The 222,033-nt window shown below is 52.2% G+C and overlaps 9 protein-coding genes and 4 long non-coding RNA genes across 28 annotated transcripts; 8 read left to right on the plus strand and 5 right to left on the minus strand.

Annotated features, from left to right (window-relative positions):
• Nucleotides 1-13,791: 13,791 nt before the first annotated feature.
• Nucleotides 13,792-22,341, plus strand: LOC121064355. Its single transcript, XR_005816472.1, has 3 exons — nucleotides 13,792-16,605; nucleotides 17,482-20,715; nucleotides 22,082-22,341. It is a non-coding gene; the product is annotated as an uncharacterized LOC121064355 (long non-coding RNA).
• A 2,679-nt stretch (nucleotides 22,342-25,020) lies between these two features.
• On the plus strand, nucleotides 25,021-32,846 carry LOC121064379 (interleukin-15 receptor subunit alpha-like). Of its 5 annotated transcripts, none has more exons than XM_040545771.1 (8): nucleotides 25,045-25,241; nucleotides 29,861-30,049; nucleotides 30,167-30,244; nucleotides 30,773-30,967; nucleotides 31,168-31,197; nucleotides 31,506-31,563; nucleotides 31,687-32,029; nucleotides 32,489-32,846. In XM_040545771.1, exons 1-7 carry the CDS (start codon nucleotides 25,169-25,171, stop codon nucleotides 31,796-31,798), a joined length of 735 nt encoding a protein of 244 aa, XP_040401705.1. In that variant the 5' UTR covers nucleotides 25,045-25,168; the 3' UTR covers nucleotides 31,799-32,029; nucleotides 32,489-32,846. The 5 variants fall into 5 exon arrangements, with proteins under 5 accessions (XP_040401697.1, XP_040401720.1, XP_040401705.1 ...); XM_040545777.1 differs by having other exon boundaries at nucleotides 25,048-25,241; nucleotides 30,776-30,967; XM_040545786.1 differs by lacking the exon at nucleotides 31,168-31,197 and having other exon boundaries at nucleotides 25,041-25,241.
• FBH1 (F-box DNA helicase 1) lies at nucleotides 32,818-59,001 on the minus strand. Of its 3 annotated transcripts, none has more exons than XM_040545700.1 (21): nucleotides 58,939-59,001; nucleotides 56,757-56,921; nucleotides 54,821-55,362; nucleotides 53,355-53,485; nucleotides 52,839-52,974; nucleotides 52,404-52,594; nucleotides 50,351-50,467; nucleotides 48,679-48,773; nucleotides 47,171-47,339; nucleotides 46,310-46,538; nucleotides 45,236-45,323; nucleotides 44,520-44,606; nucleotides 42,863-42,999; nucleotides 42,265-42,364; nucleotides 41,655-41,776; nucleotides 39,606-39,681; nucleotides 38,603-38,800; nucleotides 37,846-37,968; nucleotides 37,158-37,264; nucleotides 36,206-36,334; nucleotides 32,818-35,113 (listed from the first exon to the last, which is right to left on the minus strand). In XM_040545700.1, coding segments are annotated over exons 1-21 (3,048 nt in total). In that variant the 5' UTR covers nucleotides 58,940-59,001; the 3' UTR covers nucleotides 32,818-35,008. The 3 variants fall into 3 exon arrangements, with proteins under 3 accessions (XP_040401634.1, XP_040401651.1, XP_040401641.1); XM_040545717.1 differs by lacking the exon at nucleotides 58,939-59,001 and adding an exon at nucleotides 57,300-58,319; XM_040545707.1 differs by lacking the exon at nucleotides 58,939-59,001 and adding an exon at nucleotides 57,107-58,319.
• Nucleotides 59,002-59,036: 35 nt separating this feature from the next.
• ANKRD16 (ankyrin repeat domain 16) lies at nucleotides 59,037-73,617 on the plus strand. Of its 3 annotated transcripts, none has more exons than XM_040545748.1 (9): nucleotides 59,037-59,101; nucleotides 60,483-60,806; nucleotides 62,974-63,194; nucleotides 66,080-66,122; nucleotides 67,154-67,262; nucleotides 68,221-68,382; nucleotides 70,928-71,006; nucleotides 72,562-72,759; nucleotides 73,000-73,271. In XM_040545748.1, exons 2-8 carry the CDS (start codon nucleotides 60,493-60,495, stop codon nucleotides 72,720-72,722), a joined length of 1,089 nt encoding a protein of 362 aa, XP_040401682.1. In that variant the 5' UTR covers nucleotides 59,037-59,101; nucleotides 60,483-60,492; the 3' UTR covers nucleotides 72,723-72,759; nucleotides 73,000-73,271. The 3 variants fall into 3 exon arrangements, with proteins under 3 accessions (XP_040401682.1, XP_040401665.1, XP_040401672.1); XM_040545731.1 differs by lacking the exons at nucleotides 59,037-59,101; nucleotides 66,080-66,122 and adding an exon at nucleotides 59,212-59,429 and having other exon boundaries at nucleotides 73,000-73,019; nucleotides 73,054-73,617; XM_040545738.1 differs by lacking the exons at nucleotides 59,037-59,101; nucleotides 66,080-66,122 and adding an exon at nucleotides 59,212-59,414 and having other exon boundaries at nucleotides 73,000-73,019; nucleotides 73,054-73,617.
• Nucleotides 73,618-75,124: 1,507 nt separating this feature from the next.
• Nucleotides 75,125-89,530, plus strand: GDI2 (GDP dissociation inhibitor 2). Its single transcript, XM_040545819.1, has 11 exons — nucleotides 75,125-75,347; nucleotides 81,765-81,872; nucleotides 82,402-82,501; nucleotides 83,717-83,851; nucleotides 84,789-84,987; nucleotides 85,344-85,475; nucleotides 86,046-86,145; nucleotides 87,084-87,255; nucleotides 88,002-88,146; nucleotides 88,413-88,467; nucleotides 88,552-89,530. The coding sequence occupies exons 1-11, from the start codon at nucleotides 75,303-75,305 to the stop codon at nucleotides 88,705-88,707; spliced, it is 1,347 nt and encodes a 448-aa protein (XP_040401753.1). The 5' UTR covers nucleotides 75,125-75,302; the 3' UTR covers nucleotides 88,708-89,530.
• A 2,275-nt stretch (nucleotides 89,531-91,805) lies between these two features.
• Nucleotides 91,806-128,870, minus strand: TASOR2 (transcription activation suppressor family member 2). Its single transcript, XM_040545807.1, is given in 26 exon segments — nucleotides 91,806-91,924; nucleotides 92,397-92,578; nucleotides 93,805-93,910; nucleotides 94,508-94,661; nucleotides 95,225-95,350; nucleotides 95,658-96,356; nucleotides 96,358-99,081; nucleotides 100,154-100,670; nucleotides 101,030-101,951; nucleotides 103,812-104,048; nucleotides 104,374-104,442; nucleotides 105,244-106,038; nucleotides 109,956-110,030; nucleotides 110,137-110,209; nucleotides 112,845-112,948; nucleotides 113,572-113,672; nucleotides 114,386-114,485; nucleotides 114,590-114,609; nucleotides 114,710-114,834; nucleotides 114,964-115,101; nucleotides 115,755-115,846; nucleotides 117,204-117,276; nucleotides 118,839-118,934; nucleotides 120,350-120,495; nucleotides 122,459-122,658; nucleotides 128,560-128,870. Coding segments are annotated over 26 exon segments (8,265 nt in total). The 5' UTR covers nucleotides 128,832-128,870.
• LOC121064411 lies at nucleotides 122,668-127,780 on the plus strand. The gene is made up of 2 exons (XR_005816497.1): nucleotides 122,668-124,711; nucleotides 124,814-127,780. It is a non-coding gene; the product is annotated as an uncharacterized LOC121064411 (long non-coding RNA).
• An 8,227-nt stretch (nucleotides 128,871-137,097) lies between the features above and the next one.
• On the plus strand, nucleotides 137,098-138,344 carry LOC121064412. Its single transcript, XR_005816498.1, has 2 exons — nucleotides 137,098-137,348; nucleotides 137,490-138,344. It is a non-coding gene; the product is annotated as an uncharacterized LOC121064412 (long non-coding RNA).
• A 1,882-nt stretch (nucleotides 138,345-140,226) lies between these two features.
• ASB13 (ankyrin repeat and SOCS box containing 13) lies at nucleotides 140,227-148,131 on the plus strand. Of its 3 annotated transcripts, XM_040545862.1 has the most exons (7): nucleotides 140,717-141,253; nucleotides 141,330-141,500; nucleotides 142,007-142,194; nucleotides 143,235-143,385; nucleotides 144,980-145,114; nucleotides 146,459-146,650; nucleotides 147,893-148,131. In XM_040545862.1, exons 2-7 carry the CDS (start codon nucleotides 141,446-141,448, stop codon nucleotides 148,018-148,020), a joined length of 849 nt encoding a protein of 282 aa, XP_040401796.1. In that variant the 5' UTR covers nucleotides 140,717-141,253; nucleotides 141,330-141,445; the 3' UTR covers nucleotides 148,021-148,131. The 3 variants fall into 3 exon arrangements, with proteins under 3 accessions (XP_040401805.1, XP_040401796.1, XP_040401786.1); XM_040545871.1 differs by lacking the exons at nucleotides 140,717-141,253; nucleotides 141,330-141,500 and adding an exon at nucleotides 140,227-140,338; XM_040545852.1 differs by having other exon boundaries at nucleotides 140,717-141,500.
• Nucleotides 148,132-156,710: 8,579 nt separating this feature from the next.
• On the minus strand, nucleotides 156,711-158,287 carry LOC121064426 (calmodulin, striated muscle). Its single transcript, XM_040545916.1, has 2 exons — nucleotides 157,251-158,287; nucleotides 156,711-157,020 (listed from the first exon to the last, which is right to left on the minus strand). Exon 1 carries the CDS (start codon nucleotides 157,718-157,720, stop codon nucleotides 157,271-157,273), a length of 450 nt encoding a protein of 149 aa, XP_040401850.1. The 5' UTR covers nucleotides 157,721-158,287; the 3' UTR covers nucleotides 156,711-157,020; nucleotides 157,251-157,270.
• Nucleotides 158,288-158,821: 534 nt separating this feature from the next.
• Nucleotides 158,822-161,041, minus strand: LOC121064425. 3 transcript variants are annotated; one of them, XR_005816501.1, is made up of 2 exons: nucleotides 160,032-161,041; nucleotides 158,822-159,527 (listed from the first exon to the last, which is right to left on the minus strand). XR_005816501.1 is itself a non-coding variant. In XM_040545895.1 (2 exons), the coding sequence occupies exons 1-2, from the start codon at nucleotides 160,459-160,461 to the stop codon at nucleotides 158,872-158,874; spliced, it is 1,050 nt and encodes a 349-aa protein (XP_040401829.1). In that variant the 5' UTR covers nucleotides 160,462-160,823; the 3' UTR covers nucleotides 158,822-158,871. The 3 variants fall into 3 exon arrangements, 2 of the variants coding, with proteins under 2 accessions (XP_040401829.1, XP_040401818.1); XM_040545895.1 differs by having other exon boundaries at nucleotides 158,822-159,491; nucleotides 160,032-160,823; XM_040545884.1 differs by having other exon boundaries at nucleotides 158,822-159,494; nucleotides 160,032-160,823.
• Nucleotides 161,042-162,591: 1,550 nt separating this feature from the next.
• Nucleotides 162,592-212,591, minus strand: NET1 (neuroepithelial cell transforming 1). 4 transcript variants are annotated; one of them, XM_040545931.1, is made up of 12 exons: nucleotides 212,358-212,591; nucleotides 186,273-186,339; nucleotides 181,792-181,851; nucleotides 169,616-169,723; nucleotides 168,678-168,845; nucleotides 167,835-167,897; nucleotides 167,292-167,388; nucleotides 167,093-167,169; nucleotides 166,333-166,590; nucleotides 165,901-166,071; nucleotides 164,831-165,017; nucleotides 162,592-164,465 (listed from the first exon to the last, which is right to left on the minus strand). In XM_040545931.1, the coding sequence occupies exons 1-12, from the start codon at nucleotides 212,480-212,482 to the stop codon at nucleotides 164,065-164,067; spliced, it is 1,782 nt and encodes a 593-aa protein (XP_040401865.1). In that variant the 5' UTR covers nucleotides 212,483-212,591; the 3' UTR covers nucleotides 162,592-164,064. The 4 variants fall into 4 exon arrangements, with proteins under 4 accessions (XP_040401865.1, XP_040401875.1, XP_040401886.1 ...); XM_040545941.1 differs by lacking the exon at nucleotides 212,358-212,591 and adding an exon at nucleotides 198,563-198,666; XM_040545952.1 differs by lacking the exons at nucleotides 181,792-181,851; nucleotides 186,273-186,339; nucleotides 212,358-212,591 and adding an exon at nucleotides 174,037-174,189.
• On the plus strand, nucleotides 174,347-179,240 carry LOC121064438. The gene is made up of 2 exons (XR_005816505.1): nucleotides 174,347-175,825; nucleotides 177,350-179,240. It is a non-coding gene; the product is annotated as an uncharacterized LOC121064438 (long non-coding RNA).
• Nucleotides 212,592-222,033: the final 9,442 nt, after the last annotated feature.

The following is a 222,033-nucleotide window of genomic DNA, read 5'->3' on the forward strand; positions in this document are numbered from 1 at the left end:
GGAGCCGTTGCCACCAGGCTTGGGGGTGACATGGTGGCTCTGGACAAGGGCAGAGAGGGTGTAGAATATTGCCAGGCTTTTTGGTGTCAAAATACCAAAATCAGCAGAAAATTGCTGAGACTGGGCTTGAGCGGGAACACGAGTTAATTACCAGACAGGAATTAACATGTACATCTTGTTCGTCTGGCCAAAGTACAGGACAGACGTTAGAGGTTTGCAGTTGAACAATAGGCCTGGCAACTACAGCAATTAAGTGATCTCTCTGCAGCAATTAAACGATGTCTCCTCGCATCCTGATGTTGCTTCAAGTAAGGCCGGAAAGCAACCTGTCTCTGTACTGAATGTTGGCCTCACCCCCTCCTCGTCTTTTCTTCTTGACCAAACAAGCCTTGCTGAGAGCCGATCGGCACACGATAAATGACTTAGTCCCACCTCACCTGAAATATAAATCTGGTATTCAGAAACCTCTATTCTGAGGACGAGAACTCCAATTTTTGGGCAGGTCAACAGGCCTGGACCGCTCTCCTTCCCAAGCAGGGACGCCTTGTTGGTAACATTCTTGCCTCCAACTCTGTTGGATGTTACCTGGGAAAACATTGATAACTACAGTGCCGAACTATTAACTGGAGATCAATCATTGCAGTAAGTGAATTTATTAACGGCAATTCTGAATCTGTTATATCTGTCACCTCAATAAATCACCTGAATTTTCAACTTTGTAAAATTATCTCAGTGAAAGTCCTCGGTAGGGCTCTGAAACTGGCAAACATTGACTCTAATAATCATAGAATCACAGAATCACAGAATCGCTCAATTGGAAGAGACCTCAACGATCATGCAGTTCCACCCCCCTGCCATAGGCAGGGATGCCACCCACTAGATCAGGTTGCTCAGGGCCTCATCCATCCTGGCCTTGAACACCTCCAGGGATGGGGCATCCACAGCTTCTCTGGGCAACCTGTGCCGGTGCCTCACCACCCTCTGAGTGAAATAATAAGGGAAATAATAAATAGCTATACACACAATCCCTTAGACATAAACCTTTGACCAAGGCTGGGACTAGGACTGGATCCAGCCGCACGTAGGCTCCTTTCTGAGAAAGGGTTTAGAAAGCAAGGGGGTCCTTTCTGAACCTCATGACTCAACAGGAGGGCCTCCCTCAGCCACATACCCTTAATCCGACGGGGACAATGACTGTAGCGGACAGGTCGCCATCTCACCTCACTGCTGGGACAGTGTTGGCCCTGTAAGGAAGTATGTGCTGTTTCTTACTGAGGCACAGACAAATTTCACTTTGTGTCAGTCTCAGGTATCTTATTTAGACATGTTTTGGGTTCAGCTGCAAAACTGGCTCCTGCCTACCTTGGGTGTTTGCTGCCCAAAGTAGCTGAGTGGCTTCCCTGCTTTTCATCTGCCTGTCCTCACACTTGCTTTATTGCTTTACAGGTGGAAGATTAAAATAGCAAGAGATGAAGATACAGAGTACTCAGCAGGTGATATTAGTGAGTATTTTTGGAGGTGCTTTTTGGAGTATTTGGGTGCCAAGATCTGAAATTGCCTGGAGGGGAGCGAGCAAACCCTTGAGGCCTTGCTCCTCATTGCCATGTAGGTAGACAGGAGCAGGGCATTTCTGCTGAATCTCAGATTAGCAGCACTTGTGAGCCAAATATTTTCCTCTCCTTCCAAAATTCTGTCACTGCAGCTCCTTCACAGAGAAGGCCTTGGAGGGATCCTGGCAGCACACTGCTAGCAGTACACAGCAATGCCTGGCACCTGCTTGCGTGTTTTTAGCAACTGGATTTTTCTGCATTTTTCACAGAATCACAGGATGAATGGCTGAGGCTGTAAAGGACTTCCGGAGGTCAAATGGTTTGAATCCCCTGCTCAGGCAAGGCCACCTAGAGCAGGTTGTCCAGCACCATGTCCAGACGGCTTTTGAATATCTGCATGGAGTCAGACACCACAGCCTGTCTTGGTAACCTTCTGTCAACAGGAAAGGATCATCCCTAAACCTGCTTGCTTCTTCTCTTGTCTTGGATTGGGAGGGAAAAACATACTTTCCTCTGGGGGGATCTCATCAATCTTTATGCTCCATCTGATGCCCTGAGGACAGCTCTGTTAGCTTTCTACATGCAGATGGAAGAAGTGGTCATGTCCCTTTGCTCAATGCTCCTACAGACCTTGATTTTACAGAGGACTGGAGCAACTCTTCAGAGGGCTGGAGCACCTCTCCTATGAAGAAAAGCTGAGAGAGCTGGGGACATTCGGCCTGGAGAAGAGAAGGCTCCAGGGAGACCTCGTTGAGGCCTTTCAATACTTAAAGGGGTCTTATAAAAAAGATGGAGGACTCTTTACTCGGGTAGATCATAATAGGACTAGGGGGAATGTTCTTTAACTAAAAGAGGATAGATTTAGCCTAGATGTTAGGAGGAAATTTCACTGTAAGGGTAGTGAGGCACTGGCACAGGTTGCCCAGAGAAGCTGTGGATGCCCCATCCCTGGAGGTGTTCAAGGTCATGCTGGATGGGGCCTTGGCCAACCTGATCTAGTGGGTGGCATCCCTGCCCATGGCAGGGGGTTGGAGTTAGATGATCTTTGAGGTCCTTTCCAATCTGAGCCATTCTATGATTCTATGATAATTCTATGGTTTTCAGCAGAGGATCTTGTATGTTCAATTCCCTTCAGAGACTTCTTTGGCTAGGGGTCCACCTGCTGCTCTTAGTATAAAATGGGAAGCCTCATAAAAAAAATATTCATCTCATAAAAAAAATAGTGAGGGAATGGGTCAGATCTTGGGGCTGGAGATGAAGGGGTATTGAGCATGGAGCTTAGCATTTTTAATGGTGAAGAGCGGAGAGCCCCACAAAAGGAAAAAGCTGTACTGAGCAGGATGTAGGATAGGGAGGCTTTGATATTCGCAACATAAAGGTCTGGATGCTAAATTAGTTTGATATAAATTAGGGGAACAGGCTGAGAGTAGGCAGCAACACTGAAGCAAATAGAGGATGGAAGAAAATGAGAAAGAAAAGACACTGAGTGTAGAATTAGTTGTCCCAGTAAAGTATTCAAGGCAACATATCATGTCTTACCTCACCTGTGACGTGCTTACGTCCTGTCATCTAGGAATCACTCGCTCCTGTGTCCATAAAAGTTTAATTTACATTAAAAACAGGCTTGTCATGTTGATGTAGTTTCTTCACATGTACAAAGCATTAGCTCTTACATGGAGGTCTTCAATGGTGAGCAGTGAGGTAACAGATGATAGATACGGATCCCTGGGGCTGGGTGTGTGCAGGGTGAATTCCTGTATGGGTTTAGGGTAACTACAGCTACAAGGGCAGCTTTTATTCAGGGAGCCAAGAGGTGCCTTCACTCACCACCTTTAAAAACTTACTGATTGCAGCTTTTTAGGGAATGGTGTCTGTTTATAGATCTAGTAAAAAGAATGGCTGCTGGTAGGCTGGAGAAGGAGAATCTTTTATCTTATTACACATTATTACCCGTGGACTGGAATGGAGGGTATCAACACCGTGTTTCACCTTCTCCACACCCTCTGGTCCTCCTCCTACAGCTACTCAAGGAACTAAACACTGGTTGCTCTTTCCTTCTGACTTAAAAGCTTTGCAGTAGGTGATGACTGGGTGCTGGATATGTTCAACCCTTTCACTTCTCTTCTCCAGGAGAGGTAACTTCCCCCCTGGTTTAGGGAAGGGTTGGTAGCAGAGTTGTGTATGTTCCCTTTTTATTTGCTTCTCAGTGAAGGTTTCTGAGAACCATCTTTCAGCCACAAAATCACTTTGGAGAACTTAGGGCATGAAGTGAAAACCAGACTTGGGAAACCAGCCGGAGATCCCAGCAATAGATATGGGCTACTTGATCATGCTTCCAAGTGCTTAACAGCAGTGAATCACATGAAGAACAGCCCTTTTTATAGGTCAAGCAGGATAAGGCAAGTGGATATTCATGACCTGAGAGCCTCTTCCTTGAAGGGTCTGGGTCAAAGTGGACTTCCGCATGTCTCTGGCAACCCCAAGTGCGGAAATGGATCCGTAAGTGATCATTTAGGGTGAAGTAGGGCCCTTTAAGTGCCCTTCTCCAGCTACAATTGAAATACCAATATTCTGGGGCTTCCAGAGAGGAGCATTTGTTCTTGGGCTCAAGCAGCTGCGCGATGCTGGGGGAAGCTGCAGGAGGTGTCCATCAGAGCCCACCTTAGCCTTGTTTTAAAAACATGGTGGCCCAGGAGAAAGAATTGCCTGGGGGGAATGAGAAGCTATAGAAATATGTGGGCTAAAACATGTGCAGGGTTGTTCCTATGTGCTGAGCCTATTTGATGATCTTAATCACCACTGAAAAACATTCAAGTAGCTCCATTTTCTCCTTGCATTTAGAAGAGGCAAATCATAGCTTTGCTACCTGCTCCAGGTCCCTTTCTTAATTTCAGATCAAAGTTAGGATTCAAAATCCATGATAGTACTCTGGCAAGAATTATGTAGGAAAGGAAAACAGTTTGACTGTACCTGAATGGAAAACTTTTACCAGCCATCTCCCCAGGAAAGCTTGTCCTTGGCTCTGTCATCTCTTTCCAGTGTGCTTTCAGCAAGGGAGAGCGTATCTGATGCTTGGGAGCAATATTCTAGAAGAGAAGGGATAATTAAATCAAACTCGATGTATTGAGACAGGTTGAAAACATCCACTTCAACACAAGAAAGAAGCTCCAGACCTCCAGACAGTTGTTCAGGGTACTATAAAATGGTTTTGCATCAGGAATGAGGAAGTTTGGATTAGCAGGGTGTTTCTGTGAGAAAGTTAAAGCAAATACAGTTGCTGCTAGAGGAGGGAAGCAATGGAGGCCAAGCAGGCTGAGCCGCAGGGAAGGCAATAACACAGCTATCCTAATGCACACAAGTGTGCTTTCCAAAACTACCGTGTAAAGGCAGCTGGGCCATATAAATAAAATATTTTCAGTTGTTCTTTGTTGTTTTCTGTTTCGCCCTTTGAGTTCTGTAGCTTCTCTTTGCTGGCATAGATACTGATGTTCAGTTTTAAAGAAATACTAATATGCTTTCGTAATTCCACAGCACTGAGGCTGGAATTCATCTCACCTAACTTCAGCTGTCTACAACTTAGGCATCTAGTCTGAGTTGGTCATCTGGATGTCTTCTGCACTGAGTAGAAGGTGAGAAAGGGAGAGGGAAGGAGACATTGCTCATGGACAGAGCATCCCGTTTGGGGACGCTGACATCCACAGGACGCCTTTACCCACACGTCTAAACGTCCTTTATAACGTAGTTTAGAATGAAAGCCTTAAGCCTGAGGTGGCTGTAGTCACATGAGAGGATTCCTTCACCTAGGCACAAGAAACTGAAGACAGCTCTTGCCAAATCCTGCCCACGTTTCAGCGCAGCCCCCAGTGCTTCCCTCAGAAGGCTGATTCTCTCCCACCAGAGCACACAATCTCCATTAAATGTGTTTGCATGCATGCCCCAGCTAGCCACGGCGTGATCTTTCCCTTCCTGCTGTCCACATCCCATGCTTTTGTCACTCTCCCTGCCTGAGAGACTGTAGCAAACAAGCAAGCAGATCCCAGACTCAGCCCTGCTCCTAGCAGTGATGCCCCTTCCATGTTTAGACTTTTTTTATCTCTGTTTTGCAGTCAAGAAGTGGAGGAGCATGATAGCACGATGTGCTACTAGTCATGGAAGTGCAGGCACGAGGCTGTTTTGACCATATTTCCCTAGGTAACAACAGAACCAGTTTGTTTATTATTTATAATTTATTGATATTTATTCATTTATTTAAACTTGGATGTATTTTTTCCACGTTATCTGCATAATAAAAGGCAACTGAGCTGCCCAACCAAGGTGGTGGTGCAAAGAGCAAAGATGGGTTGGGAATGGCTTTTGTGGCAGCATCACTGAAGGGTCTCAGACTTTGACCCTGCAGACAGCCAGAACTGAATCCCCTGTCTGTGGGTATGGTTTCTTGTTATATTTAATACAGCTTAGGTGTAAAAACCCACATCTTCTTCCCACTCCTACCTGCTTGCTCCAGATGGCTCCCTGTGCAGCAGGGCAAAGGGTTCGACTCACTGATCTTGGGAAGTGGACCCAGTGGATGGGATTTGATTTCTGTTGGATCATTGCTGCACTCAAAACTACAGTCATGGGCTGAAATTTTAAAACCAGCCTCCCAGCTCACTGCGTATTACCGCCTGCCTCAGAGCTGTGACTCTGGGGTCTCTTTAGCCTTCAACAAACCTTCTTGATAGTTTAGAAATTAAGTTCCTTGTACGTTGATTAGCTATAAAGTGCTTTACAGTTCCATCTTGCTTTTCAGTGTAAAACACCATGTGGCTATAATTCAGCTCAGGGAGGTGATTGTTTGTTATGGTCGGTGTTATCTTACCTCCTTATCTCATCAGCCTTATGCAGCTATTGAGATGGTTCTGAAATGCGTCACTGATGAGCAGCATAAAGTCATGCTCCCGTACTGGGACAAAAGTAAGAGCTGAAATAAGACAGCCAGTTCTATATATCCATTTTATGATTACACAAGTACGAGAACTGCCCTCCTGCACCAGTCCTGAGTTGCCTGGGCCCACTTTTTGTCGAGGGGATAACCTGGAGAGATCCCAGTCTCTAGCAGAGACACCCAGAATATAAGAATCACCTGAATATTGCAGTCTTTCCTCACTCTGGCACTCCAGGGGTCACTGGGTTTAGTGATTTCCATAGCTGGGCTGTTGTATTTAAAAGGCATCGATGTCTCTCTGTGGATTTGTCTAGATGATGTTTGAAACAGCTTCGATTTATTTGTGACAGCTGTTCTTCAGAAAACACCACATAAGGATTTAGATGCTGTGTGTGCTCCAGCCCACCTGCTGCAGAGGACCATTTTATTTTGGAGGACCATCCACCACGCCCTCTGTTACGCTGGTGAAACAACCTTCCAGGAGCAAGATTTTAACCTGGGTCTTCAAGACGTCAGTAGAGGTGTCACCTGAGCGAGAGAAAATAAACCCCAAGGACCACTGTGCCAGTCCATTTCCATTTGAAGGCTGTAATCTCAGAGCAATTTTACTTTTTTTTTCACTTTTTAGTAGCTTTTTGCTTCTTACTCAGCCTCGATGGCAACAGCAACTTTAATAAGAAGGAGTGACATGGAAATATAACCTCCCCCTTCATTCGATCACATGGGGGAAGGAGCAGCCTGCTCTGAAACAAGCAGCCTTTCCTTCCCAGCAAAGAGCTGTAAAAATGAAAGTCCAGTGCTTGGTGCTCACCTGTATGAATCACCCCCATAGTGCCTGGGACCATCACGCTGCATGCTTATCAGGGACTAATTAGTATGAGAGCAACCTTTAAAATGCTGCCACTTCTAACAGAAACAGCAGTAATAGCTTGAGAGGGCTGGGATGTTGTTCCACCAGCATAGGCAGAGGAAAAAACACTTTTCCCTTACCATGCAGGGAATGTTGGCATGCCCCTTCTTGTGCCATAGGGAAACATTTTCATGCTTGCTGCCTCTAGGAATGAAATAGATAAAATTAGGGCTCTGCACCACCAGAGGGGTGGGCAGCAGGGGAGAGAGGGGATTGTGCCCCTCTGCTCTGCCCTTGTGGGGCCCCACCTGGAGTTCTGCGTCCAGGTCTGAGGCCCCCAGCACCAGAAGGATGTTGGGCTGTTAGAGGGGCTCTGGAGGAGGCCACGAGGATGGTGAAGGGGCTGGAGCCCCTCTGCTGTGGAGCCAGGCTGAGGGAGCTGGGGGTGCTCAGCCTGGAGAAGGGAAGGCTCCGGGGTGACCTCATTGCAGCTTTTCAGTACTTAAAAGGGGGCTTATGAAAAAGATGGAGAGTTTTTCCAATTTTGGACAAGACGCAAAGAGTGGAGTGTCCATTTCTGAAATGTCCGACTCAGCCACTCAAATGGCAATAGGGCCAATTTCTGACATTTTTATTTTTTCCTGAGGAATTCCCTACTAACAAGTTCAAATAAAGATAGTTGTTTTCCAATAAAAGAAGTTAAGTAGACAGGAGTGATGGATGAATCTATTCAATGGCTTTTTCCCCCCTAGAATTGCAAAATATGTGAAAAGAAAATATCACGAATGCCAGAGTTTGGTCTTCAAGTATTTGCTTTCCTTTTCCCATACTTCATCTTTTGCGTTCCGGGCTGTCGCAGACATCTCCAGCCTAGGGAGCTGTCTCATGTTACATTTGTAAAGCTTGAAGAATGTGAAATAAGCAGCGTGGCTAAGAGTCTCAGTCTCTGATAAGACTACTACAGTGATTCAGAAACTTCTTTCCCACTAAAAGCCACAGTACAGTTTACATACACTTGTTTTGCCAGATGTTAAAGGCGTTTGCTGCATACAAAAACCCACTGGCTTTTAAGAATTTAAGTCCTTTAGGCTGTTCAGAAGGTTACAAAACCTCACGAAACAACATGCATCTTCAAACGTTCGATCTGCACGAGGAATGTGGAGCTGTCACCTCACTTAACTCCTTTTTTTTTTTTTCTGCATTGCAGCTGTTCTCCAGCCTGGCACTGGTTCAAATCAAGACACAGCTGTTCGTGAGGAATCTGGCAGGCCCCAAGGATGCATTTCCTTGCAGGACATGGGAGAGAAGCACGGCTGTGGGTGAGCAGGGAGGGCTGGTGCCTTGCCACCAGTGCATGCTGCCGTGCTGGAGGCACCACGTTGGGCAATCACCAACGGCGTGAAATTCAACAAAGAAAAATGCGGGGTGTGGTGCCAAGGATGGAGTAATGGCAGGCATGGGTACAGACTCAGAGACGTGGCTGGAGAGCAGCTCAGCAGACAGGGACCTGGGGGTGCTGGTGACAGCAGGAGCCAGCAGCGTGCTCTGGCAGCCAAGAGGGCAAACACCAGTTTGGGGTGCATCAAAAGAAGTGATTCTCCTGCTATGTTTAGTGTTGGTGTGGCCTCACCTCAAATACTGCCTCCAGTTCTGGGCTCCACGGTATAAAAAGAATTTTAAGGTACTTGGAAGTGTCCAGAGGAGGGCAACAAAGCAGATAAAAAGAAGGCATGTCCTGTGAGGAGCAGCTGAGGACACTGGGGCTGTCTAATCTGGAGGAAAGGAGGCTATTGGCTTGGTTTTCCTCGGCAGTTCTGCACCAGGTACCACCTTCCTTACAACCCAGCTAGCAGATACGCTGCTGTAAAATGCTAAAAATGCTGGGTCCCTTAACTGTCCGTGAGTAACCTTTGACTAAAAATGTTTCCTGACCTTGGGAGGGGCAAGAAAAAAAAACAGAGGCAGGCGAATGTATCTATATCCAACAGTGCTATGCCACACAAATTTCTTAAAGGACAGAAATTTACATTTATACCCTCAGTCTGAGCTTGTGGGCAGCTCCGGGCTGGGCTTGTAGCTGACAGAAAGACTTGAAGGGTTTCCTCTGAGCCACTGCTCCAAAGGCTTTGCTTTGGATACGACAAGCCAGTGTGCACAGAGCGTGTTCTTTGAAATGCTGCTGCCAAAATAGTTGGGCCAAAACTGTGAGTATATTGCAATTAGAAGATTATTAAATCAAAGAAAATTCTTAATTGGTGCAACAATTGGCTGTATGCATAAGATATAACGTTGCAGTCCGAAGTGGCGGTGTGAGAACTTTAAAATAACCTGGCTGGTTATTTTAAACACTGTACGCTATTAATGGGGAACAAATCCCAGCAGGCAGTGTGGTGGCTGCCGTGCCAGCCTTTTCCTGACCCTTCCCAAGCCCTGTGCCTCGTGTTCGCGCTGGGTGTTTGCTCATTTCTGGGCGGTGATGGAGGACGAGGGATAAGTGCTCAGTACTGAGCCCAGGCTGGGGAGAGCAGCACCCTGGGACCAGGGCACGTGCCCGGAGCCGCAGGGCCGATGATATCTGGCATGGTTATTCCTAAGGAACACACTGACTGGAGAGATGAAAAGCATCCGTCCTCCACCACTGGCTGCACACAGCTGGTCCTGTGTGGGTCATGCATCTGGTTCCAGCAAAACCAGGACGGAGAGGATGTGTCTGGGTTTGGGCACCCTCCAGCTACCACCTCTCTGGTCACCTCTTTCTTCCCCGAGTATTTCCCAAGTATTTTATAATGCCTTTTCCTGACATTTTTCTTCATAAAATTAACTAACCAATCTCTCATTAATTTTAAATTTGCTATTGCTAGCGTAAAGCTGTGGGCTCTGTCCTGACAAGTTGGTGCAGTCTCAAGCCTTACATGGGCTTCCCATGGTGCAAGATGACTAGCTTGTTTTCAGTGGGACAGCGACTGTCTGATGACCACTGCCTGAATTTGCTTTGGCTTTAGTTTTTGTTAATTACTTGCCAGTGGTGCTATCAAGGAGCTCTGCCAGCCAGGGTCAGCATCCGTGACCCTGCAATGAATGGCAGTGGGAAGTGCCCAGGGGGTGCCAGCAGCCCTGGGTCCCTGCTGCACAAGCACTGGGGAGCTCACCTAGCAAGAATTTAGCTGTATTTTTAATGATTTTAAAAATAACAATTAGATAATTTGGAATGGAGGTGTCAGTGCTGTTGTAACGGGCCTAATAATAACTGGTTCTCCTATTTCAAGTCCTGTGTTTAAGCAAGCACGGCATCGCTAGTCTGTTGAGGGAAGTGATTGTCCCCATCTCCTCTGCGCTGGTGCGGCCTCACCTCGAGCACTGTCTGCAGTTTTGGGCACCACGGTACAAAAAAGACGTTAAACTGTTGGAGAGTGTCCAGAGGAGGGCGATGAAGATGGTGAAGGGCCCAGACGGGAAGATGTACGAGGAGCGGCTGAGATCACTTGGCCTGTTCAGCCTGGAGAAGAGAAGGCTGAGGGGAGGCCTTATGGCGGCCTACAGCTTCCTCATGAGGGCGAGCGGAGGGGCAGGCGCCGATCTGTTCTCTTTAGTGACCAGTGACAGGACCCGAGGGAATGGTGTCAAGCTGAGGCAGGGAAGGTTTAGGCTAGACTTCAGGAAGAGGTTCTTCACCGAGAGGGTTGTCGCGCACTGGAACAGGCTCCCAGGGGACATAGCCACGGCACCAAGCCGTTTAAGAAGCGTTTGGACCGTGCTCTCAGTCATACGGTCTGAATTTTTAGGTAGATCTGTGTGGAGCCAGGAGTAGGACTCAATGATCCTTATGGGTCCCTTCCAACTTGGTATATTCTATGATTCTTTGATTCTAATTTGACGCCATTTGAAGTGTATGGTAAGTGCAGACGAGGTCAAAGGATGTGGATGGCTGCTGACTGCACTCCCTTTGACACGAGGGCAGAATTAATCTTCCAGAACACTGTGTGTCTCAGAGTCAGGCATCCTGTCTGGGCTTTATTCTCAATTTTAAAGAATAATATAGTTTCACAGGACAATTTATGACCCTGCCTGAGACAACTGTTTTGGGGCAGGTCCATTTAGTCCCAGATTGTTTGCTGACTGAGTCTGAGATGTTTGTAGAGGGCTTAGAGGTTGGCGTGCATCTGAAAATTTCAGGTAACAAAATACCCCATAAGAAAAAGTAAAAAGTGATCTCTAACAGGGAAAAATGAAAAAAAAAAAAAAAAGTATGAGTGCCAAATAAAGGATTGTAAATGTTGTGCAGAACCTCATACTGAATTATATACAGCCACAACAAAGGTAGAAACCAGTCTGAGGAACACTCCCCTTTAATAGCTTTTATTTAAAATAAATTCAAAGCAAAAATGTTCTGGTCAAAATGTTCTCAGTGGTTTACTTTTTATTTTCCTTTGGCTGTGATTCAGCAATTATTTGCAATACAAATGCAATCTGAATTAACTGTGAATCAGTATTTCTTTAGCTAGCACTACTTTTATACTTTTATTCCCTTTGCTACCTGGGAATAATAAACAATACCTGATCTGACATGGGACCAGCTGGTACATAAGGAATCCAGCATCATTTTTTAAACCAACTTAAGTCAACACACTGAATTTATATTGGGCCAGTGCTTTGCATCATATAGTTGCAGAAAGGTTTAACTCAGTTCAGGAGTTTTTAAGCTGGATTTACTTATCATTAAACCATGGCCTTAGAAATGACATCTTTCTTTGTGAAAAATGTGTTACAACTGCTCAGAACAAATCAAAAATCTTAAGATACAAGTGACCCTGCAAAGTTCCTCTGAGTAATGCTTTCTGCGTCACCCTAAAAAAAATAAAAATAAAAAAATTCTGATCTGTGCTTCAACAAATTATTAACCTGGTGGGCAAAAAGGCAATATAAAAATACTACATAACATTGCCTCAGCATCCCATTGCCCTGCTACGATGCGTAAAGGAACAGTAGTTATGTGTAGGTGTGTCCCCAAAGCAGATACTGACTTTGTGGGATTTTGTTATTGGTTTTTTTGTTTTTTGTTTTCAATTTTCTGCATAGATTGTGATGGCAAGACTGTGGGATTGTACTCAGTTACCTTGAGCTACCTAAAGATGAATATGGCCGTGCTGACATCCTTCCATTTTGTTCACACTCTCCAGCCTGTACTCAACTATATCCTGTCTGGCCATGTGAATATTGAAAGTGGATGTGGGAGGGTCAGATTTTAGTGCAGTTAACTTGAAAAGGAAATAGTTTCGGTCACGGAGTGCACGACTGCAACTTCTGCACTCCTGGACATTTTGCTAAGGAGGAACTGCTCTCTGTACATTTAAAAAATTGGAGCAGGGACATTTTTAGGAACTGTATACAGGGACCTCTATATGTCTTTAGACATTTCAGTGCTTTAGAAACCTGTCCCTAGATACCTCCCATCCTGGAAATTTGACATTCATTGTTAGTATGATCAAATATTACTCCTTGAAACTCATATTCTGATTGTTTCACACAAAAAAATGTTGTCATGCATCTTGCTTTCTCCCTCCCTAATTCCCAAACCTCTCCCCTTTCTTTTGCCATCACCACCAAACAACAGCTTCTCCATCATGAAGACACCAAACTTCCATCCAACCTCACCCCACAGACTGCCTTCAGATCTTTCTGCTTCTAGCCTCTCTCCGTAGCCACCACCCATCCTTTTCTTTCCAACCCCGTGGCTAAATTCTCTTTTAGTCCTTTACACACTCCTGCTTTGACCACTGTACCATCACAGCCTCCCAAGAGTACACATTGGGAACGCTGTTAAAAAGCCACCTCCCTTATCCTCTAGTGTACCGAGTTCCCCTTCCAACACATTCAGTGTCTTCCTACACACTCTTACATCAAAAGAAGACTTTTCTCTTCCCCTCTGAATTCATCTTTTGTAATACTGCATACTACCCATCAGTCCCCTTAGCCTGATTTTCTCATATATCAGTGTATTTCCAGCCACTCTGATGCCTTCATTGTGTGGCCCCAGTGTGCTGTAGGACACTTCCCAAGCTCACCTGCTAGGCTGGCTGCTTAACATGAGGCTTCTTAATTTGTTCTAGAAAACAATGCAATTTTGCTTGTCCTTTTAGTTAAAGTTATATTTGTTGTCAAATCCTTCCTGCACAGCAAAATGCTCCTACTGAGCTTGATTTACACAATAGAACACACCCTTTCCCTTCAAATACTGGGTTGAAATAATGTGACTAAGTTGTCAGTAGGTTTGTTGTTTCAGGCTTCCTGCTTTTTAAAGCACTGCTCCTTAGGACAGGCAGAAAAAATGGGACAAAAAGGGAGTTTCTGGAACCCCCTACGAGGTTTCAGATGGAAGGCCAAGAAGAGAGGTGTCCTTTCTAGCTGCTGTGGTATTAGATTTTATGCAACTCTAATGACGCAGCAATTAAGGCTTTATTATATACCTTTATAGCAAATAACCAGGTTAGATTACATGATTTTAACAGCACTCATCAGTAGGTAGGTCTCAGACAATTAACACAGTGGTCCAAAGGGATTTGCTACAATAGAAGCAGTGACTTAGTTAGTGGTTCGAGAGTGACAAGGTTCACCTGAGACTTACTGCAGGGTCCTGGGGGGTTGTTCTAAATTCTGTGGCTTCAAAAACTCCCTCTTAGCTCATCCTACTCCCTCGCTGGTGTATGTCTGCAGATGAGCTTGTTCCTTGAGGATTCAGCCCTGAGATGTGGGGACCCTCGGGGCACCCCAAGAGGTGTCCCAGCTCAGGGGGAAATTGTGGGTTCAGTTCCTGGAGAGCTCCAAGAGTTCTTGTTTGGGGTTGCTATTCATAGGATTACGAGGCCATTGTCTCTTGGTCAGTAATTTTCCAGGATTCGAGTCTTTTGAATATTTATTTCGAAGTCAGGTTGCGCAATCCTCTTCCCCTCACAGGAGAGTGAGACACTGTCAGCCTTCACCAACAGCGGAATGGTGTCGTGATAGCTTTTCCTTTCCTATTTATGAGATTAAATGATCAAATGGTAGTCAGAGATTTCTTATCAGGTTGCTTCCCAGAATGTGCTCTGCCTGGGGCTCTGTTTTAATGAGCTATCCTGTTCAAGGGGCGATTTCATGCTCCCAAACCTGACTACGACTTATGCCAAGAGCGGGAGCAGACTGAACCCGTCGTGCTGTACAGAAGAAGACCATCCCCACCATGCTGTACGTGAGCAGACAATCCCCATCATGCTGTACAGGAGCAGTCCATACCCACCACACCAACAACATGCCATAGAAGTCGTGGCCGGGGGAGCCAGCTGGGACGCAGTCAGAGCAGCCAAGCACAATGCACTGCATCTGCCCTGGCTTCGCTAACACAGCCGGACCACAAAGATTAATTGCATAATCCAGTGAACAAATCAGTCTGCTGGAGAAAGAACATCCATAAATCTATTTGAAAACCTCAGCGGGAGCTGGTTGCTGTCAGCTAGGCAGCTGGGACAGTTGGAGTTGTGTCATGGCAGCACTCATATGTTGATCTGGTTTGGTAACCCAGGAAATTTCAGATGGATCAGCCTCAAAGTGCCACGTTTGTACCAATTCCGTGGTTGTGGCCAATTTTTCTTGCCCCAGGAGAAGTACGGGCTCTATAAAAGGTCATCCTGTATAATCTGTTCCAAGAGCAGCTCTCATTTCGGTTTTTAGAAAATTAGAGACTGGTGAGTGAGTTTACAGTGTTGGATGAAAAGTTTATCTTTAATTCTAGCGACAAGCAATATGATAAAGTGACCAGCTGGTTTTGTGGTTAGATATTTGCCTGTCTGGACTTCTGCTGCCTAACAGTGCATTGTGTAATGTGGGCTTCCTTTTCCTTCCCTTTCTGAGCTTCTGGGTTTACTACTTTCTCCTTTCGGTCTGGTGTGCCATGAGACCTTTGTACCATTCCTGAGACAGATATCCTTTCTCACAGTCTTCTCTGATGTCTTCTGAGAGTTTTTCCTTATCTCTGAGCAGTCAGAATTGCTGTTCTTTACATTCCCTTGAGTTCACATCGTCTGGAAAATGGGACGACTGGTACTGCCTGCTCACAGGCAACAGGCTTGTGTTTCAGTCCCCTAATTAATGCAGAGAGATTGATAAAAACCACTTAATATTTCTGATTCTGCTTTTGTATGCAGTCCAGCAAAGACAAATCCCGGTCAAGATGCATTCTTTCAGCAAAATGTTTGAATTGCTCCTTAAGTATGATTAATCTGTCCAAATGCCCTGAATGCCATGCTTGTTTTCATGTAACCGTATACAATCTTTTGTAGCAGAAAATTCAAGTGGTGTCTGCTTGGACCAGAAGTGTTGCAATAAAAATTGTTTAACTCTTCTGAAGCAGCATAAGCATGCACAACAAGCAGGGCTCCTTGGTCTCCGAAACCACTTCAGCAAACTCTCCAACCATCTGTGTTGTGTTTTTTTTTGTTGTTGTTCTTATGGTTCTTTTTCAGGAAAGAGCTATAAAAGGAAAGAAATTTTTGCTGGTGGTGTCTGAATCCAAGGAACGAATTCAAGTGTTAAACCACAACTTGTAGTTAGAGGACAATGTTCATCTCTCTGCTGTCATCGTGGGACATGCTGCTGTTTCGTGTTCATTCATGGAATGCTGAAATGTCTCTCTTCAAACCTAAATTCCTCCATTTTGTGAAAGACACAGACAAGATTGCTACGTTCTGCAAGATGGAGGGCTGGAGGCAGTTACTGTCCATTTCTGCAGTTCTCCTCATTAACAAAGGAGCAATTGAGGACTCTGTCCCCTAACCAGAGATCCTGACTCAGTCATCCCTATCAATTACATCCAATGCCTTAAGAAAGCAACGTTCGAAGGGGCAGTTGCATGCCAGTCCAAGCTTTGCAGGTCTAAATCTCGGTATCAGATGGCGAGGCAGAGCAGAGGGCTTCCTTCCAGACTTCCATGCAATTCTCTCTGAAACAGTGGCTGCAGATAGTTAAGTATTACCTTCCTCTTAGTCTCCTTACAAAACGCCCTGTTTTCCACAAGAAGAGAGGTAGTTGGCATGTTTTACAAAACTGCATCTTGTCTTTCTTTCTGCTCGTGTTAAAGCTCTACTAGTTTAGATATTCGAAGTCATTTGAAGTCTTTGCAGGTATTTTCTGCTGCTGACCACGAGTTCTGATGGAAACCAGCTAAGATGTATCCAGAAAGTGCCGTTTTTTTCCTGTGGACTCTGAGGGAATCAAAGGCAACTGAGTTGAGTGGAGACATCCAGATGTTGGTATGTAAAGCTGGGTGAGATGCGTCCTCCTCCCCTAGCAGATCTTCAAAGTCAGTGACTTCTTGAGTGATTAACAGGCACAGCACGGTGTTTGGGGAGTGTTTGACATAGTGTTTGGCATCTCCTCGGTCTTCTTCAGCAAAGTATTCCCGACGTGAGAACCTGCGAGTAACCTGCGAGTAAGAGAAGAAATTTGTGCATAAGGCTGGTGTGGAGCAGCTCTTATAACTGGAGGGCTGTGGTTTTAACTCAGAAATGTAGGAAAAGAACTTGAAAAGTTATAGATGACTACAAGAGGTTGTGGAAGAAGAGCATCTGCTCCTTCGTGGGCGCCTGGTCACGTACCTTTCCCAAGGCAAGAAGGAGTAGTAGGAAAGGGAGGCGGTGATGGGAGCCCCCCTGGTCAGACACACTGATTTAGGTGAGAACGTAGGAATGTTTATGCCACCAGAGCTATCCAATGGAGGGTTTCTAAGGTGGGAGACAATCACAAGAAACAGAACTCCCACTCACACTAATTGGCGGGCTAACGAGCTACCGGCACCGCTTCCATTGAGGCTGAACCTCGCGGCTGGTAGGATGTGGACCAAGGGGCCCTGGATTGGGAGGGTGGAGAAACTGCAGAGCTCTGTAACCCATGGGGGTGTACAGGGGGAAGGGGGAGCAGGAGGATCAAAAATGGGGGTGATAGGGAGAAAAGAATATGAAAAAGGCAAAATGTGTGTGAAATGGGGTTGGTCAGTGCAATTTTCTGGCTGAACCTTGTGCCTGATGATCACAGTCTGTCCTATCTTCTTATATCTTCTCTCATTAAATCTTTTCTTAACTATACCTTTGCTGTTTGCACTCTCTCTCCCATGTGTATGCCTGCTGAAGGAGCACGTGCGGTCCAGGGAGTAGGTTGGGGTCGTGGCATCATCTGCTGGAGCCGTTGGGGTCCAGCCATCAGCCATGCTGGGCCAGAGCAGCTGGAGGAAGCAGCTGCTCTTTACTGCATTTAACAATAACAAACGAAGTCAAAGTGCTCCCAAAATGTATTATCCTAGTTTATTTTTCCTATCTCATTAAAAAAAAAAAAAAAAGAATAACAAACGGATTATATATGTGCAGGAGCATTCATCTTCCGAAAACAACCCCATGGCCTTGCGATCTTACTGAAAGCTGAAAATGTTGGCAGCATGGATAGTTTGCAAGACTGAGTTCTTTACTCTGGCCAATAACTTGTTACTACTTTTTAAAGCCTTTCAGTATAACTTTTCTAGAGTGATTACTCCGATGTTCAGCTTTTAATCTATCTTGCCTACTGAAGCTATAATCGTATCTGCATGGAATTAACCCCAGGAGAAATGCTTGCTCATTTAAAAACTGTATTCAGTGTTAATTAATGTTAGCATATTCCTTTTTATCCATGCTTTCTAAGTGCCCTGTGGCTTCAGATGAGAAATCTTGTTCCGGAAAGTACAGATTCACAAAAAAATCCAGTCTGGGACCTTTCTGCTACTGTTTTCAGAAATTCATGACAGTCCTTGTCCAAAGGCATGCCCTGCACTAGTTCATCCCTCCATCTCTGAATGTAATTCGTTAACGTGATTTTGCTATTCCAAGCCAAATTCCTAATTCCAAATTCCTTGTCTGTATTTCATCTTCTCCAGCTAAAGCTGGTGGCAGCACTCCTCAGCTCTCGTGCACATGTTAAAGGTACACAGTTGCTTTCAAGGTGCTGTGCAAGCCCTTTCCTCGCTGTGTCTGCAGTTTCCACTCTTCTCTCGAGCTCCCCTGCTCATAGATCCTTTGCCCCATCCCAAAAATCACAGTGGCAGCTGCCGGGAGACTTTCTCCTGCAGGAAGGACACACTTCTCAGCTGCATGTTTTCCTCTGGCTTATGCCAAGAAAGCGATTTGTTTTTATTTTTATTTTCTATTTTTTGCAACTTTGCAGTGCAAAAGGAGATAAGAAGGAAAGGGGAAAGCCATAAACAAAATAAACAGAGATACAGACCCAGTGGAGGCCAAAGACAAGAAACAAACCCCAGCAGTCACACTAACTGATGCACTGTTAAAAAAACCCCAGGTGAGCTGGGACTTTGCTGCTGATACAGGTGCAAACCCGAGGGTCCTTGTACTGGGGCTGCTGGTGGAAGTGTGCAGACTGGTGAAGGCGTGTGCAGGGAGTAAAAAATGAGGAATAGACAAGAAAAGGTATAAAAGGGGCCAGCTTGGTGGAAAATGGAGCTGGTCTGTATGCTTGTCTGCCCCAGCCCCATGTCCCTGTCATCGCAGTCTGTCTGTCTCCTTATTAAATCCTTTTTTACCGAGCTCTCTGCATAATCTCACATCTCAGCGATGAAACATTTCTAACCAGAATTTGCCTTTTTTAGAAGAAATTCCTCTCTTTAACCCTTCCAGCTTTATTGTCCCTTTTTCTTTTGCCTCTGGTGGCACCTTTTTATCTCACATTTGCCTCCCTGGTCTATGCAGAAGCCCCTGACTCTGCCTGGCTGCTCAGGCTTAGCACCCACCAGTATTGCTTCCCCGGCATTTTGTAGCCTTGCTGGCATACACACACAGCACTGAAGCTGTTACGTGCTGAACACACGTCCGAGATCATGGTTACGTTGCTTTCAGGAGCAGCAACATCTGCTTAATCCTCTCCTCAGCAGTAGGATGGAGAAAGGCTAAAAATAGCGTAATGGTCTGCTCCGAACCAACACAAATAATGACCTTACGACTCTGCTAACTTATTAGGCCACTCTATCCTTGGGTAATGATGCATCTCCAAAACCAGGGCTTGGAGTAACTGTCTATAAATAGCCAGCTTGGAGTGTTTGCTTTCTCAGCTTCTCTGCCAGCTCCAAGAATTCTTCGAGAAAAGCAGTGCGGCGGGCCAGCAACATACCCAGATGCCTGGTGCAGGACGTCGCTTGTGAGTACTGATTTTCTCAGGCCAAAGAGAGGAAAAATAAAAACATCCTCGTGGCAAGGACAAGCTGGGAGGCTGCACTGTGCAACCCCCTCAATCTCATCATAAAGCCAAGTCGAATCTTAATACCCTCAGCCATCTACAGACGGATGAGAAGACCGTGAAATGAAAACCAACCCTCTCCTAAGCCTGTTTTCCCCGAGCTTTTAGTCCTCTATAACAAGCTGTTTCCTTTGGCACCGTATAGAGGGCAAGGAGAGTTTCCCTGAACTTGTTAAAAGGAGGAAAATGTGTTTTGTTTTGTTTCGTTCTGTTTCCAAGCCTTTGCAGCACCATTTTTCTCCGCACGAGTGTTTTGGAGTGAAGATCTCCCAGTTACCATAATTTACAGCTTTCAAGGGCAAATGCAGGCGAGCTTAATTTCACACAATTCAGGGCAGTTTTAAAAGCTACTGTGCTCACAGGGATTTTTGGCATGATGTAACACACCTTGCCTGTACCTTGTTACACTTTCTACCATTGAATGACGTCACGTACAATGTTTTTCACCCCAAGGAAAGTAAAATGGGAAAATGCCTCCTATGACAGGCATTTATAGGCTTCTGGAAAGAGCCATTAGAAATCTTCCATCCTCCTTACTAAAAAAAAATAAAAATAAAGCGAGCAATGTTATTTTTGCTTTCAGAGAAGTCTCCTGGGGATATGATTTATGGACAAAGGCACTGTGTCCAAGCCTCTGGCTGGCAATGTTACAGCCTCGTGTTTCATCACTCGTCTCCCCCAGGATGTACTACGATCGCATAAATTGAAGGTTCGCAGCCCAAATCTGCCACCTTTCTCGGAGAAAAGGCTGCGGCATTTCTCACCGATGACCTTACGCTCTGAGAGCCGAAATTCCCCAAAGCCACGGATCCCAGAGGACAAGACCCAGAGCAACCCTGCGGCAGAAACCCCCTCTGTGGTTTCATTGGTGCCTGCCCCCACCCCATCGCCCTACATGGGAACGGAGCTGAATTTCCAAAAAACCCCGTCGGAGATCCCCGCTGAGCCAAGCAGCCACTCCACCTCTTGCTCGTCTCCCGTGTGATTTCTTGGTGGTAAAGTCCTGCCTGATGAAACACCGGCACGGAGCAAATCCTCTTGTCGAGCCCAGGAGCAGCCTTTGGAAGTGCAGGAGCCCCTCCAGCCAGGTACCGCGGATTTAAGAGCCACAGAGGCTCACGCCTGCTGAGCCGAGCCAGGGTATTCCTGTGGGCAGAGAAACCAACCCATTTCCGGGAACTCCGCCGCCTTGCAGCCAGAAATAAAAAGTTGCTGATGTGCGTCAGTGCGTAAAGCCTACGGCAAACAAATGTGGGCTCCAGGCAGTGCGTTTGGGCTCTTAGCAAAAAACGGTCCCAACTAGAATGCTGAGCACTGCGTTGTCTTCTTACTTCTTTTTATTCTTTCTCCTCCTCCTTTTCCTCCTTCTACTTTTCCTGCTTCTTCTCCTTCTTCTGCTTCTCCCTTCTTCTCCTCCTGATTCTCTTTTCTCCTGCTTTTCTTGTTTCTTCTTTCTTCTCCTTCCTTTCCCCTGCTTCTCCTGCTATTCCTCCTCCTTTCTTTCTCCTCCTTCTCCTCCTTCTCCTCCTTCTACTTCTCCTCCTCCTCCTTCTCCTTCCCCTTCTCCTCTCCTTCTCCTTTCTACTTCTGCTTCTCCTGCTTCTTCTCCTTCTCCTTTCTCCTTGTCTTCCTTCTCCTCTTTCTCTTCCTTCTCCTTTCCCCTTCTTCTCTTCTCGTCGTCCTCCTCCTCCTTCTTCTGCACCTCCTCCTTCTTTCTCTCATTCTTCTCCTTTGTCTCTTTATTCTTCTTTGTCCTCCTCTTCCTTCTCCTTATTAATCAACACATTTAGCTTTTAAAACTCACCTGCAACACCCGTAGGATAAATTTTTTTGCATCTATGCACCCCTGGGTGGGAAGCAGTGCCAGGTGTGGGTCACACTTACTTTTGCCTCTCCAAGCCTGGCGCCGGCATTCCTCATTTGCAGACCTAATTACAGGAGGCCTAATTGTTATTTCTGTACCAGAAAGCCAGCTGCTTCTTTCACAGAGAGCCTCAGCGGTTTTGGAGCTGCCATAGGGCAAAGCATTAGCACTGTGACTGCTTCCTGGGTAAGGAAACAGTTAAACTTTTTTTGATGTTGCTTTTTTCCAGGGCTCTATTTTGATTTTTTCCAGGTGCCTCTTCTAGATACAAAACTAGAGCAGGGATGCTAACCTGATGGGAAATCACTCCACCTCGCAAATCTGATCTTTAAAAATAGTTCCTAGCAACCTTTGGTACTTACCATATGCAAATAGAACAGGTGAACCAAACCCCAATACATTCCTGGGAGATAAGAGCATTTTATAATAATCTCACATCCCCAGGGGTTATACGTGCTCGGCACAGGTTATGCTAGAATTGATAAGAAATGAATTCTTCCTGGCTGAATCCCCAAAGAAAAGCAAAAGCAGATTTATTGTTGGGCCCTGCGCTATTTTGCTGTTTAAGTAACCGTTTCCGTTGCTTTTAGCTGGAAAGTGAACACAAAGGAACGTTTTAACCCCGGCAGGAGAGGGGTCGTCACTGCCGGTGCTGCCTCTTGGAACAAGCAAATTTTCTCTCTTTGAAGACACTGGACTGGTCTCTACTCCTGGTCTGAATCCAGCTTTTCTTACCCCAAAAATCTTCAGTAAAATAGTCAGTAATACAACCCTTACGTAGCCAAGGAGGAAGAAACAAAACTCCAGCAGCAAAAGGTAATAAAGTGACCTGACAAGGCAAATTATTGAAAAATTGCCTACTCAAAACTCTCTTAAATTTGCGTAGGAACTTGGAAACGAAGCACAGAAGGGGCAGGCACCACCAAAACTAGTCTGTACTTGTGTGTGTGCACTGTGACACCGCCATTTGTGCCACATTGCACGGTTCTCTGCGTGTCACTGGTGTCTTTAGGAGCCTTGTAGGGTTTATTGTTTGGGACTCCCAGAACTTGAAGAACTCATCAGCTATTTCTACCCAACCTTCCCCAGAGCGATGCATGGCGAGACAGTGGATGATAGCTCAGCCCCAAACTTGCTCCTCAGATGCTAGAAGCAATTGAAAGGGCAACTCTTACATCATTAGCTTGGACATGGGTTGGCAAAGCCCTTTGAAAATAGAAAAGATGAGCTCAGCCCCTGGTCATCTCCCTGTCCCATGGCAAGGGATGCTTTAGGATCACTTCCTTGTCTTGGTGCACAGGGCAAGGGCAAGGTGAGAAGGATCCTTTGGTGCCATGTGCTGAGGACAGGGCACAAAGAACTCCCTGGGACAGGGAACAGGCAGGACTCAAGGGGACGATGCTAGAAATCATCAGCCACGGTCATTTGACGGCTCTGTTTTTTGCAGAAGAGCCTCCTATTAAAAATGTGCTGTTCTCAGGCACTGTATTTCTCCAGTTTGGCGAATATAAGCACTTGCACTTCGCTTAGCTTACCTAAGCAAAGTTTATGAGCTACAGGGCTTGTTTTTATAAGGATTACAAAAGCCCTCCCCCAAAATCTGGTATGATGCTTTCATGTCCTCTGTGGCTTTTGAATGAATGTTTGCAGAAGTCTTTGCAGGCTGAGGATTTTCTTTACCAAATCCTGGTGTTATTGCCCTCAGCTATTTATTGCTTTAGCTCATTGTGAACTCTAACCTGCTGATTGCTTCATAACACTCGTCAGGTGAAATCTTGACTGTCCAGAGTACACAGATTAAGAAGTGTGCTTTCTAAAATACACTCAGAAGGGTTTAATGATTTGATGACCGCTTGGGCCACCAACCACAACTCTCCTTTGCTCTGAGGGAGGTTAATGGGGGTTGATGCCTTCTCCTTGGTGGGCAGAGGGAGAGTTTACCTACTTCTCTTGAAGGCTTTCTAATCGGCCGTGAAAAGTGATCCTTCAAATAGCCCTCCCCTTTCGTTGTTTTTCTGTTGTTGTGTTGTTGTTGCCTTCTCCCCTATTCGCCACCAAGACAAAACAACTTGTGGCCAATGGAAGGCGAAACGAAGACACACGAAGCCAGGAGGCCCCCAGCAAGGAGCCGGGGGGCTGCCTGGGGCAGGTTTGGGCAGGCCTGTGGGAGCAGGGCAGTCCCAGACGTGCTGCGGGTTGGAGTCCAAACGCAGGAGCTCTGCACATCTTCCAGGGCCTTGGCTCATCGCCTGGTTTCCAGTTTCGGACCAGCAAGCTCCAGCTCCAGCATTTCAGGCCTCTGACATCGACATCCCTGGGGTCCCCCACCCACCCAAAGAGAGTTTTGGCTGAGAATTTGGTTTAAGAGAGTTCTGGTATCGCACCCAACTGGATTTCCCAGGCGCTGGGGGGGGGGGAGTTGTATTTCCCCAGGGCACAGCATTTCCCCCGGGTACCTCAACGCATCCCCATGCTGAACGCTTCATCATCCCCTACCAGAAGCTGCATCCCCTCCGGTTACTGCATCGCCCTGGTACCGCTTCCCACCCTGCGTACTGCATCCTCCTGGCTCCATCCCCCCTTAAGCTGATGTGTCTCCCCCGGTATTGCAGCCCTCCTTTGAGCATTGCATCCTGCCCCCAGATATTGCGTCCCCCTGGGTTAACACATCTTCCCCCGGTATCGTATCCCCCCTTCGGGTCTTGCAGTCCCTTATTTTGGGCATTGCATCCCCCTGGGGTAACGCATCTCCCTCCTTCACGTATCACATCCTGTCTTTGGGTACTGTATGACCCCTTTGGGTGTTTCATCCCCCCCCTTGGGTATTGCATCCCCCTTTGGGTGTTGCATCCCCCTCTTTGGGTATTGCAGCCCCCTGGGGTAAAGAATTCCCCCCCCCCTCCTTTGGGTATTGCAACCCCATGGGTAAGGCATCTCCCCCTTTTGGGTATTGCATCCCCCTGGGGTAACGCACCTTCCCACCCACTATTGCATCCCTGTGCATAATACGTCTTCCAGCTTTGGGTGTTGCATCCCCACGGATAATGCACGCACGCACACACACACACACACACCCCTTTGGGTATCGCATCCCCCTGGGGTACCCCATCTCCCCCCTTTGGGCATCGCATCCCTCTGGAGTAAAGCATCTCCCCCACCACTATCGCATCCCCATGGATAACACATCTCTCCCCTTTGGGTACTGCACCCCCTTGGGGTAACGCATCCCCCCCCCCCCCCATTTCGGTATTTCATCCCCCTTGGGATAACGCATCTCCCCCCCCCCCCCCCCCCCCCATATTGCATCCCTGTGAATAACGCATCTCCCCCATTCGGGTATCGCATCCCTCTGGGGCAACGCATCCTCCCTCCCCCTACCGCACCCCCTGGGGTACCACATCTCCCCCTTTTGGGGTACCGCACCCCCGTACCACCCCCTTCCCCCCCCCCCCCCCCCGCGGGTGCCGCCCCCCCTCCCGGCCCCATCCCCTCGGGGCGGGCGCGTCCCCGTCGGGCTCGCCCGAGGCCGAAAGCGAAAGCGAAAGGGGCAGGGCCTGGAAAGACAAGAGAGGGGAAGGGAAGGGGAGGGAAAGGCCATGGCCGGCGGCGGCGGGCGGCGAGGCAGCGCCTCGGAGCCCCCGGGGGAGCCCTGAGCCCCCGGCCCGGTGCCGCCGCCCATGGCGCGCCCGCTGCTGCCGCTGCTCTGCGGGGCCGTCGCCCTCCTGCTGCCCTGGGCCGCCGGCGAAACCGGTAAGCGAGGCTTCCCCGGGGCTCCCGTCCTGCCGGCGGGGGGCTCGGGCCGCTGCTCGCCTTGCCCGAGCCCCCCCCCGTGCTCCCTAGGGGGCACCCATGGGTGCCCGGGCTGCCCTGGCGGGGAGGGAGGCGCTGGGTGCGCGCCCGGGGGCTCCCGGCGTGGCTGCGCTTCGCCCTGGGGCCCCTTGGTTCCCTCCCGGGGTGCCCACGCTGCACCCGTGGGTGCCCACCCTGCACCCTGAGTGCTCACCCTGCGCCCACGGGTGCTCACCAAGCGCCCCCGGGTCCCCACGCTGCTCCCACGGGTCCCCACGCTGCACCCACGGGTGCCCACGCTGCGCCCAAGTGCTCACCCTGCACCCACGGGTCCCCCCGCAGCACCCACGGGTGCCCGCGCCGCACCCACGCTGCTCCCCCAGCTCCCCGTGCACCCCACCGGGTACCCGCCTGCCCCACTTAGCGCCCACCCCAAATCCCCACCGGCGTCCCTGGAGGTTTGGGGGCGATTTTAGGAGCCGGGTCCTGCCGCTGCACCCCACGGGAGACGGATCACGGGGGGGGGCGGTGGGGTGGTTCCCGTTGGGGGGCACAGAGCTGGGGCGCGACGCGGGGCTCGGGGCAATTTGTGGCCGCGGCTGGGCATCGCCGCCGGACCGGGATCTTGTGGAAATTTGGCATCGCCTCTCCCAAGTGGCTTCAGGAAAACCGGCGCCGCGGCGTCAAGAGGAGCCAGCGATGCTCAGAGCCCGGGGGAAACGCTCGCACCGGCGGCAAGACCTTCCCCTGCACGTGTTAGCCCTGCTTAATTAACTGAAAACGGGGGAATTCGGAAAGGTTTGCCTGGAAGTGGAAGCACGGGAAATAAGGCTGAGCGCCCTGCGGAGCTTCGGAACAGCTTTCGTGCTCCCTTTATCGGGCTGCCGGCTGCCAAAACAGCAACGCCCTGGAAAATGAGTTTATTCCCATCTCTGAACAGCCGGCGTGTGCACGCAGCGCTGTAAAGCGACTCCGGCGGCGAACGAAACGCAGGAGAGCGTTTTCCCCGAAGGCAGCACCTCCTGCCCTGGCCCCACGGACGATGCTCCCGGCGGCGCTGATGGAATCAGGACCGCGGTTTGGGGCACAGAGCGTGTTTATCCGGGGCGGTCGGGAACAAATGGCGCAATGCGGAGCTGCTTGGGACGCAGGGAAGGACGTCGGGAGCAGGTTTGGTGGCTCGAGTAAAACTCGGCTGCTTTTAGCTCGGCCGCTGGATAACTCGGGAGGTGCCGCAGCCGCTGCATCCGCTGCATCCGCTGCATCCCGCTGAGCTCGCACCAGGTGTCGCACCCCCTGCTCTCCATCCCCGGGGCTGCGGTTCTCGGGGAAAGCACAGAAACGCGTGGATATTTGTCAGGAGAAATCTTTTCTTGCCTTTAGGAAGCGGGGAGGGTAAATCTGAGCCTGGCACCAGGGGAAGCTCCAGCACCGGGCTCCCTGCGGCTCTCCTGGATGCGTGGGGCTGAACCTGAACTCGCCTTTTTTGTGCAGATTTGGGGATTTGAGGATTTGCTCAGCAGGCGACTCACGCGGACAACTCCGTATGCGTTCAGTTTTAACTTAATTCCAGTGAAAATTAAATTTATGCTTATTTTCTTAACACCTTCCATTACCGTCACGCCTGATTTTACCACGGAGCGATTTTTTCCTTTTCGGTAAGAGACAAACCCACCGGTGTCTCCTCGTTGGATGTTTCCATCCTAACCCCTCTTCCTCGCAGCCACGGGCACGGCTGTTCGATTTCACATGCTTTGGGGCACGTTAGTTGCAAAACGGAAAAAAGTTTTACTTATTTCTGTGGTTTTGGTGTCTTCCTTGGATTCTCTGGTCTCGGGCACGGAGTTGTGAAATTTCTCTTTCCTCCAGTTTGTTTTTTTTTTGGCTCATGTTCTTTAGAACATTCGCAGAAAACGGGACCCGCTCTCATTTTGCTGATCATTTTCGGAGGAGATTCAGCCACCAACGTGGGAAAGCTTTCCCGATGGAGATTCTCTGATGTCTCATTGGGGTTGTGCAGCCCCTGATGCTGGAGGGGGACGGCTCGGCGACGCAGGAACGGGGAATCCAGGGTCCAAAACCCGCCTGGACCCGAGGTGTGCGCCCAGCACAGCAGCTCGCTCCCATGCGATGAGTTTTTGAGCATTTGGGCTGGCACATTAATGGCAAAACTCAACCTGAGACGCTGGGAAGGAGCGGGGATCAACAGAGGGATGCTTTTGGCCGTGCCGGCAGTTTTGTGAGCTTTTCCTGGAGTTATCTAGGAGAACAGAAGGCAGATGGGCTGTTTTTTGTAAGGGGAAAGCAAACCCTGGGAAGCGCTGGCTGCACGCCACTCCCTGGCACTGACCAAATCCAGGGGGCTTTGTCCAGCTGGAAATCTGAACCCCCGAAGGCTTTCTCCCCTTTTGCCAGCTGGATTTCCCACTGCGCTCGCTTTGCTTTCGCGTCGTTTTTATTTTTGGCACCGGAAGGTCTTTCCACTAATTTTATGGCACCGCCGCAGGTTTATTGCCAGGCGAGCGTGCTGCGGAACGTCCGTGGCGCTGCCTCCTTTTCCTCCTGGAAATGTCACCGCTCTCTTGAGCGGAGGCTGAGAACTGACGCGCTCGGCACGCGCCCGGCATCGCTCACGCCCTGGACCTCAGCGATGGTGTCTGCAGCATTTCAGGATTTCCCGGCACCGGGGGACATGGCACGGAGCTGCCCAAACACCAAAACGAAGGGAAGAGGGAGGCAGAAGCAGCCCGGGTGGCTCGGACCGCCCCAGGCATCCATGGGGCTCTGCCAGGAGATGCTGCGGATACAAATCGGGGCGTTTCAGCATTAAGTAGCTTTTATTTCCGTGTGATTTGGCTTGTCCCTGTCAATTTGAAGGACGAGGGATACCCACATGGCAGCGCCCGAAGCTGCCCTTTGGCTTCTCCCAGGGTGGCGAGCCGGTCCTGGCTTGCTGCCCACTTCCTTTGCGCCTTTGCCAACACGTGCCGCGGAGCTGCGGTACTGCTGCCAGCGCGGCGGAGGCAGCCGTACGTGCCCCGTGCCCCTGCCCTGAGAGCGGGTGGAAATGCCCAGAAATGGACCCCGGAGGGGAAGGAGGGCTCGTGCAAGAGGGAGGCTGTGACGGGGTTTGCTCACGAACTGTTTTTGCTGGTTCTGTGATGGGAATTCCCATCGTGTTCCCATCCCTCTTGACATCGCGCTCCCATCCCCATCATGCTCCCGTCCCCACCACGTCCCCACCGCTGTTGTCCTCCTGTCCCCATCGCCATCATGCTCCCATCCCCATCGTGCTTCCATCCCTGTTCCCATTGCTGTCACGCTCCCAAACCCATTGCGCTCCTGTCCCCGTTGCCACCATGCTCCTGTCCCCGTCGTGCTCCCATCTCTGTCCCCCACTGCCACCACGTTCCCAATCCCATTGCCACCATCATTCCACCCCCGTCACCGTCGTGCTCCTGTCCCTGTTATTCTCCCATCCCCACCACTGCAACCCCAACCCCGTTGTCCTTGTGCTCCTACCGACACCCCGCTCCCGTCCCCGCCACACCGCTGCGGCCGCTGGGCGCTTCCCAGAGCCACTGGGAAGGGTTAGGACCTCACGTACAGCCTCGACTCCTGGTGGCCACCAGCCTCGGGGACATCACCAAAAGTTGCTTCAGCCTAGCATCGCACCGGGAATCCCTCCCTGCCAAACGTGCCCCATCCTGGGGGGCACTGCTCCATCCGTGCTGTGCAGCCGCGCATCCACGCCGTGCGTCACGTCCCAACCACATCCCGGTGCGTGCCCCGCGGTGTCACCGCTCTGCCCAGGCCGGGGGGCAGGCTGTGGACACGCGAGCCTTTCCCACGTCGCAGCGAGGGCACAGCCTCGGGGTAGGAGCCGTCGGGAAACTTTCTCCATCGCGCCAGGGAAAAGGAAGCGAAATCGTGACACCCTCTTGCAAAACCGACCCCAGATCAGAGCTAAAGGGGAAGCACGAGCGCTGCTGGGGAGAAGGACAGTGTTAACTCAGATCCCCACCGTCCTGCTGCCTGGCCACGTGGCGGTCAGATTTTGGCCACCTCTGGGGTCGTGGGTCACAGCCACCAGCGGGGGTGACAACCCCAGGAAGCAGCAGGAGGACTCGTGCAGCGCCTGGAAATTCCCACGTCCTGCAAAACAGGAGGAGAACAGAGCGGAGACGGAGCGTGGTGGCTGGCGGTGGGACGCGGCTGACCAAGAAGCTCGCTGCAGGGGGAGACATTCTGCTAAAAGGCTTTTTTCTGCTAAAAGGCTTTTTTTCTGCTAAAAGGAGCTGCTCGAAGGGACCACAAACGTGCCAGAAACCCGGCCATAACCGGGGCCCTGTGCGTGGCACACCGCTGTCCCCTTTCCCCGTGCCCCCCGTGCAGGCACAGCCGCCTCCGTTTGTAGGCTCTGTGCTGGATGAGGCTCTCCCAGCCCTGGAGCAGCACCAATACCCCGTACCCACCTCCCCAGCAGGATGGAACCCCCCCGCGTTGGGCACGGTGAGCCAGGAGAGCGCCTCATGCCCCCGTTATCATCTTCATTTCTTTGTTTTCCTCCCCCGTGACAGTGCGATGCAGCCGCCCCAAGGACGTGGCCAACGCGCACATCGACGTGGGCAACAACACGCAGCTCAACGCCTGCCTGCGCTACACCTGCAAGCCGGGCTACAAGCGCAAAGCCGGCACCTCCGGCCTCATCCAATGCGTCCTCTACGACGCCAAGCCCGTCTGGACGCCCACCAGCCTGCAGTGCATCCGTAAGCTCTCACCGGGTGGCCGCGGGGACGGGGAGGCTGCGGGGACGGGGCGGAGGAGGACGCGGGGTGGCGTTGCCGCTGCCGCTGACGGCGTTTCCGCGTTGTGTCTTCCCCAAGGGGACCCGGCTCTACCCCTGCAAACCCCCAGCCCCGAGCTCCCGACCGTGCTGCCCACCATGAGGACGACCCAAAGAGGTGAGGAAGGGGTGAACATGGCGCCACGGGGGGTGTTTGGGGCTGCCTTGGCTGAGGTCATGGTGAGAAAGCGTTGCGGAAAGCCAAACTAGAGGGAATGGCCTCAAGTTGAGCCAGGGGAGGTTCAGGTTGGAAACGAGGAGACATTTCTGCTCAGAAAGAGCAGTCAGGCGTTGGGACGGGTTGCCCAGGGAGGTGGTGGAGTCACCGTTCCTGGGGGTGCTCAAGGAAAGTTGGACGTGGTGCCTGGGGACATGGTTTAGTGGGTGACGGTGGTGGTAGGGGACGGTCGGACCAGATGATCTTGGAGGGCTCTTCCAACCTTAACGCCTCAACGATTCCCTGATCCCATGCTCGAGTAACTCAGCTGCGTGACCTTCCACCGCCTCATAGCTGTGGGGTGGGCTGGGTCGCCCTTGCCACCCCCTGCCTGGATCCGGTGCGAGGCCATGCACAGAGTAAGGGCGCTGCCCAGAGCACCACTGAGAACTGCCCCAAATTCAAAGGGTTTTACACCCTTTCCCCAAGCAGGAACCACCGGCGCCGCTCCGACCTCCAGCCCCTCTCCAGCAGCAACACCCGTGCCGCCGGTGGCTGATGGGCCATCGCCGGAGACGTCCACGCTGCCGGCAATGTCCCCGCTGCTGGAGACGTCTCCGCCAGGAAAAGGGATGGCCCTGGGGACAACCCCGCTGCCCACTGCCCCCGTGGACCACGCTGCAGGTTGGTTCACCTCCCCAAGGGAGACAACCTGCCAGCGGGGCTGCGTTTCAGTCAGTGCAGGCTCTTTTACTGTTTCAGTGCTTTTTCCTCTTCTCTCCGAGCTCCTTTTTAACGCTGTTCCCACCAGCATCTTCCCCTTTCCTGGGCTTCCCCAGCTCTGTGGCTAAAATCTCCATTTCTCTTTTTTTTTTTTTTTTCAGTTTCCGCCCAGATATTGGCCTCTTCCATCGGTAAGCAGCGCTGGGTTGAGCAAAAAAGCTCATTTTTGGCAAGCGTGGGTTCATTTAATTTGTATTTTTACCCTAAAAGCCACTCTCAGAGCCATGCGAGGTTTGTGCCACGGTCGGGAGCGATGCCTCCAAGGGGGGCAGGATGCAGCGCCCCTATTTCTTCCCCCAGCTGGGAGGGTACCTTAAAAATACACTGTGAAAAGTTGTGCATAACGCATTTTTGGCTCTTTACGGAGGCGTTTTGAGTGGGGCTGTTCCCTTGGCCGTGCATTGGAAGATGCTCATCGGCTGCCTCGTCTCTCCCACAGGGCTCCCGCTGCTGGTCATCGCCGGCGTTGTGGCTTGCTGCTGCTGGAGGATGAAAACGTAAGTGTGCTGAGCCCCACGCGGTCCCTCCGCACTGGTGACAAGCCACTGTTGTCCCCTGAGTTTTCCTAAAAGCTGGGGAAAACCCTTTGGGTGCCGACGACGCTCCTCTCCCGTCCACAGGAGTGCCCAGCAGGACTACACGGTGGCGGGGACGGCCATCCCCATGGTGGCTCCCGCCGCCGCAGCCGAGGACGATGAGACGGTGCCACCCGGCGTCTTCCCCACGGGCTGAGCACCCACGGCCGGGCAACTCGGTGTACCTGCCAGCCCGGCCAGCGAGGAGGGTGCTCGGGGCTCGGCTGGAAAGCCGGATGCTTCCCCGAGCGGCAGCGACGCGGGGCAGAGCACGTCCCCCGTCCCCAGCTGCCCTGCGCACGGCGCAACCTCGCCCCGGGGACACGCGGCTGCTTTTCCCAGCCTGACCAAGTGACTGTCATGGAAGAGCCCGCTCCGTCGGCCGAAGGTGCGTGGTTATCCTGCTGGGCAGCTCGGTGGGTGAGCCCTGGGAGCACCCCGGGGTGGTGGAGGTGGTGGGTGGCCTGAGCTGGGGGCCAAAAAGCAGGAGGTATTTAAACACGGGCCGGAGGAGCGGGATGTGAGGCACTGAGGCAGGCCATGAGCAGGACACCCATGGGTGCCCCATGCCCACAGGCAGCAGGATGCACCCATCCTCACTGCAGACCGGGCTGTTGGCTCCAGTGGAAGATGTTTTTGGGTACAGGGGACAGGGTTTGTGTGCTGGCATTGAAACCAGGCTGCCCTGCCCCAAATCACACCCCTTCCCTTGGGGGTTGGGCCACCTAGACACCATCCCTAGAGCTGCTTTAACCCCAAACTGCCCCCAAACCACTGCTCACGGTCCCTGCAGACCCAGGCGAGCATCCCTCTGCTGTGCTCTGACTCCTTCCCTGCTTTCTTTCAGCCACCCCCAAGCCATCGACCGCAGCGAGGAGCTCCAGCACCAGCACCAGCACCAGCACCAGCCCGCTGCGGCTCAGGGGCCCTCGGACACAACTCAGGGATCCTTCGGGGGCACTTCCAGCACCGACCCCAGGTGCCCACCAGCTCCGGCTGCTTGCAGGGGAGCGCAAGCAGGAGCGATTCACTACAGACACTGCCAAAACCTGAAAGCAACAACACGCCCTAGGGAATATATTCCTTTTCAGGTTTTCCCTTCTCCATCTGTTTATCAGTTGTTAACCACTCGTTTCCCCCTTGCTACAGAACAGGCAGCTTTGTGGTGATGTTTCATATTAAAATGTGTATATATTGTATATAAAATAACGCACGCAGAGTGGCCGATGCTTTAGTTGGGTGTCTCAGCCTCCACGATGATGGGGAGAGGGAGCAGGTTTGGGGTGAAATCCCCCACTGCAGCAGCCAGGGCTTGCTGGCCAGCCCTGCCACGGCCCTGTGACTGCCCCAAATGGGCACTGCCATCCTCTGGAGGCAAAGTGGCGGCTGCCACGACCCGTTTGGCTCCACTGGAAGGCGAAAGGGGCTTCAGCAGGCAGCTGGAAAGCAGGAGGTGTCTCACAACTCCTGTCCTTTCCTCCCTTCTGTCTCCTTTCCTCATGTTTGTGCGCTCTGCTGTAGGGACTCATGGCCAAGCAAGGCCTCCCATCATGGCACTTCACTCCCCTTCTCCTCCCCAATGCCACGGGGTGGGCAGAAAATAGATGAGGCTCAAAGGGAGCGCAGGAGGTCCCTGGTCCGGCGTCTGCAGTTCCATTTAGCTTCCAAGCATCGTTCTGCCCACGTTTAGGTGAGCGGGAAGACGGAAGCCTTTCTGGAGCTGGCGCTTGGAAAGCAAAAAGAGCCAGCGAAGCAGCTGCCATTCAGTGATTAACTGTGGAAGTCAACAGGATGCGGGAGCTTTCCCAGCCAGGCACGGCTCATGGCTCCAGGCTGATGTCCAGGAGGTCTCTGCCTGCATCGGTTTCGGTTTTGATCTCTTCGTGGCACGGGGCTCTGGTAGCAGCCAGGGCACCGTCATCGGCCCGCTCTGCTCCATGCTGGTGCGGCCTCACCTCAGGCACTGTGTGAAGTTTGGGGCGTCACAGTATAAGAAAGACATAAAACTATTAGAGAGTGTCCAAAGGAGGGCTACAAAGATGGGGAAGGGTCTAGAGGAGAAGACGTGTGAGGAATGGCTGAGGGCCCTTGGTTTGTTCAGCCCAGAGCAGAGCAGGCCGAGGGGAGGCCTCATGGCGGCCTGCAGCTCCCTCACGAGGGGAGTGGAGGGGCAGGCGCTGAGCTCTGCTCTCTGGGGACAGCGACAGGACCCGAGGGAACAGCATGGAGCTGGGACAGGGGAGGGTCAGGCTGGGGGTTAGGGAAAGGTTCTGCACCCAGAGGTGGTTGGGCACTGGGACAGGCTGCCCAGGGATGTGGTCACGGCACCGAGCCTGACAGAGTTCAAGAAGCGTTTGGACACCGCTCTCTGACACAGGGTCTGATTTTTATGTGGTCCTTTGGGGACCTAGGAGTTGGACTCGATGATCCTTGTGGGTCCCTTCCAACTCGGATATTTATGCTTCTCTGATTCTGTCTTCACACGGACAGCATAAGCCACCCTCTGGTTGACAAGGCCACCGTGCTGCTGGTACCATTGCTACTGTGATGGCTGGTAAAGAAATACAACTCAGGATGACTTTTTAACTGAAGAGAAAAAGCATTAAGGCTTTCGTTGCTGTTGTTACAAATTTTATCTCAGCATTAAAAATGCTCTCCAACTTCTCTCTGATCATCTGTGTTAGACTGGAATCAAACCAAAGCAGTTCTTCAGATGCTGCCTCTCCTCCCCTTAGGCTTTGCTGCAGGGAGAAAAGACATGAAGTCTGGGGAAACCTCTTGGCTGCAAGTAAGGAAAATTCCTTTAATTCAGCTGGGAGCAGTTATGACTGATTTCCTTCTTTCCCACTGATCCAGAGCTGAGAGTGAAACGTTGCCATTAAAGCAGGCTCCAGGAAAAGGTTCATTTTCTAGGAATAAATGGTTTCGCTGGGTACTTTTTGGCATCACATTCCTCCTCTGTTGGGTGAGAAGGATTTTCCCAAGGCATGATGTGATGGAAGAGTCAGGAAAATCCCAGCAGCTTTGTCACTGGAAGTATTTTCCTGGTGACAGAGGAATGGATGGTAATGCTCAAAAAAAAAAAGCAGTCCTGTCCCACAGAGTTTACATTGTGAATATTCTTCTGTGCAAAGATGCAGGCCATGCTGACCAGCTCCTGGAGGACAAGGCAGGGCTTGAGAAAAAGTCTTGCACCTCCTTGCAGAGAACCTGGAAGGTTCCTCCTGGAGCTGGTCCAAAATCCTGCCCCCAATATCCACCTGATAAGGAGCGTGGATGTGAAAACCGGCCTTGTCCTGCACCCAGAACGGCTCCAGGGTGAAGCAAGGGCTCTCGGAGCTGGAAGGCTTTGTTACATCAGGATGTGTTATTCCTGAAGTGCTGGGAAGAAGGCCAGAGATGTCATGGTTCCAAAACACTTCTGCGCACACGAGTAGCAAAGGTACCCATCTGCATCCGTGCTGCCATTGCTCTGCAAGGGAAAGAGAGATTTAAGAGGACGCTACGGCTGGAGGAGCACAGCCTCTGCTCCCAGCCTCGTCCAGGGAAGACAGCAGTGATGTGCCCAAAGTATCTCATGCCACCTCCCTCGCAAAGAAATCCGTTCTGGGGCAGTTTGCTTAATAGCTGCAGCCAAACGTCCCCGTGCAGGTTTTCTGTGGTGAAGCAGGAGGCTGCCAGCTGGCATCTCCTCCGTGAATGTTCTGTGATTCTAAGATTCTATGGTTCTATGATCTCCTCCCGTAAATGTTCTATGATTCTATGGTTCTGTGATCTCATCCCGTAAATGTGCATGGCTCCTTACAATGCTGGGGAGTGAATCCTGCCTGCGAGCCAGGAGCTGACACCGAGGCTGGGCCCATCTCAGTCAGCTTGCCTCATTTAGGGTCACGCACTGCCCTTACTGCTCACATCTGCTGCTGATGGCTTGGAGCCATCTGCTAACACTAGTCCCAGCTGTGGAGCTCCACAGATTCACCGCGTGCTTGCAGATCCTGGCACTAGGAGAGCTTGCTGGGTGAGGACCAACCCCAGAGCCACAAAGTGGAACTGAAACCAAAACTGGGCGCAAAAATCAGGTTGCCACCCTCTCGCCAGTTCACGTACGGCCACTGGCAGGGACAAAGGGTGCCCTACTAATCTCTAGGTGAGCGTTTGATGGCCTCTGCAGAGTAAGAAATGGGCCATGACACGAACAAACCCCCAAGTGGCTCCACCTGAGACCACAATTAGAAGAGGTAAAGACTTAAGAGACTGCAGGAACCCCACCACCACCCTGAATCATGCACTAAGGAAGTCGTCCCCAATTACAAGACTGGGCTGTGAGCAGAAGTAAGGGGCAGAACCACGGGATCCAGCCACGGGACGTTCCCTGCTCACTTCCACACAAGCTTAGCACTGAATTTGTCCCTCCCCTTGTGATAGCTCAGAGCAGTGACCGAGCACGGCCACCCCGTGACAAGGAGCAGCTTGTGAAGGCTCCTCGTTTAAACACACGACTTCAGAGGCCCTCGGTGGGTTTGGTCAAGACCAAGAAGCAGAGAGGAGCTCAGAGGAGACGTACGTAAGTCACAGGCAGCTTCTTCACAACCAGCCTGGACTGCAGGGACTGCGCACACTGTGGCACAGAACAAGTGACTTTGGCCCCATCCTTCACAGCCTTGCTCAACAGCTCCACTCGAAGGAAATGCTCCTAAGGAACAAGAAAAGGGGAAAAACAACGTTTCCAGGGAGCTGAGAGACGTGACTTGCAACATGGCTTATTAAAACAAACAAGCAAAAAAACACCCCAAATCCCAGTGACAAAATAAAAAACCCAAAAACCAGTGACAGCAAAACCAAGCAGAATTCATGGCAGCTTTCAAGGAAGGAAGTGAAAGCTGGAAAGGAAGGAAGCTGGCAAAAATGGCAGACAGAAAAGGGAACCTACACGCTTGTGCTGAGATAAGAAGGCAGATTCCTTGGAAGACAACACCCAAAAGGACTGTGGAAAAATGCTGCACCACTGCAACCTTGTGTCTTGCTACCGAATGCACAGTGGGGAGCAGTGGGAACCGAGGACAAAAAGTATCCTCAGCTATTTGTCTGCTACAGCACAACCCAGGAAGTCACAGTCTACCATCAGCATGAATCTTAGGATGAGGACCAATCTCACTTAATGCTCCTCCACCACACACAGACCCTGCAAATTTTATGATCAGAGACGAGCAGATTTTATAGGTATTGGGTGCTGTCTCTCTCAGTGCTTTTTCAAACTGGCAGCAACCCATCCTGCCCGAGACGTCGTCGCTTGTAGAACTGCCTCCAGACCCCAAACCCTACAGGGACAGTGGGAACTTGCTCTTCCCTGCTGCTCTGCCTCTGCAATGCACCTCTGAGGCACCGCTGCAGCTCCCAGTCAGTGCTGCTCTGGGAAACTGATAGCTTGCTTTGGTGCAGCGTGCTACGAAGTGCGGGTATCAGGGCCCTGAATTCCCTTTTCAAGGTATTGCTTACTTTGGAGAGATTTCGCTTACCCCAGCCAACGCCAAAATAATCTTCAGGGTCTTTGACATTAACAAACATTTCTTTGCACGTGTCACCGCCACGTAGAGTAGGTTCCATTCATCCTCAGGATACATGCCTAGATCAGAGGAAAGATAACCGGTGGCTCTAGAAAACATGAATGAACAGCTCTGCCACTCTTAATGCTTCAGCTAGCGCTCCTGGAAGGACATCTCATGCTCTGGGAGAGCACGGGCTTGCAGAGCAGCACCCTCGTGGGTTTGCTGTGCAGTTCTGGGCACCACTAAAATCTCTTGCCTCGTTTCACCTTCTCCCCTCAAGGTAAGGGCAGGATTCTGCATGCCCAGAGGAGCAGCTCACTGCTACGCGTTTCTCCACCTCCCCAGGCACAGACTCAGCACTTGGGGAGCTTCTGTGTCATCGGCTGAGCCAGATTCACACTGCAGGCTCCTCTCTGCTTACTGGGAAGAGAGCTGCTCTCCCAAAGCTTTACCTTAGTGGTGCCTAAAGACAGGAGTGTCTTTCCCAAGCGCGGTCCCTCTATGTTGCCAGGAGGAAACCACAAGAGCAGCGAGCACTAGGACAGCCAGTGTCATAGGAGCTGCTGAGAAGCACGGCCTTGCAGGACCAGCACCAGCAGCACACTTTGCTTTCCCACTTCCAGGTCAGGATGGGTGCCCCTAGCAGGCGTTCCCTTACCGATAAGGGAGTTCGGTATTCTGTCATGGCGAACGGCGGATAGCATGCTGACAAAGTCGTCTGCAACCAGCACCGTATCAAACTCCAGGCCTTTGGCTTGGTGGACGGTGCCTATTATGTAATCTGCAAGGAATTAGAGCAGGAACAAGAAGGGCAAAATATCAGTCGCTGCAGCAAAAGCGGTGTCTTCATTTCACAAGGCACCGAGCCAAAGGAATTGATTTTGTTCTGCGTTCATTTCACCTCTCCCCAAATACGAACTGGAAGCGAAGCACTGCTAACAGGAATCTAGACTGCTACAGACAACTTCCCTGCCAGGGAAAATGTCTGGTTACCAGCAGCCGGAACCGCAGCCCCAGCTCCTGAACAGGAACACTCTTTATTTGATGAGTTTTCAGCATGATTGCTTTGTCCCCCAAGTCCCAAATTTTAGTTAGCAAGTTGCAGGGCAACTACACCAGGAATCACAAGAAGAGAATAAAGCCCTGGGGCTTTCCATCTACAGAAAATGCCACATCCAAAGCTTTGTTTGCCTCTAGCGAAGCCGCCTAAAGCAATCCTTTGGTGGCGGATTCATTGCCCTGAACTCCACCTGGAGCCCAAAATGTACCCCGAAAGCTGCTGTTCTCCTCCCTTTCTCCCTAAAAGGCTGGCTTAACCCAAGCGCAGCCTCTGTGCAGGATGAGGTGGATTCAGCACTGAAGCTGGAGTGAAAAAAGACCCGAGTTTGTTTCTCTAAGACTTGGCTCGGCTTTACCTGCCAGAGCTTCTCGTGACACATGGCTGCTCTCAATCTTCCGCACCAGCTCAGGCATCCGCTCCTTGTATTTCTCCACTATTGCAATCTTCACTTGCAGCTCCTTGTCATCGATGCGCGTTGCGTAGTCCCTCAAACCGATGAAGCCATCGGTTTCTTCCCATCTTCTGATAAAGGGGTCATTTATGACAAGGTTTGCTGAGGAGAATGTAGAAGAGGACACGTTAACTTTACAGGCACATATAATAGAAGGCATTTTTGATTTCTGATCAAATTTCGGAGTAAAAAATTCACAATTGAGGGGAAAAACTGAGCAGTCTGGAAAGGCTCTAATGGGACCTTCAGAGCCTGGAGACGGGACTCAGACCAGAGACAGCCCTAGGGCCCTTCCAACCTGCATTATTCCTTCTTTTTACCCAGATGGAGAGGAGTTTTCCAAGTGTCTGGTATTCCAGAACCAGTAACGACACGTATATGATCAATCACACAACCCCCCTCCGGCAGTTCAGTAACTCGTTTGTTGTTCTCTGCTCTGTACATAACAATGCACACAAATCGCTGCCAAGGCAGAGGGAGATTTTAAATGAATGACTCATTTCCTAAACAATACCCACGAGAGAAAAGGAACCACGTGACAGAGCATTCGACAAACTAGGTTATAGATATTAAAAAAAAAAACAACCAACAATCAACCAACCAAACAGGAAAAGCCTTTTGACAAATGAAAAATGAAATTAAATCAGAAAACAAAAGGCAAAAAAAAATCCCAACCTATCGGTTTATAGCCGTTTATCAGCCTCTTGTACTCAAGGCATGGCAGAAGGAAACTGCAGAGGGCTGCATAACGCAGACCCCCCAGGTTCTGCCTCTCTGGTATTAACACCAGCCAGGCCACATCGGCCTGAGGAAATATAAAATAAAACACCAAGAAGCCTTCCATTGCACTAAAACGTCAGTGCTGCTGGAGCAAGGCTCACAGAAAGAAGGGTGAGGATGTACTCACCTTCCTTCCGCTCATCCGCGGGTTGGCTGAGCTTCCAAATATCATAAATCCTGCTCAGGCCAAAACAGGCAAGCCCCTATGAAAAGAAAAAAAAAAACAGAAAACCACGACAATTATTTTTTTTAAATACACAAGAAAAGGTGCTGCCTAGAGTTTCTAGATAAGCCAACAGGGCCCAGTGGTTATTGATGAGGGAGGGAATAAAGGAAACGTGTTGAAGATGCAGAGGGAAAATTATTCCTATTATGTTACCTCTTTCACTAACAAAAAAATTAATGTTTTGTTCATTTTAGCTTCTAATAGCTGCGCATTGCTTTGTTAAAACAAACTTTAGATATCTGTTGTGCTGTAAATGCTCCTGGCCTACGGACTTGATGTTGTTCTGCAGGAGCCAGCTGCAGCCTCTTTCCTGAAATGATGGACCACCACAAGGCAGACAGGCTTGATAAACTGCCTGTAGATGTTTTAGTCATGTAAACCAAACCAAAATGCTCCGCTTCGGCAATATTTACTTTCAGAAAGTAAATATCTCCCCCTCCTTGTTTCCCAGTTTCTTTTGTTTTGTTCTCTCAAAGGCCTCGGTCTTAGCTTACACTTCTCACTCCACAATGCTAAAACCGCAGGGACAGATGAGCATTTTGCTGCAGGGCAGTCAGTTCAAGCATTTCCTCAATTCCAAAATGCAACTTCCCAGTAGAAAGAGAAAAAAAAAAAAAAAAAAGAACTTAAAATATCAGCCTAAAACTCAGAACACCAGGTTCTTCCTCAAACACATTCAGCACTAGGACAGCTGTTCATTCTCTGTGCTTTTACATTTCTAGGTGCAGAACAGGATCTCAGATTAAATCACAGCTATCCGTGTTTCAGAGTTTGAAGACTAAGGATTCTTCTGATGCTTCTGAAATGGGGAGCATTGTTAAAACGTCCCCGCAATTTAAGCACGTGAATTTCTGCAGACATGCACACACGGGCTCCTGCTTCAGATAGATGGGTGCTTTTTGCAGATGCAAATTCAGTGCAGACCTGAAGAACTGTGAAGATTCAGATGAAAATTCAGTGCAGACTTCAGAACTGCAAAGATTCTGATGCTCTGAGTTTTCCAGTGAATCTTTCAGAGGTGATATCTCAACCCACAGAGTTTAAAAGATCAGAATTTTACCTGTTTCTAATAAAGACCCTATGAGAAACATTCCAATTTATTCAGTTTCAGATTTATTATCAAATACGTTTACCTTCTAGATGCTGAATTACTCCATGGCTCGAACAACATTAACATTCAAACTGATGCAGAAAAAAAGTGAAATGGAAGTGACAGAAGTCAGAGAAAGGTGAAGGGTAGCTAGGTGCAGCCTTAGCTTAGCTTCCTCGAGGGTTTAATGTTCAGCATTGCTGGAAATCTCAATTCCCCTCACCAGCAAGGCTGGCAAACCAGCTTACCCGGGCTTTCCTGGGTATATTGAGACTGGGACCAGCCCACCACAGGACTGGAAATTAGGAGTGATCACTGCATCTACAAGCCCCAGGGTCACCTCCAGCTTCAACCGCTGTCTTTGTCTCACAAGAGAGCTTGAAAAATGTTTCTTCTCTCGGGGCACAGCTTGCCTTTCCTTGCTGGCAGAGACGAGGAGGGTGCTTACACTCTGCCTGCAATTAGAGCTGATTTTTATTTCCCTAATACAGGATCACAGTGATGCTGCCAGCAGCCAAAAGCAATTAGCAGCACTCCATCTACTGCAAACAGTCGCAGTGACGTGTTGCAGCCATGTGTCACTCTTCCCTCGCCCTGTCCAGCAGACTGGAGCTGCTGCTGCCTCATTTGAACCCGATGAAATAAGAGGCCACACCGCACAGACGGATGATCCTAAAAAGGGAGCCACGCTTGCATGGGTTTGAGGAACAGCTGCTCCAAATAACCAGGCTTTCTCCTTGAATGTTAATTTTAAACCTGGGTGCTAAGGACAACAGTGACCACGCTTATTTCAAGACCTACAAAGGTGTCACTGCTGCAGGCCCGGAGACATAAAAGATGCAATGGCAATTTCTCCTTACCCCAATCACGCGTATTTTAATCTGCCCCTGTCTCCCAGTAAGCCTCACAGCGTCCTCGAACACATTAAAATTGCTTCGTGATAGGATTGTTATCTTCCCTTTCATGCTGCCTCTCACATCACCTGCGCAAAGAAATTCCCAGTCAGCCAGGGCAGTTGGAAACTAGATATTTAAAAAACAAAGATTCTCATAAATCAGGATTAATCCTGAGATGGGCTTATTAGAGTGAGTCCAGAGGAGGCCACGAGGATGATCAAAGGGCTGGAGCAGCTCTCCTGTGGAGACAGACTGAGGGAGCTGGGGGTGCTCGGCCTGGAGAAGAGAAGGCTCCAGGGAGACATAAATTCTTTATTACGAGGGCGGTGAGGCCCTGGCCCAGGCTGCCCAGAGGAGCTGGGGCTGCCCCATCCCTGGGGGTGCCCAAGGCCAGGCTGGATGGGGCTGGGGGCAGCCTGGCCTGCTGGGAAGGGTCCCTGCCATGGCAGGGGGTGGAATTGGGTGGGCTTTGAGGTCCCTGCCAGCCCAAACCATTCTGGGATTCTATGATTCTAAGCTTTGGTAGCTCTGTGACTCGCAGGCGCCAAACAGACCTGCCACCTTCACGACTTACCCTCTTGGTTTCCACCCACTAACGTCTTATTCCTGACGCTCTTGCAGACATCCAGAATGGTTGCTCCAACGTAAGCTATTTCAGGACCAAATCTGAAACTCTACGTGGAAAAAGGAAGGAAACAGAAAGCAGGAAAAGAGGAAGTCATTATAACCTACAAAAGTATTACTATATAGAGAGAATACAACTTCCACCAACCTTCTGGACAACATTTCTCTTAGAAAAAGCACCCAAATCCCCCCCGAGCCGTTCCAGGCTGTCTTGTTTTAATCTGATTCATTCTGCAAAGAGTCCTAAAGGTTCCTCCCTTATGTTAGCTGTGAAAATTGTGTAGCTGCATTGTTAATCAGGCCAAAAAACCAATACCCCACTACCCATTTTTCAAGCCACGCACCTTTCCTAACGACAAGGTGGGATCACTCCAGCACAGTGGGTGTAGAGTTTGAAGAGTATGCCACTAATCCAGGAGCAGCAAATACTCCATGATGGTGAACTCAAGAAGTCTGGCAGCTAGATGCCTTCTGAAGAAGGGCATGAGACATTTTCTACTGCATCTGGCATCTGACCAGAGAAAGAGAGCAGCAAATCCTCATCTTACCTGGGTCAGGTAGTAGATGTGGGTGTGAGGCACCGTGTAGAGGGTATTGACGGCACCTCGGAAGCTATAGATCTGCTGGTGGGGGTCTCCCACGAGGATTATGCCGCATGTCTGTGAGAGCACAATATCCACGATGGCTGCAGGAAAACATCAGAGCATTAAAGGGGAGCCTGCTCATAAAGCAAGAGGGAACTGTGAATTATCGTGTTCCTGTATCGAGGCAAGATCTCTTTCCTCACAACTCACGGCATTTAAGATGAGGTCAGCACAGCTGCAGGAGAAAGCGAGCTGGGGAGCAGCAAAGGGAATCGTGCAGCTCATTAGAAGCTCTGCAAGCATCCTCCCAGTATTTTAGCCCTGCAGTCCCCTTCAGACAGCATGCACAAGGCTCTGTCATGCTGCCAGAACGACTGCTTGCATCACACACAGCTGTGAAAGCACAGCCAAATCCCCCAAGTCCCAGTGTCCAAAGAGTACAAGTGGGAGATGGTCTGATGAAGCCTAACAGCTGCTGAAAAGACCAAACCATCTTCTGTCCCCCTTCCTGTGTTCCTCGGCACACAATTCAATCCACCTAGATCCCCAGGCAGAAACAATTCAACCTGCTTTACAACAGAGAGCTACTCCTCATATCTCTGGCAAAGAAAGCCGACAGTCTTCTGCTACGTGGCTCAGTGGTTTCGGCTGGGATAGAGTTAATTTTCCTCCTAGTAGCTGGCACGGTGCTGTGTTTTGGGGTTAGGATGAGAATAACGCTGATAACACGCCCACTTTTTAGTTGTTGCAGTGCTTACACTGGATCGAGGACTTTCAGCTTCTCATACCGCCCTGCAAGGAAGCTGAGGGTGCACAAGAAGCTGGGAGGGGACACAGCAAGGACAGCTGACCCCAACTGGCCAAAGGGACGTTCCATACCATAAGATGTCATGCTGAGCAATAAAACGGAGGGGGCTGGCCAGAAGGGCTCCTGCTGCTCAGGGACGAAGTGGCCACTGGTTGGTGAGTGGTGAGCGATTAAGTTGTGCATTTCTTTTTTTTTTATTCTTATTTTATTCTTTTTTTTTTTCCTAAACTTATTTTTTTTTTCTTTCTTAAACTGTCCTTATCTCAACCTAGGAGTTCCTGAACTTTTCTTCTGATTTTAATACCATGTGGGAGGGCAGGGAGGAACTGAGCAAACGGCTGTGTGGTGCTTAGCTGTCTGCTGGGTTAAACCCCAACACTCAGGAACTCCCAGAGTGGTGCAAGGAACAGGCAAGACCTGCATGCTGTGCCTGGTTGGGATGGAGCAGCTCTGCTCTTCTGATAGCTGAACCACTGAACGTCTCTCTGCTTTTGCAATAAGTCACATCCTTGGCTATGCTGTTAAAGCAAGGCACTAGCAAAATGGGCTGGATGGCATGTCTGGATGCCCAAAGCTATTAAAAGCTACTGCCCCTCTGCTGCTGCATATGTTCTCCTGTACCCTGCTGCTACTGCAAGCTGCTTTACTCAGTTCGCAAGGATCTGGGACCAAGTGAAGGGTCAGTTATAATGTTACAGCTGAAAGAAAGACATTTTTAAACTGTGCTACTTCTCACACCCACCCTTCCTGAGCACACGAACGTGCTGTCTGTAAGGTGCTTGGGAAGGTTGCAGCTCTCCTGCCACCACTCACCTGGGGTGCAGTCCTGTGCTTCATCGACAAAAACGGCATCATATCCTGAAAGCTGAGGCTTACTGAGCTGCCAGAGTTTCAAATATCCTGAGAGAAAGAACAAAGCGTGTCAGTGAGAAGCTCATCTGCTTGTCGTGATCTCTTAAGAAAAGCAACTTCTGGCCCTACTCCTTGCTTGGAAGTCGCATGACATTTAGGAGGGTTGCAAAATCCTGTTGCTCCCAGATGTCGCTTGTCCCTCTTCGGCTGTGTGAAGGATGAAATAAAGTAAAAAAAAAGCAGCCTGACTGCACTGGTGGAAGGCAACTATGCTGATGCATAATTGCACAAAGGAGATGACAAGGAAGAAGGTTTTCCCCAGTACAAGCCACCCCTGGCACTATCTCACAGATGCCAAGAAGAGGAAAGGGTGTGCTGGTGTAAGCAAGAAGCACTCCCTCTGTTAGCACCCATCTGCCCTCTGTCTGACACAGAATTTCCGTGACTTTGCTGCCAATCACACACATCCAAATAGTTCCACCAACTCTGAGGCCAAGTAGGAAAAGTGTAAACCTCCTGCTTTTGGGCTCCCTGGTGAGCTAGTGGCAGCCGAACAGGAATTTTGTACTTTTTGAAGCTTATTCCTGGTACACAGCCAGCAGTAAGAGCCATGTATCCCTTCAGTTTTGTATTACTGCTCTTCACCTGAAGGCTATTTGACATCTGTACTCTCTTACCATCACAAGTTATCTTGTATTTCTTCTCTACATCTCCGTTCAGGTCCTTCATGTTGTGCCATATCTCTTTTGCTTCTTCCACATTGATCTAGAAAAAGTAAACAGAAAGGTCAGGATAATTTGCTTTAAGCAGAAAAATAGTCCAGGCAGAGCAGACCTTGAGATGGCAGAGCAGCTGGTACAGGCAAGCTATCAGCTTGCAGCATTTAAACGCAATATCCCTCCCAAATTCCTTCCCTGCTTCCAGACAACTTCCTATTGAACTTTTCCTACTGGCTTAAAATATAGCCTGTCCACGTCTAATTCTCTGAAGCCTTTCTCCTCCTTTTCTCTTTTGTTTCACTACAAGTTAACTTCTCCCCAGAGCAGTCTTTTCCAGCAGCAGCCTCCTGAAAAGAACATTTCTTTGGTCCAGCTATTAGGACAACATGAAACAAGACCCCCTACCTTCTGTACACTTACACAGACCTTGTATTTATTTGTGTTTCTCTGCATGGCTTGCGAGGTGTTTAAAGGTATTTAATATTTTGAGGCTTACAATTCATTCCCTGCCAGCAGCAACAACTGCAGACAGGATTTGTGCCAGCTGGGCTGGATCTGATCAGCTGTTATCAAGGCAGAGCATAAAGGCTTATTTTCTCCACGACTCCAGCCCACGTTGTCCACAATGCCAGTCCTTTAGGGCTTGTTAGGACGTTTGTGCTCCAGATTAGAATGCTTAGCTTTGGCTTTGTGTATCAAAATTACAACAAAAATGTTTATCATCTCCACACACAATGTCACAGTGCCCCTGAGGTACTGATACAAATACATAAAATCCTTTCTCTGTTTTGTTACAGGGAAGAAACATTTGCACTGAGCAGCAACAGTTGTAAATCTCCTGTCTAAAAACCAGCTGTGCGAAGGGATCTGGCCCGGTTCCTTTGGATTTGTCGCCAGAATAGGTTTTGACAGTCATTTCTTACAGCTGAAGCACGAATACCCATGAACTATGAGAGCTAAGGGATGACTACAGCCCCTACAGAAATATTCTACACCTTGCAGCCCGACTCTTCTTTCACCATGGGTACTTACTTTCTTTTCTTCTTGGCTGACAAGTTTTTTCTCTCCGTGGGTGTTTATGAACCAAATAGGAGTGTGCTCTTCACAGATCTCTTCATCTGAAGAGGAAAAGAAGTTTTCGAGGGTCTGCAGGACTGTTTTTCCTCTTATGACCTGAGACTGTCCAGCACGGTTCCGGATGAGGAAGCTCATGGTATAAGCTGTCAGCTTAGACACGTTCAGCTTGCCTTTTTCTTTATAGCTGTGCCACAGACGGTGAAAAATAAGAGATGTTGAAACATACACAAAAAGCCGACCGGAAAAGATAGGTCATGTTGCACACTAATACGTAGAGAAGCTGTTTTATATACCCCACTTTAACCTAGTAATGGAACATCTTAAAAATCTGCACCTACTTAACCTCACTGTATTCCTGGTGGAAGCAAAAACTCGTTCATTTTATAGATTTTCATAGACAAAACGTCAAGCCAGAGAGGTATTCCCATTGTTCACCCCAGCAATTACGGATTGTTTTCAGAGCCAGGCAGGAGGATTCCTCTCCTCTTTTGTGCCACGGCTCATTTTCCCTTCTGCCTGCAGCACAGATGCCCCAACAGAAGTGCTGATGGTGCTGGAAACTGAATCCTTAGAACAACTCAGGTTACAAAACCCCCTTCTCTGCTGAAGAAAAGCAGAGTTTAGAGTGGGTTCGCCACTGAATCACAAGGCAATTAAGAGTCTGGAGTGAGGCAGCTAAAAGAAATCAAGTGTTTCCTGCCATTATTTTTGCTTCCTTGAGTTGTGGATAATTACTTCACAACCAGACCTTCCTTTCCTGCCATGTATTCCCTTCTCCCCTGGTCTTCAGCAAACGAATCGGAAATCCCCACTCACTATTTGCCAACGCTTCCAAATGCTAATGAATGGAAAGTCCTGCACGTAACGTTTCTGGGGAAGACAGATTTTCCCCTCTCCACAACAGCTTTGCTGAATGACACGTAAAGGAATTTGAGGTCGGCAAACTTCTCCGCGTACTTGGCCAAAGTCGAGGTCTTTCCTGTACCTGGAGAACAGAGGAGAGTAACCAAAAATCATCGACAGGAATGAACGAACAAACCTGCCCAATTTTAGCAGCTTTACCTTCCCCCTCCGCTGCTGTCCTAGTGGCACCGCAGGGCTATTTGCAGCTAATGGGAATTTCTGCACCGCCTCAAATGAAATCAGCAGAAGCCGCGGAGCAGAGCGGTTTTGAAAAATCACATTCTGCAGCCAAAAAGCTTTTTAAAAAAAGCATTTTGCTACCCAATATTCTAGAATTCTGAGCACACGTGAAAATACCGGTCCCCTTGAGAGAAAGCTTGGTAAATGAAATGTTAGAATTGCTCTTTTAAATGATTCATGGGTTCCTTTCCTTTGGGCGATACAGCCCAGACCACGAAATGAACAGTACCGAAGTGTATTTCATCCACCACATTTCTTGCTTGAATTTGACATCAAATCTTTGGTGGACCCCCTAGGGAAGGATCCGGTGCTTCCAAGACCTTGTACGCAGAGCATAGATGCAGAAACACTTTCAGCTTTTCTACCACGGCTTCACTCACTCTAAGGCATCCTTTGCGTTGCATTTAGCTAACAGACCCTTTCGCAAGGATCTTCACCTTTGGAGAAGGGTTACAAGGCTTTGTACTTTTTGTCAGCAGCTCCTCGAGCTCTTTTTCTGCTCTGCCTTGTTGTAGTTACACAGGAATTGTCAAGAGTTCATGGCTTTTTCCAGACATCAGAAACCACCAACGGTGGCTTCTGTACTGTGCTGCTTAGCTCTGTGCGTAACTTGGCAGAGAACAGGAATTAGCTCTGAGCCCCCAGCAGGGTGTCTTTAAAGGAAACTCTGCAGGTGAAGGGAGATGATTTACTTCTCCCTTTCTCTTTAAATAAGCTTCCTTGATTTTTAGTGATTCCCCTTTTCAAAACAGAGTGCAAGTGCAGACGATTTCTTGGCTTGCGTTGCTCCTACAGAGGTGCTAAGTCTGATCAAGTAAGAGCAGCTCCGTCTAGTGGCCTGCAGGCAATAACACCGTGAAACAGACTCAGCACACGATGAAGCAACACGTGGGGAGTCGCTTCTCCTCTCCTGGCTTCCTGACAACCTGCTCTGGGCAGTCATCAGCAGTGCCCACACGCTCGTTTCCAGCACTGTGCCCCACCACGACATTTAAGCAGCTTGCACAGTGGTAGCCACCGTTCCTATTCCTCTGCAAAAGCTTTCTCTGATTTTTGCAGTGATTAAAGGTAAGGTTGATCCCCTGAAATCCACACGGTTCCTCAGGCAGAAGAAGCAGGGAGGGAAGGAGCAGAATTAGAGGCTGCTCACTTATTCTTACAGCATAATTTCTGGCTCTTACCTGCAAATGCCATAATTTTCACCACTTGACCACGCTCAATTTTGTGATTCAAAATCCTTTGCTGTTCGTGAGTCAGTTTCACTTCGGACAAACAACTAAAAAATGAAAAGAAAAAAAACACACAAAGGAGCAAAAGGAATTAAGAAGAAAAATCCTGCCACAAAACCAAATGTACTAACGGCAGAAGGAAACCCACGAGTGATTTCTCCCACCCCACAAGCAGGAATGTGGCACTGTAGTCATTGTGCAAATGAGAAGAGCAGCCCCTTCCGCTGAGTAAGAAAAGCCTGGAGAGTGCAAAACTAAAAAGTAAACCTTGTGGAAGGTTACATGGGAAAAGATCTCCTCAAGGGCCCTAAGCCATGCTTTCAAAATGAACTGAGCACCTCATCGGCTTAGGCTCATTGAAAACAAACAGCAACTTAGGTTTGGGGTGTTTTGTTGCTTTTAGGAGCATGTATCTCAAACTGCTCTCGTATTTTTCAGTGTAGGACATCAATTACCCCTGCCTCACATGGGAGTTGAGAGCTTTGATTAATGTTTAGAAAGGCATTCAGCACCTCCAGCTGGAGTGCAATTGTTTTATTCATAAAGCTCTGAAACCTGTAATCAGCACGAACCAGCTCTTCTCACAGGGGCCTCCCCCATAGGATGTGTAAGTGCTGAAAGCCTTCTTTAAGCATCCTTGACATTTCACAGCGCCCAGGACTTTTTTTTTTTTTTATGGAACAAGCTAATTTCTGCTTAGAAAAAAAAAAAAAAGACTTACAAAGGAAAGAGTGAAAGGGCTGGGAAACCAAGATGCAATGAAACCCAACATCTGTTGGGTTTCTTTTTCATTATGGCCTCTATCACTGTCGCACCTTAAATCATCAGTGATTTTATAGGATTTATCTTTGCTGGGCCTCTGTGAGGGATGAAGGCGTTACTGGGGATGAGGACAAGGAGGCTCAGTGACTCAGCCCAGGATAACTGCAACAGAAGGGGCATCAAGCCTGGTTCTCTGCAGGCCCTGGAACTGTTTCACTCCTACCTTCCCTTCCTTCCTAGGCAGCCAACCAGTGATAAATTATAGCAGCTGTATATGTAACAGTTAATAAATAACAGTTATCCAACAGGATCCAGAAAACAGGAGCTGAATCAATATCCTGCAGCTGGTGTCTTCTTTCCTCCCATTCACAGAAAATAACATTCTTATTAAAAAAACCAGCACATTACTTGCACTACAGTAACATCACCAGCAAGCCAGCCCCCATTTTGCACGACTGCAGCTTGCACTTCTCGAGGAACTGGCTGTTAAAATTATAGCACGAATTCTCTCCTCTTTCCAAGGCCTCTTATCTTAGGGAGAGCCATGAATTGGGAGGGCATTTCGGGGTGATTCAGGCTGTGCAAAATTTCAGTAGCCATCACAGTGTTCCACCAACACCTAGCCCCATTGGTTAATAAAGACTTCTAAATCCAGTAATTTAATTTTTCCAGATTTAAGGTCTGCCTCTGCTTTTCTTCTAAGAATTCAGGCAGAAGATGGCAAAGAGTAGGATAAGGTTTTGTACCAATCCGTAGGAATCTTGGAGTCTTGTCAACTAGGCCTTGCCATGAGATGTTTGCTCCATATCCAGGGTTCACCATTCCGCCGGTGACCTTCTGGGACCACCTATAATATCATTACCTGGACCAGAAGTCCTGTCTGCACTGTGAAGACTGTGTTTCCTCTTGTATCATCTGTGGCATAGTTACTGAAGCATTTTCCATCAGATACAAGCAGTAGAAAACATTGTAATGGATCCTGGCAGAAAGGAAAAAAAGGGAATCTATCATTGGGAAATCATCAGGAACAAATTAAAATCCTGCAGCCACCTGAAAGACACCAACATTTTGAATGCTTCCAACAGAGGAACGCACAAAGCCCAAGCAAGCCACCTTTTCCAGCAAAGTGGTAGGACCCAAACTCTTTTCCAAAGGGAATAAGCCAACAGCTTTTCTGTTGAAGCTCATTAGAAAGTTTTCTGCTGCCTGCACTGTGCAGCACTGAGGATACCCCAGTGCATCAGGCACGAAGATCTGAGACAACGCTGGAACAAATTGCAGGAGGAAGGCTCCAGCGAGCGCTTTAGTGAGTTGTAAAGACAATATTACTACTTTAAAAATGTAGTCAGTGATACCTTGAAAAGTGACTGCAAAGGCGCTGCGGGGACAGCTCTGTTTGTGGCCTCTCCCTTGCTCCTGATCGGGGTTTGCAAAGTTTGTGTTCCAGGCTCTGTCACGGAAACGTGAACAGGGAGCAGAGTCCACAGAAGTGGGAGCAGAGTCCACAGAACCCTTGTGTTCTGCCAAACCACCATCAGCAAGAGTCCGGGGCAGCCTGAGAGAGAACCTGGGGCTAATTTAGACCTCTAAAGTGAATCAGTTTCAGTAACTGTCATATAATTATTTTATACAAGTGTGCTAGCCCTGACAATGCTTCATGGGGCTTTGGTACTGCAAAGAGAGCAGCCCAGTGACTCTGTGGTTTTAAATTAATTTCCCTCCAAGTTCACTGTCCTACGTCAGGCTTGCCACTACTGTGGTTTAACTCTTTTAGTGCAGCTTTGTTCCTGGGACCTACCAGCTGCCACCCTGGGCCAGATTCTAGGACAGATTCCCAGAAAGACTTTGGGTCTCACATTAGGTGACCTGCACGCTCAGACTCACTGGTTGCTCTAGGAGCTGCAAATAGGTCCCAGACAGTCCCTCAAGGACATTTTTCCTCCTTATAATCAAAATCCCGGTGTGGCTTGAAGAGATGATGGCAGAAGAGAGGTGGTCATTCATATTTCTCCTAGTGTAGGTTGTTCAAGGAGATGGAGACGGGATGTGGGTGACTTTGACTACTGGTGAGTGACGCCCTCTGTCTGCCACATCTTCCACAGACGTTTACTCAAGTTAATGAATTTAGCCAGCAATTAGCAGTCACTGACAGGCCAAACAAGCATCCTGATTTCCCTGGTTGGTCGCACGAGCACACAGCCCATGGTTAAACAGAGGATGAACTCTGCTGTGTCCAACTCAGGCTGGACTAGAACTTGCAGAGGGCAACTTACAGAACCGTCGTCTTTCTGGCTATAGATTTGTTTTCCAGTGCAGTTCCTTTCCGGTCTTACATGAATTTATGTGTGTCCTTAATCCTTACCTCACCCTCACTGCAATTCTGAAGCAACCTTTGGGCTCTGACCTGCATTACCAGGCACCTCTGTGACCAGAAGGTGCAGAATAGACTGCTAAGCACAGGCACTGAGGGCCCAGGGGACTTGTAGCATCATTTAAGAAGACAGAAGTGAGTAACTAGTCTCAACAAAGTAATAAATGCACTGTTTTAACTGATACTTATCTAATTCTAAGCAGAAATTTCTACAGTTGCTTTGAAATCTGCTTTTGTTTCTGAAAAAAAGTTATTTTTCTCGAATAAATAAATGGACTCGAAACTTGTTCTTCTTCTGAAAAAGAAGTGGATTCTGAAACAGTCCAGGAATCAAAGCAAATCTAAAGGCAACGCTCCCAAACGTTCCTGCAGAAGGCTATGGTTGTACACAATGTTCCCAAGAAACTGGATGCATGAAGGAACTGGAGAGCCCGAACCAACAGGAACAGAATATATGCTCACTAGCATATATTCACTGCGAATATCACATATTGCCATGCCTTGAAAGGGGCAGTCGGGCAGGAAGCATCTCTCCACTCCTCACCTGTTAGTGATGGCAATGCTCTTCTCTCTCATCGCATACAGCAGCGTGGCTATGCAGTAAAGGGTCTCGGTCACGTCCACGACGGACAGGGCAGAGGAGGGTCTCTGCAGACATGCTATCAGCTTTTGGATATCGCGGACGCCGTCGGAGAAAAGCACCATAGCTGTGATTACGGCCCACACGTTCTCAGGCTGGTGCAGGGAACAACAAGGAAGACTGAGCAAGAAGCTTTGAACCTTTAGAAACAGGTAAACCCTGCTTCAAACTCAAAAAAAAAAAAAAAAACCACTTATGCCATGATGAATAGTTAAATTCTCTTCAGTCACCCTGAACAGCACAGAGTAAAACTCCAGAGGGAAAACTAGATGTGAGAGGGGAGATACAACCTCAAAGCACCAGCAGCTGTTGGGGATGAAGGAGAGGAATAAAACCTACCCCCGTCCTGCTCTGTAAGTGGGGCAGCGTGTTGGCGATGCAGACCTCAGCCTTGGAGAAGAGGTGATGACTCCTCAGGAGTGGGAGAACCACGCCGGGATCTACCTTCCTGTTGGTGGGAATGGCAGAGACGTACCTGCACAGAACGGGAGCAGCAGCGTGTGTAAATAAGCATTATCAAGTGAGCTTACAGGAAAATGCCCTCTCCAAAGCAAAACAACGCTATTTTTTTTTATTTGGGGATTCGCCTGTCGGGTGCTGGCATCCAAGCTCGTTACCTGAGCTCTCAGCAAAGAAGAGGAAGAAGGCGGTGCTTTTTGCCTAATTCTATACCACCCCTGGTGATTTCTGTTGCTAAAATAATTCCTCCTTCCTCATATTTCTGTAGATCCCCTACCCGTTTAGAAGACAAACCCACTTCTCTTCTGGCAATTCACAGGATAAAACGGGACGAGACCCAAAGCAAAGAGGCCTGAGGATCTACAGCTACAAAGTCAAGCGCTGAAGTGGACTTACCTGATCAGCCCCAAGACAGCCCCTTCATGCTGCTTTGTTATGGCAAAATCCTGCAAGATCTGTTCCACTGTGCACAGGGCCACGTCCTCCTTCATCAGGTACCGGTGGTACAGCTTCTTCCAAGGAATGAACTGGAACGTGAAACATAAATCACCACCTTTCACCCCAGAGCACTGGAAAACAGGCTTCTTCTGGCGATAAGCTACTCAACGTGACGTCCAAAGAGGACCCCAATTTCAAAAAGTCCCTGTAGCTCGATGGAAACAGGCACCTAGCATGAGATGGGGAAGGAAAGAGAGAAGAGCTTGCTCCTCATAGACTGTCAACATGTCTAAAAAAGGCTGGTTTTTCTAGAATTATGGGAACAGGGTGACATCAGTTTGGTTTCAAATGTCCAGTTCTTATAGGAATGAGGATATTTCCCGCACCGTTGCGCAGATCTGCTCTGAGAAGGGTTTCAGTGCTCAAAATCCATGTGCCCATGAAGCCCTACACCCTGCTGCTTGGACTTCTTCAGTAAAAACTGCCAGGGCGATGCCTTTTAGGCTGTTACAAAACAAAGAGCAGCCTTGGGAGAGGACTTGAGCACAGGGAGCATTCAGTGCACGCATTTTCCAAGCATCTTGCTGGCCGGTCAGGCTCAAAGCTTGCGTGCTGTGCTGGGAAAGCAACGAGTGCAGGACACCTCCTGTTTGACATCTTACCTTGCGCACTCAAATTTATCAGAAGAACTTGGCACCCTACAAAAACGTGGGCTGTGGTTAGTCCCCCACCACTCTGAATGAGGCTGGGACAACCTTTTTGTACAAGCTGGGGGTTTACAGAGTGAACGGTGAGCAAGTCGAGTGGTGCCAACTGCCTCTGAGCCACCTTTAAGTGAAGCACAGAGATCCTTGCTGCCCCCAAAACAACGGCCAGAGGGCTTGTGACTGTTTGTACCACGATGGCGTTGACTGCAGATGAACCAAGCTCTGTAAAAACAGAGTTAAAGGCCATTCCTGTAAAACTATTTAACTACAACTGACCCCGCACACACAGACACACACACAGGCTGGGGACAGTGATGTACACTGGCTGTGAAAGGACACAGTCCACTCTGATAACCAAAATTTCCTGCATGATCCCTGTCAGGAAAACAAACAAAAAAAACTGCACAGAAAAGGGTGAAAGGGGATTTGGGGGAGTTTTACAGGATGTTCTTTCCACGTAAGGGAAGAACGCATCACAGGAAGTTACCCCAGTATTGAGGCTGTCATCTGAGGAGGTATTCACTGCAGTCCTGAAGGCCAAAAAAAATCAGAAAAATGAATAAGAAAGGATGGAAAGGATGTGGGCATTAGGGAATTAAGGTGACAAAGAGAGACAGACACAGCAGGGATGCACCTACAGCAACCTGTGAAGCCACAACACTGAGAAAAAACAGAGCAGCAGAGAAGGACAGGCCCAAATCAATCAGCAGGGCTTACCAGCGGATCGCTGACTACATCCCTCCAGCAGTGACACACCAGGCTCACGCTCTGAAACAGGTCAGTCACTGGCAGGAAAGCGAAGACGTTCCTCAGGACTTCAGCTGGGAGATCTGCGATGCTTCCCTGAGGCACCTCCCAGCTGCGAGTCCCCAGGAGCCCGTAGTGTGCATCAGGGATCGGTTCCACTTCGACATCATCGAGTTCGTGCTTGGTTTGGGCACGTTTGGGACGAACCACTGGCTTCTGCTCAGGCTCGCCCCACAAATCGTGGTCTCTCTTGGGTCTGCCTGCAGCTGCAGAGGACCGAGGCCGTTTTCTGGAGCTTTTCCTGGGAGCGGGTACAAAGTCCTCGTCCTCCAGAAAGGAGGATGAACCACCACTGGCCTCCAGCAAAGCGGAGACGCTGCTGAAAGACTCATCAGCTTCGATGAAAACAGGGTCCAGCAGCTCTTCCTTCACTCTTACGTTCTTTTCCCCACGTACTTGCTGTGTCTGGGAGATCTTGAAGTAATCCGTGATGCTTTTCTGCTGCCCTTGGGCTACGGAAAGAGGAGGAAAAGCATCAGGGAAGCATCAGAAACAGCACAAAGCACGTTGCTCCTAACTGAACTACGGAGGAAACCAGAGGCTGTGGAAGGCATTCGTTATTTCTCAGCTCACAGACAGATGAATTTATCACAGGTGAACTCTCCAGCTTCCCTGGCGGCCTATGGAAGTTAACAGAACAAGATTCACTTTTCTCACAGTCCACATAACCTGGTGCTGGGAGGAACGGATAAAAAAAAAAAAGGATTAAAAAAATGGATAAAAGTGGAAGGTTGGCGAGGAGGATGGGGTCAGGACGGAAGGCTGGCGAGGAGCACTGCAAATATTCTCAAGAGACCTTGCAGCTACGAATGTGTAAAGCCTGGGGAGTAGTAATGTAGAAAATCCTGTAAATTATGCCTGCTGCTGTTCTCTGTGTGCCTGGCAAGCAGCACGCCCGTGTGCAGGTAGCAGAGGGGTCTTGTAGGTTCAGAGGTGCCCTATCGGACGCGCTTGAGCTCCTGGGCACAGAGATGACCAAAGAAGCACAGCGAGGCTCCCAGCATGGTGGAAACAGCTGTGCCTGAACCCCTGGGATATGGATTTGATGGGTGGACAAGGGTGGATTTGAGGGACCTGGACGGGCTGGAGAAGTGGGCCCAGGGGAACCGAATGAGGTTCAACAAGGCCAAGTGCAAGGTGCTGCACCTGGGCTGGGGCAATCCCGGACGTGAGCACAGACTGGGAGAAGAACTCACTGAAAGCAGCCCTGCAGAGAAGGATTTGGGGGTTCTGGGGTTTGGCTGCTGCTCTGCACCATGAGAAGATCACAGCACCAAGCCCGTATCGGGCTGCTTCTATCCCAGGATAAGATACTGAGGCTTTTAAGAGATAAACAGCCATTTCTGGCCAGATACTTCCTGGCGGCAAGGCCAGAAAGCGCTGGAGACCAAAAAGGAAACCAAAACTCGGGAAGGGAATGCTCTCAGCAGCTTCTCCCTTCTTTCGCTGCCAGCCAGGCAGCCCACGTCGCCCGCTGACTAAACTTATCAGCACCAGGAGCGTTCCTTCCGTCCTCCTCCTGGTCTGCAACATAGCCCGATGCTTAGCTAAGAGGAAATTTGGGAAAAAAAAAGAAATCACAAGCAGCTACTGCTGATTTTAACGCATATCGTTTCGGAATGCTGATGAAGAAATGAATTAAAGAGGCCTCATTTGCAAAGTGCTGCTTAAAAAAAAAAGCTGTCCTAGTGATTTCTGAGTCCCATTTGAACTCACCTTGCGTGGCATCACCCTCCAACAGCAAGAGTCCGACGACGGATGGCCCAAAACCCTTGTTTGCTACCACCTTATTGAAGTTTTCCTCCCCCAAATCCCTCAGGCTTCAGAGGGCTTGCAAACAACGTACCTTTGCGATGCCTCCTTCCCTGCTGGCTGGGCTGGAGGCCCCTGCTGAGGTCCCGGCTGCTGTGCTTTTGACTCAAGGGCTGCGTCAGGGAGGACAAACCTTCGGCGCTCCGCGCGAGAGCTCTGCAGTCGCCAGCCATAAAGTGTATCTTTTTGAATCGCTTCACTGCTTTGCCAGCAGGCAACAAGGAAAAAGAAAACGGTTAGCAAAGGGGAATACACAGAGCACCCCTTCAACAGACGCACAAGTTTCTTTTCAGAAGTTTTGCAGGGCGGTCCCGGCGTTTCAGCCAGGGGTTTCTCCAAGCAGAGCAGAGCTTCTGAAGTCTGAGTCGCCCGAGGCCCCTGCACCTGCGACCTCCTGGCTCCATCCCGCAGCGCCTGAGAAGTTTTGGCAGGAGCTGATGGGCTAAAACCAGAATCCACGGGCGTTTGGTGGCTGAAGAAGCAAACGCAGGCGGCTGCGGAAACAGCAGGATGCCGAGGGACCCTACGGAGGCCTCGCGCGCATCCCCCGAGGGAGGCAGCAAGCATTTGTTGAAATCTTCAAGGGCTCCTCTCTTCTTTAGGAGGGCAGGCAGGAGCAGGACTACGAACAATGCAGCTCCCGATGATGGAAAAGGCACGAAGGGAAACCGAAAGCACCGCAGAGGACGGGCTTCCTCTTGATACGAGGGTTCCCAACAAAGAGGCGCTCGCTGCCTTCACTTTGGCTTTATTACTGCGCTGTACGGCAGGGGATAAGCTCCTGCGGAACAGTTCTGGCAGCCGTGAGGGCAGTCGATAGCAGGAGCCAAGGGTCAGCAGGTTTCGTGGGGGGGGGGGGTTTCTCCTTTTCGCCCACGTCAGCCCTGCGGGGCCGGCGCTGAGCTCCCCACAGGCCGCGCTCCCCACAAGGGGAAGAAAACGAAAGGCGAGGAAGGCCTCGAGGGAGGTGAATATTCAGAAGCGGTGCTCGTCACTTGAAATTTTAAATTTTAAATGGCGCGGAGCGCGGCAGGACCCCGATTCTCTTATGGATACCAGAGTATCGGAGCCAGGGAGCTTGGACTCCACACGGTCTCATGAAAGATGGGGCGCAGGAATGGGGGCAAAGCCTCTGCTCCCCAAGCCTTGGACATCAAAACCCCGATGTGCCAGGATCACGGCGTGAGGTTCGATCCCAGAAGCCCGGGGCTAGAAGATGAGATCCCTCGGGGGTTCAAATTCTCTGGGTTTTTCCCCTTTTCCCCACATTTTTCTGTTGGCACCACAGCCAAGACAAACAGCAAAGGGCTCCCTGCCCTTGTCCTTCCACAAGGCCCCGTCATGGCCGGCCCGGCTCTGGGGGGTGCCCCCCGTGCCTCAGGGCAGCCCCCTCCTCATCCCACAGCCGAGGGACCCCCTGAGCCCCCCCGAGGACCCCCCCAATAGCTAAGGGACCCGCTGCAAAGGAGCCCCCCACTGTGAAGCCCCCTCCTCCCCTTACCAAGGACCCTACTGCCACAGACCCTATTGATAAAGGGTCCCCTATTGCTAAGGCCCACCCTTAGCCCTAAGGACCCCCCCCCCCATCCTCAAGGCCCCCCCAATCCCCAAGCTTCCCACCAATCCCCAAGGGTCCCCTCAGTCTCCAAGGGCCCCCCCAAACCCCTAGCCCCCCCCAAATCCCCAAAGGCCCCCCTCATCCCCCAAGGGTCCCCCTATCTCCAAGGATCCCCCCCGCAATCCCTAATTCCCCCCCATCCCCAATTCCCCCCCATCCCCAAGGTCCCCCCAATCCCCCCCCAAATCCTCAAAGCCCCCCAAATCCCCAAGCCCCCCCCAATTCCCAAGGACCCCCCCCATCCCCAATCCCCCCCCATCCCCAAGGGACCCCCAACCCCCAAAGTCCCCCCATTCCCCCCCCCAAATCCCCAAAGCCCCCCAAATCCCCAAGCCCCCCCCCACTTCCCAACCCCCCCCCCCATTCCCAAGGCCCCCCCCATCCCCAAGGGACCCCACCCCAACCCCCAAAGCCCCCCCCCCCCAAACCAGGGACCCCCCCCCGTTGGCATGGCAACCCCAGCTCTGCTCCCCCCCCCCAAGCCCCTTCCCCGGGCGAGGCCCCCCCCGCCCCGCTCCCCCGTTGCTAGGTGCCCCCCGTTGCCATGGCAACACCTCCGTTGCTAGGGAAGGGTCCCCCCTCCCCTCCCCAAACTCACTCGCTCCGCTCCCCGCGCGCTCCCGGCGGTCAGGCCCCGCCCTCCTCCCCGCCGACCAATCAGAGGGCGCGCCCCGTCGAGGCGCTGCCCAATAGCGAGGCGCTTCCGGGTTTCGGCCGAGCGAGAGGAAGGGTTGGGAGGGCCGAGAGGAAGCGCGCCCGGAGTTAGTTTGTGGGGCTGGGGGTGAGGGGTGACGTCACGGCACCTCAGGAGAGTGCGGGGGGGGGGGGGGAGGCTCCAAGGGCCGGGGGCGGCCCTGGGGAAAATAAGGGTGGGGGGGGTCCCCAAAAAGCCCCCAAATTTGGGGTTTTGGGGTTTTTTATCTGAGAAAAAAGGAAGTTTCTAGCATTTATGACGTCAGGGGAACCCCCCCATCCCCCTCACCCTGAGGAAAAATTAAACGTTCCTGGTGTTTTTCTGAGGAAAAAGGGAAATTTGGTGGCTTTTCTTTTTTTGAGGGAAAAGGAAATTTCAAGGTGTGTTTTTCTGAGGTAAAAGGACTTTTAACTTTTAGATTTCTAACTTTTATTCTTTCTTGAGGAAAAGGAAATCTCAAGGTATTTTTTTTTCTGAAGGAATAGCATTTTTATTCTTTTTCCTGAGGGAAAAGGAAGTTTCAAGGTATTTTTTCTGAGTAAAAAGGATTTTTAACTTTTAGAGTTTTAACTTTTATTTTTCCTTGAGGAAAAGGAAATTTCCAGGTATGTTTTTCTGAGGAAAAAAGGTTTTTAACTTTTATTTGTTCTTGAGGAAAAGGAAACTTCAAGGTATTTTTTTCTGGGGAAAAAAAGGATTTTTAACTTTTAGATTTTTAACTTTTATTTTTTTCTTGAGGAAAAGGAAATGTCGAGGTATTTTTTTTCTGAAGGAATAGTGTATTTTTATTTTTTTTCCTGAGGGAAAAGGAAATTTCAAGGTATTTTTTCTGAGGGAAAAGGATTTTTAACTTTTAGATTTTTAACTTTTATTTTTTCTTGAGGAAAAGGAAATTTCAAGTTTTTTTTTTTTTTCTGGAGGAATAGGATTCTTTATTTTTATTTTTCCTGAGGAAAAAGGGAACTTGAAAGTATCTTTTCCTGAGGAAAAGGGATTATTATCTTTATTTTTCCTGAGGGAAAGGGAACTTTCTGGGTTGATCTTTCTGAGGGGAAAGGAAATCCTGCTTTTCTTAATTTTCTCTTCTCCTGAAGGAAAAGGAAAGTTCCGGTGTTCCTGCCAGAAGGGCCGGGTTCTGGTTTGGGTTGGTTTTGTCCTCTTTTTCCCTGAGGAAGAAGGAAGCTGCTGAGGGGATAATAACGCTTCTGGTTTCCCTGAGGAAAACACCTCGGAAACTCTGAGCGTCCCCGAGGAAAAATGAAATCCCCGCGTCCTCCGAAAGCCCCAAATTCCGCTTTTTCGGGCCAGGCAGAGGGAGGAAACCTCAGCTCCCCCTCGGCGGCCATTTCCCTGGGCAAAACGCCTCAGCGAGGGGCTGGCTCGGGGCGGGGGGGGCTCTCCGCCAGCACCTCCCATCCCTAACCCTGCCTTTCCCCTGCTTCTTCCAGGTCCCCAGCCATGGCAGAAGAGCCTCGTCTCTTCAAGCTGGCCCGTCGGGGGCAGCTGGAGGAGCTGAAGGACGCTCTGCGGCGCGGGGACGCCGGCGGGCAGCGCTGCGGGCGCTCGGGGGACACGCTGCTGCACCTCGCCGCCCGGCACGGCCACCGCCGCCTCCTCGCCTGGCTGCTGGAGGAGCTGGCGCTGGACGTGGAGGTGGCCAACGGCGACTACAAGAGGCCCCTCCACGAAGCCGCCTCCATGGGCCACGGGGAGTGCGTCTCCTACCTCCTGGCCAGGGGAGCCAGCGTGGATCCCTTGAAAAGGGCGGACTGGTAGGTGGCGGGCGCTGGGCTTCGTCTGGAGCCGTGTCTGAACCATTTTGGTTCGTCCAGCAAAGGCGGTGAAGGGTCTAGAGGGCAAGATGCACGAGGAGCAGCTCAGTTTGCTCAGTTTAGAGGAGACTGAGGGGAGACCTCAGCTGGGCAACGCTCTCCGACATTGGTTTGATTTTTTGGGTGGTCCTCCGTGGAGCCAGGAGCTGGACTCGATGACCCACGTGGGTCCCATCCAGCTCAGGATATTCCATGCTTCCAGGGGTGCAAATCTTGTAATTTAATTCCAGCCCTCTCGCTGTTTCCCCCACGCTTATCGCTGAGGTTGTAAATTACTGCTTCCTTAGCAGATCTAATTCAGATAGATGCACACAAAAGCTTTTATTCTTCCCTCCTCTCCCATTCGATGGGAATCAGTGATGCTGATTCACTTTTTCTATGTCCCTTTCCTCTGGAATTGTAATAACAACCACAAAGACTCCTTTTTTTGAAGTTGTTTTATTTCCATTTCTTCATCTTGGGTCAGATTTGCTACTGATAAAACAATGGCCTCATGACCCGAGGAACAGCTCGTTCCTTCAGGGCTTTTTCCTGCCTGCCTTGTGAGTAACACACCGTCAAAACGATGAGCACTGGGAATAAAAAACCAAGGTCTGTTCCGCAGGCGTGCGATGGGCCTGGCTAATAAAAATCGCCACGTACCTGTCAGGTTCCCTTCCTGGGGAAGGAACTTTCTGCCCGGCACCTCGCAAAAGAAAGCGAACGCCTTCCTGAAGCTGAAGCAGCACGAACACAAAGGCGGGGTCCCCGAGCTCGCGAATTAGAGGCTGTGCCGGCGTCGAGCTGACATCAGGGGGAGCAGAGGAAGGCAGAGATTTCACGAAACGCGCGCAGACGTTCGTGCAAGCCTGGCTTCCCGCGAGAGGCCTGCAGCTCTACCCCTGCCGCCCCGAGCAGACGTGTGTCTGATCTCTTAAAAAATCTCCCCCGCTGGAGATTTCACCTCTTCCCTCGGCACTTACCTGGCCTTAAAATTGGGGCATTTATCCTGACGTCGAAGCCAAACCTCTGTCACAGCTTTTTAGGCCCACGAGCTCTTTGTTCAGCGGGAGGAGTTGCTGTGCTGTTTTTTCGGAATGAGGACTTTATTTATTTTTTTAATCATGCTTCATTTCGTCTCTCGGCCGTTGTACGGGGGTTAGTGAAGGCGGGATGGAGCATCTCCGTGCTGGAGAGCTCTTCGCTGTTTCTGGGGCAGCTCGAGCTTTCTGCCCGATCTGCGCGCACGCCCAGAGGATTAGGTGAAATTCGTAAATAATTAAAATGGAGCGTGCAGCTCACAGCTGTGGCGGTTAAACCTTTATCGCTCCTAACACCCTGTTGGTTAGATAACGTGGCAGTTACGGAAAACGTCTTGGTGCTAGTGAGGCCAGTGGAATTAGTCACTGAAGTAGAGTCAAACGCGGGAGATGCGGGTTCAGCACCTCGAGTAACCCACGCCTTGCCTTTAGAGCAAACCCTCAGCTCGCGCCCGCCTCCGTGGTCCCCTGGAGGAGCTGGGGTGGTTGTTAACGTGCAGCGCGTGGGTTACAGGTGTGAAAACACCGTCCCCGCTGGATGTGGGGTCGGAGGCAGGGTAAGACGCGCTGTCGGCCACGTTTATTTGGCAGGGGGACCTGCTGACCTGGTCTTCCAGGCTTCCCACGCGCGATCTGAGATCGTGGGATGGAGAAGATGCTCTGCCGGGGAGCTTGTGGAAGTCTTCTTAAATACCAAAGGCCGCTCCCTGAAATATAAAACAGGACAAAGCTCTGAAAAGCTTCCCTTTCAAACCAGCTGCTCTGGCTCCGGCCGGGCTCAACAGAAACCCCCCCCCGCCCCCCAAAATCCAGGCGATCCGTTTGCGCAGATCCCGCGTTACCTGCGTGAAAGAGCAGCGCCGTAAAATCTCGCGGTCTGTACGCAGCACGCGGCGATCCCGGAAACGTCTGAATGCAGCTGAGACAATAAAGCGCCCGGCTCCTGCTTGGGGAAGGTCCTTGCCTTCAGCCAGCGAAGTCTCCTACCTCCGAGGGCTTTTGGCACGTCGTTTTTCCCCCTGGGTAGCTCCCCAGAGGCCAGTTAGGACCCCCCCCCGCCCATTTTAATCACCTCGCCTTTCGTTTAGGACTCCCCTAATGATGGCTTGCACCAGGCAGAACCTGGAGGTGATCAAAGACCTCGTGGAGCACGGAGCCAACCCGCTGCTGAAGAACAAGGACGGCTGGAATTGCTTTCACCTCGCCAGCCGGGAGGGCCACGGGCAGGTCCTGCGGTACCTGCTGGCAGCGTCCCCGAGCAGCTGGGACACGGAGAGCACGACCAGGAGAACGCCTCTGCACACGGCGGGTAAGGGGTGCTGCGAGGGGGGAGAGAGTGGGCTGGAGAACGGAGGGCTGCTCCGCTTTCCATCCCTGCTTAGCGCGGGGAAGCAGGGTGAGCCGGTCTCGATACAAAAGCGCGGAGAAACGGTGAAATTATCAACGTTAAACGGAGGTGAGCTTAGTGGCGGGCTCTGGGTGCTCACCTCTCTGGGCTTCTGTTGGCTAACAGCGCCCTGCTACATCCGTGCGGGGTTTCACCTCGGGACGGACGCTCATTTTAGCTGCTCTGAGACAAATAAACAGCAGGAATAGTTAGGCTGGATGGTTCTTAATGGTGCGGCAGAGCTCGTGGGGTTCCAGGCTCGTGAGATTTGTGAGGTTCGTGAGGCTCGCGGGTCCTCCATTCCCATTCCGCTGACTTTTGCCCGTGCCCAAAGCACTTTTTTTTGTGGTGAATAACAGCTCTGGTACCTTGGGAGGGCTGGATTCAGGCCAGGAGCGTTTCCTGGTCACCCGCTGTCACTGAACCTCTCTGTGACAGACCCGAGCTCCCGCAGCTCAGGACGTCCGCAGCGCGCTCCGCCTCGCCGGCGTACAAAGCCGTGAATCGTTCCTGGAAATCCTGCCAGGTTCCGAGCACACCTTGGCGTTTTTAAAAGCCCTGAAACCGGCAGAAAACGTTATCTGGAGGCGTGGCGGCGGGGAGAAGGCCACGGTTACCCGAACCCAGGGGCGCTTTGCATTTGGTTTGTGGCTTTCTGACTCGTTCGTTCCGTCGTGATCTGAGATCCGAGCGCGGGGCAGCGCTGCTCGAAGCCGCGGCTGCCTAAATTCATCTCCCAGGGACTGTAACGGGGACCGACTCTCCGGAAAGACCCCAGGTAGGGCGAGGAGCCCCCTGTTGTGCTGTAATTAATCCGCTGGCTACGTCGCCCTTCGGCTGTCGTTCCCGTTCCGTCTCCAGCCGCCCGCCCGCTGCTCTGTGCTCATCGTCGGCGGCCGGCGACAGTCCCAGCCCTCGGGCACCGGCTGCGCCTTAGTCCTCGGGCTCGACCCGGGCGTGAAAAACGGCTGGGTTGTCGTCTGATGTTTTGAGCGGGGCGCTAAAGAGCGGCTTGGCTGAGGGAGGAGTAGGAAATCCTCGCTTATCTGTGCGTTCTCCTCTCCCTGCTCCATCCCAAGTCCTCTGTCTCCGTGCCCGCAGCAGCAGGCCGGGCGCGCGGCCCCTCTCCGCCCTATTTCTTGGGCCGTGGATTCGGGGCTGGGGTCAGGAGCAGGCTGAGGACCCTCCTGGGGAACACCTGGGGCTTCGGGTCCTTCCTGCCTCGCGGCACTTGGGCCGTGGGGGTGCAGGGGGCGGCGGTGTGATGCCACCTGGAGGTATCTCCACCCCTCCGCTTGACTTTCCCCACCGCAAAGCCATCGCTGCAGGGTTTGGGTCGCTTATCCAGTGGTGTTTAGCCCCTGGACCAGACTTTAGCGGAGCAGCGGGAAGGGCTGGAGCTCCTCAGCCCTTTGCCCCCTGCTTAATTTGCCCCCTGCTTAATGACAAAGGCCGGAGGCGACGCTGGAGCTGCCGGGGGAAATCGTGGCAGCCCCTCCGTGAATTTCCATCCCCGGGTGTGGAGAGGAGCGTGTTAACCCGTGAGCAGTCCAGCTGGCTTCCTGGCACGCTTATCCCTGCCTAGAAGCTGGGTAATTTTCTCCCCGTGCGATTTTTCCCTCTGGTCGATTCCTCGGGCTTTGCCGCTTCGTGTATCCGTAGCCTGAGGCAAGAGAGCAGGGGAGACGTGATGAGAGGAAGCCGAGTGCCGCTGGGTCCGAGCGCTGCGGCTTTCTCGCCTCTCTGTTGCTGTTGAAGGATGCATTTGTGTCGCTTGGGGGGCTCTCTGTCTTTTTTTTCCAGGCAGCTTGGGTGTTTTAAAGCCCCCGTTTCAGAAATCCTTCTCACCGTGCGGCTCTGCCGGTGCTCCCGTCAGCTCAGGTGAACGGGGGTGGTAAACGGGAAGGGAGCAGGAAACCACAGCCGCGATCAGGGAGGACGGGAACCCTCGCCGGGCTCCCGAGGAGCATCTCTTGTGCTGCCACATCTGAAGGTTACCGCTGTGAACACGCGTTTGCCGGGGGCCCTTCTTCTGTTGCGTGGAGCAAACCTCCTGACGTTGCAGCCCTGAGCTTGGCTGGATGGTTTTTTGGTTGTTTTTGTTTTTTTTTCCCTGCGATTTATTTCATTTGTTTTGCAAAATGACCTGCGGGGGAAAAAAAAAAAAAAAAAAGCCCCGTTAAAGCTGTCCATTCATTGCTGTAATATGATGGGGTTTTGGTTTTTGGTTTTTTTTTTTTTAAAAAAGAGGGATGTTTCAGCGCGTGATGTTCAGATCCTCCCCCGCTGTTGTTGTTTTTCCTCCGAGCCGCGCTCTCGGCGAGGATGCTTCGTTAGGATGATGAGATGGGAGCGACGGGGAGTCTGAGTGGCTGGGGGGTGGGGGGGGCAATGCCATCGGGCTATTCAGCAGCTCCCGGCTCTGCGTTCTCTCTGCTTCTCCCGGATTTCGCTTCAGGGATTAACGAACCCCTAGCAAGAAACGGTCTTTGTGTCAGCTCAATCACACGTCCGCTCACGCGTGCAGCCCGCAGGTAGAGGCAGACAGCGCTTTCACGCGTGCCTTTTCCCTGCTTTACCTCCTGTTTTCCTATCAGAGCAGGGGTAAGGAAGGCTTGAGACCTGGAGGCAACGCTTTAATGACAAACGGAAAGCAGAAGCTTTACACGTGAAGCCTCGCGGACCTCCTTCCCGCGTCGCGAAGGCTCGGAAACCCGATCGTGTTCCCCCGTAGGCGGCCGGTGGCGTGAGAACGCAAATTACCGGCGGTTCCTCTCTCTCTCTCTCTCTCTCTCTCTCTCTTGCAGCGATGCACGGCCGCTGGGACGCGGTGGAGCTGCTCCTGGAGCGGTAAGCGGGCTTCCTCCGGCGCCGGCTGCGGGCTCTGCCTCTCCTCTCTCCCCCCGCCTCGCTTCCAGCGCCAGCCACCCGGACGCAAAGGGCGTTTCTGCCCTCGGAGGCCAGCTGCGCCGCCGCTCCCCGTCCCGCCCCGAGGCCGTCTCCGTTTCCTCCTGGGTTTTTCACGGCCGCTGCCGGGCCTTTCCCCGCTCCCCGGCGGGGCTCAGACCTCGCGGTGCCGTAAAGCCCCGCTTATATAACTCGGCTCTTCCTCCGTGCCGATTCAGTCCCGTTGCCTCCAACGCGTCCGAGGCCCTGCGTTAAGGGAAGAGCTTCCTGGCGGCTCGCTCTGGGCGCGCGGCTCCTCCAGGCTTTTATTTCCAGGCTGTGGCTCCTGGGAGACCGCTGTGAAGTGGCTCTAAATGAGCCCGTGCCCCAGTCATCCGGAGCCTGGTGCTTTCCTAACCCAATTTGCCTGCTGCCAGAGCTGGAGCAGCTTTCCCCGAGCGTCGCAGCCGCAGCACTCGTTAGCCTACTCATCCTCTTCTCGGTAATTCATGTTTGTGCTTGGCCCGGCAGTAACGTAGCCCTGCGATTCAAGCCAGGCTTTCCATTTCGATTCACTCCTCTCTCATTTCAGCGGAGCTTTAAACCTCAGTGAGACCTGCGGGCTTTGATTTAGGTTTTTTTTTTGTTTTCGTACGTGGCGCTGCTTTATGAGGAGCAGGTTTTCCCCTCTGTGCGCACCTTGCTCCTCCCAGAACCGTCTGTTCAGGGGGCAGGGGAAATGTAAACGATTCTGCGGAGCCCGAGCAAGCTGCACCAGCTGAGTACCAGGTCTCTGACCCCCAAATCCCCAGCAGGCCCGTGCCCTGAGGCAGGTTTATAAATAAAATAAACCCAGGCAGGTTTATGCGTGGCCTTTGGGGCAGGCTTTTCGTCTTTTTCTGGTGCTCCGCTGCCCCGCCAATGCAAAGCACCTGGGACAGGAAGGGTTTTAGAACCACCGCCGACTCTGTCCTCGCTTTTGCCTTCCCTCCCAGGTGCCGGTACAAACCGGACAGCAGGGACAACTGTGGAGTCACTCCCTTCATGGACGCTCTCCAGAACGGGCACGTCGACATTGCCCGGCTGCTCCTGGAAAAACACCGGGTAGGTGCCAGAAACCTCGCCTCCCTCCCCCAGGAGGAGCTGAAGCTGCCCAGGACGGGCAAGCCGCCCGTAACCAAATCCTAACAAAGCCGTTCAGGCAAGTTCCCTGCGGGTGAGTGAGGTTTGGCCAGGCAAGGACCGGTCCTGCTGCCCTTATCTGGGCACCCTGCGACAGGATATGTCCCCTGGCTGGGGAAGAAGGATGGAGATTCAGAGGCAGGAGGGGACAGGGCTTGCCCGGCACGGCACGGAGCGGGCCGGGAGCACGATTCCCAGGAGAAGGAAACGTGGAACCACACTTTTCAAGGCCGTAAACTGGTGGACTTGGCTGTCCGCGAGCCCCACACATCTACACAGAGCGGCAGAGACATCCTGATGCCCGGGTCGTGTTTGAGTGTGTAAATACTCCCTAATTTCAGGGGATGTTCTGGCCCTCGTCTTTGCTCATATGGTCCTTACAGTACAAAGCATTTGCTCACGTTTTTAGTCTCACGCTTTAGACAATGAAGATGGAATAGACGATTTAATTTCCTCGTTCTGGAGCCCTGGCTTACGGCCACGAAGCCGGCACTGGAAACACTAATGGCAGTATGAAATGGCAGTGAAACTTTCTAGGTTTTATAAAACCTTGAGTCCAGCCGAGAGGCTGGAAGATATCCTTTAAGATGAGCCCACCGGATATCACTTCCGTTACCCATCTTGGGTTTGTGTCTTTGTGGTCGCATCCAGAAGAGGTTTCATGAGGTCCTCCACCCTCCTCCCTCCCTCTACCTGTGTCCAAATTCTTCTCCACCGCCACGGAGGTTGGAGGTGGGTTGTTCCTTGCTGCTTTAAAGAACCGAAACCCGACGTATGTGCTTTAAACTGAAGAGAGTCACCAGACGTGAGGCTGGTGACTGGCCCTGAAGGTTTGCCCAGGCTGTTCATCGCTTCCCCCTCCTTCTCCCCTCTCTTTCAGGCTTGCCCCACAGCCGTGGATGCGCTGGGCGCTCAGGCGCTGCACCGGGCGGCCGTCACGGCACAGGACGGAGCCATTCGGTTCCTGGTGGCCGAGCTGGGTGTCGGGGTCGACGAGAGAGCGACGGCCCTGCGGCTCACAGCGCTGCACTACGCAGCCAAGGTTGGTCCTGTCCTCGTGCTTCCTCTGCGCGGTCTCTGCCGCTGGGTGCACTACCTAAACCAGGCTGGTCTAGGTGTTTCCACTGATGGAGGATTCACGTTCCTGCCTCGTCCTCTGTCACTGGCCGCTCCTGGCCAGTCCCGTGCCCTGTTCGATGGTTTTTAGACCCTCAGTAAGCGTGGCCAGCTGTCTCCACAGATGCCTGAGTTGTTTTGTTCGCCACAAATCCTGCTGGTGACCGTGCTGAGGGCCAGTAAACCGTCCCGCCTGGCACGTGGCCGAGCGGCGCTGCAGGGGAGCAGAGGCGGGTGGCAGCAGGGCACGGTTCCCTTTGCCGCTCACCCAGCTGGCCGTGCCGGGGCTCGACCCGCATCCCTGGTGAGAGTTACTCTTCCAATCTGTCCTCTTCGGACCAAAACGTGGTGCTTGGAAGGAGTCTGCCCTGCTCGTTGGTGGGAGCTGTGGGTGTGAACAGCTCACGAGAGGGGAGAGCTCTTCACCAGCGTCTTCCCACTCGCCTGGCGGAGTAGGGGCGGGTGAAACGCTGCTCAGATTTTTCTCCTCTTTCTGTCCCGCTGATTCGGGTCCTGGTGGCTCGGAAGCTGGACTATCAGCAGCTTGTTGCACAGAAAAAGGCAAAGCCTTTTGCCAAAAAAAAAAAAAAAGAAAAGAAAAAGCAAAGAGCTGAGAGCCAGCACCTGTTTGTCCCCGGAGGTCAGATTCTGGCCTGCCCGTGGCCAGACGTGAGAAAGGAGGTGCGGAGATGTGGAGGGAGCTCCCGGCGCTTATCGGTGTCCTTCGCACTGGAGCTGTTTTGAATTCCAGGCCGAGCTGTTTGAGTTTTCGCCTCCTCTTGTCTCACGCCTCTGCAGGGAGCTTGGCCTGGTGGGCCGCGGGTCCCGCGATGCTCCCAGGGCGCGCGGAGGGGATCCCAAAATCCTCCCTGCTGACCAGGAATCCCCCTGGGTCCCCGCTGCGTGCTCGCTGCCCGAGGTGAGGGCAGGTCCCTGCTCCAGAGGAAACCCCCCTGCTCAGCCCCTGGCACGTTAAACCTCACCAGCCTGAACGTGCAGCGCTCAGGGCTTTGCAGTGGGGACGAAGCAGCATCCCCGTGCCTCGTTCCTACAAAAGCATCAGTGATGCCGTGGCGTTTGCTGGCTCCCGCAAAGGCGGCCTTTCTCCCAGCTTCCCCTCCTCGTGCTCCGAGCGGCCACGTTGAAAGCCCTTCTGGTTGCCAAGGGCACGTTTAACGGCAAGGCTTTGGGGGACGGTAACGTGCCTTGGAGAAGCTCCCAGCTCCGTCTCGGCGAGCGGCTGCTCGGGGAGGGATTCGAGGGGTTTCCGCTCCCTTCCCGAGGCTCGGTGTCACTTCATATTTACGGCGTCGTTTGTTTGGCTGGCGGGGTTTCTTTTTTTTTTTTTCTTTTTCTTTTTTCCCCTTATTACTTTGCATTTATAAATACCTGAAAATCAAATGACGTTTGCTGCCAGGGCTGCGGCAGCTGGAGCAGCTCCTGGCTCGCCGGCGTCGCCGCTGAGAGGGGGTGCGCATGGGAGCCTCGAGCAGGGGGCAACGCGATGCTACGATAACGGGGGACAGAGCGGGTGGGGGGGCTAAAAGTAAGGGCTTTCCGTTCTCGTGCCACGTGACAAAGGCTAACTCATTGCATCGAAGAAGGAATCACAAAATGAGGCGTGCTATTTAGGGGCAGGGGAGGATTTATTTAAGGAGACGCTGGAGGGGCGTGGGGGCTGCGTTGCATTTCTCCCCTGCAGCTTGTAAATTTGGCGACCGGCAGAGGAAAGAGGGGACGCCGTGCGTCCCACGAGTGTGCAGGCGTGGCGTTCCGCATCTCCTCACGAGGCGTCACAAACGCCCCGGGCTAAGCCTTTAGGAAAGGCGAGTGCCCCGAGGGTTACCGTGAGCCAGCTGCACGACAGGGCACGGCAGCAGCGGATCCCGCTCTCTGAGCCGAAACACGCCCCGAGAAGAGCAGCTCGTGCTCTCCGCAGTGCTTGGAGCAGACTCGTGGCGGGGGGCAACGCGCAGCTTTACGCTGACGTTCCGTCCTTTCCTCTCTCGATTATTAGAGGTAAGTCAGGGCTCCGTGGCCAGCTGAAGTTAAAAGCAGTTTAATTGCCTTACTCCACGGGAGGAGAGGAAGAGGTGGGATCGGTTGACAAATTAGGGCGCTAATTTGCTGTTAAGGAACATCTTCAGGTCTTGTCACCCAGCTGTAAGCCGGGGTAATTTGTGCGTTAACTCCTCTGTAGCCACTGGCGAAGGGAAAACCTTTCGGGGCACCCAATCCTCCTCCCAGACCTGGGCTTAAATGCAACCACCAGAGACAGCCCTGCGCCGTAGCGGGCTTTTAAGCGCTGCTGGTCTTAATTGACTGCTTTTAATTCTAAAATTGCGTTAGAAGTTTGCTCCTGGGATGCCTCTTGCTGTCTTCTTAGCCTCTGGGTCAAAACTGCTGGCGGGGGCACGCGCGGCGTGCGGCTGGTCGCGCGGGACGAGTAACCCCCGTGCTCACCCCTGCAGGAAGGACACACGCGCACCATCCAGACGCTGCTGTCCCTCGGTGCCGACATCCACGCGAAGGACGGGAAAGGCCGCTCTGGTGAGTTACCTGTTCGCACCCCGCACCGCAGCGCGAGCGTGCGCGCTTTAGGGACGGGAGCCCAGCCTCCAGAGCTGCCCGCGCCGCGTCCGCTCAGCGGAGCGTGCGAGGGGGTGCCAGATGCGTGTGTGCAAATGGCTCTCGGGGCAGCCTGACACGTGAAGCCCGTTTGTTTTCTTTTTTTTTTTTTTTCCCTTTTTTTTTTTTTTTTTCAACTTTCATTTGCAGGCTCTCGTTCTGCTGGGCTTTCTGACGTCTTAACGGTGTGTTCGAGCCTGCGCTGGGGCCTTCCCCTTTGCGGGAAGAACCGACACGCTAATCTGGGCTTCTCTCTACCCAGCTGCTTATTTTGCATGAAGCTTTGAGGCGCTCAGTATCGCTGCTGCCCCCGCCTCTCCATCAAATGCGGCCGAAACGAGGCAGTTCGGGACTGTCAGGGTGGGCAGACGGACATCACTGCCCAAACTCCTAACCCTTATCAAACTGCCTGGGAAGGGCTTACGAGCAAACGGTAACGGAGAGCTCGAAGGTAAATACGGTTGCTATAGCGATGCAGCGAGCTGGCATTCCCGTTGCGAGAGCGTGAGGTATCTCTTGCATCAGCATCTGTCTCAAAAAAAAAAAAAAAAAGAGTGTATGTACGTGGTTTCGGCCATTGCCAAAATTGGCAACTTCCCCAGCCTTCGGGTTTGCTTAATAACGCGCTCCAGTGGTGAGCGGGAGCAGCCTCGCATCTCTCCCTCCACCCCCTCAGAGCAAATTCGAGCTCTGCTGGACTCCCTCCACCCCCTCGGCTGTAAATCGGGGCTTTGCAGCAGGACCTAACGACCCCCAGCATCACGTCCTTGCCCCTGCGCAGGATTAGGCCCGGAGAACGAGGCCAGAGCCGGGCCGGGTCAGCGCGCCGGCTGGCGGAGGGATCTGAGCCGGGCTCTTTCAGCCTCCTCCTGTGGGGTGGACGCTCTTTGCTGCACGGAAACCTTTCAGATTTACTGCCTGGCCCCGGACCATAAAGGCCCCCGCTCACGCCCAGGGGCTTTTTCAAGCCGCTCTCTTGCACGTCGCTACGAAATCGGAGCAGTAAGGAGCCCCCGGCCGGCGCGGGCCCTCCCGCTCTGCCCGCTCCGTCGCACAGCCTCCCTCTCCTGGCGCGGGCGCCCTTTTCCCATGACTCCGAACGAACTCAGTGCTCCCAATCTGTTTGCAAACCTGTTTCGCTTCGGCTCTGCCGCGTTAACGCTGCCTGACGGGCTGGTAACCTGAAAGAGGGAGGTGGGGGGTGATAGATTTTTATTTTTATTTTTTTTATGGCGTGGAAAAAGCGGGGTCCCCGCGTGTGTGGGGTTAGCCACCCCGCTGGGACAGCCGTGGCAGCTGAGCTTGGCTGGGTTCTGCAACGCGCGAAGTCATTTCTCTCCCTCAGCGCGTTCCTTCTGGTTTGTTCCCCTTCACTGGGGATCCACCGCTCGCATCTCAAGCGGGCCCAGGCTGAACCTGGCGGGCTCTCGGTTCCTTTTCCGACATCCCTGTTCCCTCCCGCCCCCCAACCCCGCAGCCCTGCACGCGGCGTGCGCTGGGCAGCACGCGGCTGCCGCCCGGATCCTGCTCGGCGCCGGGCTGCGGGACGCCCCGGATAGCGCAGGCGCCCTGGCACGGCAGCTCGCGAGGAAGCCGGAGGTCGTCCAGGTTTTCCGAGAACGGGATGTCAGCGCGTGAGGCCGCCCGGGAGAGAAAGCCGCTTCGTTTCGGCGCGGTACGTTAGCTGTCGCGTAATGACCGCCCCGGCTGAGCCCCGCGGAAGGCGACGGCGGGATTTTTGGCCGAGGGCTGAGCGGGGGAAACCGGTCCTGGCACCTGGGAAGCGCGCGCTGGGGAGAAAAACGCGCGGCAAGTAGAGCTGCCTCAAGGAGAGAAGGGCTGCGGTGGGCGTGGGCTGTAGGCACTGAGCCCGGCTGTGTAAATTCTGTGCGCTTCTTTCCCTTCCACATTTCAGGGCTGGACCGCGCCTCTCCTTCTGCAGCACCCAGCGCGTCCAAACAGCCGAGGCCGTGGCTCCTCGGAGTAAAACCGTGGAAGGGAGGTGCCCCACGGATGATCTCTGGGGGCCTTGCAGGGCTCGAACTGTGCGACCCTGCGCAGCTCGTGGTGGGATGCGTCAGCGCAGAGGACGTCCTGAAGGAGAAGACGACACCTGGGTCGTTTGTACAGCCCTAAGGGACCCGTTTCTCCGCGAACCCTGTTACGCTGCTGTAAGTGATCCGAGAGAAAACGAGGGATTTGTGATCGCAGACCTCCTCCTCGCGTGGCGCTTCTCGCCGCCGCCGAAGCGACCTTTCTCTTCGAAGCGCGGAGGGAAAGGGCTTCAGATTTAACGTAGCCGCTGAGTCTCGGTCTGGAACGCGCACACAAAGCGAGGAGCTGCTGTAGCTGTTCGGCTCGCTTGTGTCTCTCGGGAATTATAAGCCGGGTTTCGCGCTGAAACGTAACTCCCCCCCGCGTCCGTGCGTGACGGCAAGGTGCAACGAACGCTCGGATCCGCAGCTCTGCGGCCCGCAGGGGGTAAAACGGCTCTTAAAAAAAACAAACAAACCAACAAACAAAAAAAAATAAACCAAGGCGGCCTCTAAGCCAGCTCGGTTTCGCTCTGCCCCGCGCTGCGGCCTTTGCGTCGCGCTTCGACACCCAGCCCGCGTTTCCCAGGTGGGTTTAGGATGATGCCGAGCTCCGCTCAAGCGAGGGAATTCCCACCCCGTGGTACCTCGGGAGCAGAATTTGCCTTGGCGACCTCGAGCTGGAGCGCCACCGGCGCTGTGCTCCTCCCGGACCTCCACGGGGGCACAACCTGGGGGGGGGGACTTCCGCGAGCGCCCCCGCCCCTGTGCAACCCCGGCTGAGAAAAATCACCTTTGGAGGGGAGAAAAAATTATTCGGGGATGGGAGAGGGGGGAGAAGCAGAGCTCGGTGACGGCCCAGGGCCTTTTAGGGCCTTTCCCCGTGAAACGAAGGAGGTGCTTCGCTGCCTTGAAGGCAAAGCAGGTTCCGGAAGGCTCCGGCACGACGGAAGCTGCGGGGCCAGAAGGACCTTGTCCCTCCTCCCTGTCACGCCGCTCACGGGGCGCTTTCCGACAGCCGGATTTGTCCCAAATGCTCTACATTAAGATTCTTTTTATTTTTTTTTCCTCGCCTGGCCGGGGAGGAACGGGGGCGAGACGCGGAGCTCGGCCTTACCCGGCCTGGGGGTGTTCCTGCTCCCGTCTTTCCCTCCCACACACACACACCCCCCGATCCCAGGGGCACCAAACCCCATAAAAACCCCGACCTCCCGTTAAGGGGACGCTGCCCGGAGCCGGCGCAGGGGCGAGGAGGAGAGAAAAAAAAAAAAAAAAAAAAAAAAAAAAAAAAAAACTCAAAATGCCTTAAAAATGCCCAAACTTCCCCCAAAACGCGCTGCTCCTCGGGCCGGGGGCTTACAGCTGCTGCAGGGCACGGCTGTGCCCCGGGGGGGGGGGGGGGGGCAGAAGGGGCTCAGCGGGGGGGAAGCTGTGAGGGTGCCGGGCGTGCAAGGCCCCTTGCACGCGGGCTGCTGGCTGTGCACACCCCTTGCGCGGGGCTCGCCGGCCGTGCACGCGCCTTGCGCGGGGGCGTGCCCGTTGCGTGGCCATGCAACCGCCCTTGCACGGCCGGGCGGGTACCCGCTGCCCCGCCCGCCTCCTGTGCGCGCCCGCACGCCCTTTGCACGCGCACAGACGCGTTGCGCGGGCACGAGCCCCTTGCACGCGCACGAGCCCCTTGCACGCGGACGTGCCCCTTGCACGCGCGGCCCCCGGCACGGCCGCGCGCACGTGGCGCTGATGCACGCGCGGCCGGCCGCCGTGCCCGTCACCGCGCCCCTTGCACGCGCGCCTTGCACGCGCGCCGTGCCCCTTGCACGCCCGTCACGTGACCCCCTCCCCTTCCTCCTCGGGAGCGGAGGGGGGGAAAGCTCCGCGCATGCGCGCGACCACCCGGCGGCACCCCCCCGCCGCCGCTCCCGCCCCTTTCGCCACCGCGCGGGCCGCCAGCCAATAGCGTTGCGGCTCCGCGCCGTGATTGACAGCCGCGAGGGGGCGGGGCGAGGCGGGCCGTGAGGCGACGGAGCCCGCCCCTCATCTCCTCCCCCCCCCCCCCCCCTTCTCCCCCCCCCTTCCCTCCCGCCCCGGCTCCATTTTCTCGCCCCGCTCCCTCAGCCCCGGCTCCTGCGCCCCGGCACGGCCCCAGCGAGCCCCAGCACGGCCCCGCCGCCCGCCAGCCGCCGCCATGAACGAGGAGTACGACGTGATCGTGCTGGGCACCGGCCTCACGGTGAGAGCAGCGCCCGACGCCGTCGCCCCAGGGCCTGCGGCCGCCGCCCCGCCGGGCCCCGCCGCGCCTCACGGCCCCCCCCCGGGCTTCAGCCGTTTACCGCGGCTCCCCCCCCCCCCCCCCCCCCCGGGTCTTTTCCTCAATAATCCCGCCGGATTACAGCCCCCCCCGGCTCCTTTCCGCAATAATCCCGCCGGATTACGGCCCCCCCCCGGGTCATTTCCTCGATAATCTCTTCATTTTATCGCTTTCCCCCCCCCCATAATCCCACCGGATTATCGCTGCCCCCCTCCAATAATATCCCAAATTATCACAACCCCCTCCCCAATAATCTCATCGGGTTATAACAGCCCCCCCCCCCCATTCCTTTCCTCAGTAATGTCCCTGGTTTACAGCCCCCCCGCCCCAGTCCTTTCCCCAATAATCTCCCCAGATTATCACAGCCACCCCCCCCCCCAGTAATTTCCCCAGATTATCACAGCCCCCCCCCAAAGATCCCCACGGGTTATCACAACCCCCTCTGTTCCTTTCCCCAATAATCTCCTCAGGTTATCACCCTCCCCTAATAATCTCCCCATTGTATCAATAATCTCCCCATTTTATCACATTCAATCCCCATTTTTAACCCCCCGGTTACTTTCCCCAATCTCCCCAGGTTATCACACACACACACACACACCCACCCCAAATAATCTCTCCGGGTTATCACAACCCACCTGTACCTTTCCCCAATCTCCCTAGGTTATCACAACCCCCACCCCAATAATCCCTCTGGGTTATCACAACCCATCCATCCATTTCCCCAATCTCCCTAAATTATCCCCCCCCAATCCCCTGGGGTTATCACCCCCCCCCCATCCCTTTCCCCAATAATCCCCCCAGGTTATCACAGCCCCCCATCCCCCCCCAATAATCCCCCCAGGGTATCACAGCCCCCCCCCCCCCCCCATGCTCCCTTCCCCAATAATCCCCCCGGATTATCACAGCCCCCCCAGACCCCCCTGGGGTGCTGAGCCCCCCCCTCAGCACCCTCCGGGGGGGAGGCTCCGGCATCGCTGCCCGCGGGAGGAGGAGGAGGAGGAGGAGGAGGAGGAGGCCCCAGGAAATGCGGTTCTTTGGCGGAGGCGGGGGACGGACGGGGACGCGTTGCCTGCTTTTATTTCTTGTAATTTGTAAATTGCTTTTCTAATGTTGACTATTTCTCCCTCGCTCTCCCCCAAAAAGCCGAGGTGGATGCAAGTCTCTGGAGTCGCGCCCTCCCCGGAGCCGAGCCCGGCTTAGGGTGGAGGCAGAGCCCCGTTACCGCTCCGCCTTTGCAGCCTTGCAGCTCGCCAGCCAGCCCCGACTGCAGCAGGAGGGGGATGGGGCTGCGGGCGAGCCCTGCACGCCTCTCACAAATCCCTCTCGTTCCCCCCCCCCCAAAAAAAAAAAAAAAAAATCCCTCCCCGCGCCTCCCGCTGCTGCTTCGGGGTTCGGTCATCCCTCGGCGTATTCCACCCCCCCCCAGAGGAGAGCTGACAGCGCTCGCCTGGGGGCGCGGCGCCGGGGCTTTGTCCTGGTGTGGAGGATGCGGCCGGCGCTGCAGGCTGCGAGAAGGGGGGGGGGGGGGAGGAAAAAAAAAAAGGAAAAAAGAGAAATAAAATGGCAGCGCTGCTGCCTGCGAGGTTTGCCGGGGGGGGGGGGTGTGGGGGGGATTTCTGCTGCCTCCCGCCTCCGGGGGGGCGCTGCGGGTGCAGCGGGGGTTTGGGGGCGGCTGGGAGGCGTTGTTTGGAGGAAAGGGGGTGGGGGGGGGGGGGGGGGAAAATCCAACGTGGTGGGGAGGAGGCTCTGTGCCCGTTAAATCGCCTTTCCTGCCTTTGTCTCCTCCGGTTAGCTGGGAGAGGTGGCTAGACAAAGAGGGATCTTCGGGGCTGCCCGCGAGGTTTTTTTTTCCCCCCCCCTCAGCTTCCCCTCTCGGTGGTAATGGGGAATAGGAACAGGCGTGCTTCCCCCCCCCCCCGCCGCGGGGCTCGGGCAGCGTGACCGCTGCCCCGGGATCAGCTTGATCAGACCGCTCCCAGCACGGCCACGAGCGTCGCAAACCCAGGAGGTGGCCCGAATAAAACGTGCCAGGGGGTGGGAGCGTCTGCAGGGTGAGCCCGGCTTTCCCCCTTCCTTTCATCCCTTCCTCCACCTGCCGCGGGAACAACGTTGATCGGGAACCCTTTGCTAGGGAACCCGTCCTCAGACCCGCACCTGGCTTCGGCAAAGCGGGGAAAGGAGATTTTTGGGGGGATGAAATCTAAAAAGCTGCTACGTAACGCCCTCGCGAGGGGCCCCGATGGCTGGGAGCCCCATTAAAATGTTAATTTCCGCTTTAGAGCGAGGCTTGGTATCAAGTCGGTGGGCACCGCGCTGACAAACGCCCGTGTCAATTTGACAAAAGGCCCCTTGTGAAATCGCTTCGGAGACGAGCTCGTGCTAATGGCCGGCGGTTGGGTTAAAAGGAATAAATTACGGCTGGCTTCGTTCGGAGGTGCGCTGCTGACCGGGCAGAGCCTGCAGGAGGGCCGGTGGTGCTCCCGACGTGCAGGACCTCCGAAATACCAGCTGGAGCACCGCGGGCTTCCTCTAGACCTGAGAAACTCGGACGGAAAACCCTGGCGCGGTTGGTGGATGTCCCCAAAACGTCCTGGTTTGGGGCTGGCGAGCCGTGTGCGAGCAGAGCCTGGTCCGGGCTTCGGATGGTTGCAAGGCTGTGGGTCCGGGCTGCTGCCTGAGCAGGACGAGGCTAACCGGGGACCCTTCCTGCCAGCTTCTCGGGTGCTGCGCCCTGCTGCTGCCGGGCTACCTGTCGTCCTGCACCCGTCTTCCGTGCTCGCCCCGTGAGAGATGCTGCGAGATGGGTCCCGGTGACCCCCAAACCGCCTCGGACAGCCCTAATCCCGCCAGCTGGGAGAGGCAGCGAGCGGCGGCTCTCCTGGAGGGCCTTTTTTTTTTTTTTTTTTTCCCAAAGCGGAAAAAATGGAGCCCGGGAAGCTCCGCACCAACGCGCGAAAGAACTTCTTCCCGGTGAGGGTGACGGAGCGCTGGGACAGGCTGCCCAGGGAGGTTGTGGGGTCTCTGGAGATATTCGGGGCCCGTCTGGACGCCTCCCTGGGCAGCCTGCTCTGGGGAACCCGCTTTGGCAGCGGGGTTGGACCCGACGATCTTTCGAGGTCCCTTCCAACCCCTTCGGTTCCGGGATTCTGCGCACGTCGGGTGTTGGTTTAAGCAAACCAACTCGCCGGGCCTTTGTTTACAGAAGAGCCCAGGCGGGCTCGTTGCGGTGTCGATGCTGGTTGCAGAATTGTACCGGGGCCGTGCACGAGAGCGCGTGTACGACCGCTGTTTTGATCGTTCTGGAAGCCCGGCACCGATATCCCGGTCGTTCCGCTCCTCAACCAGCCGCGAAGAGCGAAGGCAGCCGCTGGGCTGGGATCCCCGGCTCCCAAAACAACATTTCCCCGACGCTCGCTGATGGGAGACCCCAAGTGCCAGGCCGCGCGTGTCTTCAGCTGCCTCTCCGGGGGGCTTGCTGCTGGGAGCAGGGTCTCGGCGAGCCTCGATGGCTGTAGGGTCGTTGCCGTGGGCGTTTTGTAATCAGCCAGCAGGAGAGCACCCAGTGGTTTCGTTTCCTTTCCGGTTCACCCTAAATTTGCGCCGCCGTGCTCCGAAAATCCCTCGCATCCCTCGGTGCCTCCTCGCCGGCTTGCTCGGGGTGGGCTGCTGGCTGCGCTCCGGACGCCGCGGGTTATTTGATGCGAACCCCGAACGCGCCTAAACCTCCCCGGTGAGCCCAGCAGAGCAACTCCGCCTTCCTGCAGGGTTTCCACTCGCCGCGGGCCCCCCGGTGCGCTGCGCCGAGCTCGCCTCCCAGCCAGCTCGCCACGATAAAGCCGGGCAGAGACGCGGGATTTTAATTGCGCGGGCACGGCACGAGCTTCAGGACCTGACCGAAGAGCGCCGGAGCGCCGCTGCCCCTTTGCGTCGTCCCCTGGCAGCCGAGGGGGTTGCTCGAGCGCAGCGAGTCGGCGGAGCCCGACGCGGGCACAGCCGGAGAAGCCAGAAACCCTCCCCAGCTGCGTGCGTTTGTGCCCTGCCTGCTGAAGAAGGAGCTCCTGCTGCGCCGGGACCCGCTCTGGAAAATACAGGGGTTTTTGGTGGATGTTGTGCCGTGGGATCATCCCCTCGGAGCTGTTGGGTGGAGCGACGCTGCCTCCACTTTTTATCGGTGGCAGAAAATCCTACAAGGCCGCCTTCTCCCCTCCGTTTCGGAAGGATTCCGCGTACAAAAGGCCATCCCGCGACCCGTGGGATGAAGAGAGAAGCACTGATGGACTTAAGCGTGGAAACCCCAACACCTCCAGGTTCCCCCCTTACACCCCTGTGGGTGTTTTTTTTTTTTTTCTCGTGGATTTCTATGGGATGTGCCACCTCGAAACCTGCCACCGGCGCCCGCGCACGAGGTTTTGTTGGAGCCGGGCTGGGTGCCCGCAGCTTTCTCCGCCGCGTCCCGCTGCCGCTTGCGCTGCCAGCAGCCGCTCAGTTTCACCCATTTACGCGGGGTTTCTGGTCAGAAAGCCCCAGCTTTGAACTCGGAAGCTCCCCCCCCCCTTCTTTTTTTTTTCCCCCCCACTCTACGCAGTCGCCAGCCCTTCCCAGGCTGTTCGGTTCCTTCCCTCCGCACCCCTGGGAAGAGCCGCGGCTGAGCCGCCGTGGCTGCCGCCGGGAATTGCTGAGCTGGGAGGACGAACCCAAACCCCATTGTGCCTCCCGGAGCGCGCTGTCAGCTCGGCGGCTGCGATGGGAAGCGACCGCAGGAGGCCTCGGCGGGACCCGCGGGAACCTGGGGGATAAAACGGAGCTGCTGAAGGGGCCCCGGATGAAACAGCGCCGTGGCGCCTCACCGAAATCCCCGCGTCAGCGTTCAGCGGGCGTGAAATGAGGTTGAAAAGGCGTTCGGGAGCTCTTCTGTCTCCTCCAGGAACCCAGATTTGCTTTGGGGTGATGCCGGCCGTGGGGACCGGGGTTTGGGGGAGGAAAGCCCAGGTTTTAGCGGAGACGACTGGCTCTGGATTTGGTTTAGGCAAGGAAGCCGCGCAGGCTGGCGGCGATGCCCGTGGCGCTGCAGCCCCGAGTCGTGGCGGTAAATCATTAACGTTTTAACTGGCACCATAAACGCCGCCTGTGCTTCCTCCACGTTGTAGGGTTCGTGGCTCTCTGGTAGCGGTGTTGTAATATGGGGTTTGAGGCAGCCACGTCTGCCCGGAGGTTCTCTGCCCGCTTCTGTGTCCGGAAAACGTGGAGGGGCTTTTTGTAGGACAGGAGGGAGCTGGCGTGGAGGGTCCCGTGGTGGGGAAGGAGCAGCTGCTGGATCACGGAGAGGTTTCGTGGGGAGCGGTGGCTGATTCCGCTCACAAACTGAGCGGTGACCGTGAAGCTTTGGGGGCGAAGCGTTGGAAATCACCTGGATCAAACCCGGCTCGCGTCAGGCGCTAGGCGAGCGGCTCGCGCTCGGCTCCGTGGGACCTGGCTCCCCGCGGGTAAGGGGCTTGCTCTTGTTGAGGCAGAGCGGGAAGGCTCGGTAAAGCCCCGATAATCGCTCTCAGGCGTGCAAGCAGCGAAGCTTTTGTTCGTCCCTTTGGTTTGTCAGAGGGCTGGTGACCGGGTTAGCCTCGAGGTTGTGTTTTAAGGCGGATTCGGCTGTGCGAGCCCTCGGCTGGCTCTGCGGGCTGCCGCTTGCGGCCCTCCGAGATTAGGCTCAGCCTCTTGGTGGCGCCTTCAGACGTAGCGGCTGATCCCCTGCTCAGTGAGCCGGGGGGTTGTAATCCCACGGGGTACGGAGCAAGGGTAGCGGAGTGTCCGCTGAGGTGGTAAAGCTCCTAAATGGCTTGATTTCGTGCTACCTGCGCCCTCCGAGAGTAACTCTGACTGTCCTGCGTGGCAAATACCCAAAGATTGGGTTCTTGATGGAGCTTCCTGGAGCCCTCGGAGGCAGGATCTCGTGCTCCTGGTGTCACCTGTAAGTGCTGGTGCTGCCCCTCTAAGAGGACGAACGTCGTTAACCCGATAGCTGGTGCTTTAGGAGCACAGATTTCCCTAACCTAAATACGTGAACTTGTTAGGGGGGGCCCTGGTTGTGTGGTTTAAACACCCGGGTTGGCTTCCCGTTACAGACAGCGAGCCTCCTAACGGGTTACCCCATCCCAAGCAGAAGTCTTTCAGGTTGTAGGTTTGATTCTGGAGTGAGGCAGCCGGTGCCTTTCTTCAAAGGAGTGCCCAAACCTTCAAACCTAGGCGTGCAGCAGGCTTTGAGAGCGCATCGGTAGCGCAAACGGAAGGAGCCTCAATGGCAAGTAACCTCTCCTCGCATCTTTTTGTTCCCTCTCCGTGTAGGAATGCATCCTCTCCGGGATCATGTCGGTGAACGGGAAGAAAGTCCTGCACATGGATCGTAACTCGTACTACGGAGGGGAAAGCGCGTCCATTACACCCCTGGAGGATGTAAGTACGGGGGGTGGCACCCGGCTACCGCGTCCTCCCCGGGCGCACAGAGAGGGCTTTTCTTCTGGGGCAGACCCAAAGTAATTCCTCGTTAAGGGTTTCCTTTGAGGAAGAACGTTTTATGGCAGCCCCGCGCCAGATACCGATATTTAAAATATTAAAACTGGGGAATCTGCTTTGAGTTCGTGGCGGAGGCTGCCCTCCCCTGAAGCAGGCGTTTTGCTCAGGTTACCTTTAGCCGTGTTAAACAGTGTTTTGGTTCGGCAGGTCGTAAATTGCCAAGCTTTTTAAGCCTTGGAGGAAGAAAGGATGGGTGAGGAAAATAATGCTGCCCAATTCTTACTGTAAGAGCTCACTGGATGTGCTTTGTGTATTTGCATCGAAAGTTAAACTGAAACTAAAACCCTGGCCAAAAGCTTGCTTATGTCCTGCTGGGGAGAGGAGGGGGCGGAAAGCGCGTGCGTGTGTGGGAGAAAGCCCACCCGTGTGTATTTCCTGTGCCACAACGAGTTTTGTATTCTCTCCCAAGCTCTACAAAAGGTTTAATCTACCAGGAACTCCACCGGAATCTATGGGACGAGGACGAGACTGGAACGTGGACCTAATTCCGAAATTCCTTATGGCTAACGGTGAGCACTGCCAGCTCCCAGGTCTGCCTCGTGAGCTTAGCTTGGGACCCTCAGCCTGGGTCAGTGGCCGGTGCTGGAAGCGAATAAAGGGCCTGAAGTGGCACTAACGAAGGAGCTGCTGGAAGCTCGCTTCACTTGGCCTGCACGTGGGCGGGTCTTTGTAATTTCTGCTCTTCCTGCATTTGGCTGCGCACCTCTCAAATTCGGGAGGTGGCTCCAGCTCGGAGCGTGCAGCAGTGGCCTGTATTTTGGGTTCTAACGGCCCTTTTCCAGCATCCTCCCTCGAGGCGTTTGCTTTTCTAGGCAGAGTTAATGCCGTGAGCTCCTGCACTGTTGTTATTCTCTGGTTTAGGAAGGAAGGAATCCCCTTTATTAACCCCCTTTATTCCTTCGTTACGGCTTGCAGACTGTCACCCCTTGTTGGTGCCGTGAGTTCTTTAATCTGAGAGCTCTGGTGCTGAGACAGCTCTTCTAGACCAAATCCACGATGGGTGAAGTTTGTTTTTTTTTTTTTTAATCAGCGGAAACCAACTCAGGGGCAGCTCGCTGCCAAATATTGAGCGTTTGCAACTGGAATCTCACGTCCCCGAAGCAGGAGGGGATGGGTGCGTTCTGTAGGGCCAGCCCTGCTCAGGGCTAGTGCAGTGGAAGAATGGTTGATTCCAGTCAAGGTTCGTTAACCCTGGTTTCAGCTTATTTCTAACTCACCTAGAAATCCCTTGAGGTGTGCTCCTAAGGGACAGCGTCCTTCTGGGGATGTGACTGGGTGGTGACAGGTAAGGGGGTAAGCCAGGGACTAATTTGGGGTAAATCGGTGGACAACTAATGTGCAGACCGTGCTAGATCTGGACAGTGAGGATGAGAAGCTGCTGTGGGCCAAAGACGCGACCTTGTTGGCCGTGCCGAGTGTGAATAAAGTGCAGGGAGCAGAGCAGCGGCGCGTTAACATGCTGCAGGAGGGCTGGTGGAAGCTGCAGAAATGACAAGGAAGCTCTTAACTGCCTGGAAGAAAACGTTAAAGCTGTGCAATAGCACGCTAGCGAGTATTTGCTGCTCCCTGCCTTGTTACACGAAGGAGTAAGAGCTGGGTGGGTCGGGTGTGGGGCTGCTCTTAGAGGGCTTTCGTAGTGCTGGAAGAACCGCCCGCATCGCTGGCCTCCTCTCATCTTCTGGCTCCTGAACAACCCCGTGACTTCTGCCCAACCTCCTTCACAGGTCAGTTGGTAAAGATGCTGCTCTACACAGAAGTCACTCGCTACTTAGACTTCAAGGTGATCGAGGGAAGCTTTGTCTACAAGGGAGGGAAGATCTACAAAGTTCCTTCCACTGAGGCAGAAGCCTTGGCATCCAGTGAGTAGTTGCACGTGACTTTGTTTCCTGCTGAGGCCGTCGTCCCTGAACGGGTTTAAATACCAGAATATTTAATCTGTGCTCACGTCAGAAAGGTTTTAGGCTGTTCGTGTGGTGCTGTGCGTAGACTTCATCGCTGTAACAAGTTACGCTCAGCGTAGGATTCTTCTGCATCTCATCCGACTTCAGGCACCACTTGCGGTGTGGGTCCTGGGCTTCCTGAGCCTTGAGCTCCTGTTTTCGTGGAGCTTTTGAGGAAGGAGAACTCTGCAGCATTTTACTTCCTCATAAGCTCCAAGTGCAACCTTTTGCTTCCAGATCTTCCAGAAATATTTAATGTCGGGTCCTTGTTGGATGGGATTATGTGAAAAATGTAACGTTTGTCAGCAGGCAAACCAGAATGACTAATTCCACGTGGCACCCAGCTCAATCTTAATTGTTGCTGGCTACTTCAATTCCACTCTGGAGATAAAACTACTGCTCCTAATAGCTTAGAGACCTGCGTTAGGAGCTAGCAGAGGGCGGTTCGTGACTTGCAGAGACCCATCGTGTGGTCAAGCAGCGCTTGGAAATAAGGCTCCCTGTGTGCAGCTCGTCTGTACGCCGCAGCCTTCCTCGTGACAGACACCCCTGGTGCTGCTGTGAAGCAATCGGTTGTTCTTCAGCTTGGCTGCGTCGCTGTCCTCCAGCGAGCCTCTTCGGAGGCTCAGGCTGGCAGGAGGAGGAGGTGCCTTTGGTGCCGTCTTCGCCTTCACGTTTCAGCAGGCCCGGTCTTGCTTCTCCAATTTGTAGAGAATTAAAATGCTTAAAGGGTGCCTTGTGCAATCTCACACGGGGAATTTTGACTCCAGCAGCGGTTGCTAGCTACCTGCTGAGGCCGCGGCAATGAGAGGAGCCATTTAGTAGCTTCGTGAGTTTGACAATATCTCGTTTTCAGGCTTGATGGGCTTGTTTGAGAAACGCCGGTTCAGGAAATTCCTCGTGTACGTTGCCAACTTTGACGAGAACGATCCCCGAACTTTCGAGGGCGTCGATCCCAAGAAGACCACCATGCGTGACGTGTACAAGAAGTTCGACCTGGGGCAGGATGTTATCGACTTCACGGGCCATGCCCTCGCGCTGTACAGGACTGACGAGTAAGTGTGGGTTCCCTTGGGGCTCACAGCTCGTGCCCTGTGGGATTTGGGGGGGGGATACCCTGCAGTGTCTGTCCCTGGGAGCCGCGTGGACCTTAAAACGCCGGGTCCTCTGCTGATGGGGTATTTATATCTTGTGGGTTCCTGGGGCTAATGCGGCGTCTCCTTCCTGAGTGAAACCCCTTGTGACGTGAAGCGCTTCTGAAGGGGCACCTCCGGGGAAGTTCCTGCCCGGGGCAGCCGGGGGGTGGGGGAAGGGAACGTCACGGGAAGTGAAAGCTGCAGTTTTCTGAGTGCGTTCTGCTCTAAGCCTTGGTTGTGTGAATCGCTGCAAACCTTGTAACTGCCCTCTCCAGCTATCTAGATCAACCATGCCAAGAAACAATCAACAGGATTAAGCTCTACAGCGAGTCGCTGGCTAGGTACGGTAAAAGCCCGTACCTGTACCCCCTCTATGGCCTCGGAGAGCTGCCACAGGGATTTGCAAGGTGAGAACTTGCCTTTGGGCTCCAGAGTTGTCTCAGCCCTGCTGTGGCACCTGCTGGGGGAATCAGGTGTGTGGGGTTGGCGCTCAGGCTTCCAGAACGTGATGTTGCGTAAAAATCCTGCCGTTGTTAACGGTTCTCATGCCGTCTTGGTCAAGAAGCAATTCTTCGTGTGAGATTCCTGGTCCTGGGCTTGCTTACTGCCACTTGTTAGTGGTGGTAGTTACAGCCTGCTCAAACAGTCAGTGTTTGCAGCACGTAGTCTGTCCAAGAAGCTGGATTTGCCTCCCCGGCATAGCTGGTGGCATTTGTGCCGCTGAAATGGCTGCGTTGTGCCGAGCAGACCCTTTCTGTCTGGCTGCGATGGCACCTGTAACTCCCTCCAAACGCTGGCTGGTGCCTTGCAGGAGGAGTGGCAGGCAGCAGCCGCTGCCTGGATGGTTAAGCAGCGTGTTTTGAAGAGGTTTGAGTCTAATAATGTGCGGTTTGTCCAGGTGGAACAGAAAGAAGGGGCTGGGAGGGCTGTTAAATAAATGAATTGTGGAACACGCTCCAACGGCTTTGCTCTTGCAGGCTAAGTGCTATATACGGAGGCACCTACATGCTGAACAAGCCCATTGAAGAAATTGTGATAGAAAACGGCAAAGTGGTTGGCGTGAAGTCTGAAGGGGAGGTACGGTACCCTCCAGTTCTTTGCTTACCCATGACCCCACATCTCAAAATTGAGGCTGGCAGCCGTCAGTCTGAACAAAGGCTCGTTAAAGCCAAATTGCTCGGCTGGCAGAGTTCTCCTCTGTGCCAGCCCGTTCTCGTAGGGATCTCAAGAAGCCTTGATGGCGAGGAGCACAGTGCAGTAATCCCGGAGTTGGAGCAGGTCTGGAGGGAGTGGCAAGGTTGCCTTCTAAATAAATCAGGCTGGCAAAACTGGAAAGGAGCTGCGTGGTGTGTCTAACCTGGGCACGAAACCGTTCTGCCCTTGACATAAAGTTTTAGCTGCTCAGCCTGCTGGCTTTTCCACGGCTTCTTCTCAACCCGGCAGCAGAAAACTAACTAGCGAGAGTGCTGCAAGCTGCTGGGAAGCTATAAATGTGCTTCCAAGCGCAGTGTGAGCTTTGTAGGACAGCTTAGCCCTCCCTGGTAGGGTAACGTGTCCCGCCTGGGTATGGATGACACGTCCTGGCTAGCAGCAGAGGTGATAATCCACGCTACAGACTGATGTGCCCAAGTGCAGGCTGCCTGGAGGCTTCAAATCAGCCGAATGTTAAACTATTGCCGTGACAATGAGTGCTGGTGTGAAATGGTCAGTCCTTACCTGCTCGCTTCAGCCTCGAGCGCGGCGAGTTACGGTCCTAGCCCGGAAGGACCGGGCTCCGTGGTGGTCAGAGCGGGGCTTGTGCCCTGAGCCATGAGGGGAGGGTGTGATCGGCCACCCAGCTTCACGGAGCGGGTGCTGTCACTGGGATTGTCAGAGCTGTGCTGCTGGCAGCGGAACAAAAGCCTCGTGCAGCCGGGGCGGGGACGGCCACCTCGTAGAGCTCTCGAGCTTCCCCCGAGTCGGCAGGTTCCCGGGCTGCCCGCGCGCCGGTCACTCGCTGCCTGTCCTCTCTGCAGGTCGCTCGCTGCAAACAGCTCATCTGCGACCCCAGCTACGTCTCGGACCGGGTCACCAAGGTTGGCCAGGTGATTCGGGTCATCTGCATCCTGAGCCACCCGATCAAGAACACGAACGACGCCAACTCGTGCCAGATCATCATTCCACAGAACCAGGTCAACCGGAAATCAGGTGCGTGGGGAGCCGCGGTGCCCACGGCGCGCGCAGGTCTCTCCGTGCTTGGGTTGAGGCAGCACAGATCTCAGATGGCCTCCCAATGCGTGCTCTGATGGCCTGATGAGAAGCAAACTGCACTTATTGCAGCTCCTGGGGCGGTTTCCTTGCCCTTTTTCTGGAGAGAGGCCTTTCAGTGCGCTTTGTCTTCGGGGGAAGCCGCCTGGCTTCCTTCTGGGCCACGCAGCACTTGCATGGAGCTTTCGAACCCCCGCGTGGCTTTGCTCTTCTGCTCCCTGGCTGTGTTCTGCTCCCTGGGCGTACTCTCCGGGGTTGGTTTGGTGTTGCTGCTGCTTGACACAGCTGCTGGCACCCTTCAGAACCGTGGGGTGGGGCTGAGGGAGCGTGCAGGCCGGAGGGGAAATGCAGCAGCGTTGCTTTAGGCCTGCAGAACCACCCCTTGCCCTTGGGTGAGGGGTCAGCTTGCTGCTGGGCACCCCGCCGGCTTCCAGGAGCTGCCACGGCTACAAGAAGCTGAACTTGGGGTCTCGCAGGGCTGCTCGTGTCCAGGCCCATCAGTCGAGGCAGGGCAAAGACCCCTCTGCACTCAAACATGGCCTTAAACAAGGCTAGGAGGTAGAAAGAGTCAGGGGAACAGAAAGGGTGTGCGAGTGTGTGAGGGAGAGGAGGCTTTGGGGCCGAGGAGGGCCAGACTCGGGCTGTGGGATCGCCTGGTGACCCGCTCCTGTGGTGCCCTTCCCCAGATATCTACGTCTGCATGATCTCCTCTGCACACAACGTGGCGGCGCAGGGGAAGTACATCGCCATCGCCAGCACCACCGTGGAAACCGCGGACCCAGAGAAAGAGATCAAGCCGGCCTTGGACCTCCTGGAGCCCATTGAGCAGAAGTAAGCGCCCAGCGAGCTCCTTCCATCCCCCCCTCACCTCACCCCTCTGCGGTGAGTGCTCAGCCCTGAAGCACGGAGGCAGCGGGGACCCAAAGGCCGTCGTCGGGCTGCACGGAGGCGTCGAAAATCCAAATTTCCTCTGCACCTCGTCTGCTTACACACTGGGCAGAGCGGCGGCCTCTCATCCAGCTGGTTTCCCGCTGATGCTGACGCTCAGCGATGCTTTAAAACCGCGCTGCAGAACCTTTTTTTCTTCTTCTTTTCAGGTTCGTTAGCATCAGCGACCTGTTTGCACCAACTGACCTGGGAACCGAGAGCCAGGTTTGTAGGCGCGGAGCTGGGGGGCAGCGGGGGCGCGCGAGGAGGGGCCGGGCCCTGCGCTTAACCTGCGGCTTCTCTTCCCAGATCTTCATTTCTCGCACTTACGACGCTACCACTCACTTTGAGACGACGTGCGATGACATCAAGGATATTTATAAGAGGATGATGGGATCAGAGTTTGACTTTGAAGAGATGAAACGCAAGAAGAACGATATCTACGGGGAGGAGGAGCAGCAGTAATGAGAATCTCTAATTAGGAGAAATTAAATCGGCTAATATGAATATATAAGGAACTTAATGAACACTGTATGAAATTCAATATTGTAAGGCCTGCTTTTGTAATCCCATCTCTGAGAGATTGAAGAGTACTGCACTGGTAATGTTCCCCTTTTGGATATCATGTGTTAATTATTTCATTCTAGTAGGGCTGCTGTCCAGAATCTGGCAAATTACTGACTGATTTAATGACTAACCTCGTAAGTGAACGGCAGACTGAACCTTTTTTGCAGACGTAGGTGTTGGTGCAGATTGAGATAACTCATTGACAGCTGTGTCTTACCTTGTATTTTTAATCATTTGTAAACATCCTTCACAATTATGTGCTTCTGGTGAGCTAGTAGATGTGACAGTTGTCACTCAAACCTGATTATCAAGGAAAATAGAATCTGAGCACTCCATTATTGTGGACAGCATCCCTAAAGTCTCTCCCATCAATCTAACTCTGTGGCAAGTTGTATTATGGACAAAGCCCACATCTATTGTAGCAGCAAATGTTGGCTTAGTTCTGGGCACAGAACTTAACCTCCACTTAAGCTTCTCAAACTGTTTACATCGGTTGGGACACAGCTGTGCCTAAGGCTCCTTTGTGTTTTAATCCTAATAAAATTGAGAGAACAAATTACAGAGCAGGCAAGATGTGGAAGTATTTTCTGTACCCTGGTGGCTTCTCAGACGGACCAAACGGCACTGCGGTATCGGTATGACAGAGCCTGTGCTTCTCGTGTCTCCTGAAGGCTCCAAATGATTTCTGTACTGCGAAGTAAAGCCAAATTCTGGAAAACCAGTCCTGTGCTCTGGTCTGATTCACTTCAGTTGTACGAGCAGCCTCTCTTCTCCGAGATCCCTCGGATCTCTGCTTGCCAGGGTGAAACGTGAGCGGCGCAGAGCGTTTACTCCTGTAGAAGGGGCTCAGGCTGCCGTGGTTTGGCTTCTGAGGCCCTGCTGCTCTCCGGGCTGCTTTTGGCAGGGGAGACGAGGCAGCAGCACGAGGCCTGTCGCTGGAGGCGTGTGCGCGCTCTCCTTGCAGCCACCCCCTAGTGCCTGCCTCTAGGAACAGCGCTTGTGGCAGCAGCAGCACATAACCCTCGCCTTGTGGCTCCCTTGCAGGGTGCCGGTCGTGCTTCGCCTTGTAGGTGCTCACCTGGGGAGTGAAAGGTGTGCGGCCCCCGGCCCAGAGCGAGCGGCAGGGGCAGGGTGGCAGGCATTTTGAGGCGCAGGGCTTGCTTTTTGTGCCCTGCCAGGAGCAGTGAGAAATGCCCTGGAACAGCTTTCCCTTGCTCTGAGCTGCGGTGCTTGGACAGGCAGCAGCGCTGGGGAGAGAGCCACCTGTCTCTGCAGCTCTTCTGCTTGTAGCTGCTGCTGAAGAGGGAAGCCGGCTGTTGGCTCACAGCTCCTACACCCAGCGGTTCTGCGCCCAACCTTGCTCCTTCCCCCCCCCCACCCCCTTGCTCGGGGCTTTCAGCACTTCCTCCCCTGGCTGCTCGCGCCCGTTGCAGGAAGCACGGTGCCCTTTTCATCGCCGCACGACCGCACGAGGCTCGCCGTGGTGGCTGCCGCAGGGGAAGTTCCCCCTTACCCTGTGCTGCTTCTCCCACCGGCTGCTGCTCTCCTGCGAGCTGGGTGCTCTGCTGCCTCTTGGCACTGCTGGGGGGGGGGATTACGGGGCCGTAGCACTGCCAGCGGGGCAGCCCGTCCCAGTGCCCGAGCACCTCTGGGTGCAGAACCTTTCCCTAACCCCCAGCCTGACCCTCCCCTGTCCCAGCTCCATGCCGTTCCCTCGGGTCCTGTCGCTGTCCCCAGGGAGCAGAGCTCAGCGCCTGCCCCTCCGCTCCCCTCTTGAAGTTGTAGAGCACAGTGAGGCCTCCCCTCAGCCTCCTCTTCGCCAGGCTGAACCCTCCCCGTGACTTCAGCCGCTCCTCACACTTCTGCCCCTGCAGGCCCTTCCCCATCCTTACCCTCTGCCCCTAGGAACACCCTACCCAGAGAACAGCCACGAACAGAGGTTTTTCAGGTTTTAATAGACAAACTCTATACAAAGTCATCCTGTACACAGCTTCTCATCTCATTCCTTTTTTTTTTTTAAAAAACACAACGAAAAACAAAGCACCAAAGGACAACCCTGTCCTCCACGTGCGTACGGAGGGTATCTTACAAAGGTCCTCGGTGCTGTTGTTCTTCGTGGTGCGTGTTCGTTTGACCTACCATAAATAAGAGGGTTTTGTTCCAGCATTTACAAGACTTCCCTATCCTGGAAAGCATTCAAGTCCCAGCAGTGAAATGGTACCGAGAGGCAACGCGGCTGACTCGAAATGTAGTGTAGAGGCTGCAGGCTCCCCGACAGCTGGGCAATGGTCCCCAAACAGCTTTTAAGACATCCACCCCCCCGCCCCCCAGCACCTAGCGCATGCATCTTGTGTACAGTGTGTACAGCGACGGTCACGTGGAAAATGCTTTTACTACAGCTGGCTAGTATTGCTCCTAACCTTCAGGTACGCTGCTTCTCTTCTCACGTTCCTATTTCTTCCCCTGTCAGCTGCACTAACTGCTTAAAACCACCGCAATAACTTAAAACTGTAACGTTAACGTAACCTCTGTCCTACACCCAACGCGATGGCAGGGAATAAATCCCCGAGGGGATTTGCATTAGCCATCTTTAAATAATTTCTATATACAGAACTAAAGCCAACCTGCCCCTGCCGCTGCTCTGTGCGTGCACGGGGCTCCCGCGTGCGGTGCCAGGACGCGGGGGCCGACCTACAGAGGATCACAACGCCCCCGGCAGCACTGCGGGGACCCGCGGAGGAGCCGTGCCAGGGCACAGCTTCGTCACCTGCAAGACAGAGAGGTGGCACTGTCACTGTCACTGTCACTGCCCTGCTCGCCTCGTGGCTCCGGGCAGCAGAACCAAGGCCCCGGGGTCCTGCGGGCGGTCCCTTGGGACCCCGGCTCCCCGCAGACACCCAGGAGCTGCTCCTGGTGTGTTTTCATCCCGCTCCTCAGCGATTCGCTGCCTTTTGGGGGGAAGAAAGGGGTCGATCCCAAGCGCCCCCTCCTCTCCCTTACCAGTAGCTTCTCCTAAATGGGGCAGCCACTTTCTGCACCGTCCCAAGGAAGGTGTTGACGTCGGCCACGAGGATTCCTTTGCTTTCGAAGACCTCCCTGCTGACACCGGGCTTTTCTGCAAAAAGGAGGAGTGGCACTAAGTCATACACGCACACGGGATTGTGCTGAGAGGCACAGAAAACGCCCCCAAATCCCACCGCAGTTATTCTGTTTTGCAAATGTGAGCAGATTTAATGACAGCGCCTCGCACACAGCCTCAGCCAAGCCCGGCCACAATTAGAGTGTGACACAAAGCCAGCCACAGGCTCGAAAACCTGCCAGAATTTACCGGACCTCCAAAAAAAAAAAAAAAATCTGTTCATTTTGCCTTTTACTGCACTGACTCACCGTGAGACTGCCCGCACCGTACCCACACCTCAAATCAGTGATTCTGGCAGAAATGGGAGCCAAAAAAAAAAAAAAAAGGATGTTTCCCCAAAGGAAGTTTCTCGTCCCCCCTCCATCTGCACTGCACCGTCCCACAGAGTTTTTGGGGGGGACGCCTGGGGCTGAGGGCAGCAGGAGCGGTGCCCGGAGCCTGTCCTTACCCGTGAGGTACACGGCGAACCTGGCGCTGACGTGCTGGACCTGCAGGTTCAACAAGCACTTCACGTACTCAGAGGTGGGGGACGAGCGGGAGTCGCACGAGTGGTAGTGCAGCACCTCGATGAGGTCGGCTCCTTGGCACGATTTCAGGATCAAGTTCTTCTTGTGGGCATTGGCGTCCACCCTGCGGGGAGAGGGGCAAGGTGAAGCAGCAAGGGGCAGCACCCCTCTCCTTCCCAGGGAACAAGCGGGCACGATGGGAGCAGCTTTTCCCCCAGGCATGCTTCTTCCAGCCTCGTGGGTACTTTTCTACTCGATATCCCGCACCACAACGGAGCTGAGAGATGCTACACGCGTGCCAGCGACGAGCACAAGGAAAAACTCTTGCTCTGAGCTCAAGGAAACACCTGGAGGACTGAAAAGCAGGTCTTCGAAACAATTACTGCGTGCTAACACTAACTGCTTAGTGCGGAGAGGATCTGAGATTCCTCCCCGTCTGTTGTCACGCCTTCAGCTCGGTGAGAACAGCCTGGTTTCCTCTTTGTTCCGAGGTTGTTACTCGAAAGCTGACCTTTCTGGCCAGCGGTTTAGCACTAGAAAAGGCAGCCTGCCTCGTAAAAACGTCCCTCTCTGAGCTCGGCCGGGATAAAAGCAGGACATTTTAATGAGCACGTTATGCTCCGTCTTCTCTTTTTCTAACTGCATTATTTGAACACGCACGCTGCTGCAAATAACCTTAAACGGGGAGAAGTTCTGCTTTTCCCAGCAAGGTTTGATTTTACACGCTCCCCACAACATCCTGGGGCCTCTCTCAGAGCTCCCCCGCTCACACGAGTGATGGGGCAGAAAAGGAAATGGCAAAGCGGAGGGGCAGAGAGGGGCCCAGGAAAGTACCCTGAGCTCCCAGTGCCTGTGCGAATGAGCCAGGGTAGCTGGGGCAAGCTCGGTTTGCAGCTTCTCAAGCATAATTTTGGGCCTTTTCCTCAGCCCCTCGCAGGCTGTCACACACACGGAGCGTGCGCCTGCCAAAAGAGAGGGGGGAAATTGCCTTCTGGAGGTACAGCGGGGTGCAAGAGGCAGCTGCCAGAGCTCTGCCTCGTCCGGGACCACGTGCAAGATGCAGCATTCGGGGCCAGCTGATCCTCTCCAGGTCCCACGTCCTGCTGCTCCCTCTCGTACGGGTATCAAAAATCCAGCACGTATTATTTGCTAGCGTGCAAACACTGACAGTTCCACGCTTGTGGTCCCTCCCTGACGGGGGAGAGCTCTCATGGAGACAAAAATCTTCATGTTTCATCTTGTGAGAGGCCAAAACCCAACCAGAGGCACCTGACTCCCCGTGTCCCCGTGCTGAGCATCCGAGGGGATGCCACACTCAAAAGAAGGGAGCTGCCACGACAGAGCCATCACCTGACGTCTTCTCGGAGCTTTTTACTCTCCTTGTAGTGAAGGAGCCACTTCCACCGTCCGCTCCCGTTCAGCTTCTCCAGCACCTTCACCACCTCCTTCAGCTGGCCTGGGGAGACAGCAAAGGGCCAGAGGGTAACCGAGGAGGAAACGGCCCCAGGAGCACAACCCCTGCTCGAAGCCAGGCCACCACAGGTTGCTCAGGGCTTTGTCCAGGTGAGCTGCAAATATCTCCAGGGATGCAGGTTCACAGCCTCTCTGGGATGCGGTCCCAGTGTCTGGAAACAAACCTGCTGTGAATTTTTCCCCCCCCGATATCTCACAGGGTAAGCGTGCAACCTGTCCCATCACCGCGCGTCTCCAGGAGTGTGGCTGTTTCAACGCCACGAAGGAGCTGAAGACAACAGCACGGTCTCCTTTTTGCCCTCCCTTTATAGGCTGAACATCCCCGTACATCCATCCCCTGCTCCAGCCCCTCGTGGTTTTGGCCTCCACTGTATTTGTGCCAGTGTGTAAACATTTTGGGGAGCCCTGGCCTGGACCCGCCATCCAGGTGGGGGCCCAAACACTGGTTAGAGGGGAACAACTGCCCCCATTAAAGCAGGAAGAGATGACACCCATGGGAAGATTTTGGAAGCAGATGTCAGAAAACGAGCTGGGAGCCGACCCTGAACATCTGCATGCAGGAGGCGGCAGCGAGACTCACCCAGCGTCACCGTTTCCAACACCTCGTCGTCCGACACCACGAAGCCACCGGTGTGGAAGAGCTCCTGGTAGGTGTGAACCGTGATGTCCTCGGGGCTGTCCACGCCGGCGAACGCCACGTTGGGGCAGTGCTTCAGGCTCAGCAAGCACGGGACCTGCCCAGGGCAGACACACGTCAGTGCCAACAGCTTCAACCACTTGTGCACCGCTCGCCCCGCTTGGGGACAAGGTGAGAATCCGCCTCGTCCTCTGCCTGTATCACCCCGACACTCGGATTTCCACAGCTCGACCCCAAAGCTGTGGCTGCGATATGGGGAGCTGCAGGTGGCTCAATCTGCTGCAGTATTCCCCGGAGCCCACAAGCCAGCTGAAGTGCTCTGTTACCCTAAATAAGGTCAGCCCGGTTCATTTGAGCTGGGCTGCTCCAAGTGATGTTAGTCAGTGATCAGAAAGGGACCGGAAAAGCAGAACTGACTTGCTTTGGGATTTTAAGAGAGCTGTTTTTAACAGATCTTCGAGAGGCACTGCTCTTTCCGTGTAAATAACAGCATGTCCGCAGGGAGTGACAGCTGAATTTACAGGTATAGTTAGTGCAAAGTTTAAAAAACCCATAAAATGGATCCTGACACTCATGCGTCCCAAATGGCGTTCCCAAATTTTGGTAGGAAAAAACAAACAAACAAACAACAAAAAAAAAAACGGTAGTCTCGGGTCTTACCTTGTGGATGTGCGAGGAAATGTCCTCGTTCCTGATCACAACGAGCAGCCGGTCGCTGTCCGGGCGTTTCGCGCTGCAGAAGCTCAGGGGCTCGATCTCCACGTGGCCGTCTTTCTTCAGCAAGGTCTGAAAGAGAAATCGCTGGGAAGGTTTGCACGAGGGATATCTTCGGAGCTGCGGAAGAGCTGGCAGCTGGTGGTGACTCCTGGAGGACGGCAGGGGCTGCGACTGCTCGCAGAGGATGAAAAAGCAGAGAAAAAGCCCTCTGCATCTCCGGAGCGCGCAAGGAAGAGGGAAAGGGAGAGATACGGGGAAACCAGGTGGGATATGGGGCTGGCCGTGACGTGGGGCGTGAAATCAGGGCTGGAAGCCCTCTGTCCGCCCCACCCGATGTCTCTCTCACCCGGAGCCACCCCTCCCCGCCCAGCCTTACCTTCACTCTTGCAAAGAAAGGCTCCTCTCCCGTCTCCACCAGGTAGAACATCCCCGGGCGCCTGCAGGCCCCCTTGGCCACGCTGCGCAGGCGGCCCCGCAGCGTGCCGCACAGCTCCGCCACCAAGTCCCCGAACGCCGCCGTCCGCCGGGGCTGGGACGGCCGTGGCCGACCACCTGCAGCCTCCCCGCGTGCCGGGCCCTTCCCTCGGTCCTCTCCTCCCGTCTCGACCCTGCTCAGCATCAGCCTGTCGAACTCGGTGTACTCGCCGAGGACGGCCGAGACGTCCCCCTGCGGGCCCTGCGCTTTATTTTCGTATTTGAGCTTGCCGAGGTGGAAGGGAGCGGCGCGGTCCCGGTTTCGGGACTCGGCCCCGCTCCTCTCGCGCCGCGGGGGGCGACGGGACGGGTCCCTGCGCCGGCGGTGCCAGCCAAAGCCACCCGGCCACGGGTCCGAGGGCAGGATTGTCACCTGCAGAGGGCTCCTGCTCCGCGGGGACAGAGGGACAGGAGCTTCTTGGCCGGGCAACGTCTCGGACACCGCCTGGCGCGAGCAGTCTTTCGGGAAGATGCTCTCGGAGGTAGAAAGGGGCGGTTGCCCCCGCCTCAGGATCTGGTTTAGCTTACAGTGGAAGCGGAGGTGCTCCATGTCCAAAGTGCGCTGGGTGATTTCCTCCGAGCCCCACCGCGCCCCCCAGCAGCGACCTCAGCGGACGAGACCGCCCCGCGCAGGGGCGGCGGCGTCTCTTGGAAGGCTGCGCGTTCCCCCTCCCGCCCCGGCGTTTTTTGGTGACCGTGAAGTTGAGGTAATCCTTGGAGACCCCCCGGCTGTCCGTAATATTGACGTAAGGTGGCACCTGCCTGCTGCTGGCCTCCTCCAGCCCGCCGGGCTCGCCGTGCTCGGCCCACCAGCAGCCTTCGTCCGAGCTCGGCGAGCCCCAGGCCTCGCTGCGCCCCTCCGCGCACCCCGAGCCCACCGAGGAGCTGCAGTCGGTCCTCGCGCCCCCGGCACCCCCAGATCCCGGGCTGTAGCAGCCCCTGGACGGAAGGAGAGGAGGGGAAGTCCGTGCGAAGCACTCCCAGTCCGAGTCGCTGGGGTAAGACTCGTAGGAGAGATCCGCCAAGCTCGAGCCCGCGCGTCTGTCCGTGCTGGGGAAGCGTTCGGCCCTCGGGCCAGCACCCGGCACGTCCCCAGCGTCGCCGTCCCCCGGGCTCCCTGCAGAGTCCCCGCGGGCATGTAACAGCAAAGATGGGAAGGGGGGAACGGGGATTGCTCCCTCTTCCGCCTCCACGTCGGCACGGTGAGGATCAGGGAACACGCCGCGCTCCTCGGCCTCGTACTCGCCCTGGCCACCCGTGGATCTGGCCTCCCCCCGCGGCACAAATCCTGCTGAAAAAGACGCCGGGCTGGCAAAAGGGACGCCGCTTCCTCCCTCGGACTCCTCCTCGTGCAGGATGGGTTCCTCCTCGTGGCTCCCCACCACGCCTGCTGCCCGGGCCCCGGGGCTGGCACACGCGCGGCAGGCGCCTGGTGGCTGTTGTCCCCCACAGCAGGGCCTGGGGGCACCACGCGGAGCACGGCTCGTGTCGGGGTGCGCGCCAAGGACCGAGTCCGGCTCAGCGCCGCGCCGACCTGCTTCGTGGCCGTGTGGAGGAGAACAAGGAGCGGGTTCCGGCTCACCGGGCACGAGGACACCCAGGGGGGAGCTCTCCGCTGGCTCCGTCCGGCACAGACCTGGGTCTTTTTTCACCTCTCCCGCAAATCCGGGCTTTAAGGAGCCGTCCGGCGCTGGGCTCTCGGCGGCCACGCTCAGCTCTGCAGCAGCTCCTTGCTCGGGGGGCTCCCCAGGGGGGCAACGTGGCCCCTCCTCACTTTGCTCTAACAAGCAGCGAGGGGCATCGGCACCCCGGGGAGGGTCCTGATCAGGGGGGGCAGGTTTGTTGCCCGGAGGCTCCACCTCTCGCATCGAGGAGAAGGAATCTGATCCCAGCAGGTCGTGGAGAGAGGTCTCTGGCTCCTCAGCCACCATCGACGCGTTCGTTTCGTTGCTCCCAGGGGGCTTGCGTGCACTGGGGCACACAGCAGCGTTCTCCCAGGCTTCGGAGTCCCCTGCCCAGGCCGTACAGTCGAAGGCGAAGCCGCGGCCATCACCAGCTCCCGAGGACTCCCCCAGAACATCGGGGCGGCTGGCAGGGGGGCTGCTACACCGCCCTTCCACCAAGCCCTTGGTCCGCTCTTGGCTTGATTCACCAGAGCTCCCCGAAGCGAGGGCGGCACAAATTTCGCCTGCGCACCTTTGGGGAAGGCAGCTGCTCCCTCCGGGGCTGCTCCTCAACGGAGCCTGGACGAGCGCCGCGGCCACGTGGACCCCTGGAGCAGCCCCCACAGCTGCCGCCCCGTCAAAAAACGCCCGGCAGGCAGAGCTGGAGCCGGGGGACGAGGTCGGTGCCGGTCCCCGTGACTCGAGGCCAGCCGTGCCAGCAGCTTGGCTCCCAGCGAGCAGCCAGGTTTCTGCAGAGGGCGCACGATCCTCATCTTCCTGCTCCAAACCATCCCCGAGCGCCTCTCCGGCAGGTCCAGCGCCGGCTGTGGGGACGTCAGGGTGTGTGCTCGGAGCAGGTGGAAACGGTGGCGCCAACCCGCTGTCACCCACGTCGTCTGGGCTGGCTTCGTGTGCCAAAGCGACGCTGTTTGTCCCGGCACTTGGGGAGGCCAAAGCCCCCCAGGGCTCTTGCAGCACACCCACGCTCGGGGCCGTGCCACCAGAGAGCCCCTGAGAGGCAGCCCCGGTCCCATCCGACAGGGCCGGCATCGATCTGCCCTCGCAGGGGAAGGCTGAGGCAGCAGGGACGGGCACGGGGCCCTCTCCACCAACACCAAAGTCCCTTGGGCACGCCGAATTCACCAGCTTCTGCTCCACGTCGGCATCACCTCTTCCAGAAAATGCTAAATCATCAGGCCCCACCATCACGCTGCCGTTCTCAGAGTCCTCCTTCTCTGCTTCTCCTTCCTCCTCTATTTCTGGGCGCCCTAAGGGGTCTCGCGACGCCCCCCCTTCCCCACCGAGTCCATCGGGCTTTGCTCTCTTGGGACTCGCTTCCGAGGGCGTCGAATGAGAGGCGCGTGGCGCCCTGTCGCTGGTGGCCCAGCTGCTCTCCTCCGCCTCTGCACCACGCCCGGCGCCTCCCACGCTCCCCCTTTCCTCGGGGGGACCGGGGCCACCCCCCGACCCTGCTGCCCACCCACTCTCTGGCTGCCCTCCACGTCCGCGCTGCGTATTCTGGGGAGCTGGGCTGAAATTCCGGGCTTGCTTGCGTGGTTTTTCCCTGCCCAGCACAGCTGGGGGCGTGGGGGCATCGCCGAGCTCGTCGGAGGGGCCGGGGGCGACGGAAGCGTCGCGCTGTCCCTCCCCGGGCAGCTCCACCTGCAACAACACAAGCCAGAGGTTAAGCCTCAAGGAAGGCAAAGGCAGGAAACGGAGACGGGTATTTTAAACGCTCAGACATCAGCTCAACCACCCCCCTACAGCATCTGTGGAGACAAGTTTGTCTCCAAAGTAAGTCCGGGTCGAATCCTTACCCCGCAGTGAGCCCACAGACACCCGGGGGAAGGGACGAAGCTTTGTACCTCGTTTATATCGCGAAGAGGCTTAAAAGGAGGCCAAAGCGTGCAGAAGTCATCAGCCAGTGCCCAGAATCTGCAACAGCATCCTCTTATTTCTGCTGGGTTTATCTGCCCAAGCAAGTTGTGATGGCACTGCGGACAGCGATCCCATATTTCCTCCCCAAACACTCCTGCCCGCTCCACAGCGCTAAACCCACGCTTTAAAAACCGCTGGGGTGTTTGTATTTCGTGCAAAAAAAAAAGCTGCAGCGATATGGTAGCTGCCTGTTTGCTCACAGGAGCAGAATTCTTAAAGGAACTATTTTAATCTGAGAATTCAGGCTTAAAAAAATGTCGGCAGGCACCGGTGTTTTGGTTTTACCCAAATACCTCCACTCCTGGCCATCTGCAGAAACTGAAAAGTAATAATAGTTAAAAAATAAACTCATCCCGAACAAAATTTTAGCTAACTTCCCTGGAGGGGTGAGGGAGATATTGCAAAGTCCTGCCCTGCCACCTGAGCGGGGGAAAACCTCTCCAAGGTTGGTGTTGTCTGAGGAACGTCAGTGCTTTAACCGCTCTCATTCTTTGGGATTCCTCCTCGTTGAGTCCCTCCCGAGGTCAGCGCTGGATAACTCCCGCCGGAGCCCAAGGACGCCAGCTCAGTCCACGAGGACATCCAAACTGGAAACCTTTTTTTGGTGACGCTGGGCGTTGTGTGCACGCCTATCACTCGGGGCAGCCAACTGGTGGGTGACTTCCCCGTGTCCTGCTTTGGGGACCCCGCCACCTGCCTCCACGAGAGCCCCCAAAAGCCCGCCTGCTCCGTTCCCCTCACAAGAACCCACTCCTATGAGCGCCAAAGGGATCGTGTGCGCCCCCCAGGCTCTTACCGCAGCGGCGGTTGAGACATCACACACGTGCTCCTCCTCGGGAAGGCCCGGCTGCCTGCATTTCTCAGCCAGGTTGCTCCGAGCAGCGCGTTCAGCGAGGGAAGGGCTCTCGGAGCTCGTGGAGGAAGGTTCCTCCTGCCCGGGGGGCAGCTCCCCTGAAGAAGACGACACCGTACTGTCGACGGCGTCAGTCTGAGAGTCTGCGGGGCTCTCCTCTGGGCGAAAGGGCCCCTGGCAGCGCGTGCTGGGATCCAGGGAGCTGCTAGGAGTCCGGTCAGGCTCTGACCGAGAGTCCACGGGGCACTTCTCCGGCCCGAAACAATCCTCGCCGTCATCGCTCAGCTCCAGGAAGTCCCCGGTGCTGTTCAGCGAGACGAACTTCTTGGGGTTGCTGTGCTCCACCACCTTCCTCCTGCTGCTCAGGACCTTGCTGGGCTTGCTGTAGAACAGAGCCACCCACATGTGAAGTATCAGCTTCATCTCTTCCACGTCGTCGGGCAGCTCAGGGTCCCAGGGCCTGGAAGGGAAAGCGAACACAGCTTGAAACGCCCTCATCCTCCCTCCAGCTGACCAAGGTCACGCTTCTCCTGGTTCCCCAAGGTGCTAAGCCCCGGTGCAGGAGGGCTGCGAGCGCCCAGCTGCATCACGGATCGCTCGATGTGGTTTCCAACGGGTTGAAAAGAAGAGAAGCAAGCACTTGGGTGCGCGGCTCTAGGTACCAGAGCTTCAGCACAACCCAACGGGGCATTCAGCACGGAGAAAAGGGCAATTATCACGCAAAAGCAAAGCAAAAAGGGCAAAGAAAACCTATTCCAAAAGCGCTCTGGCTGTTTCTCGAGAGACGTCCCCTGCGGACGGTCTTCCAGACTCACTCACCCATGCAGGGCGCGGATCACCGTTTTCTCCAGCTCGTCGTTGGTGTACTTGCTGTCCAAGCTGAAGAGATACCCAGCCTCCCGCCGGCACGTCACCTCCACGGACTCGCCGCAGCTCTTCACCGCGTGGGTCCTGGCGAAGTCCTCCTTCAGCCCGGGGGAGAGCAGGCAGCTCCTGCACCGCGCCGCCGCGGCCTCCGCGGGACGCTGCGGGTGGGCGCTGCTCTGCTGGTGGCGGAAAGGTAGGACCTTCCCCACCAGGGGTCCCGCCCGTGCGCTCCTCGTCCCGTTTCTGGAAGGCGCCGGCCCAGAATACGGGGCGCTTTTGGGGTACGGGTGTTTCTTCAGGTGCTCGGGCAGCAGCGAGGCGTACGAGTGCTCGGAGGAGATGAAGGAGTGCTTGTTCGCCTCGGCGGCCTCCTGAGCCTCCCTCGGAGGCAACGCGCGGGTTTTCGCGGGGTTGGGGTTTGGGCTGTTCTTCTTAGCGGAAATCCCGGGGCTTTTCTCCCCGGGAAGGGAGTCTTTTAAGTCTGTTTTTCCAGCAGGTGGAAGCTTCTGGTTGGGTGACGCTTTGCCAGGCAAGGCAGCCCCCTTCGCGAGCTTGTCTACCCTGTGGTATTCGTGGTCGGAGGCAGCACGTGAGGATTTCTGCTTGCGGAGGCCCTGCTGCTCCTTCGCAGGGTCGCGGGGTGGGCTGCGGGACAGGGAGATCGTCCCGCCGTCCCTGGGGATGAACGAAGGAATACAAGAACCCAGAGCCAGGTCAGCCAGCAAGTTCAGGGCGTGGGACTCGTAGTCGTTCCCCTTCGGATCAAAAACATGGCTTGCAACAGCACCTGGGTAAATCTCACTCATCTGGCTATCCGCTGCGTGGCTTTGCGAGGAAGCGTCGCTCGGAACGGTGGAGAATGGCTCCTTCCCCTCTGCATTAAATAAAAAAGCGAACAGATGAAGGCCGCGCAGTTCTGCCGCGAGAAGGGGTTCAAAGCAGGCTAACAAACGAACGGCATTCAGACAGGGACTGCGGGGTCCGGCACATCTCAATTAATTCCCTGTTAAGGACCTCAGTTTGGCAGGAAAAAGCCGCCTCTCCAACACCGACTTCGCACACACAAAAATAACCCCAAAACCCCTGTGGCCACGCCAGCCACGGCTGCTACGGAAGGATCCAGAGTTGGGATCCAGCTGACCGCAGGAACGGGGTTTATCCTCAAAAATAAATGGCGCGGGATCCAGAGGGAAGAAAACTTCCCTTGGCCTCTGCGCACAGGGTACTTTGGGCAGTTACGAACAGCCTGAGATATTTTTAAGTGCTTCATTAACCTGTTTTTTTTGTTTTTTTTTTTTTTCCTTTGTGCTTCTAGCCCGGATACTTGCACTCCTCGCCACAGAAGAAACCCTGCGCTGTGTCCACAATAACCCACATAGTTACGGCAAACCCCCCCCCAACCCTCTAAAACACAGAGAACCACCCCCCTCTGCCCTCGTGCTTCCCCCTGCACACCCCCTCATCAGCATCACCTGCCCCCGAGCTGCCCCTCGGGGCACACGCAGAAACCTGGGGGCTCCCAGAGGCGGCAGGAGCACAGAAAATAAGCGTTCATTTAGTTTCCAGGACTGAAAACGCCCCTCGCCCTGGCTCAAGGCCCGTGTTCGTAAAGCACGAAGTCATTAACCAAGGTTTAACACCTTCTAAAAACCAGCACAGCGTTTCTCCAAGCGAAACCTTATCAAACGAGAACTGTGCTGGAGTCCTGCGTGTTGTATTTCATTTCCTTGGGAAGCACGCAGCGGGACGCATAAATTGAGCGTGTTTTTTTTCCTGCTAACCACTCTTATTTTGCATTTCTGGCAGAACCTGGCGTTCAGCCTTTTTGATTTAGGTACAGAAGTGTGGACGGAGCCCTCTGGGTGAATCAAACGCGGTTCAGGACCCATCCTACGAGAGCGCTGGCCAGAGCTGCTCCAGGAACCCCACGCCACGAGCGCAGTGAGGAGCAGCGTCCGACAGGCCCGCTGCTGAAACCTGCCACGTATCAGGAAGTCTGACAGCAACGTGGCGATAAAAGAGCACGAAAAGCGGACAAACCGAGCCGAGGTGGCACAACCAGTCTTGAAAGCCTCCCGCTTCGCCGGGGAGAGGGAAAAGAAAGCCCAGACACAGATCCGAAAAAGGACATCAAAGCTTGGGTGTGAGAAAACGCGACAAATTAACAGAAAACGACTCTGCCGCTCCACCATTTATCTTGGCACCGTAATACTGGCTCTCAGTTTCGAAGCAGACTCCCAGCCAGCACCTGCAGACGCTGCACTCCGGGACTACCCAGCTCTGCCTCCTAAACCCCCTGCAGTCTGCGAAGGGTGTGACAGTTCCACTCTTTTTTTTTTTTTTTTTTAAAGCGACTGGATTGAAAAATGGACTAAAAACCTGGGCAGACGCTGGCCGTGAGCAGCGGTTATGCTCTGTCCGTGAGCTGCCTCAACGCAGTTGCAGAGCTCAGCAGCTGAGACCCAGCACTTTCTCTGAGCAGTTTGCCAAGGATGCAAACTGAGATTAGGAAAGGACTCAGGCGAGTTTGGTTCGTGCGTCCTGGGAGGGCGTAATGGGAGCCTGCAGGCTGCGGGGCGGCAGCACACAGACCCCAACCCAGACCCTGAGCCCTAAATACTGTAAGGGAGGCCCTTTGGCTGCCGCTGACCGTGCTGTTACCTCCACCTGGCCACGACCTGCCCCTGACGTTTGATGGCTCTACGTTTAAAGTGAATTTCCGCAGCATTCTTACCGCTTTCTGCTGGCTTTTTGGCTGCAGGTTTCAGCGGGCTGCTCGCCACGCTTTTTATCACCTTACTCTTCCCCGGCTTTGCGATGGTCTCAGCAGCAGGAACCTTTTTCACGTCTGAGTTCTTCAGCGTCTTTGGTCTCTTTGTTTCCAAGCCAGGGTTGTCGGGGGCCGAGGTTTCCTTCTGGGCGGGTTCAGACTGCGTATTGTGCACAAATTCTGCAGACAGGACCTCTGCACCTGGGGCAAGGAAAAGGGAGGGCATTTCTTTTCGTTTGAGACATGCTCAGATTAAAAACCAATGATCGCAAGATATTCAGCTGAAGACTGTGGAAGGACTGCTCTCGAAGTGACTGGCAGCAGCAGAACGGTCTTGACTAACTCGATTTATGCTCCTGATCCAACGGGTTACTGATGCAAATGATCAGAAAGCACTTATTAAAACTAGGCATCGCTTCTTCAGCTCGTTAGCAACCCGTTTTCCTGACCTAGAATGGGTGATCTTCAGGGATAAGCCACTCCGATTCCTGCCTGGCACACCTGCACCCCTAGGGGACTTATTTACCTCTCCAAGAACCTCTCGCAGATCCACCGGCAACGTCACCAGGAGCAGGGCAGGGCAGATCCCGGTGGCCTGTGGATCAGAGCTGCCTTCAGCCCAGCTGCTGTGCGCCCCCTGCGCGTCCCCACCCGTCTCCAGAGCTGCCACCACCACCACTTGTGATGGGCGTAGGTGCCAGGGGAGATCGCTGGGTGTGACACCGCCTCTGCGCAGGTGGCTCCAGGGTTGGGATTCACCTCGACCCGCTTGGAGCGTCTCTGCGAATCAGGTGGAGACTGGGGCTGGCTCAAAAGGACGGGTTTGCCCACCCTCCGCAGAGACAGGGGAGCTTTCCGAGGACAATTTATCCCCCTGGGACACCCTGCGCGAACAGCTCGGGCCAGACAGCAGCTCCCACCAGAGCAGATCGGGTGGGATCAGTCTCGCGTTTGTCGTTTCATCGGGGCCCCAGCGAGAAAGCTGACCCTCAGGGAGCGACAACGCAACCAGCCACCCTGCGTGGTCATCTAGGCCATCTGTAATGGCCACGGCTTTGGCAACTGCTCCGTGCCTGAGGCAGCAACCACTCCCATGGGCAAGGGAGAACTGCAGCCCAGCTGATTCCCCTGTACCCGCAAGCAAAGGTACAGACGGCCCTGAATTTCAGGCACTTTCACTGAAATCCCCCGGCGTTGCCCTGGGTTTCTTTCCAGGCTGAACGAGAGAGCACAGAGACATTGCTACCGATCTATCCAGAGGCTCCCTGGAGGCGTCTGCTTGCTCTGGGCACCCGGGAGGAACACGAGGGGATGCAGCTCCTAATAAAGCCTCGGTATCCAAGCACGATGCCCTGGAGAAGCAGGAGGAAGCCAGTCCCAATTACACAGCACTTACCTCTTTTCCTTCTGTGCGGAAACTCTAAATTGGCTAATTTAAGCATGGGCTCGTTCGAGCTGGCCGTAAGCCCTGGCTTTTTCGGAAAAGAGAAGGCAATTTTCCTCTTGGTTGCTTTCCTGTCCCTGCTGCTGTCCCCCACCGAATGGATTTGCATCTTGAGGGGCGACCATTTCTTGCCGGTGCTGGTCACAGCGGCTTGGCTGGATTTCCTCTTGTTCTGCTGCATCCAAAGCTCGCTGGCTGAGCTCACGGCTTCTGGGGGGCCTTCACCACTCCAGCCCAGCCCCACAGCGGTGGGCTTTGGGTTTTCACCCTGGAGTTTGACTTCTGCTGGCACGTCAGGAGGAACAGGGTCTGGTGGCAGAGCTAAAGGGCAGTCTGCTTTACGAGCAGCCTCCGAGCTGCAGCAGAGAGACTGAACAGCACCAGCCAAACATCCTAAGGCAGCCGACATTTCCAGAGTGTAGCTGCTGGGATCGGAGAGGTAATGCTGCAGCTGGGAGAAGGACTGCTCTGAGCGCTTTTTAGAGGATTTAATACGTTCATCCTTGGCTGGTGGCAGGTGAGAAGGACAGGGAACGTCGTCGTTTCGGCCCGAGGTGTGCTGTGCGTTTTGCTCAAGCTTTGCGTACTCCTGGAAGTGCTGTTTGATACGTACGTCGGTACTGAGCGCGTCCCCCCGTGGAGAACTGGTGGCTTTCTGTAAGGCATAGCGAAGTCCGGGCAAAACCGAGGCTATTTTTAAGGAGACGTCACTACCTTCCCTTTCATCTTCTGGATCGTGCTCTTCAGCTGAGAAAGGAAAAGAAAAGAATTTTACTCGTATTAAAAAAGGGTTAAATTCCCCAAGTCGCCTCACCACTACATGCTAAGGGAACATGAAAGGTCTGAAAGGGTCCCCGGAGCCAGCTCACAAAAAGCCAGCCCCGGGGGCAACGTCCTGCTTTGAGAGATGGTCGTCACTGCTGAAGGTAAAAAGAATTGCATGTGGGAGTCAAAAAGGAATTAAATGAAGATGAAAGACTCCTGTTGTATCTGCTAGCCCCATTTGCAGGAAATCACAGTGAGATCGTACGCAGCAGTCTCGTCCCCTCGCTCTAGCAATTTTAGGACAGTCAGAGCTCTGAAAATACTTTTTAAAAAAAAAAAAATTGCATAAATTTAGGCTTGCCCATGCAGGGTGTTTAGACTACCACCATTTTCAGATCACTCGTGGTGTTTATTTCCTGAGGAAATGCAACCTCCAGCAGCTCCATCTCTACCTGCTGCCAGCGTGGGTGGACGCAGGGCACACGAAGCCCCAGAGTTTGTGCTCTGGAGCGGGATGGGGAAAGGCAAGAAGCAGACTCAGGGACAGTACGAACCCCTGGGTGATTTTATCAAGCTGGAGGCCTGGTCCTACTGAAAGGAGCTGGCTATCACTAATTTCAGCAGGAGCAACGTCCTACCACGTACAGTGCGTGGTGTCATCCGAGCCGAGGGTTTGGCTCTCACCAGGGTCAACACGAACGAGTCCCAAGGCTCGAAGGAGCCCAGCCTCGCGGACGGCACGGTGGGAATGGGTTCTGCTTGGCGCAATGATGGCACAGACCCACAGACCGAACGTTAGGGATTGGAAGGGACCTTGAAAGATCTCCTAGCCCAATCCCCCGCTGGAGCGGCAACACCTCAAGCAGGTCACACAGGACCGCGTCCAGGCGGGTTTTGAACGTCTCCAGAGAAGCAGGCTCCACAAGCCCCCTGGGCAGCCTGTTCCAGCGCTCTGTCAGCCTCACCGTGAAAAAGTTTCCTCCTGTGAACACCTCCCATGTTCCAGCTTGCACCCATTGCCCCTTGTCCTATCAGTAGATGTCACTGAGAAGAGCCTGGCTCCGTCCTCCTGACACTTGCCCTTTACATATTTCTAAACATTGATAAGGTCACCCCTCAGCCTCCTCTTCTCCAAGCTAAAGAGCCCCAGCTCCCTCGGCCTTTCCTCGGAAGGGAGACGGCTCCCCTCCCTCAATCATCCTCGTGGCTCTGCGCTGGGCTCTCTTGCTGTGTCCCCTTAGCATCCAGAAATGCCCGGGGAGCCTGTTGGTGGCCTGCCCTCCCTGCACAAGCAAGACTTATCCAGCTTCGTCCACCGCGAGGCTGCAGACGGCCTGATGCTTTGCACTCGCAGGCTTGGCCCGTCTGTGTTACCACTCAGAGCTTGCGTCTGGCTGCAGGACCAGGCTGACGTCCCCAGCGTCCTTCCCCGTCACATCCCTTCCCAGCAAGGCGAAAGCTAGCCATGCCCGGGGGAGCCTGGCTTTCTTCTCCCCTTCTCAGACGCGCGGTTTTCTTCGGCTATTGGCCCCGCTGCTGCCTGGCGCTGGCACCGCTGCTCCTCGTTACCGGCAAGCTCGGGCGTCCCTGCGAGCCTGCCTCCTCCTCCGCTGGCTCGGGAACGCTGCGGCACGCCGGCACAGCGGGCTCGTTATCCCTGCCCTACATTCCTGCCGGCGGCTGTCTGGACAGGAAGAAAAACGCCTTCCGAGGCTGCTCCCTTCAAAACGGGAAACATTATTCAGGATCCGAGTCCAAGCCCGGTGACTTCAAACGCGTCTGTACTTCACCTCCTTTTCTCTTTGCGTCCCCCTGCTGTCTTCGGCCACCGTCTCCTTCTGTCCCCAAAGCCCTCACACATTTATCTTCAGAGAAAGGAGAAGCCACAAAGCAGAACTGGTTATAAACCCAGCGAGAAGAGCTCTCGGTCCCAGAGGAGAGTCGTGGCTGGCTGGGCTTACGCCACTCGCGTAGGAAGAAACGGGACAGCACGTGCGGGAGTGCTGCTGGCACCAGAGGGAAAACATCTGGAAGCCATCAGCGCTCAGACCGTGTCACGTAACAACGCGGAGCATTTGCTCAACATTACCCTCTCCCCCTGCCTCTTTCACGTCACCGCCAGCTGCTCCCTGGCTGCCCACACTTTGCCTCCTCTTTGGCATCAACGTGAGCCCCGGGCAACGTCTGCTGCAGCCCCTGACCTTCAAACCAAGCAGCCACTTGTGCCCTCTCTGCTTCAGGATGCTCCTGTTTAACTAAACCCCTCTGCTCTGGAGGGTATTTTCTCCCAGCCGCGGGGCTGGTCAGCAGGATCTCGATATCCGAGTGGTCAGTTCCCATTTCCAGTCTGATCTCCAAGCGTTTTTCCCCTTGGCCTCACCAAACTTTATGCCCTCGCTTCAGGCATCCCAGCAAAAACCTCCTGATCCCGGGCCTGTCCTGGCAGTTTGGATTTTTGGACCGCCTCTGGATACGCCTGTCTCTCTCCTACACCTGAAAAAAGAAATGAGAAAGGCTGCCACGCTAACACAGCCACCAGCAGCATGCCCTTAGAGTCTCTCTGACTGAATTCAGGCCTCAAAGACATTTGCACCTCACACTGCCAAGTTACCATCGCGTCTTCACGAGACTTACGGGCCCACTTCGCGTGCGGATCCCGAAGGAGAAAGTTTATAGCTGGAGGTTAAACCCCAAAAAGGACAAAGCAATCCGTGTTCTGAAGCGCTGGCAGGTTCTGTTGACGTTTCTGCTGATTTTATCTTCCGGGGAGGGGAGATGGGAATGCCCTGTCCAGCTCCACTGGCAACGCCAGTCATCGCACACACGGGCGGACTGAAATACCAGGGTGTCCTGGCATGAGCGGTCTCTTGGCTTGTCCCTAGAATGACTCAACAAAAAGCAAGCCAGAAGTTACGCAGAGCTTAAGGCCCCTGTTTATATCCCGCTTGGGGACCTGCAAGGCCAGAAGTATTTCTGTTGAAGCGCGTGAAGTGAGAGGTGCACGGATGAAGCTGTCCAGGGCAGCTGAGCAGTAACTTTCTTTATGTCCCCAAGAGGAAAACTGTAGGGCGAATGTTTCCACATGGTGCAGCACAAAACCAAAAGATCCAGAGAGAATGCAAATGCCACGGATGCTGAAACGCATTCGGAGATCTGCGTTCGAACTGTGTCATCTTTATTTTCTCTTATAGAGAGACTTGTTTGTTTGTTTGTTTGCTCTGCACCAAAGGAGGAGGTTTTAGGGCTGCAAGCAGCCTTGCATCAACGCCTGGGTTCACCTCCCAGGTCGCAGAGCTGTGCCTCACCTCGATGGCAGCAAAGCCCCGTGGCTCTGCCCAACAGCATCTCCCTGCCTCCTTCACTCACTGCTCTGAAGGGAGCAAGTCCCCTTTCCCTGCCCCTCTTCCCCCTGCCAGCAGTGACCCTTCACAGAACCCGTTGCATTTGTTATTTCAGCAGGGGACAATTCACTTGTATTTCAGGCTTCTTTCCTGCTGGTTTAGCAAACCACATCACCTCCACGCAGGGTCCAGCAAATGCCGTGATGTTTTACCCCCTTATATGACACACGTAAGTCAGTGCTGGGAGCAGATGTTGCTGAAAACCAACTCAGAGGAAGAAAAGCAATTATTTTTCACTATTTTTGCCCCTCCTGTGAAGGGGCAAGGATGTGCAGAAGGGTCAAAACACGGAGACCTGGTTTACATCAGCTTAAAAATGCAGCATGGCTAAGCAGATGGAACTCCTCTCTCCTCTTTTAACACCCTTTGCACTAAAGCTGTAGGTGGTGTTGAGCCAAGAAATCAGCTTTTCAAGAGGAATATGTTTGCTAGAACCCTCAAACGAAGATCCTGCACCCAAAATGTAGCATCTGAAGCCAGCAAAGAGAACCTCCCTACCTCTCAGGCACACTGCTCGGGACGAGGTGAACAGAAACAGGGCCAGGAGGCTGACAGGCTCCTTGGGGTCGAATCCTGTGAAGTAAAGCGACAGGTTTTGTTCAAACTGCCAGTGCCCGTCCTCTAAACGAGGGCAGGTCATTTAAGCCCACGTGTTGGCTTCTACGTGGCCGTGCATTACCATCATCTCGTGCCAACGCAGAGGAGGTCAGGAGGATAAGAACTCCTTGATCTTGTAAATATTTGATGATCGCCTGTAACAAACAAACGAGAGTTAGAGCAGCCTCTCCCTTCCCTCCTAAGCACGCTTTATGTCACCCAGCACGACTGTCAACAAGCCCTGAGTGCTGGCGAACGTGTGCCAGCAGCACCAGCTCAACCCCTGCCGAGGACACTGCCGTGCCGCTTGAGTCACTGGGACTTGGAACCCGAAGTATTCCATTTAAGGCTGTTATTCGTCTCAGAGTCCTCCCATCTGTTACTTAAAACAAAATACATGCTTAGCCAAACCGATTGCTAGGAACAATTAATGAACAAGGTTAATAATTTCAGTCCCTTCGGTTCAAAAGTCCCTGGGCATCTCAGCCACGAAGACTTCTCAGCAGCGCGAGGGGAGGGCTTTCCCAGAAGGGAAAGCAAAGCTGGACACGAGCGTCTGGCTACACAGCCAACGGCTCCAGCCACAAGCCCGACTGAGTTCAGGCCATGCAGCCTGCTTATTAGCAGCATCAGCATCAATAAATATTAGAGAAAAACCACGTGCTGAGCCCAAGAGACTGCTGTGACTCTGTCTCGGAAGCGGATGACTGCATGTCTAAAAAGATCCGTGGGTCTATCAAGGCTTTTCTTGGATTTGGGCGTTGCCTAATACCTCAGAGCTGGGCTCGGGCTGCCTTTTCTTCCATGAGGACACCCATTTGGATCTCTTTCTTCCGTGTAGACATGTCTTTTAGGGGAACTTCCAGGACATGAGTAACTCTAGGGCTCCTAACGCTCTGTGAAAGCTCGCCGGTCCCATTCAGCACATGCAGACATAACGGAGGATTGGACTGGTGCCCAGCCCGCATGACAACGGAGCAGCTTTGGAAACGCTGAACAATTTCAGCACGGTATTCGCTCTTCAGAACGGTAGCTCCTTGCTTCAAATCGTCTCAAGCCAGCCGAGCAGAGCGGATGAAAGCCAAGACGTCACCCGGCTCAACGGAACAGCCATCGTTTCTCACCAGCGGGGCGATTTTCAGGCACACGAGGGGGAAAGGCAAGCCACAAGTCAGCAGCTGCCCGACACAGAGCTGCGAGAAGTCACCCTCCACCCAGAGGAGTGCAGCTGGCCTCGAGCAACCCTGCTCATTCCCAGCTACTTTGTCACTTGCAAGCCGGATGCCAGGCTCGCACACCACGGAAGGGGAAAGGAAACAGAGGGCGTTTTTCACCTGGGCTTCTGGGGGCGGCTGCCAAAGAGGATTCACCTACAGCCCTTCGGCAGCACGCTGGGAAGGGAAAAGCACACCCAAAGTGGCTGTGACTGTGTCCTCGCTGAGATATGGGAGAGGGTTTAATCCAGACTGACAGGTATATGAAGGTAGGGAAGTTTTAGGGAAACAGTGCTCCTGCTGGCTTTCAGCACCAAGCTCCTCACGGCCACAACTCAACCACCTCATCTTCCCCAGCTCCTCTACAGAGTCCAGCTCCGCGAGGCTCGGCAGAAATGAAAAGAAAATGAGCACGGACAAGCTTACGTCCCTGCAGACGCTGGGAACCCTGAGCAGTGCAGCATCAGGCGAACTTCAGCGTGGATGGGTCTGTGCCACAACCAGATGCCCACCCGATGCTGCACAGCTCAGGACCACCAGCACGAGAAGGGACATTTAGGTTGTCTACGCTACCTCCTCCTTCGCTTCTGTTGTCACCGATGAAAGGCAGTCTCATCAACAATTTATGGAGTCTGAGAGCCTTCCTTGCAAACGCTTGCTCTGGTATGTTACATGCGGGCAGAAGCACATCGGTGGGCAGCTCTTCAGCAGTGCCTCACAGCAACAGCCCTTCCAGGCAGGTCGTGGAGCGCTGCCAGCTTACGCTGAGGGGAGGATGGGCCCAGCCAGTTGTGTGTTTTCAGCTGGGAATTTACAACCCTGAATCTACAGGAAGTGTCAAATGGGACAGCGCAACCGGCAGCGGCAAAGCCAAGCCCCAAGCACAAATCCCAGCAGATACAAGTGCTGAGCTCCTCAGGGGCGATGCTCAGCCCCCGGAGTCAAAAGGAGACACGAAGATTGTGCTGGGAGCAGAAAAACCCCAGTGCGCCGGAATAAGTCTTATCGGGTCATATTGTGCAAGCAGACCTTAGCAACAACAGATGGGAAAAATCTCTTTTAAAGCAAAGACAAATCTCAATATCTTGGGAAGCCCCTGAGGCTTCATCAGTGTAGCTGCGAGGAGCTGAGCGGGGACTATTTTTCAGCCAGGAAAAAAAGAGGAGGAAAGGCAGGCATGTGGCAGCCTGTCTTTTGCTTAGTAATCACCATTCTAGTATTGCAAGGTCCCGCTTTCTTAATATATAAGATCCCCTTGCAGTCCTTGTCCACTATGGAAATGCAAAGACAACCCAATAAACCAGTCTCACCTGGCACAAAGACAGCCAAAGACATCTGCCTGCTACAAGGCACACTCACCCCAGAAATCAGTTCCCAGCTCACAGGGAGTAGCCTTCAGTTAACAGAAAGGCTAAACTACGTTGGAGAATAACTAAGCATGAAAATAACGCTTAAAGCAGAGAAATTCGCTCCATTTTGCATTATTTCAGAATCTGTGAATAACGCTACCAAAGGCTCAAAAGATCATCTAAAAGAATATTTTCCTGCCAGAATGAAAATGTTTTAAAATACTTACCAAGTCCCTTTTCTTTAGATTTTCTAATAATTGATTCATTTTATGTTGATCCTTATTTGCTATTTCCACTTCATATAGACTGAAGTAAACGCCCTGAAAGCAGACTGCAGACAAAAGAGAGAGAACTTCATGTCGAAGTAACGTCTCTTGCATCAACTCCAAACAAACAAGCACTCCCCTACCTGGAAGGTGGGGGTGCAATTGATGGAAGCACGGTTTTTGTTTTGTTTTTTAAAAGAAAAGTGAAAAAACAAACCTGTTATTAAGATTTCCTAATATAAGACATATGCATTCATATTATAGTGAGTTTCCTCTTCAACCCTTGGTTTGTAGGAGATGTTTCCTATCTTACCTCTGCAGCTAAGGAAAGCAATTTAAGCGGTGTTGCTGTGTGCTCCAACAGGCACAGGGAGCCCTTCAGAGGGAAATACCTCATTTTAACGCGCTGCTATGGAGCCTCTTTATTCTGCAACTCCCAAGGCAGTTTAAAAAAGATCTCAGACCCACCCTACCCGCTCCGGAATCTCACAGCAAAATTGAGCTACTGCAGGCAGTCGCAGCTTTTGGCTTTGGCTGGCAGCTGCCCCAGTCAGCCCAGCTGCAGGAGGTGCTGGGTCAGACCCCGAGAGGTGCAATGTCCCTCACCTCACTGGGAAATCCTGTAAGACGGGGAAAGTCTGTTTCCCTGCAAATGTCCCCTGCAAATGCCGGCGGGTTTTACACTCACCTTCATTCTCAATGTAATTTCTTTTCCCAAACGCAGCTTCTGGTAGCTTTTTCTTCAAGTCAGACAAACCCATGACGTGGTTAATGTCCAGGTTGGGAGGCCTGTGGGGTGAAAGCAGCGGAGCTCGCATGCATAAAAGGCTCTCAGGATTAAGCACAGCAAAGAGCCCAGGTAGCCCCGTCACTGTGAACCACTCCAAACACTGATATTGGTGCCCTGCTACTGGCTGTTCCAAGTTGCTACCTGCTGGATGGCCCCTGACTAATGCAGATTTTAAATACCTCTTTTTTTTTTTTAATGCTAGTTACCTCAGTACTTTATTTGCCACCGTGCCAATCTGTAAACACAATTGGCTAACTTTATTTGCCCTGTCAGGAAGCCCACTTCTCACAAGGAGAAATAACCCCCAGCAGGAATAATTGATTTAGAATAAACATCCCCAAACAGTTAACATAACAAAGCGGTGACAAAACGCAGCTGTTTCCAGCTGTAGCACAAAGCCTGATCTCGCGTCCTCCTCCAGCTGCTACTGCGTGTGACACCACGCTGCTGGCTGCCCAAAATCCCTTCCTGACACTGATGATTTCCCCGACTGTGTGTAAGGTAATTTGGCACAGCTGCAAGAAGCTGTTGATCAACAAAGGGATGGGGCAGGAGACACAAAACTGGCTTTTGCTGGTACACGGATATCCAGGTGCTGGAAGCCAACCTGCCTGCTAAGGACCCAAAGGTGATCCCGAAAGGATCAGTAAGAGTGGCTGCAATGCCGCACGCTCCAAATATTGCACAGAAAGAAGAGGAAAGGGCAACTCACAGCTGTGCTGGAATCGTGGAGCTGTACGGGGTCCTCAGGGCAATGTTGCACAAGAGCCGGCCCCGGATGGAGAGCTGCCCCCTCCACGGGCAGTAAAATGCTACAGGCAAAAGAGAGAATGACTCAGAAAAAGCAGGAAAAAAGAGGAGGGCAAACAGATAAAGGTACATTTATCAAACAAATCCAACCGCCAGGTGCCCTTACCTTTGTGGTTAGGCTCAGGTCTAGAGAAAAGGGAGAAAAAGAGAAATATTTAGCAATGGGAAGGGGAAAAACAGCCCACACAAATAACCCAGTATTTTGGAAGGACAGCAAGCTGCTTACAGGCTCTCTCTAGCTAAGACGGGCATCTCCTTTGGCTCTCTGTACTGGCAGGTGATGACTATGTACGGGCAGATCTGCCTGGGGCGCTCCGCGGCGCTGCCATCGGACACTTCATACACGTAATACTAGGGGGAGAGGGGAAACAGATGAAAATACATGGTGGAGAACGAGCAAAGGCACCTCAGCCAACGCCGTGCTCCCCTGCTGCCTGCAAGCGAGCTGTCTGCACAGTCCTTCCACTACAAACCCCATACCTGGCTCTGCTCGAAGGCCTGGCAGGGGCTGGCCTTTGACGGTCCGATGTTCTTGCTCACAGCGACATGACAGTCGTAGCCGGGAGAGGGGCAGGTGTAGCTGGTTGTGTAATTCTCAGACACCACCTTGACCTTCCCCTGGGTAAGCAAATTTAATGACAATAATAAAAAGAATACACAAAAGTGTTTGCAGAAACATATTTTAAAGGACCCCCGAATCATCCTCTTCCCCAAAGAGGAGAGTTCTTGTCTTGAGGGGGCTGTGGGTGTTTGAATCCTTCCAAACAGGAGGGGCTGACTTGTCTGAGCTTGGCGTGGCAGACAAACCAGCTCTACTGAGGAGAGCCAAGAGGAGCAATGTGTTTTCACAGCCTGCTACAGAGAGCAGGAGCCAGTGGGGAAGTGAGAAAGGGGCCCTACGCCAGCCCCACGGAGGAAGGGAGTTCCTCCTTAAGGAGGAACTTGAACTACCTTAAGACCCCTGCCTTGAACTATAAAAATGCATGAGATTTCAGGGGGAAAAAAGCGATCCTGTTGGAAACTTCTGATCGCAGGGATGGCATTTGGAAAGTTTCCTGCATCCCTACCGGCCACCAGCCAAGCCCAGCCTGACGTCTTGCTTTCTAGTCTGACGCATCCCATAGTTAAAAATCCCAAAGAGCTCTCAACAGAGCTGACTTTCCACCCTACCCCACCGTACCGATGGGCACCAACGTGTCCTTAAAAACTGCCTGCATCGTACACCGATTTCGGAAAACCATTCCACATAAAAAGAAAAACTTGCGTTTTACCTTAATGAGCTTGCAGATGACAATATAGCCTGATTTTCCGTGGTACCAGGGTCTTGGAAGAAGACAGTCTGCGTACTTGGAGATATACACCCCTGTGAAACCAAAGCAATGCAAGACAGCATGAACGGTCTGTCGAGCAATGCTGAGTGCTGGAAAAACTGTAAAGAGGAAGCTCCTGCGAAGGGGATTCTCTGAAGAGCCAGCACTGCAAACCTCATTGAACTCTGCTGCCATAAAAAGGGTGAAACTCTTTTTGACTCTCTTCCTATTTTGACTGCTGGTGTGGAACAGCATTTTATGTTTCAGGGTCAGCTCTAGGAAAGGAGCGAGCAGCCCACTTGGGTTTCTTTTGGGACAAGAGCCCAGTTAGTTTCAGTTTTGTCTGCAACACATGACAGTGCATGAAAACGTACCAAGCAAGGGCTTGTCCCTCCTAGGAAGATGTGACAAAGGGCTTCCAGGTGTGACTGGAAGCTGGGCTGGCTCTTTGCTCGGTTTGGAGTCGTGCAACAGCAATATGGATGTTTGTATGTGGGGAGCGCGAGCTGCAGAGATGCTTGAGCAGGCCCATAGCACCACACAGCTGCCCTTTTTATGGCCCTTCAGTGTCCCAGCTGCCAGCATAAACCTTTTACCTTACGACAAGGCCCGTTCTGACACGACTTATTACCGTGTGCCCGTGGCATATCACATGTGGATTTACTGTGGGGTGGAGGGGTTGGTCCTTCAATCCTGCTCTATATTTGCAGACAAGGTGAGTAGAGAAGTACATTGGGGGGATACGGGGACTGCACGTGGGAGGGCTACAAAGAGACGTGCCAGAATATTCATCTCAGCCCCTCAGGACTACAATACACACGCAGGTGAATAACCTATTCCAGTCTTGCTTCGTTTTGCATTCAGGGCTATCAAGCATTCAATAATTGGGTGTCTGGGCTGGTGAAGACTTCCAGGACAAGCACTGGGAGGCATTGTGCTTCTGGCAGGGTTTCTCTGAGCACTGCACGTCTTGAGAACTCAGGCCTTTGGGCAAAGAACAAGCATGGGCTCTAAAGGGCTTTGGCACATCCTGATCTGCTCTGGTTATTAACAGGACTGCTGGCAAAAGCTCAGCAAATCAGTTCTGAAGAGCAAACCGGTGTGCAGAGCTGCCAAAAAGTCACTTTGGTGACAAAGGTGGTTATTAACAAAGGAAAAAAAAGCCTGAAATGGAGAGGAGAAGAGACAATATATTTCCTGGGGAAGATCCTCATCTGACTGAGGGGACAGAAGGAAAACACTGCTCCTTCCTCGATCCAAACAAATGCAATTTCTCTGGTAAGAATCACATGCACCTCTGTGGGTCTTTGCAGTAAGCACCAAGGCAGTACCAGGAGTTTATCTGGGCTTTTGGTTTTGTTTTTAAAGGAGACAATGTCTCCAGAACCGCGAACTGAATGGAAATCTTACCTTTCGCTGGATCACCAAGCATGGAAATAGAGCTGCTGTTAACTCGGAGGCCTGTCTGACACACTTCTTTGGCCTTCAAAAGAAGAAACAGCCTCTTTTACTGTCTATTTTCAAAGGTAAGGGGCACAGCTACCAAATTCTGCAGTACAACAGGCAGCAGAATACTTGCAGCGGGCAAGTCAATTACAAATCACTGCAGACCCAAAACACGTGCAGTGTAAACACTCCTAAACACAACAACCACTGAAACCAACAGGAAGAGAACGTGTCATTTTGGGTGTTAAACGCTGACGATGCTTATAAAGGACTGCTCCAACAACCTCCATGGAAGCAGAAGCGTTTTCCGCATTTGTGGGGCAAGGAAAAAGCTTCAGAAAACCTGGAAAACAATCCAGCATCTCCAGAAAGAGGTGCAAGCATCCGGCTGGACTTTGCACTTCCTTTATGTGCACAGGAAATTTGTTGAAAGATAACCACAATGGGGTTGGCATGAACAGCAAGGACGCTTTCCACTCCATGCTTACACACACATGGGCACAATTGCTGCCTTGGGAGTGTCTCACCCACTGCGATTTAATCCACTTCCAAAGCAGACTCATTAAAGCACGCCAAGACCAAATGTACATTGACCAGAGTGACAACAGGAGCGGCCAGTTTGAACTCAGTATGGGTGAGAAATAAAAGCAAATTGGTCAAACTGTACTCGGCCTCTTTATAAGCAACGTGGAGAACTTACCTCATCTAACATCTGCCTCCTAAAAGCCAAGTGTTTAGATTATCGAGCTGGATTCCTCCTCTGAACAACAGACGGAGGAATCTCCAGACAGCAATTTAGCTCGAGGATTTTAGGTGCCTACATTAGATGAGGTCTCGAGCTCCCTCTTTCCTGTACGAGGAGCCAGTCACTTGGCACAGGCAGTGCTAAATTTCAAACGGCTAAAACAAAGCGGGACAGTTCTTTCTCCCCAGTTTTGACTGAACGTTGTTTGTTTTGATACATCTGATACAAACTGAACTGAATTAAACTGCATTCAGGCCACTCTCATCCTGAGCAAAACCATCCCTGCGGGGATTTACCATGCCATCACTAAAAAATGTTAAAAGTGAGTACCCACTGGACTTCCTGAGCATCCTCGCGTAGGCAAACTCTTCACACAAAGTCAAAAGCATCCTCGTGAAGAATGGGCGAGAAAACTATTTCCAATAGCTGTCAGACTCTCTCTCCATGTAGACAGGGAAACCAAGGGAACCTGTCCAAAACCATCTGATAAACTCCTGCCTTCTATCACAGAAATGTTTTTCTCTTCTAATTGTGTGTGAAAGGTTTCACCTCCCTGTACTTGACCGCAAATCCACTGGAACAAAGGAAAACTCCTTACAGCTCCCTGCAGAGGGCAAAGGAGACCTCAAACAGTAACCAACTGGAGAGTCTGAAAACAGGATCCATCACTAAACCTCCCGGGAGCTGCTTTCTGAACCTGCTTTGGAATATTTATGCAGCAGTAACTGTGCAGGTAACCAGGGTGTGAAAAGCCAGGACACTCTGTCAACGGAGCTCCTGGGCTTTTGTGGGAAGGAGCGCACGTGCAGGCACTTGGCACCGACTTTCTAAGCTGAGTAAACATTTTAGGTTACCTCTTCTTCATTGTCAAACAGGAGAAATGCAAAGGTTTCCTCCAGCTCCTCCTGGCTGTATCCGGCGGCTTCCTTTGCTTGGACAAAAGCTTTGAGCTGCAGAAGACACAACAACACTTCGTTCTAGTCCATTCCTGCTACAGCCCAGTGACCGAGCAGTACAGAGAAGGTGTGCCGTCAGGACAGCGTGCCCCACGGACCTCCAGCTGCGTGGGCATCCCCTTCCCCAGGCACACGCACACCCCAGATCCCACAAAAACCCCAATCCGTACAGCTCTCTGACTCTATTTTGTCCCCAGAAGAACATCTAATACCCTCTAAAGGAGAGCAGGCACGTCCAGCCCCGCAGCATCCCGCTGTGGCACAAAGGTGACCGTGGCTGTGAGCATCCCGAGGAAATCCAGCTTTATTCCTCCTTGCCCCTCTCACCAGGCTGCTGGGGAGCTTGTTTCCCTGCGCGGCACATGGGCTGGTCAAGCGTCACATTTAGTGGCCAGCTGCAGCCATCAGAGGACAAATCAACCACGGATACCTAACACGAGGGGGGATGCTTGGAGACGTTTCTCTCCGCTGGCCCGGGAAGCCTGAATTATTTGATCAGAGAGCAGATGCTATCATGCGGCTACAGCTCAGAAGGTTTGGCTCCAGCCAGATCACACATTTTTCTGATGTCTTTTGTCTGATGAAGAAAGCAGCTCGCGTTCCCAGTGCTGATAACAAACAGAGAGCTGTGTCCATGATGGTTTTGGACTTTGATAAAAGAAGTTGTGGAAGGATGGGATTTTTTTTAATGGGATTATAAGGTAAGAAAACGATCGTCTCATCACTGCTTTTGCTTATTTTGACTTTAGAACTCACAAGCAAATCAATAACTGACTTAATCCCCTGCTTTCCCAGCTTTTCAGCCAGTGAATTCCCTGGCTTTAAGCAGCCAAGATCTCTAAGTGCTCTTTAATTCATGACAACAAGCTTGGGTCAGCTCCTGCCCTCAGAGGAGACAGCTCGTCTTCCATGCCAACGGCAACGAGACTGTAGGGATGAAGGCATTTAAAGTGATTCCATAAACGGCCGCAGACAGCTGGAAAAAGGGATATTTGGGGTCAAACCTGGTGCCTGCACAGGTACGAGGGCAGAAGTACCGTGTGGACATCTGCCTTGCTGCGAATCAGAACTACACGTGACGTGCAGTGCCATTAAAGCTCTGCTACCAGGCATCACACCTGCATTTCAACCAGCTCCAGGAGCTCCTGCTGAACATTTGGCAGCGTTGGCTGACTTGGCCTTTTGTTCCTGATCAGACTGGGGAGGAAGGAGAAGAAGAAAGCAAAGCAAAGGCTCTCTTCAGTCAGGAACTACAAATGGGGCTCTGCAAGGCAGGCAGGTAAGCCACACGCTACGAAGGAAGGACAGATGCGCCAATAAACCAGAATTTACAGCCCTACAGCCCCCCAGTTGGGGCCCCAAAGAAATGCCACCGTTTCCTGAGCTTCCAGCTGTCCCAGCGGTCTTACCTCATTCAGAAAAACAGCGTTTTCCACCAGAATTGCTTGGCTGTACTGAAAACCATCCTGAGACGTAGAATCCAAGCAGCAGCTTTGCAGCACTGAAACCGCTGTCTGCAGCAGCGAACTCGACTCTTGTGACTCCGGATGAAAACCTTGGGGGAGAAAAGCCAAATATTAATCCTGGCCCTTCCCAGATCGGTGCAGGGCCTCAGCAGAGCCGGGTGGCAGCTGGCTGTGACGCCCAGCACACTGATTTAACAAGCCCAGATCTCCACGGAGCTGATCTATCAGCTCTGAGGCTCCCACTGGGACGTCTCCAGCAGCTCCCCTCCAGCCACGCAGCCCCCAGGTCTTGGTCTGAAAGCAAAATCGCCCTCAGCCAGGAGGAAAAGGGGCTGGCTCTTGGCTAGCGAGCTCTTAAATGTTCTTTCTTTGCAACAGAAAAAAAGGGAAATTGTTAACAACTGCCAAAGAAGCAAAAACCTGCCGGCAAATTAACTTTACGACCTCTGAGCAGGTCCCAGTTTTTTCTCTTGTGCTAAAAAGTTGCTTAGATTTGTGGTGAGCTCCTGCAGGCCGCGAGAGCTGACGTCTGCACACAACTGGTCCGTGGTCAGGTTGGTTGCTTGGGGTTATCGGTTTTGCTCTAAAAGGCCTTAACGAACGTGGTTTTCAGTGCCACGAGGGCAAGCCTCCCTGCACAGCCCCAACACGCAGAGCCTTCCCAAAGCCCAAATCCTCTCCAGGTATCTCCTAAGCAAAACATCCCGGTGAAACGCTTCCCAACAGCATCCCACCGAGCAGAGATCCCAAAGCAGTCACCAAATGAAACACACATGCAGAGCCAAAGGAAAGCCCTGCAGTATTTACACTCCTGCAGCTGCTAACATCCAAATGTCCCTGCAAGCAGCCATGTAGAAACACGGGAAATCCTGGGCTCGGTCCCTGGTGCACATTTACAAAGCTTTACTGCTGGTGATGATTCACGACCTACGGGATTTCAAATCTCGAGCCGAGCTTGCAACACAGACCCGCCGAAAAAAGTTTATTGCTTACGACCCCGTGAACTTCAAAAATATAAAAGCAATCATCTAGGAGGAGGGAAGTGTGGAACCTCCAAACCTCACGCCAAGGTTTTGCACGCGGGCTGCTCTTTAAGAAAAACCTCCCAGCAATTTTTGAAGACAAACAGCTGAGGTCCCGTTTCAACCTCCGAAGCAGAAAGACCCACGTTCATTGGCGATGAGTAGGACAGCATCAGGAACTGCTTTGCAACCTCCTTGGGGTTTGAATCCTATATTTAAAGGGTCGGTTTTCATCTCTCCCTCCCCTCAACTTAAATAAATAAATAAGTAACATAGAAACATTTAGAGAAACAACAAGATTTGTGACACAGGCGAACTACTCAAGGTCAATAAAGGATTTTTTAAAAGGGGCAGAGGAAAATAACAGCTTGAACTGTGTGCATCGAGATCACCCAGCTGCTCAGCGAGTCTGAACTACTGGGCGTAACGGGAGACAGTGCCTGCCCTGTGCCAAGCAAAAGACAAAAGTGGACGTGGCAAAAGGTGGGGGGAAAACACTATAAAAACGTGTCCAGAAATAGGTAGGGACAGAAATTGGGAGCATGGAAAGGGAAGTCTTTAAAAGTACTTTTGCCTCCCGAGCTCGCATCTTTCGTGCCTTCTCGTATGCCCTCCTTGCAGTCCCACTTTCAGGCGATGCCCCTGTGAGCACCAGATGGAAGTGGTCCAAAAGCAGGTGAACACACCTGGGCTCTCAGGGCAGAAAAAGAAAAGATAAAGAGGTCTTGCAGACCTCCGCCAGTATTATTGTTTTCTCTCTTTGAGCCTAACCAGGATAGGAAGGGATACGTCTGCTCGTCTTTTTCCTCACTTGCCTCTCGTTTTGCTTTGTCTCCGACTCCCTCTTGCATCCCCTGAGTCTCAAGGCAGCAATCAGCGAGTCCAGCCTCCCCCACGTAAATCAGAGCGGGGAATTACGTCCCAGCTCTGCACAAAGGCTCGGACCGACCACGAAACCCCTTTCTGCTTCTGCCCCCCCAGCAACGCTCGTGTCCAGAGCCACGTCCCGAGCTGCGGAGCGGCGACAGACCTGTCCTCAGCATCTTCTCCAGACTAACCGAGCCCGGCTCCCTCGACCGCTCCTCTTGGCCCAAAAGCACCGGGCTGCAACCGGCGCTAGGTAATCCCGTGGCTCCTGCTCTGAGCACCTCACTCCTCGGGGCGCGGTACTCTGCTCCTCCCGCTGAAACCGCCGTGCAACGCCGCGTCCTCGGCAAGTCTGGGGAAAGACTGAGATGGGAAGAGCGTGAGAAAGGCCGCGGCCGAACCCCGCCGCGTGTTTCCACGCCGAGACACCGAGCTGACCAGGGTGCTCCCGGGCTCAAAAACCCCTTCAGGCGCAGAACATCGAGGGTGTGAGGTGCTAAATCAGCGAAAGCATCGGATATTCTCGCAGGCGTGAAAGCGAAAGGCTTTTTGAAAAGCCTGGGAAGCTCTGGGAAGTGCAACGTAAGCAGCAATTTTGCAGGTTGCAAGTCAAACATTTGCTCCTTCTGTTCCCCGCGAGTTCGGCTGCTGTGTCAAAATGAAAGCCCAGGAAATCCCCCCAAAAAAGTTGCTGCAGAAATGCATAAATAAACGAGATGAAACAATCACAGAGCGTGGCACTGAGCACGGCGGCTTGCTGTGACCCCCACCTTCCCTTTCAGGTTTCAGAAGCTCCTTCAGATCAGTTCCCACCCCAAAGAAGAGTCTTTGCCCCTAGAAACGTCCACAAAACCCTGACACGTCCGGGCTGCAACTTCGTGCGGCCCTCGCCGCTCTGTGCGCAGGCTCTGAGCGGGTGAAAATGAAAGTGCCTCAAGCAGAAGCAAAAGTGAAAGCGGCCGGCCTCCCTCCGAGCAGCTTGGACGTGCCACCACCCGGCATCCTCTCCGGGGACGGGGACAGCACAGACACGTGGTAAAATGGACGGATGGACGGAGCCCAGCACGGCCAGGCCCAGGTGAACCCACGGCGGGTGTTATCCGTGCCCTGAAATCCTCGGGAAGGGGTTCGCAGCCTGTCCTGGTGATTTCCTACCCTGGCAGCGCGGGAGAGGAGCGGTCCCCGTTGCAGCTACTCACGCCGTAAATCGGGAGCCGCACGCTGCTGCTCCTCTCCCCGATTTTGGGCTCCTGCAGGAGCTTCTCCCCGACACTTCTCCCCGACACGATCCTCGCTTGGCTCAGCCACCTTCAGGCGACCTCTGGATGGCCTCACCACGCACCACTTCCAAAGCCAGCCCAGCAGGAAAACCCACGGCTTCTGAACCGCCTCCTAGCACAGGCTCGCACAGAGAACGAGGTTTGCTTTTCTTTTAGCCTTAAAATTTTTTTTTTGCAGGCATTTAAACGCTGTCAGATCTCCAAAAATCTGCCACCCAGCGTGGTCAGCGCTCGCTGAACACAGCCACAGAGCTCAAGGATTCACGTACTGCAAGGTGAGGCTCCTCAGGACCATCCTCCCGTCTTTTTTGGCTCTGCTGACGTCCACTTTCTCTTCCTTTTTCATTTCCCATCCCGCTTTTGCTGCTCTCGCTCCTTAGCCGCTTGATTTTACTTCCCAATCACCCCCAGCGCGCGGCAATTACTGTGACAATTACACAAACTGTCCCTTTTAATCCAGCGTTACAAAATACCTGCCCGATCAGCTCTTTACCTGCAAACTCCTTTCAGCTCCAGCCCGCACGGCCCAGCGTTTATAATGAGCCTTGCTTCGTTAGTGCTGAAGCGCTCCTGCGCAGAGAAGCCGCTTGACTCTTTCAGCGCGAGGCCAAAATTGGGCCAAATTACGCCAGGATAGGTGCACTTGCCAACTGATCACCTGAGGCAGGCCCCAGAGGCCGCTCCGTGCAGCACGGCAGGGCGGTCCCCGCCACGGAGACCACGTCCAGGCGCTACGGCACGGTTAGCATGGCACTGAAGCAGGGAACGATTTGCCTTGGCTCATTTGAGCCTCTCGGGGTTTTTGTTTTTTTTTTTTTTTGCATTTTAATGTGGGTTCTTCAAAGCCTTCCAGTCTCAAAATACGCCCTCCTACACCAGCCAAGCGCCTCGTTCCTGCTCCTCCTGCCATTTTCGGCCACTTTTCCAGCTTTACTGCTTCCCAGTGCCTTTTGCTTTTGCTTTCTTGCCTTTTTCCTTCCCGTTCTTTCCACCGTGAGACGCAGGCAGCTGTTTCTAACCTCGTATTTTCAGGGGTTTTACTGAGCAGAGCCGGCTGAACCTGCCTCCTGGGGACGGAGGGGCTCCCATAACAAGCTGCCCTGTCTGAAGGTCTCACCACAGGAGGCTGCGGACGGGTTAAAAACAATCCCATCAGATCTGTGGGGGAAAAAAATAATCTATCAAATACCGATTCCAGCTCTTCCGCGGGAAGTCCCCGAGGCACAAACCTTTGGCAGCAGCACGAGCGCTCCGAAGGAGTGCTGGATGGCCGGCCCCTTGACACGTTTTTCCTAAACTGGCGGCTCCTGGAGTCAGGGCACCAGCTAAGACGGATGCGGGGGCTCAGCTGGGATATCCCAGTGAATCAGCACGAGGTTTTACCCCTGGTCAGCACCAGATGACGGATGCGTGCTGCCACATCAGCGCGACCACGGGTAGGACGCATCTCCTACTCTACGCGGCGCTTTCGTGGGCAAGACCAGCAGCTTATCGAGGCGATTGTCCTGCAACTGCTACGGGGCTCCTGCAAGTAAATCGCTGTAACAGATACTCACAAAGCACCTCTCTGCAGTGGATGTCTCCTCGTGCTCACACAGAGAGAGCCACGGGCTCGCACGGAAGCTCAAGAGCCTCGTAACTGTGAGGTCTTCCCCCAGAAATGCTCGCTTTGAGCATTCAAATTGCTGTGGCAAGGGGAAATTCTTGGGTGGCACGGCTCTCTGGGTTGTATTTAAAATCACCTCTAGGATCAGGTAGTGCAGACACCTTGGCCGCAAGAGCATTTTAAAGGCTTTTCATCTCAGTATCAGAGACTGCCAATATTTATTTAGATCACCTTTTAGGACTTGGGCTATGCAGGGTGCTGAGGCAGCCTCTCAGGAGAGCTACCTCTCTGCCCAGAGGATCAGCGACCTTTCCAGAGTCAGCTCGGTGTGATTTTTTTTTCCCCTGGAGGATGATGCAGCCTTAGGACAGCTCACAGAGAGGTGGGGGGCCCTGTCCTTGGCTGGGCAAAGCCACAGCTGCCCCAGTCTGGTGTTGGTGACGATCTACACAGAGCCAGAGTCCTGCTCCAGAGAAACCTTTCCTTGATTTTAACATTTCTTTGATTTTATAACCTCCCTCCCGTTACCTTCAGCTGCTCACGTAGTTGAGGATGTGGTTATTACGGGTTTTCTCTCGTTAATACACCACGCAGGCAGTTGTTGCTGCCTTTCATCTCAGCAGATGCTCCTCCAAGGCCTCTCCTGCTGCAGCTCCCCCCTTCTGTCACCTTCTAATGGGTTGCCAGCTGTCGTGGATTCATCCAGCTGCAGGTGTCCGCACGGACTCTTCCCAAATCTAGCACTACGACAGGTATTTTAGCACTTGGACAACCAGAGATCCCTTTAAAAATCAGCCAGCCCAACAGCTCTCCATGCTAGCGCACTCTGGCCTAAAACAGTCCGCCTCGATGCCGTGGGAGAGCTGGAGGTGCGTGCACAGCAAGCCCCAAACCCGCTGCCGACAGGTTTACCTTTGCTCTGTGATATTTCACGGATCCCTCGCTTGCAGCCCGCAGGCTCTACGTTGAAACCCACACGTTAAAACCCAGGCAACCACAGCGTACCCGCAGAGCAAATCCAGCCCTCCCGAGAAACGTCGCCACGTGGGCTGGAGTTCCTCCGCGGCTGCTCAGGACACGCCAAAAAAAAATGATGCCAGTGATGTCCTGGACTCAAAGTTCAAGCTCTGCAGCGATGCCTAGGGTTTCCCAACATACAGGAGGCTTTGTGAGAGCAACGCTTCACGTGTTAAAAACAACTCTCGCAATGAACAGCTCCTTCATGGGCTTTCCATTTGGGGAAAGAAAAAAAAAAAAAAGCGTTTGTGGCTGGAAAAGTGGGCTTATAGTTACCCTGCCTGAAAAAAAATGCAGCTACACTCCTCCAAACTGCCAGTCACTTTCTTATTTTTGCCTTTGAGCGAGCCTGAGAACCTCCAAAACAGGGCCAGAACCTTCCTTTGGCTTGCTTCTTCTGCTCTCACCATGGATGCTCTTCTTTTAGAGTTGACTTTCTTTCTTGTTCTGCTTGATTTGGCAACAAACCTCTACCCACACGTTCTCTATGGACCCTTTGGTTACGGAAATTACCAAGACACACTTCCAGTTTCAAGTACAAAACAGAACCGAAGCCAACCGCTAAAATCTACCCCACGTGCATGCCAGCTTCAGACATCCACCAGAACTTTCAGGTAGTAATTTCACCATCAGAAAGAACAAAAAGCCAAAGAGTGCCAAAACTGCATTTACCAAGAAGGACAAGCATTTCACTTTCTCGTCTCAAAGTGATTTTAACCAATAAATATCCGTGCTTTAGCCAACGCTGAAGCGACCAACATGCGTATTTCATGTAAATAAAACTGGCCCAATTCCACCAAAACTGTAATGCCACGGGCATTTTTCTTGCTGGCTACACTGATCTTCACAAGCGCTTGCCCCAGCGCTCCTTCTCTTCCCCTGCTGGTACAGTCGAGGCTGAGTAATACAGAAAATCAGCAAATTGCAATAGAAAATTAAGTCAAAGAGCTACTTTTAATCCAGGTGGGTTCAGCATCTGGACTGCCAACGCAGCTCAGAGTCTGGCAGGACATGGATAGGGAGTATCAGGGGGTCAGTATTTGGGGACAGGGAACGCTGAAGCTAGCCCTGCTGCTGCAGAAAACATCAGGTTTAACAGGAACACTAAAAATAGACCTAACTAGTATGTAAAACCAGTTTCAGTGCCACGTAATGCGATCTCTAGTCCTGGGCAAGCACTTACTTTTCTTCTTATCAGAGAAGATAGGGAATTCTCTGACCGAATGTTTTTTAAAATTGGAAAAGAGCAGTTTCTGCGAAAGCAGTCATTTTCTTGACAATGTGCTGTATCTAACCCATGCAGGTATAATCTCCGGGCACAATCACAGGACATCTTGCACAGCAGAAGACCTGTGTTTGTCTGCCCCTTCGTTACTGTACGCACCGTAACGAGATCCACCGAGCAACGCTGAGAAATGTCCACTCCGAAACAAGCAGCGACCGAACGCTCGGGGTAAAACCACCGGGTTGATGTCTGACCTGAATCCCACAGAGCTGAGCTTTACCCATCTCCTGCATCCACCACGAGTGCCAAGCCCCTGGGCTGCTGACTATTCTGCACCACGCAGGCTTTCTTGCATTTTAAAAAAAAGCAAAAACGTTGCTTCCACGCAGAAAGGAACACGTTTTACAACTATTTTTGTGTCATTCGTGCTCCTGCCTGCTCCGTCTACCCAGATTAACCCCAGTTAAGGAGTGCACGCAGCTTGGCGAGCTGTGGGACAACTTGGGGGGATGATCTGGAGGCAGAATTGTGCAAAACCAGTGTGGAAATACCATTTCCACCCCCTAAAGCTGCTTCACAGCCCAGCAGGGCAGCACAGCCGCTCCAAAGGGGAAACAAAGAGGCCTGCCAGCCTTCGCCCTGCACGTATGTCGTAGGGAAGGGGCCGTATGCCATGACCCGTTTGTATTTCCACCTCCTGCTCCTGAAGGGCACCTGCAGGGACAAAACCCAGCTCCCAAGGACGGCCCCAGGGCGCGTGCGGTGCAAAAGCCAGAAACGACCGCAGCTTTTCCCAACCATTTCCAGGACACAGCCGCAAGCGGGAGGCGGGACAGCCCCTGGCTTCCCCGAGAAGCCAAGGTGACATTAAAAAAAAAAAAAAAAAGCCTTTTTTAATGGGTTTGAAGGCCTGCAGGAGGCTTGGGGCTGAGCAGGTGCCTCCATCCCTCCCCCCCCGGAGGGCTGCTGCGGAGGGATGGGGGGACCCCAAAAAGGTCCCTGGAAGGGGGTGTTAAGGGGCCCCGGTCCCTGGAAGGGGGTCTTAGGGGGGATAGGGGGGTAAACACGGATGGGTTTACCCTTCCCGGAGGAAGGGATGGGGCCGGTGGAAGGGATGGGGGCCGGTCCCCGCTCACCCGTGGCCGGCCCTCCGGCCGCCTCCTGCCGCCTCTCGCCCATAGCAGCCGGGGCTCGCCCCTCTCCTCGCCGCTCCGCTCCGGCCCTGGCCGCTCCTCCGTTCCTCGCCGCCACCGCCACCGCCACCACCGCCACCGCCACCACCGCCACCACAGCCGCCGCCACCGCCCGCCCGGCCCTCGGCACGGCTCCGTCCTCGGGCCGGGCGGGCCGGCGGGCTCAGGCGGAGCGGGGCGGCATGCGGGGCGGGCGGGCAGCCGGCAGCCGCCATCCGCCGGCCCCAGGAAGGGGAAGGGAGGAAGGAGCCGGCCGAGGGCGGGCCGAGGGCGGGCGGCGGCGAAGTTGGGGAGGGGTGGGGGGAAAAAAACAGAAAGTGAAAACTGAACCGGAAAGACAGCGCGGCCGCGCCCGCCGCTTTCCTCTTCCCGCAGGTCACCGCAGGACCGAGCCGGGCACGGCTCGGCCGTGGGGATGCGGGTGCTGGGCGGGTTTTGGCTTAGGCATCCGTCAGCCCCTGCCCCGAGCCGCTTGGTGCCTTCACTCAGTGCCTTCCCTCAGCCCCCCGCAGCTTTCTCTGAGCTCCTTCCCCCAGCCCCTTGGTGCTATCACTTAGTCCCCCTCAGTCCCCTGATGCCTTCCCTCAGCCACCTTGGTGCCTTCCTTTAGCAGCCTTCCCTCAGCTCCTTCCCTCAGCCCCCAGCAGCCTTCCCTAAGCCCCTTCCCTGAGCTCCCTGGTGCCTTCCCTTAGCCCCCCTCAGTCCCCTGATGCCTCCCCTCAGTCCCTTCCCTGATCCCTTCAGCACCTTTCTTCAGCCCCTTCCCTGATCCCTTCAGCACCTTTCTTCAGCCCCTTCCCTCAGCCCCCCACAGCCATCCCTGAGCCCCTTGGTGCCTTCCCTTAGCAGCCTTCCCTCAGCTCCTTCCCTCAGCAGCCTGGTGCCATCCCCCAGCACCCTTCAGCCCTGTCCCTGATGCCTTCAGCACCTTTCTTCAGCCATTCTCTCAGCCCCTTGCCCCTGAGTCCTCACCTCATGTCCCAGGGCCTCTCCCTCACCTCAGTCCTCTCATGCCCTCAGTGCTTTTCTTTGGCCCTTGGTGCCTTCTCTGGTCCCTCTTCAGGCCCACCCCACAGGGCCTTCCCTCATCCTTTCAGCGCTTATCTTCAGCCCTTTTCTCAGCCCCTTCTTTCACCCCTCAGCACCCTCCTTCATCCCCTCGTCCCTTCACGAAATCATAGAATGGCCGAGGTTGGAAGGGACCTCTGAACATCATCCAGTCCAACCCCCCGCCGAGCAGGATCACCTAGAGCACGTTGTGCAGGATGGCACCCGAGGCGGGTTTTGAATATCTCCAGAGAAGGAGACTCCACAACCCCTCTGGGCAGCCTGTCCCAGTGCTCTGTCACCCTCACAAAGAAGTGCCTCCTCATATTGAGCCGGAACCTCCTGTGCTTCAGTTTGTGCCCGTTGCTTCTCGTCCTGTCGCTGGGCACAACTGAAAAGAGACTGGCTCCATCCTCTCGACACCCTCCCCTACGATATTTATATACATTAATGAGATGTCCCCTCAGTCTTCTCTTTTCCAGGCTAAACAGGTACAGTCCTCTCAGCCTGTCCTCGTACAACAGGTGCTCCAGTCCTTTAATCATCTCCATAGCCCTCCTCTGGATTCACTCCAGTAGCTCCATGTCCCTCTTGTACCGAGGAGCCCAGAACTGCACACAGTGCTCCAGGTGGGGCCTTCTCTCATCGCTCCCTTCATCCCCTCAGCCCTGTCCCCGCTGCTCCCTATCCCCATGCCCCCAGGTCCCAGGGTGGCTCTGGGCCCCGCTCCACAGTGTCCCCAGGGAAGGGTCCCCATGCAGTGGGGTTGCTCATTTGCCCCGTTTAAATAGGATTTCCCCCAGCATGTTTCAAAGTGTCTGCTCACCGCCAGGCACTTGTGGTTTTAGTTCCTCTTGAAAATGAGGAAAGTTCCCCTTGAAAATAAGGAAGTGTGTGGCCTGGGGCTGGATTTACTCCAAGAATGAACATTTTTAAAGATAAAAAGCAGATATATAATCCAGTTTCCCTCCACTACCTGGGATCACAGAAACAGGCTGCGGGGCTTTGTTCTCACTCCTCTCTTCCCTTGCCATCATCGGTAGGTGCCCAGTCGTCCATGCTCTGCTCAGACCAGGCTGTGTCTCTACAAGCTGTTGCAATAGGTGGTGCAAGGAACAAGGTGATCTGGGCTCAGCCGACCGCCTACGCAAAGCGTTGAGCAACCATTGTGCCGTTGGGGTGCCCCAGCTCTGGATTAGCTCTAGTTTGGGTGTATTTTTACATGTTGGGGTAGTCACAGCCTTAGCAAACTGAGGAAAAAAAAAGAAAGAATAATGAGGTGATGATGTGACAGCCCACTTGGCATTCACTTATTAGTCAAGGCGATGCTGCAGGTCGTTAGCATGCTGTTGAGGTAATTACGCCATCTTAACACCTCACCACCACAATAGCAGAGAGTGCAAAGTGCTATTAACCAGCGAAAAAACGAAGGTGTGGGGAAGAGTAAGGGATTTTTCCAGGGTCCAGTGTCAGCGATGGCAATCGTGCTCTGACCATGTAGCAGCGCTTCAACGATTTGCCTGAGTCCTCCTAGATCCTACTGGCACGTCAGAGACTGGAATTCTTGTTGGTGTTGCTGGTCCTGAATGTAGCTACCCAAGGAGTAAGAAAAAAGGCTTTCCACGTCCCCATGCTGCAATATTTGGGTCATACGTATGCACGTTTAGTATCCCCAGTTGTCCCACGAGGGTGTAAGATGGACAGCCCCGTGTAACTGGGGGCCTTGCTCTAGGAGACAGGAGAAGGACCCTGAGGTACTACAGCAGCTGTAAGGAAACATAGATCTATAGTATTGGGAATTATTTCTGATGAGGAAAATTAGGATTTGTGGGGTGAGCTCCTTTCTCAATGAGTAGTTCCCATTTCGTGTTATGAAAACATAAGGAATTTGGGGGAATTTGTCATCAATTTTTGGTGGGGGAGAGTAATGACTGGAGCCTCTGGAGGTCAGGCACCATTTCTACCTGGGGTTTTTATGTCAGTGGTTCTTCACACCTCTGTAAGAGGAAAGCCCATGGTCTGACTTTGGCGTGGGCCTATTTCCTGGCAATTCACTATTTTGGCTTCTTTGAAAGAATGACTCATAACGTTTTCTCTAAAATAAGGAAGTAGTCATCTGAAGATCTCCTTCCTCTTTTATTCAGAAAAAAATATGAATGATACATGCAGATGCTGTCAGTCATTTCTTTCTCAGAAGAGACAGAAAATAGTTGCAACGAAATGAATCAGCTGGGAGGTAGAAGCAGCAGTTCCTGAAAATGATAGTCGCCTCCCGTGTAAACACAACAAGCCAAAGATAAAGCAAATAATTATCTTTGAGATCATTATTGACTGTGTGGGGTAGCATTAGCATTCCCAGCTGCTGTGTGAAGCATACAGACCCAGCCTGCAAACACAGAATGGCGCAGGACCTGTGGGCTCCCTCCCTGTTTCCTGTTGTGTGTAAATCTTGAGACAGCAGATGACACAGAAATACAGGGAAACATTGAGTTTTTCTTTTATAGGTGACAGGAAAGAAGATAAGCTTGGCTTTCGCTTGGTTTCTGAAGAAAATGAAGCTCATGATTGTGCTATTTCTATCTGCCTCCTCTGTTAACTTTTGAAGCCATCAGCTGGTTTCAGCCCAATTTGGTAGTGACATGGTGGTTTCATAAACTCCTTTCTTCAATTTTCTAGAAAATCTGTGGCCTGCTGGATCACCCTCTTTGTCTCCTGCCTGTGAGAGCACCCAAAGTGTGAACTGCCCACTTGGCTGGGATCTGGATGGGAGGAGGTTGCTTGTGGCTGAAGGTAATTCTGAATAAATGTTTGCATTTGTGTGGACCTCAAGGCCAAACATGTTGAATATACTGCACCCTACGTCTGGCTGGCACTGCTGATGCCCAGCACAACTGCTCTTTTACTGGCACAGCTGTCAGGACAGATTAAAGCAGGTCTTAGAGATAAAATGCAAATACATGGAGATAATCATGGGTAGCTTTTGGGAGTGTGCTGAACTACCTGGTGGTCCTCTGCTGTGGAAACTTAAAGTCAGGTATGTCCAGTGGGGCGAGGGTGACTGCAGAAACCCAAAGGAACTGCAGGCAAGCAGCTGAAGCAGAGAGAAGAGGTGAAATGAGGTTCTGTTGCAGTGTTTTAGCATAATTTTATTTCAAGATGAAGTTTCCCCACCCAGGGGGTGCTTCCCGGAATGAAGCAGAGCAGGATTCTGCCTAACATTTTGCACAAGTCTGCACCAAGAAGTTGCCTGGTTTTGAACGGAAATGAGCCTCAACCAGTAGCCTCCCTAGATGCAGCATCACCAAACCAATTTGGAGAATTGCATAGGCCCCCATGTCTGTTGTTTGGGCAACTTCTGATATGCAGTGGTAAAATAGCAAATTCAGTGACATTTGGCTTGGGAAGTGTTGGCTCAGGACCTTCACTGAAAGAGAAGGGCGGGGAAGAGAGCTTGTGGATTTGATTGACCTCTTTTGTAGCCCATTATGTTTGGTCATTCCTGCTGGTACGCCCAGTAAAAAACTTCATTTCTCTTTTTAAAGGCATCATGGAAAGTTCGTGTGAAGACTTCTGGGCATCTTAGCAGGGGTGGGAGCAGGCAGCTAATACATCAATGGCTGATGCACAGCAACACAAAGGTTGAGCCTTCCTGGTTTAATCCAGGTGGACAGAAAGAGCTTTATTTCCACCCATTTCTGCTCTACTCCCTTTCTGTAAACAAGCATTGAACCAAACAGCAAGGAAAAAGGTGAAAGCAAAGTCAGGCATTTCTTGACCCCAAAGTCTACTTTATTCAACAGTGCTGTGAAGCGTGTCATCCATCCCCTGTAATGCTGTCTTGCCACATCCTTCACTCAACTCAGGCAAAACTCCCACAGTCAGTTTGGGATCTTGCAGCAAGAGAACCAAATTTTGCCTAAGATCATTAATTTTTTCATCCTTTCATTAGAATATTAGGGGAAGTCCTCTAAAACACCAATGAAATGCCACCTTCAGCTCTATACAGATCCAAGAGTCCTCCAGCACTGTGGTATGTGTGTGTGGCTTCTCTGAGCATGAGCGTAACTTTAATCACCTGGTTTCCAAGTCTGTGGTGATGGACAGAGATCAAATTCAAAGGCTTATTCCAGCCCAAGAAATAGCTGATAAAGTCTTCTCCATTGAAATCTTCCTTCTTATGAGCCCAGCACAAGTTTACCTTGGTAGGCCAGCACATTTTCCAAGCCTACCAATGCTTTCAAGAGTCTCTCATCTCTGAGGACAGCCCAAATAACTCTTCACCTCCTGACACGCCCAACACATGTTGCTTCTTGCTTTCGTTGGAAAATGCATCGTGTTTTCATTGTGATTAAATTCCAATATTTGCTTGTGGTGTATTTGTTTAGCGTACGTCTGCTGCAGTAAAACATGGTTAAGATTTTCAGTTTCTAGATTGATTTATTTTTGTGGGTTTTTTTTTTTTTTTTGCTATTTTGGTATCTTGCAGCTTCCTAAGAAACCAACTTTTTGTTCAAGTTGTGATGACAAACATTTGAGTAATTCTAGCAGCACTGGGAGAAACAGAACCAAAGTTGCGAAACCAAACAACCCCCTACAAAAGCCTCTGTCAAAACCCAGCTTGCTTTATGGTGTTTTCATGACTATAAAACCACACACTGCACAGGCAGCTACAAGGTCCAGTCAGGAAATGAGTCAAAAATGATGAGTGCCGATTAACATTTTCAGTGATGATCAAGTAGTTTTTTTTCAAGTCTCTTCACCATTTTTTCCCTTTTTTTCCAGTCATTATCGAGGTAGTTTCTTAAAAATTAATAGCTGTGCTGCTTACCCTATTATTTGCAATGTAAACCTGGCAATCTCTGAAGACGGAGTGTTTTATGTAGTGCTTTATAAACATTACTTATTCCTCCTTACCAGCCACACGACTGGAGCCAAGGGGACACAAGCTCGTTCCGTGACCAAAATGTTACTGCTTGATCATGGCAAAACGTGAGGCTACGTGTATGAGGCTCCAGATCTTCTAAACAAAATGTCTCTTTCCTCTCTTGAAGTAATTGGTCCTGTAGTAATTAAGCAGAAGGAGCATTCGCAATCATTGTTATTATCTTCAGAGCTGTAAACATGCTTCAGAGCTGGTATTTGCTGGAGTAGGTTGTACCACTGTTATTGCAGGCTGTCTGCAGTTGCAGGGAAGTGACATTCATAGTGGATTATATTCTCCTAGATGGAAATATAGATTGTGTCCATGACCCTCCTCAAGAACTGCTTTTATTCCACTCTCGGTGATTTCCAGCCTCTATCTCCTTCCACGTCATCCTGCCTCCTCCCCAGCGAAGCGGCATGTGAAGCTCGGGAGGTGCTGTGTGCTGAGCCACGTCGGCCCATGCAGTGATGCTTAAACCCTTCCCTCAGGTACTATAAACCAGTCATATTCATACTTTACGGAGGAGAAAACTGAGGAAATAAGTGCTTTGCTGGAGGCCAGATAAGAACTTTGTAAGGCTAGAACACAATCATTCCTAGCCTTTTGTTCTAACCAGCTGCTTTCAGGTGTTGTATATACATGAATACGTTTTAAAACAGGAATACTTATTCCCGATCTTATTAAACTGAGGTAGACACTGTTTTTCTCTTCACTTTATTGTCTGTATCACAATTTCTTCATCTAGAGCTGATCAACCCCCAGCCCCGTTGGAACTGCAGCTGGGATTACACACAGGTATTAGCAGAGTATGGCCATTTCTGCTGGCACTACCTGCTATTCTCTGGTGCTAAGCAAAGTAGTTTATCCACTTAATGTCATCCCTGGACAAACCCTGGGGCAAGAGGTGAGCGAATTTGCTTGGTTTTCCACAATCTCTTCCAGCCCTGCTTGTGTTTCGGTGACAATGAATGGAATGTCAACTCTTTGCAACTTGAAATAACGACTGGAGGCCCTGATAAATCTAAAAACAAGTTTGCAGCTATCACATCCTGCCTTTGGGGCGGAATGAATGGCTGCAATGTATGGACAGAAAGGAAAACATCTCATGCTTTGTGAGGTCCCATCCTGGGCTAATCTTTGCACTGTTGCAGTTGAAAGGAAAGCATGTTAAGTTTTATGTTGTTAGTGCAAACACTTGATTTTCTTATTACGTGAAAGTGGCAGCAAGCCCGCCTCTGTGCTGAATGGAAGTTTCTCACTGGACTTAGTTCTTCCTCTTATAATGCTTTTTTTTTTTTCTTTTTTGGTCAAAATTAACACGAAAACATCCATTGCTGGAAAACATCGATGTTTCTTGTGGTGTTTGTTCCCTACCTAACCATCATAAACCCAGCTGGACCCATAGGCTCACACCTCTCAGCTGCTTTCCTGTCCAAGTGGGGAACGAGCCCAGGACAGACTTCCATTTTACACGAGCAGTCATTGCAGAGTAGTAAGCAACAGATTCTTTTCTAAAAATGTCTTTTATTATTTTTATTTTTATTTTTTTTTTATGGTTTCAGACTATGCTGCTGTGGTTGGGAGGGGGAAACAGGTGTTCCTCAGTTCGCAGTCTACCCTGAGCACAGCTCCCAGAAAGCTGGGGAATGCACATACAAACGTGTGGTGGCTTTACCCAGCTGGGCAGCCGAGCTCCACCACCACAACCGCTCTCTCGCTCCCCTTCCTCAAAGGGAAAGAAAGAGAAAATAGGATGGAACGGGCTGAAGGGTTGAGATAAGGACAGGGAGATCACTCAACAGTTGTTGTCACAGGCAAAACAGACCCAGCATAGGGAGGTTAATAAAAGTTACTAGCTATTACTAGCAAGCTTGTTGAGAAACAAACAAAAAAAGACGAACTAAAAACACCTTCCTCACATCCACCCTCTTTTACATCCTCCCCCTGAGCAGTGCAGGGGAACAGGGGACTGGGGGCTGCGGTCAGTCCCTGACGCTTCGTCCCTGCTGCTCCTTCACGGTCCCTCTCTGCCCCTGCTCCAGGTGGGGTCCCTCCCATACTGATCCTGCGGGGGCTTCAGGAACTGCTCCCACACGGCTCCGTACCACGGGGTCCATCCCCCAGGAGCAAACTGCTCCAGCACGGGTCCCCCACGGGCGGCAGCTCCCCCCCAGCCCCCCTGCTCCTGCGTGGGCTCCTCTCCACGGGCTGCAGCTCCGGCCCGGGGCCTGCTCCTGCGGGGGCTCTCCATGGGCCGCAGCCTCCTCCAGGCCACATCCACCTGCTCCACCAGGGGCTCCTCCACGGGCTGCAGCGTGGAGATCTGCTCCGTGTGGGACCCGTGGGTGCAGGGGGACAGCCTGCTCCACCAGGGGCCTCTCCACAGGCCGCAGGGGAACTGCTGCTGCGTGCCTGGAGCACCTCCTGCCCTCCTGCTGTACTCACCTTGGGGGCTGCAGGGCTGGGTCTCACTCCTCTCTCCCAGCTGCTGTAACACAGCATTTTTTTTCCCCTTTCTAAGATCTGCTCTCACAGAGGCTCAAACAATGTCACTTACGGCTCGGCTCTGGAAAGCAGCAGGGCCCTTTGGAGCCAGATGAAACTGGCCCTTATCTCGCATGGGGCAGCTGCTGGTTTCTTCTCAGAGGCCACCCTTACAGCCCCCGCCGCCCAAACCTTGCCACACAAACCCAATACAAAACGCAAAATGGGTGGGCAGAGGAAAAACACGACCAGCAATTGCAAACATGTGGCTGGACAGGTAAAAGAAGGAATCCTGCGGAGTCTGCCCTCAGAGGGAGCGCCTCTCCTTGTGGATCTGCTCCTGCGGAGACTGGTGTGAGAGGGATTTTTTAATGTGTTTTTAATCCATTTTCTATGTCTCCTTGTTTACTTGCTCCAGCAATTTGTGAAGAACGTCGGGAGGAGACTGCGAGAGCGGGAGCGCAAGGAAAGTAGGACACGCAAGACAGCTGACACGCAGCGCCTCTTTCAAGACCTGGATGTAAATGAGAAAAGGTCGGCGACACTATCGCATGGCGGGTGTCCGAGCTGCTGACAGCTCTTGACAGAGCGTGGCCCCGCTAGCAAATCGAAGGCGGCAGCGTTCAGAGTGTGCGGCACCTTTCGGAGAGCACAGGAAGCAGGGAGCCAGGCGGCATTTCGCAAAGCTGCACCCAAATTTACCTCCTCACCCCCACAGATGCCAGCCCACGGGTCTGGTTTCTCTTTCGGTAATTTGCTTTGCCAGGGCAAAACAAACATACAGGCACCAAGGCCTCTTCCAAAGCCCTCGCAGAGTTACTCAACCACCTAAATAATCCGGTGGGAATTAGGGCAGCAAATGCTTTGTATTTTTGGCTGTGACTACACAAGTGCAGGGCAGGGAGGGGAACCTCACGCTCAGAGGAAGAAGAGCCAAGGATGAATGGCAGATAACCACACAGCCCGGCTTCTTCCTCCTCCATCTCCAATGCTAAGAACAGTGATTTAGAGACGGAGCAGGAGGAGAAGGTAGAAGATGAAGTCTGTTCGTTACCTGGCTCTCCGGGTTTAGCCCTGGATGATAAGCTGGGGGAAGCAGAGAATAACGTGCGAGGATTTAGGGCACTGCCATTTATATGCACGTTCCCAGCGTGACGCACGCATTTGGCTCATGCAGTTCGGTCGCTGAGGCTTCTCTCCTGCTCTGCAACCCCGTGTGGCTGACCAGCAATTTGCTGATGAGCTGCAGTTGCTGCACAGGGCTCCCGAGCCGCTTGAGCTGTGTCCCTGCAGCGGGGGGAGCTGACATTGCATTTGTCTCCTGCGACCCCAGCAATTTGTCGGTGGTTTCGTCAGCCGGCTACGTGGCCGGTCTCTGCAAGCTCGGCTGCTGCCTCCGTGTGGGCACAGTTATTTTGGAAGCTTTAAAAAAAAGATTTTCAGGAATGCAAGCTTACCCCAGCAACTACCCCGAGAGAGCAGAGATCTGGGGTAGACGGTGCAGAAATGGCAGGGGTGCTCCTGGGTGAAGTGGGAATCAATCAAGGGATTCAGGGCTTATTTTCAGCTTTGCTCCGGTTTCTTTCTGAAACCTTTGCAAAAACCGCTTCATCTCTCTGTGCTGTCGTTTCGACTGTGTTACCCGTGTGTAAATTTTGCAGGGCAGCCAGTGACTCGACCTCCGTGCACGCCCAGGAGCCAGCGAAAGGGGTGGGCTCACGCCGTATACAAGCGACCAAAACCAGCAGCGGCGAGGCCAGGAGCGCGGCGCCCTGCGCCGCACGTGGGACGGGGCTGTTTCCAGGAGGTAACCTGATCAATGACATAATCACCGAGGAACTTGCTCTGGTCCTGGTGGCTGGAAGAGCAGCTTGCTCGCTGCCAGGACCGCTGCATTTTAAGCACCGCGCCCCAGTTGCCCCAGTTCTTCCCAGTCCCGTCCCCTCCAGCAGACCCCAAACCTCTCTTTGCTGCACGAACCCAAGTACCCCGCCACCAGTGTCCCCAGCATCCCCTCTTCCCACACACCAGTCCTCCCGGTTCCCCCATCCCCACGTACCGGTACCCCACACCGGTTCCTCCAGTCCCCTTCCCACACACATATCAGTCTCCCTACATCCACGAGTCCCCCACACCAGTACTCCTTCTCCCCCCACCCCATCACCCCTTCTTCCCACACCCCAGTTCCCCCAGTCCCCCTTTTACCCATGCACCGGTACCCCTCCCCATCCCAGTTCCCCCAGTCCCCTCCCCACATACCCCCCCGTCCCCCACACCAGTACCCCTTCTCCCCCCACCCCATTACCCCTTCTCCTCGCACCCCAGTTCCCCCAGTCCCCCTTGCCCCGTGGAGCAGTACCCCTCCCCATCCCAGTTCCCCCAGTCCCCTCCCCACACATCCCAGTCCCCCCCTCTCCCCCAACCCCAGTGTCCCCCCTCCACACACCCCACTACCCCCCAGTTTCCCCAGTCCCCTCCCCCCCACCAGTCTCCCCAGTCCCCCTTTTCCCCCATCCCAGTCCCCCCCCCCACCCCAGTCCCCCCTCTCCCCACCCCAGTTCCCCCAGTCCCCCCCAGTCTCCTTAGTCCCCCTTTTCCCCACAACCCAGTACCCCTCACCAGTTCCCCCAGTCCCCCTTCCCCCCCACCCCAGTCCCCCCTCTCCCCACACCAATTCCCCCAGTCCCCCTTTTCCCCCTACCCCAGTCCCCCCCCCAGTCCCCCTCTCCCCACCCCAGTTCCCCCAGTGCCCCCCAGTCTCCCCAGTCCCCCTTTTCCCCACACCCCAGTACCCTCCACTGGTTCCCCCAGTCTCCCTTTTCCCCTCACCTCAGTCCCCCCCCACCCCAGTCCCCCCTCTCCCCACCCCAGTTCCCCCAGTCCCCCCAGTCCCCCTTTTCCCTACACCCCAGTCCCACCTCTCCCAACACCAGTTCCCCCAGTCCCCCTCCAGTTCCCCCAGTCCCCCTCCAGTCCCCCCAGTCCCTCTTTCCCTCCCCAGCCCCTCCCCACACCCCCATCCCCCTCTCCCCACCCCAATCCCCCCCAGTTCCCCCAGTCCCCCTTTCCCCCCCACCCAGTTCCCCCAGTATGGCCACCCCCCGCGAACTACAACTCCCAGCAGCCCCCGGGGCGGGCCCGGCCATTTCGTTCCGTCCCGTCCCCTCCCGTTCCGTGCCGCCCCATCCCCTCCCGTTTCGTTCCGGGCCGGGCCGGGCCGGGCCATGGAGAGCCCCGTGGGCAGCGGCTCCCTGCGGGGCGACATCAGTGCGTGGGGCCGGGGGCTCTGCCCCGGGGGATTTGGGGCTGGTTTGGGGCTGGTTTGGGGGATTTGGGGCTGGTTTGGGGGATTTGGGGCTGGTTTGGGGGATTTGGGGCTTGTTTGGGGGATTTAGGGCTGGTTTGGGGGATTTGGGGCAGGTTTGGGGGATTTGGGGCAGGTTTGGGGGATTTGGGGCTGGTTTGGGGGATTTGGGGCTGGTTTGGGGGATTTAGGGCTGGTTTGGGGGATTTAGGGCTGGTTTGGGAGATTTGGGGCTGGTTTGGGACTGGTTTGGGGGATTTGGGGCTGGTTTGGGGGATTTGGGGGTTTAGGGGGGGGTTGAAGGATTTGGGGCTGGTTTGGGGGATTTGGGGTCAAGGGGCTTCTTGAAGGAAAGGGCTGGGAGGATGCTTGTGGGGAGCCATCGCTGCTCCCCCACCAACACGTGTACTGGAGGGATATAGGGTGATATATAGGGTGAGCCTTTAATTAATGCTGCTGGAGCTTTTTGTCATTTTCCCGGTCCCGTTCGTGACGGTGACACTGCCCAGTGGCAGTCCCAGGGCTCGGTCATCCTTGGGACTTCTGCAGAATCCAGGAGAAGCCCCACTGGAGGCAAAACGCCCTGCTCAGGAATATAGGCAAAGGGCACGAGGAGCTGACGAGTAAATAAAAAGGCACGCGCGTCCCGTGTGCCGTGAAAATGCCAGTGCCTGTGCTGGTAAAAGGGCCGTGTGTTATAGTGCTGCCCGTGGTCGTGTCGTATGATTCAGTATTTTGAAAGAAAAAGGCAAATCAACCCCAAACTGTAAGGCTTCTGCTCATCTCTGCCCTTTCTCTCCCGCTCCACAGCCGCGAGCTTGCCTTGGAGCTGGGTTTTTACAGACTTGCATTTGAAGGAAGAGGAGCTGTATTTCGAGGTCTGTTTTGCCAGGAGTGGCTGTCACTGACCTGTGTGCAAGCAGGCTGCTCCTAAAAACCCTGCTTTTTGCACAGTGTAGAGGCACACGTTGTTACAGAGAATGGATTTCTCCTGCTGAAGGTGATGCGAGCCTCCACCTGACTGTTCTGTGCTTGTGGCTAACAAGTCAGCAAAGCGCATCTGGAAGGAGATGCTCTTAATTCATGCTGGGAAGCGAAGCCTGGACTTGTCCTTTGTGGGTGGAGGTACCTAGGGAGCGTGCCTAAGCTGCAAACTTTGCCTGTCAGAGCTTCTGGGAGGGACTGGTGCTTCTGGAAGGCAGTTTTTAGGTGAATTGGAGGTTTCTGGAGGTGCCTGTTTCCAGTGGTTTTAGATGGAGCCAGGAAGGACAGGGCTCCTAATGCTAAATAGCTGTGGGCTCGCTGGGACGAATCTGGACCTAATTAAATGCTGCTAGGGGTCTGTACGTGGATGAAAGTTTCAAGGAAGTGCTGCAGAGCATTTCAGAAGCTGTAGTGGAATGCCGCGTTGTGAACAGTCTGAGCGAGGACTGCTTGATGCAGAGCCCCCAGACGCAAAGCACCACATTTAAAATCCCATGCTAGGCTGGGGGCACGGCGACAAATAAGCTTCGTGTTCGCAGCTCTGTCTTCTAGCTGCCGTCCCTTCCAGCAGAGCTGCCTTTCCCCGGCTCAGAAACCCATTTTCTCTGCACGTGCGTTTTTAAAAGTCGTTCATTCTTCCTCTGCAGGCTTCTGGGCCGACCGAACGCCGGTTCACGAAGCAGCCAGGCGGGGAGAGATCCGGCAGCTGCAGCAGCTGATAGAGGGCGGCGCCTGCGTCAACGCGGTCACCTACGACTCCATCACCCCGCTGCACGAGGCGAGCCTGCGGGGGCAAACGCAGTGTGTCAAACTCCTGCTGGCCGCGGGAGCCCAGGTGTGTGTTCGGGTGTGCTCCAGCTGGAAACCAAGCCCCGGTGCTTGGGTTCGTGCTGTAGCGCCCTTGCTGCAGCTACAGCGCTCTTGCTGCACTCTCATCCTGCGTTGAGGTCAAGAGGACCCTGGAGTACTCGTGTGTTGTAGGGGGGTCTCGGACTAACCTATCAAAAAAAGGGCTGGGGCCGCTTCATCGTGATGTCTGAATTTATTTCTGGGGTCCGGATTCACTTCGTCTATATCCAGGCTCTTAATCTGTGAATTAAGAGACAGCTTTAGTCAGTCCGGGCTTCCTTGACAGTCAGCAGAGGGAGGGAAGCGTTTTCAGGAGGTGTTTGGGCTTGAGGAGGACTTAAAAAACTGCCTGGAAGTATTTCTCTGTCCCCCTCTCTCCACACTGACAATTGACAGAGCCTGGGGTGACTACAAATCTAATTCAGGTGACTCAGGTATCCAAAGCTGTCCAGCATGAACCAAGGCCAGAAGGGGAGCAGGGCGCACGTAGATTCTCGAGGGGATTTACATTTATTCCTAAGTTTCTTCTCTTACTTTAATTTTGTTGTGCAAGCAGAAATCTGCCAAAGAGTTTTCTGGATGCAGCTGGAGCCTGCTGCCTTCAGTGACTTGTGACACGTCACGTTCTAAAGGTGGCGGTCCGCAGAGCAAGCCCGGTTAAACGGAGCGCGTGTGCACCCCGTACTCCTCCTCGCTGCAAAATCAGCCGGTTCAGACGGGGCTGAACTTTGCGCTAGCACAGGCGGGGAGCGTTTGTACATTGCGTTACGCTGGCTCAGCTGCAGAGCTTGTAACGTTCAGCAGGAGAAGCGTTAGGAGGGAAGTTACATCCTGAGCTGTAGCAGCTACTCGTGATAGCAGTGCGTGTCTGTGCCCCGGGAGTGTTTGCAACAGCACCAGGCAGGCTGCTGGCGGTAGCAACCAACTTTCCTGAGCTCAGAACAGTTCTTGGGTTAATAGAAATAAAAACGAGGGTGCTGCCACGCAGCAGCCTGTGGGTATTTTAACGTTTCTTCTGCCGTGAAGGTGGATGCCAGGAATATCGATGGCAGCACCCCGCTCTGCGACGCCTGTGCCTCGGGGAGCGTCGAGTGCGTCAAAGTGCTGCTGTCGCACGGTGCCAAGGTGAACCCTCCCCTCTACACGGCGTCCCCTCTCCACGAAGCCTGCATGAACGGTAAGCTGGCCTGACCCTTGTGCGGTTATTTGTCAAAAGAAAACCACAAAAAAAAACACCCCAAAACCAGCTACCAGAAATCTTAAATTGGCTGCAAGTCTGTTGTTGCTCACCGGATCACTAGGGCTTGAAAACGTCCACCTTACACGGGCACAGCTCCCTTGGAAGAAACAATGCAAAGCACAGGGTTGTTGGGGGAATAAAGGCATCCCTCGTGTTGGGGGCTGTTATCCCACGTGATAGCCATGGCACCAGATCCTCGGCAGATAAAACACCGCCTTTCTGATGCTCTGTTAGAAAACCTGGAGCCAAACCAGCTGCTTTGCCCTTGCAAGCAGAGGAGAGTCAGCCACAAGACTCTTTTAATCAGGCAGTGCTGTCACAGGCCCCTGTGGTTGTCGAGAGCTTCTGGTGCTGCCCAGGTGGCAGCAGCAGAGGCTGGAGGAGGCTGTGGAGGGAGGTAGTGCCAGGGACCGCTGGCCAGCACTGCTGCCCGCCCTGCTCCTTGTCCCTCTCACAGTCTTTTCCAGCTGGAAGGTCTGTCCATGGGACAGGAGAAAACTGCAGAGGCCAGAACAATGTCCCAGCTGGAGCGTGCCTGCCCCTCTCTGCTCCCCCTGTCTTTTCCTCAGCCTCTTCTGGACGTTTGGACCTGAGTTGTGGAGCAGGAGCAAGCATCAGGGATGGCCGTGAAAGCAGCAGAGGCAGGGGGAGCAGCAGAGAAGTGTTTCAGAGGGGTATTGCACACGCAGCTGCTGCTCCAAGCCCTCAGACTCTTTCCCCGTAGCAGTGTTGGCAATGTGAGCCGTCCTGAGCTGGCCACCCGGAGCGGGAGAAGTCGGGGGTGATCTCAGCAGCTGTGGGACAGGGATGTCCCCGAGGTCTGCCCAGAGGAAGGCGTCTTCCTGAATTGCTCTGCCGTGCATTTAATTCCGCCCCAAACTGCCACTTGCACGGGCGCAGCAGTGGGAAAGCCTGGAAGTGAGACCAGCAGCGTCCTCGTTAGATGATCGTGACCAAATCTAAATTATTTCGTGCCTGACTTTCCTCCATATAAGGCGTAATACCTCCCCTGCCTTCCCACAGCGGGAAGACGGCATTTATGGCAAATGTGTAGGAACTTAAATACGGAGCTGTCAGCTCCTGCTTAGTTTTTGCTTGCTAAGCCTTTTTCCTAAGACTCTTACGATGGTGAGTGTCTGTTTTCTCTTAAGTCACGTCATTAGCGTTGGAAAAAATAAGGCTGGAGTGGTCCTGAAGGTGAGCTAACCCACCCGGGGCACATCCAGCCGTACGGCCAGCCCTGCAAACCACAGGCTATTCAGTGCCAGCCCTTGGATTCAGGTTCGTTTGACCTGATTCCCCGCAGAGGCTGCGAGCTCTAGCTTGCTGCCATGCGGTTGTGACTTCTTTGTGCTCTGTTCTCAGCCTCCGTCCTGCGGTAAAACACGTTGGCTCGCAAGCATTTGTGTATTTCGCATCCGCCACCCCAAATATTGAGCAGGCTGCTCCTGGCTCAGGCCGATCTCAGCGTGCCAGGCGCTCCCATTTGAGCTGGATCCTTTCTTTTGACTCGGGTCCTCCCTTCCCAAAGGTAGCTCAGAGTGCGTGCAGCTCCTCATAGACGTCGGTGCCAACTTGGAGGCCCACGACTGCCATTTTGGGACGCCCCTACACGTGGCCTGCGCCAGGGAGCATCTGGACTGCGTGAAGTTGCTGCTCAAGGCAGGTATGGCAGCCGCGGGGTTTGCTTTGGGGCAGGCAGCATACGGAGGTCCCTACGTGCAGCATTTCCCTCCCGGTGCTCCGCAGTGACCTTCTTGTGCAAGAACTTACTCATTCGCAGCATGACGTAGGCAAAACCTTCCACCTTTGTCATCTTTAACTGAGCAAAGCCTAACGCTTAAGCATTTTTAGCGGATGCCCGTCAATATCCAGCTCATGATGACTCCAGCGATATTTTCACTCTCCGATTTTAATAAAAATCAGAAATCTTCACCCCCCTGGATCAGCGTTCCAGCAATACCAGCTGGTGTGCGTGCGTTCAGCTGCGCTGACGTGTTCGTGCGGCTTTGCATAGATGTTAGCTGTTAGCGTTTGATGTTGTACAAAAAAAAGCAGAGGTGAAGTCACCTCATGCCTCTGGGAGATCTGCTTAGCGTTACGCCTAGAGGAGTTTGCTGGAATTTCGAGTCAGTGCCGTGTGCTCCAGCTTTCACCTCCCACTTTTCTTGCTGCTAATTTGCAGGGAGCTTGGAGCTGAGCTTCTTGTTTTTTTGCCCGTGCTTACCAGTAAGTGATTTGGCCCGGGGACGATTTGTTTTGTTGAATGTTACTTGTCTAGAAATTAGACAGCTAAGCCAGCTTGTTTTCTATCCCTCCAGTTCCCTGTCTTGGGCACCCATCTTCAGATTAGACTAATTGATTCCCAAAACACGCCTAACGTTTAACTCCATTACCTCTGAGGTGTGGCTAGCTCAGATGTAAATACAAGAGTCAGCTCTATGAACTCGATGAGGTTCAGCTCACCTGTACCGAACAAATCAGCTGATAGGGAAAATGTCACGAGTTTTGGAGGTATTAGAAAGACCTTTTGTTGTCAGCTTAGAAAAGCCCAGTTTGCTTAGCAAAAATATCTAAGCAAAGCCTCAGTAATGTCTGCTGGTGAGCTTCCACAGCTCGTGAGCTTGTATTTCTGTTCAGACAGTTAACAGGGAGGTTCCTGTTTGCCTCGAGTGTGGGCGATCCATTGAGATGACCGAATTGGCTCTGCTGGTTTCAGGCAGCACAGGTTCAGGACTTCACGCTCAGCAGCTTATTTACCTAGTAACGTTGACCAAAATCCTTTCTCCCCAAGGAAAACATAAAGCCAGAGAAGAAAACTCAGGCATCGCCAGCACTGAGAACTTGTTCAGCAGTTTGGTTTCCTGTTTGTGCTGTTTTGTTTGGATCTCGTTCTAGCCGCTCGCACGTGTGTTAATAGCATTTTTTTTTTTTGTCCGCTTCAACCACTCCTTGCATTTGGGTCAAGTGAGGCTTTCGTAAACAGGTTTGTTTCTCTTTCTGGTCTCAGGGGCAAACGTGAATGCTGCTAAACTCCACGAGACGGCCCTTCACCACGCAGCGAAAGTGAAAAACGTGGATCTGGTGGAAATGCTGATTGAATTTGGAGGAAACATCTACGCAAGGGACAACCGAGGGAAGAAGCCATCGGATTATACCTGGAGCAGCAGTGCCACAGCAAAGTGCTTCGAGTACTACGAAAGTGAGTGAGATACGATCCCCTGCCCTGGGAATTCAGTGACTGCCAGCTCCGTTGCACCATATCAAGATTCTCAGTCCACTTTGATGTGTAGACACCTGATCATCTTCCTAGGAAGGTATAGAGTTCTGCGTGGTAAACGTAAGCCAGCTGGCCGTGGGCTAGCTCTGCTTAGTCGTGGCTGAATGACAGAGGTAAGATGGTCCAGATCTTGCCCTCGCTGAATTCAGGTCCCTCTCGTGTGTCAGCGTGAGCATTTACACTTTGGGGCCTTGAGTCAGATCAAGGAAATCACTCAATTTCAAACATCAGTGAAAATTTGTTCTGTACGAGGCAGGGAACGTGTTAAACTTCAGCCGCATCGGCTGGCTGGTTTGGGGGGAGACATTTGGCTGAGGTTTGAGGATGACTTCAGGTCTTCGAGGACCTCAGAGGAGAAATTCACAACCCCTTCTGTACGTTTGCACACTGCTGCTCAAACCCACAGCACTGCATGATCCTAAAAATCTTTTCTGGCTTTACAGTTCTTTGCGCAGCGAGCACCTTACAGCCCCTTCTCTCTCCGACTTCTGTTCTCTGCGTAGGAGTCTCTCTGAATTATTCATTGCTTTCAAACTGCAGCAAAGCGTGCTGTTCTGGCTGCTGGGTGAAGAGGCTGAGCCTTACAATGCCATAAATACTTGTTATACGTCGCCAGGGCTTCCTGCCCCCTCAGCTCAGCTGGCAGAGCTGCATGTGTGGCTGCTTTTTAATGCAGACCGTCCTAACAATACTGTGCTAACTATAATAGGATTTTTTTATTTTTTTTTTTCAACTTTTGTGGTTAAATTCAGGACTAGACCCAGGACAGATGCAGATCTTGGAGGCTGGTGATTGTCGAGGCTGTGGGGGCAGGGATAGGAGCTTGTTAGGTCCGACAACATCCAGAGCGAAGTGCCTGATCCTGACTCTGTGCGTGTGTGCGTCGACGTCGGGGCTCGAGGCTGCGGGTTGTATATACCTGTATACACCACCGCTGAAGCTTAATCCACCATCACTAAGGGAGTCTCGTGGATCAGAGCAGATAATTCGGGTGCCCGGGGCCTGGCTGCTGCGGGAGGTGCTTGGAAGCAGCGACGGGCTTGAGATGAGGGAGGGAGCAGTGCCAGGCGTCGCTCTCCCGGGAGGTCTGCGCGCTGCAGGGAGACCGGCCGTCTGCTGAGCTGCAGCAATAACCCTGCATCCTCTTTTTTCTTCTCGTTTTAGAAACGCCCCTGAGCTTGTCGCAGCTCTGCAGAGTTACGGTGAGGAAGGCCGCCGGGCAGCGGGCGCTGGAGAAGATTGCCAAGCTAAACATCCCTCAGCGGTTAATCCAGTACCTGTCCTACAACTGACAGGGCTGAAGGTGACCGGGAAGGACAAGGGCTTTAGCTCGCACAGCATGAAGTATCCGTCTCTTTCTCTTCTACCTCCCCACAAGAAATGAATTTTAATTTAAGCAAAAACCGATGTAAATAGTATTGATGAGGCAGCACTTCACGCCCCTCCCTCTTCTCTGTGAGCGGTTATTCGGGCGGAGGCAGACTCGAGGCAAGGTGCAGCACCGACCTGCAGTCCCAGCCTCTCCCAGGGGGATCCGTGAGGCTGTCGCCGCGTTCCAGGCCGCAGCGCTCACTCTTGGCACGGGATTAGCCTCGCCTAATTTTAGCCGTCTCTATCCTTAACGCATCTCCGGGTGATCTAGCCAGGCTCCCTTTGCAGCCAGCGGAGAGAAATAGATACTGGCCGAGCATGATTCATGTGTCCTCTTTTAGATGGCCGCGTTAGGACGCTACGCGGCGCCTTCGGAGCGCCTGTCTCCGCTGCCTGCAAAGGGATTTAGAGGTGATACCACTCGGACACGGATGTCTGTGCTTCTGAAAGGGGAGCTCAGGGAGCCTCAGAGTTAATAACTCAAGCGAGAACCACCTCCTGCCACGGGGCAGGGCTCGTGTGGGCTGTGTGCTGCAGCTGGAGGCGAATTAAATCCCCGGCTAATCAATCCGAAGGCACTGCAAGCAGTAACCGACCTTCCCTGAGCGGGCTTTGGCTCGGCACCGGCAGGAGGGCGAACTGAGGGCTGACTTCGCCCGTGCTTCTTCCTTGCTGAGGGCCGTGTTGCCTGAGCTGCAGCACCCCGTCTGTGTGGCGAGGGCACGTCCCTCGTGGAGTGGTGCAGCAGAGCCCCGTGGCGCCTGCCCGCATGCGAGAGGCAACGGCAGGGCTGGGTTCGGAGATTTCTTTTCCCTGCTGAGTTTGTCTCTTGCTTCTGGCGCCTCTCCAGAGGCTGACAGCAGGAGCCAGCCCTGGGGCGGGTGCTGTGAGCTGTGCTCACGTCCTCTGGCTCCAGCAGACGCCGGTGCAGCTCTGTGCTTGGGAGATTTAAACCTCCAGGGTGACAATTCCGTGGGCAGAGCCAGGATTGTCCTCGGCCTTCCAGATGAGACATTGTGTCACCACAAGGCAGCAACCTCCGGGAGATGTGGTAGGACAGGGATGAAGCTCCCTGATGTCCCCGTGGCAAGTCTTAGCACTGCGATGACAGCAAATTCCCCCCCCAAATGACAGCACGTGTTCAGAAATCCTCTGGCTAAGGTGTCCAGCTAACTCAGGGCTCTCACCCTCCTTCACACTAGGAAGTAATGCTTGTGGATAAAAGGCAGCTTGCCTCCTGCCCGCTGCTTCTGAGCCCTCGTGCACCCTTGACAGGGCTCAGCCTCACAACAAAGGGGAAAATATTGTAAGCACAGGGTTAAAGAGCTGCCGTGGAGCCGAATGCACTTTAATGTTGACCACTAAATTGCTTCGTTTTTTTAATTTTTGGTTAGGCTCGTTCCCCCCTCACCCCTTTGTTTTTTGTGTTTTTTTGTTGTTTTTTTTTCAGTGTGACATCGTGTAGAACTGGCACAGGAAAGCTTTTGAGGTTCTGCTTTTTATAGGACTGTCTGTCTGTTGTTCTATCTGGGTTTTTTGCGTCTGAAATACCAGAAATGTGAAATTGCCGAGAAGCTCAGGGAAGCTCTGGAGACGTTTATTGTGGGATTCACCCCCGTGTTTGTTAGGATAAAGGTTTTGTATTGTATCTTTCACCAAAAGCTTCCTCTGCCCAAAACCCTTGTCCGTAGAGCTCAATGAGTGTTAGGAGAGCACCCACCTTACAGTAATCCGGGATGAAAACCCGTCCCCTTGGTTCAAACTCAAATCCCTTGTTAGGCTGCTTTTTCAACCTTGCCTAAGCTGTTGAAGTAATGAAATGGCCAAGTCCACGTTTCCAATGTAAACCAAACCCAAAGGCTCTTCCAGCAACCGAGAATAAAGCGACCAGTTCCCTTCTCTGTTATCTTTCTTTCCTCCGAGTTGCCTCGCTGATAGGTTCCTCAAGTTGTGTTGGTTTTGATTCGTCTTTAACCCTGGGAGTATATTTCCCGGAGCTGCTCAGGCAGCTGCGATGAAGCTTTTAACGTGCAGGCCCCCCCACCCCCCCACCCCCTTTGGCAGCAGCCGTGTGGCTTGGGAAGGGCAGTTGCAGCTGCGCCCAGGAGATTCCTCCTGCGGTTATTTTTGCGCTGCTTGGGTTTCGTTTCTCTTGCACGGGTAAGAAAGAAGGGCCCGGGGAGGGGATTTATCCGCTGCGAGTCCTGCGCAGCTTTCCTCCGCGATTTATCCTCTGGCCAGGGTAAGTGATAAAGGACTTGGAAGATCCCAAAGCCCCGATTCACTCTGGGTTTATAGGGACAGGCCAGTGCCGGATTCCTTCGGTGTTTCAGTGGCAGCCAAAGTCCCTGCGGGTTTGCAGAGGGGGGGTTGTTGGGGACGAAGGAGACCGTCAGAGTCCCGGCTTCTGTGAGACTCCTCCGTTGGCTGCTGGGGCTGCGGCCTTCGCTTTTGTTTTTATGTCAGGTTCTGGCCCGTTATTTGATTTCCTTTACTCTTTAATCCAAATGTCAAACGAAGGTGTGAATCCGGCGTAAACACACCCAAAGACCCCAGGCCAGCCCTGCTTCCGCCCATCCATCCCTTCCTGGGCTCCCAGCACCGAAGGAGAGCCCCGGCCCCAGGCCGCAGCTACGTTCAGCATTTCAGGCCTCCTCCCCTCGCCCGGGGGCTTCTGCTTCCTGCCCTCCAGCCTCGTTACGGGTCCAGCCGTCCGAAATAACCCCGTTCCCATCACGTTCGGGAAGTCCGGGTGCAAATAGGGCCTGGCTGCCTCCGGCACAGCCCTGCCCCTGCTTGCTGCTGGCCCCGCTCGCCAACGCTGGCTCGCCGGCGGGGGAGCTCGCTCGCAGCGGCTTCCCTCAAACCACGTGAAGTTGGGCCAGGAAAAACAAGGTGTGACTGAAGCTGGGGCCTCGGGAGGAAGAAAGCCTCGCCGCCCCGCGGAATTAACTCCTCGTACCGCTGCTTTGCCTGGAAAAGTCAGGAGGGAGCCACCCTTCTCCCCCCCCCCCCCCACCGAATAAAGGGTTTGTGCCTGTGCCTGCAGAGGGGCACGGAGAAAACGTTGCTGAACCCCGGCGTAAAGAAGCAGGGGGGAAAGGAGAGAGTGCAAACAGGGTTTCGTGCTTTTGTTTGTTTTTTTTTTAATGTCTCCAGGGGACTTGGCACGTCCAGCAAAACCCGAGAGCAGCGAACAAAGACCTCGGTGTCCTTCAGACGCGGCAGCCGGAGCCGAGCGAGGCAGGCGTTGCAGCACGTCGGGAGCAAGCGTGAGCACGAAGCGCCTCTCCCGCCGCCCCGTTTAAAACCAAACGAAGCGCTGGAGCTGTCGGGCGCGTACCTGAGCTTGCTCACACCCTGTTCATTCATCGCCTCCCTCCCTGCTGCAAGGGCACGAGGGATCTTGCAGGCGCTTGCAAGGAGATGGCGCCTGTCCCGTACGCCTGGACCCCGCTGGGTCTCTGCTGACTTGTGTTTGCCGGGCTCTGCCCCCAGCACTTTAAGCTAGCAGCGAGGCACCGAAGCATAAAAGGAGAAAAATCTGAGTTTTGGGGCTCTCCAGAAACCTAAACTACACCCGCGGGGCTTGCCTGGCCTGGAGTTAAGGGCAGGCTCTGCCCTCCATGCTGCTGCAGCACCTCAGCCTGACTGCAGCGGGACAAAAGCCTCACATCTCCTGCAAATAATAATTAAAAAGGAAATTTTTCACCCAATAACACAGCCACAGCTTGTGCTTTGGCGATCTGTGGTCCCGGGTGCCCTGCAAACGTGACACCCCGATGCTGCTCTGCGTTTAGGGACTGAGACACGGGCTTGGAAAGCTCTGACCTCAGTCCAGGAGGAGTCCAGCACGCCACGAAGACGAGATTTGTGTTTTTATCAGATTGCACTGGGAACCATTACAAAATCAGACAACCATTACATTTGGAAGCTCCTGGCTTTCTGCAGGCTTGTGTGGTTATTGGGCTTCTTGCTTTGCTGGTTTTATTTTTATTTTTTTGCAGTAGGATGCAGTGATTTGGGTGGTGGTGGCTGAGAGCTGGAGGAAATAAAAAGCCCCCAAAATTCAAATTCCTCCCGAATATCGGGAGTGTTTCAATCCCCGATCCTTGCTGAAGAGCTGGGATGGAGGAAACCTCTTCCCCAGCAGTGCTGCTCCCCTGTCAGGCTCACCAAGGATCCATCGGGATCACCGAGGGTCCATTGGGATCACCGAGGATCCGTCAGGATCACCGAGGATCCATCGGGATCACCGACCTGCCTGCGTCTGAGCCTTTTTGCCGACCGACAAATCCTGCAAGAGCTGCACCGATGTGCCCCAAAATACACGTGGGTGGCAGAGCTCCCGCCAGCTCTTCAAGCTCTGAACTCTGCCCCCATGGGCCCCACTTCACCTGTCTTTCTTTTTTTTTTTTTTTTTTTTTTAATTTTTCCTTTAATTGCGTTTTTCCTAATCCTGCACGAAAATTAACGGCAATGACAACCCGCCCCCGCAAAGCTGCCGGGCTCTCTTCTAGCTCCGGGCTCCAATCCGCCGCCTTTCAAAAGCTTTTTGGAGCTCCTCAGATCCCTCAGTAACCAAATCCCCGCTGATCTCAGCTCGGGGCGTGGGGGTGTGGTGTGGTTTGGGGGAAAAAAACTGGGAATCAAGGGAAAACCCAGAGAGCAGGGGAGGGAAATGGCCCCGAATCCCCTCCTGGCTGGGCTGTGGTCCCGGGGGCTCCCAGCATTCGGGGCAGCGCGTGCACGGGGCGATTTATTTCCCATTAAATACCCCAGCGGTGCTGGGATGAAGCCTGGACCGGCTCCGGTTGTGGCCTCATCCTGCTCCCCGTTAGCCCCAGCGGCGCTGCTCATCGTCAGCATCATTTTGGGCTGAGAAAACCCAAATCCTGGCCCCTTCCCAAGGTGCCAACACAGATGGCATCCCTGAAAGTGACAAATTGATGGAGGTGTCCCCAACGGTCTGCTCCCACTTTCTCCTCTCCTTGTCCCACTCGGCCCCTCTCCAGCTCCCACTTTTTCTCTCCTCACCCAACTGGTCCCATTTTTTCCCTTCCTGTGCTCCAATTTGTCCCCATCTCCTGGTCCCACGTCCCCACTCCTGGTCCCATTTATCCCCATCTCCCTCTGCTCCTGCTTTGCTCATGCGATGCGAAAAGGTCGCAGTCGCCCCCCCCCCCCCCCCCGTGAGCCCCCACCAGCCCCCGGGAGGAAAACGCTATTAATGGCACATGGGATTATTTCCCATAAATGGGGTGAAAACGACCCCTCCAGCTCCCAAACCTTTTTACCCCAAAGGAAATCCCCCATCGGGTGCAACACGGGGCTCAGCTCCTGCTGCGGCCCCATACGGCCGTGCCTGTTTGTATGGCCGGGCTGGAGACAAGGATTTGTGGGTTTGTTCCCCCCAGGGATTTGCGGATTTGTGGGTTTGTTCCCCCCAGGGATTTGCGGGTTTGTTCCCCCCTCCCGCATCCCACATCAGCTCTTTTTTATTTTAATGTAATTTTATTTTATTTTATTTTATTTTATTTTATTTTATTTTATTTTATTTTATTTTATTATTTAAATTTAATTTAATTTAATTTAATTTAATTTAATTTTAATTTTATTTTTTGCCACGCTTGGTTATTTACTCCCCTCTCTGGAGGGGAACCCAGCTCAGCTCTTCTCCACGGGCATCCCACTCCCTGCCAACCTGGAGCTGCAAAAAAAAATACATTTTCCCCATTTTTTCACAGCCTCTCCTTTTTGCAGGCTCCCTTTTTTGCAGCCTCCTATTTTTTTTTCAGCCTTCCTTTTTCTTTGCAGCCTTCCCTTTTCGCAGCCTTTTTTTTTTTAGCTTTTTTTTACAGCCTCTTATTTTTTCAGACTTTTTTTAGCCTCTTTTTTTTTTCCAGCCTTTTTTTTAGCCTCTCTTTTTTTGCAGCCTTCCTTTTTTTTTTTTTTGCAGCCTCCCCTTTTTGCAGCCTCTTTTTTTGTAGCTTTTTTTTACAGCTTCTTTTTTTAGCCTCTTTCTTTTTTTCAGCCTCTTTTTCTGCAGCCTCCCTTTTTTTGCAGCCTTCATTTTCTTTGCAGCCTCCCCTTTTTGCAGCCTCCCTTTATTTATGCAGCCTTCCCTTTTTGCAGCTTCTTTTTTTTCAGCCTCTTTTTCTGCAGCCTCCTTTTTTTTTTGCAGCCTCTTTTTTTTTTTTTTGCAGCCTTTTTTTTTTCCAGCCATATATATTTTTTTATCCTCTCCTTTTTGCAGCCTCTTTTTTTTTGCTTTTCAGTCTTCCCTTTTTGCAGCCTCTTTTTTTAACCTCTTTTTTTTTACCTTTTTTTTTTTTTCAGCTTTTTTTTTAGCCTCTTTTTTTTTAGCCTTTTTTTACAGCCTCTTTTTTTGGCCTCTTTTTTTTCAGCCTCTTTTTCTGCAACCTCCTTTTTTTTTTTTCTTTTTGCAGCCTTCCCTTTTTGCAGCCTCTTTTTTTTTTAACCTCTTATTTTTACCTTTTTTTTTTACAGCTTCTTTTTCAGCCTCTTTTTTTTTTTTTTTTTCAGCCTCATTTTTTTTCAGCCTCCCTTTTTGCAGGAGGAGTAGAAGCCGGTGCAGATGCCATGGGGCCTTCCCTTCCTGCAGGCGGTGGCGTTCCCCCCCCCGGACATCACCTTCACTAAGGGCAGAGCTCTTGCTGGGGAGGAGGCCGGGACTCTGTGGAAGAGGGGAAAAATGGGGAAAAATGGGGAAAAAAATCCCTGCCCTTCTTTAACGGCCTTTGGGAGTGCAGAGAGAAGCCTTTCAGTCCCTTCAGGGGTCTGCAGAAGTTGTTTGCCCAACATTTAATCGCTGTTTTTAAAGCCCGGCTGCTGAAACATCAAAATGCTTCTGCTAAAATCAGCGGGAACGGGGAGGATTTGGGTCTGACCCGGCACTGCAGGTGAAGCTTCTCCCATCTCCCCTCCCCATGGCAGGTGGTGCTGGGGGGCTCGTGAGCTGCGTATCCCACAGAACCATCATTTTGGAGAATAAAAATCCCCCAAAACATATAAACCTCCAGGTCTTCCCCCTACAGGTGAGCCCCGTTTGCCACCCCACGTAACCCCCCCCCAGGTCCCATCTCAGAAGGTCCCCCGGGACCCACCCCAGGTGGCCCCCAGCAAGGTCCCACCCTGGAGGATTTCCCAGGTCCTCCCCTCCCCCAGGTCCCACCCCACTGTCCCCATCCCTGGGGACCACCCCGACGAGGTTTTTGGGGTGGGACGGGCAGGTTTCTGCCCCTTGGCGCCCCACAGCCGCCCCCTTCCACCCCCTCTGGTGCATCTCCAACGGCGGCTCAATTAACGTAATCATTAACGAAGGCCGGATCTGAGCCTCCCCGTGAGTCACGGCGCGGGGGCGGGCAGGGTGCAAGGTCGGGGCCGGATCCTGCCCGCTTTCACCAGCTCCGTCCCTAAGATTTGGGCCTCAACAGCCGGATTTGGGGAGCAAAATGCCCTCCCTTGGCGATGCCAAAGCAAACGGCGCCAGCAAGCCGGCGGCGCCGGCAGAGATAAGCGTGGTCCTGCCCGTCTGTCCATCCATCCGTCTGTCTTTCCATCCCGAGCGGTGCCAGGGCAAACCTTGCCAAGCCGCTGGGAGCCCAAATGGGGGGAAAAAGGGCAAAATTGGGAACTTTCCCCACGATGAAAGACGCCAACGAGGATGCTGGCGTTCCTGGCCGGGCTCCAGCCTCTCGTTTAAGGCCGTCATTAAGAAAAACAGCCCAGGAGGAGCGGCGTGAAAAAAACGCGCCGGTAATTAAACAGCCCCGGAACAGAAGGAGAAAAGGTCAGCCCTAAAAATACTGCACGGCACTTCGCCTCCGGAGCAGCGCGTTAATAAATAATCACATTTTTTGGAAGGTCTAAATTTAGTGGCTTGTGTATGATAGCCTGGTGTGACCCCGTTGCTTGTCTCAATTGTGCAGGATTAGGGCTTTTTTTTGGGGCCATAAATGCCCGTTTTGTGTCTGCTGCAGGGCTGTGCGCGAGCAAGAGGGCAGCGCGTGGTGAAGGCGCCAGGTGCTGGCACGGTGTGCTTGTTCGTTAGTGACTGAGCATTAATGAGGCCCATTATAATTAATTCTCTTTCCAAACCCACCATATAGAGAAAGGAAACCGCCCTGGCCAGCAGTGGGAGGGCTGCTGCGATTGGGTTTCGCCCTCTTTGTAGGGAAACTGAGTCACGGGGAGCGCTGTGGGGTGGGTGAAGGCTGGGAAAGGCGAATCCTGTCCTGCCTTTGTTTGGGACGGGGCTTTTGGGCTAAATCCACCTACCACCAGTCCTCTGGGGATAGAAGTGGGGTGAACCAGAGCATGGCTGCAGCCAGCAGCCCCCAGAAGTGAGGGGATTTGGGGCGGGGTGGCCACAACCCAGGGGCAGGGCGCTGAGCCGCCACATGGGGCATTTCCCCAGCTCGTGGGGTGAAAGGATGGGGGAAAGGGGATGGGGGTGACGTGGGTCCCATCCCCAGCCCTGTCACCCCATCCACGTGCACCAATGGTGGTCTTTTTTTTTTTTTTTTGCGGGGGGCGGGATTAGCAGTGGCCCCAAAGAGAAGCCAAAAGAAGCTCTGGCAGCCACCCGGACATGGGGAGGATATTTTATTGGGCTCGGCGTGGTACTGGGGGACACGCGGTGGCCACTGTCCCCTCTACAGATGCAGGGGGTGCATCTTGGGGGGGGGGAGCAGGAGGGACACCCCCATGTCCATCAGCATCCCGGGAGAGAAGCAGCATCCCCGAGCCCTGTCCCGCTGGGGTGGGATGCCCGCATCCGACGCAGACGCTGGCTGGCGATGCTCCGGCTGGGATAAAGGATGATTTTCCAGCCCAGGACGGTGGAGAGAAGGCAGTGAGGGGATGGAGGGGCTGGGGGCCACTACGGCCTCGGTTCCCTATGAAGAAACAAAGGAAAAAATAAAATAAAATAAAATAAAATAAAATAAAATAAAATAAAATAAAATAAAAAGGCACCGTGAACGTTGATGTTTCCAACCACCAGCACATGTTGAGACGAGGGTAATGAGAAATTTGGGGTCCCATTGCCAAGGAGATGGTGGCCCCCCTGGTCCGAGGATTTCCCTGCACATGGGGTTGGGCACAAAATGGCATCCCGGCAAGTTACCTGCAGGCCGGGGATGAAGGTCACTTCTCCGTCATCATCCTCACGAACTCCTCGTAGTTGACCTGCCCGTCGTTGTTGCAGTCAGCCTCCTTGATCATCTCGTCCACCTCCTCGTCCGTCAGCTTCTCGCCCAGGTTGGTCATGACGTGCCGCAGCTCCGCCGCGCTGATGTAGCCGTTGCCGTCCTTGTCGAAGACGCGGAAGGCCTCGCGGATCTCCTCCTCGCTGTCCGAGTCCCTCATCTTCCTCGCCATCAGCGAGAGGAACTCGGGGAAGTCGATGGTGCCGCTGCCGTCGGCGTCCACCTCGCCCACCATGTCCTGCAGCTCCGCCTCGGTGGGGTTCTGCCCCAGCGAGCGCATGACGGTGCCCAGCTCCTTGGTGGTGATGCAGCCGTCGCCGTCCCGGTCGAAAAGGGAAAAAGCCTCCTTGAACTCGGCGATCTGCTCCTCCGACAGCCGCTCGGCCATGGCGTCCCGCGCTCCCCGCTCGCACGCGGCTCTGCCCCGGCACGCAGCGCTGGCGGGGAGGCACGGATGGGGCCTCCTCCCTCCGTCCTCCCTCTCCCGGAGGAGGAGGAGGAGGAAAAGGAGGAGCTGAGGCCCGCAGGGAGCTCCTTGCTCGTACAGGCCCAGGCAGAGCCCGGTTGCCGATGCTGACGGGGACCTGAGTCAGCCGTGACGCCTCATCCGGGCTCCCCGTGAACACCTGTGTGGCCCCCGGGGAGCTGAGGTGGCCGCGCAGCAGGTGAGTCGCGGCATGAGGCTCATGCCCTGGTTATTCAGGGGTTAGCCCCAGGCTGAGTGAGGGTTCACCACCTCGTAACATCCTGCTTTCGGTTTTTGCTCATCTCTCACGGCAGCGTGTGCAGTGGGGTTCAGAAACACGTGGTGATGAGGTCAGTTTTGCTGTCCATCCATCTGTGTTCATCCATCTGTCTATCCATCCAGCCAACTGTCCATGCATTCACTCAGCCACCCAACCATCCATCCATGTGTCCTTCCTTTTACCCACCTACATTCCTTCCATCCATTCATCCATCCATCTGTTGTCAACCATCCATCCATCCATCCATCCATCCATCCATCCATTGTCAACTAACCATCCATCCATCCATACTCACCCAACCATCCATCTATGTATTCATTCATCCATCCACGTATCCATCCATCCATCCATCCATCGTCAACCATCCATCCATCCATCCATACTCACCCAACCATCCATCTATGTATTCATTCATCCATCCACGTATCCATCCATCCATCCATCCATCGTCAACCATCCATCCATCCATCCATCCATCATCAACCAACCATCCATCCATTTGCCCATTCACTCATGCATCCATCCAGTCACCCAACCATGTATCTGTTCATCCATCCATGCATTCATACTACCATCCATCGAGCTGCCCCTCCATCCACCCATCCACCCACACATCCATCCATCCATCCATCCATCCATCCATCCATCCATCCATCCATCCATCCCCTCTTTCCTATGTGCCCATAACAGCCAAGTGAACGTCACCAGCCAGGCCAAGGAGCAAACAGACCAGATGACCAGGCTGAGCAGCAGCAGAAGATATTTTGCCTTTCTGGGTTCCAGGAAAACAGCACTAATTTTCCCCAGATTCCCCCAGCGAGTAATGAAACCTGTGGGATTTGGAGGGAATGCCACAAAACAGAAGCAACCCATGGGACAACTTGGAATCGCGTGGGAATTGGGGCCTCCAGGTGGGACAAAGTTTGGGAGGGGATGACCATCTTGAGGAAAACCTCATCTGGAAAAAACTCCTGGCACGAAAAGCGTCGCAGAGGCAGGGAGGAATTGGCTGAGCCGTGCTGGGAACCTGTCTGGCGAGAGGCACGGCGAGCGCGTTTCGGGGAGGGGAGGCCCTGGCGGCTCCTCTTGTGCAACGAGCTGCTCCCTGGTTTTCTGCCTGCGCGTGCTGCTGTTCTGCTCCAAAATGAATCAAAACTGTGAAAGAGCCCCGGGCGGGACAGGAAAGTCCAGGGCTGGGGAGCGGGGGCTGGCTTGGGGGGGTGGCTTGGGAGAGGCAGGCACCGTCAGGTGTTTTTCGGGGTGTTTTCCAGGCCTGGGAGGATTTAGGAGGTTGTTCAAGCTGGGGGGCTTGTCTGAGCTCCAACACGAGGGTGGGCTGGGGGGGCACCAGGGTGATCTTGCTAACGGGAGGCTTCATCCTGGGAGTGCCTTGGTGCTGAGCAAAGCTGGAAGCTGCTGGGGGGTTGCTTCTCTGTCACCTCCCTGTCCCTGGCACCCATCAATTTCCATCACCAGCATCCAACTCCTCCCACCACCAGCGCCCACCACTAGCACCCATCTCCTCCTAGCACCCATCTCCTTCCACGACCAGCCCCATCATGTTCCACCACCAGCACCCATCACCTCCCAACACCAGCACCCACCTCCTTCCATCCCCAGCACCCATCACCTCCCACCACCAGTACCCATCACGTCCTACCACCAGCACCCATCACGTTACACCACCAGCACCCATCTCCTTCCACCACCAGCACCCACCAGCTCCCACCACCAGCACCCACCACCTCCCAGCACCCATCACCTCCTACCACCAGCACCCAGCACCCCCCCCCATCTCTCCCACCCACCCCCACCCTTCCCTTCCCCATCTCCAGCACCCGCTGCCTCCCCTTGCCCATCCCATGCTGCCTTCCTCTCTGGGAGGAGGTCGGGCCAGCCCTTGATTTTGACCATGCTTAATTGCGACCTCATTAGCACAGAAGGCTAATTAACCTCCTAAACCCGCCTGCTGGCCCATAAAATCCTGATGGAGTGGGGAGAGGACGCTGCTGGGTGTTCTGCAGGCGGCCTCCCCTTCCGGCATCGCCCCGCTCAACCCCAGCCTCTGCCTTAGGGTGATCTGACCCACGAAATGTCTAAAAAAATCCCAAAATGACTGGTTAGAAGCACCCAGACGAATTATCCCAACCCTGCGTGGCTTGCACCGCAAGCGCAGATGTGCGCAGATGTGTCTGGGTTTGCTTTCGCAGACGAGGCGGGGAGGGGGGGGAGGCTGAGGAATTCGTGGAAAAAAGAGAAATTTGGAGGCGGGGAACGAAATGGCTCCGGCACGGAAACCTCCGTGGGGCCCCGGGGCCCTGCATGAACCCAGGCGTTCGTGGAGGTTGAGGGGAACGGCCACAAAGCCCGGCAAAAATCGCATCGGGGTTTAGGGAACAAACTGGGATTTTTTGGAAAGGGCTCCGGGGGACGGCAGCTGCCGGGTGTAAGAGCCAGGCGGCGGCGGCGGCGGTTTGTGGTTGAGGTATTGTTTTAGTGAGGTTTCCAAAAAATGGGGGCAAACGACGGGGTCTGCGGGGCTGCGTGCCCAAAGTCTGGTTTTTTTTAACCCAAAGGGACCGTGGTCCCGCCTGCCAGACGTCCCCGTGGTGCAGGCCAGGATTGGGGTGCTGGGGAGGTGCTCGGGGCAGGGGTGTGCTGCGTGGTGCTGGCCCTGCTCAGCACCAAGCTGGGTGGGGAACCCCACAAGGTAAATACGGGGCCGGGGAGCTGCTTGCCAAGGGTGGAGGTGCCGGGAGCCCGCAGGGCACAGCCGCACTCCCTGCTCCTGCCCGTCTGTGATGGGGATGTCGCAGCGGCAGGGGTGGGCAAGGATTTTGGGGTGTGGGGGGGGTTGGGGGCATGGTGCTTGCTCAGGTCCCTTGTCTGGGTGTGAGGAGAGGAGAGGAGAAAAGGAGAAGGAGTAGAAGGAGAAGGAGAAGGAGGGGGAGAGGGAGAAGGAGAGGGAGAAGGAGAATAGAGGAAAGAGAGAGGAGGAGAGGGGGGAGAAAAGAGGAGAGGGAGAGGAGGAAAAGGAGAAAGAGGGAGAAGAAGGAGAGGGAGAAGAGAGGAGGGAAGCAGAGGAGAAGGAGAAGGAGAAGATAGGAAAAGGAGGAGAGGGAGAAGGAGAGAGAGAGGAGAGAAGAAGGAGAGAAGGAAAAGGAGGAGAGGGAGGGGGAGAAGATGGGAAAAGGAGAGGGAGAAGAAGGAGAGGGAGAAGAGAGGAGAAGGAGAGGAGAGGGAGAAGATAGGAAAAGGAGAAGGAGAGGGAGAAGAAGGAGAGGAAGAAGAGAGGAGAGGGAGAGGGAGAGGGAGAAGGAGGCCAGGACCCGCCGGCAGCCAGGCACGCCTGGCGTGTTTAGTCTAGCAGAGCGAGGGCGGAGGCGGCGGCTGGCTGCGGTCGGCACATTCGTCCTCGGGAGCGCGCGGGACCAGCACCGAGCGGGGGAAACGAGGCTCGCGGCCAACTCTGTCTGTCGGCTGCGTGAAGTCCAGAGCGAGGTCTGTCCCCGGCCTGACGCGCGGGAGGATAAGCCGCAGGATTTCCCCTCCTTTGAGGCCGAGCCATGTGCCCCCGCAGCTCGCTGAAGGCTTTTTTGTGTGTGTGTGTCTGCAAAAGGAGACTTTCTTCTACACCCTCTCGCTTCTAACCCCTGTGTGGGGAGGGCTGAGCTCCCTCCAGCTTAAAATTCATATTCAGAGGTCAAAAACAGGGGCAAACAGGGCGCTGGGGACATCGTGGGAGAGCTGGGGGAACCAGCATGGACACCCAGCACCCAGACGGTGCCCTACACGGGCAGCCCAAGGATTTTCGTGTGATTTCATCATCACCACTCGTAGTTCGCCTCTGGATAGGTTCCCCAGGGTGCTCCCCAGCTCTGTCCAGCCGCGTTCTCCTTCAGCTCAGGGATTTCTAAGTGGGGAGACCTTTTTCCCCGCCGGGGCTGTAGGGTGGTTTGAGAGCTGCTTTTGGGGTCACACGTCGTTTCCTTTGAAAGAAGCGTGGGCTGTTGTAGACAGATCTGGTTTCTTTCCATGGGCAGCCGCAGGGTATCACTTCACAGCACACAGGAGGAACAAGCGTAACTAATACTCGATTTGGTATCAGAGCTAAGGATGAAGAGAAATACGTGCAAAACACCCAGCAACGTCCTCTCGGTGTGCCATGAGCAGGGCAGGGCAGCGACCATCACCCCTGCTCCCTTTTCCTCTGAAAACCCAGGGAAGCCGCAGGGTGACTCAGGGAGCTGTGCCCTTTCCCAGCGCCCGCCTGTCGCGCCGGGAGGGCAGCCGGTGCCGGCCATAAACCCCTGGCTCGCGTCCTGCTGGGCCTAGGCGGCAAAAAGAGGAACCGTGACCGAGAAGAGGATTTTGACAAACCCCCAGATTCCTCACGGGGGCTCCGGGGCCCAGCCAGGTGCGCAGGCTTTATCTGCTTCCCCATACCGCAGCCCGATAACCCCGCCTGTATTCAGGGTGCCCTGCCCAGGAAACAACTCACGCAAGACAAGCAGAAGGCTGTCACAAATTTAATTGTACTTGGCAATCGAAACTGTACAAGACATTTACAGAGAACCACACGGCTTTGTGTCTATGTACACCTTCCTCCCACCTCCCGCACTACTGGCGCGAGGGACAGGAACCCTCACAGCCAGGTGAGTGCAAGGCTCGAGGAGGGGTGGCGTGGGATCGCTGCCCTCACCCCGCCACCCTCGGCCGCAGTGCGGGAGCAACCCTTTGGCTTCGATCAGAGCTGGTACCGCTTTGTTTCCTACGATGCTTCGCGGCAGTTTCCCAGCTGGCTTCTCACACGAATTCTTTGGACTGCTAGAAGGCGGCAGTGTCGCCGTTACGAGTATATACACTTCTACCTCTCCCGTCCCCAACTCCTCCGCCGCAGACGCTTCCTCTTCTCTACCTTTCTACCACATGCAATATCCTCTCGGCTGCCTCCAGCCCGGCCCCCCCACGGAAGGCATTTCATTTTCAACAAACAGTAACTACAAAAGCTACTTTCACTCCCTTGCTATTCCCTCTACAGCTGCTGCTCTTCTTCCCTCCCCAAACCCTTTGCAACGTGCCTACAAAACCTTCCTACGCCCCGTACAACGCAGTTCTCTTTCAGGAGTCCAGAGCTCAGCGCAGGCGCATTATGTACACGCGCGCCTCTGAACAAGAAGGATCAAGTAGCTGAAAGGAAATGCCAAGTCTGAAAGACTGCAGATGACGAAAATACAAAAGTAAAAAAACGAACAAACAAACAAACAAAAAGAAAACCAAAAAACCCCAAACAAGTATTGGAAACAAAAACAACTAATAAAAAAAAAATTAAATATGCGGCAGGTTACATGAGTGAAAATGAGGAATGTACAATGAACGCACCAGGACGAAAGATTCCAGTAGGTAAATTGAGAACCTGTTGAACCTGGGGTCTGATTTTTTGTCCTTTTTTTTTTTTTTTTTAAAAAAAAAAGGATGGAAAGTCACATGGGTGACGATAACCAGACTCTGCAAAACATGCACTATTCGAGACAAAAAGAAAATGTGACTTCAGCTTTCGAGCCCACTTTAAAAGGGCTCCTGCAGCACAGATCCAAACTGTTCCGCTGCAGTGGGACACCACCAGGCTCGTGGTGACGGCACCAACTTCTGCTTTAGGTTTACCATTTCCCCGCCTCAATCACCACGTGGCAATCTTTCAGAAACCAAGGTGTGCTCTTCAAAAATCTGCCGGAAGCAGTCAAAACCACGAGGGCTTCTGAATCACAGACTAAGAGCATAAAAACAGGGTCAAAGTGGTTGCTTTAGGAAAAACAGACTCCAGTTCAACAGTGTTAACTGTATACCAGTAGCTGCCATTACAACATAAAAAAAAAAAGACACTTCTGTTCAGAAGAGCAAATCCAATCATGCTCACATGACAAGAAAAATGTACACGTTATTTATAAATAAACAGTCTTCCGCCGTGGTGTCACCGGGCTCCTCTTTACACTAGCGTTTCTTTCCGCTTGCTGCTCAGCTGCTTCTCCCTCGTTTTCCTGTGCCCCGCGAGCGTTCTGTGCGTTTTCACGCCCTTGGCTTCCTCCGAGTCCAGGACGGAGCCGCACTCGGCCGTGCTCTCGTCCAGCTCCATCTCCGTTACGCCGGACATGGCGGACTGCCTCCTCTGGGCTTTGACGTTGGGCGCGGAGGGGTTGTTCTCCTCCGACTCTTCGCTGAGCTCCGGCAGCTCCGGCAGCTCCGCGGCGGCTGCAGTCCGCTGGAAGGGGGCGATGGCGGTTCGGATGCAGTTGACCCACTGCTGCTTGTGGAAGATGTCGTTGGCCTGCAGCGTGTGGGACTGGCCCGGGGAGGGGTCTTGGAAACGAACTCGGAAGATATTTTTAGCTGAGGGTAAACATAGGAAAAAGCAGATCAGTTCCTAGCTCAGTATTTAGAGATTCCATCACGAGGCAAGCGGCCCTGCCTGACCTGCTCTGCTTAGGGGAAAGCGTTCAAAATCCCACAAACATTCTCCCCAAAAAGCCCAGCCCGGTCGCACTGAAATAGATGTTTTTCTAATTTTAGCTCCGACTGCAAGGCGCCGTATGAAAGTTTATGGCCACCAGATATAACACTGCGAAGCCCAGCAGCGAGTCTAAAGGTGGATGCAGACACGTCACACACCCGCTGCGTGCAGGGATCATCCTGACGGAGATCTCCTGCTCTCCTCACCAACTGATCCCCACACGGGTGATGGGGTTGGGCTGTACCTTTATCCGAATTGCCAAAAGCTCCTCGGAAGGATCCTCCCATTTTCACATCGCCGTCCTGCAGGTCTTCGAGGAGCAGCTCCTGGACAGGGATTGGCTGCCGGTACACTTGGTAGGACTGACGCTCGTTGCGAGTGACTGGCCGGGTCAAAACCAGGATGTCTTGGAAAAGGAAGACGTAGAGTTTCTGAAAGGGAAAACATATCCGAGTATGAGCAAAGCGTTGTGCTCTATGCAAAGTTGTTACACACCCTCTGGAATTCAAGGCCATGTTAGCTCAAGTCTCACACCCATGTTAGCTTCCTGACAATTGTTGGTTACAGTAACTTAGGACCCTGACAGCAGTGGCATATACAACACTTACATCATCAGATTTATTATTTTGTGACCCGTAAGAATTGATTTATGATTTGCAGAAGGCAAGGAGAGGATAATTAGAAGCAGTTTTTTTTCTGACTATACAAAATGCTTCATGTGTCCTGCAGCGTAATGGCTGAATTAAACAAAAAACCTCAAAACAACCAACTGAAAAATAAAGAACACAAAGATTTGATGTTTAAACTGAGGTTACTCCTGCAAGCCAGGACAAAAGGCAGCAAAGCCTGGAGTACAGCAGGGTCTTTCAGTGCTGCTGCAGTGGGAGATAAACTCTTGGCAGTTCATCTCAAAGCCAAACAGGCTTTTGCAGGAACACTTTTGTTTGGAAGAGCTGCGCGCCAGCGTTCACAATGGGGAATGTCAGAGCACCTGAAAGTAAACAGGCAGCAGGAAATCCCTTTTGATGGAGTGCTAGGGCACAGAGCACACTTTCTAAGGTAATTTTGTGCTAATTATTTTCCAGCTCCTGAAGGCCAATTGTAAAACTGTCAGCAGGAAACTTTCCCTTATAGCCTGCAATGCAGTCTGCCATCAGGTCCTTTTTCCTCTGCTTTTTAAAATCTAGGTAATTGTCTAGGCTAACCCTAAGGATGGAAGGGCTCCTGGTCCTGCTATGACAAGGAGTTTCAAACTGCCTTTAAGGGAAGGTTTTCAAACCTGAGCATTAATTACCATGAACACGAGGGACTTACATGCCCATTTTTATTCTTCAGCTCCCCGTGGCACAGTAAAGCTTTGCTTCCTTCAATCCTCGGGTCCTTCTGCTTCTCATCCAGGTATTCCAGCTTGTCAATGTAGTACTGGCACTCTGACTCCCCCTTCTTCAAGTTGATGTCAGAGAGGACACCTTGGATTATAGATATCTAAAAAATAAAACATTTACAGATGATTAAATAGGGACCTATGCTTGCATATCTTCCCTTTACGCTGTTATTTAAAACCTCCCCATGATGGAGTCCATGTGGACTGATCGCCCATTTGCTTTCACAAGGGGTTACTGTCACAGATTTATGTCCTCTGAGAAAGCCACCCCACAAAACCGCTGAGGGTTTAAGAAAGCTTTCTGGAGCTCTAAAATGACATGGTTCTGTCAGAACAATGCTCATAAAATCGCTATTACTTACGGCTTCTTCCAGGATCTGGACATCAGGATGGTCTTTAGGAGTGTGCCTCAGGATCTCTTTCAGGAGCAGCGGGTATTTGACCAGCCGACTTCGAGGAATGTCCAAAAAGCTCCAAAGGTCCAGCTTGCGGCTGAAAGGAGACTCGAGGCAGCGCTGAAGGAAGTCCTGCACTCTCCGGTCCTGCTTCTTCTGATCCAGAAGCGCTTTGGCTGCCAGCTGATTGCTACAGTAACCTTTGTAGGCATGGAGTCTTGGTAACTGCAGGAGAAGAATAGTGTTGAAGAGTCAAATTCCATGCAGGAAGACCAAATCACATTAACATGTCAAGCTCGGGGGGTTCTACTTCCCTCACTGAGATATCTGGGCCCAATAAAAAAAAGCTAACAGATTATCCTGTGTATGTAGCTAGTCTTTTGTGAGGAGAACAAGGGCGTCCTACATTCAATGCCTTTGAAGTTCAGATGTTTGAGATTAACAGCTACAGCGCTATTGAGATCACATCAGTTGCTAACAGTCCGGACAATGTAGACATTTCAAACATAAATCAGTAAGTAATTGCAGTCGCACTAGTGCAAGTCTCCCAGATGAAATTGTGGCCCATTACAGCTGACAGAGCCCCATTGTTTTCAGGGCAGTCAGGATTTCCGCTTCAGTCTTTCACTCAAGGCCACAAAAGCCCGCAGCTTTTCAGCTTCCAGCTTTAAACGTTCTTTAAGCTCATAATCATTTTCAGCCTGGTGTCTGAGAGTTATGTACTCACCCATTTCACGAGAATGGGCCCAATCTGCTCCACTGTTCCATCTGGTTTTGTTGCTTCTCCTAAACTTGCCAACAAGTCTGGAATTGAAACACGGAATTAGAAACTGCTACAACACCCCAGTAAACTATTCTAATGTGAGCAAGCACCGAGTGCAACTCCTAGTCAACGTATTATGTGAAAGTGATCCAATTGTTCTTACCTTCATGCAGAGGAATATAAGAATCCAAGTCCCCAAATATGTGGGTGAGTTCCTCCTCGGACATGATGGAGAGTTTCAGCATAGGATCGTGATAAGCCTGTCAAAGGAAGTCAGTATTAAAATGCATTCAGATCTCCCACAGCTAAAAGCTGACAATGTAAATCCCGGGGATGTATCAAGTGCAGGACAGATTTGACGAGAAGCCGATAGAAACAGTAACATCGACTTGGATCCATGTTACAACATCGTATCCACAACTCTGTATACAGGCATCAAGGCCTAAAAAGGAGAAGGGCTTTCCTGTCTGAACTGTTCTCCTCTGGGAGAGGAATTCCCCAACTAGCTGTGCAGGACTGCAAAGCGCAATCGTTTTAGGGCCGAGTTTGTTGCACCCAAACCAGCACTGCAGGACTGCTCGCTTCAGCTTTCCAGGAGAGTTTCCTAAAGGTGGATTCTAGGCCTGACAAAGCTGATGTGTAATGTTTGCGGGGGTAAGTAAATTATCTGCAATGTGATTACTGACTGCAGGAAAAAACCACTCACCTTTCTGGCAAGCTTCAGGTCTTCAATTAGGTCCTGCTCTCCTCTGGACATTTCATATATTGCCTGTGAGGAGGGGGATAAAAGCATGGAGTGTCATTTTTAATCCCCGTTTTCCCCTGAAAGAGCCTTTCAGCTAACGTAATGTACATCCTGTCTCTTCGGCCTGAATAGGCGGTTCTGCCATCTGAATCGCTTTATGCCACCTGGGCACGACAACCCCGAGTAAATCTGCTGGCTTTCCCAGCCTGGAGAAAGCTACATTACTTACAACTGTGTGAAAGCTCTGATGCTCACGCACAAGCCAAATTAAATATTAGCACCTTTTAAATCACTGCTTTTACACAGGCAAGCACGAAAAAAACAAAACCCAGAAAACCGCAGAGGTCAAATCCCAGGCGTCTTTAGTCAGCTTCTGTGTTGTCATGAGAAGATTTGTCTAAGAACTACAGGGAAAAGGCAAGCCAAGGCCTCGCTGTTTGGCTTTCAACCAATTGTCAAGAACTCGAAGAGAAAGACAGCTGGCTTTACAAGGAACCCGACTTTGGGTCTGCTGCAAAGCAACCAGCGCGGCTGGGTCTCAAATTTCAGAAATGCTGAGCGCCCCCGTGGAAAGAGTTTGGCATCTCTGAAGGGTCAAACTGGGGAGACGAGCTCCCTAGTGACTCGAGAGAGAGCAGCCTACCTTTTCCCATGCCTGGCACTGAAATAAATCTAGTGGTTTAGAAATGAAGGTGCACAGGAAGACACAATCACCCACAGATGCTCACTACTCCTTTTCCCACCAAGGAAATGGACCAAGCCTCAGCTGCCTTTGCCAGTCCTGCTGTTTAACAGACATCTTACCTCCTGGCGCTTGATTTCTTTGGTGCTCAGGGATTCTTTCATGTTGACATCTAGCATCTCAGACCAGAGGACACTGTTTCTTCTTTTAGGAGGGGTGGGAGCAGCGGATCTGCTACATGACTTCTGGGCACAGCCAGGGGATTTGCTGTCGCTGCGAAGGGCGAATGACTACAGGGATTAAAGAAAAAAAAAGAAAAAAAGTTAAAAAAAAGAGCCTACAGTTCAGAAGTGCAGAAGTATTACCCACACCCCTCCCAATCCTTCATCCTCCTCTGCTGCACAGGGCAGGAAAACACACCCAGACACTTTTCCTCAGATAAAGGAACACTTTAATCAGGCTGCTGAGAAGGGCCCAAGAGCCCCGAGACTGGCAATCTTTTCCATGTGCCTCTCTGCACCGATCCAGCAGCAGCGCTTGGGAGGAGAACGGGCAGATAAAGCTTGGGTCTATTTCCAAGGTATGAGGAAGTAAATAAATTAGGATCATAACTCTGCTTATAAGGGGGTTAGTCAGACACCAGGCGAACTTTGCTCTCGTGATCTGCAGTGGTACTGCAAGAGACAGAGCAGCGATCGCACCTGGACACACGCGGTTCCTTAGGCAACACGTCCCTGACATCATCGCTAAACAGCAAGGTCAGCTCGCTTCTATCTAGACACGAGCTCCAATACACATATCTCGAGTGCTGCAACGGTTTACCAACACCATTCTCCTTATCTGAAGTTTATTTTTGCTTCCCTCCCTAAGCCCTCAACAACCTAGGGAGCCACCTCTGAACTCCTGAACTCTTCTTCATCCCCAAGCAAGCTTTCTGTCCTTGCACGAATCCTACGGTAGGTTTTCACAAGCTGCCTGGAAATCCCCGTGCCTGTTTCCCCCCCCTACAGCCAGTACCGTCCCACACGTCCACAGAGGGCTAGAAAACTCTGCTTTTTACCTGTATTGTCTGCCCAAAGCGCCGAACTGCACCATTTCTTACAGGAGAGATCAAGTTCGCCAAGGATGTGACCCGTGCTAAAGGCCGAACCCGTTTATTGCTTGGCTCCTGTAAATAAAGCAGAGAACAAATCGTACTGGCTGTGACTCCCACTTCATTTCTCAAGCTGTCCAGGCAGGTTTAAAAAGCATGAACACCCTTAAGGAATGGGAAACACTGCAAAGAAAGCGTTTTGAAGTGGCCATTCATCTTAAATGGAAAGCAGAGGCTGTAAATATTTGTCTGAACTTTAGGGCTACAATTAAAACTGCAAAAACTCTGCCCAGTGTAGAAGAGGCGAGATAACACACACGTCAGAATTCAGAATTAGGCTCAAACAGAGACCGTTATGGCTCGGAACAGAAATAGACCGAAGCACTCGGCTCTACAGGGCAGGCGACTCGTCTAAAGATGGAGCTGCGATCTGCTTCTCCCTTTTATCATGTTTTCCTTTGTCGAAAGAATGCGTTTTTCCATTTTAATTTTATTTTGGAGAGAAAAGTAGCAGTCGGAGCCCAGGACAGCCTCAGCAGCTATTCTAACAAATGGCAAATGACCACATGCTGAACATTCCTGCGAGGGCTACGCACACTCGAAGCAGATGAAGTTTAAGACCTTCGGTTTTACAAAGCTTCCTCCTCCTCCTGCTCTGCCCCCCCCCCGGCAACTCATCATAATTTTTCTTCTCCGTGTTTAGATTTGAAAGGCAGAGCTTCTGCTTTTCTACGCCGCTAATCCACGCCGGGAGCCCAGAGCATTTTCAACACTGCCCTGACCCAAAGGCTGCCAAAAATGAGGAAGTGTCCCAAGGAAACCTACTGGTGCTTGAGCTCTGATCGGTTTTTTAACATCATGCTGACTACCCTACGAATTTTGGATCAAGATATCGGGCTGTAGGGACTGCCCAGGGAAGGTGCCCTGGTGCTCCTAAGCGTCTGGCACACGTTGGCGTGACTCATCAGCACAAGGAAGTTTCTTCGTTTGGAGTTGGTTAGCATAAGTTGATGGAAGCTTTAATTTTTTTTTGACTCAATCGCCCTAAAAACTTTCCCAAAACTTCGTTAGACGTTTTTGGTTAATTACAGTTAAGTTTCTCCTCTCCTGTATCAAGGACTAAAAGGTGAAGGCTTGCTTAGGCCAAGCTCTTCAGCATCTCCATTTCCAGTTGGAGGTTGCAGGACTGGGAGCCCAAACCCTCTGCTCCTGCGTGGCACCGATGTGACAGAAGCTGAAAGCAGAAAAGGGAAATAGGAACCCGCAGAGAGAGCTGGGTTCCAGGAAGGACTGAGGAAACCTAAGAGCTACGTACGCAAGATCCGTTCTCAGCAACACGACCCGAGGAGCCTGTCTGTCTGTGAGCGGCGTTAAGCAACACAGGACTGAGCTCACACTGAATTAAGCCCTCAAAGTCGCAGGGAGGAACATGAAACGCGACGGTTTATGGCCGATGCAGAGCACAAAGACCTCTCGGCACCGCACAAAGGGTGTCTGAGGCTGCGCTCGAAATGTTTGGGTAATCTCAGGACTACGGAGGCGCTGCGGGAAAGGGGAAAGCTCCAAGAGGGCACCCTCGAGCATGGGCCCCCGGCTCTCAGCGGGTTTAAGCTCAACACCGGGGACGCTGCAGTCGCTTGTCCCCTCTGCCAGCCTCGAGCCATCGCTCTCAGGGAATGTTGGTTGGGAAAGGCTTATCCTGCAGGCTGGATACGCAGGCTGTGCTCAGGAAACGAGGAAACTTTAATTACTTACAGACGTTTCTGGCTGGAGCGAAAGGATAGGCAATTTAGTTCTGTGAAGCCACGCATCCGTGTACCGGGATAAAGGGACACGAGGCAAGAGAAGCTTACGAAACTACAGGAACGTGAGCAGAAAACATACAGGCGTGAGCCACACACAGCTCGGGCAAGGCCAGGGATATAAATAGCACGGAAAGGAAAAACATGACACTGAAAAGTAACAGTAAGGAACCTCGGTGCTTCAGGATGCTCGCATGGTATTTCGCAGCCTGCCGTTAAAGGGTCAGCTCGGCAGGCTGGCCAGAAACGAGATACAGTGACACGCCGTCTACGCGAAGGGACGGCGTGCGGATGCCTTCCCCGCACATCCGCGACACATGCACGAGGTCTCGCGGCAGGCATTCCTGCCTCTGCTCGGGCCAGGCGGCACAAAGGGGCTCCCTGTCCCTGCGGGACCGTAAGTTGGCACCTTCTGGAACAGCAGCTGGTAGGCACCGAGACAGGCGAAGGCAGGCTGGGAGCAAAAAGCTCTGCTCTTGTGGACGAGAGGCAGCACAGCTCCCGAGCAGCACTTCTCTGCTCTGCAGAGGGAGGAATTTCACAGACCGGCAAGACCCGAGCGTTTTCTGTCCGTGCCCTGTGCTCCCTCGGGGTGTTCGGCCAACAGAAAAACTTCTGCGCGCTACAAATGCAGCTTAGCAAAAGGCCACTTCCCCTCTCTTGAAAAGAAATCCCACTCTCTGTCCCGTCTCAGACGGGAACGGTTTCACTGCCAGAAAGCTGCATCTGTTTCTTCTTCTCCTTCCAACTGCATCACTCGATCCAAGGCAGGGAGACAGCCTCCCTCTTAGAAGCCTCACCTTCCCTGTGATCTGCGTTTCAGCTGGGGGTTACGTACTGCGATCCTCCGCTTGTGGTCAAACTCAGCCACGGTGTAAGCTGAGCCTCGGCGCAGTTCATGCTAGGGATAACTTTGGCTCGGTACTTCTTTTTTTTTTTAGTTCTGTACTTGCAAACAATGATCCGACTGTCTCCACGCTGTATTCCTTACAGAAGCCCAGATTAGAAGCAAGTCTGCAACGCTTCCGTAACAAGTTAGCAGCCGTAAGCCTTACAGCCCCGACACAATTAAAACCCTGGGGAGTTCAACAGCTCTCCTACTTCCATTCACGTTTTTTTTTCCCCCCCCAAGGGGCTCTTTATTAGAAACGAATACAAATACGTCGTGAACGTCCACACAAAAGGTAAATCTTTGTCTCAGTGCCTCGGCTGGAGGGCAAGGCTACGGTGCTTCAAGGGCTTCTCTTTTAAGCGCAGGTAATTCACGTTGTGAAGGCACTGCATCTTGCTGCTCGGAAGAAAACCAGCTACTTTTGAGCCAAGCAGTTTTTCCCCTAGCAGCACGCACGCACGCAACCTTTCCCCTGCGCTGGGTAATAATTAGTGGATTTTACAGGGCTCATTTACCAGAGGACAATGCTCGCCGTGCCAGCCCCAACCCAACGCATACAAACTCGGTGACAAATCGACAAACCGCACGCAGCCGAACTTGGATTAATTAAACCAGGAATGCAGGAGGAGGTTTTAAGTCACCAACTCGAATATTCCTTGCCAGCGATCATCGCCACCTGACTATCTTTAAGATCCACGTGAAAGCTGAGCAAAGCTCGCCTCTGTCCTGGACACCTTTACCTGGGATCGATGCGAATCCCCCAGCTCCAGCTTGGCACCTTGGGGTGAGATCTCACCCTCTGCCTTTCCCAAATTCAGGGGGCTGCTCGCCACGATGGGAGCGTTCAGCCCCAAAATTTGGGGGCTCCTGACACCAAACGAGTACCCAGCACCGCCAGGAATATTGCTCGGGGGGCATCGCTCGAGCCCTGACCCACAGCTTCACAGCCAATACCCAGCACACCGGTTATACCATACCAAACACGTACATTTTAAGTATTAGAGGCGATTTATTCATATTTATAAGACCTGCCGTATTTCACTTCTCTCCCAGCACCTGTTTTCCCTCTTGCAGGAGGCGATTGCCCAAATGGGGCTGTTTTAAAGGCAGGGCTTTAAGGTGGGGGCTATGTGCGCAGTGTGCTGGCCCCAGAGCTGCCTGCAGCTCCCTTCCCCTTGTCCCCGAGCGGGGCAATAACGCCCTGCCCAGTGCCGCCAGTCTCTGCCTGACTGCTGAACTTTGCCTCCAGTCCCTGCAGGAGACGTGCGATAGCCTCCCCCGAAAGCAATTACCCTCTCTGCATAACAACACAGTATAAAATCAACTCTCTCTATATATATAAAAAAAAAGCCACCAACACTTCGGCTTTGGCTCGAGGTCCTAATAAGGCAAAATCCTGGCAGCGGGAGGAGACGGCGCACGCAGAGAGCCCCCCGGAGCAGCCCCGCTTCGCCCCCCGCCTTCAGGACTACCCTCCAGCAGGAGCCTTTAACAAAAAGTTTTCTTTTTTTTAAAAAGTTTTCTTTTTTTTTTTATTTTAAATCACAGCCTGCACCTCAAGGCGGGTCCGGGCAGCACCTAGCTCCTCACCGTCCCCAAACCCACCTCTTTTACCCTCAAAATCCCCCCCCCAGACCCCCAAAAACCCGCTCTCCGGCCCCTCTTTTCCCCCTCGTTCCCCATCTCCAGCTCACCTCCTGCTCCCTGAAGGCCTGGTTCTGGGCGTCGATGACACGGATCGTCCTCTTGACGGGCAGCAGCCCCCCGAGCTCGCCGGGCGCCACCATCGCCCCGCGCCCCCCACCGCCCCCCGCCGCTCTGCGCCCGCAGCCGCGCCGCGCCCCGACCTCACCGCCGGGGGCGGGGCCACGGCCGGGACCACGCCCCTAAGCCCCCGCCCCCTTCCATAGCCCCGCCCACCTCCCTCAGGAGCTCGCCCCTCCCACCCCGGTCCATTTGCCTGCCTTTTTTCTCCTAAAATCCTTAAAAAACGCCCCAAAACGGGAGCTGGGGAGGCTTTGCTTTAAGGGGGGGAACCTGTGAGGGGCGAGGGGAGCGTTCCTCACGTTTTGTGACAGAAAGTGGTTTGGAAAACACATTTTTTTTTCTGTTTTTTTCCTTTTTTTTAACCATTCGGGTTAAAAAGAGGCAAATTAAAAGGCGTGTTTTGGTTTGGGGCTATTTCCCCTCTTTTTCTCTCCTGGCACTTGTGGTTCTGAGGCTCAGCCGCCCCTCAGGCCTGGCGGTGGGACGCGCTTCTCCTCACGGTCTCTCTCTCGTTGCCGCCACAGGGGCGCGAGGCGCTTGCCGCCACAAATTGTGGTATTTTTTTAACCAGCCTCAGCCCTCCCTGTTCAAAAACCCAAATTCTTGTCCAGACCTGCACTTTTAAGTCGGCTCTTGGCTTCCAAAGCTGTGCTGGCAGGGCCTGAGCCGCTCCCCCTCTCCTCCCAGGGGAGCCTGCCCCAGCAGGCCCGGCCGTGGATGCAGCGGGGCTTGTAGGGTTTGTTTGTTTGTTCAGTCCTATTATTCCTGGCACCGCCACAAACCTCTGAAGTAAAAAGGTCTCCTGTGCTGGTGGAAACGCACCGAGTTTGTTTGGTGGTAGAAGGGTGGCTGCAGGGCTGCCTGGCCGTGCTCGCCCACCTTCTTTGTGGAAAAAGGCTCGCGCCCCGCCAGCCCCAGTCATGTCGTCCTCTCCCCTGGCCCGTTTTGGTTTGATTTTGGCCCTGTTTGTGTCTTTTGGGTGGAAAACTTGGAAATCCAGGCCCCTTGAACCTCGGTTGGGGGTCAGGGTTTACAACATTCAGGGTCGCCCAACGCAGGATTCTCAGAAACTTGAGGTCCTTCAGATGGGGGGATCCCGGTCAGCCCAGTCACCTTCCTTCCCGCTAGTCAAGTCAACTGGTTTTACGACGACAACTAACCAACGGGACTGTGACTCTGGAAAACCCATCACTGAGTTTGATCGGGGGTTTGGGAGTGCCTAAAAGCTTGATTCTCCTCTAACCTAAGGACAAAGGTTTGATAAATGTGCTCTAAAGGGCCCTGAGTTGGGAGAGGGGAACAATTCTCGACCCAGACATCTCCCTTTCCTGAGATGGAGATGTGCAGAGCCAACTAAAAATAGGACGTGAACAATTGGGACCCGGGAGGGAAGGCATGAAGAGCCACACATGCACACAAGGGCGGCTCTTGAACGAGTCTCGTTAGGACCAGAACGTGATGTCCTGCGTCTCGGAGCACTTCGTGCCATCCCAAGTGTTTTCTGTGATGTAAGAGTTAAATAATTGTCCCTCTCCTTGCAGAGCCCTCGGGGAAGGGACGATTCACCGCTGGGAGATCCCTGTTTGTGCGTGACACCTGCTGAGGCTGCCTATTTCACCATGATGCAAGCCTGCTGAAGTCATGGAGAGGGAACTGAAGGCTCCAGCCTGACACACCGGGGCTCCCCGCCTGCTCCTGGCCCAGCACGTGCGATAGGTACGTGTCCTGCACAGCCGATCTGGGTAGATCAAGCACTGTTTCAAGGTAAAATCCACCTGCGCGGTGGAGATGCGCACGTGTGGGTAGTTGATGACCCACACGCAGCACCGAGCACACAAAGGGAATAAATCTGGAGAAGCCTGAAGATGGCAAGGGTGGGAGGTGGGCAAAAACCACTCCGGTGGGCAAACCACCCTGAAGGAGGCTGTAGTACTTGGGAATTCTCTGAAGAAAGCCAAAACAAATGGAAAAAGAAAGGAAACTCGTTCATCCTGCAGCAGAAGCTACCAAGCCCAACTTCTGGAGTTGTACCCTACACACTCCACACCACAATCCCAGCTTCCCTCTACCCACCAACATCTCCCTCTGTGTTCCCAGTGCCCCTTTACCCCTCTGCCCTGACCCTGGCTGCCTTTGTGCCTTCCCCAACCCCTCTGGGCTGCTGGGCAGGGTCCGGCCCACACCAGGACTCCGAAGCCAGGAGAATGCCGCCCGGCCAGTCTCTGCACGGAGCGACTGTAACAGACCAGTTCTTCCTGCTCTCCTGCCAGTGGTATTAATAGCATTCCTCCCCTACACTCAGATGTGGATTTTCACTTCTAGGAGTGAAATACCTCGGTGACTCCCATCCTCCTGTCGCGTTAGGGAGCCAGAAGGATTTCGAGTGACAGTCACCCAGCCCTCATCGTTCAACGCTCGCTTTTAGTTTGGGTTTTCATTTCCATGGAGAAGAGTGGGCTGCTGTTACACCGAGCTGCTTGCCTGACGTCCTGGGCAGCCTCATACCTACGTCATTCTTTGCTCCTGCGTGTTATTCTGGGTAGGACTGCTACTAAACACAAGTGCTCTTGGGGGTACTGACGTGCCATTTTGTTATTTCAGCCCCAGAGCATCATCAAATAAATTTTAGATTAACAAACGAGGAATTCCTAAGAAAACACGCATCCGAATTCTGGTCTGCAATTCCAGACTGTGGTAAGTTTTCACAGTTAAAAACACTCAGTTGCTTAAACAACACATGGCATCTGACTAGTGCCAGGGGTTGCCAAGCGTGGCGTGCAGACCACTCGGGGCAGCAGGAATGTTGCCCCCACAGCTGAACGTGTCCTCCAGCACCCGTGTCCTGGGCAGCCAGCACTCACGACCTGTTTTCCTGTCTCTTCTCTTCGCAATACTCAAGCAAATCATGTGCGAGAACAGCAGGCAGACACAGTTAATATACAATCCTAGCAGGCCTGGAATGTGATTTTCAGCCTATATTCAGTGGAAGAGTCATTCCAGCACCCTCCATGTCCTCACAGTTCAGGTCTGGCCAGGTTACACAGCCCCAGCCATCAGCCAGGGCGCTTGGGGTTGCTTTAGTTTATACCTAACTCTGCAAGAAGGATGTTTGCTGCTGCAGAGAGGAGCCAGAGACAAAAGATCTCGCTTCTGCCACTGGCTGCGAAGGAAAAGACCCGAGCTGGTGCACCACGGCAGCCTGGAGGCAGGGGGGTATTCCTCAGCGGGCACTTTTCCCAGTTTTCACAGGTCCCGGATGCCTCCAACGTGACTGACATCTGGATTCAATTTCTTCAAAGAAAGAACCTGCGACATTTTAATCCCTTCGGCGGCTTGAAGTCTCGGGGAAAACGAAAGCATCCATTACATTCATAGCGTATTCGTTTTCATTGTTGTGCGTGTCCGTTTTGAAATCCTGCTTACTAGGAACCGAAACCCGACTGAAAACTAACTTTACAGCTATTCCTAATATGCTATATACAGCATAACATGCTCAAGGACTGGAATATGGACGATCTCCACAGGCAATCATCTCCCATCCATTTTCACGTACCCGGGGCTGTCAGCCCCCCGCTGCTGTACACAACATTGTTTACCGTCCATGAGCTGTGTTTAACATTCCACTCCCAGATATTTATATTCGGAGCCAAATTCAGAGCAGTCTTCTGGAAAATGAGCAAAAGTAGGCTATGACCCATCAAGAGACGATTGGGTCATCTGAAAAGTTTATGAGCCGGTCTGGAATCCAGCATTTATTTTGGATGGTGGGAGGTCACTATAATTAGCTGCCATTCAACTCCATCACACAGTTACAAGTGGAAAAAACAACAACCCGCAGCGTAGATGCATTTTTACTGAAATAGAGCCTCCAACATTTTGCAGAGCTCTGGAGGAAGAGTCACCTCAACCATCCCCGAGCCGAAAGTTTGTGTGCTCAGGCCAGGAGAGCAATTTCCATCTTATGAATACGAACGCTACGCCCAAAAACACGGACCGTCCGAGCTCGTGGTGTTATTACACACAACATCTGCCCGAACAACAGAGAAATGGCGTGAGAAGCTCCAGTTGACTTCAGCTCCCAACCTTCTCGCGTGCCAACTGCTGTTTTTCGGTTGCACGGTGCAGCCAGTGCCAGCGATACTCATTTTGATCAAAGCCTGTTTCCAAATACAAATTTGTAACTTATGCACGGGCACGTTCTTGCATGAATCAGACCCGCCAATAAAACTGCCATAAAAGTCCTCGCGAGCAGTTATATCTTTGGGAGGGGGAAGGGAGGAGGGCGGGACTGTTTTGGTTGTTTCTTTAAAGATTGTGGATATATATTCCAAAGGCAGACGTTACGGCTGCATTATGTCATCGTGTTCTTTATGCTGCGTTATCCCTGCCTCGAGCCAAGCAGCTTCTGTGGACTCTGACCACGGAAAGACACTCGCTGATGGTTTTGAGTGATCTGGACCAGCAAGAATGCAGACACACGGGGATTCTCTCTCCCCCTTCCTCTTTTCTTCCAAGTCATTTTCTACCGTAAGAATATTCGGGTTTCATCTGCTTTCCCCGGAAGGATTGTCGCTGTCAGCTTTAGCGTCACAGTCTCTCTCTGCTGCCAACATGAGCACAACTCCAGGGCTTGTTTGGGCTGGACTCCTCTCGCAGCCAGGCTGAGTAATATTCACAGAGCTGGTCCCTGAAGGTGAGTAAGGCTTGGAGAGGGCACAGCACGGAGGTTCATAAAAGGGTCTCCACTAAGACTTCGCTTCCTCTGTGGAATCCCTCTTCCTAAAGCCTTACACAGACAACCCATAACCAGCAGAAAACATCATCCAGACAAGACGTGATTCTTACATATTACTCAGCTTGGCTTCATTCTGCCTCTGGTAAAGTACACTATCGCATCCGTGTATTCCCTGTCATGTTCTGAAAACTATTTATCCAGTTGCTAGCAAACATCAAGATACACACGCCTTCAAAAAACACAGGACTGCTTCCTCCCGTGAATCATTTAACGCCTTACATAACTGCGGATAACATGCAATCAGTCTGTACGCGATCGATTAACAAAAAGTAGCTCATAAACCTACCTGAAATGCAAAAGTAACTCTCAGTATTGAAGCATAAAGATCTGCTTAACAAATTCCTGTCTTCAAGTTCTTGTTTCTGCCCCTGCACCGCAATTCGCTTTCCGTTCTTTCTTACCCAGACAATTATCAGTAGCCCAACGTTGTAGTGTTGCTCCAGAAATGATATGGGGAGAAAATACCTCCTTTTCCCCCCAAAAAGGAGGGGGGAAATGTTTTGGCACATGAGAAGGGGGGCGGCTGAGTGCTGAAGGAAGTGGCTGCTGTAACTGTGGTCTCAGGTTATAACTTCCCACTCGTATTTTGACAATGTTTGGAGGGATTTTTAGGCTGTATGTCAAGGAAGAAGCTTAACAGGCCTAAGAGATCTGGTTCATTTTTGAGCGGGACTCTGGCGGGCAAGGAGGAGGTTAACAAACCCAAACAAACAAGAGCAGCCTGGGCACTGCGGGCTGTCTGGGGTGGCGCGATCTCCCCTGCCATTTTGCATACCACCTTCCTGGCATGCGGAACGATGAGCTAGAATATGCAAGGTTTAAACATCGTGAAAGGCCTGCTCGGCCTTTTCAGAAAGACAGGTACATGCCCAAATTAAATAAACACTCCCCTAGCTTTATTTTAAAAACATACATTGGGTAGGACACCAGGTTTGGATACTACGGTGCCTGCTCCTAAACACCTCTTCGCAGGACCACTGTCTACAGGGTGGTTTTGTCAGCACAACTATGTCTGATAGGAGTGTGAATGCGGCACGCTGGCAAAACGCCCCTGTTACTACAAGTGTGGCGACAAAGCAGCAGCTCGGCAGCTGGGCTGTATTTGCTGGGGGAGATAGTGGAGCCGAAATAAGAGCTACGTGGTGGAGTTTGACACTTAATACTGACAAACTCTGAAAGTCAGTTCCCATCTGTAACATGGGGATAAACAACGTATGACCTAACCTATACATAACATTCTTAAATTATCTTGAAATTCCCTTGAGACCTTATTTTGTTAATGAAACAGATACATCCATGTCTAATGGAGCTAAATTTTAGCCTGTTGATTCACCCTCATCCAATCTAGACAGAGCAAAATAATCTCTACAGCATTAGTGTGTGATGAGACTCTGAAGTGCTGGTGATATGTTTTGAAAATGTGACTATAAATAGTTGATTGCATTGTGTTTAATTTTTTTTAATAACCTTGAGGGTTGTTATCAAAAAGCCTGCAAATTACAACCCAATCAGTACTGTTAATGTCTTTCAACAAGGCTACTAGAGTATGTTTGGTGGGTGTGCCTCACTCTCAAATATCCCAGAGAGCCTGACCCTTTCAAAAGAACAAGGTAAAAAGTCAGCTTAAACAAAAGCTGCAGTCTGAACTTTGACTGTATTGCCTAGGGATTTCCCTTTTTCCTTGGAAGATTCCAGTTAAAACTCTTAAAAAGCGGGTAAACATGTTACTGTCGATATTTCAGTTTTGCCTTAGAAGTGATTGCTTTGTGGGAGAAACCCTAGTTCATGCAATTTTGTTCAACACCCAACTTAGCCCAATTAAAAAGAAGAGAAAAAGAAAAGAAAATCCTCTTCCCCGAGGGCAGCTTTCCTAGCCATAACACTCCCATCTGCATTAGAAAACCAGAAAGACCTCAGAAAGGAAACAAGCCCCACAACACAGTCAGCGCGGAGGCACCAGCACTGCTGCGTCACGCAGCCCTCGGCAGAGAATCCTTTTCGCTCTTTTCCCTCCCCTACTAGGAAATCACAGGGATGGCCTTATCTGGAGCAGGAGATCTAGTTTAGAGAGGTCAAAGCCCGGAGTTAGCCTGCTGGACAGGACAATCAGTGATGACAAGCATCCAGCAGTAGCCAGGCTAAGCGAGGCTCATAAATAATGCACAAACGCAGAGTAAGTGGCAACAAACAGAGGATGCGCTGGTCATTAGGTCAAACAGGAAATTCCCCACTAGCAAATTACTTTTAAACCCAGTCTAATAAACTGTAAAACCCGCTTGTTAACTCTCAACTCAATAGCGACTTCCTAGGGGAAAAAAAAAACAATTTATCTCGTTCTCCTCTTCAGAGAAGTGTCTGACAGTGAGATCTTCAGGCCAGTTGGAGAGCGGGAAGCAGATTCCCGTTCAGAAAACCTAGCTCGTATCTTTGCCCAAGATACAGCTCTGCAACTCCCCACCCTCAATTTTTTAAGTCCCTTTAATCCGCAGCCTTAAGAACAATTTACCGCCCAGCCTGTCCAGCTTGTTTGCAAAACAATGAAGTGCATTTGAAGGGGGCTTTGCACGGTTTTGCTCCCCACGGCTTGAAAATGCTTACTTTTTTTGCTAAGTGCAGGTTACGCGCATTCATTTCACACAACACCACAACTGTGGCGCATTTAGGATTCAGATGATTCAAACAGGGGATCACAAGCAGTGTTATGGATATCCCAAGCAGGACTCAGCCCACCCCAGAGGTGTATCCGAGAGCAAACACAGCTGTACGCGGCTCTGTGCTGCTGACGGGGAAATGCAAAGACACAAAGTACGCCGTTCCCCTGGGTAAGCCACCGCAGCTCACCGAGGGGATGCTTGCACAATACCGTAGAGCAAAATGTTTTCATTACCTTAAAGTCAAGGCTGCAGAGACTGACCACATCATCGTCCTTCTCTCGGCGCTTCCTTTTCTGTAAGAAACGAAACCAAGTTATAGCTGTGCACTTGATTTGCAACCTGAAAGAAGGCTCTGTTTTTTACAAAGTGGTCTAGAGACATTTTTTAAACGTTATTCCAGCAAATAACTCAAAAAAATCTAAAGGTTGACAATAAACACAAAGCATGTTTATGTTATTTCGTGAGGTTTGTCATGTGATTATACTTATATGCTACGTTTGTTTCTCTGCACTCCCATAACTGTGACTGTGAGTAAAGTCTTAAGTAGGAAACCTCAGTAAGAAGGCAGAACGTGGCAGTTAACCACTGTGAAATGATTCGAGGTTCATTTAGACCATTATGGTTTCTCAGGTCAGCAATCCAGCACTAAAGCTGGGCTTTTTGAAGGAGTTAGGTACCAGGGGGGTCAGGCACGGGGACCCATAGGACTTCACATCTCTAAGGGGACACCAGCAGATACCATATTTAATTCTCATCATGTTTGATCCCCAGCCTGGCTGGCATTCGTGAGTGAGGGGTCCACAGATTTCCCCTGGAGGCAGTGCCAGCACAAAGCAGTTTCGCACTGGGTTATACAGCTGTATGCACCTATGCGAGGGCACTTTGGTCACTTATTTAATCACCTGCTGTGGACGTGGCCAGCAGGCGGCTGTGGCTGAGGCATCCCTGCTAGGAAGGCAACAGGCTCAAAGAATACGTGTGTTTGTGGAGGAAAGATGAGGCTTTTGGCAGGGCAGCTCTCAGCTATTTTCCTTTCCGAAGAAGAGCAAAAGTCAGTGGAACAATGATCGGCACGGAGCTTCCTGATACCTCCCACTATTTCTGTGCTATCTGGGCTTCTACGCTATTTTTGCATTACCCAGATAATGGAAAACTAAGCGTGGACTCATCCTGTTGGACAGTACCAGCCTGGAAAAAAACATGGGTCACGAGCATAAATTGGTCACCCATGAAACAAGCACTCGATTTTCGTCCTGTGCCTGACCCTTGTTGTTCAAAACTAGGGAATGAGCAGAGTCCATCTTCTTCCACTTCACTAAGAACAGAGGAAAAAGAAAACAAACTATTTTGTGTTTTTATATTGGCCTGCACGTTGTTCACTTGTTTAACAGACTAAACACTGAACCATTCCCATTGAAATGGGAAGAACCACCTCTCTGCAGCTGCAGAGGGAACTACTATCGCAAGCCTATTCTGAAAACTGAAAAAAAATTCTTTTTGTGTGCTCTGCTAGCCCAGCAGCTTGACTTTCTGTCAGAAGCAATTCCTGTTTTCTTTGAATTTATTAATCTATTCATATAACTCGAAAGTTTCAGCTTTAGTAGAGGTTTGTCATCATTGTAAGTGTATTTAAAATGTTTGAATACAAGCATTCAAATTATTTTTAAGTGCTGACCAGCCGAGTTTACATAGCTCCTTTGAAAATCTGATGCTGTTGAAGGGATGTCCAGCCCCCCTGGAGGGCTTCAGAAACCTGTTCTCTTGTTTGCTCGTCCTTTCACATCGAGCATTTTTAGGCTCCAAGGAGTCTTCTCACCTGTCCACGTTATGCTAACTCCACCATTTAACTATTAAATTAAATAAACACGTGTAATGCTGAGATACAGAAGCTCACTCACTAATTTCTTATATTTTGTGTTTTTGTGATTTTTTTTTCTAACCGATCAAAGGAGCTAAAAGAAGTGGATTCAATTTCAAAGTCCTCCGATGACTTCAAGCAGCGTTTCTGGTTTGTACCTGAGAAGACAGGACAGTGCCTCTGTCATGTCACTGAGTCCCTTTGCTAACTACCGAGGAAAAAAACTCTCACGTTAGGCATTATGTCTGACCAAATTTTAGCATTGTCACTGCATTAATGGCCCAGCACACTCCATGCTTTTTGAACAGACCTTTGGCAGGCTTGAGAACATATGCAAACGCAGACATTTGTTTTTCAGGCTTAGTAAAACATTCAGAGTTGGTTATTTACCAAACCCTACAATAAAAGACTGCTATAACCACACCTTTTTGGTCTGCAGATTATTTTTCCCATATGTAAGGCGAGGATATTAGCATCTATTTAACAGAAGGGAGCTTGCAATAAAGACAAAGACACCACGCCTTTCTGGTCGGAATATTATTCGTTCCTTATGCAGGCAAGGATATTAACATCTTTACCATAAAGCTCCAGACCAAAGCCCAGACACGAAAGGGAGGCCAAAGTTTTGTTTTTAAACTGGCTAGACTTATGCAATAAGTATTGCATTGGCTGGACCCCATTTCCTTTGCCCAATATAGTTTCATACAAGAACGTAGACGTTTGAGTACAGAGCCAGCTGTATCATTCCTGCGTGATGCCAGAACAGAAACAGATTCCAGGAAAACTGCCTCTTCAGACTGCTCAGACCTGGGCGTTTAAAGCCACACGATAGAAAAGAAAGCGCTACGGTGCCGTTCGCTCGCGTTTTTGAGACGGTCACAATCAGCGATGTGGCACGTTAACCTCCTCACGAAACTCCAGTCATGTGGAAAAAGTTACTTCTAGGAAAGTTATTAAACTGTAAAAACCGTGAGACCTGATTTTAAGCTCTCAAAGAGGTATTGTAAAGGAGAAGCATAAAAAATGCTAAGCAGGAGGGGGAATCTAAATATTTTGTGACTTTAGGAGACCTAAACAACGCCATGAATGTGAACGTTAATTACATTTCAAGGGCTCCGATTAAAGCTCCAGGAGCTTGGATTTCAGTTTGCAAGCGGTTCCCGTCAGCTAGTTTTCCTTACGCATATTAAGGGCTTTTGCATGAAAGCAGGAAATTTTTTTTGGTTAGGAGTCAGTCTGGTTTTCTTGCTGCTTATTGCTCACCTGAAGTCATAAAACACCAAAACAGCATCACGACTGTTAAATCAACAACGATCAAGTGTCTGTTTCTCGTAGACACATCCTTCTTAACGGAGAGGAAGAAAGGAAAGCGACCAGGAGTAACCTTGCTCCCAGTCAGAAGCCATCCGGAGGATGTTTGAACCCAAATTGTGCTCGTCTTTTCTTAGGACTGTGCACAGAACAGGCACTGGTCCTCTTTAAACCAACCCAAAAGGATATTTGCCCCGTTACCCACTATCCCTGAGACTCAGGCCAGGTACGTTTTACGGGCTTTGGGCTGAAAAGCTGCACAAACTACGGCATGAAGAGCTGCTGTTTGTGACTGGCACATGAGTAGTTGGTTATCATGGGGAAAAAAAGCCTCTTGTGCAACGCACATGGGAGAAATAACACCAGGAAAGGTACGCTTCTTGCTTGCCCACGGGCTGCTGCTGAAATACAGCGCTTTGGCCATAGATGGCTTTGATGATAGAGCACCAAGTTTTCAAGTTTTAAATAATATAATTTCTAGGGCTTTGTAACATTCGAACGCGTAAGTTCAATGTAGCTGTAGTCACCAGATGAAAGTTTCTAAAATTAGGCAAAACACATCTACAAGCGCTTACGGTTTTGTTTTATCCACTCCCACACTGGACCGGTGTCCGTGCAGCCTCAAATCTGCACATGGCTGCCCTTCAAGGCACAGGCAGCAAAGAGCCTGTCCCAACGCACGCTCTCACAAGAAGCTCCAGCTGATTTTAGACGGGATTTCCTTCATAAAAGGTGCTCCTGTCCTTTTCCCCACCCCCAGACGTTCTCACGCCCTTTGTCGTGCCGGCGCTGGCATCCATACAGCTCGTGCAGTCAGCCGGCTCAGCTCATCCCAAACACTTTGTTTTCCTTTTGGTAAAGCAAGTTTTTCAGCCAGATCCGTCTTGCTGGCTGATGATGGGATCACCGCTTCCAAGGGCAGCGGGGTCAGGTCAGCTTAGGGTGCTCACGAAAATGAGCTTTAAGATAGGCCAACATTTATATACCCAGCACCTCCTTCAGCTGAGTAATCACCTCCAAATCCTCAGAAGACAGACTTCATGAAGAAGCATTTAAGAACAGAAATCCAGTGAAGGTTCTCTACCAGCACTAGAGGCTGAAGCAAGATGTGAAACACCTCCCTTGTTGATGCCTGTTATGGGATGGAGAGAAGAGTCCAAGGCTTTCAGCACTAAGGCCACACATTTGTTCTGGGTAGTCTCTATACCAACAAAATACAGATTGCTGCATTTAAGAAAAAAAAGGGTTTACTTTTATACCAATGCTTTACATCTCACTACTGCAGTGCCAGCTTAGTTAGCAGGACTGCTGAAACACATCAGAAAGTAAGAGGTCTATGGAGAAATCACAGCGTCCAGGATATCCTGTCTTCTCTTAATCCCCGTGTGCAAAAAGTACCCTCCAGCTACAACCTCAGTGGCTTAGGAAGTATCTGCCTAGCCAGGTAGTGAGAGGAATGGGTTGATTTTCCTGCCCCTCCAAGCAGTGGGACCTCCACGTTCCTATTCCTGCTTTTGTCACAAGCACCACCAGGGGTTTACTCACCAGGGTAAAGTCCCAGTGTGGTCCTGGAGTCAGAAACGTGAAAGAGCTGCCTCGTCTCAGAGGATACCTGCGGGGAGAAAAAAGGATTAAGGTAAATGACAGATGTAGGTTATCAATTAATACAGCAGCCCATACGTTCTCCACAGCTTCAACGGTATCGTAGGCCTTCAGCTCCTAGCCCAGAAGTCTTGAAGACAATGACGTAGCAGAATCTTTAGGAAGGAGAGACCAAAGGGTTGCCAGTATTCCCTGGGACAATTGCAGGTGGTAGACCAAAAATCCCATTTTATTACAGTAAGCAGCACTGTGCGACAGAGGCAGGCAGAACCCTCCCACTGGGCCCTACAGGCTGGTCAGGAAGAATCTCTCTCTTCGACCACAAATCTGCCAATTATTTTAAACCTGACCAAGAGGAAGGATAAAAAATAATAATAATAATAATAAAAACTAGTCATATCGTGACCTCATTTTCCAAGGTTAATGAAGCTGAAATGAAAGGAAGCAACAAACTGCACCTTCGACAATGCAGCCTTGTAGTTTCCCATAAAATTACAAGCAGGAATTGAGTTGTGGTCTTTCATTAAGTCATTCTCGATCCAAGAAAGTCAAACCACCAGAAAGTAATACATACAATAGAGCGTTTGTATAATCCTTGCTCTTTGAACAATGGTAAACGAATTGCCTTATGCAAGTCATTTATTGTGCTAGCATGGAGTTAAGCAAACAAGTTACGTTCCAGCTTTCACTGTCTGGTGGACTTAAGGTATGTTTCCAGCAACAATTTTTTAAAGCTTATTCTGGCCCTAGTGTGGAGAAACATTTCTGTCCGTCATTGGGTTTCTGCATGTAGAATTTTAGTCCCAAATGGGCCACAGGGTTTTTTTCAAAGGCAGCCAGCTGCATCACCGAACGGGGAGAAGATTTCCCCTCTGCTGTCAAAAAATCAGACAGAAAAGGCATCTCCCCGCCAGCTGCACCTTTCTTCTTTGTACAGAGATCCCCCAGGATTTTCAAAAACCTGGAAATAATATAGGAATGCAAATCCTTCCGAGTTTCAGAGGACTTACACACCAGCATTGCTGAAAATTCATCTCACGGAGTATTAGTAGCGCTTCACGTCAGCAACTTTCCGTATCAGGAGAGAAAAAGCATTCGTCTGTAAAAGGTTTGTGCAGGGTGCGGTGTTCCGGATTGGTATTTGGAAAAAATAAGTCAACCACCCAGAAAATACTTTTGCGCTTCTACCAGCCAACGCAGAGCACCAAGATAAATGTTTCGTGAAGTACATCTTACTCCAAGAAAGATGTGAAAGAGTACAGGATGCTTTTGGTGACGAGGCAAATATTTTATGCAGCAGCTGTACACTGTGGACATTACACGGGTGAGATTTTTAGCACTTTCCCCCCCCAGAAGCGAGTTTCCATGCTGACCCTTTGCTTAGGATACTCCTGTTAATACAAGCGACACCGTATTGTACTTTCTGAGAAGACATCTAACCAAGTGGTGAATGCCCGAGCTGGTTCTGTGCTCCTGCCCCCGGGAAGGCAGCACATTTAGTTTCTTGAGACGACCCCAAACTGCTATCAGGCGCCTGGAACCAAGATGAAACCTCTACGTGCAAGAAGGGCCTCCTCTCTTCCCTCCCCGTTTGGGGTGAGGGAATGGGGCTGCTGGTCCTAACAGGCTGGAGCAGACGTCAGCAGACAATGCTATACTTTGATCCGGATGGGGAGTGAGAGCTGCGGGGCTGCCTGAGGAGGTGGCGTGGAACAGGAGCAACAAACGCATCCCCGCGGCTTCTGGGGAGGCCGATGTCCCCTCGGGACCTGCCGAGGGAGCATTTCACCCGTGCCAAGGGTTCGTGCGAGGCAGTGGCAATGTGAGAGGTGAAAATGCTAAGTGAGCAGCATCTACAGTGGAAAATCTGGAAGCTGGAACATTCAGAGTGGTTAGAATACTAAATATGCCACAAATATCTAAATATATAGGCACATAAAATACCTGAAATATATAAAAAATAAGCTGTTTCAAAACGCCACAAGCACGAATTACAATTTACATAAACCCAGAGGAAAATATTCCTCAGACCGCACCGCTTTCGGTACCCTTGGATCAGCCAAAACCTTTTAACACAATCGCTTTGTCTGTGAGAGCGCTCCAGAAAGGAAGGTGGCATTTCCAAGAGCTGCATACTAGGACGCTGGATGGAGAAGAATCCTCTAGAAGGGAACATTCTTTGGGATTTATAAGAGTACATACCGCTCGGGGAGAAAAAAAATCTGGGAAGGAGCATTGGATTTCTTTGAAATTTAAACTAGAGTTTAAAAGAGTTTTTCTCTCACGAGAAAGAAAAATCCTCGCTGTTTAATCCCAACCTGCTGAGCTGCCCAGACCAAAATTTATGAGTTTGATTAAACCTTCCTCGACTGCAGCTAGAAAAGCAGAGAGCTAATTAATGGTCTGCAAACCGTGCCCTGCGCGGCCAGACAGAGCCACCCGGCTCATTCGAAGGCGCGAGCTTTCTAGCTGGGAAGCAGGAGCATGATTTTATTCCACAAATCTCGATCTCCGGCAGCAGAGGTAGCCAAATGGTGGCCTGGAAGCCACGCGAGGCTTCAGACTGTCATCCCATTACGGATGGGGGCTGCTGCTGCTGTCCTGCGGGTGACAGAGGGGCCGCCGGTGCGGAGCTGCCACCGGGGACAAGCGGGAGAGTTTGGCCCGTCCGTGTCCCTGCACTCAGTTTCCAACCCAAGGGGATTTTATGGGGTTTAATCAAGAACATCTTTTCAAGAAAGCTCAGATTTAAAGGTATTCTGCACAATCATCGTGTCCTCGTGGGTTTAACGATCACTGCAGATTTCCAGTTACTGTCCAACACATCTCATTTCAATTAGAGAGCCGTTAAATAGGATTTTAATCCGAAGCAGCGTTTTGTTCTGGCCTGCACGTTATAAGGCAGTGTGCCTCACCGGGCTGCCTATCTACGCAGCATTTCATTTCCCCCCCTCCGCTCGAGCTGGGGTAGGAATCACCAGGCTGATTGCGCGAGGTGCATCCCGGCCTCCCCACTGCCCTTGGATCAGGATTTTCTCAGGGTCTCTCGGGAATCCGCCTGACAGCACCTTCCAAAAGCCAACCTGCAGGGACGATCAGCCGGGTGTTAACATCTCCAGTGTCCACTAAGAGGACTCAATCAAGAGAAGGGGGCAAAGTGGAAATCAGAAACTGCTTCTTCCCATATGCTGCCAACACCTCTGGTGGTCTGGGAGCAGGAATTCCCTCCTTTGTTGGTATCACAGCCTCTTCCCAACTATCTTTTGTTGATAGGAACCTTTTGTGGTGCTAAGAGCCCTTACTGAATCCCCTTCCTTGGCAAGTCTTTGGCCAAGCAGGGAGCTGCCATCTGCCAGGAACTATCCGGAGTGGCACGCGGACAGACGTCAAGGGTGGCAGACCTCGTGTGAAGTGGGGAAGAGACATTTAGGAACAAAGCCCTTTAGGAAAGTGGCCTCCAAAGCCTCATCACGCATCATCGCGGCATCCCCTCCCCAGTCACTGCTTGCTATCCAAGCCTCGATGAGGTACCACTGGAGCACAGACAATCGCGATGACTGCAGGTGGAAAATTGCTCGATTTTGTCCTCGGATCTGCCTGGAGCTTATTGCTACGGCCTGCAAAGCTCTCCAGGAGCACAGAGCCAACCGTAGCCCACGTGTACGATGTGCAAACGAATGACTCACGCCTGCAGCGCTCAGCCGGGCATCCCTTGCAAGGTCTCTCAACAACGTGAGGATGATTCTGGTCAGAGAAAGGTCAGTGAAGACCGCAGGAGAGGGCCTGGCAGTTTTACCTAGCGCATCGCACAACGCAACGTGAAAAGAAGCAGGGCTGCGTGATGGAGCTCTGCGCTGTTGGGCATTGCTCAAAACACTGCGTGATTAATTGGAAGAAGTGCAGAGTGGCCGGGATGTAATGTTTTAGCTCCTGAAGACAGCAGAATAAAGCGTTGCGCCGGTGCCAACACTTGGATGTAGTTAATTGCGGTGTTTACAGCAAAGCTGTTGCAACAGCCCTGTTGCAGGGACATCCACAGAAATTCCTGCTGTGTCACCCCAACGAAGCCTGAAGTCGGGCTCTGTCATTTCCTGGGTTTCTTAAAAAAAAAGATTCTTCTTGATAGACCATCTCCAGCGTCATTTTCTTGTTTACGACAGGAAGAGCAGAGAGACAAGGAAAAAGGCTGGGTCCTTATCTCACCAGGGCTCAAGCAAGCAGAAAGAGTTAATTGTAGCTAGCTAACGCCTTTCAGCGATGAAGAACTTCGGGGCTATGAAGAAGATTGCGCGAACAGCCGAAAATAATTTTCTAGATGTAAAACATTGCGGCAACACGTTGGCAAAGAAAACCTCTCCGGGCCAAAAGCAGGGGAGGGGCAAGAGCATTGAGACTGTACAGAAAGAACAAACAATTCTGTTTTGGTACCCTCTGTTTGCTTTGAGAAATGAATGTTCCAGGCTGCTTACCAGCAAGCGATGATACTGCCGCCATGCCAAGAGTAAATCTTTCCACAGCCTGCTAAAATCAAGACTGCCATGTTGGTGGTCCATAAAGAGGTTATGAAATATTTCTAAACTGAAAAAAAAGAGCGTGTGTAATTTATAATATTCTCAAGCTGGCCTGCAAACAGATTTAGGAAACCAGCTTCTTGCTGGAAACTCCTGAGCCCCAAACCTGTTCGGCGACATAGCAGGGAAGGAGATGAGGCCCCAATAATCTTAATAGAGGAAGTTTGGGTGATTTAGTAGATAACATTTTGATAAAGGCGAGCGGGCAGGCTCCATTGTTTCACAGCGAAGCCAGGCTCAGGAAACAGTCATTGTTTGCCGCCTTCCTTGAATAAACACCGGGAGCCTCTCACTGGCACAGCCCCGCGTGGGTGCAGCAAGGGCAGCAGGCAGGCAGCTGAATTTGTCCGCAGAATTTCATTTCGTGGTTGCTGGTTCCCTTCAGAGCTTCATCCTGCTTCAAGTTCGGAAGGGAGAGGTAAACAGCAGTGAAAAAAACACCTAGTCTTAAATCACTTTATCAAAAAGCAAACGTTTCTGTCAAACAGTTTACACTGTGTGGCTTCTTGGATGTCTTTTTATTGTTTGCCTTATGCAGAAACAGATTTTCTTGTTTCGACTTTTGCTTAAGTTTTTGAGGAAGAATAAAGGAGGTTTTGGGGTAAACAAGAAAAGACAAAAGACATCCACACAGGGCACGCTGGAATGGATGCCCATTAGTCAGACCAGAGGACAAAGCACAGAAGAGCCTCGCTCATCAGGTTAGGGCGACTTCCCATTAGTGCTATTTCAGACGTTTCTCTGCCTTGTTACTGTAAATCCGCACAGCCTAGTCAGCATCATTCGACAGCCTGCGCTCTTTTTTGACTTATTTTTGATGACTTATCCAGGAAACTGCAGAAACGCTTTGATCTGGCAGTTCTCTTCACTTTCTGCAGTTCCAAAATACATTCTTCAGACTGGGCAGCAGTTGTGTGTTTCCTTCCCCTCTGACTTCCAACCCCTTTTTTTTTGCTGTGTTTTCAGTGCAAGCTGTTCTTAAATGTAAACCACTTGTGCCAGTTAAGTACTAAGATGGTGAATGCTGCAGCACCAGATTAAAAGCCTCTTTCCAAACAAGCCAGCCCCGCTGCTGAACCCCATTTTGAACGACGAGAACAGAAAGCTCCACAAAGAGCCTTTTGAATGTTAATGTAAAGCTTTTCTGTAGGGGAAAAAAAAAAAAAAGCCTCAGGATTTCCAACTTAATATAGTTAATATTTCCACTTCAACAATATCCAGAGGCCTTGGCCAGGACGAGAGGCCTCCCAAGCACTGTGCAAACAAACGCTGAGTAAGGGCGCTTACAGCACTGCTTGTCACAGTTCCTTATCTTGAAAAGCTCCAGGGTGAAAGCCTTACTTGGAGAAAAACCTATTGAGAGACATTTTAAACGTCTAAAAGCCAGGCAGAAGAACTCCCTACTTCGATGGCCGCGAGGAAAATGGTGCCGACGAACTCCGCGTGGAGTTCAAGTTTGCAGCCTGCTCCTCCGTCGTTAACGCTGCCTCGTTAGTGCTCCCGCTGCCAGCAGCGCACAAAGGGAAGCGGGATATGCACAGCCCCAATTACACGGGGAGCAAAAGCACGACGACGGGCTCGCTCTCTGGAAATGTGGTTTCAGTAAGCTGCAATAACTTGCTGGCGGCAGCAGCATCGCGCTTTGCAACACCGGTGCAATTAGTAACCCTAGCAGCTCTCAGACACGCAGGGCCGGCAGCGAGCGCAGCAGCGATTGGAGCCCCTTCGAGCCATCTTGGACGGGACCGAGCCCCGCTACTGCTCAGCTGAGAACTCCTTGTACTTTGTTAGACGCTCTGGAATAGCTATCATTTCGTTCTTTTATGTTGGAACAGCCCCTAAAGGAAGCGCCTCCAGACACACTCTGGGCAGGTTCGAGCTATACAAAGAACATTTAATTCGTAAGTGGTTTTATGAAGTTCAGCGCAGACTGCAGGGGAAGCCTGGTTTTCCATTTTGGAAGCGTTTGCTCCTCACAGCTCGCAGCGGATTATCGCAGCTATTTGTCTGAAGAAGCAATCAACGGCAGCGCTGAACGCGAGCAGATAAGCGCCGAGATTACCCGGGCGCTGATATCCTGAAATAATCACACGTCTGACCTCCGCCGAGCCGCACACTAACAGGCTCTCCGCAGCCAACACAGCAGAGCCTGGTTTCATCTGAGGATCGAAGTGCTATCTTTTCACCACACACTTCCCTTATGACCCAAGCATCTTCCTTCCAGCCTGCCTCCAGACTTCCCGCCCCAGCCGCGCGTCTGCTCCCCGTCAAAGCCCGCGAACGCCAAGCTCCCAGCGCTGTCGCTACGGCTGGCGGCCCGACTTTTCTGCGGGAGAAGGAAAAGGGCAGCACACGGCCAGGTCTCCTCTCCCCCCCCAGTCCCACCCCAACCACTTTCCAGCTGCTGAGATCACTTCGACGCTCACGCGCAGCACGTGGGGGCATTTTCAAAGACCTCTCTGGTGGGATTGACGCACTGCAGCGCACCATCAGCGGGGCACCGAAATGAAAATGCTTCACAATAGCCTTTTGTGATGATTATTTGTCAGAGCGCTGTTGCAACGCTCGAGTTGACAAGGTGACCGTGCAAACATTTGCGTTGGCCCAACGGAGATAGCAATCAGGAGCCTGGCGAGGAAAACCTTTGGTCTGCTTTGCGAGCTGGCGCGCCGAGACAACGCTCTGCGCCTGTTCAAGCCACCTGCAGCCATGGCCTAAGGTCACCCCTAAAGGCGCACGCAAAAGTGGCGAGGAGCTGATGGCAACACCCCACAAGAGCCCACGCTGCCACAACTAAGCTGAGAGCACAGGAGCAGCATGGCATGGCTCTTAAAAGGCACAGGAGGGAGCTGGCAGCTCTGCAGCCCTCAGCACCGACACCTTCCCGGCCTCAGAGCACGGGCAAGAGCAGCTTCTCCTCCATGTGGCACGCGGGGACAGAGCTGCACAAAGAGCTCTGGCTCTGCACGCAGGTATTCTTGCTTGCGAGCACGTCAGAGGGGATTAAAGCAAGAATCTGTCATTAGAAAGAGAAAACTTGCATTCCTCTTCATAAATGCCGACTGAAAGCTCCCGACAGAACAAATGCCTCCCGCTGCATGATGAAGCACACGCTGCGTGAAGTCCGTCTGCCCACATCACGGAGCTATTTGTGCTCTCCTTTCCAGAGCTATGATGTAAACGCTTAAGCGGGGGGAGGACTTTAGGGAGAAGCAGTGCAGCTGCTGACAAAATATTTTGCTTGTCAGCAGCCATGCAAGGGGCTCTGGCTGCTGCAGGACTGTCTCCAGCAGAAGGGCAGATGGCACAGCCATCGCAGCCCCAGCTCGTGAGCTGCCAGGTTTCGTGCACCGGGCTCTTGTCAATCAGCTCCGTGGGCCGCGCACGGCTTCTCGCACCGACGACGGGCTGCGAGATAATCCTCGCAATCAAAAAGCAGCAACAGAAATGTAAGCACGCCACCGCCACATGCCGAACCTCGGCTCCCCTCTGCCTGCTGTGTGTGTAGCCAGGCTCCAGCTCATCTGTCAGCCCCCGATGGGAGGCGGCCGCCCAGGCTCCCCTGTCACTCCTGCAGGGGCTGACACCTCCGGCCAGGCATTTTAAGCTGCCTTGGCCGTGCCCCGGGGGCGCCTCTCCTTCTGCATGACTCCAGAAGAACCCTGGGTGAGGCTCAGATTTAAGCAACCGGCTTTTAGGTGACCGGAGTTAGGGGAAATGAAGCTCCCGTGCAGCGTTTAGGAGGCGCTGGTCGGCCAAGTGTCTCGCTGGAGCTCAAACGTGGACTTCTCAGTGATTTTTCTCAGAGAAAAATCAAAGTAGACTTCTCAGGACCCATCACCATGAAAAATCAAAGCGGACTTCTCAGTAGAGAGATGTAAACTTAATGTCACCAGGTGATACACCACGAGCACACAACTCAACACGAATAAACGTTTAGATGTCTGGAGCACGTTCAACGAGGAAAGGGAAAGGAAGCAAAACAATAACCCTGCTCACAGACGAGCGCTGTGTCACAGAGACTAGACCTGATAAGGACGCTTTCGCCATGTTTTTATGTACCAAAGTCAAGGCCGCCATCTCTGCACGCTTTAACGAACCGCAGACCTATCCACATTGCCTCACCTGACGGTTAATCCTACAAAACCACGCTCCCGAGGGCTTCGAGTGAACTTTCAACTTTTTGAACGTTTCCAGGCAGGGAGCAAAAGGTTCCAAGTTCAGCTGAAAGTAGCTGCGCTTAAAATATAACTATTTCCACTTAATATCGCCCCCGGAGCCCCTTCCCCTCTGGTACCTATTTTGAACGCTCCCGGGGGACAGCGGTCGGGACAGAGGACTAGCGGGTGCCCAGAAGCCATGGGAGCGAGCCGCGCCGCCCGGCAGCCGTGCCAGCCCAGGAGGACCTCGTCGCTTCAAATCCAGACGGCTATTTCGAGTTCTTGTGGGAACCAAGCTCGATCCAATAAATATTACAAGTCATCACAAGAGAACAGTCGGGAAAACATACATTTTAATGCTGACAGGCACAAACTTTTCTCTTAAAAAAAAGAAAACCCTAAGCAGCTATACAAACAAACGTTTCTGCTGTATGTTTTTCGCTTGCCTGCAAACCGTGTCTTTGCAGCCCCTGGTGTGAGAGCAGTTCTGCCCGTTGCAGGGCCCAAGGGCTGGATCAGCAATTAACACGGCGCAGCAAGTCACTGCACGGTCCCCACACATCGCTGCGCCCTGCAGAAACACGAGCTGATCCCACTGGTGATTCAGGTGGGCTTGTGCTCAACGAAACACAATCATCTGCTTAAGCTGCACACGTGCATGTAAAAAAGTTACTAAAACCCAGCTGAAATGGCGGTGCTTGCCCGTAGTAGGACAGCTTTTTTGTTCTACAGGACTCCAGCACAGCTCAAGGCTCTCATGAGAGCAGGGGATCCGTAAGAGCAGCGGTAGTGCCACGTGTGTGTTTGAAGGAAGCCTCCTACCCTTTGCTACAGCGCCCGCGCGGGGACTCACCAGCACAAGATGAACGCGTTCGTCATTATTTATGATTCACGAGAAAAGCAAACCGACTAAACCACAAGACTTGGCTTGAGCTAATCGAAGCCAGCACTTTTTGTCCTGCTCGGGGCAGTTCTGCAGAAGCGCTACAACACAGCTGGGGTGGGCACAGAGCGATGCGTGCCCCCTTTTTTGCCCATTTTGGAGCTGGTGTAAACATGACAATCCTTGCCCATGACAATCCTTGCCAAGAGCTACCAGAGACACAAGGTGGAACTAGAAACAAAGTTTCCAAAGCCTTGTAAGAGATTTACAGGGGGCCACTAAGCAGACAACCCCAAAACTGCTGGAAATCAGGGATGGTACGGGAAAAAGGAGCATCATAAACACAGTCCTGTTCCTGCTCTTCCCTTAGCACCCAGAAACAGCACATTAGGTCAGAGGGACACTCGGTCTGAACCAGCTCTTATGTTCTTAAGAAAGTTCTCCTCCTCCTCCTCATCTTTGGCAGGGCTATAAAAAGATGCCCCGCACTGCTCTGGAGGCTGAAGGCGATTAGCGCTGATCCCACGCAAGAGAAAAGACCCAGGGGAGGGAGAGATTGGGGCGGGCAGGGTAAGCCAGCAGCAGTCTAAGAACTGCTAGCCTAGTTCCTAGACTCCAAAAAAAAAAATAATATATATATATATAAATACGAGCTGCAGGAAAAACAGAAAAGGAGACAAGAGAGAAAATAATGGGAAAAGAGCAAGGAGTGAGGAGCTGGGCAGGAAATGGCTGCAGGGTGGAGCTGTGTAATGTAATGTCTATACAATTTAAGGGTAAGACTGTAAGAGAAACAGACCTCAGTGAGTGGGTGGTAAGGCAGCCCTGAGTGACTTCACATTTTAAATATTTAAACATTACAAGGGCATGAAGGTGTACTTTGCTATTACAAAAGGGATTGTTTAATGCTTTTACTTTTTGAAGGGACAGTCCCTTTCATTCTTTTCTTACTAAATGTAAGGATAAGTAAACACATTTAGCGCTGATAGCCCAGGCGGCTCTGCAAGCCAGTAACAAATCGACCCGTGCCGAGTTGACATAGGCCAGTAACCACGCCGGGAGAATTTATTTTCACAAACAAGGCTCGCAGTGTTTTATTAAATTCATTTAAAGCACTTTACCTAGCGCACCCTCTGTGCTTAGGCAAGGCACTTGTCTCCTTTCAGGGAGACCACCTCTCTCCAAACTATTTTAACCTTTAACAACCTTTCCCCCCCGGGGAATTTGGAGGCTGCAGCTTCACTTGTCACGCAGCATTTTGGGAGCTTCAGCAGGGGGTTACAGCCGAAATCGGTCCAAAAGGCTGGTGTCTGTGCCTGACCTAAGCCTCTAGCCCTACAGCTCCCACCATAAAACCACAGCGATGCTTCTCAGTCCTCCCTGGAGGTGTTGAGGAGCACATCTCACAATGCTTTGTACCCTGACCCTCTGCTCCCTCCTGCCACTGGGAAAGCACGAGGGGAGTATCAGCTCTGAAAAGACTCGGTTCCAGTCCTGGAAGGCAATTTCCAGTTGGAGATCCTTTCCCTTCTCCTCACCTGGCCAATTTAGCTCGGTTTGCATACGCATGGCAGCAGAGATGGGGTTAGACCTCAGTGCTCTTGGTGGAAACAACAGGCCCTGACTGATGCCGTTTGGGTATGTGGCCATGGGAGTTGCAGAGGCAGTGGCAGATAAGGAACAGAGCAACGACAGGCCTGCAAGGAGAGGAAGAGAGCTTGAAACTCAGACAAAACAATACAGCGAGGGATTAAGAAATCAGGGAAAATGCAGATACTGCAGTAGACAAGGAACCGCTGCCTCCAGGGATAATTTTATGGATGCTGGCAGGGAAAGGCCGCTGCTCGGCGGCCAAGGCAGACGCATGAGCTAGCATGATGAGAAGGGGGAGGAGAGCTCAGACACGAGTCTCTAATCTCTTTCCACGGGAGAAGCACAAATACACCTGAAGTCTGTCTTCAAGCCTTAAGCAGAGCAGGAATGAGGTTTTAATAGAAGCATTGTAGCCGTTCCCAGTTATTACAACAAACAAACAAACCACCCACACACAAAATAAACCTCTCAGTGCAAGGGAAACAAACAGCACCTCGCTAGAAAGAACAGCCAGTCTTCAGAGGAAAGTCTGCTAGACGTGACCACAGGAAACCCGTTATTAAAGCTCACTCGGCTCAACCAGTGGTTATTCATGTTCTGGAGAACATTCTTGGACAGTTAGTACAAAGATTACCGTGTCTGTCCTAAAGATTATCCTAAAGCAACTCTTTACACAAAGAGAGTTGAGATTGGTTCCAGAGCAATCCCAAATCCGCCCCCTTCCGTGTACGGATCAGTATTGCAACGGCCCCGCCACGTGTGCTCGATGCAAAGAGATGATTGCGGGCAAATTAAATGTCAAAAACCACCTGGGAGATGCTTTAGTCAGCTGAAATTGGAGGCAGCAACACCCCACGTTACGTTTTTAAACTGGGCTCAGTAAAGAGGGCCTGATGCACCGATAAGGACCGTTGCACTGACAGCACCGCGCATCTCAGCACTTCCCCTGCTACGGAGATTGCTTCTTCCCCACCTGTTGGTACGGCGCAAGTTAAAACACCGACCCATCTGAGTGATAAAAAGCACCTCAGGGAAGGGGACGTGACACCGCCGGCAGCTGGCAGGCTTCTAGGGGGGCGAGCCAGAGGCCGGGCTGTGTTGTGGTTAGCAGACATCTCGCTGAAAGTCAGCACTTCTGCAGCAGCCTCAGTCTGTCGTTAACTGCTCCGAGTTTCGGGGCCAAGCCCTCTGTAAAACAGTTACGACATCAGCTGCTCAGACAACATCAGCTGCTCAGACCCGCTGCGGAGCTTTCGGAAGATCGCCGTATGAAGTGCAAAGTCCCGCAAAACTAACGCAAACAACAGTCGTGGAGGACTTTGAGTATGGGCCGCTAATTAGCGAACGCTTCTTAGCGCTCTGGGTGATGTTTTCCAGCCAGTTTCAGGGACCCACGAACACAACTGCCATGAAAAAACATAAACATGGAAATTCAATCACTTCGGCTCGCTGGGAAACCTCGCAGCTAGAGGTTTAAACTGATACAGAAGCGGTTACAGAGTCTTAAGACCTTTCTTTATGTGTGTGTGGGTGGGAAATGAGCTTCACTCTATGCAACAGACTTCTGTGGTCTCTCTGATGCTGAGACTAACATATCCTGGGCTGTCAGCAACAAAGCTGGAACCACCCAGGCAACTTCACAGAAGAGCTTTTAAGTGAAGAGACAGGTGATGAACGCTCCCAGCCCTGCTGTGTTCCTGCTCCAGACCACCCACGTGCCCAACTGGGTTCACGTGCTTTGGTTCCCCGCTTGCTTTCCTCCCCCCGAGTCATTTTAGAGCTCACCGAGCTCAAATGGTTTAGGAAAAGGACGCGGTCAGCAGACAGCATGTCATGAAAGATTATTAATTGTGTGGGGAATGGAAAGAGGACACTCATCGGTAGTAAAGAAATTACTTCCCTTTATCCTGGATGGGGGAGCAGTAACCATTGGACTCGGTGAAGTTAAATTAATTCCAAATGTAGCCCAGCTGGTCAATTTATTGTAAATATTAAGCCCAAATTTAAACACTCGGGTTGTGCCTTGGGGTGAGAGTGAAGGGAAGAAGATTTGTTTCCCAATCCAGAGGTGACACCTAGAGGAAGAGAATTTCATTGCGTGCTTGGCAGTTCTTGAAGAGACTGAAAAAGGAGTAAGAAAGCTCTGCCCGAAGCCACATTTGCAGCGGTTCTGGTGTCCCTACTTTCATACTACGACATTTCCCATGTGTGCTCCAACACAGGAGGACAACAGAGCAAGAAGAAAGCTCCTGGTGGAGAAGAGAACATACATTGCACAGCATCAGTGGGATACAAATGGTGCTCAGCTGCCTCTGGGATGGCAGCCCAGGAGGGCCCAGGCCCCCCAGCAGCGGGTAAGCTGGTTTATTGGCTTATGCCCTTCCTAACAGACCTTGCCCCCGTTCCCCAGACTCAAACTCCACACACTTTTCTTTTTTAACCTCTCTCTCTCTCTCTCCACTTTACACATCCTGAACTGCCTCAGCCATGGAGGTGAGGATAAAAAGACATCCAAGCACAGGCCAGCTCCAAAAGATGCCAGGCGACTTCGCTGCCAGTCCCTGGAACGACTTGCTAAAACACGCAGGGAAGCTTTAGCCAAGGTTGCTGTTCCTCCTCCACATTAGGCAGGGCCGCCCCAGATTTGCAATTCTAATCACGGTACTAGCTTCAAGCCTTTTTTGGTGTCTGTTTGCTCCGGCTTCACCAAAACAAACATAGAGAATAAAGGTGAGCAGCAAAGCATCCAAATAGGGCAGGGATGAGGGCTGCAACACGAAGCCTGCAAGACCGTGGCTGCACAGATGTGCTTTACACCCCTGCTCGCGGGTGTAAATGCCTCTTTTGGAGAAGTTGTTGACAAGCACGGGGTCCTGCGCAAGGAACAAAAATTGTCTTGTCCACCTGGGACCCATCCAAGCATCTGACAGGCCTGAAATAATCTGTGCCTTTTCCCTCCCTGTTAAAAGGCTGCTGGGAGGGTGTCCGTCCCAGCTTTAATTTCTGGGAAGACTTCAAAGTAAGCCTAAATGAAATTGCCTGAGGAGGGCAAGGCACCAGGAAGCCAAGGCCTGTGATCAAGCCTGCCCTTCCTGACCATTTGCAGGTAAAGCTGAAGGTTTGGTCAGGCAATTGCTTGCAATTATGTTAAACATTTAATAAGGTACTTCCCCTCTCACCAGGATGTGGTAACTGGGGGACCACCAGCCCCATGGCACTGCGGCGTTGAACAGATTTGCTGACAACCTGCAATTCCTGGTGTGCAGACGCTGCAGAGTGCTTTACGCTTCTCACAGCAAAGGGAGGAGGTACGACTGAATCAACAAAGCTGCAAAGCTTAAATGGTTAGAAGTACAAGGTAAGTGTTCAGGCAAGTCAATACAATGCGAAATTGTGGCTGCTTTCCAGGGACTGCTGAAATTTGCCCTGCTGAGTACAAAAGCTGGGAAGCAAAGAAGATGTGCAGCTAGGAGGACGAAGTTAATGACCATTTAAAACACTATTTGGAAGCATGTCCCAAACCATCACCTGCTGTTTCCTCCAGCTCACTGAGTATGCTAATGGTGTGTCAGGGTTTACTTTGGAAGACCAATCTCATTCCTAAACTCACGCCTGCAGCCTTTATGTTGAGGGTTTGTCAGGAGGTGACAAAGTCACACTCAAACTGCTGCCCACACGTGGCTGCGAGGACCAGCACAAAGTGTCAGCTTTCTTCTCCCACCACATTTACCAAAGGCTCGCTTCTCCATGGCTCTCCACTGCATGAAGGATTATTTCCTAATCCGGAGTATTTTACAACTCTGCTTTAGCATGGAGCTGTGTGTAGCTTCATGTAGCAGATGAAGTAATTCCTGCATTCATTTACGTGTCAGGTTTTTAGAAGACCCTTCGATTACAGCAGTAAAGGCACCAGCTTCGCCTTACGGACACTAAATAAGGACCCACACTGTGTAAAATACACTATCTTCAGGAAGAGCTCCAATGCAAACACGAGTACCTGTTACTTGAGTGCAGAATTTTGAAATTCACATAAGGATTCGGCATATTCCGAATGCTTATTTCAACTCTCAAAAAGCAGACAAGCATTACCAGTATAAAAGGAACACAAGCGATGAAATTTCATCAGGATCCCCAGGAACTGTCCATATGAATTTTTAAGTACTGTCTAATCTTCATTCCACTGATTTATAATGGGGGGGGGAAAAAAGGCTTTTTGATCCTCGTTAACTGCTTTACCTCAGCAGCAGCATCACCAGGAGTTTCCTCCTCATGAATTATTTTTTAGGGAAAATTTCATAAAATGATTTTATTTCTCCCCCCGCTACTTCCCAGTTTGTTCATCTCCTGCTATCACATTCCTTTCTGGGAAGAGTTCTTCCTTCCACAAATTATTCTCAGGGCTGCCTTATCACTGCTTTCCTTTCTCAGGCATTTTGAAATTTTCCTTTAAGTTTCATTGCTGCAGGGGTTTGACATTCACCAGAAACCCTGTGTTTCCTGCTGTTTCTTCAGAGCAAGCACGCAGATGATAGCGGATTCAAAGCTGATGCAGAAACGAAAGCATAAAACATACTGGCAGATCTGACAGGAAGGGAAGAGAAGGGAGGAAGGGGAAAAAATGAAGACAAGAAGCATCTTCGGCCAACTGATAACAGAGCTAGAAAACAAGCATTAATGGTAAGGGTGAAGTTTTTCCAGTATCCAGAGAGGAAATCCTTGTGAGTCAGCCAAGATGCGAAGTTACTGTGACTTGCAAATGGACCGGCACTTGAAATGAATCCGTTGGACGAAGCACTCTAGGGTAAAATCCTGTAATAGGGTAAAATCCAGGAATTTACCAGGAATTTTGCCATCAGTTTCAGCGAGGTCGTATATTTATCTGCACACTGCTTAAAAAAAAAAAGGCACTAAGATTTAAAAAGAAAAGCATTGCTGAAAAGCCCACTAAGTATTCCCAAAGTAGAGAAATCAAACAGCAAAGACAACTCCTGAGCACAACAAGGTCCAGAAGAAATTGGCTGATTCCAGGTCCACCCCAGCTTTATAACCTAAGCTGTCTTTCACCAGCAGGCCTAGTTCAGGTACTTTCGGAGGTTCCTGAGCTGTTTGCTTACTGCCACAAACAGCAACATCCTCTACAACCACCAAAAGACACCACTTCCATGGTTACCACCTAATACTATATATAAAAGAATAAATTGTTATATAAAATATCTACATTCATTATTATATAAAAATATTTACACGCACAATTTAAAATCTGATAGCCCCAGCTGCCTTCCTCCAAGCCTCCAGCAAAGACGAGCCCCTATTTGGGAATCCTGCATTTATAAAATTAAGTTAATGAGCAAGCACTAATTCAAACAATGATCGTCTTCCTACAGAAAGATTCACGGGCTGCAACCATTAAGCGTGCACACTAAAGTAGTCTAAACCATGTCTCCGTACTTCTGATGTCAATAATTATATTTCTCTTGTCTTATTGCAATAAAAGAAACTGCTCCTGTGAATGGGAACAGCTTGGCAGATTTATTACTTCCGAAAAGCCGAAGGGGACTTCAGCAAGTGCAGGACTTCTACGTTGGCACTTCTCAAAAACGGTCCAAGACATTTCTTCACATCCTTCCACATATCTGTGGTTCTCAAAAATTCAGCGCTGAGGAAGAAGAAACATTTTAATACTAACGGGCAGGGTTTTACCGCCCAGAAAATTGAAACCAAAAGTAATTAAGCAAAAGCTTTGTGTTATAACAGAAACTGGAAGCCTTGACATCTGCTGTGATGCCAAACTGAAGAGCAGCACTCGCTCAGTAGGAAAGGGAACGATGCAAACCCTTGAAGGAGCGCACAGCCCTGATATTTGGAAGCTCGACCTGACAGTGGAAGCTGAAGATGTCCCATAAATTCTGTTTATGGAACAGCAGAGCTGTCTCCTCCTCTCAGACACATGAACGCCTCTTCTTCAGCCCGTACAAGCTTGCCTATCCACATGACAGGCAATTTCGTAGGTTAACAACAATCCTGCCCCTACGTGACATGCCCAGCACTGCATTAAACTCCCTCGCATCCCATTTCTGCGGGGAAGCAGAAGGGCTTTGAGGCTGACAGTTTTCCTCACCCCCTTCAACAATTTGCTAAATATGCAAGGAGGGAGCACCACCTGTGGCAAGTGTTGATCCCTGCTGGTCCTACGGCAGGCTTTGAGATTTCACCAACAAATACATGAGGTTTGCTGGCTACCACCCGGAAACCTGCATGCCAGCATGTGAAAATGAATGCCAGGTGACTTGATAATCAGAAGCTTCATGGGTCCACCTGGGCAGGAAAGGATTTTGCAGGCAGTTTTTGCATTTTCCATTGCTACTTCGATTTAGAAAATGCTTTCTCAAGCCAAACCAACTTGCCAGTTCTTTTCAATCTGAGCTCTTGAACTCTGGAAACAAAACTGGAAGTTTAAACTTCCCAAGGGGGAAGGGCAAGCAATGGGAGCTGATGGAATATTTGAAGCTCAATGGTTTCAAGGTTTTTGTGTGAAGCTAGAGTAGTCAGGGAAGGAGCTACACCCTGAGTCTATGTTGGTTTTACATCTGCTTGGCACCACAGAAAGCACCAAAGCACCAGGATGTTGGTCTGAAGCGCTTGCTCCTCATTCTGGTTAGAGCTCAAGTTCTTACAATCCCTTCTCACCCACCAGAGATGCGAGTACAAGGTCTGCTACATTTCTGGAGGTGAGGAGATTACAAGTCAGGAGGCAAGATGACTTCGGTATGGCTTGAACATGTCAAAATCTTCTTGTTCTTGCAAAAAAAAAGTCTTTGGGGAAACAGATAGAGCCTTCCCCAACAGCTAAACTCTGCTCACTGTTTGGATATACCAGGCCTTTATCGCTGATTTAACACTTTCCCTGACTTTATGTAAAGTAAAGACCATCTTTATGTTGTCTCAGTCTCCTCTGATGCACCAGAGAGCCCACAGGATGCAGTCAAGACACGCAGAGTCTCCTCCTCAACATAAGATAACTGAGGAAGATGCCTGCGTTGCATCTCATTCGCAAGAGTTCAGTAAAATTATTCTCCTTGTTTGGAGTCAATCCTCCCCTGTCCAGATCAGCAGGACTGTAAGAATTAGTTTATTTTTCTCAGCCTCTCCCTGCAGAAGCAGCACTACTCGTTTCATAAAGCTCTTTACATTTTACTGAGACCAACTGTGCCATTGATTTTCACCTCTTCTTTCCAAAGCATATTTCAGATCAACCATCATAACCAGCAGCTGTTAAAACGTGTGCAGTCTGCAGCAAGAAGGCACGAAGCAGACATTTTGTAGGCTCCACTGCATTGTTGCGTGCAGTTGCAGAGAACGACGCCCCTGTTGTATTCCTATCCACACACAAAATCGGTGTGAAAGATTGTTAAAGTGCTCTTTCCAAAATGACAGACTGTGATACCAGGAAAGGGATACTTATCTCTGCTGCAAATGCATTTGATAAAGTGTTTCTTTTTTTTCCCCTCAAGCATTCTTACATGTAAGAAAGAACCAGAAGAGTGAGGTCTTCTGCCCATCACACCAAGCCATGCCACTGCTGTGGGCTCACACCAACCTTTGCCTACACTAAGGCTAGAAGAGATACCTAGAGTTAAAAACATCCCTTATGGTGGAAGAAGTACCTTCAGCACATGGAAACATCATTTCACCGGGTGCCAAGGCACCGAAGGGATCATTATCATCAAGGGGCCACGTTAACAGGAGAGATGCTAGCCTTATCTTTTGACTCACAGGCCTGAAGCTGGCTGGGCTCAGCAAAAACATTTCATCTTCCTCCACCGCGAGCTACTTATCTGATGGGTGCCTTCTGCAAGGCATCTGCGATGAGCTTGCCCTGAAAATATTAATTGCGGCACTAATAGCTAGGATTAAGCAAATGGATGCTGAGGATAATCATTTGTGAGTAAAGATAATTATTTGGTAAGTGCAGCATGACTTCTGTTTTACAAGACAATAACAAGTCAGGCTATCATCAGCACATAGTAATTAAGAGAATTAAGAGACTGGTGTTGCTCCCAATCGACGTTCACATAAAGGGAAGCTGAGTGCTGAAAGCTACCCTCGGTTTTAGTAACTGCCTGGTGGCATTTGCCATGGAGTTTGGGAAAGCAGCAGCGCCACGTTTCAGAAAAAGCAAGTTTGGGGAAACTTCCTTCATTTCCAGCACCTCCAAGCACCCAGGAACTGAGCTGCACTGAGCGCACTGTGGGGAAGGAGTGCTCCGCGGGTGCTATCAGCATTTCCCAGATATTTATGCAGAGGCCACTGAAAGTGCACAGAGGGTGAACTTCAGCTTGTTTTACTCATTCTGCCCGTGCTTTAATATGTTTAGCACATCCTACCAAAAGGGAACAATTCTCCAGAGCTGTGACTAGTCAGGTGTGCTCACACCTTCTTTGTTTCCTTGCAGGAAAACACCAGGTACAAGACAGTTCCCTCACATCAGGAGGTGTTAGTAGGTGTCCAGTAGGGTCAGGCTTTCATTCCAGTTTGCTACAAGAACACTATGCTGGATTTTAGTAAGTTTCCAGACACTCTGAGCACAGGGAAAGATGAAAATGACTATAAAAAGCTACTAGATATTTCACTAAAAAAACAAACAACAGCCTATACATGAAGAAACCAGTTAGTAACTAAAATACACTATAAGTGTGTATATAAATATACACACACACACACAAATGCCTCTCAGTTTGAGGTACTTTCTTCCTAGCCCGCTTCCAGCTGTTGAAATGTTGCGAAGTTCTTGCAAAAAGAAGAGCTGAAAAGAAAAACAAGCAAAGTACACACAAGCAAAACCTAAAGCCTTAAGAAAACATCCTGGCTGGTTTTTTGTGTACTGCTGTCCAAGTATCAGCATTCCCTTAAAGCCACTTCAGGCTGAGGCCTGGACACAGTTCGGGTGTCTGTGCTCCTGCAGCGTTACCCATCTCCCGTGAGCTCTGCATTTAGGGCCCGTGGCAGCACAAGCGACTGAAGTGGATGCATATTTGCATACCTTGCCTTGAACGCACTCAAACCCAGACACGGCCTGCTTTTGGAGTAAAACAGTGGTAACACGAGAGCCTCTAGACATTTTCTGAAAGCTGCGCTGTAGCTTCCAATTATGCTCAAGTGATGCATTTTAATAACTACCTTCTTCAGTGGAGCAAAAGTTTCCACTTATGCTAACTTTGAAGTGATAATAGTGAGGAACAGTGTAGGTTTGCGCTCTTCATTATTATTTTTACCAGTCCAAGAAAGTCTGATGGAATACAGGCTTTAATCACAACAGAGATCAAGAGCAAGCGAACACTCATTGCAGAAAAGCCATAATTAGGGAGAAGAAAGGAAAGAGGTATCGCCGTCAAAACCACGTCGCCTTCCACGGAGCGTTAGGTCACAGGCCAACAAACGACTGCCTTGCAATAGGCTCTGTGCGCGCAGTGAATAAATACAAGCCAAGTGAAGAGCTTGCAGTAAACCGTGCACAACAAGTGGGTGATCACAGAGGATTTAAAGAGCTTTTTTAAATATGTAAACATCATCGGGGAAGGACTCTCTTCAGCTGTCTCTAAACCCCATCCTTCTGCGTGGACAAGCAGATTCTTTGCTGCCACCTCTGCTGGGAAGCCTCCTCCTGGCAAGCCTCCCACGGGGGCTGCAGCGAAGGATCCTGCTCTGCACAGCACCTCTCCAGCGGGACCGCAGGCTGCCACCAAGAAAGTCTGTCCTTTTCCCTGCAAGCTGAACGCAGCAACCCCACGGCCACAGGGAAAAATGGTTTAGCCACTGACTGGATGCAAAGCTTTGCTTTTCTGGGTGCTGGTTCAATATAAAACTCAACCAGGCAGCTCACCCTGCAGCCACAGCGTGAGTGGGACCGCTGCAAGGAAAGCGGCAGGAATGGAGTTGGCCTGGGGAATCCAGGCCCCCTCCACCCCTCTGGCAGGAGTTCACAGCCAAGGCATCGATGGGAAAACACAGACTGATGCTGTCAGTCTCCTCTGGCACCTGCTGCTGCTCTGCCAAGCTCCTTTGTCAGCCTCCTCTGCTCTTCTCACTGGGCAGCAGCTGTTTGTCCCGGCTTTCTCTACCCAACACCATCCAGCCTGCTTCAGACCTCAAGGGCTTCATGTGACACCACCCGTGTTCACACAACCGAGCATCTTTGCCATCCTCCACACTAACGTGAGCCACATAAAAACACATTTCTTTAATCCTTCCATCCCAAGTCAGCCAGTTAATTGAGATTAATCCCATTTGAATAACTACTGAGAGCTGATGGGTGCGATTACAATGTTTACAAGTGCATGAATACCCGACTCCTCCCTCCCCGCTGCAGATAGCTCATCTCAAAGTGACATAGCACTGACACTTGTTCAGAACTGCACTGTCTTTGTAGCTCTGGGACCCCGGGACAGGCACAACGCTGCATGAGAATCACAGAATCATCACCGAAGAGCTTGTGGCACCAGAGCACAAGATGCAGACTCTAGAGAAGGGGAGTGTGAGGTACAGCTGAAGCTAGCTGATGTGACAGTCCATCTGCCCTCACAGCAGAATTTCAGCCCTGCACAACCACCTCTGGCTGCTTTTGCAGTATGAAAGCTGCAGACTACTTCTGGGTATCAGAACAGTTAGACTCTGGACAAAGGACAAGAAAATTTCAAGGGATTGCCTGGGGTGGGAGGTACCTGTCTCGTCCCTCAGGCTGCTGGGCCATCCCTGCTGTGAGCTGCTCCTTCCCAGTGCCAGCCTCCTGCAGCTTGGCAGGAGATGCATGCGAGATGCAAGCTGGGGTTAGATAGCACGTCTGGGGCAGGAGAGAGGACTCACTGCTTTATTTGTGTTACCTCAGCAGAGGTAACATGTCCCTGAGCTGTCAGCCTCACCTGGATTCCCCCCAACACTAGATATATGAAGCTGGGAACAAGATTACAAAGCAAACAAAACCCCAAGCAAGGTTTCTTTTACCCATCCCAGAAGCCTACCTGCAGTTTCCTTGCCACTTTCTAGCTACCAAAGCCAGGGACACAAGGTTCAGAGCAACACTGCCCCAGCAACACACTCCGATTCTGGGTCAGAAACCAGCTGCCAGCAGAGCAAAAGTCTTCCTGGTAAATCCGTCCTTCTCTCCCACCTCAGGACTGCTCTGAGCACACTTGTAATTTCTCTGTGTCTGTTCAGAGAAATTACCTCTTCTGATCATATTTTAAATGTGATTCACATCATCATGCAACAGCTACAGTGGTACTGCTGAGGCGGGAAAGATACAAAGGGAAAATAAGACTTTAAAGCAGACCCCAGGTCAGAGCTCTTAGAAATATTCCCAGTTGCATGAAGTCACTGTCTAGCACGCTACCAACTGTCTCCTCCCTTTTTAGGCACAGCTTTGAGATCACACAGACAAGCGGCCGGCTCCAAATACTGTCCAAGCTGCACCCTTCACACCTCCCTGGCCGTATACCCGTCTTTCGGGAGGGTTAGCAATTCTTCGGCATCACAGAAGCAAAACTTGCTTTCTAAAAAAGGTAAACTAATGCTTAAAAAAAAAAACTGAGCCAGTTTGAGACTGCTCCGGAATGTCATAGCCGTGAGGGTCTAAGGGTACAAAAGCAAGGCAGCGTGTGCGAGGGGACACGTCTAATAAAGGATATTACCTCGCCCTCAAACACTGCTGAATGTATTTCGTGCATTCATAGGCTTTCAGTCAGAGGCCCCAGGCCTGCAACTGGAGCTGTTTGTGCCTGGAGAGATATTTGACTAAAATCAGCCTGGTGGGCAGGGGACTCCTCCTCCACGGTCAGGTTACAGGCCTGGAGACAAAGAGCTTTTTCATGCCTGGGTGTGCACGCACTCGCAAGTGTTGTGGCAAATCAGCTGGGGGAGAGGTAACCCATCGTGCATATGTTTAAATAGATTTAAATTCTAGTGTAGAAGCACTTGCCTGGGGAGCAGGGGCCTTTGCTGAAGTGCTCAGTAGGGTTTTCCCAGGCACCCAGCAGCATTCAGCATCCCGGCTCGTGGCGTTTCCACCCAGAAGAGCCCCAAGTCCAAGGCGCCCACGCTGGCTGCAGCGTGTGGATAGGCGTAGTCACAGCCGGGAGGGGGAAAATCACCCACTAACCCATACCAACCTTGCAAGGTCAGACTGGTTTCAAGCTCTGGGATCGAGTCCTGCAGCAGGACCACTCAGACATAAGACACGTTTTTGTGCATCTGCTTAAAGTGGTTAAAAAAAAAAAAAACCTGCTTCCGGATGCTTATTCTCTCCCTCTGTTGTAGTTTGCCAGCTCTCCAGAGTGGAGGGGATTAAAATAATTTAAATGTTACAAGTGGTTTGCAGCAAGGTGGCCTCCTCTGCGTTACTCGGGTGGTGAAACCACCGTAAGAATGTCAAGGGCTAACAGTCAGTACTTGTGAGACTCCATCGGGATACTGGGTCCAGCTTTGGGCCTCCCAGTACAGGAATCACCACCAACTGGAACACCCAGCCAAGGGCACCGAGCTTGTGGTGGGGCTGGAACACAGGAAGAACGGAGAGACGCAGGGAGGGGGTTACTCAGCCCAAGGAAGAGAAGGCAAGGGGGGATTCAACTGCTGCCTACAGCCATCTAAAAAGGGGGCAGCAAGAAGGCAGAAACACACAGCAGAATGGAAAGAGGCAACAAGCACAAGCAGCAGCAAGAAAAATTCCATTAGATGTAAGGAAAAGTGGTTTTGCACTATGAACATGTGGTCAAACTGTGGAACACAGACCCCCAGAGGTGGAGACATCTGCCGTTGGAGGTTTCTGAAACACACCTGAGCAACCTGACCTAAATTTGAAGTTGGCCATCTTTTAAGCAAGGGCTGGACTGGAGACCTCCCAAAGTCCCTTCTGGCTAAACCTCCCTATCATTCTCAGGCCAGCAACTTCTTGAATTGCTCTACACACATCTCAGGAGCATGTTCTAGGTGCTGAGCTGGCGTCATCTTGCTTGTGAGAGATTCTCAGGATGAAGGGTTTAATCCAATGAAGGTCTTATCTGCATGAAATCCTTCCCCAGCTTCACTGCAATCTCTCTGGGCCTCTCCACACAGACGAGCCTCAAAGAGGAATGCACGACTGACCATCCCAGAAACCAAGCTGGTGTGTTTCATCACCTCACCGAGACACTGAAGCCTTCAATTACTCTACACTTCTCAAGTGCAGTAATTACGGAGCTACAATTTGATCATCACGATGATAATGCAGCATGTTTCTACAAAAAGCATTTATTTTTAAAGTTCATTGAAGTGCTCTGCCATCCAGAACACCCAATGGTTACTAAAACTAGCCAATACGAAAACCGAGCTCACCAACATTCACCTTGCTTTCATTTTAAGTCACTTAATAGAGAATATCCATTCTGGCCTGTGAGGAATTTCAACAGGTTTCAAACAAGGGGCTGCCCAGGTTGCCTTCCCCCAGGGCACAGACAGGGCAAAAAGCAGCTGCCAGGCTTGGATGCAAAGGGCTGGAGTCCCACAACGGGCACAAATAACCACAGCAGCGAGGGAAGGACCCTGATCACAGCCTCTAGAGCTGGGACTGTCCTGATAGTAGTGTGCTTTCTACATCACCTGCACACCTGGAGATGTCCTAACCTCGAGGGTAATAAAAAGCAGAAATCTCTGCTGCTCACCCTGGGTTTATCTAGATACGAGTCAGCAGGAGTTGGGTCACCCGGGTCAACTGCTGATAGGGTCAACACAGATAAGCTGATCTTTGGTTAGTTTATGACATAATGGTTTCTTCCACGGGGTGGTCTTGAGAAAGGTCTCCCAAGTCCAACACATCGAAATAACAGTAATAGATGACACACAGAGGGATTTAAAAATCAGAGTAAAAGGCAGGGCTAACACTTAGCCCCCCATCCCCAGGGGAGGGAGTGAATCCAGTGTTATGGCCTGAGGGGATCCTGGAGGCTTGGCCAAGCCCTTCAAGGATGCTGGTGATGGCCAAGGGGTCCTGTCCCACTCCAACCCTCCCCAGAGAGCCCACACCCCACACAGCAGCCCCAAGCTCCATTGTCCTTAACAACTCCCACTACACCCAGCCACAGCCCTACAGGGATCAGCACCCGAAATTGGTGACAGAGAGGTGCAGGGGGAGCTCAATCCCCTGACACAAGGCTGCGTGACAAGAGAAATGGGAGAGGGAAAAGAAATCCCACCTCCAAACCGCACCAAAGCCCACCCTGAAGAGAAGCAAGGACCCTCTCTTCCTGCTCCCAGAGGGACGTGTAGGTGCTGCAGGCGACCCCCCAGACACCCCCCCAAAAATACGGAGAGGAGAAAAACTTTTCCACAGAAGCCTAGGGTCAGTTTAGGACACAAGGATAGAAATAAGACCAGCCACCCCTGTGATGGGTCAGGAACAGGCAAGGAAATCAGTTACGACCTGAGGAAAGCCCCATCCCCCCCACACTTTACAGTATAAGATGTGGCACTGGGATACCCTATGCCCAATTACAGGACACTCAGGGACCCCCTAAACCCAGATCACTTTTTAAGACAGGACAAAAAACCAGCAGGAGGGGAAAAAGCATCCTTATGCCCCTATTTTATAAGATGGGAGTGCAGCGGATCCCCCAAAATTCCCCTCATGAGGTAGGAGACAGGGGTCCCATATAGCCGGGGGGGATTTACCCATAAAACAGAGGAGTGCCCTGAAGGACAAAGTCCCCAGCGGGCTGAGGAGATGCCCCCCTCACGGTATCCACGGGCGGGCTCCAGCCCCTGAGGGGGAACGGGGAGGGATCACGGCTCCTACCGGCTGCACGACGCGGCCCCACCGGGGGTGCTGGCCGCCGGGGGCGAGCGGCTGGCGCGGGGCCCTGCACTTGCCCTGCCCCGTCTCCGCCGAGGGGGTTTCAGACCCGTGGGCTCGGCCTCCATGGTGCCACCCGGGGAAAGAGGGACGGGGACGGGACCCGACGGGACTCAGCCGCGCCGCTTCAGCCCGACACAAAATGGCGGCGGCGGCGCCGGTACCGGCGGCGCCTCGGCGGTTTGAAAATGGCGGCGGTGTCGGCGGCAGCCAATCAGAGAGGCGGGAGGCGGGTGTTGCTAGGAGACGAGGGGGCGGGACTAAGAGGGGGCGGGAGGGGCTGAGCGCAGCGCCCCCTGGTGTCCGCGCTGAGGGAGGAGCGCGGGGAGGGGAAACTGAGGCACGGAGCCGGCCCCTGGTCCCTAAACCAAGCGCTGTGTCCCCTCTCCTCCCGTCTTCATCCTTCATTTCTCCTCAGTGAAGTAAAAGCCAGTGCCTCACGGCCCCCGGAAGAGTAGCAATGTCTCTTTCATTGGAGGGAGGCAGAAATCGCTGGGATGATGGAGGAGAAACAACTCTCCCCCCCCCCCCCTTAACCCCCGCCCCCTCCAAATCTGAAAAAATAAACTTCGGAAATAAACTGCAATCTAAAAAACGTGCCTCAGACACCCCCTCAAAATCCCCTCAAAATACACATACAAGTGGTTTAAATGTGGTGCGAGCTGGGATGTGACCCAGGGTGAGGGCATGGGGCCGGGGCAATGGCTCCCCGCACAGAGCCACCTCCCTGACCCTTTTCTCCTCTGGCTTTTGCAGGGTTTTCCCTTTCCCCTGACAAAACGAGTTAAATGTGTGGGCCCTATGTAGTATCATGAAACCAGGCAAAGGAGGAAGGTGGGATTTTCATCTCCTGCTTGTTTGTGTGAGGAGACTGGAATCTCACAGGCCACAGTCCCTTGCTGAGGTTTGCAGTGTCCCAGTGTGAAACCACCGTGTAAACTGTTTACAACGCGGTCTTAAATTCTGATAGTGCTGGGGAAAAGCAGATGCCTTGGCTAGACAGGCATTGGCTAGCAAACCCAGCAAATTCTGTTTTGAAAAGCTATCAGATGCCCGCCTGGTTTGTCCCAACCCACTCCAGGTTAAGTGGGGTTTTGAGCAAGACACAGGGTGAAAGTTTAGACACACTTAGATGAGGAGACATGTCCCACTTGGGTGACATCTCAGTTACCTTCATTTCAGCCCTTCCCCTCTGTGAAAAGTGGCTGTTATGTTGGGACAGGGTCTCTGTCATGGAGTGGCAGCCCTAACTGGTCCCAGAAGAGGGAGTAGGTAATGGTTTATCATTGCTTGGAAATTGGATTTATCTCCTCTGGGGTGCAAGTCTACCTTTAGACCAGACGGTTTTGGCAAAAAGATCTCCCTTTAACAATGCTGGCACCCCAGACTGCTATGCTGGAACGGCCTTTTACAGTTTATCATGTTCATTTCAGTCGCAGGTTGATCTCAACTTCTGTGCACCAGTTGGATGAAATGCTTTGAAACGCATTAAAAATCCCACATATGCACAAGGCATTTCACTGCCTTGGCTGTATTTTAGTAATGAATCAGAAATGGATTCTTCAGAGGTACTAAAAAACAAGCCTAACTTTGAAGTGAAACCTGCAACTTGATTCAGAAAAGTAGATACCCCTTCTTTAAGCTGAACAGAGCAGCCTGCCAAAGGGTTAAACATAACCATATGCGAGGCAAAGATTGGAAGGTTTTAGAAAGAAGTTGTGCTTCTATTTTGAAATGTGCCATTGGGATAGGAGGAAGAATAAGCATACACAATATGCCAGGCTTACTCGCAGTAGAGTATGCCAGAGTAGTCAGGCTCAGCACTGATATTATGCCAAAGTGAGAGGAATTAATTTTGTTTATTCTATTCCAGTGTAGACTTAACATGACAAAACTGTGAAGTTTCTATTTTTGTTCAAACCTAAACAGTTTAGCAAATTGTATTGTCCCACTCAGTATTTCATTTATATTGGCTAATAGTTACCGATAGGCATTCACATACTTCATCTCCACCACTCATATCCTTTAATTTCTTTCCAGTCCCTCTCCACAGCTCTGTCTCCTGCCCAAGAGACCTTGCCAGCTCAGATGAGCCCTGGTTTCTGCAGCAGCCATCCACAAACTGGTGTGTCCTCCTGGGTTTGAAAAACTCCCAGTCTTTCAGGACCTCTTTTTTTTTTTTTTTTTTTCATTCTGCAGTGGCCACAGCCACATCCCTGAGCGCTGCCTCCCCCCCAGTACAGCAGGCTGCGAGCTGTGGACTTATCAAATGATGTTTCTTCCATCTGGTTGGAGAACTCAGAACACAGATGTTAGTGATCTGAAAGGTGCTTTTGGCAGACCTTGTCTGCTGAAACTATAGGTGTGTAGGTCATGAGGGTAAAGCATATCCAAGGAATAGGTCACCAGGGGAAGTCAACACTCTCTTGGTGAAATCAATACTGAAGGCCCTGTTAAAACGAGGACACAGTGGGAGAGGACACCATATGTCCCATCAGCAGGTACCAGTCTGATGCTGGTTATGCAGGTTGCAGTTGGTGATGTTGTCATAGATCTATGACATGGCCTTGATGTCTTCCATGGAGCCTGAGTGCACCTTGGTGGGGTGGAAGGTGCCTGTCTTCAAGGAGATATGTAGGATCTGGATGACCAGGAACACTTGCAGGATCCGCACCGATAAGCAGGCACTAAAAGAGGGTTTTGTGAGATTACTACAGATGAGTATCCAATGCAAATATAGGTTTTTGAAGGCCACTCTTCGTTATGAGTCTGTCACAATTGGATTGAGCTGTGGCCACAATGGGGAGGGAAACACACCCCGAAACCTGAGCTCAAGCAGCGTTGATCTGGCTTGTCACCCACCTCCAGCACACTGACCTGTGTTTGCCTTTCAGTTACATGCTCAAGATAAAGTCTCCATCCATCTTTACGCAGCATGTGCGTGGCAGAAATCAGACTGCCTCCGCTCTGCACCCATTGTGCCTTATCTGCCATTTTGGAAGTCTTATTAACCAGCACCAAAATCCAGCATTACCAACCTGGGCTGTAGTGATCCCAGGACGGTGTTAGCATCTCTCTTCCCACTGCTGCTCAAGGCAATAGAAGAACAGTGGACACCAATCTGAATTTCACCTGTTCACTGGAGACCATGTTAAAAAAAGAAGGCAGGTGGTGGTGGAAGAGTAGAACAGAGCAAGGAGAAGTAGACTGAAAATCAGAGTCCCCGTTACCCTTTTCTAGAAGGGACTTAAGTCCTTACGTCCAGAATAGTCACGGGATCTGCTAACAGTGGAAGACAAAGGGGAACCTCAAAGCATGGGACACAGCTCAGAAGAGGTGAAGAACCTCTTGTGGGCCACAGGACTCCTAGTGCAAAAATTTAGGAAAGCTAAGAAGCCGGTCCAGCTGGGAGATCCTTTTCATGCCTCTTGAAATCCTTGTTGTTATATTTCCACTCTTTTTTTTTTTTCTTTTGTATCTCTCCAGTGTCTGTGGGCTCTGGGGCTAGTCAGCTGCTCCTCCTGTCCTCTGTCACTGATGAAGGACTCAGGAGTTTGTTCATTTGTTTCATTATGGGGATGGAGAAGAGGAAAACCCTTCCTAATGCTGAGATCTACCTCTCACACATTCCTCCCTTGCTCTGCTGTATGGCTACCGGACTGGAGACATCATGCCCAAGGTAATCCCCAGCTTCTCATCTCAGGCAGCTCTGAGGGCAAGCACAGGGCAGGAAGGGTACGTTAATCTGCTAATAATCAGCACGTGAGCACGAGTCTTCATTGGCCTCACCCAATGCCTTCTTCCCCTGCCTTATGCATGAGACTTACCAGCTGCATAGCCCTGATAACCGCTGCTTGTGCATTTATGCACTCATCAGAGCTTGGAATTTTAATAAGCGTAAGTGGATTTAGTGTGCTATATAACAATATTATCTCAAAGTCAGGCATTAAGCCCAACACTGGTTGGTACAACCAGTCTCTCTCCTGACTGTCAGGAGGTCAGGACACCAGCTCTGCCTTGCTTCAGGCCGCATCCTGACTTTATGGCCAAGTCCCCGGTAGTGTCTGAGGCAGTTTACTCTGCTGAAGATTGAATCAGGCAGCCCAGTGCTTGTCAAAGACAAATTAGGGTTGAAGATTGTGCCCACACGATATCAATGGGATCTTGTGAGTGCTGAGAGTCCCACTGATGCTGCAGCATCCACCTGCTAGCAAGTGCTGCCAGGGGTTGCAAAATGGTTTCACTGCATTTCCAGAAGCTGGTGATGCTCCAGGAGAAATTTGAAATTTGAGCTTTGCTCTGTGCTTCTCGTCTTCGGGGCCAGAAAAGATTTTGCTCAAAGGAGGGCTTTTGCCTGCAAGGTTTTCTCTTCCCCACTCTCAGCAAGGAGGAGTGGAGACTACACTGACCTAAATGGAGAGTCTGTCTTGTTAGGACTGTGCTCTTTCGGAAAGACTTTTTTGGATTAGACAGGGAATTAGTAACACATGCATTAAGGACTTGTGGTTCTCAAACAAGCCGACTTAATTAGGCGAAGATTAAAGCATGCTTCATTGACACCGATCTCTTTCAGGATTCAAAGCGTCGAGCTATTTTGTAGAATTTTATACACTTGGCAACGTTGCTCATTTAAGCACTTACACTACTTTGAAAGTAGTCATCTGGAGGATTCGAGGCAGCTTGGACGTTTATGATGCCATAAAACCTTCGGCCATAAATTGCACATGATTAGGGTGTGTGTCACCATCAGTATTCAGAGCCGTTAAAAAAAAAAAATCTAGTATTTTCATCTTGAAAAACCTAGAAAATAAGTGCCATAAAACGACATGAAAATTGCCTTTGCATTCCAGGTAGTCAGCGAGCATTAAGCTAGATAATACTTGTGGTTCATGGTCACAACAGGAACTCCGCCAAGTGACACAGTCAACTTGTGAAAGGCTTCAGAGCTCTTCAGCGAGGCTTATGAGATATCCTAGCTGGCCAAGCTGCTGCTGTAAGCCTCAAGTGATGCATTTCCCAACTCCCGTGCACCATGTAGAATTAATTCCTTTTAGGAGAAAATTAAGCAAATTAGTTTGGATAATCCAAGACACTCTGCTCTTCCATTCTCCCTCCTTGCACCTTCTACAGACATTATGGTTGGGCCTCATTTGTGTTTTGTCTCAGCCAAAGAGCTGACCAATGTAAAAAAGCCAGTTTTAATAACAGCGCAGCCCTTGCGTGTATTTTTACAATGCATTCCATCTTTCAGAAGATGAAGGAAAAAGTGTTTTGCTCTTACATCTTCAAACTCGTTGTTTACATAGGCTCAATGACAGCATTTATCGTTGTCAGAGGTTTAGGGCCATTAGAAAAACCCCACGAGCTGCAAGTAATCAGAAACGTCAATCATGTGTGAGCTTTGTCTGTGGCATGGGAAGGGCTCTTGCTCAAAATTTCTTTGCACAGCTAAGCACAGCAGGGGAACAGGTCTCTAACTGCAGCTTTACGATGTCCTTTTGATGCTGCTGTGAATTTGTTTTCAGCAGCTCCCAACCTATCCTTTTCTATAAGGATACGTGCAGAAACGAGAACATCCCACGCTGCCAAGAACATCCTGGACAGTCAAATGTGTCTACCCATCTTTTCCAGCACGTAACAGATCTCTGTACACTGAATCTTCAAGTTAATCCCAATAATACAAATTAAACGTCTGCACTGAAATATAATTCTTCCAAAACACTTGATACAAAGCTTCAGCTTTCAACTCCACTGACGGCAGTGTTGGTACCTCTGAAATTAAACACAAAGGGAAGCACTAAGGCTGAGTTTTTAGACTGCTCGTGAGATTGGCAAGAATTTTTCTACCCCAGCTTTGCTCTCAATGTTTCCCATATGCAGACAGGTGGGAAATAAAGATGTCTCACAGAGAAGGGCCCTTCAGAGTGGGTCGATAAAGAATTGAATCCATGCTGAAATGCAGCACAGGGCAGTTCCATGGGGAGCAGCGAACGATGGAGAGAGTCTGGCTCAGTCTCTTTTGTTTTAAAACAAAAACTTGCAGGACTGGTAGTAGGGTCAGCTACTAAGGGAGCAGAGAGCTGCCGGGATCCTTTGCAGAACTAGATAAAGTCACATTGTTGGCAGAGGAAAAGACACAACTCAGCCACTTGCCTTTCTACAGCTGCACACAGTCTTTAGGGCTGAGACGGCTTCAGCTGTATGGACGGGGAAATGCAGGAGCCTGGTCACTTGGAGTCCTGCTGAACAAATTGAAACTAAAAGTGCCCGGGAGCTGACGCTAAGGTTGGACAACGTTCAAGGGCACGAGACAAACTCATGGCAGGGAAATGCATTGAGCGTTACTGAGTATGTGGAAACCACATGCAGTTCAGAAAGTCCCTGAGCTGAATAAAAATCAGCGGAGAGACTTCAGGGGATGTTATATCCATTTTCCCTGCCCTTTGCACTTCTCTAAGCAGCTGCTCATGGCCATGGCTGGGAGCAGGGCACCGGAAGGCAGACCTTTGCCTGACACATCACAGCCACTCTGAAACCCATTAAAGAATATAAATCCAGCTTTCTCCAAGTTACTTTAGAAGAAAGCTTTTCCTTAAAGCATTTACCTTGTTACTTCTAAGGTAATTAAAGGAAGAAAAGTAGAAATAACCCTTTGCGACTCGAGAATAAATAAAAATACATCCTCGTGGACTCTTGCTACAGCCTAACCCCACCACAACGAAGCCCCTGCCCCGCAGCTGGTTGCTATCTGATTTCGGGGAGGCAGAGTAGAAGCACAGCTGTGCAGACACAAATCCAGAGAAGGTGCTTTCTCCACCCTCGGTTACGGGAATAGCTTCGAGGCAGAGCTGGTTGGGGGAATTCTGCTGGAACGGCGCTCTGCTGAAATATGCAGTTCCACTCCAATTGAGCTGTCTCGCAGAGTGGGGACGGGTCTGCCAGGGTTTTATTTGGAAAGGAGAATGAGGGGAGGGGGGTGGAGAAGCTGGAATGTCAAAACATCCCAACCTGATAGCCTTGAAACGGAGGGTTTCGGTTTTAACCACTTTTTGCTGGAAACTTTTTGCACTGCAGTGGAGTATGTTGAAAGTTCCTACTGATGCTGAATGCTTTTGTTGCAAGTGGTGTATTGGTAGTTTACTTTTGTGGTAAGATTAACTGACTTTTTTTTGTGAGTATATCTGATCCCCCTGCATCCAAATTGCTGCACTTGTCTTCCATCGCAAGGAGGTGTTTGCAGGAGCTAACTGTGCGTTGGAAGGAGGGGTAGGAAACCACGTAAGTGGATTTGTCCAAACCAAGTGGAGTTGTTCCTCCTTGTATCCTTCGTGCACACGAAGCAGAAAAGCGGGGAAGCAGCAGGATAAAAACAAACTGTGCACGGACAGAAGCACACGCAGTCGTACGCTGGAGATAGCCGGGCTAACGCCTGGATAAATCATCTCTGGTTATCAGTAACAGATGCCTGAGCTGAGGCTGGGGCCTCACTGCGTGATGATAAAGGGCAACCAACGTCAGGAGCAGCACTTCGGCAGCAGCCCTGGCAAACCTAAAATAGGGGAACAGTGGCCTGAGGCCTTCCTACAACCTGGGGGGAGAAGTGGGGTGTCCAGAGGGCTAGGTGGCCCTTCAGCATGGGGGTGCCCCTTGGGGGGATCCTCATTTGCTCACCAGACACGTAATAAAATCTTCACGGCCACCATGTGATGGCCACCAGAGCTCTTAAGGGTCTCAAAGGTCTGATGGGATGTGCTCACCACTGGCTGAGCTTTGGGAACTGCTGGCATAGGAGAGGCTCCTTCCCTTTTGGAGGCTTGTTAGTGGGTACTGGCACTAGGTGGGACGAGCCCAGGTTTGTCCAGGTCACCGGGGTGTTCCCATTAATGGTGTTTGGGGTTTTATGTCCCTGGAGGACAACGGGGGCAGACAGAGAACTGCTGGGGAATGGGATCTGGTGGTTCAGGTTAACGCAGAGGATGGAGATTTCTAGGACTGTTGTTCTGCGTATTGGGCCAGCACGAAATTCACTTGAAAAGACAACAACCGCCTTCAGGGGGATGAGGGTGTGGAAAGTTGGCAGCCTTCACTCCCCAGAAAAAGGCATAATGAGAGCCAGTGGCTGAAAGCTGATGCTAGGGAAATTCACGTGTGAAACAGGGAGCAAATTTAACTGGGTGAACAATTAAAGACGGGAGCAAATTACTCCTAAAATGGTGGATTTGGGAGCTACGTAAATCACTGTTTTTTCAGTTCAGCCAATTAACCAAAAACACCCTGAAAAACCCACATTTGGCTCAGCTTGAAGCAAAATTAGAGTTTCCCCCCCCCCCCAATTTTTTCCTGTTAGAGCAACACCAAAAATTAATATTGGCTGAAAGTAAATATTTTCTCTTCCCAGGGCCAAAACCTTTTGATAGCAGGTTTTTCTCTTCCTCAGCAGCCCGATGATTCAAGTGCTTGCCCAGAGCGTGGTCGCAGATCGGTTCTCCCCTCCGCCCGAGGACACTCATTCAGCGAGTTCTGGGATGCCGCCCCCGTCCTCGTGGGTACGGATTTGCTCCGTGGAGGCTAAGAGCAGCTGGTGCATGGTGGAGACGGCAACAGGAGGACCAGGCAGAGCCAGGAGGCAATATTTAGGATGCTGGAGTGGGAAAAAGGAGGCAGCAGCTGTGAGGTCTGGCTATAAAAAGGCCGGGAGCTGCCGCAGTGGGTCCTCTGGGGGGTTGCTCTCTGGCCTTCTGCTTGATGCTGTTCTAAATACGTCCCGGAGCTGAGATTGCAGGCAGGTTGTCTCTGTCACCATGTCACCACCTACAGTACTCCTCCCCTTTGCTTTCCGTTTCCCATGAAAAAAGAAATCAGCCGCCCCAAACTTTGACTTGGAGTCACGCGTAGCTCGGGGTTGACCAGACATCAGCCAACGAATGAGTATTTCATACTCAAAACTGCCAGAGTTCCTCATTTTCACCGTTCTCCTTGGGAAACAGATGTCTCCTGGGAAGAGAAGATCTTGTCTGACCGGCAGCCTCGGCGCGCACATTTGGGGAGGTTCTCGGTTCGGGCCAGGAATGAATAGCTTCCCTGTCCTCGGAGGCCACCTTTATTCCCAGCAGAGGCCACGATGCTGACAAATGTGTTTACATGAGGCTGTATCTAACAAAAGAAGCCTGCCTGACCCAATTAGCCCTGAATTCCCCCACTTCCAAAACAGGTGCGTCCAACCTGCTTGGCTTCCCTAAACCCGTGGCATAGCCCGGAGCAGGAACAGGGTGATGCTCCCATCTGCCCGCAGAGTCCGGGCTCAGCACGTTGGTGGAGGAAAGCTGGTCCCTAGATGCCTCCTCGGGCAGGTCAGCTCATCTCATCTCATCTCTCTGCCCACCAGCACAGCAGACTTGTGCCCATTTTTTGGCAGAGCTGGGGGATGAATTCTCCCATGCTTCAGGCTCGGCTGAGCCCATACGTGGTGTTGAGAATACAATTAGGGAATAAAGATTCGCTGAAGAAAGTCACCCCGTGGCTGGTGATGCTCCTAAGGTCAGGTTGGAGCATGCAGGTCCATGGCAAGAAGTTTGATTTTGCTTCCTGAAAATATCTTGGAGTCAGCTTGGATCAGGAT

The sequence above is a fragment of the Cygnus olor genome, chromosome 1 (assembly GCF_009769625.2).
Source record: "Cygnus olor isolate bCygOlo1 chromosome 1, bCygOlo1.pri.v2, whole genome shotgun sequence".
Taxonomy (NCBI): Eukaryota; Metazoa; Chordata; class Aves; order Anseriformes; family Anatidae; genus Cygnus; species Cygnus olor.

Coding starts and splice junctions, on each gene's coding strand:
- LOC121064379 (XM_040545763.1), top strand. CDS start 28,358: ATGGACCCCGGAGGGGAAGGAGGGCTCGTGCAAGAGGGAGGCTGTGAC.
- FBH1 (XM_040545700.1), bottom strand. Junction 53,486..54,820: donor ATGTAGTCAGCGATCCGCTG/GTAAGCCCTGCT, acceptor TTCACGTTCCAG/TTCATTCCTTGGAAGAAGCT. Junction 43,000..44,519: donor AGCACAGGACTGCACCCCAG/GTGAGTGGTGGC, acceptor GTTTTCCTGCAG/CCATCGTGGATATTGTGCTC.
- ANKRD16 (XM_040545731.1), top strand. CDS start 59,290: ATGACGTCAGGGGAACCCCCCCATCCCCCTCACCCTGAGGAAAAATTA. Junction 68,383..70,927: donor CGCTGCACTACGCAGCCAAG/GTTGGTCCTGTC, acceptor TCACCCCTGCAG/GAAGGACACACGCGCACCAT. Junction 72,760..72,999: donor AGCCGCTTCGTTTCGGCGCG/GTACGTTAGCTG, acceptor TCCACATTTCAG/GGCTGGACCGCGCCTCTCCT.
- GDI2 (XM_040545819.1), top strand. CDS start 75,303: ATGAACGAGGAGTACGACGTGATCGTGCTGGGCACCGGCCTCACG. Junction 83,852..84,788: donor GGCAGAAGCCTTGGCATCCA/GTGAGTAGTTGC, acceptor TCTCGTTTTCAG/GCTTGATGGGCTTGTTTGAG. Junction 88,468..88,551: donor ACCTGGGAACCGAGAGCCAG/GTTTGTAGGCGC, acceptor TTCTCTTCCCAG/ATCTTCATTTCTCGCACTTA.
- ASB13 (XM_040545852.1), top strand. CDS start 141,446: ATGCTCTTAATTCATGCTGGGAAGCGAAGCCTGGACTTGTCCTTTGTG. Junction 145,115..146,458: donor GAAGTTGCTGCTCAAGGCAG/GTATGGCAGCCG, acceptor TTCTGGTCTCAG/GGGCAAACGTGAATGCTGCT. Junction 146,651..147,892: donor GTGCTTCGAGTACTACGAAA/GTGAGTGAGATA, acceptor TTCTCGTTTTAG/AAACGCCCCTGAGCTTGTCG.
- LOC121064426 (XM_040545916.1), bottom strand. CDS start 157,720: ATGGCCGAGCGGCTGTCGGAGGAGCAGATCGCCGAGTTCAAGGAGGCT.
- LOC121064425 (XM_040545884.1), bottom strand. CDS start 160,461: ATGCGATTTTTGCCGGGCTTTGTGGCCGTTCCCCTCAACCTCCACGAA. Junction 159,495..160,031: donor CCAGCAGGCGGGTTTAGGAG/GTTAATTAGCCT, acceptor GCAACCCCCCAG/CAGCTTCCAGCTTTGCTCAG.
- NET1 (XM_040545931.1), bottom strand. CDS start 212,482: ATGGAGGCCGAGCCCACGGGTCTGAAACCCCCTCGGCGGAGACGGGGC. Junction 181,852..186,272: donor CACACTGGGACTTTACCCTG/GTGAGTAAACCC, acceptor CGTTTCTTACAG/AAAAGGAAGCGCCGAGAGAA. Junction 167,898..168,677: donor AAGAAATCAAGCGCCAGGAG/GTAAGATGTCTG, acceptor CCCTCCTCACAG/GCAATATATGAAATGTCCAG.